The sequence below is a fragment of the Polistes canadensis genome, unplaced genomic scaffold, assembly GCF_001313835.1.
Source record: "Polistes canadensis isolate GaletaPanama2010 unplaced genomic scaffold, ASM131383v1 scaffold_70, whole genome shotgun sequence".
In the NCBI taxonomy this organism is placed as follows: Eukaryota; Metazoa; Arthropoda; class Insecta; order Hymenoptera; family Vespidae; genus Polistes; species Polistes canadensis.
This window is the reverse complement of record NW_014569617.1, coordinates 384407-672764: the sequence shown is the minus strand read 5'-3', so window position 1 is coordinate 672764 and position 288358 is coordinate 384407. Positions and strand designations below refer to the sequence as shown.

Here is a 288358-nt window from a genome sequence, read left to right as displayed (position 1 = left end):
GAGAGACAAACAAAGATAAGAGGAAAACTTTTCACGCGTTTTCTCTAACGCGGAACGCAAACGAGCGAACAAATGTGTATGTGCATAAAATATCTCGTGACTAAATATTAGATAAGAATTTAGCCGATCGACAAATTGTATTCGAAGAAAATAAAATAGATTCAATAAATATGTATAAATAAGTAATTAGTTAAAATAGATTGGACGGATCAATTTTACATATATTTCATTTATTTTTTATCTTTCGAGAATAACTAGATTATTACTCTGATCAATTTCAAAATTATTTGTATATATTTTACAGCTTGTCTATATCAACAAAATTATTCAATTGAAAATAATTTTGATGACAATAATAATATATCGTGCACACGGATATTTGTTTGATAATTATCGGGCGAGTTGTCAAATGGAAAAAATAATTTGAAGGGATTAAGAAATAATATGTGGACGCAACGATGAAAAAAAAATATGGAGATATATATACAATATATTTCTATTATCTTTTTTTCCATTTCTCTCTTTATTTTGATATATTTTATTTTTTTTCCTCTTAATATTACATTATTCTTTATATTCTTCTTCGGTGCCTCGGCATAAAAACATACCCTCGGGGAAATATCCTATCGATGCATCAATGAAGAATCTGCGACGATTGACAAAATCTCTGCATCCTAGCTCGTGTACTCCTCCTCCTCCTCCTCTTCCTCCTTCTCATCGGCTTATCGGCATGTAAATTTCAACTTCCAATAATATTCGAACAGATCGAACGTAATTTAAATTTGCTTCGCTATACGAGCCTCTTTATTTCGACCTTTTCATTTATATTTTTAACATATCTTCTATCTTTATCTTTTTCTTTTTTCCTTATTTCCTCTTTTCAAAAAAGAATGCAAGAAAAATTGATAATAAATGTCTCGAAAAGGATCATGAATATTTCATATAATAAAACGTACACCTTTCTATGACTTGCGAGGAGTGAGAGAGAGAGAGAGAGAGAGAGTTTAGACAAAAAAAAAATCGATAAAAGGGAAATGAAAGGCCCATAAATATGTTGAACGAATTCTCGAGAGAAAAGAAAAGAAAATGTAAAGAAGAAACTATGAAAAGAATAATAATAAAAAAAAAAGAAAATTATTTAAAATGCAAGTCTTGAATTTGTAATAATATAACATTGTATATTAATTACTTAATTCATATCCTAGAAAGCTAAATATTTAACAAACTTCCTTCCACAGAATAATCATTATTTTCCTGAACGAAGTATTTGCCAAAAACGAGAATGGATATTTTGTTAGTGTATACATATATAATCCCTATAGATAAAAATACGTCAATATAAACTTTCCCACGAGATATAATTCGCTCTCTCTCTCTCTCTCTCTCTATGTATCTCTATCTAGCCTATCAGTAAACGAAAGAAACCACGAATCATCGATGATCACGTAACACCTTCCCAAGCGTGCTACCAGTTTTGCACGTGACGGTAAAATATCTTCATATTTTATAGCCGAACGTTCTCCCTGTTGGCATATTTTCATTCATATTTTATCAGCTTCCTTCTCTCTCTCTCTCTCTCTCTCTCTATTTCTATCTCTATCTCTTATACTCTTACTCTCTCTTGAACATCGAGAACACAGTTATTGTTCTCTCTCTTTCGTATCTATATGCAGAGCTTGTTGGATGCATCGACCAACGTCCATACCCGTATGTTTGAAGGTTGAAACTGTACGGGTACCTGTAGCCGGCTTGCACTATCGGAAAACGACTAATCCGTACAAATCGCACCGTCGAATAACTATTCTTCCTTCGAGCTGGTCATCTCTCTTTTTCTCTCTCTCTCTTTCTCTTTCTCTTTCTCTTTCTCGCTTTCACTCACACGCATATACATACACACGTATAATATATAGAGACAATCTTTAGCAGGGTAACCATTCCCAATCGTTCGTTCCAAAATCTCCCACCGTTGCTTTCGAATTCGAGGATTCTCTTTGGCCAGTGATGTAACAATCCTATCATTCTCCCTTTATGCTAAAGATTAAATATATGTCTTTTTTTCTTATTAATTAAAAACAAAAGAAGATTATATTATTTCAGTTGCTTATACAGATTAAATCCCATCAGTCATGGTTTAATATATTCTGAATTCGAACAATGAGTATTCTTCTCATTTGCAATTAGATTTTTTCAATAAAAAAAAAAAAAAGAAATAAAAAGAAAATGAATAAATAGATCAAATATAGATCGGATGTCGGTATCGATCGATAGATTTTATTGGAGGAAGGAAATGCATCAGGGAAAGATATTTCCAAATGTACGTAGGTATGTATGGGCTCTTACGGTCCTGGGTTTTGCCAAAGTCCCTTCGTCTTTCGCCCTCTTTCTCCCACCCATTCTCCACACATCTTCTTGCGGCAATTATCGTAACTCTCTTTATCTACCTTCGAGCACCCTCGTTTCCCTTCCATCTATCTCTCTCTCTTACCCATTCGTTCCTTGCTTTCCACGATCTTTTCTTTATTTATCTATCGTTCTTACCTTCTATTGTTCTCATCCCTTTCCTATTCATCTATCTTTCTCTCTCAGTCTATTTTATTTATTGATCTATATAGTTACTCTTTACTGTCTCATTCCTACATACAATTTTATTTTGTTGAAGATACCGGTGAAAAAATCATAGTATTTATTCTCAAGATACTTTATTTAAAATAATGCAGACGAATATTCATACAGAAGTTAAGATAGAAACCAGTGATAATTTGGATAATATAATCAAATCATTTTCATAGTTGTTTGTGTAGTTTGAATTCTCTCTCTCTAATAAGTATCTTTCTTCTTCTGTTTTTGTAAAAGGAAATGGTTCTAACTATAGGTATAGGAGTATTTGGAAATGTGTAGTCTGAAAACGGGAGGGGGGTAAGTTCTTTGGGAGGGGTAACTTCCAGGAGCAGAACGCAGTGGTCCCTCGAGGGTGACGTTCGCACCGTTTGCACCGTTTGCATCGTTTCCAACTGCCCTCAGGCCGAATCTTTCGGCAAAGCGACGGCTAATGCTGCCTCTAAAAGAGAAGAATCGTTCCCCTTGCTTTTCCAAACTTCTTCTACGACTTTATTTTCATTCCCTCGACCCTTCTCGACTCTTCTTTACTCTCAGATCTCGAGGGTAGTTTTCGGTACTTTTTCAACCGTTCTTTCAACCTTCTTTTGTTTAACCCTTTTGTTTTCCACTCGGTTTAATAAATTAAAATAACCGTTCTTAAGAGAAGAGAAGAGAAGAGATTCTTTTATAAAATCAACTAATTTACATTATTGCTAAGGTTTTTATACAAAATCTTTGATTTGTCTCGATACGTGTTCTCAGAAATATTTTATATTTTATTGTTACGTATTTTAGATATCGATAGGAACTTATTTGATCTAATTAAAAGTAAGAAATTCAACAAACTGATGTTTTACTTTTAAGTTAAAAATTGACGTTATGTCGATATTGTTTTATCTCCAAAGAGGGGGTAAAAAGAAAAACAAAACAAGAACATCAAGATAGATGAAAAGTTTATGCAGATATTGACAATTCGTTGGGAGTTTTCAATTCTCTTGATTATTCTATTGTACGTAAATTTGAAAGGGTTCTCTCTCTCGTTTGTTGACCAAAAGGATTCTCCGCTGTTGATTCCTGTCATCTCGAGACGTAATTAGATTAAGATAAAAGGATTTACCCTTAGCACGATGTTTCCCGCTACTTTCAATATAATTAACTTCCTCAAATAAGACGATCATTACGATTAGTTAGATCGCTGATAATTAGATGTTCATTTATATAAATAATCGTTTGTAGTTCATCCTTCCCTAGAATAAAGTCTTTCATTTGAATATGTATTAGGTTGTCCCATAAGTTCTTTCTGCGCCTTGATATGTTTGTAGAAATGCAGGCTTACCTATTGACATTTTTTCATACAATGTATATTTTACGAATTATTTTGAAACGTCACGTTCCGTGACTCACCCTGTATATATATGCATATACACTTTGTTAAGTATTTGTCGACGTCCTCGAATTCATTTCAAACAATCTAGGTGAAACGAGGCGTGCAAGGAAGCAAGGAAAAAGCTTTTCCGTACGTCTTTTTCTCTTTCATTTGACTTCCTTTTCTTCAATTTCGAATATCGTCGGTCCTCTCGTAGAGTCAGTTCTCTTCGCACCGATCTGATGGCCAATATAAATCGTCGAAAGGGGAGGTCCTGTAATGTGGAGTCCGTTGTTGAGTAAAAAGAACGAATCCTCGCGGTACAAAGTGGTGGTGAATGTTAAACCGAAAGAAGGTACCGTGAAATTGAAAGGTTTCGCCGATAACGTAGAAAATAAGGAGAGACGAGAACATTTGGAGAATTCGAAAAATGAAAAAAACACCTTTTCCGTTTGCTATCGAATTGTTTTAAATTGTCATTTGAATTAAATCGACTGCTTTAACGAACGGGGCTTTCTAAGTTGTCACGTGCGTGTTACCGGTGAAGCTTTTCACGTGGCGGCAAATTCAAATTAATGCAAAGTCACGAGAGAGAAAGAGAGAGAAAGAGAGAGAAAGAGAGAGTCTGGTAAACGTCACGAAAGTTTAATTGTCTCTCGACGAGAGAGTGTGCAAGAGAGAGAGAGAGAGAGAGAGAGAGAGAAGGTAGAAAGGACGATGGGAATTTGTCTCCAAAGTCTCCGAGTTACGAATAGCATCTTTGCAAGCTTCTCCAGTTCTTCTTCTTCTTCGTTTTGTTCCTAGAAAATACTGGAGAACTACGATATATTTACCTAGATAATTTTCCTACGTTCTATACGTTTCCAATATGCATATATGTACAGTTTTACAGTCTTGAATTTTGTGTTAATGGATTTATCCCGTAAAATAAAATATTTACTGACGAGTCATTTACGAAAATAGTTCCAATTGTGGTCCTTATTAAAAAGAAATAGAAAATAGGAATTATCCAGGGGAAAAAGGATAAAAAAAAAGAAAAAAAATTCGTTTGTCGATAGGTCATTCGTCTCTATAGCGAATGATTATACTGGGTTCTTCGATGGGGGCTGGTATGGCAATACTTGGCACTCAACCATGAGCGATTGTAAATTTAATTTGGCGTCGTTCCTGCAGTCATTGCGCCGTTGATCAAACTCGATTGCGTACCTTCGGTCCACGGTGTTTTCTATCTATCTCTCTCTCTCTTCCACATTCACATTCACATCCACACCCACACCCACACCCACACCCATACTCGCACAAATTCTCCCTCAAACCCTCTCTCTCTCTCTCCCGTTCTCATTCACTCTCTCTTTCCGTTCAATTTTCAAACACGTTATTTCAAACGTTCCATCGTATAGCTCTGAAATGGAAGATACTCCAGACATCTTAAGCACCTCTTTCGAATGCCAATTGCATTCTCGAAGATTCGAAAGAGCGTACAGCTGGGAATTCGCCTTCTAAAAATGTCTCGAGTATACCGTGACTACTCATATTTATTCTGATAACCAGTCATGAATGATACTCTTTCGAACATTATCCGAATAAGAGAAATTTTAACATTTCTTTCCTTTTTTCTTATTTTTATTTTTTAATATACTTCAATATTTCTGTCATCTATATTCTTGAAAATTGCGAATTATTAACGAACATTTCATTACACATCGAAATATTATAATTAATCGAATACACTAACTAACTCATTTACTCGTCTATCTAATTAATTGATTAATATCCTAGCACATCCCAGTTGCATTTATTCAGGGATAGCGTTTAATAATTTGTGAATGCAAAACTATTTATTGCTAACTCTCTCGTGAGAATAATTATAAACGTAGGAATAATTATCTAATCGAACAAATATACTGATTAATTCAACGACCTACTTATTTTCGTATGTGATATATATAATTAACAAATTAATAGCATATCGTCGAATTGCTTTTCCAATGATTTTCATTTCAATCGGTAAAAAGGAGGAAAGAAAGAAATAAAGAATAGGCGAAATAGTCGATTGCTAAGTCTGATGAGAGTAATTGGGAGCAAATAAGTCGACCGATCTACTTATGAGGTATTCCTATAAGTTGAACCCGACGAGGTTAATGCGTACATACTCGTACCGAAGTTACGCACCATGTTCGGGAAAAGGAAGATGAAGATGAAGTACTTTCGGTATCGATTCCTTCTCGATGCAGATCCGATTCTCTAACCACGGGAGGTTCCTCAGCTTTTCACGACTCTCTCATCGACCTACTTCTCCTTTCCTTTATGCACATGCATACCTATTTCCTACACCTAACGGATCCAGTTTTATTTTTCTAACCGTACATGCTTCGATTTCGTTTCGAACGGAATTATCGATCACATTGCTATCTTTTAACGAATGAAAAAAGTTGAATAAAAAAAAATGCTTCATTCTATTTTTCTCTCTTTCTGTACCGTGGCCTTCGTAGGTATTTCTATTTTTCGTTTCCTTCCTTCCTTCTTTCTTTCTTTCTTTCTTTTTTTTTTCTTTTTTTTTTTTTCATTTTCCACCGAGCTCCAGGCTAAACGAGAAATGGGATTCGGTAGGTAATGGAAAAATCTGGGCGATATTACGTACTCTTGTCGCTTTTTTACAAGCTGAAGAAACGAGCACGCTGAGAGAGGAGGGACCAAATGGTAAAGAGAGGAAGGAAAGAAAGAAATAGACATAAAGAAAAGATTCTATCTCCATTTCTTTGGTGAAAGTCACAAATTGAAATTCGTCTTTAACGAAGGAATCAACTTTGACGAGTGTGCGATCATTGAAAGGGAACTTTAATTACGGTACCGTTAACTTTTCTTCTATATAAAAAAAAAAGAGTAAACTCGCGGGGGAGGTACGCGTGGTACTTCTGAAAAAGAAAAGAAGAAAAAAAAGATCTTTCGAAAATCTACCTTCTACCTTCGGAGAGGGAAAAAGTAAAACACAGAGGGTGGGGAGGAGCGAGGGAAAGAAAAACCAGGAAGTAAAATTAGAGGGACGTAACTCTGTATAAAAAAAAAAAAAAAAAGAAAAAGAAAAAAAATAACCATGATCGATAGATTCGGCAAAGTAAAAAATTGTTCAAAGCAAGTATCCGAGAATCGATAGTTTAGTAAAAGTTTTCGGTAGTCGTTAAAGTATACCGATAATCGATCACGCGTGCGTTCCATTAAGCGTTAGAAACCGTCCACCATTGAAGTGTTGGTAAAGTGGAAAGGAAAAGAAGGTGCTTTTCGAGTGGAGAGAAAGCCAATCTCTCTCTCTCTCTCTTATTGGATAGATATCTACGGTGGCGGCGAAGGTGGTTATGGTTGTCCTAGGGTCAGTCAATGAGCTTTAGCGATCCATCAAGTGGTGCCAAAGGGATAGAGAGAGATAGAGGATAAACAGGAGGGCACGGTTCGCAAGTTAGTCGGTTATTCCCGTGAGCTTATCGTTAAAGCGTGAACATCGGAGGGAGATTATTGCGAATCGGTTCATTTCCGATGCGAAACGCCAACTTCGAAGACCCAATTAATTCGATTCTCGCCAGTGGAGAGATAGTAGTTTCGAGAACATAATATACTACTACTACTACTACAATCTATGTGCGTATATAGTCGTGGGAAATCGTGACCTCACGTCTATCACCAATTTTATTTTAGATCTTAAGAGAGGACTACTAATTTGATCGCCGAGTAACAGGAAGTCTCCTTTCCGACTTATCGATCTTTGTTGAAAGCACCATTTACACTGTGTTTGACGGGTGCCTGAAAGCGGCTGCTGCTTCTGCTTCTGCTTCTGCTGCTGCTGCTGCTGCCCCAGAGGGTCCTACGCAATTTGAATAAATAGTACCTACCGTCGCGACGAATCCATTAGACGTCGATATTCAAAACAGAGGATCGTTCATGTACAGTCGATCCAAAATTACCAACAAATCACTTTGCAATACGTTTTCCCATCGTTACTTATTACATTCCCGATATCCGAATGATCAATCATGTGATTCTTTCTCGCAAGGAGGTTGATTGTTAAATTACGCTAAATAAAATGAAAGAAATGTGAAAATTATGGAAGAAATAAAATATATATCTAGAGAGAAAGAGAGAGAGAGAGAGAGCGAGATCGCATCAACATAATCAAACGATAAATGGAAAATTTATTTTTTCGACGATGATCGTAAAAAAAAAAAAGAATGTAAATAAGGAATATATGGAAAAGACAATGATATTAGAATAAGATATTTTTGTTCGATTTGATCCCGACTGTATTACTTTAAAGTCACGACTTTTCCAATAGCTCTGCTGTAGTACTACATCAGAGGGTCGGCGAATAATTTGAATAAATTGAATACGGTATCACGGTGGTTCCATTAGGCCGTCGATATGCAAAGTAGCGAATTGAAACAAGCTACGTAAAGCCTCGTATAAAGTACCGATATAACGGCTGGGGAGGGGGCTGGGGGTGGTAAAAGGTATGCGTTCCTTCGAAATACAGTAATCGACTTACGTCAAGCATGAAGTTAATTCTTCTTTATTCCGCAGAGAAGTCTAATCAGATTGAAGAAGAAATGGTAAAAAGTGGTTTGCCTTATTCCAAATATTTTCTTTTCTTGTTACATTGTTCATCTTCTCGTGCAAACGATGTAAGATCTTTCTAATCTAACACAATCGAAATGTTACTTATCTCGATTTATTCTGTTTTTTTCTTTTTTTTTTTTCATTTATTTTTTCCTTCGGAGAAACGAGACGAAAGGAAAGAAGGGATTAGATTGTTGGGACGTGGGTAACGAAGGAAGAAGTTTCGGGAGCCGCAGAAATTGATGTTACACCTTGTGGACTCTAATAGAATTTGGCGGATCCTGAGAGAAATCTCTTCCCTACTTGGAATTCTTTCTGGACCTATGTTACTTTTACTTTGAATCAAACTTAAAGTTTAACGATCGAGAAGGTTCAGGTTGGTCAACCTGTTCGTTCGGTTCCTCGAAGGATATTAAAATATACATGAAATAAATATATGTATATATTGGTAGTATCGTCTTGGTCAAACGGTATCAACAAAAGAAAAAACAATTGTAATTTTGTTGAAAATCAATTACGTTTACGTGAAAAAGAAACAACGATCTCTTCTTTCGATGTTTCGAATGATTAATGTCACTCGAATATCGGTGTGGGAGTGTACTATCCTAGAAAGTATTTATAATGAGGTTAATCGAAGTCAGAAGAAGAAGAAGAAGAAGGTTAGTCGAAGTGGGGAAGAACGTGTGTAGTATGCGAGATCAAAAGTTCCAATCGAAAACTTGCAACTCGTTCCTCTTCTTCTTGGAAAGTACGTGGGACGGACTGCTGCTGCTGCTGCTGCTCGTCTCCTTTCTAATACGAAACCTGGTGCTACGAATACCGAGAGAAAAGGAATGAGAGAAGAGAAATAGATATATATATATAGATGGTAGTAAAAGCTCTCGCACAACATACGATACCCTTAAAGTAGAATCGCGGTAGTTGGTGTTGAGCTTTGATTTCGAGAGAGAGAAATAGAGAAAGATAGACAAATGCGGGCACGTAGCGAATTATAAAGGATAGAAGAAGAAGAAGAAGAAGAAGAAGAACAAGAGAGTAGTAGTCGAAGAGACAGTGGCGTGCGACAGCAAGTGAGACCAAACTGTCAGCAAACTGCATTTACCATTGTTGCTTCCGAGCCTCGCTACATTGTGTTCTCCTCCGAGCTAACTTTCCTAACGATCTCGGGGCCCAGCTCTGTGTTTTCCTTAAATACGGCGAAACTTGGAGATAAGCCGAAACCAGTTTAAGCGTCACGTTTCCTTCCCCCATTGTTACTGCCAGGAATCGTTTAATCCTCCCACAGGAGACGCAGACCAGGAGTTTGCAAAGGAGCAACAAGGATGACGTTGAAAACGAATACAAAGCTTTGACTCTCTTCTTCTTCTCTTTGAAAAATCATCCTCTTAACCGAATGAATGACAACAAACTAACTCGTACGCTTTCAAATGTTACTTTCTATGTACCTATATATATATATCTATGAAATTAATCTATGTCTAGATCTGCTGAGTTTTCAAAGATGTATAAGATTTATCGTTGGTGATGCTTAAACGAAAAGCGATACACTTGGGAATCGATTCTCCAAACTATTCGTTATCTAGGACACCTCGGTTATCTTGCTCTCTCGCGTTGCTCTTTTTCTCTTTATTTCGCGTATATACCATTCCACAAAGGTGACGTTACGCGAAAATAACTAGGTCAAAAATGAATGCTCCCAATTTTATAGCGCGCACGAATATATAATAATATAATACAATATATATATTCGTATGTAAGGGGTTATAAAATTTAATGAGATATTTAAAAGGAAAGTTTAATAAAAGATTTAACGAATCTCGAATAAAATGATATACTTGAAATTATTCTTGAGTTATTCATTTCTTTTTTTCTTTCATTTAAACGATCGCGGATCGTACCTTATCATTAGTTGAAATCGTGCCAGGTCCTTCATCATCGGAGAAGGAATTTTCGATGGCTAACGACATTCGATTAATCGATTGGAACCTCTTCCGGTCGTATATTTCCGTTGACGTTCGTAACTTCCGTGGTGGTCCGTTCGAATGGGGGTATGTCGTTAAACTTGCGTTCGTGCAATTAGAGCTGGCATAATGGTGGGTATTCAATGTAAATCAAGTGTAAGATCTTCCTTCCTACCAACACCATTATCGTTCGACTATGAAAGCTATGAAAGCACACTTGGAGGCTTCCTATTCCTCACTCTGGCAAAGCTCTCATCTAGCACAACCATGGTCCATTCCATCGCATCCGCTTTCATCGATCCGTGTCACCCTCAAAAGGAAAATCGATTCGAAACGCGAAGGAACATTGAGTTATTCCGAACTTCATTTTACATTGCCGTTCTACCATTTCAGTTCTACCATTTCAAATCCCCTATCCCACCTTCCTCCTTTTACTTTGTCCTTCCTATCGCTACTACTGACACTTTCATGTTATTCCAAAGATTTACATTTAAAGAACGGAATCTACTTCCAATTCCATTTTACGTCTTTGAACTTAGACCGATTCCTAAAATAGTAGACAGTTGGTATTTATTTAACGTAGCATGAAAATAAATATCAAATCGTCTCTCTTTCTGTAACGATATTACGATTTTGAACAATTTCTGAACGGTGTACTGATGAAAGCTGCGAGACATCCAAATAGGGTAGCTTTCTTTGCGAAGAAAGGTCTACTTCAGGGACGCGACCCTGCCCACGCGATTCTTTTCTACCTCTAAAAATTGGGAGAAATCAAGTCCTAACCCAAAATCCTGCCCATATACCTTCCTACACCACTTCCTATCCAGAACATTAGAGGAGGGCTATGTTCAGCAGGGTAATGATGATATATACTTAACTGTAAAACTTACTCTTTCACCGAAGAAGCTAATATAATCTCGAATTCAAACGGGACGTGCTTTAGAAAGCTTTTCTATGAGGAGGCAAAAGTACAGTTAACTACTATTACATACGAAAGCATGCTCGTTTTATCGAATATCGGTGAGTTAAGTTTATAATGGTGGAATTAAAGTGTTAGCGCTGTGGCCTATAATATGCACAAACACCTCCGACACTTTTCAACGTCAGTCATGGCAATGGCAGTGGCAATGTTGGTGGTAGTAGTGTTGTTACTGACGTTGCTTGGAACAACTTCGAAGGAAGTGTTAATACGTCAAGCGTTTAGAATTCAGTCCACGGCTGCTGATATTATCTAAAGACAATTAAATTAGCTGCTATTGAAATTGAGTTATTTCGAGCTACAATACAGAAAGCGTGTAAGCTCGGGCAACGCAGTTGCATACAAAGTGTTCCAAAGTTAAGCTTGCTTCCCAAACCCTTCGATTTTAACCCCATCTCGAATCTCCCAAAACCTCCTCCTCTTCCTCTACCCCGAACACTTTACAACGACGTCCATGTTAATTAGATAGTCGACCCATCGGCCAATAATTATGTGACGCCCTCTAATTAAATCCGATTCGTTCGAGCAACCCCTTTGCATTTGGCCTCCACCCCGTGCACCCCCTCCTCAACATTTGCCTTTTCTACGAATCGAGCATTCTATCCGCGTGCGTTGCATTTTATCGTTCAGCACGGATTTTCATAGCACATGGATATACTACCTACATTCGTACAACGCGTTAGGCGAAATGGAATGAGGGGTTGCGTTGCCGTTGCGTGTATTGCGTGCTGTATATAGGGTGGTCAATGTTATTCGCAAAGATAAACGACGATCGATCGTATAGCTTGTGTCGGAGAAATTAAACGCATCCGAGTTTCAAAGTCGTGGCCTCGAGTTGGGGGTGGGCGTGGGATTGGGGGGCTAGATACGTTTGGGTGTTGTGAAAAAAATAGGGAGGGAAAAAAGAGGAGAATTGGTTTTTTTTCCTCTCTATGCCAATCGACCGTTTCGATCGTAAAGGGAGAGAAAGAAAGGGCAGGGGGAGATTTAAATCCGTTTGAGTTGGAAATCGTTTCTGATCTTTCTACTATGTTGAAAAATGTATGTTTTTGCTTTCAACTATTTTTTCTATTTCATATCTTTTTGAGAATTCATGTTATTAATTTATCCGTTATTTGCTATTTGGATTTTTTATCCTACGAGAGAAAACGAAAAATTGTAAAGAATTTAATAAGAATATTCGTAAAAAAGTGCAAGAGCGGACTCGAATGATTAATTACCCGTCTCGTTGACCGTGCAAACTCTTTCATATTTTTTTATTAGCTAAAAGTTAAAAAGGCAAACTCGTTTGGAAGGTATAAATTAGAGAATTTTTTTCATTGAATGAATGTTATTTATCTTGTTTTATAGGAATCCTTGTACCTATCGCGAAACAACGACAGCAACGATAATTATATTTCTCGTAGTTGAGCTTTTGCGTCACGTTAAGATCCCATTAAGCTTCTAACGACGATTTTATCGAGGCACGTAGGCACGCGTGCTGGTTCCAAAGGAAATTTAACGACCAATCTGCGTACACGAATCAACCCTATCTCTACCTTCTCTCTTAAATGCAAATACACTGTTCAGTTGGTGGTGGTGGTGGTGGTGGTGGTGGTGGTGATGCTAGTGCTGCTGCACTGCTGCTGCTTTGCGGTTCGAGAAACTACAAGTAAGTTGGCACATCCTGTTATACGGTAACAAGGAAATTATTCGAGCTTTAAAACGTCGACGTGTAAAATGTGGCGAACCGCAAAGCTTCTCACTTGTTTTGTGTCAACCAATCTTGTCAAGTTGCATACGCATACTCTATTTAACTTCTATTGTCCTGCCGACCACGCGGGTTGTTGGTGATTTTTTTTTTTTCTATACAATATTGATCAATTAATTGGACCGTTTATTTTGAAAGTGGTGAAGTCCATTTTGAAAAAAATGAGATATCACGTAATTCGTGTTTAATTTAATGTACATTTTTTATGTTTTGTACTATTTAAAATTGGTCGGTAAATGAAATTGCATAATCATTGATTATGAAAGTACTTATAGTAAGCAGATTTCTAATGATTTTTATATTAAATTAAAGTACACTCTTTTGTCTACGCGTTTAATACCATATCGAGTTATAAATTTAGCATGCAAACTTCATAAAATGTCAGAGAATGCAATGCTGTAAATTGTGCATCTTTGCAATTTCTTTGAAAAGTTTCGGCAAATATTTTTTATACTAAAAGTGAATAGATTTTAATGAAACTTGTATTAAGACTAGAGTTATTTGGGACACTGTATAATAATTAACGAAAGTCTCCTAATAACGATGTAAAAATGATTGATGGTAGTGTTTTTGTGAGAGGTTTTCTCAAGGATTGACATTTTACTGATCGGATGGATGCTCTTATCGAGATTTCGAAAATGAATCGTAAATCGAAAAGTCAACTTTTTTTTTGGGGAAGGTAGAATCGTTTGGGAACACTTAAGAGATAAAATGGGATGGTCTTTCATCATCGTGTTCGACATGAATGATCCTCGCGCGTCTGATTCAGTTAACGAAATCGAAAGTTTGTGTGTCGGGTATTTTTCTCGTATGAAATCGAGACAGCACTCTCTGTTATGTAAATTTGAGGCTTTTCACGTTGAAAAATCCCTTTGAAATCGAGAGGATTTATGTCCTATCGATATCGAAAAGTACTCTTTCTCCCTATCTCTTTTTCTCTCTTGTTTCTATCATAGAATTCATTGATTTATTACAACGGCGCACGATTAATCTCTAATTCATTTAGCTTTTCATCACGGACGATGGACAAGAACGCGAGGAACATTGAACACATTTTATCCTTTGATAGGACGCATTTGGACTTTTAATTTCATTAGCTTGGTCGTTTCATCATCGGTTACTACTATCCGTCGTTATTACTTTCATTAAAACGGTCCATCGGTTCGTCCCCAATAATAATCGGGATTGATTTGGAAAAGGGAATTTCGGTTGGCCAGAATAATTTAATTTTTCAAGGATCCCCGAGAGTATTATTGGCCGTGTTGGATGTTAAATCGTGATAGATGATTCAACAATTAATATTTCATTCTTTCATTATATATGATTTGAATTGTTTTAATCGATCGTATCATATTATATCGGTGGTATTATGTTTGATCATTGTTCTTTGGTACGCTAATAAAAATAATCCAGCGGAAAATGGAACAGGGGTTGGGATGGATGAACTCGCTCGTTAAGTCGATGTCGAAGCTTTCCACGATAAAGTGACCTGTCCGATCATGGAAAACTTTCATCTCCCTCTCCCTCTCCCTCTCTCTCTATATAGTTCTAGGAAACTTCTAAGCAGTTTACGTCCTGGACGTTCATCCTTTAGTTCCAGCATCGTTTCTGGACCGATTGAAAAGTTTTCCAAAGTCTGCGGTAATCTCGACGCAGCGTTACCCTCGAAAATATGTTGTCCTAAGCTACAAACTCACAAAATACTTATAGACGTCTTCCCACGCTCGTATTTCCTTTCTTTTCTTTCTTCTTCTTTTTTTTTTCTTTCCTTTCCCTTCTTTCGATTCCTTCACTCGACAAACTTTTTGATCGCACGATCGTAAATATATCTATAAGGAAGTTTTTACGAGTGCAAATCGGATTGCACCAGTTCCTGCTTTAACTTACGTAGATTCAAACTTATCAATATATATGGAGAAAGACGATTTATTGATAAGTGATTTTCTTGTACGTTATCTATCCGATTAATTAAAGTTCTATTTTAATTCACCTGCCGTGGTTTAAACTCGAAAATCATCGATACAATCTAAAATTTATATCTATACTATAAATAGTTCGTAAAAGAGAAACGAGAAAGTATTGCAGAGTACTTTATTAGTAGGTTAATATTTTCAGTAAATTCTCGGAACATCCATAGGATGCCTTAAGTGCTTGTGGGACGAACGACAATCACGAGTAACTTTATCGAATAATGAAGTAGTAGTAGTAGTAGTAGTATTAGTTGTAGTAGTACGAGGTGCTAGTCCGTAAAACTCGATAGCTCCTTCATAGTTGACTCCCTTCTCCGATTCTATTCTAGGACTATAGAGATAGAAACTCGCGAAAACGGGGGTTGGGTTTGCTGCTGCTATTCCAGGTTGTTCTAGACTTTAGTCTCTATACTTCCAGTCTTACAGCTCGCATCTACCTCTCTAGATTAATCGTTCCACTCTGCCAGGATATTACCTACGGTCTTTGATCGAAGACGCCATTGTACTCGAGCAATTTGCCAGTCGATAATTCAAAACTCCCGCCAAACCACCACCCACCAACACCACCACCACCACATCACCATCACCATCACCATCAGCATCACCATCGTCCCCGGAAGTTATCTATCGTAACGCTGCTTTCATTCTACAACGTGAATCACTCCGAACGGACTTTAATCGTTTACCTTTAAAGGAATAAGAAGGATCAAAATTACGTTAGAGAGGACTAGAAAACTAATTCTAATCGATTATGATGGATCGTCAGGATTTAAAGGTAAAGAAAATAAAAAAAAAGGGGAAACTTTCTTTTTTAGCTTTTTTAAATAGTGGAAAGTGGAACAAGGTGAGATGACAGTTTTTAATAGAAACTCGTTAATTAATTCTCCCGTGTCTCTACTCGTGATTAATTATTATATTAACCGACCTTATTTTCAATCTAATATGTCTAACAATATCTTGAAGCTTGTTTCTTTTTTCGAAGATACAAAAACCACAAATTATTATCGATCAATTATTCATTTAATTATATAAATCAATTGTTCGTGCTTACCGATTTGTAGAATCCTCGAATCTCGATAATTAAACTAGCTACGGAAAATAAATGAAATATTTAAAGTCGATGTGCGTATTAATGGTGGATTAATCGACGGTGTGCGTAAATGTAACATTTATTCGGCATAAATTATGACATTAGATACATATAGATTAAGTTATAGATACAAAATGAATTGACTGTAGACAGGACTGTAGTGAAAATACATCGATGCTTCCTCGGTTTGAGTATTCAACGCGCTGTTTCGTATTCCTCAGTAAAGTCTTCTCTTCACGCTTTGATATTTTATTTTTTTTTTGAAATACTCGTGCGGCTTGCAGGGTCGTGACAATTGTTTTATTTTTTATTCATATTTTCTTTCCCCTTATATACCTTAATTATTTTTATAATTATTATTATTATAATTAATATTAATATTATAACTATTATTATTAATATTATTATTATTATTATTATTATTATTATTCGTTTTCTGTACACTTACGTAAATATGTATAGTATTTATTTTATATGTATATATGTATATACGATCATCGATCGATCTACGACCCTGCAGCCACGAGAGATTTCTTTTTCAATTCATTTCCTTTCTAATATTTTATATTATTATTATTATTATTATTATTATTATTTTATTATTATTATTAATATTTTATATATACAAGATTACTTTTCTCTTTTCTCGCTTCTTCTCTCATGTTCGAATCGCACAAAGAAGAAGAAGAACGTATATATATGTATATGTAAAAATTCTTATTCATGCGATTGGATTTTTCAGTCGGATTAAAAAATAGAATAAAAATGATTGTACAAATATTGCAAAAAATCGATAAGTAATATTATAATCGATATACACGCAAATATATTTATATATGCGATCATTTCGGAATACACACACACAGTCTTACAATTGGATTAGAAGAATTGAAGGGGAAAATAGGGAAAATAAAAAATTGCGTAATAAAAGTCTACTTTTTACGGCTTTGATTTTTGTCTTCTTTGTCATTTTTATTTTTAAATTTGTTCTATTATCTCTTTTTTGATTTCTTACGACAAATACGAAAACAGCGAGCGATCACTCCGTCAACGCGGATCAATTCTATTTCTAATGAGCTTATACAACGACAAAAAAAAAAACTTTCAGAAATCTTTCAAAGAGACGATAAATAATTAACAAAAATTGCACGATCTATCCCGGCTCTTTCTCTCTCTTTCTCTCTTTCTATCTTGACGTTCACAATACGAGAATTCAATATTATTTTTATGAGAGCGAAACGAGACGGTATATGTAATATATAATAATTATATTTTTTTTTGGTTTTCGGTTTAATTTTTGGCTTTATTACGTTGACTTTCTTTTTCGAACTACGACGAACAAACGAAAAATTGTTGTTATGCAAAACATAATGTGAGATTCTTGGCAAAATATCGTTTTACTCGTAATTTTTTTCTTTTTTGTTTCTTTTTTTGTTATTTTTTTTTTTTTTTGGTTTCTTTTTCTTTCCTTTCTCTTTTTTCTCTCCTCGTAATTTGTCACTAAATATTATCATTTTATGTCGCCATAATATTTTTATACGTATAATATAGATTTATATAATATCGAATATAATATGAACCGTTTTACAATTAATAAGGATCACAGCCATAGCTTTGAATACGAATGTATTTAGCTTCGTATTTTTTAAGACCAGTATAATTATAATTCGATAGCGGCAATCATAAGAATAAGTTTCTCCAGTTCTTTGCTATTACCTAAAACGCTAGATACTAAAAACTAAACATCGATTACATAGAGAAACTTAGATGAGAAGATAGTCGAGCTATAAAATTACTATCTAAACGAGAGAAAACGAACGACTAGAAATTCTTTTTATATATCGTTTACGTCAAATCATTTAATTAACAATTCATTTTAATATCAAATGTGTAAAAAGAACGAACAAAATCTAAAAGATTTTAACTCACGAATAATCTACACAAATCATATATACATGTATATAATAAATATAAAACGTGTAACAGAAATATATATATATTATATATAAAAAATTTTCGATTAAACTCGACTATCGTATCCTAATGATCTAACAAACGTCAACTCGTCGTGTCTCGATTGACGTCAAATTTAAAAAGAAAAAATAGAGAGAGAGAGAGAACGAGATGATAGGTTAAGCCACGAGATTGAAGATCGAGGATCCTTGCTGCCTAGAAAAAATAAAAATTTGACGAACGACGATGTTGGCAGGAGCAAACACTCGATCGACGATCATCAGGACGAGGACAAAAAATTCCTATTTCCTTTTTTTTGTTTTATTCTTTTTTCCTTTTTCCTTTTATTTTTTTAAATTGACGTTCGTTTCGACGAACTCGTCGACGAATTTGTCTTTTATCTCTCTCTCTCTCTCTTTCTCTTTCTTTCTATCTCTTTTCTTTTTACCTTTGGTTCGACGAGACGACGACATCGAATTTCACTACGTCCACTACGCACACGTCTACGTATATCGTGTATGTGTATGTAACTCTTTCTATGTTTGTTGTGCATGCGCATGTGTGCATGTGTATATATGAGAGTATATATAATATGTATATATATATACTTGTGTATATGTATATAGTATATTCATGTATATAACTATATAATATATAATCTCTCTCTACACGTTCGAGGATAGAACTCGTCCCGCTTCCTCTTTTCCCTCGGAAATCGTAGAATTGAATTTTGATCCTCTTAACCTGATTCAAGCGTCGATTCCAAATTAATTCCCGTGATTACAGTGTACGCCGTCGAAGGCGTCCGTTTCGTTTCTCGATTAACGATCGAACGCTTATGATTATATCGAAATATTACTTTCATATACATATAATTATGATTTATATATATGGTGTGTGTGGTATAATATAATAGTACGATAGGAATAGTTGTTTCTTTTAACTTTTGCTTTTCTTTTATTTTATTTTTTTGTGTCTATTATATTTCTTTTTTGATTTTTGTTTACATCTCTGACACCATGGACGGATCTATGTAATAATTTGATTGATCATATATTCGTCAAATATATTTTTTCTTCTTTATTTTATTTGAATAGAATTCCGAGAGACAATTTAGAAGAAGCGGGTCTACGAAAAAACAGACTAGAGACCCGTTTGTGCAGCCGACGAAGATAAGGTGACTTTCTTTATCTTTTTGTTCACTTAGGAAAGCGTGCATCGGTGGGTCTAAACTACGGCTAAGTAGTCAGGAGGGACCGTGATATCGGACGTACGTTCACTTATAAACCACCCTAGGAGGCTAATTACGTTTTTTTTTTTCTTTACTCGAGAAAAGTGAGAACAAGATTTTTCTATCCATTCGAAATAGACAATTGAGAATATAAACGTTGCTTTTCTTACTACTTTTATTACGCGTCCGACTATTTCTAACTAATATAAGAAGAACGATTATTTTTCGTTAGATTTCGACGAAGACTAAACGATTGAAAGAAGAAGAAGAAGAAGAAAACTTCGCGATGAGATATATTACTTTGGAAGAAATCGTTCTTTCGTAGAAATCTTTAAAGATGCCCGACCGTGGTACATAAATTTGTGAAACTTTTTTTCGGCGCGTGATTGAATACTTTGAAGAAAAACAAATACGCTGAAAATTCTCGACGAAATCTATTACCTATAGGTTTTTATCTTTTTCGTTTGTTGTTTGTAAGATCGCTATTTTATATCGCATCCTCGATCATTTTTTTTTTTCAAGTTCCAATCGTATCGATCAAAGATATTTTCATTCGAACGAAATCCACGAAAATTGTCGAATCTACGCGAGTCGGACGGCAAATGCTATAAAATAACAAAAGGAATAGAGAAGTTCGCGTCTAACTAAGCGAACTTTACGCTAAATCTACTAAGGACTAGAATCGGCTAGAGAAAGCATCAAACTTCAATTACGTACCTCTAAATACCTACCTATTTCTAAATTAATTTATACAGACATCGATGAGGTTTCTTAGTAAAAGTATATATATATATATAGATATATATATTTATACACACAGGGTGAATCAAAATTTCTTAGATGATTTTTCAAGTCAATTGAATTTCTAAGAATTGTTGATACACCCTGTATAAATATACATGTACCCGATTTTTCTGTAAAACACGAGACGGACACTATATTTCTCTCTCTTTCTCTCTCGTTTCTTTTCTTTTTTATACATCTATGTATGTGTGTGTTGCGTTGAAAGAGTTTCGTGGTTTAAAAGAGAATCGTGAGATTAGCTATATTGTTGATTTTAACGTACTCGCGAGAGGAATCTTTCTGGCCGTTCTCGAGTTACAAAAAATCCGTTAAACCCTGTAACACGTAACTCCACTCGACTAAATGGCCACACCGAATCCGATTGGATTCGATTACCTTGTCTCCCCTCGAGCCCCCTTATCTACATCCTATCCACCCACTATTCTCTACCGACCCTTCTTCTATCTCCTTCCTTGTTAATCCAACCAGAGGAGAACAGAATCGAACTCTCATTTCTTTTCTATCTATCTTCCTTTCTTCCTTCCTTTCTTTTTCTTTCTTCATTTCTTCTTTTCTCTCTTTTTTTTCTAATGCTAAATACAAAAAAAAATCTAAAAAGATTGCGGCCGAATAAACCGAAATGAGAGAAGAGAAATATATATATACACGTATGTATTGGTGCATGTGTGTACGTATGTATATATATATATATGTATATATATATATAAGCAATGGCAGAGAGATTCGCAAAAATCTACTCTGTTTAATTAGGTACTCTTTTGCGTTTACTCGTTCCGGAACAACTTCAGGAACGTGACCGTCTACGTTGCTAGAAGATTAGAAGACGCGCCCGGACGAAGGAAAATTTTCCAAAGAGACGACGTATATCGTGTGTTATACACTCTTGTCCTCGTTCATTCGATTAATTTTACAATATTAAAATACTGTACATTGTGTGTGTATATATTAATTTCGTTTAATTTACCGTACCACCAAATGGGTACAACGCATCTTAACAAAAATTCAAATTATTTCGAGAGAAAACTAAATAACATTAAGAATATTGAATATATTGCACGTAAATTTGAATAACAATGACCGATCCAAAAATCGAATCAAATGAACCAATATAGCACATATTACGTGATTAATAATACTCAAAACGAGATCAGCTGATTCCTTTTACCAACGCATGATGATATCCGTCCGTAAGGATTCGAAATGATATTAGGGTGAATCAAAAGAGTTCGTAAGTTTATTTTATTATAAACTGCATAATGGATTATTTTTTCTGTAAAATTTACTTTGGATATATCAATTAAAAATAAAACGTACGAATTTTTGATTCATCCTAAAATAAAATGCACCTAATTTCGCGTCTTCCTATATCTTTTTTCTCTAATCGGCATATATATGTTACGTTGTATACGCGCGTGCGTTTAGTTTCTCGATCGAAGCAGACATTTTTTTGTTTGGATCGAGAACGACTGTCGAAGGCGAGTTAAATCGATTCGAACGGGTTCGTTCTGTAACTGCTTATTAGAGTAATAGGATTTCTCGATGCCGCGTTCTGTTCGGATTAGAAATTATTTCTTCTCGTATAACGATTAGGTATATTATCTTTGCCGATCGATTTTTATGCACGAACAAGTAACGCAACGCAACTTTTTTCCTAGTCCTTAGCAAAAATAATTGGTTGTGTAAAAACGTTGCGCAGATTCACCCACGACCCCGAAACGAAGCATCCTCCCCCGCCACCCCATAATAATGAGCGATTGCGGCATCTGCTTTGTGTTCGTCTCGTTCATTTTACTACGCGAAGCATGCTTTATTTTTTCCTTTTTTTCATCTTTTTTTTTTTTATTCTTTTATTGATATATATCTATATATACCTCCTATAGCTCTTGCTACCATTTTTTTCTTTTAATCAACGTTACTTTTTTTCCACCCAAGCTCGGAAAGCTTTAATCATAATATCGTCGTAAGCTTTATTTGTTATTTCGTATTATATTTTTTGAATCTTTTTGGCTCGTTTGCATCGTGACGATGATATCAATGGGGGATACAGTGCCGGCCGGTCTTGTTAGTAATAGTAGTAGTAGTAGTAGCTCGATTCATTGGCACAAATTTTTGGCATAGAAGCCTATTTTATTATATATACTATATATATTTATATATTGCAATTTGTTATTCGTATATATCACTTATTTCCAATCGTAGCAATATTTCGTATTATTCGTTGTTGGATCATCGATCGATCGCAAGAAACGATTTTTCTTTTTTATCGAGCTTGTGACTCGGAACGACTAGCAATGTATCCCGAATTTAAAAATGAGAATTTTTTATTTTTTTTAGGTAACCTTAGATGCGATTATCGGCTCGCAAGATTACAATTCTTACTTGCTAATACTTTGGTATAAGTTTGCTCGATCACTGTCGCTTTGTATACTTCGCTTAGGTATCGTTAGTCGCCGTTAGAAGCTAATTCATTTAATTTACTAAAAATTAAAGACTACCGGTTGGACGTTTGGCTCTCTCTTGCTCCTAGGGTGTCATTGGCTTTGTAATCTTTTTCTGTTTTCTTTAAAGATGAATATCTTAGAGATTGTAGTCAATTCGTACTTTGAAAAGATTACTAAAGAAGAGAAATAATTCGAGTCCGAGAAGGAGAAGTCTAAAATCTTTGGGAAACCTTTTCGATGAAATTTCGAGTATTCGTCGCTTCCTGGACTCTTGTCTCCCAAGGACACCCGATACATATATATATATATATGTATATCTATACACACTTACATATAATAATTATGCAAGCTGAACCATATAACGTTCGAAAAATGAATTCCGTTTGAATAATTAAATACCGTTGATGTAGTAATGGAGTTTTGATTGAAACTCATTTTTATAATAATTAAATGATCATTTATAATTGCATTGAATTGAAAAGCTCGTTCGTTGGAATATTATTATGTTAAACGTTATAGGGTTCATTCTGTAAGCATTAATGATGGTTGATTAGCAACTCCTACGTGTAGTGTTCGCAATCCCCACACTCCGATAGTGTGGGAGTGGACGGACACTAGGTGGGATTTGGATCCTCGTAGGCCTTTTCGTAGTCCCGCCGACGGATCACTGCAAAATGGGTCATCTGGAAGGAGTTGGTCTTCTTGCAGCCCCGTTCCAACGTACCCGTCATGCTGTACCCCATGTTAAAGTCGCTCGATGACACGTTCGACGTCAGGTACAACTGCGAACAGAGATAAATCGTGCTGATGTCAGATTGTAACCTTCCACGGGACAAGCTGAGAAAGATAGTTCTGTCACCTTTGAACGATTCTCCGCTAGATTTATAACCTAAGGGTGTGTTACTCTCGATCATACGAAGATCATGGATCTTGGAAAATAATCGGAGTATAAAAATCAAAAACAATTATCGTTCTTTAAAGATTTTTCTTTCGGAATTTATTAGTTCGATTAAAATGTTGATCGTGTTAACGTTCCACGTTACGTTTCGAGTCGTTGGAAATATAACAAGCATGGAATAAAAAGAAAAAGGAAAGGATAGGAAAAAAATATTGAAGAAGGACAACGTCGCGGGCGATCCATCTTTATAATTATGTTCGTTAAATCTTTCACCCGTGTTCTCGCGTTGACCTCGAATTCGAAAAACTGGGTTAAACACGGCGCGGAAATATTTAATGACCGACACTGGGATGGACTTGCCCCGTGTTTTCTCTCTCTCTCTCTCTCTTTCTCTCTTTGTGGTTTTCACGAAATTTGACCTACTTTGTTATATAACTTTTTCTGCTTTTTCCTTTTCCTGTTTTTTTTTTTTTTTTTAAACAATCGCATCAACGCGAAAGGACGCGTGTTACGTAGCATACGGAAGAAAGCTTTTAATAACGTGCCTTCAAAGTACCTTTGTATATACGTGTATATGCATATATATATAAATTTCTATATAACATAGCACTTTGGTATAATCGTGCTACTTTGGCCTCGGGCCGACCTCTTTCGGCCGAAAACTCCGAACAATGCATAACTGACAAGCTAGAACCACTGTGTACGCGTTTTCTCTTTCTCACGTACTTTATTTCTAGTTTTTTTCCTTCCCTTTTCCTTCCTATTTTTTGTTTTACCTTTCCTCTTCTGTCGAGTTCAAACATAATCCAAAAATTCGGATCCTCGATGAACAACGATAAACTTTCAGGAAACAAACACTTAATTTCTCATTAATTCAATAAAGAAAATGTGATTGTTGATTAAAAATTGATTAAAATCATTTATTTTATTTCTCGATCAGTTTTCCTCCTTTTGAAACTTAATTATATTTGAATCGAATTCCGGACAAAGCAATTTATTAAACATTATCGCTCGTAGGAACGATACAACACAACCTTAACAAGATGAAAGTGCCGTGAAAATTGTCAGCTCGTATAATCGACTTGCTCTCTTGCGAGCCATTAGAGAGGCGCGAACTTCGTTTTCAAACTAGACTACTAACGAGAAGAAACGCGTATGCGTAACATAGTACCTTCTACTACTACTATTACTATTTGTTCGTGAAACTACCACCACTATTATTACTTACTACGACTAGGATGACGACAACGAACCTGAGAAACACTTAGAATTATTCTCTTACTCTCTCTCTCTCTCTCTCTGTAGACCTTCCCACGAGATCACACTTTGCACGTTTGCGAAGATATTAGATGATAAAATAGAATTAGACGTTTCTATTATTGTGTCTAGCGCGTGCGTGAATAGTTTGGCATATCAATCTAAAAGTTTTCAGTAGAAAATCTATCTAATTGATCGAAAGTACACACGTAAATGTAATATTAATATTAAATTAAAGCAATTTGTCTCTCTTTCTTTTTGTTTTAATTGATTGAGTAATTGAGAAATATAACAATTCATGGAAACATAGAATATTCTTCGACTAAAAAGCAAGCTTTATGAAAATATTAATATTTCAAATGATCGATTCTACTATCATTCATTTTCCAATGAAACTTTTTCGAACTATCTATCTCTTTTACTTTTACTTTAGAAACTTGACGCGAAAAACACGGTAATAGACGATATAAGAAGGAAAAATTCAGTGAAGGCATAATAACGAATGTATAAGAAGAACTGCATTCTATCGTTAGAAAGGATGGATAGATAAACGGGAGAAAATTTGACGATACCACAAAACTCGTCTTTTCTAAGATGCAAAGGTTTCTGTAGGAACAGGTACGCGTGAGATCTTCAAATATGTATCCAAATGCTATAGCTGTATAAGAACTATTTCAGGACGAATGCATGTACGTCCTAGGAATGACTAGGGCTTCCGTTGAGGATTCCTCGAGACGAGACTTTTCAATATATGTGTGTGTGTGTGTGTATATCTACATATATTTTTCAAATAACCATGACTTCCTCGTCTATCGATTTTGTTTCCTTTCTTTCTTGGAGAAAAAAAAGAAAAATCTCAAAGAATATCTCGTAGAAATTCACACCTTTATGGGTGGCAACAAAATGAAAGAGTGAGGGAGAGAGAGAGAGAGATAGCGATAAAAGAGGATTTTGTTGGAGAACACAAAAGAGAAGTACTCCTCCATACTACTATGTGCAAACTCTATGTATTTCCTTTTTATTACGTGTAGGAGAGGATACTTTAACCAGGAAATCCTCGATTTAACGCAGCTGCTTTTGCAGGAAGCGTTAGAAACGTTTTCAACGTTGCTTCTACAAGCGCGAACGTGGCTTTGATTACACGAAGTATTAGAATTCGTGCAATTTTACGAAATAACCGTAGCGTGATATTCAAAGTGAATGTTGCAATATATATATACAGAGAGAGAGAGAGAGTAACAGGGATAAATAGAGGCAAATCCGAAGTTTCTAATTTCCCTCCAATGAAATTCCTTTAAGTACTAAAAAGAAACTCCTTTTTGAATGACACGGACCATCTTTCGAGCGTTGATATTTTAATTGCAAATTTGATTTGCTATGTTGATTTGCACTTTAATTTCCTATCGTATAAATGTCGTGCAATTTTATTCATCAAACGTTCGTCTGAAAAATCGCGAATGTTTAGAAATTAATTTTTATTAAATAATAATATAAAGAAGAAACGAGATGAATATATAAAATAAAGATAAAATATACGAGGTCAGATATTTTTCAACGATTGTCATTCTTTGTCAAGGGAAGGAATAGTGTAAGAATAATTCACGTGAAAATATTTCTCATCGGAGATTTTATCGAAACGTTTATGCATTCCATCTCTCTTTCTCTCTCTCTCTCTCTCTCTCTCTGCTTTCGAACGAGCTACAAAGGATCCTTCGGGAAGCTTTTTCACGCGATATTTCACATTTTTCGTTTGCACCGAGTAAAACATTTCTCGTACTATTTGAAACATTTCTTTTGATGTGCCGCCGTGGTGTTATATTAACGACCAACTAAACGAGACTTTCTTACTCTCCAGTCTAATGTACTCTTGCTTTCCTTCCTTTTTATTTTTACGATAATATATGTATTATACGAAGGAAAGGAAATTTCCAATTGATAAAACCGTAAACCGTATTACCACGTAACACCACCTTTCTTCGTTCGATGACTCTTATAAAACAAAGCTGTTCCATTTGCTCGTTGAGTACTTTCATTTCCGTTAACAACACAATTATCGTTTCGCGAAATTATAATTTCATTGGTCGTCATTATTCATGAAACTCGGTTAATCGATTTCCTCTCTTTCTCTCTTTCTTCCTCTCATTGGGGAAAATAGATTAATTGTTGATTCTTTAGAACCAGTTGCTCGAGAGAAACAAATTTCAACGTATTGGAAAGTTCATGGCAACTCGGGAAAATTGAATAGAGTAAAAGACTAAGGACCTAGATAGGAAAAGAGAGAGAGAAAGAGAGAGAGAAAGAGAGAGGGATAATGAATGAGAGAAAAAGGAATGAGGGAGGGAGGGTACTTGGCTAACATTGAAATTTTCACGAACCATCTCCTTTTGTTACGTTCGGGGTAGCTCTCGCGAAAAAATAATTCATGGAACGTTGAATGAGTTATGGGCTCGACAAAGAAATTACGAGAGGACAAAGGTCACTCGACAAATCTGGAGATAATCCAACGAGTCTGTAACGTCCCGATAATGTTCTCAAAATCTTTTTCCTTTCTACCAACTTTTTTAAGCCATCTAGTTTTTTCTTCTTTTTCTTTTCTTTTTTTTTGTTGAAAAAAAAAGAAGAAAAAGTTAGAAAACGAATCCGACAAATTTTCAGGGCATTCTCGCTTACGAATTCAATGAAACATTCATCGTAATAACAGATTCTGTCCCTCGTATTTGGACTATTATTATAAAGCTTATCGTATGGTCATTCAAATTTCAAGTTAATTATAAAATCATTAGTTTGCATTTCAATTGATTTACCTTAAAATCGGGATCCGTCGTCATTCTTTTGAACGAGCCGATGATATAAAGGGTCCCCGTTCCCGTATCCACCATTTTTGCCTGAGTACTATACCTAAAACAAGAGAGAGAGAAAGAGATAGTTATAGAAAGAGAGAAAAAGAGAAAGAGAGAGAGACACACACACACACATACACACAAATAGAAAAGAAGAATAGAGCGTTAACGTTAACCAAAAACTGTTTTTCGATCGGCATCGTTCCATTCGATTTATATCGTACTCGTGATTGAAAATTCGAGTGGTCGCTTTTCGATAGCGAGAAAAAAAGTGTCCTCGTAACGGAGCAGCAACGAGTGCCGAATTCTTTTTTTTTTTTTTTTTATTTCAATTTCAATTTCTTTTCTCTTTTTGCCGGGAGTTTTTATCCTAGTTGACAACAGTAGCATTCACGTCTCGTAAAGGAAAAGATTTATAAAGAGTCCAAAAACTGTTATCAAATATTTTTGTAACATTTGTAACGCGTTTCTGTAAACTTCTCTCCTCTTACGTGTATCAAAATAATAAATGTATATTTAATGTGATAATAATTTGTAAAAAAAAAGCCGTGCGTATGAAATTTATATTCGATTGAGAAAAAGCATGGATACGCGAGGACAAAACTTCGAGGGATTTGTTCGCGAACGTTCCTCTTGCCAGAATATATGTACAAAAGCGTGAGATTTATAGTCTACGTAGAAAGAGTAGGGAAAATATAAAAAGATGCGAAAGAGAGAGAGAGAGAGAGAGAGAGAGAGAGAGAAAGATATAAGCATACAATACGCAGCAGCAACAGCACGTTTTCGTTGAGTAAAATTTTCCAGCTGTCGACGACAGACGACGCTAAAGCTTTTCACGTTTAGAGAGGGATGAAAATACGGGGGCGGGATGAGGATAGTTGGTAATAGTACTTCGACATTTTCCACAAAGAGTTTTACCGCAGCGTAAATCGGCCGTACGATTAGCTCGTGCCACGTGTGCGGTCGGCTAATTGAGATTTGTTTCATAAACGACGCTTTCTCTCTCCTTTCCAGCTGGCACTACATTCATTTCCGTAATTCACCGGACCTAGCTAGCTAGCTAGCTAGCTAGCTTGCCGCTTGGTTCTCTTGTTACAATATTTTATTACGAGTCTAGCTAGATTCTCTACGGACTTTTCCTCCCAACCTACTAAATATATATATATATATATATATATATATATACACATACATGTAGCTACCGTCATTTCGAATGTTGTCTACTAACGAATATACGTGCGTTTTTGGCGACACGTGTGAATTACAATATTAATCATTTACAAAGGGAGAGAGAGAGAGAGATTATATTTTTCTTCGCAAAAAATACAAAAATACGTATTATTATATAATTCTTACAGTTGGATAAAATATTAGAGGTACTCGTTAAACGGAACAAACCGTAAGTTCATCGTTATAAAATGAAGAGTTAGAAGAAATCTTCTTGGAGAAGAAGAAGACTCTTCTTCCTCCTCCTCCTCTTGTTCTTTTTCCTCTTCTTCTTCCCACACGTTGACGCAAGTATTAATTTTACAAGGCGTAACGTAGAGCGGGCAATTCGTTTTGAAATTTTAATGAAAGGAACTCTCGCAAAAGCGTATGCAAGATAATCCCATTACTCTAACCATTCCGTGCTCCGGAGCGCCACTTTAGCTCGCATAAAATTAAGTGCCAAGGAAGAAATGAAAAAAGAGAGAAAAGGGGGGCAGGGGCAGGGGCAGGGGCAGGGGCAGGGGCAGGGGGAGATAGAAAGAGAGAGAAAAGAAAAGCGAATAAACGGCCGGTGTCCTCCCGTGACCGTACGCGAATTACGTGTGAAACACTCTAAAACATAAGCCTCTATCTCTTACACTCTACAAAGAACATTTTATTTAATGATACTATCTCGATGTTAATCAAATCTTTTACGTATACGACTCTTTTCATTTGTTTCACACATAATCGCATCTTCATCGTTATACGTCAAATTGCATGCAATTGTATTTTACAATTTCGGAATATAGGTTGAATATTTCTCGATCCACGAATACGAAAATTCGAAGAAAACTGTGTGACGATTTGCAAAAGAATTTAAAAGAAATTCGACCAACACGTGGTTGTGAATTTAAGGGTTTGAAAAAATAAAGAGACACAACTAAAAAAAGACCTCTAGGATTTTCCTTTGTGGGAACACGATCATACAGACAGAAATAGAAAAAGGAAAGAAAAATAGAGAAGTCAAAGCAGCCGCCGCCATAGTGGATTTTAAAGCGAGTGTCGGATCCGGCGCACTTCAATGGAGAGCGTTTAAACTTTTAATGATCGTCGCCGGTTCAAGCGGCCGCCGGAATAAGCCCCTCGAGTCACCCTTTCCAGGGGCGTATCAAGCACCCCGTCAACCCCCCGTCAACCCCCTACCTTTATCGCCACCGCCACCACCACCACCACCTCCGCCGTTCTTCGAGTTGTAGAAAAGCACCCTCGGTTGGTTTCGGCGCGTCCTCTTAGAATCGCTTCAACGACCTTCCTTCGTTTCTCCCTTTTCCCTTTTCCCTTTTCCTTCTTTTCCATGTTACCCAAGTTCGATGTAACAAGACTACTACCCACGTACTACACGTGTTCGGCAAAGAACGAGACAAATGTCGATACGAGTCGTTGACCCAAAAATCACGTGACTTCTTTCAACCAGACACCCCCTTTTTCACAGTTTTCTTTTCAAATCATACATCTCTTTTTCTTGTCTTCCATCTGGATTTGATGATATATCAATTATATACGAGTACAAAGTTTCCAAATAATTATTTCAACATTATCCATAGAATATTTTCAATACTCAACTTGTTATTTGTCAAATCGCGTGACTTCTTTCACCCCTTTGATAGTTTTCTTTAAATCATAGATTATTTTTCTCTCTTTTCTTCCATCTGGATTTGATGATATTTCAATTATGTACGAATACAAAGTTTGCGAATAATTATTTCAATATTGACCAAAGAATATTTTCAATACTCGGCTTGTCGCTTTGTTTGCAGTTCGAATTTCCTTTTAATCATTGGAATATGATAAAGCAAACACTCTCTGGGAAATAAAAATCTATCAAAGTATGAATAATAATAATCGAATAGAGAAAGATGAGTATTGGTAATTCAAATAACGGGACAAAACTAATGGAATACGGGGATACACGCGTGGGTTTGTTGTATCCCGTAACCGTTGATTGGAAGCATCGATGCGGCGTTATTTAAAATAACCTAATTTAGTGTGTCAGGAATGGGATCTAAAGCCAAGCTATGTGTCAGAATTAATGTTGGGCATCGATAACGGTTTGCAACGCGACAGATCGAAGCCTCTTGATGGATCAATGCGCTTCTATCTTTTTTTTTTCTCTCTCTCTCTCTCACACACTTTGCTGCTAGATAGAAGATAATAGGAGAGGGACGATATCGAAGGTTGCACGAAAAACAAAAAAAACAAAGCGAGAGGTGGTCAATTTTAATCCTGCGTTGAATCAACGACGCGTTACCGTGAACAATTTATCGATAAGCGTCGATTTTATCAGTTCCCCTATTCACCCTTTCCCCCCTTTTCACCTATTTTCACATCCCGGCGTCGCTTCTAATCAGAGAAATCATAAATATAACAACGGGGTTGGGTGGTGGTGGTTGGTAGGGAAGAATAGTGACGGTAGTAATAGCGCGTTCGTTCGCATCGACGCTAATTAAAATTTTATTCGAAATCGCGTTTGTGCTATGCTTTGTCTCTTTGTGTGAACGAGTCTCCTATATGCCATGTGCACAAGAACGATTCTAATTAATGAAATAATGGGAACGTGATAATAATCGAACTCGCTCTGTCTCATTCCCAGTTCCCGTTGTATTGTTAAAGAGAATCTACTATACATTGCATTGGAATACCCAGAGAGATACTCTCCTGTATAATATTATATATATGCAATACGTAGATGCATAAACAAGGGTGTCGGAAAAGTCATCTCTATGTGATAGCCTAGAAATCGGATAACTGTATAGAGAATTGATTTGTTTTCAAATGCCCTCCCATTTCTTCGTATCTTTTTCTTTTGATCCATAAACATCGAAACATCCAGCATTTCTTTATAATGAATGCTCTATTTTTTTCCCGATTCATGCTGTTTTTCTGGAAAATATCATTCGTAGAAGTAAACATTTTCTTTACCCCACGTTAATCACGCATTTCTATGTAGAGTAACATACGCTGCTAGAGAAATCCCAATGTAAGCGGATTTTCCTAACCCGATATGAACGAACGTAGAAAGAGAGAGAAAGGGAGAGAGGGAGAGAGAGAGAAAAAGAGAAATATATAGAGTCTTCAATGGTAGAAGGATATCACCCGATAGCAATACCTTTGATGGTGCATCGTTTTGCAAATAAATCTAAGTTGAAACAGCAAATCTAAATACACATAGAGCATCTTCGTATATTACTCTTCGTGCGTTTTACTAGCTATGATAGATGACGTTAATATATAGATATAATTTAAGAGAGAGATAGGAGATGGAGAAAGAGAAAGAGAAAGAGATGCACATACATATATATAGGAGTAATAAGTTGATTTTCAAGAGAGCAAGGAACGTTTATTTGCTAAGGTCGGTCACTCGTTGAATCATCGTTCGAGATGTGAGTCACGGAACTTCATTTAGGAATAGAGATACATATTAGAAATGTTAGGAGAAGACTCCTACACTCTCGAGCAAACTTCATCTAGTGCTAAGTAAACTCTAAGAAAATATGCACGGAACGAGATCTTACGAGGAAGTATAGATAACCTTTTTAAACACCAAGCAAGTACTCTCTTTCTCTTTCTATTTTTCTTCTATTCCGTACGTGATCGAGCGTATATTTTCATGCGTGCATATACATATTTAAAAGAGAAAAGTAAAAAGAACATTTTCTTTTAGGCACACTCGAAACGTATAGGATACCAGACAAAATAAATTCGTATTCGTTTCAACATATAATTTAAAAAGTATCTCTAAATAAAAATAAATAGGAAAAGAATTTTCATCTCCGACAAAAGTTAACTTTTGCCAATAGAATTTTCAATTAGTCGAAGCATCTTGGTCCGAAGAAAAAAAATGTCCATCAGGAAATGACGTTTCTGGTATGAGATATAAAAGTAGGTCATCGCGAAAGACGTTCCGTTTCGAAGACAGTAGATTTTCTTTCTCCTTTGTTCGTTCGATTTTCTTCAAAGCTTATCCAGTACCAACCACCAGGATGGCGGAAAAGAAGCAATCGAAGGAAAGGAGCAACTAATGCCCCGACTACTTTTGCGGCTCGGATCGAAGGAAGGGATGGATCGCAATAAATCGCGAGCTCCTTATCAATTCGGCTGGCAACCCGAGCTCTTAACGGCTCTGGAAATCTACGCGAGTAGTAGAGGAAACTTAGGCGAGTCCTACTTTCCTAAGGTTATACGTTTTCCCCCTCCAATCACCTTCTCCTAGAACCTAATCTTATTCAACCTATTGAACTATTTTTTTTCCTTCTACGTTATCTCACACGAGAAAAAGAGAGACGTGGGGGGATTATCGAATAAATTAATTATCTTAAAGATATAACATCTGCGCAATTGAATTTATAATTCTTTTTCCTATGGTTTTTTACCTATGACGAGTTTTTAGAAAGAGCCCATTATAATTACTGTAAATTTTTCAACTGCAAACGTTTAACGTAGGTATATTTTAAATATCGATAATTATAACCAAATTAATTATCTCACTTAAGTCTATATGAGATGAAAACGATACATCTTTACTTGAAAATGAGCTTGCTGAATCTTTTATGAAGTTCTAATTAGTTCGAAAAATTAACGTAAAAGATCAAAGAAGAGGACTGAAAGTAAGGAAGGGATGGTCTTTACGGTGTACCTTGCCGATGTTTGATAAACGACTAAGTTGCACTTCATGGTGAATACAAAAATTCAGTAAATATTTTGGTGGGATTGATTAAATTTCATTTTTTCCAATGAATCGAACACATTTGGAATAGAATGACCTGTTATTCGTGAAATTATTAATAAATATGCGAAAGTACAGATCACGAGTGCAAAGAATTAAAATGAGTGTAACATTTTATTCGACCAATCGTGTTACGATATACCGAGACTCGTTTAGTGATTAATGTAACAATAGTTATACACGATAACTAATGCCGGGGGTAATATAAAAGTTTTTTATAGTCTGGAGAAAGAATCTCCTTCAAAGTACCTACCTACTTTGGAATTCTTTAAATATTCAGGACAATGGTAGTTAAAGGGGAAAAATGGCTTCATTCTGAGTCAAGAAAGAATAAAAGGAATAGAATGAACGGATAAAGGTCGAAGGCCATCGAAAATTCAGCTCGTTCTCTCGAGTTCTCTAAGGGTTAATGGGATCGGTAAGGAAGGTACGTTAGTTGAAGAAGAAGAAGATCGGGAAGGTAGATAAAAAAAGAAAAGAACGGGGAATAAAGAAGAAGAAGAAGAAGAAGAAGAAGAAGAAGAAGAAGAAGAAGAAGAAGAAGAAGAAGGAAAAAGGGAACTACTGGCCAGTGGCATCGGAATCGTTTTTTTCTCGTCATTTTCGGTTTAACCTTAACGCACGAAACGGCCTTGATAGATATTCCAACCACGTAAGCTGCACAAGCTCGAATTTCCGCTTGCCAGAGGAATACGATCAGCGTCGAAACATCATAACGGTATACATACGTGTTGTCTATCTCGTTTCATCTCTCTCTCTGTCTCACGTTGTTTCTCGTCTGACCCCATTAACGTTGGTAGTCCGTATTATCGTCGCATTGATATTACGTACGTTTCGAAAAGCATCGAGAATGGAACATTGCCCGAGATCAAAGGCATTATATCCACGAATATTCGCTTCGATTATTCCGACTTTGAACTCCTTGCACTCAGGGTTCCTAACACGAATGATTTTAGGATAGTTTCCGAAATAATAGGGTAGCGGGTAGATTCTTTCTTTGCGAAGAAAGGTCTACTTCAGGGACGCGACCCTGCCCACGCGATTCTCTCCTATCTCCAAAAATTGAGAGGAATCAAGTCCTTATCCGAAATCCTGCCCATAAACCTTCCTACATCACTTCCTATCCAGAACATTACAGAAGGGCTATATCGAAAAGTGGACTACACAAAAAGTGAGGGATGATAATGGTTCCAAAATCATTAAGACTACGCGTAAATGTTGAACTATATATGACTTACCTTCTGGTTCCAGCAACTTCGACGACTTTGCACCGACTTCGACTCCACCAGAACGGTGTCAATGTCCAATAGGAACTGCTCGCACTCCTAGCCCAACCTTCTTCTGGAAATAATAGGACCTGTAACCAAAATTACGATATACCTTATGTAGGAATTGTAATGATTTTTAGGACTCTCTTTTAGGGGTATATTCTTTTATTCCGGCATATATAACACTTTATATTTCGTCAAAAAATTTCTCTCGCCCTCTTTTTCCTTGACTTTTTTTAATTTTTTTTTTGGCTCGACGAGTACTCTTGGTCCTTCTTTTTCAAAATTCTACTATCACGTGCAAAAGAAACAGAGTAGGAGGATGGAAAGAGGGAGAATAACATGCGAGTGGAATATTGAAATACCCTAGGGCCTCTCTTTCTGTCGCTTTCTCTCTCTCTCTATCTCTCTCTCATTCTTTACTCTAGAAACGTAAACGAGCTAGGATAGTAGATGTACTATGTAGGTGCATACGGATTGTCAGAGAGTTACAGCAGCACGTTCCAGGCATCGTGCTTCATGGAATCTGCTTGCACAATGTTCGCTTGCACGGTGCTCGCCTTTTGTACTGCATCGTCCGCCAAGGACGAACGAAAAGAAAGCCTTTTCAATTTCCCCGACGCGTGACTTTTGACTTTCGTGTGATCTTTCGATGAAGGTATCAAGTTATCTTTGCACGTACTCAACAAACGAACAATAGTACTAAACCCAAAAGAAAATAAATTTCTTTCTCTCTACTTTATCATCGAATAGTAAAATCGCTTGATTCAACTATATCGAATTGTTTTAAAATAGTACGTCAAGTTTATTTTTGGATATGGTATAATAATATATTAATAGTTTTTCTTGTGTTAATTGTATAATATTTAGATCGATTGAATCTATAAAGAATATCATCAGCGATGGTTTTCAATTCAATCGATATCGATCTGTCAGTAAAAAGTAGATATTGAACGTTTAAGCACGTTTCATAGTATTTATTAAGACAATCGAATCGTATTTCCGTCAATACGATATTAGTTCCAAGAAAAAGCTTTATACGATCAACGATCACCACCACCAAGTCCGATAACATTATCGTCATAACTAATATTTGAATAATAACATAGTACGTAGATTGAATCGAAGATTTGAATGATTTTCCAATATTCCTCGACGATACGACGTTTCTATAGAATTCCATGAATGAAAATAAAGTAAGATAAATTAGTTGGACTCGTAGAGAAAAAGCTTTGAGCTTTATAGCGAAAGTCGTTTCGCTCGGTTATGCTTTCATAGAAAAGGGAATAAGGAAAATGGGGAAGGAGACTCGCGTTCTGCATCGAATATTTTCTCGCGTCAGTGAGTTTCTTAACGTTTCGACTTTCCGGTAATCTCGAGCCTACTAGGGCGAATACCGGTCGAAGTTATGCCAACTCGAGAATTTTCATCAGCAAGGCAAGATTCAGTTGAGAAAGAGGAGAAAGGATAGAAAAAGAGGGGGAGGGTTGGCAGCTGCTTGATCGAATCCCGAATTACCGCAGGATGTCTCGTTGCCAAAACTTCTTAATTCGTCGTTTTGGAACGACCGAAGGAAGGAACGAACGAAAAGGCTTCGAAGACGATTTACTCTCTGCAGTAGGTGAACGATTGGGTGAAGGAGCTCGAAACACGTACCAATGCGCGTCGCGATTTTATCGACTCCCATGGAATTGCATTCGACCCACGTAAACAGAAATATCGAGATCCTGGCACAAGACCTTTATCCTCTATACCGTTTTCCAACTTCTGCAAGATTTAACAAATTCGTAAGAGACTTTGGGATATTGGGCAAGACGACGAGTTTGTTTCCCCGAACCAAGTAAGTTGGAATTCTCTTTAGGGTGCAGTTTTCAAGTTCATTTGCAAGCCCATTTTGCGAACGATCAAACTCGATCTCGTTAGCGAGTCCTTTTTGTTAATTTATCTTAAATTATTATCAATAGATCTAGGGAGACACTTGTTTTTTTCTTCAAATATTCGAAATAATATTACGAATAGAAATTGTACTTTTGATCGAACTCGCGCAACGAGAGACACTGCCAACGTTTCTAAAATGAAAGAGAGAGAGAGAGAGAGAGAGGACGAGGGAGAAGAAAAATAACAACGTCAACGAATACGGATTACGAACACTATCGAACCTCTTTTCATCCTACAGGCAGATCCCGACGAGACAGACAGCTTTTCTCGGTATTCGACCATTCAAATTCGAAAACGTGAAAGCCGACGCGGTTAGAAATCCAGCGTGTGGCCCCCGGTCACTAAAGTATTCACAGAGCCGGAAACAATCCCAATGAACTAGCTCGTTGCTCTACCTGCCAATTATTTGCTCGCCAACTACCATCCAAATTCGCGTGATTACGACTGTATTTTGTACGTTTCAATCCACCGGCACCATTCGCCATTAGCACTACCACCACCACCACCACCACCACACCACCACCATTACCAACAGCACCATCACCTATCGATTCGATTTCGCACGGACGCCGATGCGGACGCGTCGATTATCCAGCCAGTTTCCCGGAAACGTTTATTTTTTCAAGCCTACACCTAGGAGAGGAACGTAAATGCTCGCGTAAAAATGTAAAAAGTAAAAAAAAAACAGTCTTTCGAATACCAATCGAACGATTTAATCGCATTGAAAAAACATTACTTCCAAGCGCATTTATCCCCTAGTCCGATACATATATACTTAATTGCTAAGTGCGTTATCGCATACGAAGGAATAATTTGCGCGTATGATTGCGCTTGGGAATGCAATTGCACTTAACGAGACTAACGTATATTCAGTTGCATCTTAAACGTGACTACTACGTTCGTTGGTTGCACACGTGTACAACACATTTCAACCGAAGTTAAAATCTTCTTCGAGCAAAGGCTCCTCCTCTCTGATAAACACGCGTAACGGTTGTAGAATTTTATATCGTAAAGAGACTACGTGCATTCTCTTTTTTTTTTTTTTAAATTAAATAATAATTTATTCTTTCCTTCTCTATATTCGTTAAACCGTAATGCCTTATAAAAATCTGTTGGTAGAATTTATGAAAAGAAAGAAAGAAAAAAGAAAGAAAAAAGGACAAGAAAAGAACTCTCTTATTCGTTTAAACGCGAAGGTCTAAACTCTCCTCGTTAATGCGATCGCACATGTGTCTTTCAATGTATTCGCAATACACGCATGTGCATATACATTGAATGACTCGAACGTAGAAAGTTGAGAAAAGACTCCGAAGGTTTTGCACCCTCGTGGTTTGAACAAAGTCTACTACTATACACATCCATGTAACCTCCTCCCTGTTGAGCTCTTTTCAAAACGAGACTCGTATACGTAGTCTAGATGGTATATAAATGTGCGTTTGCGTGCTAACTGAAAATAATTACGAAAATACTACCCTTGGCTTGGATATCTCAAAGGGAAAGAGAAAGAGCCCGCGCAATTACGAATATTGCTGGGTTTGTAAACCGATGCTGGCTTGGTCCATACCACACCGAGTCCGAGCAGCAACAGCAACAGCATCCTTGCTTCGTTTCATCTAATACATTCGTGGCTTGCCTCTGTTCACCCTCCCCCTTTCTCTCCCCCTTTTCCCTCTTGGAATACCCATAACATTTACCTACTCTACTACTATCCCTTCGTTTCAATAAAAAAATATATCAAAGCAGACATAACTCGTCTGCCTCCAATTCGAAACGAGAACAAATAGATCTATTTTCCTTTTTTCTTTTTTTTTTTTCCTATTTCTTTTTCTCATTTCTCATTTCTTATTGCAACATTCAATATAAAACTGCTTGAGGTTTTAGTAAACAAATTTAATATGAAAAAGAACTCAACTTTTTAACTCTTCTTTATTGCGAAAAAAATTAAAAGAAAAGAAATAAAATAAATGTATATAAAAGTGTACTTTTTGAATAATAACGCGACTTTCAATTTCGTAGATTTCTACGACTCTTTTCTTCTTTGGACACAAAGAACTCCTTCTGTAAGTAATTACAAGCGTTTTATTATGACTCCGCTTAAAAAGAATGTAATTTCATTATGAATTAAAGTTCTATCAGTTTTTTCTTTACAATTATATTTGCGCACGCACACACATAATGGATATTTTATATTACTTTCGAATAAAATAGGTGAAACTTTACAAAGAGTAAAGGTCGATAGAGCAACGAAATTCAATCTTATCGAGTCGTTTCATTTTCTCATCGAATAGAAATAAAAAAAAAAAGAAAAATAAAAAATGGAAAGAAGAATAATAAAAATGCGTATATAAAATTCATTAAATTCACTTGGCCGCCGTGTGCGAATACGAATACGAATACGAAACGAAAGGAAAAAAATAAAATAAAATGGGAGGTATTTTTAACAAAATCAGGGCTGCTAAAAGAATGAATTAAATACTGCAGTAAAGAGAGTTCAACGTTTAAAAGAGGGCTTGTACAAAAATTCAAGCCATTTGAATTTTGGTATAGTTAACTTGCCTGCCCTCATCTACCTACGAGAATCTCCTTCTCCCTCTCTCTCTCTCTCTCTCTCTCGCTCTCTTTTGTAATTCTCATAGTTTTGGCAGTATACGCGTAGGAAATAAAAAATGAATAAAAAGAATAAGTATAAACGAACAAAAATAACAAAAAATAAAAACAAAAGGATGTAAAAAAACAAAAAATTGTAGGATACGATTCGAGAAGCGAATACAAACGTGTTGCCTCCTGGCAAACTTGTTTCCCCCTTCTCCTTTTCTTTCTATTTTCGTTTCTCTTTTCACGCGCATCGCAATGCTCTTTCCCTTCGTTCTACCTTCCGTTTTTTCCATATATATATATGCATGCGCATGTCTGCGTATACGTAGGAATCTTTATACAGCGAAAATTATGAGGGTAGGTTTTGAAAGAACGAGACAGGTAGAGTGGTGTAGCTACAGAAAAGAAAAAGATGGAAAAACAAAAGCAAGCTACGTTTTGACACATCAATGATTATATATTCTTAATTAATAAACAAACAAAAAGAACGGGGAGGAAATGTGTTTGAACATTTAGAAATATTCTTTCTCCTATGCGACATGTTCTTCGACAAAACAAAATCAAATAAAACACAGAAATCCGTGTGACGTCGATGCAAATTCGTTGCCATTCATTTATGATGACGAATAAAAAAAAACAAGAAAAAAAAGTACGCGCTTCGGCGAATATATATATATTCTTCGTTAATAAAATAATGTAACCGGGTGAAAAAACACCGAACACGATGAAGACTCGATCAATTTTTTTCCTCGACTTTTCCTCGCTTAATAATGAAAAAAAAAAAATAATAAAACAAAATGAAAAGAATAAAAAAAAAAAAATGAGAACAATTTGAGGGAAAACATTCGATAGAATTTTATCGAATCAACTGGAGTCGCAATTAAACCCCCGTGCTACCTTGATTAAATATATATAGGTATATATATATATATATATTCGTATTTTTTTTTATTATTTCCATCGAGTATTATTTTGTAAAGTGCATTTATAGCGAACACGCGGATGGGTGTGTGTTGACTGCTGATTGGTCGCTGGTTGGAGGAAAATCAAGACTAGACGACGCTTTGCTCTGACGAGTGTGTGTTCGATTATGCGACGACGACGATGACGACGACGACGATGGCGACGACGACGACAACGACTATGACGGGGGTCGCGTTTATATCAAGCTGAATGCCACTGATTGAATAAGTGGATCTCACGCGAGGCCAGCTCGTCATATCTCTCTCGTTGACGATTTTACCTCGTCGTTGGTGCTCCTATTTGGCATCAACGTCGCTACTGTCATTCGCCTACGCTTGCTTCCTCCTCTCCTTCCTTTTCTCGACACCGTCAAATGTCGTTTGCACGACCACCCCCATCTCGTATCATTCTCTACTACACCTACTCTCTCTCTCTGTATCCCATACAAATAATATTCTATTCAAATTCCACGACCAATTCTAAAATAATCTCAATCATATTTAAATAAACTTCTGATTTTATATTTCATATCAAATTTAAAATAGCTAGAAACGTTTTTTGACTTAACGATGGCTCACTTGTGTGTTTTCAAAAAGAAACAAGACGAATGGGTTTGAGAATCTTAAGGAAAATATTGTAAGGGCAGGTGGGAGAAGGTTTAATCTACAATAGTGATGGAAACCATGCTTGATTTTGAAAAGGAGCGTAAAGAGAGAGAATCATCGTACCATCGAAACTAAATAAGCCGAAGATCCGTATCTCGTTAACGTTCTTCGACATCGTTCAGTATACATATACTATTCCCCCATTCGCTTATCCGATCGTACCAAATTTTAGACGAGAGAGAAACTAGACAAACCGAGAGAAATAGAAAGAGAGGGGAACTTGAGGGGGAACCCGAGAGAGACGTGAGAGAGAGAGAGAGAGAATATAGATTTCGATGAATAACCTGATTAAACGATGGTCGCCTCTCGAAAAGTCCATTACGATAATCTTGATCCGATTTTCCATAATACTTGCCAAGGTAGATGAATTCAAGCTATCCGCGCGAACACGTTTATTCTCAACTCCAACCCTCTACCAACCTCCCAACCTTCAACCCTTCCTCCTGCACACTACCTTTCTTCAATCCATTGTTTCACGTGTCTTTGACCTAAAGTGATTATTCTACGTAGAATAAAGACGATTATCCTGAACAATAAAAAGAACATTTCAATGCATAGACGATCCTTCCCCTCCACTTTCAATTATTTCCAAACTAAAATAAACTTGTAATTTTCCGTTGAATTATTTTTTATTTTTTTTATCTCCCTTCCAATCGAAAATTAAAAATATTTCATCGTTGATATGTGTGTGTAAATATATATGCAACAAACAAATTGGATAAAAATCAATCGATAACGCACATATTGAAATTATAAAATAAATGAAAATAATTTGAAATTACTTTTATATATATGTACATCGAGAGAACTGATGTGAAATTCGACGAATCGTATTTGTATTGTATTTAAAACTTTACATTTGAAATCCTACGTGCAATATTTATTGATCGAATATAATTAAATGCGAAATATGAAAATGATTTGTAATAGAAAGTACTGTTAATATTTCGAATATATTATTCTTAAACCAGTATCGAACCAGAGTCATATTTTTCGCAATACAAAAATCGTACTAACGCAAGTCTAAAAAGAAATAAAATTCAAGATTTCGCGTTAGTTCCTTGCAAAGACGTCTGCTGTCCAATCCGGTTTCTGCGTTTACGGTGACTACTGCAGTCTTTTTATGACAACCCCACGCGCGACCAGACGTCAGCACGACATTTATTCTCCTCTTGGCAACACACCTTCTTCTTCATCTTTTTCTCTTTATTTTTCTTTTACTTTTTCCCCTCTCTTACTCGCACCCCATCACGTCATCCTACTCGTTTCCCTGGATTTTTCGTGACATTATTCTTACACGCGATTCTCCCTCTCTCTCTCTCTTTTTACGAGCGAAATTTTTCCGAACGTCGCCCCGACTCGTGCTCGTTTCTTTTACCACCATGAGAATTTCCCTTCGAGTTATCCCATATACTACGTGTACGCGTAAAGGGGGTGCATGATGATGATGATGATGATGATGATGATCTAACTCTGGGCCGTTGCACGTACGAACTATTACTTTTACGGTGAATAATATTTATTCCAAAAATAATATTATATTTTATACAACAACAAAAATAATATATATATATGAGAAGAACAATTTCGAGGAAAAAGTATTATATACGTGAAATGTTACCGCTAGATCGCTTTGTAGAAAAATATGTTATTTTACGAACGATTATTATGAGAACAATTTGTCTATTCGTAATACAAATTGAGTATATATATATAACAGAGAACGAAGGTATTGTTCCATGTTAAAAAGTAACAAACTAAAGGAAAAATACTTGAAAAGTGGGTTTCACTTCTTTGCCTTTGAGAATCATCGAAAACGAATTTGTATTCTATTCTATTCTTACGTCTCGAACTCCCGCTTGTTTTACTTTGCCGACTATACCACTTTTAAAGCAATAAGAAAAAGAAAAAGAAGAGGAGGAGGAGGAGGAGGAGGAGGAGGAGGAGGAGAAGGAGTTTTGTTGGAATAAAACACGAGTTTCGAGTCAGCTTCCAAACGGGAAGCTTTTAAAAACGAGAATAGAAAGTAGTTTTATATATCGATAGGCTATTATCGATAAAAATTCTTATGGAGGGTGGTGGCCGAAAGGATCGTACAAAGTAAGGAGCCCATAACGAAACGGATAGGGCGAATATTTCCTCTATTCTATGTAATATACGTATACGTATACATGTATGCATCTATAGATATTATATGAACGGATATTTTTATCGATACACTGTGTTTTCATCGACTTGTTTGCGCTTCCACTGCATAGCCCGTTATTTCACAGTTATTTGAAGTCGAAAGTAAACTCGTTGCAAAACTCCGATTCGTGATATAATCTCTATCATCTCTCTCTCTCACTCTCTCTCTCTTTCTGTCTCTCTCTTTTATCTATATAAATTTGTCAGGGGAAAAGAATTACAAGATTTTATTTCCATAAGAAGTAAAAAAAAAAAAAGAACTCTTTTAAACGCGATACGATTTATCGAAAAGATATAAAATAAACATCGAAAGTATCTCTTTAAGGGAGAAATAACAAAAAAAAAAAAAAAAGAAAGAAATACACATTGCGTTGGAATAAATCCTATTATTTATATTACGTTTTTGTCTTCCCATTATCGGAAAGAAAAAATCGATAATGAAATGGAAATAAATCTAACGTGACAAATGAACCGTAAGAATGTACTTCGTCGGTTATATTTTCCGAGTCATCGTAAACGTCATTTCCGATTAGAAAAAGAATCGGTGAGAGAGAGAGAGAGGGTGCATACAATCAAGGGAGAAGGACTTCGGGCGTCGTACAATTCCCCGCCTTAATTTCGGAAAATCCTGTTCGGATACACGCGGTGTGTCTGGTGAAGCGTGCGAGTCGACTTTGAAATAGGAGGAAAAGGGGTGAAAGGTGGTGGAAAGGGGGTAGAAAGGGGGTGAAAAGGGGTGAAAGGGGGAAGGTAGAGGATGGTGCAGGAGTGAATGATAGCTCGCGTGCTATTCACGCGACCGGCTTGTCCACGTTGCGCATGGATATGCCGGCTAATCCGATAATCTGCCGGTTCGGTCCATTGGCCCAGCATCCCAGCAGTATCCCAGCATCCCTCTCTCTCCCTCCTACAATGTCTATATCTCTCGTCTTCCTCCATACGTTCGTGTCCCACGCGTCTATATACATTTCGGCAAATTCAGTTGCTCTTATCGTGACAGGACCAAAACGCTTCGCGTTACACGCGGCTTTAAAAGCACCACCAGCAGCAACAGCAGCCCTTCGAATTTCTCTCTCTCTCTCTCTCTCGACCGAACGCCACCGCCTGATCTCGTTACTTCCATTTTAATTTCTTCCCTTTGTTACCCCTTTTTTTCCTTTTTTTATTTTGTTATTTTTAAATCGAATTGACGGAGATAGACTTTCTATTAGAATGTTGTTCGATAAAGCTTTCGTTACGAACGTTGACAGAAAATTCCTATACAATGTCGAAGATAAATGTAATGTTTTACTTCCAAGAGAATATTTAAGGACGAATTGTTTTTCAATTTTTCACAATATAGATTATAACGGATAAAAGAGGGATGCAATATTTCAGGAATCCGATAAAGCATAAGGAAATAGAAGAAGAAGAAGAAGAAGAAGAAATCTCGTAGATTATTACAGAGAGAAAATGGTAAATCTTCCAGTCAAAGGACGTTTCTGTCGTCGAAGCAATCTTCGAATACTACGAGACTACGACTACGTCCTTGGGGGATTGATTTAGAGTTAAGGTACGGATCGTTTGCGGATCGTTTGCGGATAGCTCTCTCTGTCTCTCTCTCTCGATATATATCGAGCAGCTCCGATTCGTAGCATCTGCTTGTCAGCATGAAATATTAGCGAGCTTTCTCTGGGATCGGCAAGCGTAACATGCGAGAACCTACATTTCAAATCGACGTTACGGGATTAGAAGACACAATCGGCATATACAACTTTGAATTCGGTACGGGTAAATTCTCTATGCGCCACAGTTTAATCCTATTATGAATCAAATATGAGCTACGTTTGTCTACCGTTTCTAATCGTTATCGATATCAAATTAATAATATATGTTTAACTATGTTATATAAGCAGAAACCGTTATTAATCTCTGCAAAATGTATATTATATATTGTACAATACACAAATATATAGAAAAAGTGTTTTAATCAAAGAAAAATATAGATGCATTTTCACATTTCGCATCATGGGCCATCAGAGATGCGAAAGATTGATTCTTAAAAATCTCAAATTACGATAGGAAACAAAAGGATAGGTAATAATAATTTGAAAGCTCCGCAATAGGTCCTCGAAGATATACGAGCTTCGTGTAATAACACAAGATCGATCGTTTTGCATGTGAAATTGAATTTACGCTTAATATCCGTTATCCATAAAACGTCGTTTCGCTTGTCAGACAGGAATGAAGGCTATAGAATTCCCGATCAAAAGTGATCAGACGGTTTCAAAAGAAAGTTACAGTAAAAGGAATAATAGTTACGACTATACCGAAGTTCCTTTTTACGATCCCCCTTCCATTCTTTCTCTCCTTTTTTATTATTTTTTTGCTCAAACATAGGAAAAAAAATAACAACCGGTTTGCCGTTTTCAGCTAGGGTTTGCAAAATTTTAAACATTTCTTTTTTTTTTTGGGTGCGGAATGGCGCAATGCCGTTCGCCTATTATTTCGTTTGTTTTCCTTTCTTTTATTTGATTCAACGTGGGCTAGTTTATACCTTTGGTTTCGGTTCTAACTGGAAAATAATATAACTGGAGAACAAACTGTCTGTATATGTATATATATATAAATATGTGCAGAGATGTATACAAGCGTGTTATAGCTATACACGTTGAATGTTCTACTGTATGTACATTGCGGCACGTTAATTAAAAGATCCGACTGTCGCGTTAATGCGGTAATCCTGCTTGCCCGTCATTATCCTCTCTAATCAACGGACGCTTCTACGTCAAATTTGTTCGACCTATTTCTTGTTTTCATCCGTACCAAAGTTCTCCAGTACAAATTCATTATTTTTTTACGGTCAAATAACATTTCCCCACATATTTTTTATGGAATCCTCCTACATCTTTTACAAAATTTTTGTTTTCATATTTATTTTGTATTTTATTCCGCGTTTCGTTCGATCCGCGCGGAATTACGATACGCGGTGTTGCGAAATGGAAAATTAAAAAAAGATAAAAAGGTGTATAATACTATATTTAAAATAATATTACATTATATGTATTATACGTATACCCCGGTAGCGTCGGCAGTCGGAAAAGATACATGTAAAAATTCGCATGACATTTCATATTGGAAATGGTATCAAACGAAAGAATAAGAATTTTTATATAATATTTTCACGCGTATTCGATTTCGTTGCTTATGTGTTGAACGAGAGAAACGTTATGAGGTACAACTTTTTTTCTGTACCCATTTTATTTTTTCGCTTTTATTTTTTTTCAAATAATCCAACAACCAACTTCACATTTTCCCAGGTATACTGCATTTAAACGCGTTTACGAGAATGAACGTGCATTTCGTACGTTTTCATTAATCATTTGCAACGCGATCCTTCGTACATACATTGTCATAAAAAAATATTAAATATCCCATAAAATCAAAACACACATGTAGAGAGTAGGATCGATCCTACTGAATATTCATAAATACGAATACAATGTAATCGAAATATCGCGTGTCGAATAAGTTTCCTCTATATTGAAGCAGATGACCGATCTATTCAAAAGAATATATATTATTTTAATTCAAACTACGATTTTTAGCTTAATGAATGTATTATATACGCACGCGTGATATGTATACATTTATACGAATAATTTCCGCTACTAACCGTAGAATATCGAATAAAGTACTATACATACACGGGAAGAAGCTCAACCTCGAATTAACCAAATGCTGTCATATGAAACCGCGAGATAAAGAGGGATGGAGAGAGAGAGAGAGAGAGAGATGGACGTCTTTCATGTTAAAAGCAGCACATGCAGTTTGAATTGCACTTTGAAATTAGTCGAGGCTGAAACCCTTTAGGTTTCTGGTTGGTCGGACCTGCCCAAGGATATTCGATATCGCACTTACCGTGATTCCTAGTCTCTGGTAATACGAAGCATATAAGGATACCATGAAAACATGAGTTCTAGGCCTTGGAAGTTCTCTCGAAAGTACATGTGAACTTTGAATGGGCAAGAGAGAGAGAGAGAAAGAGTAAAATAGAAGGATATTGTCGACTAGAAAATCGTCCAACATCCATCTCGGTTAGCAGCGATCCGTCGGAAACGATGGCGTCACGTACGAAAGACATCGACTTCGAGCTAGGAAACCAGAGATCCATTTGTCAGAGAGAACGTCTCTCCAGCTTTTGGAGAACGTGATAACGTCGAAAGTACGTATTCCAACTTAAACCTACCTACCTATCCTTTTTTAAGATCACAAAAAAACATCCAGAAGTTGATTAGAACTTTTCGCGAACAAAAATATCATTTTTCTCTCCTTTTTTTCTTTCCCTTTTCTTTTCTATTTCTGTAATGCGCTCGGTTGTAATAATAGATTCGGATTATTTTATACAAATTCAATGAAATGCGAGAACTAACTACGTACAAAAATAAATTTAAAACAAAAAAAGAATGTTTTTATACGTTGGAGAACACAAAGGTAACTAGCCTGTATATATATATATATATATATGTTTTATCTTTTTCTATAGGATTCGTGCAGGAAAAAGTTTGCATTTTTGAATTATTCTATGAATACGACGGAATAACTCGTGGATATATATTATCTAACGAAATATTTTCCAATAATAATTAATTGTCGTCTAAATATCGTCTAGATTATTTTTCAATATTCCATACTTATTTTTGTTTATAAGAAAAATTAATAATCGATTCTCGTAATCATCATCATCGTGAGATATTTCAGTTGAAAAAATATCGCATTGTCGTCATTTAAATGAAGGTTTGTGATCAGAATAGGTCCTTTGATATTCACGAAACTCTCTAATCTCGAACGAACACGTACAGGAGCAGAGATTCTAGCTGGGTTCCTCTCTCTCTCTCTCTCTCTCTCTCTCTTCTGCGCGATTAGACGCGATGCACGTTGTTACCGCAAGTTGTCGTCTGACACGCATAACCGTTATGCACGATCTGACGTAAATGCCAGGCCTCGGCCCTGTCCAAGCTATTGACCGGCGAAACTGCTAATCCTATGGCTGTGCACGTACACCGCGTGTTCCTACGTCAATCTAAATACAAATTACCGATGATCGATCGCTGATACATATAACATCATGTTAAACATTTTACTTTATCTATAAATATCTTTACATAAATATATATTCTTTCATTTCATTCATTTTCTTTAGATATTTGCAATACACGCTAAAATGCATTTCTACACCAAGCTGAATTTTTCTCACACAATAATATGTATTTATAGAAAATTATTAAACTTTTTAGTGTTTATACCATAAATGGTACACGTGGCTTAGAAATGGCATCTCATCGTAAACAGCATGACAGGGAACGTGTTAACGAGATATACACATTGTTTCTTTATAATAGAATAAAAATTATTCATAAAGTTTACCTAATTAAATTTTCTTCTTTTTATCGCGAAGAATATCGATTATTATTCAAAAGCATCTGTTGTTTCTCGACAATTTCGTTATACAAGCGTAGAAAAATTTGCTAAGCCAGATTTTAATAAAACAAATCCTTTCGTATAAACTGTAAAGTTACGAGGTTGAAGATAGGAAACGATTCTAAGTTAGTAACAATGTTGTTTCAATTGTGCATAATGTTTATCCAAGATAAATTTATGCGCATCTGTTATAAGGATGTCGCGTTTAAGCGCCACGGGGCGACGCGTTATCGATCCATGTTTGGACGCAGCCTAGGTATTGTTCAGTAAGTACTTAATTAGCTACTTGTTCTTCGCCAACTTGTTAGCTTATACGAGATGCTGAATCGGAGAGAGAGAGAGAGAGAGAATAATGCGAGTTTCGCTTATATTTCATGTCACTATGGATAAATTTCACGATTAATAGACTACCGTTTCCTCTTCTACGTACGTATATGCATATTGTTCGCTAAAACTACTTCATTAATATACATAGGTATAGGTATAGTAGAGTATTCTATCAATCGTCACGATTGTACGCTACGATTATATCAGCAAGTATTCTAAATACTAAGCTATTAGTTATAAATCGTATTAATTCGCCAGCTGCAATAACGTTATGAAATAAATTATTTCGAGACATTTTCACGTTTAGCAAACGTCAGCCAAAGAAAGCTAACTTGTTTTTCTCGAAGACAAAGGACCAAAAGGTATTTTCCGAGTTAACTGCTTGGGAAAATGTTCGTCCTCGGATAGAAACGTTTAACGATAAATATATATCAAGATTAAATCTGGCTTTCGAGGAAAATCCCAGAAATCGCGTATGGCTCGATCCCAGGGATCGTACGGTCAGCGATACTTTACACCTGCCCTAGCGGAAACCTAATTAGATAGGACGAGATTATCCGACTGGCATAATACCGGCCGTTTCACGAAACACCGAACGAACACCTATCTATCCGATTTAAGCATCGTAATCTTACACCGTGCGTGTTTTTATATCGAAATGAAAAATAAACTTACTTGCGTTCCCCGTCGATACACCTTTACAACCCTCCACCCCCCTGAACTGCCGAGATTACACGAATAATCTCACCTTCTACAACACCACTTTCTCGGGCTTGAAAATATCGATGCCCAGGGTAGGTATATGAAAAATATTGACGCGCATCTCTTTTTCTTTTTTTTTTATTATATATTCTCTCTTCTACGTAAATATCTACTAAATAGTTATTGCAAAATATATCTCGAATCTTGCCTATATGTATATATATAATACCATTATCGAAAGAAATAAAAGTGAAAAAAAACAATTTCTTACAATTTTGTCGATCGCTGTCGAATAAAAAATAATCCCTGTCCACAACATTTTCTCGGAAACTTTTCCAATGATTTATTCTCCCTCTTTTCACGGTACCCTACCATCGATTTAATAAACCTCGAACTATAGAATTGTATGAACTACTTTGACGCGGAAGCAGAAGGAAATGTTCCCCTTTCTAAAGGCAATCATCGGTCTACTTCCTGCCTCGATTTTACGAAGATTCCTTCGCGGCATTGATTTCAATCAATCCCTTTGACGCACTCTACTCCTAGACGCAACCCCTCGACGCAACTCTCGCTCTCTCTCTTTTTCCCCCGCCMCCCCCCCCATCCCGCCATTTCTCATTTACCATCCAAGAAATCGCTGCTCTTCTACAGGAATTCATTTACATTCACTGAATTACCAACTTCCCGTTCTATTACGTTCTCTTTCTCTTGGTCTCTATATCTGTCTTCCTTTTCATCGAGCTTGCATATTCTCAAGTACGATACCACGTTAACGAGATGCCACGTTGAACACCAACCCCTCTTAATAACTTATCTTAGGTACATCGTTCTAGAACGGCAACTTTATTATCTTAATAGAGTGCCACGTCGATTATTCGAAATAAGAGAGATGCTAATTTTTCGAAAGATTAACAAGCTCCGATAATCTCCTCTTTTTTATAATAATTTATGTAGAATCTCTAACACAAACTTTATTCATTTTTTTTTTTGAGATAGACAAAAGAAAAGATATTATCTAATAAATTTGAACGAGTTATCTTAAAAATATTATTTGATCGCATTTGAAACTAGTTTCTTTTTTTTTTTTTTTACTAAATCCGTATTCCAAAAAACATTCACTTTTAACGAATTTGTTAATCGATTATTTACTTAGCTTTATGTTGTAAATCGTTCATAGGATGAACTACTAGTAACACAGTGCGTCCAACGAATATTATATTTTATTATCTCGTAAAGCTGTTAATTGAACCACTCTAACGATACAAATCGCAATCCCAGTTTTCGCAGCAACCACCAACAAGCGATATATCTATATGTATATATATAAATATACATATATTTCTGAGCCGAGAGTTGGAATGGATAAAAGCAGAGAGAAAGAGAGAGAGAGAGTGAGTTGCTTTGCGAGCGAAATGGAAACTATCGTTGGTATGATCAATTTATAATCAATGAAAATAAAATAAAAGAACAAAATAAAGTCGACGAGAACCCTTTTCGGTATTTCGTTCAACCCTTGTTTCGTTCACTTGTGCTTTAAATAAAACAACAAAAATTCCACACGCATTAATAGGAATAAGACAGAACGTTAATAGTCGTGTGGGTGCCCTTGAGAGGTACCGAGTTACCTGGCAATTAAAAAAAAAAAGAAAAAGAAGACGAAGAAAAGGAGAAAGAAAAACGATGAGAAAAGGGAAAAACACAGAGGGTCGTCGTCGTCGTCGTCGTCGTCGTCGCGTGTTTGTCGATGCATCGCAGCGAGTGGCGTCGGCGTTTTTAATCGGCACCACTTGTTTCTAACGACCCTCCTTTGTTTAAACCCCTTCACCGCACTTCAACCCCTCGAGTCACCCCCTGTAGCCAAGCTCACCACCCGACTTACCAACGCCGTCGTAGTACACCCACCCGGAACGAACCTTCTCTCTCTCTCTCTCTTTTTCTCTCATTTTCATTTTCTCTTTCTATCTATCTCTTTCTGTCTCTCCCACGCATACTGAGAAACGTGCACACATTTTTTTACTAACACTGACCTTACTCCTTTTCTTCTTTTTCAACTGAATGGTCCAGACAATTCTCGTTTGTTCTTTTTTCTTTTTCTTTTCTTTTTTTTTTCATAATTTTCTATATAGACTTTTAATTTATGGATGAACCATCGAGCTCGTCCGCGAAACAAAAGCTATTTTTCGGTAGAAACATTATTTTTTGTTCTCCCTCATGAACATACATATACGTGCGACAGAGAGAAAGAGAGAGAAAAGCTAAGGAAGAAAATATTATTTCTCTTCGATGCTTTTTCGGAATGAAAACATCAGGAGGATAGACGATAAAGGAACGCTGTCGGTTCTTAGCATAAGCTTGTAAAGTATTTTACGAGGAGAAGATCCGGTAGGAAAAATTTGAAATATTCACTCGTAGGAATATGCATGAGTACGTTCGATTCCGTTCAGATAAAAAGAGAGAATGAGTGATAGGGAGAGGGAGAGAGAGAGAGAGAGAGAAAAGAAAAATCGAGGTGAATATTCCTCTCTCTCTTCCCGTTTCCAGTTAAATAACATACTACATTTTCTAGAAAATTTATTTCCTACTTTATACCATGCTTCGCTATCGGAAATATTACTATTTTCCGATTTTATTCTCTACAAAAACAATGAGATTTATTTATAGTCTTATGCAAATGCTCTAAACAACCTGTTTTTAAAATTAACTGCGTTGCATTTGTGAAAAGAAAGGAAAAAGAAAAAGAAACAAAAAACAAAAAACAAAAAACAAAAATAATTAAATAATTACATTAATAATTAGGAAAATGTAAACCGTTATCGACATAATTGCAAACTGCTGTTCCACGCGAAATAATTTATAATTGAATAAACTTGTAGTTTTTTGTTGTTGTATATATATATAATCGTTTAATAGCTCGCGAAATAAAATTGTAGGACGAATGTATTTTTGTATCTCACGTAGGAATGATTTTATTCCGTAGACAAAAGGAAAGATAAAAACCAAATGGCAGAGTAATTTCACGTCAGTTTGTAAAACATTAGGTGGGATAGGCAAAGCGAAAAGACAGATAATCGATTTTGTCGGCGGGGGAGGGATCTCCGATTGGAAGAAGGGAAAAGAAGGAAGAATCCTACTACTACCTATGTTGAGTTTGGTCGAAGCGCATCGAGAAGCAAAGCGAGTTCGATCGAATAGCGTTCAAACGATTTCACGATGGACTTTCTATATGCGTTAGAAACGTCCAAAGCCACGAGTCGCTTTGTTTGCGAAATGTCGACAACGATTAATGACTATACCTCGATCGTCCTTGATTCTCTCTCTCTCTCTTTCTCTTATGCAGCTACTACGCGAGCAAACCCATAAACACGCATGCACGCACACACAGAGGCATATAAACGTTTACAGAGCTTTAATAAATCGTTAAACTCTCAATCGAGCGATCACCTAAATTATAAATGTTCGCGTTAACAACGAGTCGTCGTCGTTGTCAAGTTGAAAATCATATCGTTTAAGAATTGAACGAAGAATAAGAAATGTTTTTGTCCCGTATTTAGGTCATGATCGAGAAAAATTTCCTTCAAATCTAATCGATGCGTCCCAATCCGTCTTTTTTGCAAACGTTAAGAAATATCGACGATTGGAATTTAAACCAATTAGCGTGTTTCGAGAATGCTTTTGCAAACCTGATCGCTCGATCGAACTTTTCCTCGTTCTAGAAAAAGCTTAACTCTTTGAAATTTTATTCTGACATATATGTATATGTATACGAATTTTAATAGGAGTATTACTTATAACTCGTTCTCTCGATATTACCCGGGATTGAAGATTTTTCGTTTCGACGATAATCCATGACACAAAAAAATAAAATGACATAGAAAGTTTTTTCAAGGTGGTACAAAAGTAGTAGGAATTTGTAGAAAATATTGGTAGTCGCAAGTTTTTACGCGTATTATGTTCCTAGAACTTCATCTCGTACCCCTTTACAACCCAACCCACCCCTCTCCGTCTCCCCCGTCCACGGTAACGACGTGCAAAAGACTATATAGCACGCGTGTACTAGGTGCTCGTTAACGAAGCGTATGTTATCGAATATCGTCACATAACATCGTCGAACAACCCCGCGATAAACGATTACCCGTGTATATACTTTTATCCTCCCTATCTCTACGATAAGAGCAAATAATAGACTCGGGATAAATAATATCTGTGTGATAATAAATGAAAATAATTTCTATGATCCGATCTACGTATGTACCCATAATTATAAAAGTGGTCTATAAGTCATATATCTCTTGTCTTCAAATATTTAAAGGATTACATTTCAACACCAAATGAATTCTATATAATATTGAAATAACAAACACTATCTATCGGTTCATTTTTGACAATATATCGTGTGAAAATTACATTCAGTTAATTTAGTTTAAAATAATCTAACGTGATATAACTAATAAACTCATTTTTTTGTCCTACTACAGGTAATAACGTAAATCATTATGCTTATTATATAGATCATAAATCAAATTTAATGTAAATAGCGCAATATCTCTTAAATCAAGAATTTGTACGTCCTCATTAACGCAGGATAAATAACACAAATTAGTCAATTATTAACGATTGCAAATTTTCATCGAGAGAAATATTCTTCGAACGCATACAATATATCACGTACGAACGAATCTTCGTGAAATGTAATCAGCGCAAATGCGTTTATATGCACGCAAAGAAAACAAACAAGGAAGCCCAAGGAAATTATAGTTGACAGCTAGACAATACAACTTTGTTGTTGGTAAAACATCTTTGCTTAATGGACGAAGGAAGGAATGCAATATATTCTCTTCGCGAGAATATAATAAAATATCGATAGTTTAAATAACATTAATCTCGTTTAAAGTTTTGAAAATATTTTCTCATGTATCGAGGATAAATATATATAACGTTTATCGCGATATTTTCTAAACTACATAATAAAACTTCGATAAAATACTTTGGGATACGACACGACAGGTTGGGTAAAACAACGTAAAGATAAAAATAAAAGTAAGAAAAGAATGAAGAGGAGGAAGAATATTGGTCAGACTCGTAAAACGTCGTGTTACAACGATAGCTCCTGGCCATTGAGTAAAACCATGCAAACTGTTGTCGTCTCTTTTTCTCTCTTACATTCTCGCACGCATTTTCTTTCTAAAGTCCAGGTTGCACGTCCTGCGACCTACATCAACGAGAGCAAGGATACATTATTACTAGCATCGGAAAGCAAAGCTGCGATGGTAGTACGACGACCGGAGGGTGTTTCAGGGTCGGTTGCCATGGCGATGTGCTGGGACGGTTACGGGGGTGCAGCCTGGAATATCAACCCTCTTGCCTCTTTTCCGTGATTCTTTCTCTCTCTCTCTCTCTTTCGCTAACCGTATTCTCTTCTATTCTCCGTCTCTGTTTCTATCTCCCTTCATCCAGCAAGCCTTTTGTGTCCCCTCTTTCGCTTTCCTTTAACCTGCCTTTTCTCTCTTAAAACCACGTAGTCTAACCATGACTCGGCTTCGTATTTTATTCCATCGTCGATGGATTTAACGAATACGTTCACCGAATAGAATGATTAGTCGATGTACTTGTGTATCCTACCTACGGAGAGAATCACTCTATTGAACGTCTTTTAAAACCGTTCATATTAAACTCTCCGTCAATTGGACTTTATTTTAACGATCTCTTTTCTTTTTTTCTTCTAGCAATCAATTTCATTAGAGTATTCAAAGAACCATTCCGTCATAGGGTCTCATTGTCAACGATTGCGCGCTAGTTTTATAATCTACTAACGTAAACGTGATTTTTTTTGTCTTTTTTCTTTAATGAGAATTCATTATATGGATCGTTTATTTTGAAAGTGATGGTATATATATATATAGGGTGTCCCACATAACTCTAGTCACGATTTTTCAAGTACTTGCGATATAACCTGAACAAAAAAATACTTTAAACAAAAGTTGATCTGTTCTCATTGAAAAAAAAAGTTGGAAAAAAATTTTTTCATACTTATAGCAAGCGGATTTTAATGATTTTTATATTAAATTAAAGTACACTCTTTTGTCTACGCGTAGAATACTATATCGAGTTATAAATTTAGCATGTAAACTTGAAAAAATGTCAGAAATTGCAATGCTGTAAATTGTGCATCTTTGCAATTTCTTTGAAAAGTTTTGGTAAGTACTTGAAAAATTGTGACTAGAGTTATATGGGACACTCTGTATTTTATAACAGAATTAGTTTAGAAAAAAATAAAAAATATATATAAAACGTGAAAATTTGTATCTATCCTGTGGATTATCTCTAAAAATAAGTTTCTAACGATATTCTTGGGCGTCGTAATGGTTTTTTTTTTCGCGCGAAAGATCATCTTCGTGTGGCAGGTTTTTATTATCGTGTCTCGAGCATATTCTATTCCACGCGAATCGTTTTATCGCGTCGTTACGTTGCTCTTTACGATCCCGATCCCGATCCCGATCCGTAAGGATATATTCAAGGATCTATAGGAGGGACACGCCTGGCCCTTATTTCCTTCCTACGTCCTACGGAAGAAGCTCGATTATTGTAATGTTCTATCATTATCGGGAGACGGACCGTTATTACGAACACTCGGCTTTATCGTTCTCGGCAAATCGTTTTATTCCGTTCAATTCGTTCCATTCTGTCATTAATTATACTACTTGTGTTACCCACAATTTGTCCGGTGAATTTATCGATCCCGACTCAAGACCCTATCATCGTCACCATTCTCGAAACAACTCCATTGTTTTCTGCGAGATTATCACAGAGAATGATTATTCTATTATTATTATTATTATTATTATGATTGGAAAAAATTTACAAACGAAATTATTGTGCGAATTATATATATAACACACAAATGATTTATTAAATAATAATAATTAATGTTACGTAATATACTTAATTATTGAATCGTTCGTTGAAACAACAAAGAACGCGTGCGAATCATTCGAAAATTTACTTAATTTCCATTTACTCTCTCGATGCGACCCGTGTTGTTTTCTCGTATATTAAAATACTTGCATTATTATTAAATCATTATTCCATTTAAACGTAGCATTGAAATTCAATATTATTATCGTCCGACGATATAATTACGCTTAAAAATGATTTTCTCTCTAAACGTTATAGCTTTCCGCGCAATTGTATGCCAGAGTTGTTATTTATCGATCCGATGAAATTTCAAACGATAGAACAACAAAAATTTGTGATTGGTTAATAACGTTAGATTTTCTCTCGTAGGAATGATTGGGACTTTTCACTTTTGATTTCTATTTCTCGGTAAAAGTAGTTTCACCGACGTTCATTGAGAAAGAGGTTCGCGTGGCCAGTGCAAATAGGGGTAGCCACCGCTTCCTTCCTTCCTTCCTTCCTTCCTTCCTTCCTTCCTACCCTAGATGAGAGAGAGAGTGAGAGAGAGAGGTCACAAGGGGAAGAGAAGCTTCGAAGGACACTCTAATGAGAGAGCCCAACTTCTCGTGCTAGTTAAAAACTAATTACTTTGGTGTAACGAAACCTGAACACAATTGATGCCTCAACTAAGCAGAAATTTTTCTCGAAAAATTATTTAACGATAATCACCGCATTGATTTCATCGAACTGTTTGTTAGAACTTTCGATTCGTTAATTAGACTTTTCATCATTGAAACATAAAAATCCTATATTCGTATACGTGAATTTAAACATTTTGTGAGAAAAAAATTATCTCAACAAATGCGTTACAGTTTTAGCACTGAAAACACATTTTCCTTTTACATTTTGTTCACACTTTTATTTATACCTAAATGTACAAAGGGTATATACCACACGGTATATATCTATATATCTCTTAAAAGAAAAACTTTTTATGGTAATAACATGAATCTTCTATGTATACTTTGAAAACTCTCATCTCCGGTCACTAATTACTTCTGTTTTGTTAATACATTAAGCTATAATGACGTTCTTTAAATGAGAAACACGCTTTCATAAAAGATCACCCATCTTATCTCAGTCGCTGATTACCGGCCGAAACTTTATGCAATCTCATTGAAAAAAGAAAAAGACAGAAGTGGCAAGAGAAAGATAAAAAAAGAAAAAGAGTCGGTATGTATATATAGACCACGAGGGAAATGTCAAAATGTATGAAACTTTCTCCCAAATTTTCTTTCGCTCCATTTTTTTCCCTTCTTCTCCTTTTTCTACTTAAACTTTTACGTTTGAAGGAAAAAAAAAGGACCGGACACCTGAATTAGTTTGACTCGTAGAATTAGTTGAACCATTGAAAAAAAAACGTTAAACTCGCGAATTTCGAATGAACAAAACGGAGAAAGAAAAAGAAATATAAAGGTCTCTTTATCGAAGAGAACAAATATTTTACGTTTAGCAATCTCGTATCTATTCTCCCAACAATTTGCTCGTAAATGAAGTTTTTTAACAGGATCGTATGGATATCCAAGGAAGTGGCATGAAAAATCGCGTCGCCTCAAAGTAAGTAAGTTACATTCTTCTGTTGAAAAATTTGGAATTACGGACGAAAGGAAAATTTTGGTCGCAAATTGAGTTTTTTAAGAGGATCATATGATGTGCAAAGAGATGAGTGAGGGGAGAGGGGTGGCAGCACGCAGAAATCTGATTTGCAAAAGGGTGAATTTATAGTGCCAAACCAGTATTTCGTGGAAACGAGAAAAACACAGTAAAGACAAGGGAGAAAAGAAAAGATAGTAAACTCGGAGCGTCGTATCCAGGTTGTTGTAAAAATTTATACGAGCAAAAAAAGAGTAAGAAAGAAAGAAAAAAGGAAAGAGAGAGAACGAGCTATGGGTGACCTCCAGCATCGCGTATTTTTTCTTTCCTTTTTTCTTTCTTTTTTTTATGTCTCCCATTCGCGACGCTTGTTTTATTTACAAGCGATCGAGGCAAAAAATCTTTATGTTTCTACGAGATGAGGAAAAAGGAAGAGAGAGAGAGAGAGAGAGAAAGAGAGGGAGAAAATAAAGGAAAGAAGACAACAAGTGCAGCATCTGGTTTTAAACGCATAGGTAATAACGTCGACGCGAATGGATTTTTCGATGCGGGCCAGGCAAACACCTTGGAAAAGAAACGAAAAGATCGGACTCTAGTTTTAACATCGAAACGGCCAAGTTAAACGAGTTTGGAAAACAACAGAGAAAGAGAGAGAGAGAGAGAGAGAGAGAAATGAAAACAGTTCATTTGTGCATTTACGATCAAACTGTAATTTGAATAACATTTACGGAACTCGTAATTACGTGGAAAAATCCAACGAACGTGTTTCGATATTTCTCTAAAAAAAAAGAAAGCGAGAGTAGGAGAAAATGCATCCCCTATGCATTTTGTCTATTCTTCGTATAATTTAAGAACGAAAGAACATAATTTACAAATACATTTTCTATGAAAATTATTATAAATTCAAATGTGGATGTGTGTGTGTGTGTGTGTATAGTAATAAGAAATAAAATCTCACACGTAAAATATATCGTTTCCGGTAGGAATAAAAAACGACAAGATAGAAAAAGAGTAAAAAGGTAAAGTAACAAAATTCCATTGGGAAGCAAAAGAGACCACAACATCGAGCTGCCTTTTGGCCCACACTTCGTGCACACATAGGATAACTTATATGCATAGATGGTGCATACACATGTACGTACATACATTTGCGCATGCCTTTCGCGCTCCGGAAAAATTCCAAGTACCGTAAGAACGTAGAGTAAAACCGAGCGGCATGGAAAATACCACGCGAGTTTTGAAAAAAAAAAAAGAAGAAAAAGAAAAAAAAATAGGGGGAAAAGGAAAAGAAGGAAAAAAAAAGCAAGGGAGTGGGAAAACGCACGGACACCGAAAATGTAAGCTCGAGGGGCAAAACGTTAGGTAGGTTGGTTGGTAGGTAAGTTGGTAGGTAGGTAGGTTGGTAGGTAGGTAGGTTGGTAGGTAGGTAGGTTGGTAGGTAGGTAGGTAGGTATATTCATACATAGTGGAGGTGGGTTTGAAACGCGGCTAACCGCGAAAAGGTGGCTCGTTAATAACCGTTGCAGAGTAAAAGGGAAAGAGAGAAAGAAGAAAAGAGAAAGCGAAGAGAGGATAGGATAGAATAGGTTGAACGTTGGACGCTCGGACGAACGTCAAATTGCAAAGGGAAACGTGTAGCCATGAGGAATTCCGTATCCGGTTCTACAAATGTTGCTGGAATCCTCGGACGTTCGCATTATTCCTCAACGTATATATATGTACAAGTACATTGATCATCCGAGCTATAGGAAAGAACAATTAATCAAGGAAAGATAGGGTATAGGAAGGAATGGGACGACAGAAAAACATCATGGCGTCTATGCCACCATCCTCCTCCTCCTCCTCCTCCTTCTTCTTCTTTTTCTTTCCCTATCTTTCTCTTATACCTACACAGCCTAGGTCTTGACTATCCTAACGAAACATGTGTCACTGCCTTGGAATACAATAAGAAAGAGAGGCTACTGACTGTGCGCACGGCTCGTTAATCACATTCAAAGTGATGGATTAAAAGCAGCCTGCAAATGAGCTGTTTTAATCTTTTCTTTCGCAAAATAAAGGGATCTAAACTTATTACGAATCTAAGAATATCGTCCCATAATTCGTTGGAAATAACAGTCGAGAAAGGAGAACAAATAAAATGAAATGAAATGAAATAAAATAAAATAAAATAAAATAAAATCAAAGTAAGATCGTAAAGCTATGAGAGAAAAAGTAAAAGAAAGATATTTTCTTTCTCGACTTCCTTCTCCAAGCCTCAAGGCACTTTTTCTCTTCTTCTTCTTCTTCTTCTTCTTCTTCTCCTTCTTTTCCGGGTGAGAGATATAGAGGAGATACGGTCTGACTTTGCGAAGAACTACTACGAGAGGGTCGCAAAATCTTTTCAGTCGGATATCTGTAATCGCGGCGACGTAAAAAGAGACTCTTTCTCTCTTTTTCCCCTTCTTATTTCGAAAGCCTGGCTTGCCTCGCTGGCAAGTATTCTTCCTCCTTGTCTTCTTGGAGTAAGTCAGAGAGACGAAAGTAGCGCTTGAAGCATTCAATGAAAGAGACAATACGATCTTCCTTCCTTTATTTTTTTACTTTTACTTAAACAACAAAAAAGTCTCAAAGTATAACGAGAAGAAGACGTTTCCGTTCGACAGTCTACCCAAGACGCATACAACGAAGATCATCCAAATTTCATTTTTTAAGTACTTGCCATATTTGTTCTTATAAATAGCTTAGCTTTTTATTTCTTCTTCTTCTTCATTTGTCATCGAATCTCAACTAATATTAACCCTTTGCATTTCTACATCGAGGGTGTGACTTGACACGCTATATTTTGTAATTCAAGTAAATTTCAAATCAAATAATTTATAAGCTGCCGGTAACAAAATTGAAATGCAATTCGGAATGGAAAAGGGTTAATATTTCTTATATTGCGTTGCGTTTTATTCGAAGAAAAATCCGATAGGTAATACTAATAACGATAAATGGCTAGGAATACAAATAACCGTAGTGGGCATAGAAACCGCAGGACGATCGGCCACAAGGGATAGTCTCCTCTCTCTCCCTTTTGGTTGCGAAGTCGAGGTAAAAGAGAAGCCACTGGTGGCGGTGGGTTTGCCATCGCGCAAACTCAAGAGCTTTCAAAACTCACTGCGGATACTGCGATTCAGCCTGGGAAATCGTACTCATACATATTCAAAGGATTTTCTCCTGCAAGAAGTACCGCCTCCTCCTCCTCCCCCCGGCACCCTGGATTACAGGTTACGGACACGGTTCTCCTTCGTCCTTTCCACGCTTCCCTGCCTGCGTGGATTATCAATCGCCCTTAGAGATCTACAAACCTTCCCTCTCCCTCTTCCCGTTCTTTCGATCAACTAACACCCCATAAAGCGGGCCTTTTTTCCCCTCGCGTCAAAGCTACGAAAAATAAACGGCCAGGCCAAGCTTTCCAGATACGATAATACTATTTCGATTTGAAGCTTTTTCAATCAAATATTTCTAATGTTATTTTTGAGGTATTACACGGATTATAGTACAGGTAACTTTTCTGTAACACGATAGATACGTTTCTAGAATATGCTGTGTTCTGTATTCGATACAAAAGAATAATATATGTTCTATGCATTAGTATTAATGAAAATTGTATTACAAATTTCCAAGAGAAACCGAAAGAGAGAGAGAGAGAGAGGGAGAGAAAGAGCAAGCTAGGAAATATTATTTAAATTTGCTTCGTAAAAAAATATCATACATAATTATTTCGTTGTTTCGTACTTTCGTACTTTCTAAAGTGATCATTTAAAAAGGGTAGTAATTTGCAAAAGATAAATCATGGTATTATGGAAAATGAAGGGTAAAATGATGAGAGAAGAGAGATGGGTAAGTATGCCTAGCTTTAGCTTTTCTACGTCTATATGACAGACTCTTGAAGTATAATCTTGATAAAACAGACACGGTCGTAATACGCAATCAGAATCAGAGGCTGGTTATTTCGAAGATGGAATCGCGAAATCTGCTTTTCCTTTCGCATAGTATTCTAGATTGTTCGAAAGAGCTCTCTTATTCCAGAGCATTAATTCTACGCGCTATCCGTTTCGTTTCGTATAACAGCAACGATAACTTTAGACTTTCGAGATAGATTGGGTACTCCAAGGTTGGAAAGCACCTTAACACTGGCTGCTTAACGATAAGATTAACTTATAAGCAAATATACACACACTCTCTCATTCTCTCTCATTCTCTCTCTCTCTCTCTCTCTCTCTCTGGATCTTCCTATATCACAAACGAGGAAGAAAATATCTTCGCAGTATACTATTTCGTATTTCACTTGTAAGAAAAGAAAATTCTTTTACGTTTCTTTCACAGAAGATTTATATTTCCAGAGATATACTTTCGCAAACTGAAAAATACACTTTTCTTTCTCTCTTGCTATTTTGAAAACTATATTACACGATGTTTCTTTCACGCCGAAAGGAAAACTTTCACAAGTAATTCTTGCCGATAAATATTTAGGTAAGAGATAGAAATAAGTCAAAGAAGAAGAAGAAGAAAAATAAAAATCTACATTTCTATATTCAAATTGGAAAAGAAAAAAAGAAGCGAAACGTGCTTGCAAGCTTTTTCTCGACAACGTAAGCGCATTTTTACGAGGATCATAGCAATATTTTACGGGCGATCGGCGATCGAGGATAACCATCTCTCTCTCTCTCTTTCTAACTCTCTCTCTCATAAAAATTCGTCCCGGATATTCTTTCTCTTTTCTTGCAAATGAAAAGCTTCGTCGCAAGGCTTTGCCAGTAGTTCCCTCTCGCTAAAACGTTTTAGGGCGACCATTTTTGAGAAAGAACAAAAGGAATCCGAGGTTGGTTATAAATGGCTACGATGAATAATAACTCGGTTATTGAAAGAAAATTCCGGATGATATGAAAGAGTTTTGAAACTCAAAGCATTAGCCCAGTTTCACGAGTATCATGGATAAGGTTGAGCCCTTTTTCTTCCACACTTTCCTTCTTCTTTCCGAGATATCAAACACTCTCTCTCTCTCTCTCTCTTTTCTTCTATCAACGTCTCCCCTCCACCCCCCCTCAGTCAACCCTACCTCACCTGGAAGCCACGTCCGCATAATGGCTATTCAGATATCGAATCGATTTATTTCCCTTGGGGCCTTCGGAAACTTGCTACCTTCTTCGCGGTGAACTTGGAATAGCTCTCTTGCTCTTTGCTCTCTCTCTCTCTCTCTACTTCTCTCTCTTTTAGGAAACTCCAATGGAACGTTATCTCGGTTGGGTCATCTTTCTTTGATAGCTCCTTCTTACCGAGGAGGAAAACGTAACGCGTGTTCCTTCATGGATCCTTACTCGCTTTCGTTCTACTTTGATACCTTCTATTACCGAGTTTAGGTTCAAGTATCGTCAGATGTTAGAACTTATATAGCAAATGTACGATATTCGATTTGCGAACGGTTAAAATCAACGATAATAATCTAATGGATATTAAACGAAACATTTTAGATAAAACAAATGCTAATAATATAATATTATTGTATTGTTATTATTATTATTACTATATAAACTTTTGTGCACGGGGTATGTATTTATGTAGATATACGCGGGAATCGTATTAGGTCCAGCGAGAAAAGTTTCTCAGAGAGAGAGAGAGAGAGAGAATATAGTTTAAGTGCTTTCCCAAGCGAAACTCGTCAAGGAGAGAGGAGCTCATCAAATAATTAATTTCATTCTCGGAGTGTTAACGCGCTTTATAAACTCGTCTTGAATTTTCTTGGAGAAATATTCAGCACAGAGAAATATTTCACGTCCACAGTAGTAGACTACGAAAATGAACATTTTCTTAAATAAATCACGAATGAAAAAGATTTGTTGTTATATCAAATGTGTAATAGAAATAAAATAAAAGAGACGCACATAAATATTAAAAATTCTAACCTTATTCGGATAGCCGTTGTATCTGAGAAGTTTCTTACAACACTTGCCGCGATTCTCGTAATAGAACATTTGGACCATTTCTGCTCGGTCCGTCGCGGCGCTGACGGTGAAGGGAGCACCGTCGTTGGTGAATCCTCTCGACGAAGATGATGATGGCGGTTGTTGTTGGGCCGGTGATTCCCGGCGCCCTAACGGCACGCACGGGCACCACCCTGAGACCATCACAACTGATCGGGCACTTTAGCCCGACTCCCGCAAATACACCTACCCCACCTGCCACCTGCCACCTGCCACCTGGATCCACCCACACACACGACTCTCACTTCCTCCTGCAGACTTGCGCGTCCCGCGTCTTCATACTTTGCCAAATTTTCTTCCTTCCTCTACGATCTTTCCTTTTCCCGATTTCTTCCTTTTTCTTTTGCCTTTGCTTTTGCTTTTGCTTTTCTTTTTAATCGAGATCTTTTTTTAATATCTTCTTTTTATCTAAGTTTTTAATATCTTTGTCATTACTGACCGCGTACCGTTACTACCAGGCGGACCTAAAAATAAAGAAAATGCATCAAGTTAGATTTCAATAGGATTGGTATTCTATTTCCTAAGGGGGTAAACAAAATTCAGGAGAGAGGGAACCGATACTTTTCTCGTGCGATAATTAAGATTATCTTTCGAGTAGTTCTTTTTTCTTTTCTTTCATTTCTTTCTTTCTTTCTTTCTTTATCTTGGTAAAGAAAATCCAATCGGCTTTAGCCACGGTCGGGCGTCGGGTTCGGTATTTCTTTCTTTCCACGTGCACCGTTGCGTATCTCTCTCTTTCTCTCTACAAAGAGTTGAATCGAGCAAGAGGGGTGGTTTAATCGTTGAGCGGGTCAATTAAATCTAAATTCCTTCGAGCGCGTTCGTCGGATTCGAGCGGACAAAAGAGCCAAGGCTCGAGAACGAACGAGGCGAAGCTGATTCTCTCACAAAGCCTTTTCGCTGTTCTTTTTACGGGGAGCTAGCACTCTTTTTTTTCTTTATTTTCCTTCTCTCTCTCTCTCTTTCTCTCATCCTCGCGCGACAAGACGTACACACAGCTTTCTGAAGAGTTTTAATTAAAGCCCAGATCGACGCTCTCGCATTCGATTCCTTTTCGAAAGCATGCCCGAGTGTAACGATAAGAAGATAACTCTCCTCCTATTCCTCATCCTCCTCCTCCTCTAGTATCTCCTTTAGAAAAGAAAATCAAGAAGAACTTAAGAAACAAGAATCTAGAGGTCTTTTAATTGAAGATAAAGTTTTACTTACTTTTTTTAAAAAAAAAAAAAAAAAAAAGAAAAAAAAGAAAGAAAGAAAAAATAGAACTGAATTCATTTCCTTTATAAGCTTCAACTCTTTACATTCAAATTTGGCGCCGAGTTCGTTAGAGAGAAAGAAAAATAAAAAGGAAAATGCAGATCTTGGAGAGAAAATCGGTCGATATGTCTTTTTATGCTCGAACTGAAATATGATTTGTGCGGCATGAAGGTCAACGGACAAGAACTTGGAAACGCCTCTTTCTCGTTTTCCGAAAGCAAAGCTGCAAAAGTTTCCAAAGTTCCCTCATACTGTCTTTCTCCTCTCTCTCTCTCTCTCTATCTCGCTCGCTTCGAATTAAATTCTTGTCCGCCCTCGGAACACCATACTTTCCTAACTATTGCCGTAGAAATACGAGAGAAAGAGACAGAGAGAGTTTCGAGTTATTTTCGGAAATGATCCTAGAGAGAGAAGAAATACGCGTGGGGAAAAAATGTTAATCGTCCTATTTGAAATTCGATTTCGGTGTATTTGTATGCCTAACGATGCATATATATAAAATACGCATACGCGTGCACACCTAAAGTTGATCCTTATTTATTTTTTTATAGATTTCTGATGAAAGGATTAACGCGTTTAGAAATAAGTTTGATCTCGGAGTCAAATGTTACTCGGATAAAAGATTTTTCAATATTACAGAAAAATATTATCGATAAACGTTATATCTTCGTTAAGGACTTTCTCATCTCTCATCTTGTTCGTCAGTTTCCTTTCTTCCAACCCCATTCCTCTCTATTTTTCTCTTTTACCTTTTCCGATCTCTCATGCGTCACTGCTTGCATCTTATATTAGCAAATTCTCGTTCCTTTGCATTTTTCATATCGATGCTACTACAGCAGTAGTTTATCAAGTCTTCATCGAAACGATTCTTCTGATATCTCTATTCTATCCTTCATAAACTTTTCAACTCGGTCATTTGCAATGTCAATAAAAGAGAATTGTATTAATGGGAATATGAAAAATTCGAATAAAAATACATAACTATTTTGTATCTTTCGATAAAAAAGAAACATAATCAATTGGTATTTTCAAACGTACGAGAAATAAGTTTGAAAAGTTTTTAGAAACAATTTGTAAGGATATAGAACACGTCGGTTATCTCGTACGAACGAACGAACGAACGAACGAACATTCTGTTCGACACCGAGCTACAACGGATTCTGGTGTCCCAAAACACAGAGAGATGAGAGACACCAATTCGAATGTAGAAACGGAGAAACTAGTTGGAATCCTGCAATTCCGTTTTTAGGACGAGTTCGATCCGAGGACGAATACTCGTATCGACACACTCGAAGCATTGAAATTTCTCTCGTTAAACACACATTTGCCTTTCGCAAATCGCAAAGCTGGCATCATGCAAATAAAACCATTCTTTTTTCTTTCAAAGACGGATATTACACCGTAGAATCTCTCTTCTTCTTAGGTATTCCCTTTCAAACAATTCTCCGATCTCGAAAAGTTCATTTTCCAAAAGTAGAACGTTTACTTAGTTTGATCGAAAACTAATTCGATTGTCCTGATCGAATAAGTTTGAGGACTAGTAGTCCCATAGTCGGCGGCATCGAAATCACGAATTTTCTACGCGGTCCCGCCTAAAGCACCACCCTCCCCTACCCTTCGAATATCTACCCTTCGGAAACTTTCAATTCCACCTTTTCACTCTTTCCAGGTATTCCTGCCTTTCTCGCAGCTTTCCGCACGAACAAACCGACTGTGAGAGCTCGTTTCCCTGGAATTACTTCTCGTACGTAGTCGAGCGGAATCATGAACCGCGACGCATCGATTTTTCGACGCTATCTCGTGTGATGAGAGACCGAAAGAGAGAAAGAGAGAGAAAGACAGTTTAATTAAATTGTAAGACTTATGTCGAAGGAACGTCTCTCTACCTGACGAATACTAAAATCACATAAATTTTTCAATCATCGCGATTACAAATGCACACACAAGATAAAAATCGTTTAATATATTTCTATACGCGCGGTATATATTAACATATTATTAAGAGTATATTATACGATATCGTGATAAAAAGGTTTTTAGTCCCTGAAAACATAACGTTAATACGCTCGCTTAGTATATTTCTCTTTCTTCTTTATCTCGATTATTTTTCTTTTAACAGACAGAAGTACATATATAACATGTGCATAGATACAGAAGAGAACCTGTTTCGTTTTACCACAAAATCGAATAAAAAGCTTCCTAGCTCGTTACGTTTTTACGATGAAATCTGAGAGAAATAGCAGGGACGACGATAGTCGTGTGGAAAGGAATATGAAATACGATATAATAGCGAAAAATTTCCCATAAAGGATTCATTAATATTATTCCCCCGTTAAAATATTACATCTCTTTCGCTACTAGCCAGGCTAACTAAATGAAACAAACTATCGTAAACATTTTCAGAAATGTATACTTCCAGTCTGAGAAAAGGAAAAAAAAAACGGTGAAAGGAGGATGCTTTCTAAGCATAGAATTTACGACTTCGTTAGAAAGTTAATTCGTCGCGTTCCTTTGGACATCTGGAGTCGCGTTTCAAAGTTGCCGGCCGACCGTCACGTCGGATGTGCACTGACGCGACGTTTATTTACGTCAACTTCGTTGCAGGGAGATTTATAAAGTTTCCAAACGAGCTCGTACACGCGTGCCCCATCGACTAAATCGACTAAATCGACTTCACTCTCGCGTACAGTGCTTTTTATAATAACAACAAAAATCAAATACGTTTATTATCCTTATATTATTAACACTAGATTTACGGATGTTTTTTTCAAACTTGCAAACATTGTTTGAATGAACTAGTGGATAGTGGTACTTACATTTTATTAGGGCATTCAAAATCGACATATATATTTAAATTGTATCTATATATATATATATGCAGGAACACAAAAAATTTGAATGTGTCAAATTGGCTTAGTCCGTAAAGTCTAGTGTTCATAATATTTGACAATTCAATTGGAATCAAATATTATTTCTGGATAATAATTAATTCGTCAATTATAATCGTCTTATAATAAAATTCAATGTGTAAAAAAATGATAAAAATATTAAAATAAAGAATAATTTCTACTCGGTTCGACGCGCATTGTTTGAAAGGTCCGTGTTCGCGTTTACCCTATTTTTGTATTTCCCTGTATTTCCCAGTCTTTCTCTCAAACCCATCCAGCCGTAGTCGTAAAATCGTCGGAGCGCCAACACGTACCGCGAAATACAAACGTAGGATAGGCAATACGAGTCGCGAGGTTATTCAGTTTTCTATGTAGAAACGAGAATTGTACGAGAGTGTGATGGTGCAACCTCGTAATTCGGTCCAATGATGTGCGTAAACGTTTGCTATATACGACATTTGTTGAGTGAATATCGTAGCAGGTCAGTTTTTTTTTTGGTAGTTATTTTTTTTCGACCAAAAGAAACGAGCGAGAGAAAATAAACGAAGCTTAACGATAAAAAAAAAAAAAACCATAACAAAAAAGAATTACGAGAAATGATTTTAAAATCTATACTTTTTTTTTTTTTTATAACAAATTAAACTCTTTCTCCTATATATATATTTCACAACAGTTAATTTAAAAGTTGTCAAAATATCGACGAGCTTTCACAATCGATTGACGACGAAGGGGCGGGGAAGAATGGTTGGAAAAAAAATGTTAGGGAGGGGAAGAGAGGGAAACAAACGTATCGTATGCACCTGCATCGTGCGTGCGACAGGTTTGATTTACGTGAGTACATAGTCGTAGTCGTTGTCGTCGTCGTCGTCGTCGTCGTTCGTCTACGACTATGTGTTGTTCAGTTTAAAGAAGGATTTGTCAAGTGACAGAGGTAAGAGAATAGGAAACTAAAGAAAAGTAAAGTAAAGTAAAGAAAAGTAAAGAAAAGAAAAATAAAAGGAAAGGAGGAATATCTCGGTTGTGGTATCGTAATCCCTCTTCGTTCCGTGGAAAAATCTCATTATGAGGAAAACTTTGTATGTGTGTGTGTGGTGTGTGTGTGTGTGTTTGTGCGCGCGCGAGAAAATGGCTCTCCGTTGCGGGAGATCGATCCGCCCACGCAGTGAAGCGTGTCTCGAGTGGAAGGGGTGTTAGAGGGTGGAAAAAATATGAAAGACATTCCAAAAATTTCAATAACGATCAACGGGGATAGGAAGGGGGATAGAGAAGAACCGAGAGAATGTCTCGGGACAGAATGATTTATATTTTTCTTCTCGAAGGGGAAAACAACGGAATAACTTTGCCCTGTTATTCCAATCAAAATATTGTAATTTTCTCTAATGACTAATAACGCGATCCCATTCTTTTTCATTCTTCATTTTTACCTAAATCTTATTATCTTTTTGTTGATTTATTATTTACATATTATACTAGTGACAAATGAAAGGATTAACTGGACGATTAAACTGGTATCGTTTATTTAAGGGCACTTGCATGGTCGTTCGTCTTGCTGTCTGTCTGTCCATCCATCCATCCATCTATCCATCCGTTCGTCTGTCCGTCCGTCAGTCCCTCCGTCTGTTTCTCTTGCAGACAATCCACGAGTGTAACGTTCGTTAACGCTCGTGCTTTGTATTAGCGTGAGACACGATCGGTTGCCATGGAAATTTCTCACTGCGAAGTTCTATCGAAAGCGAGAGCTTGCTGCTATTGCTGTTCTTGCGTACGCGAGACGAAGATAGAGAAAATTATAAACGTAGACGGAATATAGAGGAAAGAGAGAGAAAGAGAGAGATGAAAAGACAGAGAGGTATCAATCTCCGCCAATTAAATCCCCTACCGTAGAACATCTGCTTCGAGTGTGATTAAACTCAGGAATAAAAAGAAAAAGAAAAAAAAAAGTGAAGAAAACGCGCGTACGGCTATTTAAAAATTCAATTCCTTTCTCGAAGCAAGAAACGACTAGAGAGAAACATAATAAAAACATAGACAAAACGAACCTTTGGTCCAAAAGACGAGCTATGCGCCTCGAACGAAAAAAGCAGAGACGAAGGTTCCACAGTTGACGTTCTTGTCCACGAGGTTTTATCTCTTCTTCACGATTGTCAAACACACACGATAGGAAAAAATCCCGACGGTCATTCTCGCGTATTATGCACCAGAAAGAAGAAGAAGAACGAAAAAACGAAGAGAGAAATAAAGAGGGAAGACAAAAAAGAAAAAAGAATATATTTTACAGGGTTTGAATTGGGGAGGAAAAAAAAAAGAATTGAATTGGAAAGGTGAAGAAAATTGTCTCGAAATTCTCTCCCTCTGTCCTCCTCGTGTATATGCGTGTACGTGCGCTGGATCAAAATTTCTGTTTGTATACGTGTATTATATGAGATGGAAAAACGGATAGCAAGAGAAAGAGAAAGATAGAGAGTATGGGGCGAAATACCGTAGTTGGCACCGTAGTAGTTGGCACCGTAGTTGGCACCGTAGTTGGCACCGTCTTTGGCACCGTACGAACGCAAACTAAAAGGCCGCACACACTCGTCGTCGCTCGACGTCGCGGCGACGGCGGCGAGCGGCGCTTCCTTCGTTTTCGACGGCGCAACCCTGACTGACGACTACGACCACGACGACCATGGTGCTTCCAACAACCCGTCCCCTAGCTACCCCCGCCACCACCAACCACCCATGCGCGCCACCCACCCACGCGCAAATATTACACGCAAAATGCGATTCTTCTTTAGATAATGTATTTCACGTTCGAATCTACTTTGATCGATGGCCAATTAAAATCCGTCATACTAAATTGACACGAGCCCAAAATTCGCACGTTCTTTAAATTAATATTTCCAAAGTAAATTTTACGCAAAAAAAACAATCCATTGTGCAGTTTATAACATAATAAATGCACGAACTTTTGCCAAAAATAAAAAAGAAACATTTTCAATCTCAATCGAATTTTATTTCTTCGTTTACCCTCTTGTACTACTTGTCAACAATAAATTGAATCGAAATACTATGCTCTGTAATATCTACGCAACTTTCGATAGTTAATAATCCGAGGTTTTAATCGTGACAGTCGATGAAACTCTCGGCAATCTTGCCACGATCGAACTGCAAGGAATTTCGTGCTGACGGAAGCGATAACGATCTTTAATTACACTCGAGTTCTAACTATAGACGACGTGGACGATTAATTTAAACGCGCCCAAGATTTATTTCAACGCGTCACCGAGTGAATTATGGTCTAATCTTTTTTCTTCTTTAGCTTGTTATCACCGAGAATCTTCGAGATACAAAAATAATCAATCTTTCTCTATCCCTCTCTTTCCCTTATTTCTCTTTATAATTTTTCTAATCATTATCCGGAAATATTTGTAAAATTGAAAATAACACTTTTGTCTTTCGATATACTCGTAGTTGTTTTACGATCAGAAAGGTTTACTTTGATTTTGAAAATTATTCAAGTAGTCTTGACACTCATTTTCTATGCATTGTAGATATTAGTATATAACACAATATAATATATCTTGTTTCCGTGAACTGCTTGTATCAAGGATTGTCAGACAAGGTACTATACAGATCTGTCCTTTATTTCATTGGCTTATCCCGTTGCCTCGAGCTCTCCTTCGTCAGAGGATGCACGATTGTTCCCTGCACCGAGAATGGTTACTGTACTCGACTGATATGCACCAAAGCTACAACGACTATTCTAATCAGATTCAAGATCAAAAGCATCAGCCTCTTAAGGATAATGCAAAAGCTACTCTAATTAGATCATAGTCTACAAACACTCCACACACACACACACACACTTCCATCCCCCCATTCAATCCTATTACCATTTTTTATTTATCCTATACGGCACTCGCGTTTCCGCACATATTATTTAGGATTCTTGAAAGAACAAAAGAAAATATAGAAAAATAACCGATTCCGCTTCTCATCCGTTGGTCTCTCTCTATCTTACCGTTTTTGATAATATTCGGTAATCTCTTTGAAGAAAAAGGAAAAAAGTGGAGGACGTTAAAGAGGAAAATTCGTTTTTACTCGGTCTCCTCCCTGAAAAGCCTCGGTCTATCGCAAAAACGCGTTGCACGTATTATCCGAAAACTTTTCATCGTGGCTGAACGCTACTACCGGTCTGTGAATCTTATAAAAGTGCAGGAGGAAGCATCCGCTTCGCTTTTCCTTTCTTTTCTTCTTCGTTTAACGCACAAATACGTATCCCCCTTTGTTCTGCGATTATATCGTTTTATTATACTTCGGTGAAAATCGCGCTTAGATGTGTGTGTGAATGTGTATATGTATCTGACCGCGCGCGTTGAATCTTTTAATATTTTATATTAAATAAAAAAATCGTTATCCGGCGAAAAGAAATATATATCTAAAGAGGTAAATAATTTTCTAAATTACTTATATCATTCTTTTTCTCTCCCTTCTCTCTCTTCATCTCTCTCTCTCTTTCTCTCTCTTTACGCATATAAGTTACAAGCATCACAAAAATAGATATTGTCGCTACGGATACACGAGTGCCACTGACCCCAACAACTCCTCCGATTTTCATAGCTAAGAAATGAGGCGATTTTTACTTGTCATCGAAACGTTTACGTTACATATATTTAATCTGTTATATAAATTATTCGAGCATATAATATTAGTTAGAAATAAAAGTATCGTAATTTAGTTAAAAATAGAGATATGCGAAAAATAATATATAAAAATCTCCAATGTGAAATATTGAAATAAAATATCCAGAAAGAGAGAGAGAGTCCGACAGTAAAGGATTAAAAATATACGACCGACTAATCTGAAAGTTTATAGGATTATATAAAAAACAAAATCCCGGTAAATATTTGACAATTGAAATGAAGAAATTGAAATGATTGTTTCTTTCCCTCCGAAGCAAATATATTTCTATCGACTTTCGATCTCTTTCAATCTTCAAACCTATCCCCTTAAATACCTTTAAACAGGTCCCTACTTGATCTCATATTTTATAAACTCGCATCCCCGATTTTATCGACGTGCCCAACCAATTCACCCTTACGAAAGCTGCTAATGCTTTATTAGGGAGGTCGGATAGGAAGCAAAATTCTTTGATAACTCTGTTCGTTCGATGGAAAGGTTCACGTTATATACCATTATCGATTTTTCCCGACAAGTTTCTAGCGTTTTATCCCTTTGGAAAAAAAGAAAAAAATAAAAGAAAAAAAACACACACAGAAGATAAAAAGAAGAGGAAAGAAAAAACAAAAGAGAGAAGAAAATAAAAAGAAAAAAAAAAAGAACGTAGAAATTCTCACGTTAGATGTGCGATAAACACGGAAGGTCTAACTCGTATTCTTTTTTCGTTCTAACGAAAAAATGAATATTTCAAAGTAAGAGTGTAGTAGCGTGGCGGAAAAACGAAGTAGTATCTCGTATCTTTTCTTTCTTTTTTTTTTTTTTTTTTCCACAAAAACCATCCCTGATGGTCGAAAGGAAAAAGGTCGAGGAAATATCGAAGAGAAAGAAAAAGAGTGGAAAGGACCGCCGAAGAGGGGAAGAAATAACGGGGTTGCGAAGGAAGGAAAGGAACGATCGAACTATTTGTTTTAAGAATTTATGTCATCTCGAGACGATCGACGTATCTACTCCTCCAACCTCCCACCCCACCCCACCGCCCTCCCGAACTCTGTTTTTCTTCGAGAGAGATATTTTTTCAAAGGGAACATATATTTTTTATTGCTCTCGTCATTGTCGACGACGACGACGACGACGACGACGACGACGACGACGACGACGACGACGACAACGAGAAGGAAAATGGAAGGTAACGCGGGAAATACCAACTACGAACGGCAACAAAAATGAAAGGGGAAATAGAAACTAACAATAAAAGAAAAATGAAAGAAGATGCGCGTGCATCGAAAGTCGATACTCGATATCGTTCCGCCATCCTCTCGTTCTCTTTTTTCCAACGAAGAGATTGCGAGTTAAAAGGATGCACATGTGATTTTGGCACGTGTCTCTCCTTGTTGCAGGACCACGCGTATAGAAAAAAGACCTGACGAGAAAAAAATAGCGAATTTCAATAGATTTAGGAAACGCGAAAAAGTATTTTAAAATCGTCCTAATCAAGAGGAGGATGATATCTGACACAGTATTTGCAAAATTTTTACAGGTTTTATCAATTGTCCAGATATCTGGTCAAATATTGTTTCAATTTTTCTATAAATATCTTTATTATTTTTCTTTTTTACCTGATCTCTTTTGTAGACTTTCTGTATTAATTGGTTTGTCCTGTAAAGAAAATAAATAAAATAAATGACCATTTTTACGTAGTGTCATAAACTATTCCTTTCAATTATTATCGAATTAAAAATAGTTTTTTGACGTAAAGATTTTAGTTAGTTGGTTCAGTTTCTTAACTCTTCTTTTAGCAACTCTCAGTTACTTGCCGGGCAATAATAAACGAGTGTTTCATTCGACGTCGTGCCTCTCCTCTCTTCTATCTTTAGATCCGTGTCGGTGACATCGTGCTCGTATTTAGGTGGCACATGTTTAGCACGATCCCTTTTCTCCGATTCCGTGAAGGTGAACGAACTCTTCTCTTTCTTTGCAAACTGCAATCTAATTATATTCTTAATGTCAATGCGACATCTATTTATGTTACGATGAAAAATTCGTATCTTCGACCTAGATTATTATCTAGGAATCTAATGAAAATTCGTTAATGGATCCAATAATCGTTGCGGATACCTATTTTTTCCTTGGACAAAAGTAAAAAAAGTAAAAAAAAGGAATAGTTGAAGAGAGGGAAGCAGCAAGCAAAAGGTTCTCTCGAAGCTCTCGAAGACGAGCTCGCATAGGAATGACGGCATTTCCAGGCTCGTTCGCGACTCCCGACAACTGCTTTTATCTCCTCTAGAGGAAAGTTGCTCGAGGCTCATGGTCCTCGAAAGCAAACTGCATCTCCTCCTCGTTCGTTTCCTACCACTTTTTACGAACTATCCTACGGGACTTTAAAGCCAGTCAAAAAGAGCCAAACTTCCATTTTTTCAGATAAAGGTAGAAATTTTTGATATAATGGTAATTCGACGACGCTGAACCGAATGGTGCTAATTTTTTTTGCAATCAGATCCCAAGGTTTTGAGAAAAAGGGTAAAAAATAGTTGCAGTTGCAGTTGCATGTGCAGTTGCAGTTGCAGTTGCATGTGCAGTTGCAGTTAAAAAAATATCAATTTTTACGAGACAACAACAATTTTCTAATTCATTCAGCGTCGTCGAATTACCATTATATAAAAAATTCACACCTTTATCTGAAAAAATGGAAATTTGCCTCTTTTTGAGTGGTCTATTTGTTCTAACTCCACGAGGATGAAAGTGAGAGAGAAAGAGAGAGTGAGAGAGAATTAGACGAATCGTATAAATACCAACGAGAGTTTCTACTTCCATTTCACAAAATTATTCTTCGAGGTGTCTTTTGAATAAAGAATCTCTTTTATTAATAGGTAAAAATAAAAATTTAGGCTTGAAATTTTGGAAAGGAAAAAAGACGTGCCTAATTGACGAAGCAAACACTCGAATCACGCACGCGGGAAACGAGAGTCTTTGACACTCGCGAGCCGGAAGGTCTCGTTTAAAGGGGCACGTTAAGTAACACGTTCCACACTCCGGATGCAACACGGCGTGTTACACCGCGTATATAATGCACCACTTGTATCACGAGTAGGCATACAAAGTACTCGTGCGGTCTTTTCTTTCCCGTACATCCGCATTTTTTCGTCTTTTTTTATGCCAACGATTTAAGAAGAAAAAGAACAACAGCAACAACAACAACAAAATAGCAGCTGGATAAAAAGAGCATACAAATTTGTGACAATTTTGTTTTTAATTATTTTATTCGTTATATCGAATCGGATACGTTCTGCGATATTTTCATTTTAATTCTCGTCTACTAGATTTTAGTCGTGGATTAAAAACCGATATATATATACAATCTATTTGAGAACGATTATTTAATAGAATTAGATTTATCGATGGGAGTAGTATGGGACGATTTGATAACGGTTTTACGATACATTCAATTCTATATACGTCTGTTCCCTCGGTAATGCACGGAACTTCGATCGCGAATGGAATTTATACTCGAATGAGATTCGAATCCGAGTTAGAGTTTCGGTCCCCATGTCAGGATGTTCGCTCTCGGGTATCCGATATTTGAGAAGACGTTGCTTACACGGCTGCACGGACACGGAAAGAACCTTTTCTCTCTCTCTCTCTCTCTGCTATCCGGTTGAAACCACCAGCATATGCGACCTGTAATTGTCCCAGAGACTCTTTGTAAACTCCTACCACTGAAAGAGAGCGAGAGAGAGAGAGAGATACCAGATATGTTCGTTATTAATATCCAATATCTACCTATATTAATCCACGAGTTTTATTCGAGAAAGCAATCAATCGAACAAATATAACAAAACAAAAAATAGAAACAAAATTCTTCTTTTTTCTTCTCCAGGGAAAGTAGAATTCAGTCGGTACTGATTACGATCGACAAGAATTCTTCCCACAAAACTAGCATTGCTTCCGGGCAATCTTTATCAGAAATATCCCCCTCCTTGTTAACGATGCCATATCTGTACCATTTCATCGAAAAATTCGACAAAAGAAAGAAAGGTAGAGGGAAAGAAAGGAAAAACATAAAATAGAACTTCTCTCTTAAAGATTCAATGGAAGATTTCCTTTTTGAAGAAATTTAAAGAAGCAAGCATTGAAACTCGACGATGCTTGACAGATTAATCAGCTTAATTAGTCTCTCGAATTAGAGAGGCTAGCTTATTGATCATTGAGCAATCACCGATGTCGTCTTAACGACTTCCCACTCGAACTCAAACGATTCTCACTCGTTGTCCCCCCCCCCCCCCCGAGAAAGTTCTTTCTCTTCTTCGTTGGATCGATCGAAATTCGATTCCCCTTGTTTTCCTCCCCGTGTGCACACCCAACGTGAACACCGAACTCTTCTCCTTTTTCTTCGTATTTTCTTCTTCTTCTTTTTCTTCTTCTACCCTTCCTTCTCGATATTCGAAGCATTTTAAAGTTAGGGTACAAACGACTTCAGCAAGTACATACGAAACTCGAACGGTCTTGCTGCTACAGCTACAGGCGTCTTTAAGAAGAACTTTGTCGAGAAACGTTCGATATAAAAAGTACATATCACAGAGAACGTAGAAGGCGGCGACCCCTTCCTGGTGGCACCCTTTTGTTCGTAAGACTTCTTCGAAGGACAATACCGTTTCGCGTCTTTTCAAGAGATCGCGCGAGTTTCGAATTGTTCTTAGGAAAGAAACTTTATTTTTATGCGAAAAGAATGAGATCGCTTTCCAACAGGGAGGGAAGACTTTAAATATCTTCAAAGATAATCAAATCTAAATTATCTTTAAGTTAAGAATTTACGTTAACACTAAATTTAAGGACTTTAACCAAATTGACTGATTTCAAATTTTGTTGCTACATATTTATATAAAACCTTAAATATTATTTTTCTAAAATATATGTTTGTAATTTTTTTTAAAATATTGAACAAAATATCCGTTCAAAGTAAGATAAATTGAGATCTCGTTAAGAGAATATAATAATCTGTTAAATAGGTATATTCGATCGAACGGGAAAGTTCACAGTGCGTGCCAAAGTACCAAACGAAACTTGTTCGTTTGTGCGACGCGTTTTAGGACGACAACGACAACGACGATGACGATGACGACGAGGACGAGGACGAGGACGAGAACGAGAACGAGGACGAAGACGAGGACGAAGCAATTGTCCTACCCAAGTACCGTTGGAAGTTAGACAAAGCCCAAGGCTCGCACAATGCGTGACAATGCGACGACGAACTTGCCCTGGGATTGGCCCTGGGCCTTGGGTGACCGAGGGTGGCTCAGCTCAGGATCGAGGGTGTGCAAGGATACCGCTAAGACTTTAATAGACGGAGACAAATACAACGAGAGAGAGAGAGAAATATATATATACATATATATATATAGAAGCAGACTGAAAGAGAAGAGGTGGTTTAGGTTGAATTAACTAAGCGGTAAGCTGTCTCTTGCTTCGCATACGATCGTTTCTGTCCGTCTGCAGTTTCCTCTATAACTCTGTCCGTCCCTCTCTCTCTCTCTTTCTCTTTGGAGAAAGACAGACAAAGAGAGAGAAAGCGAGTTCTGTTAGTACATATCCACAGACGTACGTACACTGTGGTGGCGTACAGTATTCAACATTTACGGTCAGAGCAATCTCTTAACCCTAAATTGTCGAGATGAAACTTAACTGGTATTATGTAAGGATAACATTTACTCTAATCCTATAATATATATATATATATATTTTATACATTCTTGTATTTTATTCATATTTTTTATTTCCCACGATCAAAATATCTCTGCCGAGAAATGAAGCAACAATCTGTTGTTTTTCTCTTAAATAAGATCTATTTTGTCTTACAATCCCCGTTGTGTGGCAAACTGGATGGATGTATAAAAGAAAAAAAGAAGTAAATTACAAAAGAAAATGCAATCAATCTTAACTATTTCCCGAAAATAACTCACGATTTACACTCGACAAGTAGTATTCGTCTAGAAATCCAAGAAAACGTAACAAGATAAAGCCACTTACCGAGCACGATTTTCTTCTATGTTGGTGCAAAGAAATTTATGATCGTCCATGGAAGAAATTGTACGCGATTCTCTCTTTATCTCTCTCTCTAGGAGAAGATCCTACAAGCACGTACGATGAAATAGACACGGGCTCGCGTCAGCAAGCTCTCTTCCGTAAGTCCTCCAACCGATTCAGGGTTCTCGTTCAGGAAAGAGGAGTGCAAATTGCTATCATCTCGATCGTCGTCCGGCCGTGTTGCCACAGGAAGGAGGGTGTCAGGGATATATACCCTTCTTCATTATTTCAAACACTCTTGCGTCAATAGAGAATATATGAAACGCACACGTATACGAGAAATAAATTTGATACTTTTCTAATATTGTTTTTACATTATTTTCGGCGTTCAAAGTATGAAAATAGCTATACAATATACTGAACGGAAATCGAGCCACCTTTACAATGGATACGAGAGAAATTCTTAATAGAATTAATAATATATTTATTTCAATAATTAAATCGCGTGTCAAATGTACTTCGTTTTACTATACAGATATCATGTTACTTTTGTAAAATGTAAAATTCTTTTTAAACTTTGTTAAAATAAGTTGGAAATATTTTTGCAACCGACTGTATACACAGATAACTCGTTCTCTCTTTCTCTTTCTCTATCTCTCTCTCTGTACGGTAGCACGATGTCCGACCGTTTAGTTTCGCCTCATAATGGAACGATCTACTCGCGAAGACAAATAGCTTGATTGTTGTATGGCTAAATTAGTAATGGAACGTTACAGTTCCGATGCAGTGTTTACATTTAATTTCGATGGAATAATTAGCAGAGACCGCAGTGGTTGCATCCGAGATAACGAAACTTTTACTTTGCAAACAATTATTTCCCTAAAGTTCCTCTACGTACCTCCTATCCATCCATCTCGATTTGTTTCTCTTAGAAATGTTTCTTTTTTAATGTACTTGTTCCGATTTAAATTATGTTTTTTCTTTTTTTTTCTACACTAACTCGTATAATAATCAGTCACGCGGATAAATTTAGAAAAGGAAACGATAGACAAAGTTTAAATGGAAAATAGTCTGGCTATTCGATAATGAATTTGATTAACTAATCGCGATTTGTGTATCGACGTAAAGTTACATTAAGAGAGATAGAGAAAATTCAACTAAACTCAATGATTCGATCCCAGTTCGATCGTAAAACGTAAATCTAGTCACATGGTAGGATGATTTTCCAGATTCGTAACGTTCGTTCCATGTTCTGGTTTTACGAGCATTGAACGCTCTGTAATTCTTAATGTGTTTTCCTCCCTCCCCTGCCCAGTTTGTACGCTACACGTTGAAATAATCGTAACCATTTTCACGACTAATTTCCTACCTATCTCGAAAAGAAAATGAGCTGTGGGATGTAGAGATAAAAGTGCTTTAGAAAAGTGTATAATTATTAGCAAGAAAGAAATGATTTCGGCTATGAAAGAAGGAAAAAAAAGCAACGAAAAGGAACAAATAAAGGAAAAAGAAAAAAAAAACAAAAAATCTACTCGGAGTAATATTAATAAGAATAAAGTTAAGAGGAGTCTTCCTATCGTTAAAAATTATACGATGGAATTAATTAAGTCTCTCTGTTAATGGTGAAAACCATAAACCACCTCTTAATGTACCACTACTTGGTTCTTATACAAGACATTTATTCGCGTTAAGCTCTTCTATAATTTTTTTCACGAAAATAATCACACTCTTCCAAGATCTTATCTTTCTCTAATAATTATTCAATTATATTAAGTAAAAAAAGAAAAGAAGAGAAAAGAAAGGAAGAAATGGAAGGAGAGAAAAGAGATATAATCTTTGTATCCGTAATTGTGTGTAAAATTTTATTATTAATCAAAAATGAAAGATTTTTGTCGTGAAATATTCGATCTCGTAGGAAAATAGGATTATATCTATTAATAATGGAATTCTACTCGTACTAACGAGATAAATCGATCCTAACGAGCATTTAATAAGACAATTTGGAATTAAACCGAAAACTTATCCGAAGGGGGGTTTAGCCCTATCTGGCTGAACTTGACAGTCCTTCGAAACGGTTAGAAACTCGGCGAGAATTAATTTTCTTCGTCTCACCTGAAAGTATTATAATAGTAGTCGGTATCTCGAAAAGGGCTCGGAGTATTGTTTCCTCAGAATCCCTGTAGACGGGGTTAAGGGTCGCGCGTCCTTAGAGGAACTCCTCTTACGTTCTACCAAGCGCTCAAAAACGAACTCCTAACGAACCTATTTGCATTCAATAATGAAACGAGAGAGTGTAGACGAGCCTTTAACGCGTATCCTCCTCCGCGTACGACCCTAACTGGAAAGTTTTCCCTCTCTCTTTTACCCTCACCTTGATTAATAATCAACCTTGACAAAAAAAAAAGAAGAACAAGAAAGAGAGGGAGAAAAAAAACTTATACAGCCTGTTATTGTCTTATAGCGCTTTTAACGGGGGATCGAGGCGTCCATGGAACGATGATTCATGACCCTTCCTCCTTCTCCCTCCTCCACCTCTTGTCGAGAGAACGAAATACGAGCTGCATTGTCCTTCGACCCTCCCTCGGTTGCATCGACGAATTCAAACATCGAGAGAATCTGTAATATCCTGTATAACATACTCCCACGTGTACATACAATAAGCGACATTCGTTAGGTTCAATTCTTTCTAAATAACAAAAAAAGGACACTTCCAATTATTGATATCAATTACGCGTATTATGCGATAGATATTTTTTTATATCCTCCCTCGCGTCGCTTTGTAAATTCGAAAATGAGTGGTTTTTTAAATCGCGTTTCAATGCTCCCCTACCTATTTTTTCTATCTTACATTTTTCAACAAAAATTCAATACAATATCCGCGAACAGAGAAATTGAATTTGCTGAAAAGTTTCGTTAGTCTGGCGCGTAATGCAAAATAAAGAGAGAGAGAGAGAGAGAGAGATGGACGTTGGTATACGGGCCTTACTCTTAAACCGGATATCCTATCCAGAAAATTACGCTTTAGAGATAATTGAATTTAACCAGCTTTATACGCCGACCGAGAGAGCGTTTTCACGGTACGAAAGAGCGTTGAAAATCGCCACGCCTTCGATACGAACGCGTTCATCCCTTGTAATTGATCGGTCTCGACATGCTCGTCCTAGCGAATAAAAAAAAAAAAAAGGAAAAACAGGGGGAAAAATAAAAAAAACAAAATATCTATATATACATATAACTATACGCGGTAAAGGTATAAAAGAGATAGAGAGAGAGAAAGAGGGAGGATGAGAATTCGAACGATCGGTGCACGACAATCAAATAAATTACAGAACTCGTTAGCGACTATTTTTAATAAATGTTTTTTTTGTTTTCCCCGCTTTCCGTGGGAGGGGAGGGACGGAGGAATGATCGTACTTTGGTGGAAAATTGTTCGAAATGCTCGTTAACGTTCAACGAAATAATTCGACACGAGTGGGTCCCGCGTGTAATCTGAAAGTGACAACGCGCGCGTGCGAGAAAAGAGGAAAACGAAAATGTGTTTCGTTGATTTTACGAGTACCTACTATCTGAAAACACACTTGCGAAAAACAACGCCGCTCTCTTTCTCTTTTTCAAACCTCGTCGTCGAGTTTCTCGCGAGCGTACGCGAATTTATGGAAGGCTCCGAATGAAAGAAAAAAGGAACGCGAATATGTACCAGAACAACACGCGAAAAAGTGTGTCTAGTGTGTGCCCACTGGCTGGGATCCAGATTTTCCCAAAATCCCCTAGTGAGGAACAATTTGCTACAATTACGACGGAATGCGCGATCGATACTCAATTTTGTCGAGAATATAATCGGATCTATCCATCTCTCTCTCTCTCTCTCTCTCTCTCTCTCTCTCTCTCTTTCATTCATTCATTTTCTCTCTTCCACCAATATTTATTTTTATTTTTATTTTTATTTTTATTTTTATTTTTATCTTTATTTTTGTTTCCCTCAAAACACCTATGCAATTCACCGTGATGCGTTAATAGTTAAAAGAATATCGCGTAGTAATACTCTCTATTTCGAGCATTGTTTCAATATGCTTTCATAATACGATTGTCTCGAAAACCTCATTCTTTTTTTATGTACCAAACCGTTTTTAGTACTTTTTGGTCAATGACTTTAAAGTCTTCACTTTTTTGTTCGTAATAAGGAAATATATTAAATCCGTGTATATTTAAAGCTGCGCTAAACGTTTGTTAAATTTTCTAATGGCCAGATATTAAGGTACTTGCGTAAACATATCGACCCTATCAGGCAATAAATTAATGAAAAGAGATCTTATAAAATAACATAGCTTTGCAAGTTGAAAGGTGTCACACAGTCAGCAGGTATTAATAATGATCCTTGGCCATTCCCTTGACGAAGGTAGACCCCTAAAAGGAGAAGAACAAGCTGTTGAATTCGAGAGCGAGGATGGGTGGTGGGATCGTTCTTGTCTACTCAATTTGCATGGGAAATGGGAAGGATCCTGCGTATCCTCTGACCCAATAATACGCAACTGGACGACCGAACGACCGGAATTCAATTACGCGAATGTAGCCGAACGCGACCGTGAATTCGCATCCGAGGACAAGCGAAACCTAATAAGCAAACAATGGGCTTTCCTATCCTTTAGGAGGATCCTTCTAAGGTTTCGATCGATCACAAGATCACCCTCGAGTTTCCCCTTCGAACGTCACCCATCGACGTTAACGTCTAGAACTCTGATTTCTACCTCTCGATGACAACCTTGTACGACGATCGAACTTAACTATTAATAAAACGTATAAATAAAACGAAGCTTCTGCACGTTGTCCGTGCAAAAGTACTAAAAATAATGACCTCATTCTTTTATCCTTTTCTCGTTCACTTGACTTTATATAGAAAAATTATATATAAATGTTTATCGAAGAACGAACAGTTATCATAAGTACGACGTGTATTAACTTGGCGTCGAGCTTGCAAAATTATTCAACAGTTACTCTTGAAATGCGCAATTAATTTAGCATCAAGATATGATATAAGAGAAAAAATGAAAAAGGTAGAGAACTTTGACTTGGTATTTCTAGGCTAAAGAGAGAGAGAGAAGGAAACTGACACGAGCAACACTTTTTCCAAGATCCTTCGAGTCGAGAGGCTTTGAAGAAGCACGGATGCTCGTCAAAACTTACAACGAACGAGAACTCGAGGTCGACTAACGGTTCTGATGAGCACGAGAGAGAGAGCGAGAGAGAGAACAAGGACCTTCCATCTCGCAAGCTTTGCTACTCTTAGCAGTACCACCAACTAGAAGAGAAAGATAGAAGGAGAGAGAAATGGGTCGGTCGGTCTTCCTCGTCCAGCTTGGCCGGATATTCGTTTGACGAGTTACGTTTAACGAAGCGACCCGGCTGTTGACTGCAAAAGCAAATGCTAGTAATAATGCGAGCAGCGGTGCTTTCTAACGAAAACTTTCTCGAATCTACTTAGAAGTAGTAAAAGGGGAAAATACAGCTTGGTCCTACAATTATTTCCGGTCTTCCTTTCCTTCCTTCTGATAGTTACGAGTACACTTTTGAATCTTCTTCCTACGCGTTGAATTTCGCGTTTAGTAAAGATCCTCGAGGGGTAGTTGCGGATACATATTCTCGGCTCATTAAGCCACCTTCATTGCAAAGATACCCCCACTCCTACGTCTTGGAATCCAACCTTCCAACCCCGAAAACCTTTGGGATTATGGTTAATTGGTTTTTAAGCTTTGCTAAGTGCCCGCGAGATCTTGCAAACCGATTTTTCAGACGACCGAACTTATGCGAGATAACTGGATGCACGGAAAGCTTATATTTTTACAACGTCCTTCTCGGGGAAATCGATTAAACGCAAGCAAGGTACTCGAGTATCTCAAGATACAGACCGGTAGAGAACATTTAGAAACGCCGTTTAAATATAAACTCGCATATATTTTGTTCGAACGTCGGACGTCGGATTGATGATTTAGTCGGAAACTCTGTCTGCTAAACTCCATCTCATTTCCCTATCTAGATAGAAATTAACAGGGATTCGGGGAAGGGAGAGGGATTGCCTAATGAAAAGAAACTTTTAATGATAATTACCAGCACACAAAGTACAATTCTCATTCGCTAAAGACATTCAACATAGTCAAGCAAAATCGTTAGAAATAAGCATCCAGCTGTAAGTAGTTAACAAGAAGGATTATTCGAGTATTTCGAAGGAACCAATTGATGAACTTACATTTGTCTTATCCCTTCCTGTTTACTTCGTTGTTTCGTAATACCCCGAATTTAATCAGTTCGATAATTCGTTCGTAGAAAAGGATTAACCCCCTTAGGCATTGGACGATCAGATTCTGCGATCGAATCTGCGATCGAATCTGCGTATTCAAAAGCTCGGAAACTGAGAGTAGTATCGACGATCGGTGAAGACAAAGTCCCGTTGGCCTGGCTTGACTTTATCCCAAAATTCCCATCGAAGCCACTGGCACTCTCCCTCTGCCATCCCAATTCCTCCAACGTAAGCTCCCTTTATTCGCTACTCCGCATCTCCAGCGAACCGTTCCATTCCATTCCACGCGCGATTTATTGATCCACGCACAATTCCGCCACGGCAGCTAACTCAAACCCACTATGGGCCAGTGATGCTCACTAAACTCTATGGGATCGAATCCTTTATATTTTGTCTATTAAATCGAGGAGCAAAACATCTCTATATGCAGCAGTTATCTTTGTCAACAACTGCATCCACCACGTGTCACGTTCGATGTTATTTACAATAGCAACGTCGATTAAATATATTATAGTTTCCCATACTTTGCCAAAGTAGTTTCCCAATTCGTTCGATACCGTCCTTTTTCATCTAGTTACACTTTTCTTACTCATTTATGAAAATTTTCGGTAAGTAAAATTAGAATTATTAACGATATACATAATGAAGTTTACTTTAAATTGTAAAACTTACTTTGGCAAATTGGTTTTATGGTAAATGTTCGTCTTTAACGATGACGCAAAGAAAAAAACAAAATAAGGATTTTAAAATTGTCCAATCAGGGTAGCGTACATCGACGAAGAAACATCTGTGGTGAACGCTGGCAACTCGTGGGACCAAATAAGTGGCAACGAGTTTTTTCCATTTTATATTTTTTTCACCGTCTCATAAAGCTTCGCAATATCCAGAGAGTGAGAGAGGAAACTTGGACCAGGCGAAAGAAGCTTATAAAAATTCGTCGAGCTTAATGAAGCCATAACTTACAATTTATTCAAATCTATGCTAACCAACATTATGGGGCATTCTCCATTCAAATTGCCCGTAAATCATATCAGCGACAATTTACATGAAAGAATCCTTAATTCGTCGTCTTTATTATCAAGCCTAAAAAGTACCTTTTCTAACAACTACTCTTTTTCCCAAAATTTTAAAATAGAAAAAAGTCCATAATCTTAAACCATCAAACGACTTTGTAATAAGCAAATACGTATAAGTATTAATTACGAAAGCTGTCGAGGCAACATATTTTTTGTTTCCAAGTAATCAAGCTCTCTCGATAATTAGAAAAACGCGAGGCAAAATAAATGATTAATTAAATTTTTCCTCTTGTTATTTACTTTTTCTTTTCTTTTTTTACATTCAGTCCATTCTCATAATAACCAGAACGAACAAAGTACTATCTCTCGAATCTTGGGGGGAAAAAACAAAAGAATACACCTTCCACAAACCTTCATTCTTGCCATCGAAACCGACCATTTCCATTTGCGTATTTAAATATTGATTTTCGCCGACGGTCATATACCGTTAATGGAATCTCAAAAGGCTGTGTGATGGAGAGAGAGAGAGAGAGAGAGAGAGAGGAAGTAGGTTATGGAATATGAGTTGAATCTCTTTATACTGACCCAGGTTTCGAAGCTGCGGTGAACATAGCAAGCCATTTGGAATCGCACATCAAAGTTCTCTCTCGGTTTAACTAACAGTAAGTTAAGTCACGACCTATACCGTTTAATCCGTTCCATGTGGGCCAAGGAGTGCCACCCTAAACTAACAAACTATATTGGCCTACAGTAGTTCTTGTAAACGCATCGGAATAGGAACACTATCGCTTCGTGCTAATTTGTTTCGCGACAGAATTATAACTAATGATAATAAAAGATCCCTTAGAAATTATGAAAAAAAAAAAAACAATAAATCAGATTGTAGTTCTATATAACTACGCGAAAGAAAATATAAATAAAAGAATGTGCTATCCGGTGGTAATAAATATCTTCCTTTGGAATTTTCATTCCACGGTAGCGAGATATTCGCGTAAACCTATTTACGAGCTACCATAAGACGCCTTAACCGTGTTCACATCCGACAAAAATATTTCTCATAGCTTTAACGGCGGTAGCACGCTCGACACGATCGTAAAAGTTGCTCCGTGGACACCGGCAATATTTTCTTCGAAAGACGTTCGTTCGCTAAAGATCTTCATTGACTTTTCGGAATTCGATGAACTCGAACAGCACGAAAATCGTATAATCGAGAGTCTGGGGAGTTTCGATGAAATACTCAAGAGTAGTGAACAGGGGTGGAAAGGATTGGCAAGGGGCGGTAGAGCTGTCTCTACGTGACGAAACGTATTTCGTCATATTTCGAGAAGGTACTCAAGGGCTGCTCTCTCGTCAGTTGTTATTGATATCTAATATACTACTTGACGGAGAAAGAGAGAGAGAGAGAGAGAGAGAAAGAGCGAAAAACAAAGACTTATGTTGACGTATTCCATCAGTCAGCTGTCATCGGCATCGCCATAGATCTGCCTGGAGCGTTAACATTCACCCTTTTGATAGGCCCTGCAGCCGTTATCCTATAAACCTCACACAGATACAAAGTAAACATCTTGCAAGTTTCAGTTTCGTGTTATTAAAGACATCGCGATGACTTTAAAAGCATGTCGTACGAAACTTAAAGTCTAACCAGAGGATGGTCAGATAAGCCCACCTCCGATTATTTAAAATTTTGCACACTTGAAATAGTCCATTAAATTATTCATGGCACCTTTAAACATAACATATATATTTAACCGTTTGCGAAAAAACGCGGAAAGAAGGGTGCAATTTCACAAATATTTAGAGCTATATTTGTTGTAAAATTTCAAATAACAATGTATATGTCATATATAGATTTTATGTGCGCCTTCAGAAATGATTTATACATATATATTTTAAAAAATAGAAGAAACTCAAAACGAGTAGATGATAAATCCAACGATGATCACCTGTAACAAAAAGAAAAATATATTAATCATACAATCAAGTGATAAAATAGCCTGACATATAAATCGTCCAATTGGCAGATGCACTTTTCAATTGATATCTTTATTTATTTTTATCAAGTCTCTACTTTCCGTTAAAATAAAATTAAATATAAACGCGTGATTTTACATTTACATAAAATATATATATATATAGCATAGTTTTCTAGTTTTTTATTATTATTTTCGATGGATGTTTCGATATCCTAAAAAATTATTTGTCAGTTAGAAATAATTTTTTTAACCTGAAAACGCTAAGACCACGATATTAATGTTAAGAATATGAAGAATTTACGCTTATACAAACACACCGTTGAAATCAGGAAATCCTCGAACGGAAGCATGTTCACGCACTTCTTTTCCTTCATCCTATGTATACATATATATATTCTATATACCAGAATACACAGATACAATAAAAAAAAAAGGCTACGAACACTGACATACCATTTATTTCTAGCCAGATCGGATCACGTATCCGCATCAATATTTACTCACGTCCTCAACGAATGACTAGGAACGTGGATCCATCGGCACCTCCTCTCTTCCAATCCCATCGTTTTATCTATATACACCCCCCCGTACCACCACCTCTACGGTTTTACTACCGTACCGTCTTCCACCCTCGATGTCATCGAGTACGTGATGACAATTTTTCTCGATACACCGAGATCGAGGAAAGAAGAATAAAACAGACAGCTAGGACAAGAACTATCAATGATATAAAAGCCGAAATGGTGGCGATACGAAAAATAACCCAGCTGGAAAATACGTGATCAAAGTTTATGTTATTTATTATATAGATACTTTCTTTCCTAATAGGTATATATATATATATAAATTTCTATAAATATATATCTTGTTTCTTTTAAGATAGCTCAAAAGATACGTAAAGAATGAAAAAATAAGACACAACTAACCTGGAGCTTAATAAAACAAAGTTGTTAATCGTAGACGAGATATACCTTGCGTGGAAATTTGAAAGAATAAATATATAAAAAGAGAGGGATAGAGAGGATGTACGCGATGAGATTAAAATTAGTCGAGCTTGCGAAAACAAGGAAAGGGCAGCACGCTGGAGTTACTTTAAGTCACATCGGCCGTTTCCAGATAGCCAGTAGATAATCCTTTCCTAGTTTCGTAATCTCCTAAAGCTTCGAATATCTCAAGAGAGAGAGAAAGAAAAAAGGAGAGGAGAGAGAAAGAAAGAGGGGTGAAGGGGAGAGAGGAAATCCCAAAGGATCATCGAAGGTATGGCGTTGACACTCCTTGTATATTTCACAGGATCGAAAAGTTCTTGTCAAGCAAACTTTGCAAGCTGGATGTTCGTGCTTTCGATGAGTTTGACGACTAGAGACTAAATCCTTAGGATCTGATAGAAATAGTCTACTAACTCTCATAATCGATCGGCAAACTTTTCTTATTTCGACATCGAAAAGGAATTAGAAAAGAAAATTCTAATAGTTATCGCGAAGGGTGGACTCGATTTCTTGTTTTTTTTTTTTTCTATTTTTTTTTTCGTCTAACGTGTCACACGCGAATCTATTTTAATTTGTCATAGAAGGAATAGAAAATTATTTTCTCCATCTCATGATGCACGGTATGGAGAAAAGAAGAAATCGTTTATCATTTCGATTGGATCAATCTTTGAATTTACGTCATCCAGCTAAACATCGGATATTTTTTTTTCCAGCAAGATATTATACATTCCAATATTTTTTAAACAGTCCGCCCGTATAACAAAACTACAAAAAAAAGAAAATCGTATCTCCCTTGATCCTCGGACTCTTTTTCATACATAAATTTCTCATGCACATCGGATAAAGCAAGGGGAAAGAGATGAACGAGCTTCGGCTGACGCATTTCTTTCTCCTGCTTTTCATAGTCAGAAAACAAGTATATCTCTCTCTTTTTCTCTCTCTCTCTCTCTCCTTCCTAAATACATATGCGTATACATATGTATACATATAAGCAAGCTAAAAATACAGAATAGTAAATGCGTGTACAATCTGTCGTGTAGAATCGTTGCATATTTTTCGACTCTTCTACCAAGTTTCTATTTCTTTGCTTCCTTTATAAGATAATTTCGAATAAACAGAAGTTTTGTTTCCGTTGAAATTTTTCCTTTCGTCAATATTCCTATATAACCCGTATTATTATAGGAGTCTAACACAAAAGAGCAATAATCGTAGACTCGAAAAATAACTGGCGGAAGTTCGGTGGTAAAGTCGGAGAGAAAAAAGGCGAGTTGAAGCGTCCTCGTCATCGAGTACTACGGTGCTTTACATAGTAAACAGACATTTCCATTTCGTCTGCATCCGCTGCCGGTAGCAGAGGAACGCATTCGCCAACCGACATCGAAAAAATTGCAACTTCGCATAGAGTAGATTGAATCACAATGCTTCCTCCTCTCGCTGTCTCTTTCTCTTTTTCTTGGGCTAGAAATAGTCGACGAATTCTTCGAGGGAAAAAAAAGAAATAAAGGGAGATAAAGTACTGCCCTACCCTTGCCCTTCATCGTTCTTTTCTTTTCTTCTTTACCAATCGAACTAGTAGATACTTCTTTTTAACATTTACATATGTCTCCCTACGTAAATGTCTGTACACGACTAACGTTCCCCGTTCCCCGTTCCCCGAATTCTCTTCCTTAAATATATTGAATAGAAAAGATAGGGAGAATAAAGGAGAAAGAAAAAGGGGATCGTTTAGATATTCGTAATTTTCTGAGTAGTTTGCCAATCTCATAGAATACCGCGTAAATTTGTGTGCATATATTTCAAAGTTTGAGTTTGCATGGTTTTACGCTGATTCGTTTTCCTTTGAAACGATAACAAACGAACTGTTACATATCCTATACTATCTATCAATGTATTAAATAAATTGAAAATCATGATTTTGGAAAAGATTATTAAAATGATTATCTTCGACGATGCAACCAGAAATTTGACACGTTTAAGAATAATGTCGAATTGAAATCTACAAATCGAAAGATCGTAGCTGGGAGGCATCGTAAGAACGCGTTTTACCCTCTCTCTAAATTGAACATTTTGCCACAGAAAGAGTGGCACTTCGGCTAAGGTTTTTACACGCGTGTCGTTGACACTCAACTTATCGTTCCGAAAATCGCATCCCGAAGTGGAAAAAGTCAGCTTGGTAGATCGAATCACAATACTCGTTCCGCGAACGACGCAACAACCCTACAGATAGCATCCACTTTTCTCTCCCTTTTCCCATTTCGTTCAACCCTCATCCCTCCCGTTTTCACCGTTTGGATTCTCTCCTCGCACGCACAGCACCTTTACGTTACTATGTGCGTAGATGGTTTACGTTACATCCAAGTTCTGTAACTTATCGTGTCAGCAACGTCAGCGGAATGAGATTGGCTGACAGTCGTAGACGAACAAGATTGTCGTATCTAGTTTCTGTTATTTGCAAACGTGATACATCTTATTCTCGAATAGATATGGGATATATTTCGAAACAATAAATCTACCAATATTACTGTTATAACGAAATTCTTACCAATTTTTTTTTTTCGAAGTATTATCAACGATCATATCTTTGATAAGAGATTTCTCTCTCTCTCTCTCCCTCTCTCTGGTCGGATGGCAAATAAATATATAAGAAAGTTTGAGAAATATATTTCATAACGCGGCTCAATAATACTGTGTTCCACTTTTTCCTACTAATAAATCGATCGGCTTAGTTGTTCGTAGTAGTCAATTTACGAATTGAAGTCAAGCGTTGTGGTGGGTGGTATTGGGCTATAACGAAACGATACAGATGAAGGAAGTTGGTAAATATGGCGAGGATAGATAGGGAGAAAGGGCTCCGATCATTTTTATTAGGGGAAATTTTCGTAGAGGGATTAACTGGTTACGTTATCTCGTGAAAAGGGGTCTACAAAAAATCAGTGGTTACAACGTTTTCTCGCACAACCGTGCAAAATTGCGAATTTGTTCTTACACAACCGTGCAGAATTGCAAATTTTTTTGTGTTTTTTTTTTTGTTTACTATTATTATATAAAAATTGACGAAAACGTTCCAAAGATATGACAGCTATGTGTGAAAGATTTGCACTTTTCAGCATTGCATACTATGTGATTTTAGGAATTTAAACGCGAGACTTTTAGCTGAAAAAAGTATTCTACGTGTAGGGCAAATATAATTATGCGAGAGAAGAGGGGAAAAAAAAAAGAAACAGAATGATAACGTGAGAACATAGAAGAAAAAAGATATAAAATAAAAATGAATGAAAAGCGTAAAAATGCAGAAAATCATAGGCAGTTTGGCGAATTGCCTAAATCCGAATACGAACATCCCGAGAAAATCCATAGTGTCGCTCTTTTCTTTCAATGTATCGGTTCTTGCATATGTATACGTACATATCTACGTGTGCTTGAAATTTGTACGGTCGTGAAAGCGAGAAGAAAATTTAGCTGGGCGTTTCGTATCTACGTTCTCGCCGGCATTATTGCTCACATCCGTTACCATTCCGCAACGTAACGGACCGCAAGATTACCGATTTGTCAATTAGCACCGCTAATTTATTTATTGCCATCGGCCCGAACTCTCTCCCTTTCTCTCTCTCTCTCTCTCTCTCTCTCTCTCTCTCTCTCTCTCTCTCTTTCTGCGTTTTATCAAGCCACAATTCTTTCCCGTGCTTGTGGTTTCCTTTTCTCTCCTTTTTTTTCCACCGCCCTCGCCAAGTCGACGATAGATATATAGATATATATACCTACACATATAAATCTATTTCTTTTTTACTAGCTGCTGTAATTCGAACTTGGAACCGATGTAATAAAAGCTCTAGGATTTTCTTCCTATTCTCGCACGATGAATAATCGAGAGATTCGGCTTACTTTCTTTCTCTCTCTCTCTTCTTTTTTTTTTTTTTTGATCGAAGCGACCAAAATGAATCTTGCTAATCGATATTTTACATCAGTGCATTTTAAAATTCCTATCAAGAAGAGCTTTACTCGAGGATAAACAAGGTATAAAACTTTATATGTACGTTGTCGTTGTTCAAATTTTCGAGAGAGAGAAAGAATGAGAGAAAAAAATTGTCTCGAGGAAAATGACAGATGAGGATGAATAATCCGAGCTCGTAGAAAACGTTAATACGACTAATTAGATTTCCACGATATTATTAATTTACGAGCATAGGATAGGATTTCTGATTGTAATAATTACGAATATAACAAAGTTTCTGTAGTTTTAGGGACGACCGGACTAAAACGTTTTCACTTGAATGTGAAAATCAGAACCGCGAGTTTCCTAGTCGAACGAACCCACATAACATCCACCACACTAGTTGTAGAGATAATCTGTGCGCGCGTGTGTAATACCTGTGTGGTGCGTCTATCTTTCTCTCTCTTGTCATACTAGCGGTAAAGTTTCGGGGTAGGATATTTATGCTAAAATGGCGAAGGCATTAGTACGATAGAAAGCAATTTTCTCTGAACACGGGTTGACACTCAGTGGGCACTTCCACGGATTTCCAGAGACTATCCATCGCGGCAGCTTGGAATAATGTATCTGCACGCACTTTGGTTCGCACGATTAGTAAATACGGACGGTCCATTTAATATGAAGTCGCAGAAACCATTTGGAACAGCCGGGGACAACAGAAAACTAGATGCTTTCGGCAAAAACAATCATTCATTTATTCAAATAAATGAGAGAGGGAGGAAGAAAAGCGATCGATAAAGAAACTAAACAAAGATAGAACTAAAAAATACAAGGAGGTTGCAAGGAAAGAAAGTAGTTTCCTCGATAGATAGAGGAACGTATCGACCAGAGTTACTCATTGCTTTTTTTTTCTTTCTTTCTTTCTTTTTCTTTTCTTTTCTTTTCTTTTTTTGTTGCCGAAAGCTTCCACTTGCCTACTCTCGAAAGCTCGTTCACTATTTTTCTTATTTCGCTCACAAACATTCCCCGTTCTCTCTCGCGGCCGCAGGGGAATTCGTTCATCAAACGAAGGCAACGAAGCGGCAAATATTTTCCGCGAAAAGGCGAACGAAGGGAGAGAGAGTGAGGAGGAGGAGGAGGTGGAGGTGCACACGAGTAGTCTGATTTTTCAAAGGACCGGCCAAAAGAATCCTCCTTTTTTTACTTCCCTACTCTCCCTTTCACTCGACCCTTTCCATTTCTTCTTTTCTTTCTTGCTCTCGCTTAAAGTCCTCTTTTATTTTATTCTTAACTGTTGTCTCCTCTACCATCTCTCGTTCAAGAGAAAGAAAGAAAGAAAATCATGCGAAAAGACAGCCCTCTTTTAAACGAATCCTACTTTTCCCACTTCAAGTGGCACGTAATCGATCACGTAGAAGAAACGACAACTTCGAGTATTCCATTTTACTATTATTCTTTCTACCTATACCAAGTCTGACTGTTATCTAATTGTCTGTATAATACATAGATTTATTTCTATGAATATCAAATTTTGTCGTCCGCGAATATTTAACGTTTACCTATTGCATGTTTCATTAAAAGCAAGAACCAATTAACAATATTTCATTACATTCATTTTCAAATTTGGAATTTATCTATTACGATTTGTTAATCTACAAATCTGCTTTCCCAATGTTCCATAAAATAACTTCGCAACGATCTCAATATTAAAGAAAAATTAAAGACGAAATAACGTTACTGAGGCGAAGAAGTAAAACGAAAGGACGAGAAAAGAAATAAAGGGAAAAAAAGAGTTAGTTCTCCATCTAGATTCCTCATTAGCATCCCTCCGTGTAACCACGAGGGATAGAGAAGAGAAAATACGAAACTTTTGAACTTTTCCATAGCGAGGGGTTGTTCCTCATCGTTTATCCAGAGTCTATTATGTCTCTAGCAATGCCTGTCACGGTCGAACGAGCGCGTCTTGGTCCGATATTGAAAAGTCTCGATCGTTTTCTTCCTCTTTTTTCTTTTCTTTTCTTTTTTTTTTTTTCTTGTTTTGTTTTAGCTTCCCTCCACGATCCACCCTTCGAATTTCTTTCTTTTCCCCTTTTCAGGCTCTTTAAAATAGGAGGAAAAGCTCGTCGATATTTCATAAAACGCGAATCGCATCCACGGTCACCACCCCCAACCCTCCTCTCACCCTTTCACCCCCTTGTCATCATTTCGCTTCCACTTTCGTCGCGAAATTTGATACCCCCTCTATTCCATGTCTTCTTCCCGTTCGCTCTTTATCTATCTTGATTTTTTTTTGTCCTCTTGTTCGCGGGAAGAGGGAAAACGAACGGGTTGTTTCGTCACCCCCGCGGCGAGCAGACAGATGGAATAGATTATTCGAGGGGACATAAAGGATTACGGGGTGGAGTTAGTACATGCGTGCTTCCAGCCCAACGAGGCAATTTCGGCGTTCGTACTCGATCGGAGTTGAAACGATCGACGACGTGTGGTCACTCCATTCCATATGAGAATAAAGATCAGAATTTCTCTATTGGTCTACACCCTAGAATATAAGGGTTCTATATATCTTTCAGAGGGGAAAACATATACAGGATGTTTCACTCGATATAAACCCCATTTACGATATATTCGATAGAAAAAGTATTCTTGATCTAAATATTACGATTAACTCGGAACTTCCATTTGCTTAATTTCATTCGTACGAGCGATATCAAAAAATAACGAACGTGATCCTTGAAATAATCTTTAAACGTTTCGAACGAATTCATGGAAAAAGATCTAAAAAAAAAAGAAAAAAATCGTATTCGCGAATTTATCGCGTACGTGAATGGAATTAAACGAGCTCGTATCGTGTGAGAAAATTACGTGAAAATTGCACGAGTAATTGCTTCCTTAACATTCGTTCTAGACCAAAAATAATAGTATGCTGTGCACGTAGAAGTGTACGCGATTCCAAAGGTCGTTATCAAAATTATATCCTATAAATTGTATAGCGATATTCTTTTGTTCCTTTATATATTACATATATATATATTTTTTTGTTCTTTTTCCTTTACTTTTATCTTTTTCAACCTATTTTATTTTCCGAATAAATTTTCTACAATTATCTTCCTCTCTCTCTCTCTCTCTCTCACTCTTTCACTCGCTATAGGTTTACGTCACGATTAGCCGAGATAATCGAGCTTCGAGAAGATCGCCTTAAGTCGACTTAAACCATTCCACCAGGAACGGCCTCGATTAGTTTCTCACCGTTGCTCGTGAGAATCTCAACGACAAGGGGATATCAACAACAGAGAGAGAGAGAGAGAGAGAGAGAGAAAACAAAAAAGAAATAAAAAGAAAGAAGAAAACGAAAGGAAAACATCGACAATAAAAAATGATGGAAAGAAAGAAAGGACAGGGAGAAAGGAAGAACTCATCGAAGTTTATAGTTGGACGTATTTCTTCGTGGCAGCTTAACGAGATCGTTTCTTTATCGTTTTTCCGAGGTCTCTACTAAGAAGGAGAGGGAACGAAAGATATTCCGCTTCGTATAATAACCTAATTGGATAATTCATAGCTGTTAAGCTCTCGTAGTTGCGCCTATAGAAACGCTCCATTATCACGGTCGAGCGGCTTTGTAATGCAAAACCAATTCCCTTTTAAAGAGGTATACACCACCACCACCACCCTCCAACCTTCTTCTTCTTCCTCTTGTCCTTCTTTTCTTCTTTGCACCAAAGGTCCTAAGGATACAATTATTTTTTAATTTTTTTCTTCCCTCTCCACGTGAAAAATCGTAGAACGGTTTAAAAAACAAAAAAAAGAAAGAAAGAAAATCTAAAAGAGAAAATTTTCTTGCGTCAGAGAATGTAGACCGATTCGTAAAAATCCGAGTAGTTGACCAACGGGACCGATTCCAATCTTCTAATAAAATTGCACGAAGCTGCGACTAACCAAATTGGGTCAGTAAAAAGTTGCCTCGGGCACGATCGAAAGAGACTTCGATAAACTTCCTTTGCATTTCCTCTCTTTTTCTCGCTTTTCTTTTCTTTTACTTTTTTTTTTTTTCTTTTTACCCTCGGCGACTGAAAATTCGTTAGATCGTTTGGAACGATGACGTTCGCTCGTGACGAGGAACGAAGAGTCGTCTCAGAAACTATGGAATGGAAATCACCCTATCATCGTTTTTTTTCTTTTTTTTTTTTCTTTCCCACACTTCGTCGATTTGTTTCGCGACAAATTCCAACTTTCTTCTTTATCTTTTATCAATACACACTTTCTTCCTTTACTTTTCTTTCCTTTCCTCCGGCAAACTCGAATGTCTTAACCTTGAACGAAATTCAATTTATCCGTTTATATAATAATCGTTCACTTTTTACAATGTAATTTAAAGTTTTGTAGCGCAGTCGGTAGAATAGTTCGTGTTCATTTTCTCGAGTCAGAAATAGAAACTTTCTTTTTTCTTTTCTCTCTTTTTTTATATTTTAATTAATTTATTTATTTATATTATCTTTATCTTTCAATAACATACTTTTAATATTAAACAGTTTTGATGAAATATTTTTTTACATGAAAATTTTATAAAATTATATTTTTTTTTAGCGTCTCGTGTTCTTCCAGTGTTTTTTTTTTTTTTTCGACGTAAACTCATACGGCAAAAGTTGAAATGACGTCGTTAAATGTAAAAGCAGGAGTAAAAACACGCATTTTCTTTTCTCCAAAATACTCGTAGGAAAGTCGTAGGAGTCTGTTAAACGTGTAGGACAGGTAGGAATGTTACAGCAAGATCCAAGAGTTGTTTTAGGCACTATTTTCCTAACGTTTTCAACGAGCCGCCAACCCACGTTGTACTTTTCTCTTCTCGAAAAAGCGAAGCAACGTGAAAGCGCGTAAATACATAGACAAATACATAGAGTAGTACTTTACGTATGTTACAGGTTGTACGTGGACGCGCGAGTATTACACTTAATTTATTATCTCATTTTACATTGGTGAAATAAACGTAAAAGGGTAATTGGAAACATTACGTTTCCTCCTATATTCTGTTTCATCATATAGTTTTGGTTTAGTTGTTTGTTTAAACAAAAACGTAAGATGTACAAACAGAAGAGCAAACGAAAGCAATATCGGAAAAAGTGTAGGGTTTCGAGCAAAAGAGCACAAAGGGACCGATTCGAAAGGTCTCGTAGTCACATATCTCCTCGAAAATGTCTTGCGGCTTTCCTTCCTTCAGAGAGAAAGAGAGAAAAGCTGGCAGAGTTCGTACAATTTGTCTTACGGGTTGCCCACCTCCGAGAGCAGATAAAGCAGGAGAGAAAGGGAAAGAAGAGACTATATACCCAAAGGACGAGCCGTGATGAACGATCCGACAGTGGTGCTTACTATCGCCGTTGCTAAATTAACCCAAAGACCATTGGCACTTTCGCGAAAATCCTATTTCCGCACAAAAATCATCCTTTCTTCCGGGATCTTTCGAGAACATCGAAGGGAGAGTCGAGTATAGGGTATCTTCTTCATTTTCTATCGATCCTATGTTCAATAAAAGATCCTATCACCAGTTACGTTTCTCTTTACGCGATTGTTTTTTTAAATAATATATTTCAAGACAGAAAAAGCAGCACAGACGATACAAGTCGGTGAAATCTAAAGATAACTCTCTATTCTTCTTAATATCTGTACACGTAAAATTCATAACTTCGTGCAGCTAGTACGTAGAGAAGAAAGTATGTATTTTATTAACGAGAAAGCTCTTTCCAACGATCGAATATATCTTCCTACAGATTGTAGCACGCGTGTGTGAAACCTCTTTGCTCGGAGATAATATAATATCCTAAAATCATAACAGAGCTTGAGATCAGCTCGTATCGTAAATATAATATAATGAAGAGTATGTAAGATAAACGGTTTTTACCAAAGAAATTAAATGAAAAAGTTACGCTACCGAAAGTTATAACCGCGAAAAAAAAAAAAAAAAGAAAAAAGGAAAGTTATAGCCCGAGGACTGAAAATCTATCTAAAAAAAAGTAACCATCAAGAGTTTTTATTCTTTCAGACCTATTAAGAAAGAAATTAGTCAAGCCCAAGAGCGCTTAAGTAAACGCCCAAACATTTACTAAAAATCTTCTTCCTGAAAGGTAATGCAATAAAACGATTTCGTTCGGTAGGAGAAAAGGTGTTGGGAAAGAAGTATTTCACGAGTGATAAGGTCGAAAATAGCCGTTCTACTTGGATCCGAGCTACGAAATAGCGCCGAAAACGGAAGATGGACTCTTTCGAAGGTTATACCCTGGCGTTCGCCAAGGCGTTAAAGTACCGAATATATCCGGTACGTAACGTCTCTTCGAAAAAGACCTCTCTCTCTCTCTCTTTCTCGTGGATTCTAAGACGCGATCAGGATATAAACTCAACGACGGTGAACGATAAAGGCGAGCGCCGGACGGATGAAGGTTCATTGTGTCGATCCACTTCGATAAACGTTTCGATGGAGTGCCGACGATGAAAGATTCTCTCTTGCTTCGCATCGTAAAGTACTATATCTATATAGCGCTATATTTCTTCGTGAAACTCTTTTCACGAAACGCAATCGATGAAACATTTTCTAGATGCACTAGTTTTGAAAAATCTTCGATAATTAGTTTCGATATGGGTCAGGATTGTGATCTACTAGGATCGAGAACATCCCTAGTAGGTATACGATAATATCTGTCAGACCTAAGCAGAAAAAAACTAACTAAGATGGTAGATCGTGGAGAGTAGAAGCATTGAATTCCCCTAAGGTAAGCCGTACGAGATAGGAAGCGTTTACGAGGCGACATAGAACTGATGCCGAATTAACGAGAACGAAGAGGAGAAACGCGAAGATACGTAAGCCGAGAACCGTGTTGTCGTCGGTTGGAATGCTAGCTAAAATTGGACGTTCCAAATGTCGTCGTCGTCGTCGTCGTCGTGGCGTTGTCAACGTTATCGTCCTCGTTCTCTCCCGTACCTTACTAATAAAGTTCTCAGCACTTATGCGATGAGTTTATTGAGAAGGTCAAGAGACGTGGGTTGACGTTGTCGAGTCGAGTATAGAGCATAGTTTGAAATAGGGGATCCTTGGGATTCCATGGTAACCATACCTGACACCAGATGCGCTATGACGTGCCTACTCAGCGTATTGTCTCTTAGCACCTTCAAACGTAGAATCGTTAAGTTTTAGAACTATGGGTCATCGTTAGGATACATTCGTTCTCTCGCTCGATCTCTCGCTCGCTTGTGCAGGGAATAGGTTTACATAAATTTGGAGAAAGGCACTCTCGGGGAGCAATAAACGAGGTAGCGGTGTCTCTCTGTCGTTGGGACGCGAGGAGAGGGCCGTCGGATGCGTCCTACCGCTTATCGTAACGATGCATCGCGAGGCTGCAATTCATTTCAAATGATTGCGGTAGACGGTCGTACAGGGAATTTCCATTCCAATAAAGTTGTAATAAAATTCCAATCCGACACGCGGGCAAATCCCTGCAACGCTCCAACCCCCTTCTAAATATTCGGCGAACCCTTCGCACTCGATGATATCGAGTATCGACCTCCGCGCATAATTTTCTCCCAGGTGAATGTATTTTCGCTGAAAATCCTATGCCTGACCGTTAACCCCTACATTTCCTTTTAATAAAATCGACTTTATTGTCCTCTGCAAAGCCCCTCGTCATTTCGATCCTTCAATTTTGACGCTATTTTCAACGTTGTACTTTTATTCCAAGCGAGTGTGTCGCGTCGCGCGAGTTCGTCACCAATAATTTAGATAATAAATATCATTTTCCGTGAAAGAGCAAATCTGTAATCTAAGGAAATAGAATTAGAATAGATGGAAACGCATCTATCGGAAAATCTGACCGTTCTCGAACGCACGCTCGTTCGGTACCCGTTAAACTTCTAAGAGGGTCGAGAGGTTTTATTTCCTTCTGAGAACATCTCCCCGGGGGGAGACTGTATTTTTATTCAAATTTCACTCGATCCGTCCTCGAACTTTCGCGGCCCACTCGAAGCAAGCTCGTATTATGCGTTTCCTTGAGTAAAGTCGGCCCACTCCGTCCGGGACGCGCGCGAGGGTTCCCTAAATTCTATTTGCTTCGAAACCCACCTCTGAATCTTCTTCTTCTTCTTCTCCTATACATTCTCAATTTCTTTTCTATATTGCCTACCAATGAATAACGTAGACAGTGGATGGAACCTACGTGTTCTTTGTTTCTCTCTCAAAAGAAAATTACATTCGTTCTATTTTATATTATTGGACTGATATATTATTACGTAACGGTACGATTAAATTTTTAATCTAATACCTACATTCAACAATTTTTTGTTTTCTTTTTATCGCGTTATTCATTTTATTCTTTCATTCTTTTTTCGAAAAAAAAAATTCCATCTACCGGTAGAACATTACGAATAAACCGGATATAAAATTTATATGACCGTTGTAAACCAGACCGACGCGTTTGTATTTTATAAATGAATGAAGAACATTCTCTGTTCGAGTTTGTAGTGAATTTTTTCTTTTTCTTTTTTTTTCATTTTTATTACGGATACGTTTATGATTATCAGTCATTGTACGCTTCTTTTTATATTCGTTTTGGGTTGAAAAACCATCTGGAATATTTTTCCAAAGTATTTTGAAATACCGTTAAACTCGTCGAACTTCTATTAGCAACTTTCGAACGAGAACTACCTCGACGGTAGCTGCTTCTACAACTTCTCGCAACTCGTTTTCTCGTGCATCACACCGGCGTTACTTCACGAATTTCCTGTCAGAAGAATGTGAACTGAACAAGAGAGAGTAAGAGAGAGAAATACGTTCCTAACTTTGTGTTTACACCTCAAAAGTATCGCGATTAGGATTTAACATAAAAATTTGCCGAACATTTCTCGGAGATATAAAAGTCTCGAAAGTTAAAACTCATTTTATTCTTATTTTTTCGCGTGAAAGAATAACACGCCTCGAATAAAGGATAAAAGGCTGTACATCATTGAGATTGACAATGGAAACTACCTAAGGCGTAGCATAATAGAAATGATAAAAAATCCAGGTGTCAATACCAATATCGGTATTGAATAATCCCCTTCTTCTAGCTTTCTCTATAAAATCGAGGAGTAAGAGGTGCTTTCAACCCAAAGTTATTCGACAAAATGTGAAAGTACAGACCTACAGCTGATAGGAAGAGAGCGAGGAGAAAGATGAGGAGTATCTACAAAAAAGGTAAAAGCAAAGAGAGAGAGAGAGAGAGTAAGTAATTTTATCCTCGACGAAGAAGAGAAGCAGCACACAATGCGTCGAGCTGAAACTCGGAAAGCTTTCGAACTTGGCCAAGACGATCGAAGAAGCTGATCCAGAAGGCATTGTGGCTACGTCCGATGCAGCTCGTTTTCTCAGATAAGACTTTGAGACTTTCCCATACCTAAAATCGGTCGTTTCTTCGTTGACCTTCGCCATTGTACCCAACCTACTACTCCCACACTACGGAAAAAGAACATTTTATCCTTCAAAGCTAAGGTCACTGGCTGCTTTTTCACCATCGCACTATGTTTAACGAAAGATGAAAAAAGCGAAGAAGGAAGAAAAGAAGAAAAATCAATAGCAGGATCGAACATTGTTGCGCAGAAGAACAAAATATAAAAGATTCTTATTGATTATTTCTATGAAACAATAAAATTGAGTCTTTAGAGAGTTATTTAAACTACGTATGCGTAAATGACCTCGTAAAAATCGCAAGTATTCGTGCATGTAAGCTACGTACGTTCGTGTGCGTATGCATACGTAATGTCAACCGAAGAGAAAGAGTAAAAGGCAAACACCATGGTGTCGTAGGAGAGCCAGCTTATGCCAGGGTATTATTTGGGCCGTGTCTCGCGTGCCCCGGGCAATAAGCTCCACAAGCTCTCTTGGTATTACGTGACACGGAAGCACATAACTTGCGCCCCTAACCCTCATCCCTTTCCCTCTCTCTCTATTTCTCTTGCACGTCCTTCTCGAAGATGCAGCTGCAGTCCTTTCAACGAACAGGATGGTTGGTAGAACGTATAGAACGTAAAACAGCTAGTAGCATGCATCATCCCACCTCTCTTCCTTTATTCCTGACTCGCAATTAGGAACGACATACGTCATGTTCGAAGTTAATGTTGGGGAACCTCGTCTAAGTAATATCGCTATCGTGGAATGTTGCAGGTACTCTGTATCAGAATGGTTCAAACGAATGGAGAAAGAGAAAGATATAGTCAAACGCAAAGTCAGAGTTTCCTGTGCTTTACGATCTTCCTAAAATTCATGCTTCGATCGTTTCAACGAATACGAGTATTAAGTAAATAGACCGCAGACATTTAATTTGTATGGAAAAAATTTCTCGAGAAAAATTTATACTCTAAACGAAAATAATATTGGAATATGAAAAGTTGACGATAATAATTAACTCTCGGTGAAATTGCGTCAGAGTTGGTAAAGGGGTTCACGTAAAGCACGGTAAATGAATGATTTTCACGGTGCTATCTCTTCATGAACAAAAAACGTCAGAATAAAAAAGTGCATAGAATCGTTGCGTCACCTGGTACATTCGGCAGATCTAAATTCTAGCTACGTTTAACATTTATTTATGAAGTGTCGGAATTCTTGACACAAATTCAGCTCAGATCGCAAAAAGTTTGGAGAACTCGGCGAGTCTCGAAGCCGTTCTTATCAAAAAGTTTTCCCTCTATTTCAGTCTGGTGTACTCTGAACGACTCAGTACGTTTTGTAACGTCACCGGACCTTTCTCTTTCTCGTGTATCTCTCTAGTGCATCTTTCTCGTGCCAGTTGGTAAATACGTGTACATGTACATGTTCGAGAACACAATATGCGAGTAATACAGAAAGGAGAAGAGTATTCTTGCGAGTACATCTTCGGAAGTTTGTGGAAATAAACCGACTGGCGTGAGCTTTCCATTACGTTGAGAACACACGCGTACGCTCAAACACGTATATACGTATATGCACACAACAAAGTATTGCTTCGTGGAGAGTCGAGTTTGAAACAGGAAGTTCTTTCTTTCCTGTTTTGTGGATATTCTAAGATTACTTGCACGTCGACGTGTACCATCGTTTCGGTTTTATGAAGTTTCCTTCTTGAGAAATGTAAACGAGGACAAAAGCAAATGATGCCGAGTTAATTATTTATTGTCGAAAAAGAAAACTATATACGCTAAATAACATTAAATAATATTAACAATTTTCTAAGAGAGAAATAGCTTCGAATGAGTAACGCCTTTAACCGCAGAATTCTTTTTAAAAAGTCCATTCTCGTCCAACAATGATGAAGTTATTAGCACCCAAACAGGTTCTCATAAAAATGCAAAGGAACGATCTGCAGCATGGCACTCCGAAAACGTAGAACATTAGACACCTTTCCAGGTGGTGCGTCAAAGACTGTAAAGACCATGGGTAGGAAGGTACATATGTACGTGAAGAGAGAAGAAAGTGGGCAGCGAATCTCGCGTTGAAGACTGCCGGACTGCTGGCTGCAGTCGCAGCTGCACTTGAAGAAGAGTTGCTAATGATTCGCTAACGAGGTACGTGCTTGTCCTTCTTCCTACCGAAAGGAAAGAAGAACGAGGAGCTGGTTGCCTTTGGAATAGGAGACGAGATCTCTCCCTCTTGAGACTGCCCTGCCTCTTCCCTTTTCTTTTTTACGTATTTTTCGTTCTCTTGCTACTACTACTAAAACTACTACTAAAACTACTACTATTACCAGCAACTATTACTATCGAGGAAACTTTAGTACTACTCGATGACCTCAAGCTCTGCTCCTTCCCCAAGCCTGTAGAACAAATTCCACCTCTCCCCATTCCTCTCCCCATCGTGGCGTCTTAAATATTCCACTCTGTTTTCACGTTGCAAATCTTCACCGTAGACCGTGTTCAACAACGGACGAAAGAGCAAAGGTTAAAGAAGGATAGAAGTGGAAAAAAAAAGAATATCAGGAAAGGAGTTCTTTGGCAGGGCTCTTACCAACTTTAAAGATTTTCAACTTTTTATCTTAGTGTAATCCTTCAAAGAATACGGGATGCTCGATAAATATTAACTTCTTCTTAAGCGGAACTCGTGAATCAAAAAGAGAAAGAGAAAGTGGAGGAAACAAAAAGAAAATGGAGGAGAAAAAGAGGACTCGATCGGTCTGCGAAAATAACGCGTGCGCTTCTTCTTAACCAAACTTTACAAAAACTGCCAATTTTTGTTCACCCTTCTTCTTTTATTCTCTCTCTTTCTCCCCTTGGTTATTTTATCTTAATTTTTTTTTATTTTTTTTTTCTATGTAGCACTATTACTTTCACAAAAAGTGCATAATTAAAACGCGTTAAAGTCACGTTCTGAAATATGCTCGAAAAGAAATGTCTTCGAACGTAAGCACGTGAAACGTGTCTCTCTATTATTATTATTACCTCATTTTCCTTACGTTTTTAAACGAGTCTCTCGAAGAAAGAAGAACATTTTTATAAAGTGTAAAAGGTGCATCGTTGGGACAGCGGGGGTGTAACCGTTTGAATTAGCACCGCGAGTTCTCTCGTACCGGTAGTCCATTACGCAGTCGTAAACTACAGAAACTATTGAAACTTCGTAGAAACGATACGAACGCGTGCTCCACATTTACCGTGCGCTAATTAATTGCACTTTGAAGCTCATCTAGAATTTATTACTCGCTTGAGATACTCCTTCATGAGTAACATTCTTTGCAAAAGTAATTTTCTTTTTTCTAATAAAACGAATAGGAATGATACGTATACGGTAAAATTGGCGCATTAACGGCTTTCAAATTATTCACCATCGAGGTTAATCCGGATGAAATTAGTTAACGAATGGGCAGGATGCGCCACTTAATTGGGCAACACGCTTATCGTTGCCCTTCCCTCTCGAGAAAGAGACTTTGCTGATTCTCTTACAACGTCGTCTGCCGCTTCTATCGCTTGGAACTACCCTTATTCGCATTATCATCAAAGTTTCTCCGCAGAGAGAATCCCTGGCTCCGATCCCACGAACGACTACGCGCGTCCTCCTCGTCCTCGTCCTCGTCCTCGTCGATTTCACTCGAGTTTTCGACGTCTTATCGTTACACCGAATCCTAACGAGTGCGCACGTTACATGTAGCTACATATAATGTCAAAGAGAAACAAATTTTCAACGACCTGAAAGAAACAATAATTGAAGTGCTTGTTATTTTCGACAGAGAATACGAATATTATTCTTTTATTAGAGAATAAAGGGAGATTCAATTCGATATTAGATATTGAGGAAATATGGTAAAAAAAAAAAAAAGAAAAGGGGAAAAAAGATAAAAAGATCGATATATATATATGAAACAAAGTTCTATTTTGATAAAATATAGATTTAACAAGCTTTCGAAATAAGCTCTTCAATTCTCGTTCGATCAATTTCAATTTGAAGAAAAGCAAGGCGACCGAACGTGTTTTTTGTGAAAATGCACGTCGCGAGCAAGATACATCGTTTTTTAAAGCATATCGTCCCCTTGTCTACCTTCCCTGGTCGCTCTTCAAACACGTATCGGACATCGACGAGGCCAGAGCCATCGATAAAAAGTAGTACGAGTCGACGTGCTGCCCGACGAGCAGCCCGACGACCAGGCCAAAGAGGACACCCACTTCGAAGTCATCTATGTTGACAATATATTCGTCGTCCTTTTTTTTTTTTCATTATTTTTATCTAGCATTCTCGTTTCCGATGTACCGACGCTCGAAGACACTTTTATTCGACAGGGTTATTTCTTTCCCTTTCCTTTCTGTTCTGCGTGTTCCAGGAAGTGCGTTCTCGTGTCCCAAGACTCGGAGAGACACCCCCGTGTCATTCTTTTCAAATAAAGGCCGCCGACTACCAGCGGAAGAGCGACTCTTGAAAACTTACCCCTTGGAAGCAGCACCTCCGAAAAATTCACCCTCCTCCGTTCCATCTCTCCTATGAGGAGGATCTCCATTAAAACGCTACCAAGCGAGAAACTTTGCGAATTTATCGGGCCGATCTCTCCTAGGAATATTTATGACCAGCTCCCTTAGCGGCCAGCACGGAAGTTCATTTTACTTTAAACAACCCCCTATATACAGAGCATCACCCCTGTGCCAGAGGGATACAAAGCTTATACGAAAAGCTGTGACTCGAATGAGAGACAACACAGTTGACCGTAATCGTTTTTCTCGCTTATAATTTCTTTCCTCTATAACGAGTTACTAATAGTAATAAACAAGAACAATCGCGAGTAATGAAGCTACCTTTTCTTTCTTTTTTTGTTTTGTTTTTACGTTTATACGATTTCACGTTTGGCGGAAAGAAAATAAAATAAAAAATAAGGAGCACGCGGGGCGAGATAAACGATTCTTTTCGAAAAAATACGCTACAATGAATTCGAGTCTTGTTTTAAAACGAGATTTAACAGAGCGCTATTTTTCCTTTGGCAGCTCTCGAAAATCTGCTTTTCCAGCTTCCTACCCAATACCGATACTCTCTGTGTGTTCCGAAATCGCGCGGGAAATTCAATAGCGCGTGAAATTGTGAGCTACACCGGCCGACCGAAGATTCACCGACGATCGACGGAACGTAAATCCCTTTCGTGGATCGTAACCCTTCTCTTCGACTAAAAAAAGAAACGGGAAAAGGAAAAAAAAAGAAGACGAAAGAGAAACGGAGAAACATAGAAAAAGATACGAACCACGTTTCGCGAGAGTGATCAACGCGACTGACAATCAGATAAATTCGCCGATTACGGAAGAAGAACTAAGAAATGAACGTTGCCGTGAAAAGAAAACCAGAGAGAGAGAGAGAGAGAGAGAGAGAAAAGGAAATATCTAATTGGAAAAATCTTACGAGGCAAATAAGGGTGTCAAAACGTTCAAAACTCAACGAGATCGATTCATTTCTCCGATTCCGTCGAACGATTTTAATTTCGTTGTTCGTCACACGAGCACCTCCTACTGTCACAATGACCGATAGATAGCCATTAATAGTTTCGGCATTGACAGCTCGCGGATAGCTACGATTCGTATTCATCTGTCACCCAGAACGTACAAGGGGAGACTCGGGGTTGAAAGGGGTAAAAGAGAATCCCTGTCGTTGATATATTCGAAGCCACCACCAATGTGGAATATAAACCACGCGCCACTCTCTAACAACGATAAGGCCTTTTAGATACAAACAGAGAGAGAGAGAGAGAAACTTATGCGATCATCGTCACGTCGTTCTACTAAAATATTCAATAAGGTTAAACTTTGCTAATCGAAAATCTAAATGTTTAAATCTTCACTACGTTACTATCAAATAAATTTGGTAATATTTTGAAATTTATCTACCCGCTTAACACGACGATTAATGATACTTCGATATTATATTTTATTTTCCATGCAATCTAAATGCCCATAACAAATCGTTGCAACATGTTCGTTCATTTAATTAAAATCCACACAGAAATTAAATTTACTGGTAATCGAGAGGAACAAGATTTTTGTAAGCCTTGATTGAAACCTAACAAGCAATGATAAATGCGCGTCTCGATGATATGTATTCTACGCATGGGAGAGAAAGAAAAAAAGTTACCTACGGTTTCAACTCGAAGGCACTTAATCTTTCTCCGTGTGTATTAAGGGTAGGGGATGATAAAAAACATGTGTCGAAATGAACGAACGTCCCCGCACGATTTAATCTGCTGTGAGAAATATGAGAACTCGATAGGATAGACGACCGATATAGACGATCGATATAAACGATAGATATAGACGACGACACATCAATTATTGCTTACTCTTCCACGGTTTATGACCTTTCTTTGTTAGCCTTTCAAGTTACCTAAAGCGTAAGTATGTGCATTATTAAAAAATCAATACATAAGTGCATCAAATGTAATGAACTACTTTCTTATTTCTTCTCTCTCTCTTTCTTCGTGAAGTTAAGTAAACAAGACTAAAGAAAGAAGTTCTCAATACAAAGTTGAAGAATGCGAGGTCTTGAAGTCTTTTGCTCTTCTCTCGCCACCTCGTCTGTATAACTACTCCCTATAAAGCTCTTCCTCTGTAAAATATGGTATAAGTTTTAAGCCACCACCGACCGCTAGTTATATCTACCCTTTCTTTTCTACTCTTCTACCACCCATACAATCCTCCACCTCTGACCTTTACTTTTCGAGTAGAAAAACATTCCTACGAAAGAGCTTAAAACCTAGGAGTACTCGTTTCTAGTGCGTCGCATGGATTAGTCTGTCGGATAATGCAGAAAGCAGCAGTTGACTCGAAAATGTAAGATTTCGAGACAAAGGGATTCCCTCCTGGATTAACAAGAATACTTGACGAAGGACGTGTATCACGGAAATGTTTCTGAGTGGGTAGGAAATGGTGAACAGCAGAATTCTCCTAATGGCGTAAGAAGAAAGAGATTTGGTGAACTGGAAATTGTATAACAGGACTCTAACAATTCTATCATTTAATCGCAAACAGGTGTTAAATATTATTTGCATAATTTCTTTGTTCGATCATTACTACTAATAATTGTTATCGATCGTATCCTTTTCTTTTAATCTAATTGTAAAAATCCAATTTAAACATATGCACACACCGGTAGAACAAATTTGATCTCGCTCATTTCTGCATAAAAATGCACAATCAGTAAATACGAAAAGCATAACGATGGCGAATGGAATTTTTGTAAAATTCACGCTAAGCTAACTCGTTGGAATAGCAAATGTAGCTATTTCCGTATCCTGCAAATGGATCCTTTAATCAACAGGAACGAGCCAAGTTCGTTGAATTTCATGAAAAATCTGATTGGTAGCGGTGCGATTGTTTGTGAGAGTTCAAGTTAGCTGTGTTAGTGCAGATATAAAAAATCCAATCGCTGCTTGGAAGCGCCAGGTGTTTGCCTAATGAAAAGCATTGCGCAAAAAAAAACACGACACAAAAGTAAGAATGTAATTGCCGAAGGTTTCCGTCAAATAAAAGAAAAAGAAAAAGAAAAAGAAATGAAAATGACAAACTTCGTTTAGAGAAGATAGAAGCTCGCATTTAATTAAAGGCAAAGCATCAACATTATGATATACTAATGTAAACTTATGGAAAGAGGAGGATTAATCGAGAAACCCTAAACTATCATAGGTTATTTCTGTTCGGCGTTGTAGCTTCATCGAGAGACGTTTCTGCAACGGTCAGTAGACGAATTTTGGAAAATTCACACGGCCGATTCCCTGAGGGAATTGTAAATTCCCGGACAGCTACTTCGGTTCCGTTACGAGTGGGCGTTGCTCGACGTTCATCTCTCTTCTCATTCTCATTTCCTCATCCTCCCTCTTTCCCTCTCCCCGTCTGGCGTACACGCTAGCTTGCATTAGTTCACGCGCAAACGTTCACGCAAACGTTCACGCAGTCGCGAACGTCCGTGCGTTATGCGAACGTGCAAAGAACCAAAGTGGTGGTGGTCGGCTGGGGGTGGTTAGAGATAGAGAGAGGGTGCTTCAACACTGTGGTTTTCCATGGTGGCTATTCTATGAAATATTCAACACGGCCGCGGGCTACGTCGTCATAGCTTTTGTAGGAACGGAAAGCCAACGACGGCGACGAGGCTTCGTTCCCAACCAGACGGATGCATTATTTTTCTTCCTTTCTCGCCCCTCCTACGGTCAACATCCCCCTGACGCGCTAGCCCTAACGCGCTAACCCTAACGCACTAGCCCGATATATTGAAAAACGATGTCCCTTCCTAACTTCCGCGATAGCAAATCTTTTTTTCCTCCTTTATCTTTATTTCTTTTTTCTTTCCAGATAGAAAGAAAGAGATAAAGACAAAATGAAACAAGTGGGGAAAAATTTATCGTTGTAAATTGCTTGCTTGCACGAAGTATATTATTAAAACCGATTGCTATTGAACGTCGTCCAATTTGTCTAATAAAAGTTCGAAGAAAAGCGATTGGAAATTATTGATGCTCGAATATTGGGAGGCTTGTATCTTGTAGATACTTCAAGGAGAGAAAGAAGCTACGTAAAGACCTTTTTCAACCTGAAATCATTTTAATGAGATAGTCCTTTGGAGTAGAAGTCGTCAGGAGGAGGAAGGAGGAAAGTCGGAAGAAGAAAGGAACGTTGGGGTAAGGGAAATAGAAAGCATTATGCAGCAAGCAGACAAGCTCGGGCCTCCAGCCAAATAAGTAAAAGACTAATGACAAAAAGTCGAATTAAAATAAGAATCGCGTCGAGTGGCAAGGACACCTCAAGGATTTTCGAGGACCAACGACCGGAGCCAAGTACTCCCAATAAATTAAACCCCTTCCTTCTCTCGCGTGCAAAACGTTCTATCGATCTTCTTCTTCCCCGACGTAATGTCTTCGAATTTTCCTCTTGTTGTCTTTACTTTTAAGTATCTTCCAATCGTAAATTCGTATCATTGACTTCGTTTTCTCAAAGATAATTGAAATTCTTATACGTAAAATAATAAGTGGACTTATCCGTGGCAATACGCGTCGCAACATTTAACAGATTCTCCATTTCGAAATAATGCAAATTCATATACGACCACGTGCGTCATTCGATCTAAATCCAAATTGTTCTCTGATACCCACATTATACGGAAAATCGTGCATGATATTCCAATCATTTTCATTCTTACAAAGTCCCGATTGATATCAGATTTAATTAAACGTGATAATAATAGTAAGCTTGCTCGAAATAATTCGTTTTTTTGCAAACAACAAAATCCGCGTAATAAGCCGTATTTGATTTTCGGACGATTTTACGATTTCGACTTTTACTTTTTTCCCCGAGTCAACAAGAAAGGATCTCCGATAACAGCTTTGACAAAGGAGATCTTTTCTATATAGGTACTCTCGAAGGTCGGAAAAGGGAGAAGAAGGGTAGGTACCCTTTGCATCGTTAGACCAGGATCGTATAACTCATTTAACGTTAAAGGTGCGGCGGTTGGTCCATCGATAAAATCGTTTTAAATCGACTCGTCGGACACCGACGTCTCGACGAGTTATCTTTTATCTCACGACAGTTGCCCTTCAGATCCATTTGGCATAGAGCCACGTTTCTTCCTGCCCTTTCCGAAGGGTCGCTGCTTACTTTTGTCCGATACTGGGTGGCCAAGAACGAGTAATTATCTTCATCAAGGCTACCCACATCTACAATGCGATATCTCTTCGCATTTGATATGTTCTCATTAATATCAGAGTACGTACATTTGATCGATATAATGTTAAAATATAATATTACTTTAAAATTGTGTATATACTATTTTTCGAAAAAGAAACTAAACACGGGAGAAGAATAAAAGTTAGATTTAATCGATCGTCTCCTGGATCGAAACTTAGGAATGGCACGTGGACGATAACGTAATTATTCGGACACCCTGTATAGACGAAAGAGAGTCTCCTGTTATCGGAATTATTGGATTCTGGGCATCCTTTGGAAGCTTGTCTGAAAATGCTGGATGGGATAAATGCGGCGGCGGAGGCTGTCAGAAAAGTAGGAATTCCCTCGAGGTAATGTTGCTGCCGAAGGGATGAGAAAATGGCAGAGGGGTGGAGAGAAGAGCGGATGTGTTGAGGAACGAATGGACGAGAGGAAGCAGAGAGGATAGATCGCTGGTGCCAGCCTTGAGAGCGCCTCCATAGATCATAGGAAGTCGTTTTGAATAATTTATCGATCATGCCAACGTACCTGTCTTTTCACAGTCGAAACCACCATGATCTCAATCAATGAACATCAACTATATACACACATATTTCGATAAAATTCGACTTGACCTTGATTTTGCAACCACGGCTAACAAATTGAGCCTTTGAATTCTTAGTTATTTCATCTTCAACTAAAAAGAAGACAAATATTATAAATTGCTATTATTTTTAACGATTTACGAGAGATAACATTGTTTCTTTTTCTTTGTCGAGACGTTTGATGAAAGCTAATGCGGCAAAGCTAAGACAAGACAGATAAGACACAATTACATTTTCGTCTAGCCTTGTAAGGAGACATCCTTTGGGACCAGTCACGATTCACTGCCGCCGGTAATAACGTCGTGCCTTTTGTCCTCTCTTATTACCACCTCACTTCCGTTCTCCAAATCTCTCGTGATGATTATTAAGGTAACACGAACTCTTCGTTTTCAGACACGTTCCCGCGATTCTCCCTCGTCTCTCTTATCTTAATTCAGAAAGTTTCCCTTTGCCGAATATATTCCCGTTTCCAAAGCAGTCCCTTCAACCAGAAAATCAAGAATAATCTATCTTATTCCCATTTGATATTTCATCGTTACTCGTTACTCGTGCACAATCTCCTCTTGTCGATGATTTCGATAATATTGTTTATGGGCCTTATTTCTTACACCTATTACTCTATACAAATATACATGATTTTTCATTCCTATTATATTATAAAGTACACGGTTAATATTGTTGAAAGCTTTCGTATAATGTTACAGAAATATAAATACATAGATTGCTTTTTAAAAAATGCACAGAAATGTGGATATTTATATTGTTAATTATTTAACATGGGACCACGATGTTGCAAGGTCCGCTCCTGAACGCTTGTACTCGCCACTACGAGACACAGTAAAAGCTAAGGTGGGGAGTTTATAGTCATCGCCGTTTCTCACACTAACCAACGCCCTATGAATGACGTCAGGTACATATAGTGTGCATACGATCGTCGTAGCGTGTATACCGCGTCCTTTGAGGAAATCGACAAGTCCTCGTTCGTGACGCGTTAAAATGTCGATCGATAAAAAAATCGTAAGCTTAATTTGTACAGTGTTACTATTCGCGACGATAGGTAAGAATAAAGTCGTCGCAAATGTCTAATATTGTGAGTGAATCGTGATGCTATTCACGAATAATGGCCGTTCGTGAATGTCGAGCCATCTCCATGTTGGAAAACAACAGCGCCCCGTTGTTTTTCTTTACAATTTTTTCATTTACAAAAAATATACTTTCATCATTTTTTTCATTATCAAATTAATTATTTAATTAATGTATAAACATTTCAAACAAACTCATATATATATACACGCATTCTAATTTTTCTACTTAATAATTCATTAACTAATTAAGATTCTTTATACAATTGGAAAAAATATATATATCTGAAGTACTTGCACTTTAAACGTTTTGACCTGTTGAATCGTAAAATCTCTTAATGAAATAAAAATAATGGGAGTGTTCTACCAGTATTGAAAAATATTTTTTGCGATTAGGATGCGAAGCTATTCGGTGTTACCAATGCAGCAGTGATACTGATCCGGAAGGCGAAGATCTTTGTGGGGCTTATGGAAAATTTGATAAAGAGAGGAACATTCCTGTAGAATGCAGTACCGACGAATCTCACACGATTGGTACATTTTGCGTCAAGTTGACGCAGCAAAGTCCTCGTGGCTTCATATGTGAGTATTAATATTTCATTGATATTCCTTGAAATTGTTTGAAATCACAGTTATCGAAGCGTATCACAATTTGCCCTTAAAATATATAAAAAATTGATATTAAACACGCTTTATTTGACTTTTTAATCAAATAAATTTACGTTCGAGGAAATTAAATTAACATACCAAATTCACATTTGAATTTTTGCTGCACTATTTTCACTGGTTCACGACGTTTTACACCTGTGTTTACCTATTTATCATTCTTAAAGGGAACGGTAGATGGCGGCAAGTGATACGAAGGTGTGCATCTGTTTCCAGTACCGGAGTTACAGGTGTCTGTAATTGGGGGGTCTACGAGAATGGAGTCTATTGGCAAGAATGTTCTTGCTCCGAAGATTCTTGTAACGGGGCATCTTCAATTTCTTCGCTTTCTACGATAATCTTTGTTACCTTAAGCGTTCTTCTTTCGATCCTATTTACAAGATAAATTAGAGCACCACGCGTCTACTGAAAGATAAATATTTAATCTCGTTAGCAACGAAAATCCGTCCACAATTGTAATACTATTTACAAAGTATTGAAATATTTTAGATTGATAAGGTTACTCGTTAGAGAATTTTAGTCCTGAACGAGGCAAATTTGTTAAAACGAAAACTCATTGATATATACATACATATATTATTTTTATATATATATATCTTTCATTTTTATATTTTTATATAAAGAATTTAGAAAAAAAAGGAAGAAGATGGAAATAAAATAGATTTGAAATCTACGTCTTCTTCGTTAGTTTGTACATAAGATTAAATTTCGTTAATGACAATTTCGTAGAGATATATATATATATATATATAAAGCGTTTCGCAATTAATTTTTCTTAAAATAAATTCTTTCGTGTCCTTATATTAATGTCATTTAAGTTTAATAATACTAATAATAGACAATCGAAGATCATATTCTATTTAGGGAATTGATTCAATCGACAAACGATCCAGCTAGATGATTGTCCTTGATAATTAGTATCAAGAGACAAAAGCACGTAATTAGTACAAAACGGATTAGTAGCTACGATCGGCCTAAGATCGATGGACGAAAATTCGATTCGCTGATCGCGCTAGTAAACACGTAGTTACGCCAAAATATCAACAATATTTATGTCATCCGTGGCAGCTGTTGCAATTAATTTTCCGTAAAAAGTAGCAATCGAGAGAAATAAATATTAGTCAATATCTCTCGAAAGACTTGTCTCGTGCCTGTACATACAATATACTGCCTGCATACAATATGCGTTTACGCATACATAAATAAATATACGTATATCATAAAAATGATCTTTGTTCATAGAGTAAATTTATGTCAGATATTAAATCGTCATTTTGTTGGAACTAATAAATAAAAAATATTTATACCATTTACCGCATGTTTCGTATTTTCGTATCTTTTGTAAAACGTTCACGTGTAGTCCATAAGGTTTAAGTCTTCCATGGTTATATCGTTAGGATCAACTTGGATAACATCGATCAGTATTTCGAGCGACAGGTGGCCGTACGAATCCTACTTGATTCATAATCGCTAGAGGAATTTTCGATTTTCTGAAACAAAACAACAAAGTTAGATAAAGGGGGGTTTAGAGAGAAAGAGAAAGATAGAATACACACCCTCTTTGCCACAGTATACATCACGTTATAACGCCGGAAATTCGGTGGTCGCGAGTTAATTACGTCACGTGAGACTATTAATGCCTTGGCAGATCCAACACCGCGGTACATACAATGGCACGGCTGTGTTTAGGTTCTCTTACCCATATATTAACGTCGCGACCCATGCCAACCCTCGTTACTTGAGACGTTATAATTAAGACCGTCCGCTTCGACCATCTCGGACGTAGCGATTTGCAACTTTGGTATTTGACTTTGTTCCTACAAGCGCTCCTATCTGTCCATTAGAAATTACCGAGAACGAGACGTCATTTTGCGAATGAAACGATTAATTAAAATGACTAGGACGAACATTCCTTATAATCCTTTCATTTGAAAGATCAAATACTTACAATAATCGTCTGAAGTCATTAGCAAAGTTCCAAGCGAAGAAAGACGAAGGGGTAAAGGATAGTCCATCGGTGATTTTCATTGGGTCGACCTTAGTGCACTTAATTTTCGGAATAAGAGTCTCTCCATCTCTCTGCATTTAGGTCGTTATTACATCAAGGCGCGCTTAATTAGCTCTCGCAAGGGGGAAAGTGTTGCGCGCTTGGGCGTCTGCTCGCAACTCCGTAATAATATAACCTCGTATCTTCATAATGCGGAAAACACTTTTCAACGTGGCTGCCGCACAAGTGAACACCTATATACGAAAAGGGGGAATCTTTCGTCGTTTAAATACCACACCGGGTGTGTTCCTCTTAAATCATTTCTTTAAGAACCTCCTTTAATCTGCGAAAAGAGTAGAACGTTACTAATAACAATCGCAGTGCTTATCAGTGGATACAATGTTAAGGAAAATTAAAATTACTTTTCCTGTTTGTAGACTTATTATAAATTTCATAGATTCATCAAAAGATTACATCAGATTTTGTGGTGAATCATCATTAAGCTAAAAATTCAAACGAACAAGTTCGAATAATTGAAAATCATTTTCCATGGATCTAATGGAAAAATCTGTAGAATTTTAATGCTTCGATTTTACCTGTAATCGTTTTCTCCAACAATTATATTCAAAAAAAGAGGAAAATGGGAAAAGAGTAAAATTGATTCCAGCATTTCGTATAAATAAATTTGTAATATTTAACGATCATCACTCTTATAAACTTTCCAAAATAAAAATATTATTAAATAAAAGAAGAATATAATTATTGTTTTCTATTCATCACCTGGGATATTATTTAAACAAATGAACCAATAGAATTCGTTTTATTATTTTTGCATTAAATTGGCAAGTTTGGGCGCCGTATTAAAATTCTTTGAAGTTTAATACACATTAGAGCGTTTGAATGGCGCACAATTTACCGCGTAATTCTCGTTCCTCCCGTTCCTCTCGTTCATCCATTTTCCTTCCTTCTCTTACTTGCTCCTTCTCTCTCTTCCTCATTACTTCATATTCCGTCCGTTCCTTCCATTTGACCTAGTCGAAAAGTACTAAAAAAATTCTGTTTTCACGAATAATCGTAGAGGTTAGGATTCATGCACGCGGTTAAATGTGTTTCGTATTGCTTTTAAGAATTGTAAAGTGAATTCTTTTGATATTAAAGCGTGAGGAAAATGAATGTAGCAGATGGACCCGGATTTTCTCGTTATGAGATTTTGTTGTTAGCCGCAAGACTTTCCTTCGTAACTGCGGTGGGGTTTTTCACAATGAAATGGTTCGTCCATCAACTTGATCCTACGAATGCAGCTAAGAAAAGAGCTAAAAAAAAGGTGAGTCCTTCTTTTTCCATACACTTACTCGATAAAAGTATTTCCTATCTTATTATTGTCAGTTTTCTGTACTGTTAGATAAATCTAACCTATATCGTCTAAGATACAGATATATAATAAAAAATATGATTGCTTTCGTTTATTACTCAGACTCGAGAACAATTGCGTAAGCTTGCAAAGTCAGATGGTGTTATATTATCCGTTGATATGGATCAATTATCAGATTATGAAATCATAATTGCTAGTCATTTAGTCGATCCTCAAGACATCAAAGTATCATGGGAGAATATAGCTGGATTGGAGCATGTTATTCAAGAACTTAAAGAGACGGTTATACTCCCTATACAGAAGAAAGAGCTCTTTTTAGATTCTCAATTGACACAAGCTCCAAAGGTTTGTAAAAGTAATGCATCATCTTAGCGATATTAACAACGCATCATGTCTGATAAATGTCTCTTTCATTCAGGGTGTCTTGCTACATGGGCCACCAGGTTGTGGCAAAACTATGATCGCAAAAGCTACTGCCAAAGAAACTAGAACTCGTTTCATTAATTTGGACGTTAGCATTCTTACCGATAAATGGTATGGAGAGAGCCAAAAATTGACTTCTGCTGTATTTTCTTTAGCTGTAAAACTTCAACCATGCATCATCTTTATCGACGAAATAGGTTAATTGAATAAACATTAGAATTTTGTGTGATTACACAATGATATCTTACTCTGATGTATTATGTATGTCTCGTTATCTTCGACTTCATCAGATTCCTTTTTGAGAGCACGCAATTCGCAAGATCACGAAGCTACAGCTATGATGAAAGCGCAGTTTATGTCAATGTGGGATGGTCTAATAACAGATCCATCTTGTACCGTCATTATAATGGGAGCAACAAATAGACCTCAAGATTTAGATCGAGCTATTCTTAGGCGTATGCCTGCCACATTTTATATAGGATTACCTGTAATACATGAATTGTATATTATTATTTTTTGATATGTTTATTTGATACTAACATCAATATGTTTCATTGCTATAGAACGAAGAACAGAGAGTAGAAGTGCTAAAGTTAATTTTACAGCATGAACCGATTGCAGAAAACGTAGATATTAAAAAGATAGCTAAAATGTCGGAAGGTTTTTCTGGCTCGGATTTGCAAGAACTATGTAGAAATGCATCTATATATCGTGTCAGAGATTATCTACGAACACATACGTTGTAAGTATTGGCTCGTGTAATAGCTTAAAAAAAATATCTTTTTTGAAGAACTTGGAAATATTTCAATCTTTTCATATTGTAGTGATCTAAACGAAACATGTAATAATGGTAGCACAGATGAAGAAGAATTCCATGATACCGTACGTCCTATAATGATGGAAGATCTTCTCGCGTCCCAGAAAAAATTAAAGGCATCTAAGATGCATACAGGAACCTTAAATCCTGTTAAGTTAGATTTAGATTAAATACAAGAGGATCGAGATTGTTGGCACGTATAACATTAACTAATTTTTATTTAATAAGTCAAATTATGTTTAATCAAACAAAGATCTTGTTTGAACACTTTTATAATTGCGCTCTATCTTTTCACGGTTAATTAAATACCTGCAAATTTTATGATATACAATTAACATCAAATTGCAATTGTTGAGATATGTGGAACCTTATGAGAATTTGTTTCTTTTTTTTTTTTCTTTTTTTTATGAAAGCACAGAAAGAATCATTAAACTTTCTCGAAAAATTGAGTGTGTTCAAAATACTAAATCATCTTCCATATCTATATTTAAATTACCAAATTGCATTTACATGGCATCTTCCAACTATCCTATTATTGTTTTCAGAGTTTACGTAATAGGGATGAAAAAAAATATTCACATATGGAAATTTGATCATTAGAAGTATAAAAATATTTATTGGTCGTTGAGAGAGAGGAAGGTGTACTTTTCGTGAATTTTGAATTATATAATTCATAAAATCAGACATCTTGTATTATAAATGGCAACATAAAACTGTTCTGAGTCCTATTAATATATAACTAAATATGTAACTAAAGAAAAAAAAGAAAAAACATGTATGTATCCATTGTATAGAATCAATTGTGTTTTTAAGACAGTAATATATTATCTATTATTATAATCACACTAAGAATACATAAATTAAACTTAAGATAACTACTTTTCCTTTTAATTTAAATGTTGTTGCATCTTGGACAAATGCAGATTCAAGTTTTTTTCTTTTCTATAATCTATTATTTTTCAGATTACAATATCGTTATATTTAAAATAAAAATGACATTTAGGTAAAATAAAATCATAGTACAATGTAAAATATTGGAATTCTATTTTACGCAAAGTTCATGCTTACGTAGTTAAAAAGGAAAAGATTTTATCTACGATATTCTATTTGAGATTGATCGATCGTATATTAATATATATCTTAATAGAATATATACGTCATCTAAGAAAAAGTTTTTGCTCAATTTAGGTACATTAATCGTTAAGTTTCATTATCTAATACGTCAGTGAAAAGGTTTACCTATTTAAATCTAAAGATATCTTAAGAAAAAGAAGTTTCAAATATGGCACAAATTCCAGTGTTCTCGTGTCGAAACATAATGCGAAACAAATTAATATTATCTTTAATATAACTATAATATAATAGACAGGGCTTTGTTTTCGAATCACTGCGAAAATTAAATGTACGTAAATAAAAAAGAAGAAAGTTTTTTACATTCCGGTGTTCAATTATAAATCCATAATTGTAAAAAAATGTTAGCTCCTAAAACAATTATAAATTATAAGTGGAAAATTTGTGCGAATAATCAAATGCGCAATAGTATTCGAATTTGAAATTGGCGGCTTGATGTTTATTGGTCAGTGCAACGCATATCGATTATAACCGGCCAATGATCGAAAGAGAAAGGATTGGGTTGCGAGCGTATGAAGATTCGCGAATGATATCAAAAAGAGTTGGGCTGATTGGCCAGCGAGTAGAAAATGAAACGCATGCGCGCAAAGTGAGACGGTCGAGCGCCCTATCATCGTTCGGTGAGAATTTCCAGGAACGAAACTCGCCGAGAAAGAAAGATAGAGAGAGAGAAAGCAAGCCAGGACAAAGCCTCTACCCTCCCTTGTAATGCCGCGGTGTAAGCGGTCTATCGACATCATTCATTCTCCTCCGTACGAGAAACGACTGTGGTGCATGCACACGACATGGACGCGTCATCGTGAATGGCGCCGGTGGTGAAAAGTTTCGCTGTGCGAGTTTTATCAATCGTAATTACGTTTAACAGTCGCCTATGGAAGAAGCAGTATTTGAGATGGACGCTTACGAGGAGTAACACCACTTCCGTTCGCTAATTAACTCTGCCTTTTCGCTCCCTTTTTTCTTTTTCCCCGTTCTTTTTTTATTTCTTTTTTTTCTCTTTTGGTTCTCTTTCTTTTGGTTTTTCCGTTTCCTCCCCTCTCTTCTCCTTAGTTAGCGGTTACTACACATACGAAGCATCTCGATACTACATATACATATTTCACGCTCGTGATTAGGAGTGCACGATCGAGAGGCTAAAGGAACGCGGAGGGAAGCAAAAGAAGAAACAGAGGAAGAGAGAGAAAGAGGGAAAGAAAAAAGAAAAGAAAAAAGAAAAGAAAAGAAAAGAAAAGAAAAGAAAAGAAAAGAAAAGAAAAGAAAAAGAAATGCGCTCCGAAGTAGAGAGATGAACGTGGAGAACGGCTAAGATTCCAGTATGAGTGTCCATAAAAGCGGACGACGAATATCGACGAGACTCGCTCAGTTATAAAGTGGACAGAGACAGCCGTGCGCTGCAACACACCTGCACGGTGTGCACGCTCCGATGCGTTGTTGGTGAGTGTGTGCGTCTACTGTCTTTCTCTTTCTCTTATTCTATCTATATCTTTATCTATCTATCTATCTATCTACCTATCTATCTACTATATACCATCTATCTGTCTGTCTCCCTTCCACGGCAGGCGCGTGTGTGCGCGGTTGGCTGCTGCGTACGCGTGCGTGTCCCCTCTCATCGCAAATCCCGCTATATTCGGTGTGTATAGGTGCACGCGTGAGGAGAGCTCACGTACGTTGACATGAGTACATTGGTGTCAGCATCTTCGTAACATAGCGAAGCGAACAAACGTGTTTATATATTGTTGTTGCATCCTCTACGAGAGATAAACGTATGTATACGTGTGTCACTCACAGTAGTAACCACCACCATCACTGTGATCCTACTGTGTATGTAGTGTGCGCAACCGCTGCGCGCGACCAACACGCATGCACGCGCGCGAGTGCCAATAAGTATAGTTACATATGTATATGTGAAATGAATATGTGTGCCTTGGACGCGAGTAAGCGTCCTGTATCGTACGTGCAGTACGGTGAGCAAGTGTTCCGATTCTGACACGATGACATGATCGTGCTGAGAAAACGTGGGACGATAGTGAATACGTGCGCCCTCCGCGAGTGCTTACACAGAGAGACACGCTCTATCCTAAGATTCTCTTATCTTCTTCTATACTTTACCGTTCTTTCTCCTTCTACGATCTAAAGGGCCAACTCTTATCCGTAACACACGGATTTCGAATTAAAAGTCTGTTGCGTTTCCTCCTTGCAAGACACGCCGTGATCTCTCGTGTTGGAGAATGAATCAAGAGAGATAGAGAGAGAGAGAAATAAAGAAAGAAAGAAAGAAAGAGAGAAAGAGATAGAGCGCGCGTGTGTGCGTGCGAGAGAAAAAGAAAAAGAAAGAGTGAGAGAGTTGAAAAAGAGAGGGAGAGAAAGAAAGAGTAAGTGAGAGATTGATAGCATGCGAGAAAGAGAGAGAGAGAAGTGGATATCGATGAACATGGTTCGAACGTTTCTGGCCGGTTTTTCAACGAGCACGAAAGATCGCGGATCTTTCGATACGAGAGTCGTGTCTCTTTCGTGTAAAGTTCGTTAAATTTGATGAGAGGAATATGTGATAAAAGATCCCTTCGTCTAAGAGACGAGAAAGCTCGAATGATGTGCCAGTGAAACTGGCGTTTAAAAACGTATCGTCCGTCGAAGAGGCTCTCCGGCATTGCAAATGGTGCTTAACCTAACCTATCGTTCGTTCTCCGCTCGTCGTCATAGTTTTTCTCAGTTCGGAACGTATTCTTTTGAGATCATCCTTCAGGAACTTGAAATTGGAAAGAGAATCTGCTAGACCGAAATCGGACTTCTGTTTTGCATTCTTTATTGTACGGTAATTTTTCTTATTTATCGAAGAACATCGATTTTTTGTCAGCTCCTCGATATATAAAGTCGATCGTGCGATTACGATTCTAGTTTCCTTTTTTTTGGTTTCCTCTCTTACTCCATAATTTTGTCTTCATAGTTATTAAACTTTCTATCGTGAAAAAGATAGAATTTTTATCTCCAATTGTTTGTTGACGATCTCACATCTATACAGATAAAAGCTGTCTTTAATTTGGAGCAGCATGTGCATTGATATTTAAATTAAAAACTGATTTTCGGTATATGATAAACTTTCAAGAGAAAAAGATTTGCATCTGTGTCATAGCAACATAATGTTTCTTTTTTATCTACTCAATTGATCATTCTAAAAGAAAGTTATTGTATCATTGTGTTTGTCCTTTGACAGTATTTGTAGTAGTCATTTGTATCAGTGTTTGGTGAAAGCTCTAAATGGGAATATAAGGGAGAGATTTGGAACGCTAGGTTTTTGTCATTATAAAATCTTTGATTTTGGAGTAAAAATGATTTTGGAGTAGAACGGGTAGTGTATCTTCATGGTTTGTGCTGTGCAACATCGTTCCGTTAAACAAAGCTCTAATTTTTGTGTAAGCTGATCTTTCGATACTTGTGTCGAACTGTTGATGGTGGTGGTGGTCATATAGTGATGTTACAAAGCAAATTGTGATAGAGTTACCGAATGTTATGGAAGAAAGATAGACAGTCTCCATCAAATGATTAATAAAAGGGACACATGCTCTGAGAATTGATGGGTTTATGCTTTTCCTGCAGGAGACCTACTAGTAGCAGGTTGAACAGTAAGATCTCTGAGCACATTTCGGCTTCTGTAACTCCGCTCCATGTTTGTCTGGAGGAACAAAGAGGACCAGAACTGGGCTTATGTGACGCCTCAGCTCACAAGCCACAGGTACATTTTTTATACTTGATATATATTACATTTTGAAGTTATAGTATTCATTATCAATGATTTTTATTAGATTTATTGTGCTTTAAACAGGTCAAAAAGGTTTCTGAAAATTACAAAGCACAAGAAGAGGCTGCAGAGGAAAAATTGGAGATTGGACTAGTTGTAATTGATATCGAGGAGGTGGAGCTAAACCCACCTAGCATGGCCAATACTATTAGTAATATGAAAATGACTAACCCCATAAAGGGGCTTGTCAGCAAACGTCGTAAACGTTTCAAAGAAGATGGCTTTGATCTTGATCTCACATGTAACCTTTTCAATATATCATTTAAACGATTTATTGATAAATATTCATTGTATATAGGTATGAAATGCATTATTATATTTCCTTAACATTATTGTAAACGAATAGATATACGAGATAATTTAATAGCTATGGGGTTTCCTGCTGAAAAGTTGGAAGGAGTATACAGAAATCATATTGATGACGTCGTCAAACTGCTGGAATCTAAACATAAAGATCATTATAAAATTTATAACTTGTAAGCATTATATTTTCATTTGATTTCATTCTCTTGTATTTATTAAAACATAAGAATTGTTTTCAATTCTAGATGTTCCGAGAGGTCCTATGATTTTAACAAGTTTAAGCAAAGAGTTGCTACATACGCTTTCGAGGATCACAATCCACCAAGGTTGGAACAAATCAAGCCATTTTGCGAAGACGTACACAAGTGGCTTTCTTTGCATAAAGAAAATGTAGCAGTAGTACACTGTAAAGCAGGTAAAGGACGAACTGGCGTTATGGTATGCTGCTACCTTCTTCACAGCAAACAGTTTTCCACTGCCACGGATGCTCTTAACTATTATGGTACCAAAAGAACACACGATAGGTAGGGTTCTTGATCTACCGTTTCACTCTGCGCTGATGATATTATTATTCTTTAATAATGGTGATACATAATATCAAATTTTGTAATTAGGAAAGGAGTAACAATACCTTCTCAAAGGAGGTACGTGAGTTATTATGCTACTCTCGTTCAAGAGGGTCTAAATTACCAGCCAATTACATTAATTCTACGGAAAATTCAATTGGATCCAGTTCCCATTTTTAACGGGGGCCAAGGCTGTAAGAATAGTAATCATTCATATTATTCGTTTTAACTTGAAAATAAAATAATATATCCTAATCTATAATTTTTCAAAAAAATAAAATCTATATTTTCATAGATCTGCATTTTGTAATATCAGAATCAAATAAGAAGGTATTTAGTTCAGAAGTTCATGAGGTACGAAAAGGAATGCATTCTATTTGTATTCCATTACAACATAATGTGCCTCTAACAGGTGATATTCGAGTGGACTTCTATAATAGGCCAAAAATGAAGAGAAAGGTATATAGCTATAATGTCATCTAACAAATATTCCTTTCACGAGTGTTAATCAAATTGAAAATGATTTGATTTGTTCTTAGGAAAAGCTGTTTCACTTTTGGTTTAATACATTTTTCGTACGCGAACACGTGTCATCCGAATACGATAACGGCGAATTACCGGTTGAACGATCTACGAGGGCATTGAGCTGCGACGGTACAGCCATGGAATTACCGATGGTCATGTCACACGTTAAGCCTCGAACAGGATCTCTAGCTAGCCTTGGACCCATGCCACCTACTCTTGTTTTGAACATAGACAAGTGGGGCTTAGACGACGCACATAAAGACAAACATGACAAAATCTACAGTGCAGATTTTAAAGTAAGTTAATCGTTGATCGCGAAACAATATACTTTTTCAATGAATACCTTGTAATACTATTCAATTATCTCAGGTTAGTTTATTTATGCACCGAGTTGGTGGAAGTAATTCGCCGGCTGTGCCAGCGACAACGAATAGATTGGGAGAGGGTGTACAAATAGGAATGGGTGGTCAAGAAACGCCCAGTGAATCCAGTGAAGCAGATAGCAGTGAGTGCGATACAACGGGAGACGAAGATGGTTGGGAATCTGGTGAGTCTTCTGCATCTCTGGTGGTGAATCACCACAATCTTACACACAGCAGTAGCCATACACATGTTAATACCCACCAAAGAATTAGTCTCAGAGAAACAGCTAAAGGTCTACTCTCGCGTGGAGATAAAAGTAGGGGTAGTCCTAGGCAAAGCACTGCTAGTGTAAAACGTTCTTCAACGTTTGTACGTTCATCCACGTTAGATACATAGTCGATTCGCTGCTTTTGGTACTTAAAAACTGAGTTCTTTCAACTGGCATTAAACTTTGCAGATTTATATAATTCCAGTTTTTGGGATTTTCGAAAGGTTTTGTAGTGTATATATATATGTATATATATATATATTTATATATACACGCAATTGCTCGATAAAAGAGTACAATCTAAAGACATTTATTATTTGACTTTTCCGCACTATTTTCAGCATGAAATGTGGTTAAGCATCTATTCAAAATGTATTATGATTCTTTTTTATTTTGATCATGGTTGGAAATTCTTGCAATCCCGTTTTTTATGACACACGCTTTTTATCGATCTTTCATTGAATGATTAGTTTTATTAATTTCTTTTTTTTTTCTATTAATTTTGTAAATAATAATGAGAAATTTCTTGGATAGTTGTAATTAAAAATAAGAGAACGGAAACGATGAATTTGTGCTGATACATATTTTTGTAGGAAAGTTAAAACGACAAAGGCAATATATCCATCTCGTCTTTGAATTAATTTAATCTATCCTTTCGTGCAAAGCAAAAAATATGATGGTACGATATTTAAAAATATACAAATCTTACCAGAGCACAAAGTTAAAAGTTTTTATTGCACTATTATATTATTTGCATGTCTTACAGTAACTCCTTGCCTTCTTTTTGGGTATTGGATTATTAACAACTATTGATAAGTAATTAAGAATCTATTTTTAATTGATTGTCTCATTGACTATTCTATCTGTTTCTACAGTATTAAGTGTTTAATCCAACTTGTTTTGAAAAATTTTATTAAACTGCTTCTGAAATTATGAAATAGGGTTATTGTGAATAGTCAATCTTCGATGTGGTAGTTCTTGCCCATCAGCAAGTTTGTAATTTCCATGTGACATATTAATATATGATATAGTACATTTCAATTATATGAAATACGATGTTTGTTGAATTTCTTGCTATACGCGCATATAGTGAAATTACAAACATTATCGATTTTATTAGTTTATAATACAAGATGTCTATATCTATTCAGGCATAGAAATACTTGTCAAATTTAGGTTTCTATTTCTATTAAAAATAGAGAGTTGATAATATATTTAAAAGAAAAATTATATTATAGGGATGATCGTACTTTGGATATACCAAAGTCTATTTGTGTATATAGACTGTTACAAATAATTGAATAATAATAAGAGTTTGTATAAAATAACATTGACAATGATATATATATCAAAAGATTTCTACTTGTTTTTTTTTTTTTTCTATTTTTTATCTTTTAAACAAAATTTGTCGAAACCATCAGGCTGTGCAATGTTTCAACTTTTATTCCTTAATATCTTCTACAGAACCAAACATTACTTTACTATGAAAACACGTTTTATTTAAATAAAAGAAATCCTGTATTTCGTATACACTACACATCTTGATAATTGAGTCGAAGGGAGCACTATAAAGTGTTATATTTGGAAATATCTAAGAGATACCTGATAACAAATATGCTAATATAAAAATAATAAGTATCTTCATTGCACATTTCATTATTAAGTTATATAGAGAGATATAATTGGTGTTATCAAAAGATAATCTCTGGTTACAAATATTGAACAGCGCGTATAATTCTAAAATACGTGAGTATTTATATAAATACTATAAAATATACAATTTTAAAAAGCGGTCTTAAAATTGATATTTTATACATGTTCAAATTTGTGATCATTTAATATTAGAACTCTATGCCTGTCTGCAAAGTGAGAACAGGATACAAATTTAATTCTTATTTTGAATTGTATAAATTTAAATTATATTATATTATATTGAATATTAATAATTTTCGGTTAGGCTGGTGCTTACTTATTTTAAGCAAAAAGTTGAAAAATCAGTTTATAAGGGACCTACAGAACTCAGACTTAACAAAAAAACAATTAGAATTTAGTTTATCTACGAGAAATACTAAAAATATATGAATTAATTAAAGTCGTCTTTCGTAATGTCTCTATTATATATATATATATAAATATATATTTCTCTTTTTAATATATACAAAGATCACACACAAACACAATTTTAGCTTAGTTTATTGTTAAAAAGCGAATAATGATGTTTAAGTACTACAGATTGATAATAAATCAAATACAGTCTGGCTTTAGGGTCTTTATTGGTTGGAAATAATTGGAATTTCATTCAGGAGCATGTTTCTAAAATGTTGTATGCATGAATTTATTGTAATGTTGATTTTTCGATTTGGATAAAAGTATAGTTATTCTTTGAAATTTATATTTATTTTTATTTTATTTTTGTTTTTTTTATAAACGTCCTATTTAAAATATTTTTTTGCAGAAAATTAATTTTTCTTATGAACTTATTTATATTACGTATAATTTATAAAAAAGAAAAAACACAAGACATATTATGTTTCTATATGTCATACAATATGTATGTACAATATATACATATACATATATTTCATATTTTTAAAGTTATATTACATAAAAAAAATTTTGTATTTATATGAGATATATATCGAAATGAATCAAACTTTTGTATAAATCAAACGGATAAAGTACAAAGGTGTATTACATTAATACGTTTTTATTGTTAAAGAAAAAAAAAAAGAAAAATGAAAAATATGACACGCAACATATTTCAATATAGCGTAAGAGCATATACAAAAAATAAGTGTAATTTTTAAAAGGGTATCCCTGAAGCCAGCATTGTTAGGTTTTTGTTTACCTAATCACAACAATCTTGTAAATATATATTGTTAATTACTATGAATGTATATTATTAGTAACAATTGATTTTTGATAATAATACATTCACAATTGTCAAGATATGGGGCTTAGATTTTCACATACATTTATATATTTGTTTTCTATTTTTTTTTAAATACTATTTCTTATTAATATTAGTAATTAGTTCTTTAAACTTAACTTTGCTTTTTACATTGTACAAATGTACAGTCAAAGGTATAATTTTGATATATTTCAAAGTAAACTGCACGATTATATATTCTATTGTTCTTATTATGTCAATACACATAAAAAAATCTCTATTTTTCCTTAATGCTTTTTAGGAAAAGTTTTAAAATATGCCTGTTATGTTGAAATATCAGAGCCCTATAAAATTTATCTTTTTTTTTTTTTTTCTAATTATTGTATTATATATATATTGCATGTTGGTAATTTATAATAAAAATTCAGAAGTTTAAAGAGATTGTTGTATAATTGTATAATGTCAAACATAAGATCTGTGAGACACATTTATTAACAATTATGTAATAATTATTTTTGTGATACTATATATATGTATGATTATTATTATTATTATAGTTATTATTATAATTATTATTATATAATTATTATTATTATCTCTATACCGTTGTTATATTATAATTATTATTATGTCCACCATTCTTATTACAAATGCTACTGCTGTTACTACAATACTATTATTCTCGATATCACCATCAGAGACATACATACCTGCTATTATTATCACAATTAAACTGTTAATGGTTTTTAAATACAATGTTGTGTTACAAGCGTACTTTTGTATTTCATATTTTACAAATAAGAACTTGCACGCACATACATATATACATGAGAATGTGTCTACAATGTATTCATGTCTCCTACTTTTTTACAGAATGTATAATACATTATTATTATCTCGTCGATCCCCCCCAGTGATTTGAGTATCAATGATTAGTTATAATAACGTATAAATATTCAATTTCTATTTTTTAGCCATCTACGCTATTACAATATTTTTTACTATTATAATTCCAGTATTTATATCTACTATTATATAATAATATTTGAAATATTTTCCCGTTTGTGACTGCTTTTCCGAAGGTACAAAAAATGAAAATTCTATATATTATTTCTTTATTTCTTTAATATTATAACTTTTAGCGTATGTGCGGTGTAATGGATATGCATTCGAAGAGTAGCGGTAAAGTTTCATATATGTAATATTGTATTGCCATGATTAGAAAAGTCATTGTACGAGACACGAGTGTGTATGTATTATGATAAATGTCTTTTCATTATTTGTCAACTGCTTTTATTTTCACCGAAATTTTGATAATACGTAGCGAAATATTTTCTCAGATCGATGCATCAGCTTTCCTTGCACTCTATTCCTTGCATGCTGCGTGTAAGTACATTATTGCAAGTTATATCATCCTTTCCTTGTAACATTTGTATTTATATATATGTATGTGTCATATGTTTATGTAAATGCAGTATTACGTGGTAAGGGTAGGAGTGACAAATGCGAGTGATCATAGTTATCTATTTTTTCCTTTTATACAAACAAATCCTTTCGTATTCTTTACTGCATGTTCATCATTGTGAATGTACAAATGAAAAGATGCCACATATTTCTTTAACTCGAGATCATATAAAATAATTCAATCGTTCACCCCCGAAATCAAATTGAATATGAAATTCTTTGACATTATTAACAAATTTCATTTCATGTTCCAAGTTGATGCTTCATTATTATATTGAGTTAAAGAGATATTTGCAACTAAAGAGAAAATAGCATTATGTTCTCTCTTCATCGTTAACATTAATACCACTTAATAATAATAGTGATAATAATAATAGTAATAGTAATAATAATAATATAAGTAATAATAATAATAATAATACGATGTCAGAATAACCGTAAATAGTGACTGACTGATTGTATCTATATGTCTGTTCGCCCATAGTGGACATGGATCAACGCGTTGGCCGGTATCGTCTACTGTCTGATGGAGGGATGATAGATCTTTTGTGAGCACATCGTTCATCACCCTTATTCATCTTTCAACTACCGTGTCATTGTTTATCTTTAGTTATCAGACAAAACATCATCAAATGTACAAAGTAAATGAACTGATAGGTCTCTGCCATATTTGTTTTTTACGTTTAAGGTTTTAACAATGCGAAACTTGTTCAGAAAATATTTCTTCTTTTTTATTTTTTTTTTATTTTAATTATTTATTTTATCACGAATTATTATTTTGTAGCAACAAGAGAAATTAGATTATTTGATTTTATATTATTATAATAATAATAATAATAATAATAATAATAGGAATTAATTTTCTCGAAAAGTTTCGAATTTATTTTTAAGCAAACACCGCGAGTGTTGTGTCAATCGACGCAGGAGGTAACCCAGAGAACGTTTTAAAGTTGTTAGTTATAAATGAAAATTCATTAATATATTTTTACGTACAAAGCCCCAAACTACGTTGCGTTAGTTTAGAAAGAAAAAAAAAAAGAACAAGAAAGAATAGCAAAGCAAGGAGAACATTCTCATTTATGGACATCCGTTGTTAATAATCTGCCCGTTCAAAATAATATTAGTAAAGAGACAAATGAAGTATTAACGAGATATATATTATAATATATATATTGCGTAGACGGAAACTGAGAGTTAACAAATAAATTTATTTATTTACATTTCTTTTATTCTATTTTTTTTTTTTTTTTTATTAGGCAGAGCAGTCTCTATTAGAATTGTGTTGTAATATTTTTGAAAACTAATCGTGGATCAAATTGTGCGTAAATTTGAATTCTATTTATTTGTCGCATATCAATATTATATAAATCGACAATTTTTCAAATGATGTCAGCGTGTTAGAAAACCGTTCTTGTAAGATTTGTCAATGGCAAGATAGAGAGAGACATCGATCGCTAATTGCTGAAGAAGAACGAACAAAAAAAAAAGAGAGAGAGAAAGAAAGAAAGAAAAATAATACGTGGGTCTGCTGCACCGTCGTAATGAGAAAAAAGAAAAAACACGTATCATGGTGTAAACTAAATGGACTGATTACGAGAAGAAAATAATGTTGTATAGATCAAGACTATTTTCTTAAATAAGGGATAAATATCGTAAGTCAATAATGCGCGTCGAAAGAAAAAAAAATGAATGGGATGTACCGATAAAATATTTCGACTTTCAAACAATTTTTACACGTGATCCTTTTGATCTCTACCACCCCCATACATACCTACCATCCCTCCATACCCTGTTTTCGTCAAATTTTCATCATTCTACCTCCGCCCCCCCCCACCCCTTACTTTGATATAAGATTTATTTCTTTCGTTAACGAGATATAGATTTTTCTTCTTCTTCTTTTTGTTCTTTTCTTTTTTCTTTTTCTTTTTCTTTATCAATCGCATACATTCAATTTTAACGATCGGCTAAAATATACGTATATTTTTGTACAAAGTCACAAATATCCAAGAGCCGATGGCGATTTAAAACTTGTCGTAAAATATTTCGTAACGCGTATTTACGTTTTGTCGGATTTACAAAAAAGAAACCAGAAAGAAAAAAAATCATTTTGTATAATATATTTTACATATTTTCTCTTTCATCGAAGAAATTGATCTACGATCGAACACTTTGATGAAGATTTAATTGCTTAATATATTTAATGATATTTCGGCATGCAGAGAGTGTATGAAGGATATGCATGAAAGAAAGAAAGAAAGAAGAAAAAAAAAATATTAACAAAATAGGAAAACACACGTAGGATCTTCGTTTTCGACAAAAAATTTATGAAGATTCTAACACAGCTTGTTAGAGTGTAAATAATATATAGAAAATAAATTATATATAGAGCTTATATATATATACATTTATCCTCGATATTCGTGAATTTCTTTTTCATTCGCACTATTGTTGCATCGTTATTTCGTTATGCATTTAGGATTAATAATCTGTTTCTTTTTTTTTTTTTTTTTTTTTTTTTTTTTTTTCGATATCACGATCTCTTAACATTTTTCATTTCATTTTCTTTTATTTTCTTTCTTCTTCTTCTTCTTCTTCTTCTTCCATTTCTTTTTTTTTCATTTATTATCTCGTAAAAAAGAAATCTTCCTTTTCGTCTTCGACGAAGTCGAATATTCATTGCACTGTGAGCCTTTTAATACGACAACATATTAACATTGTAAGGTATTTACATCGTGCCTCATTTAAATCTATCTAGTTTATATACATACATATATACATACATACATATATATATGTATATATAGTATATATGTAAGAAATAAAAGAGAGAGAGAGAGAGAGAAAGAGGAGGAATGTTGTAAGAAACGATCTTCAATGCAATTGTACTGTTCGCAGGCGAACACGTTCGATGAGGTACATAGTTGTTGATTTTTCGATTAATAAAACGTACAAATGAAAAATAAAAATAATACAGAAAGAAAGAGAAAGGGAGTGAGAGAGAGAGAGAGAGAGAGAGAACGAGAAAATGAGAAGATGAAAGAAGAAGAAGAAGAAGAAGAAAATGGAATATAATTTTCATCCTCGTGGAAAGAGAATCTTGAAAAGAGCGAAACGTACTGTATAATTGCGATGTTATAGTATTTGGTTGTTAATTCGCGAACTATATTAACGTGAGAATGAGAGAGAGAGAGAGAGAAAGAAAGAGAGCGAGAAAAAAATAATAATTTATTAAATGTGCAGAACACAAGAGTCTCGACGCCGTCCTACGTGATTCACGGACACACGTATAACACGAACACACACATAAAATACATATACCTATACTAATATAATTTATTGGTTTACACTTTTCAACATGTAATCCAATCGAAAAACTACGAGATATTTATTCTTGCCTTCCACAAGTTTTTCTTTTTAATGTTTTTCACTCATTTTCTTTCCCACATTCGATAAAATGCAGAATTTCTCTAAACACTTGTACTGTCATTTCGGTTCGCGAGAAATAGCAAAAAATATCGTCTGATGTTCCTAGTCGTCGTACCCCGCGACAGTGAGTGAATAATTAGTCTCTAGAGAAGAACACACACACATGCATACGGAAGAAGAAGACAACAACAAAATGTAGCAATTATCTAAATTTCATTGTATCGCGTGTACAGTCGCCGTTCATATTATTAGTCGTGTAATAATAATGTTAAATAAAATCTATAATAGAAATAATAACAAATCGAATGGAAAGAAGAAAGAAAAAACACCACTGAACAAAAAGATATCTGCTAGGAATCATTTACGATGATGATTCGTTTTAAAAAAAAAAAAAAAAAAACAAAGAAAAGAAAAAAGAGGGCCACAATGTATTGTTTATTAATCGAAAAACGACACGGACTGATAAAAAATAAAGATGCTTCTTCATTGTTTCATAATGATACAAATAGATAACAAATGGGACACTTTGTTTATGCCATAATAGAAAGAGAGAGAAAGAGGCAAAGGAAAAAATGATGGGGTGCAAGAAAAAGAGAGAGAGAGAGAGAGTGAATGAGTGAGCGAAGGAGAGAAAGAAACGATTGTGTAAAACGGACACTTTATCATTTTTGCTTAGCAATGCTTACATAATTAATGATTACCGTTGTGATATATCTGATTAGATAAATTTCATTGCCCAGGATGTTAATGGAAATATTTTATACCTTCCTTTATATAATAATAGGGATAACAATAGATAACAGTAAGTTCGACTAAGAACGAGTAGTACAAAGTGCTTATTTTTGGTAGTCAAAGGAATATTGAGAGAAAGAAAGAAAGAGTGAAAGAGAAATGATATAGAGAATGAGAAAAATAACAAAAAATACTGTTCAATCACATGCCAACGACGTGTTTTAATTATTCTTGACAAAGAGAAAAATAAAGAGAGAAAAGATAAGATTGTGTACGAATTCGATGTCAAATTGATCAATCGATCGTTATCTTCTGCGCATAATTCTTTGGTTTAACAAATGATTTTTATTCGAATAATGAACGATCTTATTAATAAAAAATGTGCTGGGGAGATATCGATCTCATCGAAATCGACTGGAATAAAATTGTTTTGCATGTACGGTGCGTCCCACGAACGATGTACAAGTCGCCACAAAATGTTCTCTTCTTCTTTTCATATATTTTATTTTTTTTATTATAAATACGTCACACACACACACATATACTTGTCAAAAATATATAAGCAGCTTGTACTTTCGTGGATAACACCTAAATGACATTTGTATTAAAAACTGCAGAGCAACATATTTTTTATTAATTCAAACACGAACGTCAAGATGGTGCATAAAAACGATTTATGCATACAAATCGAAAAGAACAAAAAAGAAAAAAGGGAAAATTGCGTGCCGCGTGCGAGAGAATGAGAGAGAGAGAGAGAATTTCATTTTCTTTTTGCATTAAATAATAATAATAATAATAATAATAAAATGAACAAAATAAAAGGAAAAAAAAGATTAAGTACCTCAGTGTTGATATAGATTAAAATAAAAATTCTCGCGAAAAAAACACGACGTACGTTTCGATCAACGCTAAAAAAAGAATTCAATGTTACCTATGAAATTTGTGTAAGGAATGTATGCTGCTGTTTTATGGAATACAAAAAAAACAAATAGAGTGCAAGATAGAGGGAGAAAAAGAAAAAGATGGTACTTTCCCTACATTCTGTATAAAGTGTGAAAAATGAAAAAAAAATAGCGAGAGAGAGAGAGAGTGCGTGTGTGTGTGTGTGTTGTGCGCAAATTACTTATTGTTAGAGACAAAAAGAGGGAGACAGGGAGAGAGAAATGAAGTGTCAAAAAATGAGGTATGACAAGGATGAACGATGCCATGTGTTGTCATAAGTCGATCTCTCTTGTACATACACGCGTATCGCGTATTGTTTATTATTAAGTCGTCTCATATCGTTCGTTGACGGGAAATAGAATGCAAGTGGAATGATCGTTTAATCACTTTGGTCCTGATTTTCGAGTCGTCCGTTTCTCAAGGAAAAATAATGCTGAATTGTCACTCTTTGCGATACCTCGTTTTATATCGTCGTCTGTCCTACGATCAGTTTCGAAAAGGGTGATGAGAAGAGATCACAAACTTATGAGGGAAATTATTCGAAACGGGAGAAGAGAAGAATATAAATATGTAAAAAGAAGGGAAAGAAAACAGAAAGATAAAGGGGTTATTCCCACGAGATAGAAAAAGAAAAACGAAATGAAAATGCAAATGCAAATGCAAACGCAAACAAAAAAAGAAAAACAGAGAGACGAAGAGAAACAAAAATAGAAGGAAAAAATTACGAATGAAATATTGCTCTTTGTATAACTTGTATACATATATACATTCATGAAACAAAAAAAAAAAAAGAAACATTTTTTCCTTCGCTATATAGAGATCATATAAGTACCGTTTTATAAGTTACGTTCTTTACGACGGCCCACTTTTATATAATTCATGCAAAATCTGTTTTAAAATATAAACGAGAAACACGTAATAATTTTTTCTTCCATTTCTAATCGATAACATTCTCTTTACATACGACTATCGACTACTGCAACTACCACTACCACTACCACTATCTGTACTACACTACTACTACTACTACTACTATTCTCCTGTACATCTGAAAAACAAACAAAAAAAGATAAACTTCTATCAAGAGGTATGACGACTACTTTTCAAGATACTTGGATTAACACCTTTGCACGTTTCACATATACAAACTACTTCATTCATCTAATTTTCTTCCTCGTAATACATATCTTTTGAAAATAGATTTCATTACGTGTACATACACACTACATGTGTATATATATGTATAATGTAATATTAACATTAATTAAATAATTTATATTTTATTTTTTTTCAGACAGAGTAATAATCCTTTACACGACATGTGTAAATCCGTACCATGTAAATAACATTTCGATGCATTCGCAATGCTAATTCTTTTGTATAGTAACATATAACTATTTTTTGAATCGTCGATCAAAATGTAAAAAAAAAAATAAGTCGCCATTTGTTCAAAGTTTCTTTTACTTGCCAAACATATTTATTTTCTAATCTTTTTTATCGCTACATCACACGATTATAATTCATTCACATATACACACAACACACAGGAATTTTCGAATGCGGTCTTATCCTAAAACGAATTAAAACCTCACCGCCATTGTACTCGTTTTTAAAGCAAGACGACAAATAATAATATTAGTAATAGTAAAAATAGTAACGAGGGGGTAATAATAGTAATAGAAATAATAATAATAATAATAATAATAATAATAATAATAAAAATAATAATTTTGTTGTTTGCTCGCGACTGACGCTTGATCTGCTTACAGGGGAGTCGACGTATGTGTGAAAATTATGCGACTTGACTGATGGCGGGCCATTCAGAGCTAAACTTCTTCTCAGACGATCATCCTCTGACTGCCAACGCATCGCTTGATTATGAATTCGATCGATAGATCTCGATCGATCGACCATCGTATCCTGCCTGCCATCCGCTACGCATGCATACCCGCATCCCCTGTAATTGTTGGTACAAGCTCAAGCTTTATCAAGTTTTTTTTTCTCTTTGTCGTTTTATTCTTTTTTTATTTTTTTTTTTTTTTTTTTTTTTTTCTATTTTTTTCTTCCTTTCTTTTTAATTAACTTCTTAGGTAATAAATATTTAATTTACATTAATTAGACTCAATGATATTTCGTCGGTTTTTTTGATTAACGTTCAGGTATACAGTGTCGTGTATAACTGATAAAAATATATATTTGAAAAAGAGAGAGGGAGAGAGAGAGAGTAGTAATAATAATAATAATATTAATAGTAATATTAATAATAATAACAATAATAATAATATTATTAAAATAATAATAATAGTAACATTAATATAATATTAATAATAATATTATTGATAGCGAGTACGCGCGATGAAAAATCAGTGGTAAGTCGAAACGTATCGTTTAGAAGACTCCTTCAATTGATTTACAATGGAATTAATATATTTAATTAAATAGAAAAACAACAAATTTATATTTTTCGTGAAACATTTTATTATTAAATCAATAATATAATAATATATATGTCGTGTGTGTGTCGCATTTTCGATTAGACTATGCTCGGCTTTTCTTTTTATTCGATTTTAGGAAAAGATTATTGAATTTTTCAAAGTATTATATTTAACTCATATTTAGTTTTTTTTTTTTTTTTTTTTTGAATCTTCTTAGGGAAAGTAAAAAAAATGATGGAACATTTTTTAGTCAATTTTTTAAATACATGATATGTATTATATATTATAGTACATGAAAATGAGAGAATAGTTGCCAAATATCAATATTTTAACTTGTTGAACATCTAATCTAATGTTATGTCCTTTTCTTTCGTATGAATCATTTTTCGACGCCGCCTTTGCTTCTTGTTTCTTGTTCGTTTAGGTCTTTTGCTTTTTTTGTTTTTCTTTTTATTTGTTTTCGGCGTAAACATTTTTCTAGCATCTTTTTGCAGGTACAAAAATAAATAATAAAAAAATAATAAAAAAGAAATACAAATTCTCTCTTGCCATAGTGAGTTAGAACGGGCAAAGTTATATAACCGCGCGAGGATCGGTATTTTCATGAACGCATATTAGTTGTTTTATGCAATTGCGAGACTTATTCTTTATTTAATATATAATTTTTGGCAATTTAAATTATTTATACATATATAAATTATTATTAGAAAAAAAAAAAATAGAAAGAAAAGGGAAAGAGAGTAAAATCCGTTCCAAGTATTTTATCGTATATCGACTTACATCTTAGCTCGATAGAAATTTGTGCCTCTAAATTGTTAAACAAATATTTGCGGTCATAGTTGTGTGGTATATCGAGTACTAAGATACATCGTTATTTGTAATAAATACAAACATATAGGTATATTTAAATGAAAATAATAATAATAATATAATGATAATTGACGACTTTAGCAATTATTTAAAATTGTTTTTTTTTTTGAAGGGGGGGGGGCGAATAAAAAAAAGATTATTTCGATGAAAATTTATGCATTATAAAATAATATCAATATTTAACGTGGAAGAAAATAAGAAATACGCTTTCTCGTATTGCATATTTAGAATTATTTCTTCATAGAAATTTAAAATGGTAAACACGTCCAGCAACATCATAAAGCGTTACAAGCGTAATGTTACATCGAAAATTAATCTCCCCGATGTTTAATACTCGATAGATATTTTTTCTTGTTATAATACGTCACTACTTATGTGGAATCTTAATGACATTATTGTTATATAGACATCAACATGCGTTGTGTACGTTTTAGAATTGTTATAATTATTAAAGAAAAGAGTATCGCGAAAAGGAATACACACAAGCGAGCACGCACGTTTATCCTTTTACCGTACAAACTTTAAGAAGCTTTTTTTAACACGATCACAATCGTTAATAAATTAATTGATTTTTATTCTAATATACTGTACAATAAATGATTATTTTAATTTATTCTGCACAATCTCGACGATAATGACGGTGATGATATTTTTTTTTCTCGCATTTAACTCCGCAATTTAATTTTGTCAAAAAATGAAACATTTTCATTGTTGCCTGTATAGGATTAAGTCTATGAACGATTTGTCTAATGAAATCTGTGTCGTTAACATTTGCAAACAGATAATATAAGCTTAGGACAACACCGAAGCCATAATTAAAATGCGTTTATTTGCTTTTTTATTATTTTTTGTTTTTTTTTCTATTTTTTTTTTGTATCTTTCAATTACAATTTTCGTTACCCGAAGCTTTACTGGGACCAATACGATTACGTATAAGCCTGCATACTTTAAAAAACGAAACTACTTTAAGAAATAATATTTATATAACATTGATCTTATGTTCTACTTAGCCTACAGAGTACAAATTAGATGACTTGATCTCAAACATGTGTGAGAATGATTAATTAACAAATTGTTTTAGAGTACGTATATATACCTTAGCTATATCTTATGCATGCGTGGAGATACGACCCTTCTCGTTAATATACAAGGATTCTTTGTAAAAAAAAATAATGGGGAATTTTTAAATAATTAGATTACTAATATCTCGTATATATATATCCATATATCTTTTATTTCATCAAAATTATATTATCGTTACATTGGCTTCGATTCAACTAATTAATTAAGCCTAATTTCATTATTTTTATTATCAATAATACGAGACAACACGATCGTAAATCATTTATTTTTCTCTTCTTTATGATGTAAGCAATTTCTTCGATTACTTACAACACACTGCGTCCACATAAACATACTTGTAAGATTATGTTTCTTTTCTTTTCTTCCCTAATTATTATTTTTTCTTCTTTTTGGTTTTCCTTGAATATTCTCAAATACATACGAATTATATATATTTATATTAAATTTATACTAACGTATCGTCAAACGATTGAAATTTAAAGATAAGTCCTGACATTTATTTTTCAGCAGTATAGAAATGTTAATAAGATGATTTTCAGTATTTAAATATAACTTTTAATGAGGTTTAAATATATTTTAATGAATTATATATATGTATAAAGGAATATTGCGATTTTTCTATAATTCTTGTGATTATTAATTACGATGTTACTAGCGTTTCATCGATGTACGTACCAACAATGAATTATTATCTGTGCAAGAAAGGAAGCAATAATACTTCACAAGACGATCCTTTATTTTTTATAACATAAAGATTTATCTTTGAAATTTTATTATTGTGAGATTCATTTTATTTATATCTTTAAAAAACCTTACTGTTTAGAACGAATCTATATGTTATTTATTATGTTCGTTAATATATTATATCATACAGTACAAAAAATCACACTTCTACTATTGCGTAAAAATTACGTTTATATAAAAAAGAGAAGTCTCATATATTTTTTTTCTGCTTGAATAATCAGACTTCACAGTGGAATGATCCCAGATTAAATATATATCTTCGTGTAAAGATTTTATTCATGATCATTAAATAAATTCATCATCAAATTGAAATAGAATATTATATCGTCATTTTTATACGATTACGTTACTATTACTATTATTTATAAAATAATATTTTCATTCGTTATCAATACGTAAAACATGCCATCTAAATATATTGTAACAACGAGAGTTTGTAATATTGAAACATGATCTTTCTAGTTTTCTTAAATATAATGTTAATTAAATTTATAAGATGATTCAGAAGAAGATTATTTTTCTTCTTTTTTTTTAGCTTATCGATTGTATAATTAAAAAAAATGGAAAAAGGATATTTTATAAGTTAGTCTTGTCAAAATTAGTTTACGACAAGAGGTACGATCATTAATAAGATAATATTAGTTTAAAATGCACGTACAAGTATTATAATCGAGTAGTTCATATACAATTGATGAATCACATGCAACTCATAGGTACAATTCTCTTATATAAGAAACTACAAATTGAATTATTGTAGTTGGTTAAAAAATATTTACACATTCATTCATCTACCCCTTCCTCTACCGCGATTAAAACCACCTCTACCTCTACCGGAAACCTTGCCTTTAGGTGGCGGAGATTTTGGTCTAAGTGCTTCTATTCGTTCTGTGCATCCTGTGGTTATTTGGCCGGTGGAAAAATAACCGGTATAGAGATCGGCATTAAAATTAGTATTTGTTAATTCTGGACCAACGGTTAGCCAACCTGGTCTAATCGTACTGTCGCGTCCAAATAAATGTAATCTAAAAACCATATGTAAAATAGAATATTGCTAATATCAGGATGATCGATATATTAAAACTATACCTTCGTCTACCAAGGCAAAAATGTTCGATTATATGAAATATTTCGACAGGCTTTTCAATGGATCCATATTCAGGCTCTTCCGATATAATCAAGTCAATATCAACGTTTGCATGAATGAAATCTCCGTCCGTAGATCTTCTCACAGTTCCCTTAATACCCATCAAACAATGCTCTTTAGTTCGTTGAAGCACAGCCTTACTATCTAAGTTCTTACTGTGTCCAGGATTATTAATATTTGTACGAATCCAACATATGTCTTCGCAACGTCTGAAACCCCATTTTCGGAGGCAGAAACGTCCCATATCCAGACCATCGCTACTTCCACACCATAAAAATACAAAACTTCGATTAGCAGCTACTTCGCCAATATCTAATTCCATTATCTGTGAGAGAAAACATATAATTAATTGAATAGAGATCGAGATTAACTTGTACAATTGATTTACAATAGAATAGAATTCGTATTAACTTGATCCCAGTTCCACAACTGAACGTTCGTTGCACCGCACGTTCTTTGATACTCTTCTAACGGCGGTTCTATAAGAATTACATCAAATTTACAATTGAGTTCTTTTAAATTGTAACTAAGGAGATCAGTTTTGAGATACATCGGAGGAGTAGCAGTGTCTGCTATTAAATCGTCCTTCAATTTAATTAGTTCTCTGAGTTTAGGATATTCTTCGAACCTATCGGCTAATCCTACGTCTCTTATAAAATTTTGCGGTCTTTGACCAGTATCGATAAAATGTTGACAATAATCATTATGTGGATTGGAAGATTGTGTACCCTGAAATATTAAAAAACCATTTCTATAAAAGTAGTCAAATGTAAAAAACACATGGAATTAATTGAAGAACTTACTTTTAGAAAAGTAGATGAATCCTTGTACACGATTTCATCCGTGGGTACTGCATCATCTTTTGCATCTTTTACAGTACTTTCAGATTTATCCGACAATAGTTTTATCTTTTTTTTCTGAACGTTATCGATGTCAGTACCCAAAATCTGTCTCAATTCATCTACACTGGAAACTCCAAGCTAAAAAAAGAAAAAGTAGACATTTAAAAAAATCTAAAATTTAAGGAAGGATTTAAAAAATAATCGAACAATTTCATAACTTACCGTTTGTGCAAGAAGTTTTTTCCTTTTTTGAGAACGTTCCCTTAGTGTTTGCAACATTTTTCATTGTTTATATTTAGTTTTAGGTTATATATTTACAAAAAAGGGATATTATAATAAATTTCATTTACACTTAATAAAGAAGAACAAACTATTGATATCACAGATTAGTTGGATCACCGTTTGTATTCTTGATTATTTAATTAAAATAAAAACATAGTATATAATATTAAAATAGAAGTTTTGTGGAGCAAACTGTTGTTACAAATAAGAAGACCACATCATTGCAGCAGGATGTCGAGTCGATAATATGTGCGTATGTATATGCATATCAAACGTGTTATTAAATTATCCTAACGTTTCAAATAATTGCGTGTATATATGATTAGAAGAAATTAGGATAATTATTCTAATCGTAAAAATTAAATATCCATATTTAAATACAATAGAAATACGGTGCCACTCGAGTTTACATTTGATACGTTACTGAAAAAATTTCGATCGAGGCGCCATCTAATAAAAAAATATAGACACCCTTACGGAACCCTTCATAATTACGATCCTGGAAGCGCCAAAACGATCGACGCGCCATCTACTCTTTAACGCGCCGATGTAGTGATCTAATTACATTTTTTTATTTGCAATAATTAACATTTAAACGAAGTGATTATATCACAAATGTTACATAATCTGTTCCTAAAGATAATTTCATCGATGATGATAATTAAACGGTATGTCAGATTATGTAGTATGATTACACAGAAGTGATTTCATAATGCGTTAGTGTACAAGACTAATGGAGGCAAAGTTATTGAACGGGATTTCAAATCGAGTATTTTATATTTTGTCAAAAGGTAAAGAAAGTCAATTAAAACGACGCGTATAATAAAGAAAATGTGTTTTTACAGAAAAGGAAATATCGTTTCTTCAGAAACTACAATAAAATAAAGATAGAAGTCGAAATTTTTGGAAGTAAGATCAAACGGCGTTTACATGAATAAATGAACAGTCGATTAAATTATTACAGAACTAAGCAAAAAAGTGAATTTGATGCAATAAGAAAATGAAATCAACAGGAGTTAACCTTCGAACGTTTTGCTTGTTCTTAATATACATAACGTGTTATGACAATGTGTAATTGGCCACACGTGAACGTTGACAATGAGTTAGAAATTGCACTTTAATTACGTCGAGGTCCGTCCATAAACCTTAACGAACTATGACTAAGGCTAATGTCAGGTAATCCGATCGTTGGTCGTCATTCCCGTCGTTTACTTTGCTATCGTATTTCTTATTTTTTCTTTTTTCTTTCCTAGCGCAACGTTTCTCTACGATGACTCTTATGCACGGTTGATAAGAATAAACATTAATTATCTTATTGTTAGTTTATCGGAAGTGTACGAAAGGGTATTATGCAACTCGAAATTTCGAACAAAACATTCGTAAATCCAGTGTTAAGATTAATGCGCGAGTAATAAGCCCCGATAAATGACTTCACTTCTCGTTTTGTTCCGTAAAACAAGTTTTAAGAAAAAGTGAGCATTTGTAATTGCCTACTTTCCATTTTATTGGATCCGACATCGATTGAAAGGCGAACGTCGCGATTCATGAAAATGGCAACTTACATTAGTTTTGGAAGTAACGTAATGAAGAAAATGTGATAAGGCTAGCAGCGTCCACTAGGAGCGGGGGCAGGGTCTGTGGCGGGGGCGGTGGCGGGAACGGGGGCAAAAGCGGTGGTGGCAGCGGTCCAATCGGAACGGCGATCGTGAATCCTCGTGGAGTGCCGGTTCCGGTCGACATCAGTCGGTTTTCAAAAGGACGCGGGGTCGGACGCTCGCGTCTTTCGCCGCGAAATTGTACGCGCGAACAATCGATCTATGTGCGATGTCCAGCTGACGTTTGCATAATCGACGCCCTCGAACCACGAGGAAGCCTTCCTCTTCTTCTTCTTCTTCTTATTACACTTTTCTCTTCTATTTCTTCATCAAAAAGTAAGATATTTATTTTAATTTTCCTCTAATTCTTTAGAAATGAATCATTGTCGGGGTCCCATTAGTCTCAATTGCCCTTTACAAATATTTTCAAACGGCTTTCTCTCCCTGTCCATTTAAAGGAAATACATGTCTTGTAAATAAATGATTAGTCTTTAAATTGATGGAAAAATCTTATCGACTTATGTACCGTTTAAATACCTAATACTCGATAGCTTAGAATCATTGAAAATACTTCTTCGGAAAGGAGGTGCTTTTACATCGTGTTACCTTGTACATGTAGATCGTTCTTGCAACTCGGTATAAAACTCGTTTGCAAAAAAATCTAACCGGTCGTTTGGATATTCAAGATCGATCGTTGAATAATTTAAGAATCAATTTCATCTCGTTCATCTCTATCGCATTTGCTCGGGCATATTTTTATACGACGATTCGTAGGAGACATACAAATCATTTGGATAAGATAAGGGATGATGTATTAAAATAAATAATAAATCAAATGGGAGACTTGTCGAATATATTTCAATGTTTAAAAGGCAAAGATTAAAGGGCAAAGTAAATAGAAGAAAATTGAGTAGAGAGATCGATGGGACGCGTAACCTTCTTGATTGGCTTTACCCGCCGATAGGGTAATCGGGATCTATCGGTAAGAATCGGAAAAGATCGAGAGAAGGAAGGAAGGCAGGCAGGCAGGCAGGTAGGCAGGCGTATAGGCAGGCGTGTAAGCGTATGTATAGGTGAGGTTGCGAACGCGCGCGAGCGCGCGCGCACTTGCTCTTTCATCAGGAAAGAAAGACGGAGAACACACTCCTCTTGAGCAGTCTCTCGCGACGGTGTCAAGGTAACAGCCGGCGGAAACAGGTGGTGAGCTATAAGCCGGTCTCGCGTCGCTTCCTCGTCGTTCACCTCGTCGTTATCGTCGCGATATCGGGCTCCGAAAGGGTTTCTTCCTCCAGCAGGAGGACGCTCGCAAGGTCGCTCTAATCGATCGATCGATCCTTCGTTCCTTCGAAGGTTCATTTGACCGACCGTTTATCGAGGTTCGTATCGTTCCTCCTCTAATATTTCCCAATTTTATCTTATTATTTTCTCTTACAATTATAATCGAACGTTAACTTAATCTTCCACGCACAAATCTATGTTTAATTAATAGGTATGTACAATGTTTTCTTCTACTTTGGTATACGATTAGAGGTAATATTGTTGTAAAATAAAATTTCCAAAAATAAGGGAGTCGTTATTTTGTCATTTGAAATGTTCTCTCTCTCTCTCTCTCTCTCTCTGTTATCATCGAAGAAACGATAGGAATCGAACGGAGAATTGGTTTGATTCGACGGTAAATAATCACGAGCAAAGAGTTCGAAATAAGTAGAATAAGTAGAATCGCGACGTCGCGACCTTCTCTTCTCTTTCTCCTCCTTTCTTATTTCTTTTTGAGAGCAATTAGAAGAGTATTAGTCACTGTAGGTGGTAGAAGTGGAAGGCACTGCATTGTTTCTTTCCGCGGGGAGGAAAACAAAAGGAGAGAAGCAGAGAAAGTAAATAAGTAAGTAAATAAATGAGAGAGAGAAAGCGTGTACGTTCGAGCGTGATGGATCGCGAAAACAATTTTTTGTTCATGTCAGAGACTGACAAAGGTCTTTGGATATGACATAGGAATAGGAAAAGAGAAGGAGGATGAACGCGCGTTTGCTCGAACGAGTGCGAGAGAGACGAACGAACTTAGAGATTGAATAGGCGTCTCGCAAACGGGAAAAGATCGTTTGTGATTGGTCAAACTAATCGAGTCTTACCACGAAAATTCCTTCGAATTCCGAGAAACGGTTGGCACCGATAGCAACGTCACCCTTTTCCTCTCCGGCTTGCAAGCAGCTAGGATCATCCTCGTTTAAACTATAAACAATATTGAGACGTCGAGAAAGAAACAAAGAAAGAAACCGATACAGAGAAAAAGAATCAGAGAGATACATAGAAAGAGAGAGAGAGAGAGAGAAGGAGAGAGAAAGGGAAATAGAAAGAGAGAGAGAGAGAGAGAGAGAGAGAGAGAGAGAGAGAGTAAGGGAGAGTAAAGAGAGAAAGAAAGAAAAAGAAAAAGAATTCAAGGAAACGTGAGAGATTCTTACACCTACGTATAGGGTGAGTCACCTAACCGCGATCTACCTTTCCTTACCCCCGTATCTATCACAACCATTTGAAAACAAGTGTATAATATCATCTAAATGCCCATTTCCTTATGCTCCTCGATCGGATTTTTCAAAATATAAAATAAAATCACGCGACAAATAATTTTCCGATTGTTGTTCAGTCTTCCTCTCGTATTTTAAAATTAAAAATCAACGTACGAGTCCACCCTGGAACACTTAATACATCATTATCGTTCAATTTTGTCGATTAGATTAATAAGTATACATAGAATTATTAATCGCATTTCTAACTATCCTAAATAAGATAGTTAACCGATCTTTTGCGATAAGAGTATTGATATACGTCTCTTGTCCTTTGACAATGTCCTCGACTTTATTTTCACGAGGAACTTCAAACAACGACGACGACATCTACTATATTTCGATATCCACATTTCACCTTTACTTTTATGTACGTGCCTTTCCAATGTACACATCTTCCTCCTACAGTTATATACAAATATAATCCATATAAGCGTATCAGAGTAATAGATATTTTTTTGTCTATATTTGAAATATATATAAATGTATATACATATATTAATTTCTTTTTTTGGGGGGGGGGTTTGTTCTTGTAGAAATATACGGCGAACTCGCCGTAGGAGCAATCGAACGAGATGAGACCCGACGAGGTGATACAGACAGAGCGAAGGGCGGCAGAGACTATGTCGGAAACGTCGGAAGGTACACCCACGAGTAGCATTTCCGGCAAGTCCGGTTTCGAGAGTCGCGAAGAAATTCGAGATCTCGCGGCCGTCTTGGGAATTTCTAATCCAGAGGATCTACATCAGGATCGTTTCCGCGTTGATAGACGAAAATTAGAGCAAATGTTGCAGGGTCAGTATCATTTCACTATTTTTTTTCATTTTTATTATTTTTTCTTTTTTTAAACATATCATCACATGATTTTCAATTAGTTCTTCATAAAAAGGAAGGTACTTTCAAACCTTTGACCTTATCTTCGTCCAGTCATTTATTTACGTAATTTCCCGTTCTATTCTTTTTTTATTTCCTTTTCTTTTGCTGCACATAAATTCTTCAATTTAACATTCGCTTTCGCGTGGTTTATACGATAGATCGTTAATTAAAAGATCGAACTGGTAGTGTAGTAGTATTACTTTAAATATTTTATTTTGCATCGGCAAGCAGATCTTTTTTTTTTATTGTTTTCGAAATTAATTTTTTGCGATGTTATAATGTAAAAAGTGATTATGCTAGAACGATTTAAAAGAAAAAAAGAAAAAGCTAAGCAAATTTGATGAAGTCGAACGTACGTTCGTTCGTTCGTTCTTAATATAACGAATTAAACTTTATGATCATATTGAAAATTATTTACTCGTGCGGAAAATCGATGCAGAAAGAAAGAAAGGAAGGAAGGAAGGAAAAAAGAGAGACGTGATATAAATTTCAATTAACATTAATCTCTCGCGTAATGATAGATTTTTGATGAGCAAGGAGAACAAGGAAACGTTTACGTTTCTACGTAAATATGATAAATAAGTAGATACGTGCAACAATCACATGAACGGACGTTACATGTCGAAAGTTTTGTCATCGTAACGAGCAATTAGAAGGTTCTAAGTCGATCCTGCGTGAAACGGTACGTGACCGTTGCCTCGTTTGCCTCGTTTCGCCTCGATTATCGAGGACTCCTTCATCTTCATCTTCATCTTCTTCTTCTTCTTCTACGTATTTGCATTTTGCGAATAGATACATATGATGGATACAGAGAGATACCCAGAGAAAGAAAGATAGAAAGAGTGTGTGTATTAGAACTTTGTATATCCGGCAATCGAGATTTAAATAGACACATATTATGTTTATAAACCGGATTAGAGGAACCGTCAAAGCCTACAATTATTGTTTTCCTACTTTGCTTTTCCCAAACTTGTGACAGCAATAAATAGACATTGATATTCAACTTGACAATTAAATACACACGAACAATAATTTATACATATAACTCGTATTCGATGAAATTGTCGCGTTTATTCTTTTCATTTCTATCATTTACGCCAAACATTTATTTTGCCTTTCTTTTCTTTTTGTTCTCTTTCCTTTCTTTCTTCTTTTTCTTGTTCTTTTTTAATTACATTTTCTCGATATCTCTCCGCAGCAGGGACATACACGTTACCTCGTTGTTGTAAATATTTAAATGCGTATCTGACGACGTACTTTTTATTTTTACAGGTGACAACGAGATGCCGAAAGCAGCGGATACCTTTTTTCATAGCGTAAGTAAAAATATATTTCTTTTTCTTCTTTACTCGCGAAATATATTATTTTCTACTCGTGATATAATCGGCAAAGATCGATGGATAATCTTAAAGAATAATCAACGGTTATAACGAGAGTTAATAAATTGTTCCAATTACGCATTTGAAATTGTAATTATAAATTGTATAATGTAAATCGATCGATCGATCTTTTTATTCGAAAGAAAAACAAAATATTCACCTCCAAAGTATATACTATAATCGAGAACTCATTTATGCGAGTTACGTTCGAGTTCATCGCGAACGACATTGATTAATCTTTCATGCTTCGACGTGTTGTAAAATGTGTTAATTAAGGTCTCTTTTGAGAGAACGTTAAAAAGATCAATCGAAAGTAGATTTTCACGCTTATAGTATTTTAATTGAAATACAAGTAGCATTTGAAATGCGATTGATGGGCTTAAAATTGTGTGTTCGGTTAGGTAGATTCGATTCCGATCTCGTCTAAGGTTTATATCCGTGTAAAAGATCGTTTTACCTATCGATCGGAAACTTTTGATCTATCGATCTTTCACGATCGATAGATCAAGAACTTTAGATGACGAATAGAGATAGCACGTTCTGTTGACGTAACGCCTTTCTCTTTCTCCGGCTCAAAGTTAGAAACATAAACGCACCACGCGGCTCGTGTCTTTTCCCCATTCATTTCCTTTCTTTTCGTAGGTATATAACATAAAATTACTGTACAATTTTTGTTGCCAATTAATTTATTGCTAAATACGTAATCAGATCTCGAGTGATATATTTTTGTCGTTGCATAATATTGAATTACGCGATAAACAACGTAGATCTCATTTAATGATTAACGAATAATGAAAATAAATGTGAATTTGATTTGAATTAGTTCGTTTGAAAATGAAAAAATTCTAGGTATGATTTTCATCGATCCTTTTTACGATCCGTAACGAAATCGTTCTTCTTTGTTTTACTCGTACAACGGAATAAATAAATCCCGGGAAGCAATAGAAACGCACGTGCAGATGCGATTACTAAAGAGATCGTGAACCCCCTTCGCGCGTCTCTTCAAACTATCTCTGATTCGATCGGATTGTTGCAGTTTGGTGTCGACATAGTTTAACGGTATAGTCACCTCCTCAACAATCCCATGAATAAATAAGAGATCTACGGAATAGATAATTTATATTTAAATATGATTTTTTTTCTATTGTCTTTATAATATATGTATGAGTTAATCGAATCAAATCTTACACAATTAAATGAAAATTCGTAGTTGTGGAAAGATATGCGATTATTATAGTTCTTAAAAGTCGAAAGAGCGTAACGCGTTCTCGCATACACGCAGCCACATACAAACACGCAGCAAACATATAGGCTGTCTTCTTTGCTGACCTTGCGATTATGCGAGAACTAAGAAGGCTATTTTTGTATATTTGTTCTCCCGACTACGAAGAGAGACCGATAATAATTCTCAAACTCGGCTTTCTCGTGTCGATAAAAGCCAGCACTCGATCGTTTACACGCTTACGGAGTCACGTGTTATACATATAAGTCGAATAGACGATTCGAAAAAGATGTGTTAGAGGAATTCAATTCTATGAAAATGATCATTTCGCCAAACTTTTCTATCCATTTTCTTTCCATTCCCCTCCGCGAATTTATTTCTGTTTTTCACTTTCTTATCTAACGTTATATATTATTTTATTATTAGCTTCCTATGCTCACATTTCATTTCATTTCATTTATTTACTTTAGATATAAGAATGTGTTTATCCGTTTCTCTTATCATCCTCTAACGTTTCTAACTCATCAGATTATCTCGATACATTAAATCATCTTCTCTTTCTCTCTCTCTCTCTCTCTCTCTCTCTCTCTCTTCGTATTTCCATCATTTCAATCGTTCAAACGTTTCTTTACTTTGTTTTAAATATACCGCAAAATGTTTTTAACGTTAAAACTTGGACGAGGAACGTATCACCGGGAACGTCTCATAAATATTCCTTCCCACCCTCCTCGCGGCGTACATCGTACAAAAATATTTTCTCGGCATTATAGGCTGCGTTCTCTTCTTCGTTTCGACAAAATATTTATCCATTATCTTTCTGACTCTTCTTACAACGGATCTAGCAAAAGGAATTTAATCGGTAGATATTACGTAAGGAGAGAATATTTTTTATCTTTCGTTAAATATAAATATATTAGAAATGTATATATCTCAAACACGATTCGAAACGCGAATTGGATGACTATTAATTGAAAAATCGGTTCTTCGGTTTTATGGAAAAATAATGTTGCTTGGCATTTTACCTTCAATGAATTTTCTAACACGCGGAATCTAATAAAACATAGCAAATGCATCGTTATCCGTTGTTCGACAAGTTCGAAGGCAATGTTCGCGCTTATCCTTATCGTTGGTGCGTTGCGCAAAAGGGGCCCTGGAAATACACTGCTCGATTATTTATAGAGCGGCTTTACCCGATTCCATTGCAACATACATATGCAACGGTTTCACTTGCACGCTTTTAAACTAACTTTTACCGACTCTACTCCCCCCAATCATCTTAACTCGTATCAAATGACTCTGTAGTAGTAGTAGTACTAAATAGGTAAGGTTTCTAGAGTGAAAATCACTAACATTAAAGTCGCGTGGGTGAACTGAAAGATCCTTTGCCAACTTGATGACACTTCCATAAAAACAACTTGTGTGTTTCCCCCGACCCCCTCCTCTCTTTTCTTTCTATCTAAGAGAGCGTGTCCGTTCGTTCCATCCTATAAATTTCAGTACTGGTCAAAATTTATGACATTCTCCAAATGTAGGCAGAATCACGTTCTTTTGGAAGAGAGAGAGAGAGAGAGAGAGAGAGAAAGTGGTAGGACGTAAATATCTGACGAATCATAAATCATAATATTTGATTTGTTGTTGCTCTTTCTCTTCTCTTACGAGAAATTATTTATTTTTTATTCGACATCGCCCTAAATATCGTGTTACGATATATGGTACAATTTAATAGACGCACAAATATATACACGACACAACAAAATTAGAATTATTCTTCCGCAAATGATTTATTTCCTCAGTCTCCATCATTTTATTTCAATAAATATAAATAATTGACGATAGAGAGAAAAGATATATTAATCTTATCTTCGATAGCTTGTATTTTTGAAAGATAAAAGTGTGAGTTCATTTTAAATGACGATGTATAAACTTTCTGATAGGTATAATAATTATCTATACGATTATCTGAACAAATTAACAAAACTACTTGAAATTTCTCTCTCTTAATGCCAAAATTAAAGACTTTGTTCCGTAAGCTCTTATTATCTTCGTTTGATTTCGTTTTTAATTTCAAACTTATTTCCATTATGTAATCATTCGGTATTACACGGCAATACCGATAAGAAGATACATTGATATAGCTGACGCATTCAAATAATATATATGTAAATACATATATATATTTTATCGAACGACAGGATCTCTAACTTTCACCAATTTCTCGTTTGCTAGCAATATCGTTGATTACTTTTTTGTATATATCAGCGAATAAAAAACATACGTGTTTATAAAGATATTGACACGCAAACACACGTGTCTTTGCGTTGAAATAATTTACATGTACCTCTCAAGGCTACTCAACCACGGTTTGTGTCATCTTGATATGTTTTTTGCAGTATTTTTCCACTGCATAACTCGACTCTGGCACATGGCCAGGACGATATCGAAAAAGACCTGGAGAGATTCGGACCCCCTTGTCGAAATGGTATTCATTTGAATCCGTTTAAAGAGAGAGAGAGAGAGAGAGAGAAAGGGTTCTAAAATCTAAATATATATATTTTATATTTTTTTAATGTAATAATAAGCAAATAGGTCAATGTCATTTTTAATATATCTATGACATCGAGCATATAACTTCTAAATTAATAAATATGCGCTAAGAACAATCATATACACATGTATATATTGTAATATGTATGTTGCAAGATAGGAACGATTACTTTTAGATCTTATTTTCAAAACTAATTACTGATACCCACAGTTATAATCGTGCACGAGGCACTTGTGCACGTAGTTTCTCTCTAATCTTTATACATAAGTATTATCTTTTTATAATATTTTCAAAAGATGAAACTTCCCTTTTTATCTCGTTCTTGTAATCGCGTTTAAATTCATCATTATCTCATAGAACTTTATCGAAAGAAAGATCACAATTGTATTTCATTACACATTTCGAAAGTTTGTCGATTATTTGATAATACTTTTCTTCTTTTTTTTTCTTTTTTTGTTTAAATTGAAATTAGAATATTATTGCGACGAGTGAAAATAATCTGATTTCCTTGGTAATTCGCGTATTCGATGGATACTTCCTCTCGTAGTATCTAATTGTAAGATGTAAATACTAAGTAAGTTTTGTAGGTAGTTTTCCAAGACGAAAATGAAGTTACGCGAAAGGAAGAAAACTCGGTGCTAGGTACGCGTTTAACGAAGGAAACGAAGTGTAAGTTCAAAAGCGTACCGCTTTAAACGAGCTAATGTGATTTCCATTGGAGAGGAAGATGTGTCAGACAGGCGCCTACTTTCGACGGCCAAAAAGTCTAAACGCTCTAGATCTAACGTCAATATTATTCTATTTTGTTTAACGAACCGGATGGCTAAAAAAAAGCTTTCGCGAAGTTATGCATTTTTATGTCGACGATAGAAAAAGTTTTATATTAAAAAACAAAAAGGAGGGGTAAGAATTGAAATATCGAACGGCGTCGCGGGTAACATCGAACTTTGAATTATTCAAATTTTTCTAATGAATAAAGAAACTAAATAAATTCATATTTCAAGGTAGACACACGGACGACCCTAATCGAAATATTAACCCTTTGCAACTGTAGGAGGTTACTCTCGGTCACCGCTTGGCATGATTTCATGCGGCAACTCAAAATAATGGGTTCAAACTTTGCCGCTTGAAACGCGTTCAAATGATATCAGAAAATAATACTTGGAAATATTAATATATATGATAAATACAAAATGTGTGCCTTTTAATTCGATAGTTCGATCACATATATCAACGATAATTTATTCTAGCTAATATAGATTAAAACGAAATGCAATGTTATGGAGTTGCGAAAGAAATGTAGCATTGAAAGAATGTCTCGAGTGATTTAGTAAAAGGGAATCTTCAAAAGACGTTCTTCGACGATCGTATCGATCGTAACTTCTTCGTCGAATACAAAGGTTAGATCTCGACTGCTTAACATAATCCAATATTAATTAGGTATGCTCGCTTTCAGTCTAGACGGCAAAAGCAACGACAGAGATGTATGCGCTGATACAAAGTATAAAAGTCATGATCGTATGTATCAATTCTCAGTAGAAAATATTCGCATGCATCGATTCGCGAATATACTTACATACGTGTCACGTGCGATTACTCGAAAATACTGATGTAATCGTAAATTTATTTATCACATGATAGATATTATTTTCTTTTTTTTTTTTTTCCTTTTTTTACTGATACTTCCAAAGAGTTGATAGAATGCTACTTTTATATTTAGGCATATATTCTTATACATTCGTATCAGTCGACGATTATGAAAATGGTTTAATCTTAAGTCATATTTTTTTTCCTTTTGAGATATTTTGACATTTGGATTTAAATTATTCCAAAAATTTCAAGTATGCTAATAAATACGTCTTTTAATATCTCTAATGACTTACATTTGTAAATTATTTTTATGATTATTAACTTACACATGTATTCTGATAAATACATTGATTGTCAAATCGATAATAGTAATAAGTATATATATATTTTATTCCTTATCGAGGATAAAACTCGTCGAAAAATGTTATTTTCGCTTTTCTTATTCGATCGTATTATATTTTCATTTTTCCTTTCTTAAGGATTTTCTTTTCGAAACGTATTTGACAAGCAAGTAGAAGTTTGACGATACATTTTAAATTGCACAACACCGTCGATATCTTCTTGTCGAGTTTATCAAGAGTCTAACTCCTCTCTCTCTCTCTCTCTCTCTCTCTCTTCCTCCCTTCTTCCCTTCCTCCTCCCTCCTTCGTTCGTCGTTCTCGCAAAAGCATATAACGACTTCGTTTGTCCATTCCGTCACCGAATTTATCGCGCGATAAATTACGAGAGAATTCAAGTGCGACTTGACGTGAGTTTACAAAAAGAAAGAAAGAAAGAAAGAAGAAAAAATAATAATAATGATATAAAGAAAGAAAAAGGAATAAAAAAAAAGAAGTTATATCGATACGATTAGCTTGTTCCATTGACGTAACGTTCCATCGTTCGATTTTCTGTATATTTCCAACAAAAATTTCCGCGCTACGAAACCGGTAAGGAAACGTCATCTAACAAAACAATTTTGCTTATTTTCTCATGCACGTATTAAATTTATGTAGAAAAATGTCTATCGAGAATAAGTTATCAAATATAAATCAGTCGAGTCGTTTTCATTTGCACATGGCTCGTTTTGTTGAAAAACATATACAGTGATTCACAAAAGTATTTGAATACTTATCATGAAATATTTTATTAATTATAATAAGTATGTTATGCAACACTTATCGAGACATATTATGAACATTGAATGGAGGATTATAAGAACATTGGACTCTTCAAGAAGAAGAAGAAGAAGAAGAAAAAGGATAAAATGACATAATTTGTGTTACCAAGATATTATTTTATCGAGACAACATCGATAACACGTTCTCTCTTTGATCAACAATTTTGTTTGGCTTCACCAAAAGACAAATTTGCCGAGCTTCTAAGACTTTAAACTCGACGATGTTATTTCACCGAAATACCAACTGCTTGTCCTAGTACAACTATTGTAATTTTAGCTTAAGAGAAACGTTGGTCTTTAAGCTTTATTTGAGCTTTGCTTGTTTCGTCTACCTCGACGTGGCATTTTCATTTTCGGACTGTAAATAGCTGGACAAAGAAAAAAGGGAAAAAGAAAAAGAGAAATTAGTTATAGCAATGGACAGAATTGGAAGGAAAATAATACAAAAGAACAATCTTTTATAACGTTTGAAAAAAGGAGGGGGAAGAAGGGTAGAAAAATAAAAGATTCGAAAGTAATTTGAACTATAAGTGTCTCCTGTTCTTTCTATCTCTCTCTCTCTCTCTCTCTCTCTGTTTTCTTGGTTGTAACAATCTCCTTCCTTCCTGGCTACGAATAACGTTTCAATAAACTTTCACGTTTGTTCTTGAAAAACGGGATTTGCGATAGTACGGCAATGCTGGTTAAAACGAGGTTAGTGGAGGTAATAAGCGAGAAATGGAGAAAAGCAAACGAAGAGAAAGAAAGAGAGTAAAATTTACTTCCGTGGTCAGAACTCTGAAAAGAAAGGGGAATAAAAAGGAAAACAGAAAATGTGTGTTCGGGAAAGTAATTAAAACGAACTAAATAAAAGCTGTCTAACGAGTTTAACTATAGAAATAAGAAATTATAGGAACACGAAGTTAGGATATTGGAAAAGGATTAGTGTTATGTAAAAATTGAAAAAATAAGAAGAGATAATTACATGATCCGAAATCGTTATGAAATTATTCGTATTCGAGATGAATGCGTGAAAATAGAACGCATGAAATAAATTGATGTTAGTTGTTTTTTCGCCGTTTGTTTTTCGAACCTCGAGATTGGATAAAACCGAGCCATGGTGGAAGTTATTTTGGTGAAGTAGGGTAAAGTGGATCACACCGTTGAGCATCGAAGTATTATTGGACGGTCCCCTTTCTCATGGACGTTTCACAAGGTGCGTTCTTCGAACTTTTCCTTTGCGTGCGCGCAGGCTTCCTTCGTGCTATGATTCTAGACTGATTGCCTCGGCTCGTGGACAAATTTGAGAAATATCTCCGAAATTATATAACTTATGTGAAATTACGTAAGCTTTCGGGACACGTCGCCGCGCTTTGTGCACGGAGGGTGGGAGAAACTTTGACGTTTCGTAACGTCGCAGGATTGTTAGTGCATTCTTCCCGAAAAATATTTTTCTTCTTAGATGCATTAGAAATTTAGATAATTACTTGGAAATGAAAAAAGAATAAGAAAAAAAGAGGTCAATATTATTCCAGTCGTAGTTTATCGGAACAATAACGAGCGAACAATCGTTTTTATAGTTAGTAAAATTGTCTCGGTCGTAAAGTTTGATTTGAGAATTCCGGGATATCTGAGAATTACTAAATCAAAGTTAGATTTTCTAAAGAGTCGTAACTCGGTTGGACTTCTGGAAATCCAAGAACTCCCTTAAATTGTTGGTGTGCATCGGGTCGACAACCCGATTGCTTGATACACGCGGAAGTCGACGTTAATAACCTTGATGTAATCGTATCCGCGAGTACTTTCCTCGCGGTGAAAACACACGGCCTGATACATTTTATTCCTTTCGTCCTTTTGATTACGCCTTTCGCGTTTTAACCGTCGCCATCAACCGGTGCAGTTTCTAACGCTCTGGACAAATAAGAAGGCGGTTTTGCTCGACTATCGGAAGATAAATAATTACAAACAACCAACGAGAGTTACCTTTTGTCAAATTATAAGCTTGCCTTTGCTCGCGGGATCATCGAGATGACAGGAGATCACATTTTTTTTATTTTTTTCTTCTTCTTCTAATCGCGTTCGGTGAGTGGTTTCTATTGTTTATGAAAGTTTCCAATTTATCGAATGAATTTCTTTTTCGGAAACCTCTCTCCGTCGAGAGAGAGAGAGAGAATCTCATTATAAACCACATGCGAAAAGAATAATAATAAATATCCATTCGATTATTCTCTCACATCGAATTTTGCAAAATTAATCAACGTTGAGTGAAGAATATAACAAGATCTTAATCCGTCGCAACACCTTCGAGATAGTCTAATTAGCATAAAGTATTAAACGATTAAGAAAATACTCGGAGATATAATATACTTTCATTTGAAATTTTCTTTACAGTTTCTTCGAATTTTTATAATACATTCTGAAATTCAAATTTACGATGGACTTATATTTCATAGTTGATGGGTAAAAAGAAAAAAGAAAAAAGAACGTGTACGAATACTTTCTTTATTCATTATTTATCTACTTAAACAAAAAGGTGGAACCTTTTTGCCTATGGAAATTCAATGTTTAAGATTATAGAAAGAAATATTGTCTGGCCATCCTTTTGAAAAAAATTCTTCTACAAAGTTTCTACTACATATAAGATAGAATAGCTGAAGTTTTCTTGGGATTTGGGATCTATAGACAAAGATTTTTTATAGAATAGTCTGCATTTCTACTATGTCAACGTTAAGTTTCTATTCATAATAGAAAATTTGATGACTAACAATAAGGTAAGGTAAGTTCTTAAAAAAGGAACATTCCATTCCATTGATCGTTGAAAGAAAATTTCTACACAATGCCGAAGAAAAGCTAAACTTTTCATTGTTCGTGTTCTCGAAGATCGTTTGAAAGAGGTTCGTATTGGATGCTTCGATGAAGTAGATGTGTGTGTGTAAAAGAGAGAGAGGGATAGGAAAGGTAGAGTAGGGGTTTGAATCGGTCGAGTGGGAGACGGTGAGTTTGCCAAGCTGTTATGTTGTCCTGTGTTAGTCAGTCAGTCGTGCCAGCGAGCCGGTCGCGTTAAAGTGGTATCCAAGAAATTATCGTGCAACATTGTGCAAGGCAGAATTAAGTATTGTAAGACTAATCAAATTATCATCAGCTGATTCTCCTTTTTTATTCATATTTCAAATATATTTTCCAAGTTATATCTAACCGAGTGAACGTTCGTCCATCGAAACCGAAGAAAGTGGAATATATATATAATGTAGTGTATTAGTTGTTTTAAACTTGTAAGGATTGGAAGATAAAAAATAAGAACAAACTCGTATAATTAAGTCAAGCAAGATTGATTTGTATGTATTTAGTGATATAATTCGTTCGTCCAAGATCCAACGAACCTAACGGTGCTCGAAAGATTCGAGTTTTTCGAGTCGTCAAGGCACGTTTTTAAGTTGGCGATGTCCTGCGGGGATCCGCTGCGGTGAAAGTAAAAGCCGCCGGCGCGTTGCTCTCTGCGGTGTTGTTCGTTTTAGTCTTAGTTAAAGCCAGCCCTGCTCTTTGCCGAGAGGTGTCTCGTTATCGTTATCGTGAAAGTTGCGACGAGGTTGCAACGTGTCGTTCTACTACCTCTCTTCCCCCTCTACTTTGCCAAGACTACTATCACCAAAGCGACAGGACGAGAAAGGATCTTATTAGTCTTCGAGGATAAGCCATTTTGTTGCTTTCCTTTCCTTCCAATATCTTTTTCTTTTTTTCTTTTTTCTTTTTTTCCCATTTTTTTTTCTTCTTCTTCTTCTTCTTTCTCCTTCTTACTCATTCGAGTGCACGTTTCTTTCCTTTCTTTTCTTCACCCACGTTTTCCTGAATTTTCAACACGCCGGCAAGATCGGAGGACACCAAGGCCGTATATTCCAAAAATGACTGTGGTAATTCTTGGTATATATCATATTGCATCATCATGATCGCAAACTTCGATCGATATAACACGTTTCATATACTCATCGTATCATTATCTCTTTCGCGATTAAGAACAATTCTACGTTTAACGGGATACCTATTTTTCTTCTTACTCGTCGTATCATCGTACATTTATGTTTTTTCTTTTTTTCCAATTAATCGCGCGTATCGCAATTTCGATCTCGTAGATTCGATTCATTCATCGATTATTTCTTTCTGTTTCAGGTTATGGAGGAAACGAATACCTTCGTGATGTGGCCTTCGCGTTTGAAAATCGGTGCAAAATCGAAAAAAGGTAACATTTTTTCTTTTCTCCTTCCTTCCTTCCTTCCTTCCTTCCTTCCTTCCTTCCTTCCTCGTCGACCTAGTAACCGTTTCTTTTACACTAATATATTGTACAAGCCTTAAGAGATATTCCGATCACTACCGCAAAGTAGAAAATAAAAACTGTATATAGAATAATTCGTTGAAAAATTCGTACGACCGTTAAGAGAAACGGAGGTGATTTTGATCGCCACCTTATGCTTCAGTTCTCTCTACTAACTTTACGTAATCAAACCGGAAGGAAGTTGGTCAAATTATGCTCGAGCAGCGTGAATATGCAAGTGTCGTATCAAATGGATTTGTATTGTGCTCGATCAATGTGTAAATTTTAGCGAATTCAATTACGTTAACTTAACTATATTTATTAACTACTCTTTCGACAGATTTTTTATAAATATTTATTATTTCTTTTTTCGTATACGCGCGTATGCACCGCGCACGTGTTTCCTATCACAAATATACGAAAAAATATTATTTTTCCTTTTTATCTTTTTATTTTAATTACACTATATAGAATAATGTTTCGTTTATTTCATAGAAATACAATTAAAAAAAGAATAAAAGTATAGTTTTATGGCTGTTTGTTCTCGCACATAAATCGAAGAAAGCAATTTTTAATATTCCATGAAAGTTGTTTATCGTTTATCGACCGCACATACGGTAGTGAATGTACACCTACAAACAGCATAGATATTTCCCTATATATATATATATATACACACAGGCATACACACACACACACACACATATCGCATGCGATTACGTCAAGAGAGTTGCTTGCTCGTCAGCTGATATATCCACACGCGTATTTTCTTACGATGTATCTATTTAAAGTACCGCCGTTTACGGTATCCTACAAGCACGATGATGATTCGTCTACCTATCGCCTAGACCAAAGGAAGATAAGCACGATATCATTCATTCAATTAGTTACTTCCTTACGTGTAGAATCGATCTTTATAGAACGAATTTTATATAATTTCATTGTATTGGAGTTAATCCTCTCTTTCTCTCTCTCTCTCTCTCTCTCTTCTATGATAACGTTACTCTATCGTCATATGAAGAGAGATAAGAAACTATAAAAAGAGAGAGAGAGAGAGAGAAACGGAATTGAAATAGATTATTTTTCATCCTAGGATTTCATCACGCGACTTCCATATATTGGATTAATTGTTAAAAATAGACTATGATTGACGCTAACGGGATTTAAGAATTTAATCGAGTGTTTGCGCCAATTATTTTCATTGTTATCGAAATAGTTACACATATATTGTTTGCTTACTGTTATTTTTTTGTTTTTTTTTTCTTCTTTTTCGTTATCGACGTCACGACGAGTTGCACGAATTTCGTGAAAAAAAATAAAAATAAAACAGAAACGTATACACGTAAATTAATATATATTATACATATGTGGTGATGATGCGCGGATGAAATAAACATTTGATAAACAGATAAAAAGAATCGTCTCATCGAAACGAAACGAAACGAAATTTCTCTTTACGCACGTAATATGTGCGCATGAACGTGATCGATCGTACGGAACGGGCAAAACTGTCGAATACATTTTTTTTATTTTCTTCTTCCGCATACATACATATATGCATATATATATACATATGCGCATACATAGATAGGTACGTAATAATACATAGCACGTACACGAATGTATGCATGCATGCATGCATGCTCATAAGTACAGTCTGTTTGAACGCGCGGCGTTTGTAACCGCACGTTCTCGAAGACCAGGGATTAATTAGAGCGCACCTATTAATCGAAAGTGATTACGAAACGAGTCGTTCGTGCAACGGCGCGTGTCAGCCATGCCGAGGCGAGATTTTAAAGGCATCGTAGCGAAAATTCAAGCAGTCCAAATATACTCTCTCGTCTGATTTCCGAGTACGCAATTATTCCTTTCAGTGGTTCGTTCTACACTTGTTTATCACTTAGAAATCAATTAGGAAGAGTGTTTAGATGAAACATAATTCACTTTTCTATTTTTTTTTTCTCTCTCTTTTTCATATTTCTTATCATCCATTTTATCTCGTTTATTTTGCTCTTATTTTTCCTATTCCTATATTAAATTGTTCAAAGAAGATTCGCTATAATTATATTTTGTTAATTTAGAATGTTTTTCTTGTTATATGCTCGTTTACTCGGGTAACATACTAGCTGTCTTCTTCTTCTTCTTCCTTTCCATGGAGATAAATCTTTTACGTTTGCTTATCTTCTTCTTGCTCGAACGTTCAATAAAAGTATATGGTAGCTTACCTCTTTTTCTCTCCTACACACACATATATATATATATATATATATATATATATATATATATATATATATATATATATATTTCTTTGTCCTTCCGTTTCTTCCTCGGCAATGGGAGAGGGGGTACAAAACGTACGGTGTTCATCGCACTCTACTCTGGTGGAAACTTTTCGGTGAATCATCCCTTCTTCCTCGTGACCTAAACAGCTGTTGCATCTTTCCTCTCTCTCTCTCTCTCTCTCTTTCCTTCTTCTCGTTTCTCATCCTTTCTCTCTTTCTCCCTTACGTATACTCGATTATACATAGACACGCATACACTTAGGTAGGAGTGGGCTCTCTCTAGCGTAGCCGACCTCCACTGGCAATGAGACACCACGAGCCACCGCGAAGTACCGAAATATCATCATCTTCTCTTTCTATAATCTTTAATAGCTCACCGTTGAAATATTTAAACAAATTTAATTTCTTAATAAACGAGACACGCGATAAAGTGTTTTTCTTTTTTCGAAATCGGTAAATAAATCATATTGCTAAACGTTAAACATAGATTATCTCCACGTGTGCGTGCACGCACGTATGCATCGAATCCCATAACGTTGGATATCATAATATGAAATGACGCGAGGTATGAAACACGAGAGAGTTCGCGTAATCGGTGTCAAGATGATGATGATGAACACGACAAACGGAGGAGATTTATCTCGTAATGTTTCGTTTTTCAATCCTCTGTGACAAAACCATATTGAAATAATAATCAAAGTTCACATTCATGATAGGAATTATTATTTTCCCTCTTTTTTGTTGTTGTTTTCCTTTCTCGAATCTTTATCTAATCATGCATAGATAGATGATGGACAGATAGAAAGAGAAGAAGAAGAAGATTCGTCAGAAGCGTATTTGGTAAAGTGGGACACGAGCGGGGCCTGGGTTGTTCGAGTTAGTGTTGACGTAGCAATAATTGTGACGATTAAATTACGACGTTAATTAGTAAATAGTGCCTTGTAAAATTCCGTTCGCGATCTCTTCTAAAGTACGCTTCTTTTACTCTCCGGGTCACGTAAGCCGAGCGAGCTGATTTCAAGTCGTAAAATAGAACGACTGTTCGCGTTCCTTTTGTGTGTATCTTGTAGTAACCGTTAGTCTCACACCATTTTATACGTCTCTGCACTAGTGCATCTCTATCATCTCCATATCTTTATTTCTTTTTCTTTTTCTTTTTAAATATTCTCATTCCAATTGCCCAATTTATGTATAATTAAACCGTTATGAAATTTCTGCAAGGATAAGAAACACAAATGGGATATCTGATTAGGTTATTTTGTTTGATCGTTCCAATATCAGACAATAATTATTTCCTTTTATCTAATAATTAAAAAAGAAGAGAATTTTTTCTTTTTTTTTTTTTTTTTTTTTAATTAAAAAGATAAGAATTTCCAAATCAATTTTTTTTTTTTTTTTTTTTTTTTTTTTTTAATTAAAAAGATAAGAAGAAAGTTTCGAGGAAGATCGATAAAATAAATTGAAATCGGAAACGTACGATACTCGATACCAGGACGGAAATAAATAAATTATACTTTACAATTATCTTCGAGATCATTCTAGATTTCTTTCTTTTTTTTTTTCTTATCTTCTTATATTTTTTCTTTCCGTTATATATATAAAAAAAAAAGAAATGCAAATGTATAATAATACGTACGTGCGTTTCTCGTGATAATTTAGCTGTAATTATCTCGTTGTATATCGTACGGCATTAATTATGAAACGAGGTATAGTTCGATCGAAGTTTTTTTTTCCTTGAAACTTGTGTGTACATAAGTTTTACACATATTAATCGATTCGTTTACCATACCTGTCGAATTTTTGAGACATTACAAAAAATTACATTCTATTTTTCTTCTTTCTCTATTCGTTCGTATTTTCTTTTTCTTTTGCAGTTTTGTTCTTAATTAGGCTCGCGCATAATTATTTTTTTCCTTTTCTTCTTAACATACAACGAATGCGTGTTACGAAAGATAGATAAGTCATACGAAAAATGAACAGGCTCCTCGTTTGAAAATGTCATGGGGTTCGGCTTATCTCGTTCGTTCGATGAAATGGCATCAATAATACATTCGATAATTCGGTGTATGTATGTATTTATATTCAAGTAGCCGATTCTTCGTTTTCTCCTTTCCAGGGGGAATAAAACTAATCGTTAAGTTTCCAGATCGATAATCTCGATAGGGCACGTCGAATCGATTAAAATCTGGTCTTATCTGATTCTCGAAAGTTCCAATGGAGAAAGGAGAAAGGAGTGGGATATGACGATTAGAACTTAATTAGAACTTTGTTTAATTAGCGGATAAGTTCATTCGCTCGGTTCAGGGATCTACAGGAAACGGCGATGCGATTAGAAAATCTTTGTTTGTTTTCTGCGTAACTCTTTGAAATATTTTATTTTATTTTTTTTTTTTTTCAAAGATAGACAAAATTCATACATTAACGAGAGCAGCATCACGTTGACACCGTATCACACTTTTCGTGCCAAAGATATACAATCGGATCGACGCGTGTGTTGCTATGCTTTTGCAACGACTTGTACGTAAAGGATTAAAAAAGAAAAAAACATGCAAGATAAAAAGAAACAGTCTTTCCGATAATACTCGACAAAAAAATATCGCGTTAATTATCAAAAATAAAACGTGGTCAATCTCTTATCGATCTTTTATATGGTTTTATATATATATTTTTTTTTCTTTTTGCATCAACGCGAAATAATAAATCGAATAAATATAAATAAAATCGAAGTTAAAAGGGCTTTGACCTTTGACCGTATTCATATAATCGAGAATCGAATCAAGTGTGTTACAATTCGTTTAGTATTTTTGGTGTCATTGCTGAGAGAAATGTGATCCAGCGGGGAGATCAAGATCGTTTTATAGTGTGATCACGATAACCGAAGGTCGTTTGCATATTCGGTCAGAAGTTATTTTTAGGTCAACGTTTCAACGTAGCAGACTTTCCTTGCTCTTAGCAACGTTTCTCTCTCTCTCTGTCTCTTTCTCGTTTCTATCTTTCTTGCGGTGTGTCAGTGTATACACCCAACTATTCTTAGAGAGGATCGCGAGGCACCGACCTTCTCGAAAAATTCCGTTTACCATGCTCTCGACGTTCGCGAAATAGTACACCGTAGCTAGACAGACACCGGTTTATACATCATGCTTGTGCGCGTGTATATTTTTTTTTTTTCCATCAATTCCCTTACGAGAATATTCAAATCGTTTATTCTTACAATTATTGTCTCCAAGTTAAATTTCTTTTCTTGCGTTTTTTTAATGTCATCATTTTTGTTCCGATGATTCATCATTTTTCATCATTATTATTATTATCATTTCATTTTTATGATAATGTCTAATCGGAGAGATATCAACAAGGTGTTACGTATAAAGAGAAACTCGGCCGACAGAATGAAAAGGACATTAAGCCAAGTGGGTATCATAATCGATGCATAAGCATCGTACGAACGAACACAACTTTGCATTTTATTGTCTCCGCGGGCGGTCGTCGATCGTAAATCGATACGATCTTTATTTTTTTGTAATAAGAATCTTTCTAGTTGGAATTGGTGGATCGGTTCGTTTAGATTAATCGTCAGGAGGTTTCTCTCTCGTTTGCTAATTATAATCTACGATTACAACATTTTATTTCATTTGATAATATTATCATGCAATACGATAATATTATTGTACTTTTAAGGTACATGTTATTTGCCAATATATTTTGATTATCATTTCTAGTTAAATTTTCAATCTTATTATTAGTACTGCTCTATCGTGTTTTAAATTACAGAATATATTTAAATGATAAATTAATCAAATTATTCTATTGAATGCAATGACTATTTCCTTCCTCGATAAAAAAACAAAAAAAAGATTCTATCTCACGTGTCTCGAATAAAAATAAGTTTTCCAAATAAAGAACCGAAGGATTCGTAGGTGTTCTACTGATAATATTTTCAAAGAAGGATCACGGAAGATAAGTTTGTGCTATTGGATGTCTCCCGAATATCAATGAATATGTATGTATATTTTACGATGAAATCAGTGATGGTAAGCGAGTCGCAGTCATTGTGCTTCTCCAATGACACGTCAGCATGTTTTAGAACGCGTTTCGCGATCGAACGCCCATATAAAGTGCCGAGAAGGGAATACTAATGCCAAAGTAGCAGCTTCCTTCTCCATTTTATCTTCTTTTCTTTTTTTTTCTTTTCTTCGATCCGAACATCCGCATTATTTCCAAACTGTTTTACCTTGATTTTTATATCTTTAAATGCCACGCGATTCATCAATCTTTCTTATTTTCTTTATTGTTATTGTTAATATATCTATTATCGAGCAATATTTTGGATAAATCAGATATTACCAAAATATTTGCTCAAATCGTTTTATGTAACCTATCTCTCATTCTCGAATGTATATTTTTTTTGTCTCGCAGATCCGCACATAAAGGTCGCAGGTCGTGCAGATGACGTACGAACAGCTAAGGAAAAGATAATGGAGATTCTAGACACGAGGGTGAGTGTAATTTACTTTCAAACTTTTAGACAAATAAGAAAAAAGGAAAATTAAAATGTATAATAACAATGGAAAAGTTTTTTAATGCTTTATCTAAAGAAAGATCGAACACGTGGAAGATTAGGAAGATCGATCGATCAATCGATCAATTTCAAATGACTCTCGAGCTTTGACTTTTCTTTGAATAATATTGAAAAAGTATATATGTACAACGATCATCAACTCATTGAGCTTAGGTTTCCTTCGATCGATCAAAGTTTTATACAAATTCTTCTTATCTTTTTATAAGAATACGATCAATTATCTTTCATTTTTATTATCGTTCTCGTTAAGTATACCTTTTGCAAGCGTTCGAGCGCGCACACACGTACGTTTTTTCTTTCATTTGTTTTTTTCATTCTAAATTATTCGTAATTAATTGAACCCCCTAAGCTCAATTCGATGCACCCAATTAGTTTCATTCGAATTAACAAAAGTTCCCTGCCACATTTTTTCGTTTAGTTGGCGCATATTATCAATAGGTACTCGTTAAAAACACCTCGTTCTAATTGATATTATACGGACACTTAATGAGCATTTAAATACGCTTTATTGCTACTTAACGTTTTCCTTAATGTGTTGTTAATTCGAAGAAAGAAAGATAACTGGCCAAGTCAAATAAATTGTTTTTCGTCTTCGAATTTTTACAAGATCGCACTCGTTTTCTATCACGCTTCCATGGTTAGATTTAATTTTTTAATTACTATCAAGTTCATGAATAATTCGATGAAAGGATGAGAAGAGAATTGCATTTCAACGGAAGGAAGGAACAAGAAGAAGAAGAAGAAGACACATTCTGTTATATGTATTTTTATGCACAAACTGAGATAAAAGTTGCTGAGTATATGCGAGAGCCGATGTTGCAATTTCTACAATGCAATTCTTTCAATCCAGAAAGCGTATCGTCATCTTACAATTAGCGATTTGACCAAAAGATGAAAATTTACTTTTACATTAACATCGTTCCGTTACACACGTATACACATGTATGTCTACACCAGTAAGAATATTAACGCAAAACGTTTTCATGCATTAAACTTATTGGATATAGCGATAGATTATATAAAAGCTAGTCATTTCTTCTAATTATATTTTCTTATCGTTGAAAATTATTGCCAGTAAGAAGAACGTGTTGTTCTCGCGTATTTTCTTGAAAAAAAAAGAAAAAAAAAAGAATAAATAAATATGTATAATCGATTAATATTAATCGATTAAAAAAAAATCATTTAGAGTTACGTGTACTTGATAACTCCTTAATATTGGATATTCGTTGACACAGTTATTTCATCGAAAGGAGTATCGATCATTATATTCCGTTATACGTATAATAAAGGCCGATTCAGGAGGTATATAATAATGATCATGATTTCGCATACGCATATCTTTGAAGCTGTGATTCATGTGAAATACTTTTTCATTGACACGTTAATGCTATAAATAACAATGTTCCGTCAATTTCTTTTTATCAACAAACACACAAACAAACGAGTAAAGAATGCTTATGCGAATTTAATCGCGATTTACGTATTTTCAATCATTCTCTTACTATTCTTTTTCTCTCATTCTTTCCTTCTTTCTTTTTCTTAATCAATTAATTAATATGATCAGTTAGGAAAAACAGAAAGATAATTCAAGTTCAAATGCAATTACTGACAGGATCCTCGCGTGATCGCGTGACTCGATGATCTACGACGATCTACGACGATCTACGATCATCTACGACGTTAAAGTCGTTAAGCTCGCTTTCCTTTATTTTGAAATGTCTCTGTGTACATACACGTGACATATACGTTTACGTATGCGTGAGTCTTAGTGCATAAAAGTCAATGTGCCGTATAGAGAGGTGTACCATTTCCTAGTTACTCGTTTCTTCAAAAGAGCATAACGTACGTCTATTTTTCTATCTTTGAGGAATCAGCGTACATATTTTTTCCATTATTCTTTTAACGCGTGTGATATCGACTTTTACTTTTTCACTTTCTTCTTTCATTCTCCTCCCTTACCTTTTTCTGCCACGCCTTTATTTCTTTCTTTCTTTCGAAGAAAAAGAGATGTAGAATGAAGTCAAATGAACGAGAAGAAAATGTGTTTTATTTCCAGCAAAACAATATAGTGACCATGAAAATGGATGTCAGTTATACCGACCATTCACACATTATCGGAAAGGGTGGACTGACGATTAAACGAGTGATGGAGGAAACTGGGTGCCACATTCATTTCCCAGATAGTAACCGCAGTAATCATCAGGAGAAGAGCAATCAAGTTTCTATTGCTGGAGAAATCGATGGCATTGAACGAGCCCGTGCACGAGTTAGGGTAAGCCTGAGTTTTAATATTTTACACCTAAATTAAAACAAACTATCCAAGTGTATTTCGTAAGGACAATTTTTCTTTTTCGCTTGAGAACAAAATTGCAGAGAGTAAAAGATAAAATCGTAAAAAGAAAAAACTCCTTTCGTTTTTGAACTCGGTGTATTTCGTAAAGACGAGTTCTTGTTTTATCTTTTTTTCTTTTTTTTTTACAACAAGATTCCAGTAACTTGTAATCGCGAAAAGAGTAAGAAGATAATAGTAATTTGATGGTTAAAAGAACCTTGAGACTTAAATTGGACAAATGGTTGTTGTCACATAGTTGTGTTCGTGATTGCAGAATCTTACGCCGTTGATATTTTCCTTCGAATTGCCAATAATGGGATCATCTCAGCGTACACCGGATGCCACGTCGCCTTACGTAGTCAAGATTCAAGAGAAATATAACGTTCAGGTGATGCTACGTACCAGACCGAAATTGCACGCCACGTTGGTTCTCGTCAAGGGTTGCGAGTGGGAAGTTACGCAAGTAAAGGAGGCGACCGTACTCCTGATTCACTATATGTGCGAAAACTTAGCTGTGAGTAATTTTTATTTCCACATTATTTTATTTCCACATCGATCGTTATCCCTATCCATTTCATTTTCGTCTTTATTCTAATCGTTTGTTATTTTAATCGTAATTATTCAGAGTCAAATTCAAGTACAAATGTCAATGGAGATATCGCCACATCACCATAGCATTGTTCTTGGAAAATCAAGTAACAATCTTAAAATGATAATGCATCGTACGTCGACGCAAATTATGTTTCCCGATGCTAGCGACCCGAATATTCCTAGTTTGAAAAAGAGCAACGTTACGATCATCGGTGGTATTCACAACGTTTATTTAGCCAGACAACAATTAGTCGTAAGTTGGATTCGATTTGTTACATGACACGTTAGTTTTATAAATCAGAGTTTCGACAAATATCATCGTCCAATTGCGTATTCTTTTCAGGGATCTCTTCCGTTAGTTCTAATGTTCGACGTCCCGAAGGATTATATGTCTTCAATCGATACAGAGACTATTTCGCAATTGATGCAATCCCTCGACGTGTTCATAAACGTGAGGCACAAGCCAAAGCAAAGTACATTTTCCGTGATTATCAAGGGAATCGAAAGAAATGCCAGCAACATTTACGAAGCCAGAAAGCAGCTACTTGGGTTGGAGGAGCCAAGAGTAAACGCTGAAATACCGACCACTTATCACATTCCAAATGCTGCCAATATTTTTCAAGGAAACGCCACGAATGGTAACGGTAAGCGTAATTGCAACATTGTTCAAAACATGTTTTGCAATAGTGAAGTAATAATATTTTTACAGATGTATGCATCGACAAACATTAGTTTTTTTTTGTTATTGTAATTATTTGTAATTAACAGGTACAAATACCATTACTTGTGGTATACCGGAGAGTCTGTCAAGCATGTTGACCGTAAACACACAAAATTTACCATGCTGCGTGTCTTCGATGTCACATTCGCCGAATCCAATGGGTCTTTCGTCACATTGGAATTTACCACCGATTCCGTCCATGTTTTCGTCGTTACCAATTCATCATCCATATTCTTATGGACATTTAAATCATCTGCTAACGACGCAACACATGATGCACAGCAACCTGATGGCTCATACTCATGGACTGTCGAATCATATCTTGAACGACATAGGACAAATTCATCCTACTTTGTCGACAGGCTTGCACACCGGTGGTATTCATGGAATGACCAACAGCCTTTCGGATAGCAAGGAAGGCAGTGGTTGGTTCAATTTTTATCCTTTCCTTATTTTTTGTTGCTGCATTCGTTCATAAACGAAACGATTGATCGTATAATTATTTGTCATTTGCAGCTTATTCCTCGTTAAGCAGCGTTTCAAGTTCTTTGTCTAGTCCAGCTATCAGCCCTCGAAACTTATCACCGGTGAACCCAACAGGAACTAATCCTAATTTAGACTTGTCGAGTGTGCTATCGGATCTTTCGGTGACCGATCGGCGAGCACCAGGTTGCGAGAAGAAATCCTTGGAAATGGCTGCCCAACAAAATTTTATACCCGCCGATTACGAACAGAAAAAAATCATGGCCGTCTTAGCCGTACAAAATAAATCTAACACCTCTTCGGAATATCGTGTACCAACGTCGACTTGGTCGGGTTATGGCCTTAGTCAAAGTATTTCTTCGAGTGATTTGAATAAGGTAATTTATTTCGACAAATTACTATCTAGGATATTGTTTATTTCTTCTATGATGTCATTTATTTGAAATTCCATTTGAAATCAGGATTTGTCTTCGTCCGATCCATTCTACTTATGGGAAGAACCGATGACACCTGTGCTAAACACAGGAATGGACTTTGGTATTTGCTCGAGTAGTAAAGATACGATTGGTCCAATCGGTTCGTCTTCGAATTACATGGAACACACGCCATCGTCCCATTTGAAAAATATCACATCTCAAAGATTTACCGATATTGCTAGTATGTTAACCAGCGTTGGCCTTGAAAAATATAATCGTAAGTACTTATTTTTATTATTGTGGCTTTAAATTGCTTGTTATACATAACGGAATGCAAACGCACGCTCTTCGGTCGCGCGCATGCCTCGCATCATCTAATAGCTAAAAATAAATCATGTATGCTTTTGGGCTTGATGAACGATCTTGCAACGATTTTATTTTTCGATTAGGCCTGTTCACGTCGCACGAAGTGGACATGGCTACGTTCTCATCGTTGACTGAGAAGGATCTCAACGAGATCGGAATAACTGCTTGGGGTGCGAGACGTAAAATAATGCTATTGATTTCTGGTACGTAAGCATCATCAGCGCAACACATGGTACCACAATTCATTCATTTCTATCAAGTTTATATTTCGAACGAAACGTTTAACCCCACTGTAAACGCTTTATTATATTTTTCATATTTACGAGAAACAATAATATTGTATCATAAATTATATTGCAAGTAAGACAAATTTGTGTCGATAAATTGAAATCTGATTGCATTGTGGTCGCGTGGCTTTATGGAAGGTTAACCACAATGAAGAAATATTCGTAAGATATAAAATATCAATTCTCTTTTCAGAAATGAAAAAACGAAGTAATCCGTTTAATGGTAGCGCGGCACCAGGCGCGGAACGAAAGGTAACCGCATCGACAACGGCATCCACGTCGCTCGATACCAAATGGTAGATGGAAACAAAAATAATACAAGAGAAGTATACTAAAGAAATAACAAGTAACGCGGACGTCATACGTAAATGTTAATATCGTATGCGTCGAGAAAACGACCCGGAACTATGAGACAGGGTATTAAGAAACATATGAAAAATTTCAAATTGCTCATAAAAAGCGAGAAGTAAGATGAATTGAAATTATTTCGATGCGGACATGATTCGCCATTATTCGAAATACGACGATGAGGATCTAATCGACCGGAGATCTTCCTCGTTCGTATAAAGTGATATACAATTTCAAGGACGAATCTATCCGACTCGGTGGAGAAATGCTCTGACCGAAAGAAAGTTAGAAAAGAACAGGAAAATGAATGGGAGTTGAAAATTAAAACGAAATGAAAAGTAAAAAAACAAACAAAAAAAATAATAATAATAATATCGTCAATCGACTCAACGAACTTGACAACGAGATATGAAAAGAAAAAAAAAAAATTCAAATCATTTTGCATGTTAATTGTTATATCGTATTTCGTCTAAAGGTACCGGGAGAATAGGCTGATGATTTATTATTTTTGTTGCGTGCCCGAGAAAAATATTTTGGCCTAAACGAATCCCTCAAAAAAAATACCCCGCACCCTTCTCCCAACTATTGTCCCTTACCTTTATTTTTTTTCTTCTTTTTTTTTTCTTTTCTCGCCATTTTCTCGGATGCACGCGCCTCGACGGTGCCTCTTTAATTGTAAGATTAGGTAGATGAGATAGTTCGTTATATAATATTTCTTTTGTTTCATATATACTATATTTCTTTTTTTTTTTGTTATTATAATAATTAATAAGCGGTCTACTTCGAATCGAACGATACTCCACGATCGAGAATCGTTCGATTTGAATACATGTGTCGTGTGATCGAGAATAGAATGCGTGTGAATGTTTTTATGTGTGTACGTATGTATGATAGATAATGTGTGCATGTGTAGAGTCATGCGTATGATATAATATAAGGTGGAAGGTATTTTCGTAACGGTGAACGGATTATAATATCATGATAAATTAGATAGGAAGGAAAGAAGGAACGAAGGATAAAAAGTAGTATCGAGAAAACACAAATTTAAATTATATTATATTATAGTATATATGTGTACATGTGTATATGTACACGTTTAATAGGAGGATAAAATAATTATTGAAGTTCCCGAAACGTCAACGACAATGACGATCAATTAGGTCAATCTAACAATAAGAAAAAATTGCGAGGCTTCGAAAACTATTTTCTTCTTGGTTTGCGCATGATGTGGGCGGGAGACATATTAGATTATATATTTCTTTTTATATATATATATATATATAATTTTGTTTTTTTTTCTCTCTCTACGTATAGATATTTTTTCTACTTGTCGCGTCCAGCGGCCTTTCGTCCAAGCAAAGATTAAAAAAAAAAGAAAAAAAGAAAAAAAAAAGATATTTAATTCAGACTAAGCTCGAAACAAATGCGAAAGCCGCACTCCTTCCCGACGATCATCGATATTTGGGTTAATTCATTATCTTTATCTTACATTAAATTCTTTCTCTCTTTTCCTCCTTTCTTTTTCTCGACCAAATAATAATGCCACCCACACATTAGCGCGATCGAACGAGTATTATGTTTAATGTTTTTTTTTCTCTTTTATTTTTTTTTTTTTTTTTTTTTTTTTTTTTCTTTTCTTTTCTTTTCTTTTATCAAACGACGCGATTTGCTAATATAGAAATGCGAAAAAAGAAACGAAAAAAATGTTTATCGCGATCGTCGAGACGGAGCGCGACAAACGCTCTTTCGAGTTTTACAACGTAACAAAGTATTTATTANTTTTCCTCCTTTCTTTTTCTCGACCAAATAATAATGCCACCCACACATTAGCGCGATCGAACGAGTATTATGTTTAATGTTTTTTTTTCTCTTTTTTTTTTTTTTTTTTTTTTTTTTTATTTTCTCTCTCGATCGTCAGAAGAACGTTAATAAAAAGAAACGAAAAAAGAAACGAAAAAAATGTTTATCGCGATCGTCGAGACGGAGCGCGACAAACGCTCTTTCGAGTTTTACAACGTAACAAAGTATTTATTATTCGCTCGCGAAAGACACGCTGGATTGATTGCAGTTCGAGCAGAGATCTTACGATGATCTTCCTTCTCTATTCTTTTGTTATTTATTTTCTTTCACGTCGATCTCTATCGTAAAATATCGGGAGAGATTTTCGATCGTTTTTGGCTGAAAAAGATCGTTCGCAATTATCTTCATTTTTGCAAGCCTTCTTATATATCAGAGTTCCTTACTTTCATTATATTTATTCTATTATTTTGTTTCTCTCTCTTTCAGCTAAAATTCGATCGATTTATTCTTTTATCTCTCTTTTTTATCTTAGAAAAAGAACGATTGGATTAGATCGATATTTACATGATCGATTGATTGTCGTAATTTTAAAGAAGAATTGAAAAACAAAATCAATATAATTTGAAATAATTAGCTATGTTAGTTGAAAACGTGAAAATCTCGAAAGAGAACTCGACGAGGCATCGTTTTTCCCTTTCGTGATCGTGCATGCACCTGGCGAAACTTTTTGACTTATCTCCTTTTGTGAAGTTCTTTTAAGCGTAAATTATTCTTGTCCTTGCATGCCGTGATCGCATGTGCTCGTGGATATGATCGATAGATGATTAATATACAATAAAGAAAAATATGAGAATGAAGAAGCGCAGGAGTGGGAAAGATATTGAAAATGATTTAAAAAATGAAATCGTCGATTAGAGTTAGACTAGAATAAAAATAACAAACGATCGGTTAATCAATTAAAAAAGAAGACAAAAAATTAAACATAGTATCCCGATTATAGTTTAGGATGTATGTATATATGCATGTATATATGCATCCATATAATTATTATCTTTGTTATAAGAAATATATGTTATACATTATGTGTTCCCACGTGTGATATGTATATATATATATATACACAAAAAATAGGACAGTACATTCGTGTCTGTTCCTTCGTGTGTTTGTTATTGCAATGAAATGCGCACTTCCTAAGTTTATTCTTTCGTCGATAACGAAAATGCAATTGATTAACGAATTATATTGACCCGAAGTGTAGTTGTTAACATATTGCATATGGATTACGAGAATTTTTGTACATAGTAAAATGAGCGTTGAGACTGGATTACGAGATACCTCGTTTTGTTGTTTTTTTATACGTGCGTATCAACGACTCGACGAGTTAAAAATAATTTCATTAAATTCTATTCAATTTGGATAAAAAAATCAATGAATATACATAGTCTCATATTTAGGAATTTATAAATGCGAATTAAAAAAGTGCTTTTGTATATTGTAATAAGCTTCTCGGCGCGCGCGCTTAAAAATTTACAGATTTCAAACAGAACGCCGTACACAATGTGATAAGTTGTTCTCACGTATAAGACCGGATTTTTTTACATACGAACTTCCCGTGTTCAAAAGCGTAATTTTAATGTCTCGAAATTGAACAATCACCTATTCACGCATATAACACATACACACATGTGTATATATATATATATATATATATATGTATACACACATACACATACACATGCACATGTACACATACTTACATACGTACACACATATTCGTTGTTCTTACGTAATAATAATTTAATGGAAAAACTTGAAGTCGAAATATGTTCGAGCGACGATTTTTTGAAAAAATGTCGAATCGAAGTTTTCAATCGGAGTGCCGGGAAGTTTCGAATGGTTATGAACTATTCAAATGAACAACTTTGCGATGCTTCGGGGGTGCATTCGCGCGTAGTACATACATACCTACATATTTACATACGTATTTGTTCGTGATCACGATCGACGCTTTTCTCGTTGCGAAAAATACGTAACGATGTTTATTTGTATTATATAATGCACATTCCAACTTGACAACAGCTTCGATCGATCGATTCGTTGATATCTCTATATATATATATAAATACATAAATACCATAATTATGAAAAGGCGAAAGAAAACAAATTTCAGCTTAAAAATAGTACTTTTCTTGGAATATTATTCTCCTTCTTGATAAAATATTCTTTTCGAAAGAATAACGTATCCGCCCATCCGATCAAGGCCCAACTAATTGAGCGAATTCATTCAATCGATATAATGTTGTGTAATAATAACAAGAAGAAGAATAGTAATTATAATTATAATAAAAATGATGATGATGATGATGATGATGATAATAATGATGATGATGATGATGATGAAGATGATGATGATGATGATGATGATGATGATGATGATGATGATAATAATGATAATAATAATTAATAATGCGTACGAAGAAGAGGAAAGCGTTTTATAATAGTGCAGCATGATATTTTTATATGATAATCTAATATTTTGATAAGCAACGAGTATATCATATTGATCTATTATTATTATTGTTTGTTTCGGACGAAAACGCTAATCGATACTCGAAGTCGAAATGTTGTATTGAAAATAAAATAAAAGAAGATTTTGTATTGCTATTTTTTAATAAAAAAAAATATATACATAGATATGCATCGTAAACCTTTTTGTAACAGTATTTATACCATGAAAAAATATACAAAGATTATCTCCATAATAAAATGAAATTAACACTAACTTTTGAAAGAATCACAATAAATTATTATCCTCGATTGTAGCGGTAGGGCCGAGCAACATAATTTTTCATATCACAGTCGTGTAATTCGGTATTGCACTCTGGACAAAGTAACATCTTCATTGCAGTAAAATTTGCTTGCAAACAATAATAACAGAAAATGTGTTCGCAACCAGCATGGGTTGGTAAAATAGGTTTCTCCATACAGTAAGCGCAGACAGTAGACTCATTCATAATTGGAAATGATCTTTTAATTTTGTCTTGCTTTCTATAATTCCAAAGCAGTTTTATCTTTTGTTTTAAATAATGATAGTTTATCATAGGAATTCCTAATGTAAATAATTCTATTAAACCGTGCCAAAGAAGTTCTCTAGTCATATAAGAATAACCAATGCTCCTTGGTTTATGCGGATTGGTAGAAATACTGGAAATATTTAATAATCTTTCTATCAACAGAGGTTGCGTTCCACGATGTAAAAAATTGACCAAATTTATAAATTCTAACAAGCGTATAAGGGTTGTTATCCATTTTAAATAAACTTTAAGCTTGCTCATTTTTTTGTGACTCGATATTATACTGTTGTCTATTACTCTACCTATAATATACTCCGGCAGGAGATTTAAAATTAGGAATAATATAGATTTTTTTCTATTCAAGTTGTCGTAATGAAGATCAAGCATTTGTTGTCCAAACGTAGAGCTCTTGGATCTCAAGGAAAAACTCCAAATGAGAATTTTAAGAAGAGCTTTAATCTCTGGTTGCCATTTGTCGACTTTACCAGGTGGACAAAATTTAAAGACTTCTTTTACCTGATTCTGAAAAACTTTATCAATCTCGTTATCCAGGAGAGTGGCATCCAGCTGATTTATTCTGGGTACATGAGAAATGGATGACATCTTGTTTTATTTCTTGAAAGCTACAAAATAATAAACATCTTACAACTGTATTCTTTAATATTGTATGCAAAATTAAGAATAGTACTTTCCTCTTTTTCATACATTTAATGCGCATAACTTATCGCATAATGTCCATAACAGAAAAAAAAGGTAATTCAATGATAACAAACAATACAATTAACACAGTCAAAGTTATTAACATTTGGAATTATATTAGCAGCATAAGAAAAAAGAAAGTATATACAAACAAAATAATAGATTCAAAGCGATGCACTTTAGAGGTTATAGTAGTAGGAAAAAAACAAAAATGGGAACAATACGTTAAATGCAGGTAATATTTTCCCATAACAATTGTAATAATTGTTTCGTATTGTTAATTTAATAATCACGTAAAAAACCAAGAACAAATAATAAAACCTGTTTAGTTTTGATCGATGTTTCTTGACACGACGAGCTCGTTTTCTTGTTCCCTTTTTCGTGACGATTAATCGAAAAAATGAAATTTACAATATAGAATTATTTGTAGTATCTTACATTTATAAAGAACTTATATAAATTGCATAATAACTAAGCATTATTAATCACTTTTAACATTGGTTTCGGAAAGTATAGGAAAACCGAAAGGAGTAGTGGGAGAAAGATAGAGGGAGGGAGGGAGGAAGGAAGCGCGGGAGGGAGTGCGGAGGGGAGAAAGGTGGCCGCGCCGTCGCGGGGCCGCCATCTTGGGCCGCTAGATATGACGTCATCGAGTCTCGGTGGCAAAGAAGAGAGCGGTGGTGGTCTCTTATCCTCTCTCTCACCCGTCCCTTCCATCGTGCTCGGTTGAGAGATACCATGTTTTCGTGATAAAGTTTGACGTTTTAACGGTGCGGCAGAACGTTAGGAACGTTCGGAGGTGGGCCCGTCGTCGTCCAAGTGAAAAGGACGAAGACACCGCCATCATCGCCGTCGGCGAAGCCTCCGAAGCTTTAGCCGTCAACGTAGACGTAGTCGTCGCAGCCAAATCCAGAATACACGGAGTAGAAGGAGAAGAACAGGAGGAGGAGGAGGAGGAGGTGGTGGAGAGGAGGCGGCGGCGGCGGAGGTGGTGCTGGAGTAGGAGGAGGAAGAGGAGAAGGTGAGTGTAGCGTGTATGACGATGATGGAAATTACGTAATCTCAAAGCGTCAGAGTTAGAGACTGAAAGAGTGAGCGAGACTGTCATGTGTATACGGGAGTGTGTGTGTGCGTGAGAGAGTGTGTGTGTGCGTCAGAGAGAAAAGAGAGAGAGAGAGAGAGAGAGAGATAATTTTCCACGAAGTCAGTCTCCACGCGTGGAAACGTTCTCCTCGTAACACGCGTAACATTGATCTACCACGACTCGTGCGAATAATCCTCCTACGTTTATCTTCTCTCCTTTGACAGCTTAACCTCAAATCTCGAGCACACGCGGCGCTAGCACACGCCTCCAAAACACCTGCGAACGCGTCAACACCCTTTTTCCCCTCTTCTACTTTCCTATATTTTCTTTTTATTCTCTTTTTCTCGCTCTTTTTCTAATTGTTTGTTGGTGCAATATTTATACAGTAATCAGTTTTATCACGAGATTTCGGACATTTTCAACTCCTTACTTTCGATAAATCGATCTCTCCCTCTTTCTTTCTCTCTCTCTCTATCTCTTTCTCTCTCGTTCGTTCGAGAGGACACGTGACTTTCCTGAAGAAGTTCACGACGGTTAGGACAAGGTATAAAGTGGTTTATAAATATATTTGCGTAATTTCGAGAAAAAGAACACATGTTGGATTCGTAGTCCTTGCATTCCATTGGGGCTTACATATTTTTTGTTTTTTTATCCTGAGCAGTGTAGATCGTTGTCGTGGATAACGTCAAGGTGTCCTCGATCAGCACGTGCCTGTTATCTGTCTTTTTTATTTTTCGAATTCGAAGAAAATACGCGGCTTTATATAAAGAAAATCGATAACGCGATATGCACTGTCTCGATCGTGTTTTGTTCGACCTAAGAATCGATATTTCGTGTTACTTTTCTTTATCACTTTGTAAATTTTACTTGAAAAATTACTTCCTTTTTTTCTTCCTTATAATTACATATGCTTAATAAGATATGACATCATAGCACCGATAAATTTAGAATAATTTGTCTGCATGTCGATAAAGAAAAATACACGTTTAGAACAAAATGTGCATTATAAACGTTCGGGTAAAAGTTTTCGCAAGTGTGTCAAAGTTATTATATACACCGATTGTTTGTTTCTTTTAAGGTTAGGTGATAGCAATCACATCGCCCTGAAGTTGTTGTTTATACACCAACGTGTGTGTGGTCTCGTCAGTACGTGTGCGAATTTCGTCGGGGACGTGCACGATTACGCGTACGATTATTTTTTCTTTATCATTAAACGATTTAATTAAATCGCAAATTCAAGATCAGTGTCGTTAAAGTTTCGTTAGTTTTGCAAAGTTAATCTTGAATTATGTGGATCCTTCGAAAAAATTCGAAAAAGTGTCAATATGTTTTGAAATTTTGTTGCGAAATATTTTGAGGTTAGTTTACACATGTTTCTTTACATACGTGGGTGGGTTGAAAAATTTTGAGCCTTAACAATAACAAAAACCTTTATGTTTCTTAAAAAAGAAAGTTAGTTTGATTAAAAAACAATTGTTTTTACGTAAGGCTCAACATTTTTCAATCCACCTACTTAGATATATTTTTCAGTCATTTATTTAATTAACATAATGTCTAGGTCAGATTTGTGCAAAGTGGGATATTAAAAGTAGAAAGAAAAATAAGGAAAATAGGAAAATGTAAAAGTGTGATAAAATCGATATTTTATCGGACGTAGTATCGAATTCGGTAGAATATCGATACATGGTATGCGGATCATTAAGATCGATCTAAACGAAAAGGGTGCGTTACGTATTCCGCGCGCGTTTCATCACCGATCCATACGCGTCCCACGTGCATCCACGTGCAACCCCATACATCTCCCCACGTTTCGATTTATATGGCGAAATGGTGAATGCCACCGGCCGAACGACATTCCTTTTCATTTGCATCACTTTGATTCGGCCGACAAAGCTATAGTAATCGTCATCGTTATTGCTCTTTCTATTATTGAAGATCACCCTCTCTCATGAAACTCGTTCGAAATATTAATGAGAATTATTCTAGAATTATTACTTACACATATACTTATAAAATATTCTTTCGATAGATTATATCTACAACTATTTTTTGAAGATCCATTTCGGTCGAAAATATAAAAATTGTATTTATAAAATAATTAATGATAGTTCGCGAGAAACGAGTTAATATTTATTAAGTTTAATTATTTATCGCGTATGATATAAAAGAAGTTTGTAGATTTGACTTGGACTCGTTTGGATTGGTAAAAAAGATATTTTTTCTTTCTTATGTGACCTTAATTTACGAGAGAGTTCTCACTTTAACGCTTGTCACCTAGCATCGTTATTTATCGACGTCCCCTAAATCCGTTCGCGACCGTACGTTTATGCGATTTCGTTCGTTATTTTCCGTACGATATTATTACACCATTCTTCAATTCACCGTTTCGATAAATCACTCGAAGAGTTAGTTATTCCTACCTTCCAACGACGAACGTCAAACGCGTGAACCAAGAATAAAAATAAAATTCAAATATATACTTTTTCAGTAGATTTTTATTTTACTTTTAAACACAATATTATAATTACATTCGCGCGATATTTCATCGACGTAAGGTACTTAATAATTAGTAAAATACTTGAGCACCTGCTTGCAAATGCAGCCCAAGTCAAATTAATTAATATTTTCTTCTTTCTTTCTTCTCATTTCTTTCGCAATCGAGAATCAATATTGATCCGTCATTTATTTTAATTAAGTAGTTTGCAAAAAATAAAACTCGGTGTATAAAGGAAATAGGGCGGGAAAGAATAAAGAAGAAATTTACAAAAAATAAAGAAAAGGAAAGAGAAAATGCAATAATCATCGAATTCTTCAAGTTCGTTTGAATCGGTTTATTCGACAAATATGAAATACTACTTCGGTTTGATATCAAATTCTATAGCGACCTTTTTCGAGAATCAATAATAATTTTGATATTAATTGTTGAGTATAATGTTTAACAAATATTTCGTAGAGAGCTTTGCAGTGCTTTCGTCGGAGTACATTATTCGTATATGTAGTTCTAGCTAGTTGTTTCGAAGATGTTTTGATGTAAATTTAACTAGTATAACTTTGTTCGAAGAAAGGAAGTGGAGAGAGGAGGAAGAAGTGGTCGGAGTCAAGGGTAGTCGGGATACGACTTCTGAGGAGTAAAGACACATTAGCGAAATATAATATATTTTTCTTTATTTTTAACATTCTCGACAAAGAAACGAACGTACAAAGGAACGAACGAACGAACATAATTAATAATCTCGATTTAGGTATATATTATACGTGAATTAGTGATTAATTAAATATCAAAGTGATAGTGTGTGTCAGCATGGCGATGACGTGACGATGATGACAATGATGTTGCTGATGGATAACCGAAGATATTTTCATTCACCGACTGATTTTTATTATACTTGGACAGAAAAATGAGTGAGTAATCATAAATCATGCAAGACAATTATCATTTCAATATGATCGTTATTGATGTATATATATATTTTGGGTAATATCTTTTTATTATTATTGCAGCATAATAGGTATTGTAGTCATTATTTTAGAGTTGTTCGATTATCTAATTGTAGGTGCTTCAAAAGATCTAATGGATAACATAGTACATAGTTTAACGTATCCATTTATTCCTCTTTCTCTCTCTCTCTCTCTCTCTCGCGCTTGGTAATGATTTTATCCTAGAACATTCAGTCTATATTGTAGGTATTAATATCCATTTGACTGGCATCGCTTTGAAATGCTTACGTAATTGTGTTATCATCGATATCGTAGGATGCAGCACATTTTCACGAGGTAAACGTCGAGCCAGCCAGCCAGCCGTCCTGGTTCGCCGACCGAACAGAGCAGACGGTTTAACCTGTGTTAACGCTACCATAACGCGTGTTTACAGGGGGGGAGGCCACGCATGCTCCTCGATCGATTCGCATTGTCATTCGTTGCTCGTTATTATCATTAGCGGCACGCTTCATACCTCATTTATCCATCTTTGTATCAACGACGACCCTTCTCTTTAACTTGATGCACCGAGCACGTGGAAACTGCGCCAGACAATAGAGTGTGTTGGTAGACGCCGACAACAAAATATATACAATTTTATTTCCTTCTACAAAATAAACTACACATTTATTTTCTCTCTCTCTCTTTTTATTTTTATTCTTGAAAGAATAATTAATAATTAAACGAATTTCTTTTTGTTCTACGTAATACTAACATAAATCAGATTATTATTAGTATTTTTCTTTTTTATTGAAACGTTTTGTATTCAGTTGAAAAAACACGAGGACTTCTAGCGATTAGACTCGAGGAAAAGCTTCTTTCGAAAAAAGGAGAACTTTCGTACTGGTGCAGTACAATACACGTACTACTATCTTTCGTCTTCCGTGTTTGTGCAGTCGTGACCTGATTCGTGTTTCGTCGTAAAAGTAATGAGAACGAATATGGATCATTAATCTATGTACAAAAACATCTCAAGTAATTACCAAAATATTCGTTCGTTCGTTCTTTCTCAACGCGAATAATTCATTAAAAATCCATTAGAGTTATCCCAACCCTTAATAAATAAAGTCCAGATCAATGTGGTAAAAAAAAATTGTATTCGATTTATATTAGTTGTAGATTATTTCAACGATCCGATCGATCGCGATGTTCACTTTGAAAAAGAAAAAAAAGAAAAGAAGATAAGGGAAAGAAAAAGAATAAGAATCGAAAGGATCGGGGAAAGTAAAGTTTCGCTCTCCGCAAGATACGAGCGTAGAACGCGAGGCGTGGCGATGTATTGATCGTCGTTGCGATTTCCCTTCCCTGTCCACCCCCAACCAACGTCATCCACCGTTTCAATCCCTCGTCCCTGTCGCCTGCCCATACTAACCCCTCTACTCTTACATTTACCCCTCTCGTTCGAGCTTCTCTCTTAACTCTTCCCACTGTGGACTCTGCCACCAGCACCACCACCAGCACCAGCACCATCACCACCAAACCAACGCCAACACCAACACTGGTACCATCGTCATTGACCACAAGAATCCTCTTCTCTTCTTCATCTTCTTCTTCTTCCTTTCTAGCTTCGAAATCGCCAGCGGCATTCATCGTCGAAACTGCAGACACGACGTTTCTCGTTCGGTGGCGCCACGCTGTGATCCTAATCTTTTGACATCAGTAGGACACTATATATATATATATATATGTAAATGTATTTTTGTATTCATGCAGTAACTTCCTCTTGAATCAGTAATAAGATTATTATATACTACTTCGTTTATAACGATTACAATAGGATCGTAGATATATGCAGATATATGCTAATGCGTTATCGTATTATCTCATTTTGCATTTTTATCTTTTGCATCTTCTTTACCGATGCGAGCTAGTTTTGTTTAGTTACCCTTAACAGTGCCATCTGTGAGAGGGTAGTTGAAACGTTTAGATCTCTTAAGGGTTTCCAAGTTTAAGCTTTCTTTGGGTACCCTTGACTAGATAATCTCGGGTAAGAGTAGGCATTTCTTACGTGTTTTTTTCCTCTCTCTCTCTTTCCTTCTTTTATTCGATGAAATATTTATAAGAGAGATGATTCGAAGGGAAATAAATGAACCAACAAATATTTCTTTTAGGATACGTGGGGCTATTCGCATGACTATTATCTGATAAACAAACTTATTTTCGTTGTTAAAATAGCGTCTGCTTAAGATTAGCTTGATGCCGGAAGCTAGGTGGCCCCCGGAGCTGCCTAATTAGAATTATGGTGCTGTTTAATGGCTATGTAATGGTGTACCATTAAACAACCGCGCTTATCTTAATGTCTTGAAATTCGTCTCTAACGCGTATCGATACTCAACCACGATAAGAGTCATATTTGCGTTAATTAGTCGAGTCGTTGGGACCTTAACTTTTCTTTTCTCTTCTCTTCTTCTTTTTCTTCTTCTTCTTGTTTCTTCTTCTTCTACTTTCTCCTCCTTTTCTTCGTGCCGGAAATTAAATACTTCCAGACGTAACCGAGCTGAGAAATCTTGTCTGAAAATATATGAACGTTTCTTTTTAATGTATATACATTTATATTTGAGTATAATCTACGTCAACGTTGTTATAAAGAAATACATAGATCGTTTATTTTTTTTTTATTATTTTTGATAATTTAACACCTACTTTTTTAAGATCAAATTATATTTATCTTTAGTCTTATAATTATGTATACTTTTTTTTCCTGATACTTGTATACATCGGAGACAGTTACAGCTCGACCGTCTTACTGTCAACACGTCGTACTTTTAACTCGTGCCTAGTAAGAATATATTATTCGTTTTAATATTTCTTAACGATTTTAGATTAATTATTAATTATTGTCGTTTGTTCATTTTCTTTTACCGTTTCCTATTAATTTGTCATCAAATCAAAAGTGGATTTTTTATAAACAGCCGAAATTTCTTGTTCATAAAAAGAAAAAAGAAGGAAGAAAGAAAAGGAGGAAAGGGAGAGTTTGTTTTTTTCATGTGTTCATCTAGTCGAGTAGTAGACTTTTATACGAGGAGGCAGCGAGAACGCATACATAGAACCGCATTAAGTAATCCGATGACGCCACTGTCTGGGGATCTCAGAAGCTCCTTTTACAGGCTTCCTCTTCTCTAATCGCTCATATTCTCTCTTAATCGTAGCATACCATCCACTCCCACTTCTCTTCTATCTTTCCATCTCTCTGTTTCTTTCTTTTTAAGGTTGATGCTATGGAATTTATGGTTTACACGCATTTGACTCGGCCAAACTTGTTTTGCACGTTTCTCGAATAATCTATCGTGGCCGGTGCCTTCTAATCAATTTATTACATTATTTTATTTTCTAAATTGTTCGCCTAGATTATGGTAATTATCGATTCTATATCTCGTTTTTGCGTGCTTGTATTGAAGACAAATTTGTCTTTTTATATGAAGCCCGTCCTCATTCGATCGAACCAGTCGCAGAGTTTATGAAATTATACGCTATTCGGCTACTCACACGCGAATACCTTAGTAAATAATATTCTCTCTCTTTCACGCTCACATATGGATATATATGTGTAAGAGTAGATATGTAGGTTACCCAGTATTGGAGACTCCTCGCATCGCTATTTAACGAACTATCGATGCGCATAGACTCGCTTTGGGAATTTCCCTTCTATTGTGTAGCTCGCGATAAGGGATGGAGAACGATCACGAGATAATAATAATAATAATAATAAACGTATTTTTATAATAAACACATTACTTTTTATATTAAACAAAGAGCGAGCTAGTCAAGTTGTTATTTTTATTAATAAAACGAGTTCTAACAATTATTTCGTTTCGCGTTCTTCCAGTTTCCCTTTGTTTTCTTTACTCTGAATTACATTTGTTCTTCTTCTTTTCTTTTCTTTGCTAATTGTAAGTAGAGGTAACACAGACGAAATTAAACAATGTCTCTAATTAGACGAGAAAATGGAAGAACGCAGGGTAAGATTTGGAAGTACTAATTGCCAAGGCTGAATTCAAAATGTCGCTCATTTTTCATTCGGGTTTTCCTACTTTTTGATTATTTCATATTTGCTAAAATATATGTTTTCTTTTTTTCTTGCAGGAATAAGACCGAGTAACTGCGTCGTAGTTGCTTTGTTGCATTCGCATAATGTACAAGATTAAAGATAGAAGCATATTTAATTAAATTCTTCATTCGTTGTGTTTCCAGAATGAAAAAACAATTCAGCGTGTCAAGGAGTTCTCGCGGAGGCTCCAGAAAGTGTGGACAATTTTGATCTTTCTCTCAATTTTTTTATTTTCTAATTTTATTGTGTAACGACAAGAAAATATCGTGCTTGTTTTTTCAACAGCAACCACACGACAGGGATAGAAATAATAGACAATTTATATTTAGTTAGAAATATCGCAATCATTTGAAATACTCAACTTAGTTAGTTGGACTATTATTTTGTAATCTATTTTTCCTCTTATTTTTTTTTTCTTTATCCAGAGGAACGTATAATTCCGAAAATGGTCGGTCGAATCGGTCTATTAAATCGCCAATATATTCAACGGTCCCAACCGAACTCGTAACTTGTAATAGTAGTAGTAGTAGTAGGAGTAGGAGTAGTTGTTTGGAATGTGGTTTGCGAATTTCAACCGCGTGAAGATTAAAATTCTTCCTTTCTATTCGTTCTTTTTTTTCCTCTCGTTTTACGCTGTCTACCACGAGCATTAATTACTTATATCCCGTTTCGTTAGAAAATAAATGATTCTTTTTTTTTTGGCATCAAAGAAAAAAGACTGAATTACAAATAATATTAATTATTTCAGAAAATGTGATCTCAGACCATTTGCAACAATTTATAGACAAGTTATAAAATCAAACATATTTCTTATAGAGTCTTGTTTTGTATAAAATTTAAATACATTCGTTCGAACGATACAATTTTTATCGAAGTTTTGTAATAAATAAAATTGTACGTAGTAGAAAAAAATGTAATAAAATGTAAAACATTGTGCAGTATATTTTATGAAGTAAGTGCATTTGAGTGACATAATTAATTGAATTTTATATAGCAGGTACGCGTTACACAAAATTGCATGTAGTACAATGCAATAAAATGTAACATACACATTATATAGTGTATTTAAAAAACGAAATGCATATACTTAAATGATAATGTTAATTAAATTCTTTTCACATTAATTACGTATGATAGAAATAAATTTATCAAGTTTAAACATCGTTTACGATTATAATGAATTTTATCATATTCGAATGAGCGCATATAACTCTTTGAGAATAATTATTTTTAGTTCACGCAAACGCGAGCTCGGCTTTCGTGTTCTCATTTTTTTTGTTAATTTAAAAAATTATTTTTTATATAACAGCTTTCTTCTCGTTAGATAAAGAAGGATGAAAGATGCGGAAAAAAGACCTTTTGGATTTCGTCGAGTACGTGGCAGTCGTTTGCTTGACATTTTCAGCAGGGAGAGAAAAAAGCCAAGGTAGATTCAGAAAAAAAGAGGAGAGAGTGGCAAAAGAAGGGAGGTAGAGAAAGGGGGAGAAAAAAGAAAAACAAGGTGACTCTTTCTTTCGCTACTTTTCTCTCTCGCGTGCCTATTTCTCTTTTAAACGGACTCGAGATTCCTCAGGATTTAGCACGAATTTATCAAACAGAGTTTATGCGGAGACTGACGCGCTTAGAAAAATCTGGACCACGTGAATTAGTGCAGTGATTTGCTAAGATTTGCCGAGTTTAGTCGGCTTATGCATCGACTTAGACTACTTACCGTCTTACCATTTGTTACTCCGTTAATTGGAGTATAATCCAAGAGAAATTTGTGTTTCTCTTTTTCTTTCTCTATCTTGTCTATCAATTTTACATCATTCAATAGTTAAATGTTTAATGCATTTGTATATTAAAGTTGAAAATTCGAATTAATATTATTACTTAAGAAAATGGTTTCAATGATTTAACTATATTAAAACTTGTATTCCAATTAAAATGATAAATTAATGAAAAAAGAGAAGGAGGATTAATATTGAAGGATAAGTAGTCTAGGAAAAATCGTTTGTAGTCCGTATCTTTGAGATCCTCGTAGGGGAAATAGTACGTGTTTTGATATATCTGCTTACTCGGACAAAGTGCACACACAGACAGACACGTGCTCGTGCACATATATATCCGGACAGCACATAAAACATACTTTTATGAGAGAGAAGGAAAGAAAGAGAGAGCTTTAGTTGAGAAAGACGACCCTTTTCATAGAACGCGCCATCGCTCACTCCTTCTGAAGAAGATAACAATAGCCCTTCGTCCGTTTCGCCGATGCATCTTTAGTTGCATTCTATTCTCCTGAACTTGCGTGCACGCTTCACTGAAAATCTATACCTTAGTTCGTTTAATGACGCACGTGAAAAGTGACTTTAGACGAATGAAATACAGCCTTGTAAACGGACAAATAGGATTTCCCTCGTTTCTATATATTTGCAGCAATGGGGAGAGGTATACGCGTCTATCTAATAAGAGATTCTCAATTTAATCAGCTCGATCGATTATGCACTACGATAGATACCAAATAAATACGTCTTTATCAGTCATAATATCATCATTCTAATATATATTATATTTTATTAAAAAAAAGGATGAAACATTTATATAATTATTTTGTATACATTTCATTTATATTATAAATTTTGTCATGCATACGTTGCATCGTTGCATGATACTTTCTCTATATGTAACAATTGAACCCTTTTAATCATAATACTTACATATCTTTCATAGTATGCATCATTTCAGCGATAAGGTGTCACGTTGGAAAAAATGTTGGTCGAATGAAAGATTTTGTAGAGAATCTCGGTCATCTCGTATGTTAGCTATCCGTATGCACCCACACACGCAAGAGTATAACCGAGAAAAGGATGAAAAGTCAAATACACGGTTTTACCTTTCAGCTTGGGTGTCTATATTTCTCCTTCCACCCGCCGCGACGCTTTCCCTACATTCTGGGAATAATATATCGTTTCTCTTGGTACTCCTATACGCTCGAGTTATTCCCAGAGACGTCGGTATATTACGTTCCTTGAGTCATGTGGCCTTGCCTTCTTGCGATTTTACCTTTATTATCTTGCTACTCTTGATTTACCACCGAATCTAGGGAAAAAGGAATCCTCCATTCAAATTATCTGAAACTTATTGACTAGCAAATTTGTTCATTTACGATTTCAATCATTTTTAGATTGCATTTTCCAATTTGTATGATATCGCATTAGAATAATTGTAAGATTGTAATATTGGAAGGAAGGAAGGAAGTTGGTGTAAGAAGAATGAATTGTGGGAACAATAACAATAGGAATCGTAAATGGAATAATCGAAATATCTACTTACTCGAAACTCAGTTAGCCGAGTTCAGTAAATGGGATTCGGATGGTTACGCGTTAGTACGAACTGATAGTAGAGGTTCGGCGTAGGGTCGTGTTTTACCCCATAAAGATATTTGGTGTTACGCAGGAGAATGGGTTGGAACTTGGTTGGTTCTCTCTTAGCACGGTATTCGTCTATCGTCGTTGAGAAACGGGAACTCGGCCGTTTGTCAAATTAATTTGCGAACTTTGTCGAGACGATGTAACCGCGCCAGATGGCGAACGTACTAACCAGCGAGACGTTTCGTTTACCTTTAGTCCTCTTATTCCTAATCTTATTTCTAACTTTCTATGTTCTAAAATATATTCGCTCAACTTATTTCCGTTTTCAAACTTTATTTTACAATTTTTTTTCTCTCCTTTTTTCTCTTTCCAACTCCAATTCAGAATTCACTTGGTATTCAAGGATCATTAAGGGATATTTCTATATATTTATATTCTGTAAGAAAATAATTTGAATATATTTCTATTTGATTTTTTTAACATGTCGCAAATGCTTCTTTTGGCTATCCATATTGAACGGGGTAGAAAAAGATTTGAAAAGAGGTTGTGTCACCAACAACCGTCCCATAAGTTCCTTCCTTTTTTTGATTCATCCTGTACTACACCCCTACTTCTCAAAATGAACGTTTTCATAGAAAATTTCTTTCGTAAATACTTACAATATAAAAACGTGAACGTGATCACTTTGATCACGGTTCAAAGACATCTCTTTCGTTATTATTATTCATACGACAAAGTTATTCAGCAAAATTCGCCGGTTTACGACACGATGTTCGCGTTGCACTCGCGCCACGTTTGTGATCGGAATGGCTAATACAAAATCTCTCCTATCATTCGAAATTCCTCTCGTGTTTCGACTTCATTGGGGAAAGCATGTCTTCTCCGACATCGTGTTCCTCCACGTTTTCTGTTTTCCTTTTTTTCCTCTTCTTAGGAAACAAGGAGAGAAAGGAACGAGGAACAGTTGTTTTTTTGTTTTTCAAACACCTTTTCGAAGGAATTCGATTTCTACCGGAGTGTTGTTTAGATCTCGAATCAAAAAAGAGATCGAGTTGAATTTTAAAAATATAAAAAAACAGACAATTTAATTCACAACAAATTGTATCATCTCTTTCCCCAAATGAATGAATTAAATCTCTTTTTTTATTTCTAATTTAATCAAGGAGATTGAAATTCTAGACTTTCCTTATTTTAACAAGCTTCATAGCAGAGGAAGACTTTGCGGATCGAAATATGAAGGAAATCAAGTCTGTATGGGTCGTATCTCAGCCCTTTCCTTCTGCCCCTCCCACCCTTTTCTTCATCACATTTCATCGTTTCTAGCACACACACGATGGCGTTCACACACAGAGTGGTCTGCCTACTCTCTTACTCGACTCTTAGACAGGAAATTAACTGAAGCTCCTTCCGTTCTTCCGTCACCTTTCCGTCGCCTTTCCGTCGACATTTCTGTGTTTTAGGATTTATCAATTTGATTTAATCGGTTTTATTCTTTATGAGGAATACTTGTCGTTTATAAATGACGTCAAATTATTCTAATATTTTCTTCTGTCTCCAGGCATTTCATTCATTTTCATTATAAGATTCGATTTGTTTTCGAGACATGGATAAAATAAATTGAGTATTTAAAATGCTACAGTAAGTAGGATTAAAATGTTTCATTCGTTATCTCTAATTGATCAGTTTAGATTCTTAAGAATAGCTGACGAGTAGTCTCATTTTGTAGCGAAGCCATAGGGAAGAGAAACCAGCTAAGCATTTACGAGAGTGCAACGAAGGTTGATCGTTTTTTTTCGATAAAACGACCATGTAGGCTATTTGACTTCTTCATTTTTCATCCTTTCTAGTAGGCCGAACGCTAAAGCGAACAGGTGTTAACGCCGACATCACTTTTTTATATCTCCATCTCGTATTTCTCGTTGAAATAATATTTATTATTCGTAATGTTTAAAGCAAGGCAAGGCAAGACAAGGCAAGGCAAGGTAAAATTAGAATTCAGGTTTGTCGTGTCGAATTAGTTTCTCTATTTTTAAATCGTAAACAACGAAGAATGTTTTCAACTACTCTATATCAGAATTTGTATTACGTAAAAGAGAGAGAGAGATTTGTATATTGTATCATCTTCGCATTTCTTCTCGCGCACTTAGCGTTCTTTGCGTAATTCCAGGGAGTTAGTAGGGAATAAATATTCAATGAGTTTCGACGAGATACTTCGTTACAAAACCACTCACTCTCTCGTCGCGTTTCGCACTATACGAAAATATCTCGTAAATCGACTTTAGTTCTTCTATTATTTCTTTATAATATTCTGCTAAAAGAAATATATTATGTATTGCAAAAAAAAAATGAGAATTACAATTAATATCTCTTGTAATGAAATATTCGTCGAAGAAAACTAAAGCGAAGGATAAATTTGTTTAACGAAAGTATTAGGAACGAACGCGATTATAAAAGTCCCAGCAGTAGTTTCATTTAAATCTAAGGAACAGCACGCTTATGTCGGCTTTCCTAAGGTTTAAACTAACCCCGTTCGTTCATCGAGAAAGTTTATTGCATCGTTGTTAATTAGAGTTAGGATGCTTCGCATGATATTTGAGACGCTAGGAAAGCCTTAGTTCGACGTATAAAAGCGGATTATTATCGGTATTAAAACGGCGCTCTGCTTCGCGAATTCCATCATTTTATGTATACGATTTATCGTCCTGCGTGTATACACGATTGGACGAGTTTTAACAATGAAAATGTTTATCGATTCATCCTCCTTTCTATATGTTGAAATTTTTTAACATAAGAAAAGATTTGTTCGTAAATAGATTGCACAGCGGTTAAAGGAATTTACAGATGAATACATTCGAACAAATTGTAGCAGTACAATTTGGCGAACTTTTTTAATATACATTTTGTATGCTGTTTGACAAAAAAATTGAATACCGAAAGAAACTGGGAGGAAAAAAGCGGTTTACAATTTTATTAAAATTCTCGTCGGTGGTTGGTCTCGTCGTAGTAGTAGATCATCTCTCAAATCACATAACAATTGTGAGAAAAAACGAGGTGAGAGTGAGAGGGAGAGAGAGGAAAGGGTAGAATCGCGAAGAACGCGAGTCGGTTTAATCAACGGATGCGGAAAATGAAAAAGTACCGGAACCGGGCGGAAGAAGCAACGCACTCGTAATAATAATCTTTCGAGAGGTTCCATCTGCTGAATGATCAGGGCCGGACACGTGACGAACGTTACGTTTTATAAATGAAAAAAAAAAAAGAATGTAAAAGAGGAAGAGGAGGAAGAAGAAGAAGAAGAAGATAAAAGGAACAAAAAATCAAAAGAAGAGATTTCCTTTTGTCGCTTCAACGAGTCGACGAGTTTCATTTACGTCAAGATGGAAGTGCTTCCTGTTCCCCTTTTGACCTATCTGACCTTTTTTCAACATGAATTTTTTATGCATCTGACAAAGCTTTTTACATAGCCTGTAAGATCTTTTACTTTGATAAGTGAGTGTGTTAAAAGATGAAATATTTGATAGAAGAAACACTTTTCATCGAATGAATTGTACGTTAGCATTAATAATTTATTAGATCGTTTTTTAAGGGTCAAGTATTTGATCTCTTTCGATAGATAGGTAATATATATATAAATCAAGCAATAAAAGTCAAATTTACGCTTGCCAAAGAATTATGTATTTCCGGGCAAGCTCGGTAACGTCAACAACTTCCGAATATATTCGCACGTTTTCTAAAAAGGGAGGAGGAGATAACGGCAGATGTCGTTGCCGGGACCTAACTTTCACGGTTACCCAGTCTATTTGTGGGTTGCGTCCCTGTTGAGAAAGGGTTGTGCCTTCCTCTGGTTGCTTATCCATATTTAAATATCTGCCACCCTTTCGCTTACGTTATCGTTGAGCTTTTCTAACGTGAAATATCGTCAAGCTTGGTTTTTTCAAATTGACGTTATCTCGTTATTTTGTAAAACAAGAAAGGAAATGATTTTTATCGTATCACATGAAAGATATCGTATAAATTCTTATTCTTCCGTTTCTTTTTGGAATCTGGATGACGTTTGAAGTGTCGTACAAGTACAAGTTCGAATATGGCGAAACGGAAATTACATCCGCAGGCAGGCAGGCAGGCAGGCAAGCATGTAGGATCCAGCAACCCTTCAAACCCTGCATCGTCTGCGAACGCATCGAGCCATCCAATCGCGGTACGATCTGTTTGTCATCGTTATACCGAGACTGCAATTTATTCCAGCACCATTCGTCAAGTTTCTACTCGCTCTGTTGTTCCTACGTCTATCCGTCTGGTGCGTTACTACAGAGGAGGAGGAAAGCGAGAGGGTGTAAAAAGGGACTCCTTTCGTTCATCCATATTTAAATACCGAAGCTGAAATTTCCTCTCGCTTCTTTCCCCACCTTTTTCGGAGATATCGAATTAACGAGAAAGGATGCTCTTTGAAAATCTGCTGCATTTGTTTGTTCGTCTTCTTCCTATTCTTTCTCTCTCTCTCTCTCTCTCTCTCTCTCTCTCTCTCTCTCTCTCTCTGTCTCTAACACAATCCTTGCGGCTAGGGCAAACCGGATTAGGAATTACTTTTATTTGTAATTCAGGAAATCCTATTTCTCGGACTATCGTAAAACCGATTCTTCTCGGCGTTGATTCAGCGCGAGGATCGATTGGATTAATTGAGAAAAGGGGTTGCAACGAATGAGTATTCATCTTTACGTTTAATTTATTCTACAGCTTTAGCAGGGAGAATCAGAGTCTACTAGAAATAATATATTACCTGGTTCTTGATGAGCACAGCTTGCGAGATTTTAGCCAAAATCAAGTCCACGTTTCTCTTCCTCTTCCTAACAAACACGGATTTAGTAGGTGCATTGAAATAATTTATATTCGGGAAGGACGTTCATCCTGTATCCGAAATTCAAGCTATTGTCGAGCTTGAACTATCGGCCGACCCCTTGTCAATTCTATTTAAACTTCAATTATTTATGAGTTAGAGTTCGACAATCTCCAAACTTCACTACGCCCTTTCGCAATATTCAATTTCGATAATTTACTTAGAAACAACGTTTCGACAAACACTTTCGCAAACGAATATTTCTCATAAATTTATTATCAAATCGCACCGAGAAAGAGAGAGATGTTCGCGTTTACAAAATTATATTTAACAGATTAAATTATCTCGCGTTACTATGGCTTGATTCTCTTTTTTTTCCGTATCGCAAAGAACCCTGACGAAGAATTGCATTATCGAATGATTCTCCTATGTTTCCTATGTAAATCAGGCTAATTCAATCATTACATATAGCTTTTTTCGCAGTCCACTACTACGTCAGATAAGAATAAAACCAAAAGGGCAGGGGACAAAAAGTAAAAAATTGAAAGAAAATGATGGAATAAGAGAGAAAAGGAGTGCAAGTCCTCCAGTGAGTTTCTTCTTGCGTATTGATCGATTCTCGAGGCTCGTTACGTAGACATTGGAGATGTAGAGGGAGTAGAATAGCCTCGTATTCCTATTTCGAGTCACCCACCCCCTTTTGCCACCCTCCCGCGAAGGTATTTTTACGGATCGGACGTGCAAGCACACACATACATATCCATATCCGTACTATTGAACCCTAACGTTCAAGGGAGAGAAAAGCGAGTTCGAGGAACGGGGGAAAAGGGTAACAAGAGAGCACTTCACACGTGCCAATCTAAATAATTGCTGTGATGTGGGTAGCCATGTAGTACGTTGCTTGCTATGGGGGTTGCGTTGGTCTTCTTTGGATCTTCCTTTCACCCTCCCAATTCTCTATCTGTATATATATATCTATCTCACTCTCTTAGCTAAATTGAACAATAGCTTTTGGATTGGTGTTTTGTCGCGTGCAACGAGACCAACAGATTGTGCCAATTGACTGAACAGATACATCTACTCGCATAATTACTTGCATGGAAACTGTTGCAAGATCAAATACGAAGTTACACGGTCCCCGTGTGTGCGTGCACACACACACGTACAACACGCGAGTATCGTATCTACCTTAATCGAGTTAATTGTTAAATCAATGCGCCTCGAATGAATTGATAAAACAATGAAAATTCTATTGAACGTTTTGTTGGTTCCTACGTATTAATTTGATCCTAATAGAATATATAAATTGTCCTTTAAATACACAAAATTGAATAAGAATAGAAAGTATTTTTAATTAGCCAGGAGCAAAAGCTGGCTGGGGTCCGAGTTCATTAGCCGAATCAATAGACCATCCAGGAGATATGGCATGCGCTACCTGGCTAATTACTCCGGAGAGCAAATCGGAGTCGCTATCGCTTAATTACCAGAACGTCATCTTATCGGAACTATCCGTCGTCATTTGCGCGGTTAATCATTGTCTAATCGATGTAGCCTTAAGGCCAATATTCAACCCTAATTGCTATACGAACATACGATATTTATGTCGATCGTAAAGCGTGGAATCAATTAAAATTGATTGTTCGTTGAAAAAAATCCAAAAAGGATTTACGATCCATCCAAAGGATCGTTGAGATCGTTTTCGTTTGCCTTGATTTTGATCGTGTAGTGGGAATTTTAGCGAATCGGTATCATTATTTCCGGTTAGATAGGACGAGTTGAGTAACAAACTCCGATTCGCAAGGGAATAGTCGGCACTTTCGGTATTCGTTGATTTCTCCCTCTCTCTCTCCGTCTCTCTCTCCGTCTCTCTCTCCGTCTCTCTCTCCGTCTCTCTCTCCGTCTCTCTTTCTGCGACAGCCCTTCTGTGTCCCTATCGGCACAATGCATCAACGGGGACGTCGCTTTCAATTAGACGATGCAACATGACTACTACTCGCAGACATCGATATTCGTTGAGTCAAAAGTCACCTTAATGGTCGTTCGAATAAACTAGATGCTATCTCGCTTACTATTCTAAGCTATTATTGAAAGCTTCCAAGTATTCGAGGATCAATTAACAGATCTATCTATCTACTATTTGTTGCTACAGTGTTAGTACTTATTCGGTATTAATATCGGTCTCCACAATCGTTTGATAAATCAAACAGCGTATCTGTAGATTGACACGTTGATTGACTGATATTTGTATTACGAACACGAGATAATTCATTTCTACGTAGAGATTGGATCAATCATTTTCTATTATAATATTGAATAAATCTATAACAAATTTTATCAATATATTAAATATAATATTTGTGGAACATATCCCAAAATAAATTCGTATCACGACGAAGTCATTAATTTTATTTAGAGAGTAGACGCACACGTCAATCACTTTTTATTCAAATTAAGAGCGCATCATTTTTATTTTCACACAGAGTAGTTTGTAAATCATCATTATTCGTATATTTATTCTCGATGTCATTATCCATTGCCGAGTTCAGTCGATTACTCGAAAGGGAGAGAGTAGGAAAGGGTAGTTGGAAGGGTAGTTGGAAGGGGTAGTGTTAGGTTCCCGACGGGGATGCAACGAGCAAGAGTGACGTCGCTTTCAATTAGACGATGCACCGCGTTGGTATTGGTCGCGGATAAGTATCGATGCTTCTTGCGTACGTGGAAAGGGTCCTTTTCCTTCTTTCTCTCTTTTCTTTCCAAGTACTAGTCTCCCTTGGGAATCCCTCGGGACTCCCTCAAGTTCGACTTCGACCGAGCTGGAGGAAAACCGCACTCGCGAAAACAACCCTCGTCTCCTCTCGCGGATTATACGAAAAGGGAGGGAACGAAGAAAGAGAGAGACAAATATATATATATATATATATGTGTGTGTGGCCTTTATCCCTTGCTTGATTTTATGTGTTTGACAGGGAAGGGCGAAACTGACGTTGCTGGATCGACAAATTTTATCCGAGCTGCGAAACATTTCTTATGATTGATATTTTGTGGTTTTGACTCGTATAAATTGTTGTAAAAATGTTTCCACCTCGACAATTGCAAGATTTGTGTTGCATTGATAAATTTTATTACACGTATAATATATTTTTTATTACTAGAATATTATAAGAAATCTATAACGGAGAAAACACAAAGGATTATAATTGTTCAACGATAGAATATAAAAATTAAGAGAGGATAATTGTATTTATAATACGCGGATATTTGGTCATTAAATTTTCCGAGGTAAATGAAGTTCGTTGAAATGAAATGTAATTTAGTCGGTTGGTAAAAGTCGAAGGGTACGGTCGCGTTTATTCTTCTTTACTTACCACACGAGAGAAGACCCTTTAGCTTTATTATTGCATTTCCTCTACCATACTTATTTGATGCCATCGCTTGTCGTCTCGAGTGCCTTGTTAATTATATCGTTTCGTTTTGTAATCTCCTTTTATTTCTTCTTATTTTTTTACTTACTTTCTTGTTTCAGGGATCAACGTCGAACAGGAACAACAACAACAACAGCAGCAGCAGCATCATGGGTGGTTTCCTCGTGTCCTCCTGAGTTGGTGAGTGCTTTGAATTTGGATATAAATTCAATGCTTCTCTTTTTTTTTTTACGCTCCAGGATGTTTCTTCTTTACAGGCACCAAGTGGAAATAAAAATTTGCTAATTTGCTTATAAGATAATTAGAACAATAATTGATTTCATTTATCTGATAATTGATGAAGATAATTAATTAATCCAATGATCATCGTAAAACAATCATAGATTCCTCGATTATTGTAGGCGAGAGAATTCAAGTGTATAACTCGCAATGTTATGCACATTACTATTGTTATTATTCGAAAATAATTAATTGTCGATCTGCCTGAGATTATAACGGAGTTGTTGATAACACTGACAGTTCGAATACGTCCTGCTACTCATTCGAATGCTCATCATTGTAATTGCACGTTAAATCTATCGATAATGAACTGTAGCGAATCTCTGGATTGATTATCGTCGTCGCATTAACATCATTATGCAATTCGATATTCGTTCACTTTTGATATCTCAATGAAGATTCCTTGGCAATAAAAAAATTATAAATTACATTTTTTTTTCGTCCTTTTTATTTATTCAAAGTGAAGGAAAAGAAGAAGAAAAAGTAGAAACAGTTTCTATGTTACAGAACGAGTTGAATATTATCGAATGAATGAATGAATGAATTAATTAATGAAGGACATCTTCGAAAATCGAGCTAATTAATAAAGATAATCCGACTTCTTGATTTAGTAAAACATCAAATTCCGTCTCTCCAAGTTAATTGGATTATATTTTTCTTTCGTCTGATCTCTCATCCACTTAGTTGTTCTTGTTTCTTTTGTTCTTCATATTCGTAGTGTCATGGAGATAACGTTCCTAATTAATTAGTTTTTTCATATCCGTGACGGTGATATTATCGGTCAAGTCCAGGAAAAATCAGAACTTCATTTTATTCTATTATCGCGGATATTCGAGAATTTCGAAATCGCTGATTCGATGAAACGAGGATATTAGATAAATGTTTGTTTAAGAAGAATTCTTTCTAGATTTGGTTTGCTTTAGGAGATGGAAAAATGTATTGAAAATATATTTGAAAATATATTTGAAAATCGGTCGATAAGTAATTGTCGAAAAATGTATTGTAACGAGGACGGGCCATTAGCCGTCGTTTCTTTGGTAAAGAGCCTTGGGTCGCGCAAGCGCAACTTCGCGAAACGTAACGGGGGTGGGAGGGTGGTTATGGATTTTCGGGCTCTGCGACCTTCGCGTGACGTCCCACGCTTTTCACGTTCTACACGATCCTACTACTGTTGTTCCGAATAAGCGACTGGACGTGTCCTTAGGATTGCTAGGATCCGCAGGATACATCAGATGTTTCTTACCATAGAATATGGCTGCTGTTGTGCGTTCATCTCTCTTCGATCACTTCACTTCTTTCCTCTCTCTCTCTCGTTGAAACCAAAATAATTTTCCACGTAAACCTTACTCGATTTTATAAATTTCGTTTGTGAATAGATTAAATCAGTTTTATAGATTACGATAATGATTTCGTTGAATTGGTCGTTCGATTTAGGATAACAACGTGTACACGAAAGTTTTATATTATCGGTCTTACTCGAAAGATTTATCTTTCGTTAATGTATGAATTACGTTAACAAATCGATGATAGGAAAGTTTCAGTAGGGGAAGTTGACACGACCCAGATTCGGGTACTGTCGGTTATTATCTACAAAGTGTATTTATCAGAGCGTTAGCGTACCGTACAAAATACCTTTGGTAACATTTGAGATCCCGTCTTTCGGATGTCGCCGTGCAGGAAATCGAAATGCTTGCGGCCATTTCTCACGATGCGAACGGTCAGAGATAGCGAGAGAGAAAAAGAGAGAAAGAGAGATTCAATTTCCTTTGTGGCCTTTTTCTCTTAAGGATGCGGGTAAGTCGTGATCAAGGACCAGAAGAAAATTCTTAGATATTCCTTTCGAGATCTAATTAAAAATCCCCCTTTGACGAAAAATTACCCCATCTAGATTTATTTGATTTATTCAATTATTCGGCCAATCTATTTGTCCAAAAGTGAATTGAAATTATCCAGTTGAATTTACTGTTAACCAAATCGATCGTTTACGGCAACGGGGTAGCAAATAGAAGAGTAGTAGGCTATATCGAATATCGTGAAAGAGGTCGTAACAAGCAGGTCGGTGCTATCACTGATAGCAGCGAGCAAAGTGCATTGTACGGAAGTAGAAAGAAAGTTCGGCTTTAATACCCATTTTCCATTGCGTGACTAGCAACCTTCATGACACGCGATGCTGCGGCTGTTTGTCGCGGGAAGCTGTTGACTTTTGAGCTTTACCTCGACCACGTGCTCCTTTAACGTATATTACCATCGATTCATTTATTCTTTCTTTTTTTCTGCCTCTTTAAAAAAAAAAAACATGGAACGTCCGAGTATAAATTCCATCGTGTCGCGAGAAAAAAATAAAGGTAGTAGTAGAAGGATGAGAAAATAAATGAGAGGAACTGATAGAAAAAACGTGATCGCATGATCCCGAACCGATCGAAAGACTAGCTCTTTCTCAGATATCTTCCACTCGAAATCGTGCTTGGACACGTTTGCCTTTTTCTCGCAACATGATACGAGACACGACTTCGGAAGCTGTTCTTCGAGTTATCTCGCGTAAACGGTCTCTTGGGTCGGCTTTCTCGGCATCACGACGGCCGTCTTTCTCCTTGAGTGTTAAACAGCGCGCGACACGAGACGACACTCTACTTTCCTCTTTTTCTTTTTTTTTTCTTCTTCTTTTCTTTTTTATCCCTGTATCCCTTCGATTTCTTATCATCTTAAAATATTTGTAAATCCTCTTTCAAAACGAAATGTTCATTTCGCATAAATCATAAAGTATTACCTTGCGTAAAATAAATTGACAAAGTTTGATAGACGTGCAGTCGTATTATTGCATTTGACGGTAACGACGAATCGATAGAATGTCCTTGACAGCAGTCGTCGCATCTACCTACGACGAAGGGTAGAAAAGACACGAAGGGAGGGAGGGAAAGTGCCAGTGAATACGGATGAACAAAGAGGTAGTTGAGCCGTCGTAGGGGAGGTTGCTTCCAAGCTTACTTCGGACCAAGGGACAGGATTGGTGTATAGTGAAGGAGAAATGTGTCCAGCAAACACGACCTAACGGAGGAAGATGGGGAGAGAGAGAGAGGACAAAGTCGTACGAAGTAGGATTACACCCACGTTCTCTGATCTCTTCGTAAACAACTGCCTTGTATCTCTGTACAAACTACTACCGACTGCTACGTTTCCTTCAGAAATATATTTTATAAAAAAAAAAAGAAAAGTAGAAGCTTTCGTGTCGGTATATTTTCTGCTATCTATACTTTTTTGAAGAATATTGAAATTGATTTCAAAGAAAATCTTGTTCATCGATTTGTATTCGAATGATTTCTGATATCCCCAAGTCGTACAGCATCGAAACCTTTCCAATAAAGCTCCTCTGGTTCGGGTTACAATATTAAACTCGAAAGAGATAAAATGTTATTGGTGAAAAAAAGTGTAGCGAAATGCTGAGCAAGAAAGTTCCCATATGACAGTTTTGTATGTGGAATCTATCGTAGAGGTAGAAGAGAGAGGAGAAAGCTCTTAACTCTATAGTAGTTTCTTACGTCAGTGTGTAATAGCACTCGTTCTTTTCATAGGAAGAAGGAGAAGTACGTTACTTACGTTGCACGTCATCTACTACGCGTGATATAAAGGCGTTACACATCGGGCGCGGATGGAACTCGAGGAGATGAGAGTGGCTTACAACGTCGGGAATTTTCCTCACGAGCGAGAAACAAGTCGAGCATGCGGATCGAACACAACCACCCACTAGGAGGAACTAGCTAGCAAGCTTGCTGGTTCTCTCTCTAGCTCTCGCTCTCTCTTTCTCTTTCTCTTTCTCTTTCTCTCTGTCTTTCCTTTCTTCGAGAAGAGGATTGGATGCTGTGTGTTGGAACGAAAAGAGTAACGTGATATCGAAAGAAGACGAGGAGTTGTTGGGACTTCAGGATGGGAAGGTGGAATTATCTTTCCCGCTTACGACGCGCGTCGGCTTCTTCAGATCGAATAGAAAGAAAGAAAGAAAGAAAGAAAGACTGAAAGAAAGGTAAAAACAGAGAGGAGCTGAAGTCGCATTTCGTGAAAATTTTCTAGCAAGGAAACATCCGAAGTATTGCTCCACCTTCCCAAGACCAGCCTCCCCCAACGCGCAATAGAATTCTCATTTTTATTTTTCATTCGATTTCTTCTCCAAATGGACCTTCTCTTTTTCTTTCTTCCTTTGAAATTCTCTTTCTCATCATCTCGTAACCCAACCAGTCAGAAAATATTGACTTTAATCGGAATAAAGCTCTTAGTGCTTTCTTTTTCTCCTTTCTACGAAAAATATAACTCTTATTATTTATTTTCTTTATCTCGAAATCGATCATTTTCGAATCATTGATGTATTTAAAAAATATCGGTAGGATCGCAAATGGTTCGGTTAATTCAGAGTCTGGCAGGAGTCGACCGGCTGACCACAGACGGGTTTCTATCACTGCCTTGGTATATCAACCAGTGGCGTAAGACTATCGTACGATCCGGCCACGTGGATGCATCGTCAAGATTAAGAAGATCGAGAAGAGAAATAGTCTTAGGAGTTTTTATATCGACGATTTATTATCGCCGCGACTTTGTTTTATTTGACGATAGCGAAAGGAATAAAGGGTATGAAAGATGGATAGAAAGTGTGTGTAAGGGTTCGAGAGAGTGAGAGAGATAACAACTGATGCGAGAGGGTAAAGCTCACCATCGTGATTACGACAATGCGGCCGACATATATCTGTAACCGTGCTATGGGTAGGTCGAGCAGCCGAGGATAATCTCGTGGTAGCTTGGCTGCGGTACTCTGCGGCACTGTGAACCGCCATCTTGGTTTATCGATTTCATCCCCTACCTCTCTTTTTCCACCCTCTCACTCTCTCTCTCTCTCTCTCTCTCTCTTTTAAACACGTTTACGTAGCTCTTCTTGTCTCTTACCCTCCCTCTATTGGTTTATTTTTTATATTCATAAAGTTCATACATATTTGAAGATATGGTTGCTTTGCGGGTAGTCAAATAATTATTGAAATTTCATTAATTCAATCGAGTAATTTGAATGAAACATTGCAATTTTCATTTTTTTACCCCATATTTCGAGATGTTATTAATAATAATAGACTTTGAGAATCGGTGCGTTCGAATTAATTTTTTCCATCGCTATCCCGTGTGGGAGCAGCTTTGGTGGTGGTGGTATTCGAAAATGTTTCATGTTTATTTGTTGTTTAGATTTAATTGAAATACCTTAAATAAAGGAACTTTTATTTGAGCGTGAAATGAAATTCATGAATAGAGAGACTGTGGGATGCGCCTCGTTCGATGCTTCTAATGAATAGTGGAGAGGAAGTCAGTGGGTGGGGTTAGTAAACAACATGACATGTTACGTCAAAGATAAATGTAATTGCGCTTAACGTCAATGAGGAATTAACACGGCCACTGACCATACCTTTTTAACGAAGATTCATTGAAAAAGCTTATTTATAAATTGATATTTCAGTATTCATCTACTATTCAAACGAATCAACGATCAGTTAAAATGATGATACATCGATTTTTCGATATAAGTGCCTAATCAAAATTCAAAGTGAAAATAATCAAAATTCTGTTTTATTATTTACAGGGATCTCGACACAGGTGTGCGATTCGGGTAGTAGAACTCGTAAAAATGTCTTTTCGCGAAACATATCTCATAGATTTTACGAGAGAGATCGTTCGCGAGTAACTTAACTTCTGCTTTTCGCGATTGAATTTATTTTTAATATATTTGCATAGTATTTTAATGCAGAACTATTTCAACCGGTCATCGTTTCAATGATTTTTGTCTTAACTTTTATTATTACGAATGATTCGTATGCGGAATCGAGCATAAAACAGTATCACGTTGCCGTTGCCGTTGTTGCGTTGTGAGACTCTAACTCAAAAGAGCCTTTGCGAGAGAGCATAAGGGCATGCCATGTTATCCAGGGTGTGTTTATTAATTAATAAAGCACGCGATGTGCATGACTTGAATCGTAAATAACGTTGGAGTAGATCCCTTCAGTAGCAAGGCTGCTTACGGACTCCTACCTTGTTACACGTTCCCGGACAAGTAGAACAGAGTTTCAAGAAGATTAGACTGTCGAAATAAAAAAAACCTTTCTCCTTTTTTTTCTCTTGTTTTTTTTTTTTGCGAGAGGAGTATACTTACTTTATTTCTATTTGATAACTCAGGGAGACAAGGTTTTTCAACGAGAAAAAATAATAGTCTTATTGAGAGAGAGAGAGAGAGAGAGAGAGAGCTTTTAAAAGTCAAGGATAGATCGTTGAACTTTGAGGGAGTATTTTAAGGAGTGCCTTTTGACGTATGAAATGGGAAACGAAAGGAAATGGAAAGAAAAGTAATAGCCGAAGAGTGAGACTGCTGATTTTACCCTGAGCTACGAGGTATCGAAGAACATCGATCACAACTGCGTTAACTTGCAACGAACCCATTTTTTTTTTACTTTGCTCTATAAAATCTTTCTCGTGTCGGGGTAGTCGTTGTTCTTACTTTCTCTTTGCTGTTGCTTTTGTTTCTTTTTTTTTTTTTTTTAAATATATTTTATATATCTATAAATCACAGGGAGATCCTAACGATAATTATGAAAGTACAATTTTGAAACTCGATAAACTCGAGGAATTTATCTCTTGGCAATCAATGGCGGTTAAATTGATCCTCGACCTTAAAGTTTTCTTCTATGTTCTCCGCTTGGACGTTTAACCAACCGCAAACTCTTGCCAAAGTTTTACCGTGAAACCGCCTGTTATGCAAATTTCAATGTCACTCGAGTTTCTCCGGCAGGACAATTTTATTCCTTTGCCTAGAATTTTCCTTACCTAATTATTCAACGGGCTAATAATAAGATTTCTTTTTCTCCCCTTTAACTTTAACCTAATCCTTTTTGTCCTATTGTCAGAAATAGCTGCGTTTCTAAACAGGTGTCTGTTATCGATTGGCTAAATTAATCCTAGACTATAATGAAAGGATCCTTGATAGGAACTTGAACTAATCGATGTGTTCTATACAGGCATTGATATCTCCTTCACGAATTTCGTGATATTCCAAGAACAGTAGAATGAAATTCACATTTTTAATATAATTTCATTTGAATTTCATTTGACAAGTTCAGCTGTTAAAGAAGAAAATTTGCTATCGATATTAGAGGAAAGAATGCATTTCTTAAAGGATAACAAAAATCTATTCGAATTGGTTTGATTTCGTTCGTTATTATCAATAATATTAAGGTCAATTTCTTTTTCGAATTCCCAAGGTTCCATGAATTTTCCTTTATCCGTGAAGATAATGCAAGCACACCAGCAGATCAGACTCGGAACTCGATTTCGAGCTATCGAGAGGAAAATGTGTTTGGTAGGTACGTGACGATAACGATAGCAGGATCTCGTTCCTGCTCGTCTGATTGTGTGTGTGTGTGTGTGTGTAGAAAAGAGAGGAAGAAAATTGAGAAAATCTTTCTGTAGTTTTCTCGTAATCATGAAAAATAACGTGAAGCAATTTTCTTTGTACGGGGACACGATGAGAGGCACGATATTGCGAGATAGTAATTGACGATAAACATATGACCTGCGGGTAGAAGTCTTTGAGAGACAGAAACTAGATTTTATCTCTCTTTTTTTCCTTTTTTTTATATATATATATATATTCTCTTTTCACATCTACATTTTTATTTTAAGAATTCATATCACTGGGACATTTGCACCTACCTCATTTAAACAAATTATTTGTTATCATAAAAAGATTTTTAAAGATTAATCCAATTTCGTAATAAGTTCCTTTTACTTGAAGTTTTTAGCCGACACACATGGGTAAATGGGTAGTCGTTGGCAAAAAGGAAGAAGTTAGAAGGAGATAGATGGTCGTAGAAGTAGAGAAAGAAGAAAAATAAAAATAAAAATAAGAAGAAGAAGAAGAGGAAGAAAACAAGGCTCATTCCGTTTCGCCAAGTTTCTTCTCGTCCACGTAAAATCGTCTTCTTACGATGGCTTCTTACGATCAGGATAGAAGTTTCCTTGGGTTGTATCGTAAGGTTGTATCGTACCAAATACGAGAAGGAACTCTGGATAGTAGGAAAAAAAAATATAGAGAGAGAGAAAGAAGGAAGTACTTGTACGTACCATCGAACGTACCTTTGCAATCTCTTCGGATGTCTTCGAAGGACGGTTCCCTCCATTTTCTTTCGCTTTTAGGGGATCCACTTCTCCACGTTTTACAACGCCACGAATGCCAAGGTAATTTTCGAGGAGTTTTTAAATCTTTATCCTATCAGAAAAAGAAGAAGAAAGTAAACGCGCGTTGTCGGAAGATACACAAGTTCGTGCATTATAAAAGGATCGTAAAGGATTACTCAAGCAGACGTCTTGTGTCCTTTGAGAGATCGACGAACAGTGAAAGGAAATTTCATTCGAGATTCTACCTATCTCCAAAGTTTAGTAGAAAGAAAGAGAGTGCTTTCTACATAAATAGATTAAAAATCTACGCACTTTTGCCGAATCATCTTGTTATTTACGATCTATACAAAAATATCTTGCTGCGTTATATGAAATCAAAATAAGAAAAAGCAAAATTAAATCGAAAGAAAAAGGAAGATGACGAGATGGGTTGTAGTCATTTTATTCTAAGATCTATCTTAAGATCGATCGGTATTTCAATAATATATAAAAGATGATCCACACACAGAGGAAGTTACAAATTATTTATATTTTAATTTTTTTTTTCTAGATTTTAAGCATGGACGATTTTAATGACGCGTTAGGCAACGGTGTCTTATTAAAATTCACGAGGATACCCGTGAAAGAAAAAGGAAGAGAAAGAGAGAGAGAGAGGGAGAGAGAATATCCTTTGGAAAGTTATAACTACTTATAAATATATTTATATAAGATGTATGTGGCTTCGTTCACGTTAGGTATATCCATTATTTATGGCATATCGATCGACATCGCTAGCCAGCAACCGTGTATGACATTAGTCTGTACAAACGAACGTTGGAAGATTGCAAATTATTCAACAAATTTATTTTTATCAGATTATTCATTTCCTTATGTTCCTAATGTAATTCGCAAACAATGGGAATTTATTTCCGACATAAAAAAGAAAGATACAGCTTTCGTATTCGCTTTAACTCAAAATATTTCCCCATATGATTTTCGTTCCTCTCTCTCTCTCTCTCTCTCCAGTCGTTAATTCATATCACATTTTTTTTCTCTTTTCTTTTTTTCTTTTTTTTTTTTTATAGGTATCTTTTCTTCGTTGGCTCGCATGAAAATTTACGGCACGCATTTACCCTATTTCTTATCCTTTCCCATCCCCTATCGTATGGAAACACCCTCGTAGATTTTGTTCTCCTGATGTCGAGGAAGTTCCAAATATCGTCCAGTATCTCGAATATTTTTCCCCGTTTTTTAAAAGCACCAAATGCTTCTTTTTCTTCATAACTTTGATATTCCACGCTGCTATGGGATAAATCGAATAAAACGCGTCTACCATGGTGTAAATAAAGAAAAAAAGAAAGCAATAATAATAATAATAATAATAATAATAATAATAAGAAGAAGAAGAAGAAGAAGAAGAAAAAGAAGTGCGTGGACTCGTTAACTCGTTCGAGCTCTGCTTCGTTTCTGGATTGTACAAATTGGAATAGGGAGAAGTTAGAGTTTGAGTAAAAGAAAGAAATAGACTAGAGACAGACACACATAGGGTGGTACGTAAGGAGGAATGCCACGGCATCCGCCACATCTGACGAAGTAACGCACGTCGGCGTTAGGGATCGTTAGCTACGGTATGCCAGGACGATAATAAACAGCGGGCCATGCCGAATAACCGCTTCGAAATATCGCCTTCCAACTATACGCGAATTCGAACAAGCAAGCGCGCATAATAACAGCAGGTGGCTGCCATAAATGATGGTAGGCAGTCAGCTAAGACGTCGGCATTCCTAATGAAAGCACCTACAAATTGAAAATCACCGGAGACTACGCATTTTTTCTATTTTTCTTCTTTTTTTTTTTTTAGTTTTTTTCTACAATCGAACCTTTCCTATTACGATCGAACCCCTTAATTTCGAATTCCCACCCATACGCGAATTTCTTCCCTTTCCAAAGGTTTGCAATTTTTTCCCATATTACATCAAGTTATTTTTTAAACGGAATTTACTGGAAAATAATTCGACACCGGTTATATATTCCGACATCTGTTCTAATCGAGCGTACGTGGCATAATTGAATTATTTTTCGACGTCTCAACGTCCTTCTATCCCTCTCTCTCTCTCTTACTGTTTCTCTTATTAGTCGTGCGTTATTTCTCTTATTTTTCCTCCTCTTCCTCCTTCTTGCCGTCCACGAACGACGTCGTCGGAGATTCCTGTCGTTATTTCCAGATATCCCGTCTGTACGAGCGGAGACGCGCAATTAAGAGCAAAGTGAGATAGAACGAGAGAAAGAGAGAAAAAGCAAGATTCCTTCCTTGTTCCAATTTGTGAAATCGTTTCTTTTCGACTTTAACGAAATTTTAACAATTACGTCATGCCACGAAACACAAGTCGAGAAACTATCCTTAAAGTTGTACCAATTATTTTTTAAATTCATGCGATAATAATCGAATGACGGCATACTTAGTTATTCCTAGTCGATCGAACGGTGAATAAATATTTCATCGATGGCTGCTGCGAAGCTGGAAAGGTGACTGGCCCGGAATTCCTCTCTCTCTCTCTCTGTCATAACTGTCGAGATTAATTTCCAGTTTGACGCGGGTTTAGCTAGGATAATTTGACGCGTGAGTGAGCATTGCCAGGCAAAGATGTCCGAATTCAACGTAAAAAGCTTCCCTGTGACACGCGTTTTATTATTATTTTCTTCCTTTGCCAAGATGGGATTTTAATCCTTTGCGTTCTTGAACATATGTTCAATCCTTCTCTTCTAACACTTTTTTCTTTATTTTATTTTATCTTTTATTTTTATACTTTCAATATTCTTCAAATAAATGATTGATTCTCATTAAGAAACTTTAATAAATCGTGACATACTTCTTATAGGTCAATGAGAAGGAACAAATAATCTCGTAACTAATTTTTTTCGTTAATCACGATCCCTCGGATTCTCCAATCAACACCAAACATTCCTCCACTCCTTTAATTAATCCTTCGACTCGTCATCTATTTTCGTTCAGCAAGGAACACCATTAGCATTCCACAAAATCTCTCATCTTTGTTCGCATCTCTCGTATTTCTTTAGGCGTAATTCTTTGAGGGTCCGATGACAAGGGAAAAGAAGGAAGAAAAAAATCCTTCGTACGATTTTATCGATTCGCCATCGTTAGAATCCGATAAAGCGTCCCTTCTTCCTTTGTCCTCCGGCTACCACCTTCTCACGCTTTTCTCTTCAACTTCACAAGGAAATGGCTTACGCGAAGCCTCTTCGAAATCACTGCCGGTAGAATCAATAACGGAATGCGTTTGCCACCCACATCCCACCTCCTCCGATTCTCTCATTCCCCATTTCTCCCTGTCTACTTCATCGAGACTCCTCTCGTACGTGCTTCGAAAGTGGCGTGAAGATAAAAATAAAGGAGAGGAAGAAAGAGATTCACCTGCATCGTTCCGTGTATATCTCTCTTTCTCTTGTTCACTCATTCCCCTTTTGTTCATCGATGCGTTTGGAATGGTCGGCCGTCGTTGTTGCTGCTCGTTGAAAACGTATCGGGGCTCCTAGCGGTAGCTTAGCGAATTCTCTCTCTCTCTCTTCCCATTGTTTCGTTAATCTCGACTCGAGCCACTTCTCTTTCGTCGACTCGCGTTACTTCTCATCATCGAGAGTTCTTTGCCAATCGTATTTCCTTCCGAATGAACGATCAAGAAAAATAGAATCTTTTATTCGAAGATAAGAAACGGTAAGTATCATCAGCACCTGCATCAGCATCGTCATCACCATCGTCATCTGTGATCAAACCTTCTTGTAAGATTCCTTTTGCATTGTACGGTTCCATCGATGCCTTATTGTCTATGGGTTAAGATTGAAAAGGAAGGAAACTTGTGTAACGTCCCCAGTTAAAGTCCCTTCATTCTATCTTATCTTATCCGTGAACGATCGATATTAATCTTACGTGATACGTGCTACGGCATAAAACACCTAACTGCTTCCTAGTAGCATTATAGTCTGCTGAGATTATCCTCCTGTCAATCACGGTTATCTCATGGTAGGTCACGATCGACGACTGCGCTTACGTGAGTTGGAATATCAAGCATACATTGTGAATTATAATTGAATAAGAAAATATTGAAATGATGCATGAAGGTTTAACGCAATATCTACAAAATTCATCATACACACATTTACGATATTTCATTTATTCATTAATTTTATTAACATTTATTTAATTATTCATTTGAATGTTTAATACTCGGGTATATATATATATTTTCATCCCTTATCTTTGCGTCGTCGATTTTCAGTGGAAAAGCTGACACCAAAAGATCGATCGGAGAACTCTTATCACCTGTAGCACTTTGCAACGCGAACCATTGGCCTATGTGGCCAAGGAAATTCATAATGTCTAACCTAATTATAAGCAATAAGGACTAGCTTCTAGGTTACACTTTTATTACAGGAAGGGATAGCAACGGGAATTAAAACGACGACTGTAATTACTCGTGTTCCATTACAAATGAGTTATTTTAGGAATATCTAACTACCTTTATCCATTCTGCCTTAATCCATTCTCTTTGGCTGACCCTTATATATTTTCTCCTTTAAAGTTTTTTCCAATTTTTTCGCTCATTCAATTTGTCGCGAAGTTATCTGTTTGGTAGATCATAAAATATTCATTGATCTTCAAGATTTCGTAAGAATTCTCATTGACCTATTTCCATAAGACGATTCGATACAGATAGCAATAACTGTTCTCGCATCGCGTAGATTCATCGTCGTAATGCCATAAACGAGCTATCGTAAAATCGTCGTTGACTATAGTCAACGACGATGCAAACAGGTCGATAGATTCTCCAAGCGAGGTGTGTTTTCTGCTACCCTCCATCGATCTTTTCAAATCGTCAACTTCTATCCTTTCGGTGCTATCAAATTTTTATCCCATTTGTTGCTTTCCTTCTGCCAAGTTTTTTTTCTCTTTTAGATTCGATAGATATGTCAAATATATAATGTTCGACGAGATAAGAACTTCATTTGTTTTACATTTCGAAGTAATGAAACTATTTTCTCTCGTTAGAATATATTTGTTACTTTCTCTTTTCCTTTGCTCGATCTTTAGAAGTAAATAACCAAAGAGAGAAATAAAATGTATCACGCGTCGGAAAAACCCGTTCAAAGGTGCCGACAATTGCTTTAGAAAGTAAAACGAAACCTACGCACGGTGTCACGTATCTAATCAACGTTAATTAATCCACCACTCTTGTACACGGATTTTTTCCTTACTCGGAAATTCAAAGAATAATAAGATTTATTTTTTCTCAAACTTGGGAGTACTGTCTCCCTCTCTCTGTCTTTCTCTCGTTAGTTTTACTTCCCAATTTGAACGTTATTTTAATTAATGGACTAATACCTAATTATAATTACGTAAGGAGATATATAATTATTGGAAATCGATGAAAATATTCTTATTAATTTGATTAAATATAGTCATTCGAATAAATTTGATTCGACATAATATTGACTTTTACGTCGCAACCATATTCGAAAAGAAGACTTCCGTTATATACGATAGTACTTTTCTACTCATCGATAGTTCAAAGATTCTTTCAATCGTATCTTCTAAGTTTTTGTATTCTCTATGCATAGGATGATAACCAAAGAAGAAAAAGGAGAGAACGGTATTCAAATATACATTCTTATTCTACTAGAATTGGAAAAGAAAGAGAGAGGGAGAGATCGAGAGAGCGAGTTGGTGTATCGGAGAACTGAATGTTTCTTTGAATATTTTTTGAATCATACTTGTGGTCTACAATATACGTACACGTATTTGTGTCTTTGTAAAACCATAAAACTTATTTCCAAAAGTATTACCTCGAGGACGCGATTTCTTATTATTTTCTCTATATTTTTTTAATTGACCATATAATAAAAAATATAAAAAATAAATAATTTTATAGCGTATAAAGCGAACTGTTCGTATTCTGCAAATATCTTGACGATCGTCATATCAGGCTATCACTGCATACCACCACGCTGTCTTTTTGATATTTTTATCAATGTCTAATTCAAGAGGAATGCGGGCTTTGAATCGTATCGCTCATCCATAGGTGCGATAACAGAGAAAAAGAGAGAGAAAGGCTAGTTTATTTTTAGATTAATGACGTACACGTTCTTGTTCGTTGAAGGTATTCGTTCGACGATACCTTCCTTGTCATTTTCACTATCGTTAGATGCGATTTTTCCCGAGTATCGTACGTTTCATCGAATAAATGATTCCGTTGGGATCAACGAAAGATATTTGCTTTCATACTTTATCGTAATCATCGTTGCCTTCCTTATCTCTTTCCTAGATTTATACCAGGTGTTAAATGTTTTTCTACGCAAACGTTGCGAGCGTATTTTACGTTAGAAAAAAAATGTTACATAAACATAGATCATTTAAAGAATTCTCATCTCGAAGGATAAAGATAAAAAATGTAAAAAGGTTACTCTTTCCACGGTAAAAACGTTCGGGGTAAGATCTAAAACACGTTCGAGAGAAATGAGATCGACTATGTGCGATATATCAATGGACTATACGAGACAAACGTTTCATATTTTAATGGCTGACCCGTGTAGAATTTTCGTATCGATGATTTCAACGCTTCGATAATTAAAAAAATGATAGATAAAATATAGACGCCAAATGAATTCGATTTAGATTTAAAAATGAAAATAATGAAATGAAAGAAACACACGTGTTTATATTAAACCGTTGTAATTAGAAAAAGGAAAGGTAAAAAAACGGAAAAATAGGAAAACAATAGTTTTTGCAATGAGTATATCGAAAGGGTGCTTGGCCGGATACCCCCACTACTCTCTTTCACTATTTTCCCCTACCACGTTGCGTTATAGTATCGGCGGCTCGACGAGAGTTCGAGTGTACGCGCAAGCGCTAGCCCCGAACTTCCCCGAGTCTGGTTAGTCGTGCGTGGCCCTTAGCGCGCGTCGCATCTTTATTGTTCTGACATATTCGGGGTGCGTTTACAATTCGTACCGCCGTTCGTTTCTCCCCTTCCATCTTTCTATCTTTCGCACATATTTATTACTCATTTTTTATTGAATCATTATTTCTTTTCCCCCTCCCCCTTCCCTTCCCCTCTCGTATCAACTAGTGTTAAAGAAATATTTTAATTCTACGTTACACGCAGGTGGTATGTAATCATCATTGCCGAAAGAGAAGAAGAAGAAGAAGAAGAAAAAAAAGAAGAAAGGAGGAAGCAAGTGTTATCAAGAGGAAGTGCATGATTAACGAATCAATTATACTAACGTACGATTATTTGTTTTCCTATTAAAATAAAACATTATGCGCGCGAATATTATTGATAAGAAGAGAAATTAAGAGAGGAACTTGAAGCAAGAAATAAACGTGTGTGCTTCCAACGTTATATATATACGTATTTGCCGACTAGATAATCGATGTGTTTATTTTGATTTTATCCTTACATTAGAAAAGAAGAATAAGCAGACGAAGAAGAAGAAGAGGAAAAGAATAAGATCATCATTCGATTTTAACTGTGATATTTTTCCTTGGTGATTTTTCGAAGAACTTATAAAGAAACCGGTTAGAAAGATTATTCCGAGCACGTGTGTTGTTGTCGTTGTCGTCGTAGTGAAAATGAACGAATAATACTATCAATTGAAAAGTGACAAGTTACAGTTATGCCGTCCTCATGTTTCTAACAATGTCCATTTGTTAATTCAAAGGCTATCGTCCAATTGTATATTCTCTATTAATCTATTCTCCTTCTCTGTCTATATCTATTTGTGTCCGAAGAAGTTTGACCAATGCAAGACTCGTACTACTGCCTTCTCTTGGTCAACTACTACCTTACGTATTTCCTTCATTTCATCTAATATCGTCGTCCTCGTTCTCGTCGTCGTCGTCGTCGTCGTCGTCGTCGTCGTCGTCGTCGTCGTCGTTTGTATTCTACAGCAACGTCATCCACGCTCTTCTTCGAGGGAAGAAAGGATCGATATTTACGAGGTAGGCCGATCCGTCGCTTCCCAGATTATATTCTCATCCAAAAATGATTTTATTCACTCAATTACGATATCGACTTTAATTGAAATAATTTTAAGTCAACAATCTTTTTGCTGTATTTGTCATAATTAATTTTTTCAGGTATCAATTATGTTATTATTTAAATTTAATTATTGACACTTCGTTCGTAATATTTGCATGAGAAATATTTCCAGTACAAACATTTATTCGAATTTGATAAGAGAGAGAAAAAGAGATTACATTGATAGATTAGTTGAAAGTTTCTATCTTTCGTTCGAAAGCAGTCATCGATTTAACAGCAGCACAGTTCGTAAAAAACATTGACGGTATTTGTTTGGTTGTACACTTATCTGTTTCGTTTGTGTCGGCGTATACACGTACGTACACGTGGCTGTTCGCTTTATTTGCTATTTGCAGTAGGACGAGATTATCTCTTTTCTCCTTCTCTTTTTCTCTCTCCCTCTCTCTTTTCACCAAGTACAAACATCAACCACGAGCGAGAGATAAAAGTGTAGCTTACAAAGCGTATACCGTACACCTGTTTTTTGTTATCTCTCTCTCTTTCTCTAGCTATAGTTTAAAACGATTTAATTATGCAATGCAATAACATTTGCGTTAATTTTTTAATGAATTCATTTTTTATATAGTTCACATTTATTAAATCGTTCAATATTTTACGCAAAGTATTGTCAAAATTAAATACAAAATCATATTTATATTTTTGTTCTTTTTTAAATCACACAGAATATCGATTAATTTACATTATATTGATACTTTGTTTGATTTTGCAGGAAGTATTGGGATATTTTCGTTATTTGCTGTACATGTACAAATTATATATACTATCGAGAGTTTACTACAATATTCTATGTAAATGTTATCGTTTCGTACATTCTATTAAAGCCGTAAAAAATAATATTGATTTTAAACGTTGCCGTGCATAGTTTTTGAATCGATCGGATACAAACGTGTATATCCATAGACATATGTGTCTGCCTTAGGTGAATCTTTTGTTGATAACATTATGTTCGCATTCCTCTCGTAGTTAACACGAAAAGAAAAAATAAACGTCTTGGTTGTCGAAGGTTAAGCGTACGCATGAAGTCATCGTTGAAATCTCTTCTTCTTTACAAACATCTTTCATTTTTACGAAATAAACACACACATACTATACAGAGAAAATTAGTTTACCTCATATTTTACAATTATCAAAGGTTTACATTAAATAATCGCTCGCATTTTGTTAAATAAGCATTGCAACATTATTGCAAGTGTTCCAAAGATTAGACACGCGCGCATACATAAACACACATATACAAATATACACGCGCATTTATCTAATTCTTCTTAGATGTTAGAAAATCTTTTGGCCAGCTATTTCGCTTAATTAATAATTTAAAAAGAATTCACCTATAAGCGTTCTTGCGTTACAAAGGAATGAAAATAAATGAGAATATGTAAACGAAAAAGTTTCTTGTATTATCGGTAATGTTGTTAGTTAATTAATTGGTTAGTTAGTTAGTCCCAAACGTTTTTCCTTTAGGCAAAAGTAGTTTGGTAAAAAGGAATCGTGCCGTATAAACATCTCGTGGAATTTGCAAGAAAACCGAATAAGCCCCTCGTCTTCTTTTAACGACACGCTTTACCAACACACTTTTGGCAAGCATCGAAAACGCTTGTCTGTGTATACTTTGTGTCGTAAAGAGACGCATAAACAGTTCTGGAATCTGACCAGAAATCAACGAACGAAACTACGAGCGTAGGTGTTTCCGTCGATAGAGAGAAAATATTTATCAGTCTAATTAATTGAAATCTTTCATTTCTCGTTCTGTTTTTCTAGGTATATTTGCTCTCGCTTTAATTATCGTGTCGGTTTCATTAACTTAATAACACCTCTTGCAACTTTTAATATTAATGTAAATAAATTACACGTTCATATATTTAATTTCATGTTTAAGGAATAATATGTGCTCTAGGTGTATACATTTTATTTTATTTTATAAATGTAATTGGCTTGGCTCTATTAGTATTTTTTCTTTGATGACGCGAAACGTCAAAGGATTATCATTTGAAAGATCAACGAGGTAATCAGATATTAATTTAATGCATTTCTATGCATTTGCTTTTGAAGCTTCCGAATTACGTTGCTTTTCAGAGCGAATTTAAGCCGACTGAGATTCATCGATGCTATCGCTCAAGTTACATAATCCGAGCGTGTAAACACGACCGATCGAATTACGTCGTCAACGATCTAAATCCACGACAGTCCAGGGGTCCGATCGTTTGTTAAGGCGAACCGTCCCCCTTTATCGTCGTTTACGATTATCTATCTCTCTCTTTCTTTAGTAGACCCGTTTAACAGGACTTTAACTCAAGTCGACGTGCCGATTTATCGTGTCGCGCGACTTTACGTCTCTCTCACGAGTATATACTTTTATTTGAATTCGTCCTAGAGGAATCTTTGAAAATTTTCATCGCATTTCTACCGATCAACCGGGAATTAAATTAATAGAAATCGTTCGTAACATCTATTATAGTAATCATTCCTTTGAAATTGCATTCGCGCGTATTGCAAATTGGGACATTACGAGCTCTACTCGTATACGTTTTTCTTTTTTTCCCCTAGATAAATTTCTGTTTCCGCTGTCTAAGAAACGAGAAGATCCATTAGTTAGCTTTTTTATGAGAGTTCTCAGTCGCTCGTTTACAACATCTCTCGTACGTACGTTGATGTCGTCGGCGGAGAGGGTTCTTTCGTTGAACGATAAGGTTTTGCGACGCTTATTATTCCTTCTAACGATATCTCCCAAGACTTTCAAGTAACTCCTTCAATCCGCATAGAAATAGAATTCGAAGAAAAGAAAAGCCGTCTACTACGACCAGCACACACACACACACACACAGAAATCCTTTTCTTAACATTTTTCACCATTTCAAGATACAGAAAAATCGTAGGAAATATTTGAGCCCTTTTGGTTCGAGCCAATGGTGCTGGTAAATGCGAAAAATGTCTTGTCAATCGAAATGTCAGCAAATGTCGTTCTTTTCGCATTAGAAAAAGGGTCATTACTTTTTCCAAATTTTTGTAGGGGAGATCATTTTTAATAAAAAATTCGTTGAATAATTTCCGGCTTACACTGATCGAAATAAAGTAATCGTAAATGAAATATCAGGATTATAATATTAATATTGTAAGATTGTCACCATTGGTGTCACCTGAGTATCGAAGAAACGCTTGGCCCTGTGTACTCGTGCGGAATACCCCTCTTTTAGTGGTTCGCTTCGACATGCAAGCTTCGACGAGGAAGAGGGTGGCCTGTGGAAAAAGTAAGAGAGAAAAGTGAGAGAGAAAGAGAGAGAGAGAGAGAGAAAGAACATGTATACCGTGAAATAATACTAACACACATAGCTAACTATTGATTTTTCCAGCGACTAGTCTCTCGTAAAAGCAAGCAGGCAGGCAAGCAAGCAAGCAAGCAAGCAAGACCACTCCTGTCGTCGTTCTACGACCTCCTTCTCCAATCTTCCTCGAATTTACCTACCCTTGCTTCCTCCTTTCGTTCAAAGTCTTTCAAATTCTAACGACTCTAACCAAATCACGATTCTACTTCTAAAAATATATTCTTATGCAAATATCTTTTCTAGCAATTAAAAATGTAGTACGCTCTCTCTCTCTCTCTCTCTCTCTCTATCTTGATAAATTTATTTTTAGGAAGTAGAAAAAAAAAGAAGGAAGAAATAGGAGGGGCGAGGTGATTGGGGAGGGGGAGTTAGGAGAGATCGATTTGAAGGGGTATCTTAAATTCGGTATAACTTCCAGGAAGTGAAACGTCGTCGGTGAGGATGATTTAAGTAGGTTTTGAAGCGCACGCATATGTCAGACGACAGCCGTTTCTGTTTCATCCAGTAAGAAAATAGAGAAAAACGTAGAGGTTTCGTTCAGCACCCGCATATACGTGTGTATATATAACACATAAATACCATGTGCGTATGTTCGCGAAGGTTCCTCATCGAATAATTTCGCAGACGGGTTGCATCGAGGATCCCGTAAGTCGCATATTCCAGTTTCTGTCTCTTTCCACCGGTCGGTCGGTCGGTCGGTCGGTCGGTCGCCAGTTAGATCTGTCCGCAGTTAATAATGGCTTGACCGTTTGATTTAACGACGTCATTACGAAAGATAGAGTGAGAGAGAGAAAGATACAAATACGCGCACGTACGCACGTGTGTGTGTGTGTGTGGTCACCACGCCCTTTCACCACTAACGCACTTCCATTACATTCACCACTATTAAAGCTCGCATACTAGACACACACGACTTCGAGTAATTGGTCATATTAAATTTAATAATCTTAGCTTTCTTGTCTCTTTTACATCGTCTTTATATAGATTAAACCGGACGTCTTGATATTTTCTAGGATTTCTTACTCCGCTTTTCATCGTACTCGATTCTTTGATTTTTCTTTTTTTGTGTTTTTTTTTTTAATTTAATTGATAGAACCTTTTTTAACACTATTTATTTAATTCATTAATTACTTCATAATTCCTTCACAAACGTATACAGACCAAAAATTAATGTTGAAATTTATTCGACGAAATTAACCCCTTAACTCGCCCACTCGAATTAAATCGAGGGGACGATAACGACAGAAATATGAATACTCCAGTTAACTCTTGAGCACCGTACAATTTTATGTTTCCTTAACGTATGCAAAATAATCTCAAGAAAGTTATAACATAAAACAAAAAAAGAAAAGAAATATGTTCGAGCATGATTGTTACGGGTAAGAAAAGTTTGATCTTTTTGTCTTTATTAAATGCTCGCGTTATAGAAGTGTAGCATAACTTTTAATTACGGCGTTAAATAATAATTCGGAATAGATTTTTAAAAGTAAATGACTTTTTTCACAATGACGAATGTTAACGAGGTAATTTAATGGGCAGTTAAGGTTAGATATAAAGTAGTAAGACGGCTTATTTTTTCGTATTTTTCTTTATCTATCTCTATCTCAATCTCCATCGTTCTTTATCTTTCTCTTTTTCTTTGGTTGGATCTCGTGCAACAGGGGCATAAACCTGCTGCACGGTTCGACCCCCGTGCACTCCTCTTTTTCTACACTGCAAATAGTTAGATCGGTATTAAAGATATCTCATATTTTGTTCCATGTATTAAACGTTATGGTATACACGTGTACTACGCATTCACCTCTCCCTTTTTCTCTTTCTAACTACGTCATGTAGTCGTTTGATATATCTTACCTACAATCATCGGATGAGTGTTTTCTCTTATATTAAACGTTCCATAGACAATCCCATTCGTGACTGACTTTCCAACAATTCGTGCGATTGTTCTAGGACATGAATATTACTATTCGATGATAAATTAATAAAGTATCACAGTGGACTAAGAGTCAACAAATTGAATAATAAATGAATTATCGTAATTGAAATGAATTGGTCATTCAATTCAAATGTTCTACGTATTGAGTAAAATAATAATACTAGAAAATAATATTAAAATATTTGACTGGTTTCGCAATCCTACTCTAATGAAACTAGATATTAAAACTTGGAGAATGTATAAGAAAAAGAAAAGAAAGAGAAAAGAAAGAGAAAAGAAAGATATAAACTAGGAAATGTTGTTTTCTCCATCCGAGTCCCTAATTCTCTTTCTTTCCCTTTTCCTATAGCAGCCGATTCATTACAGGCAAGTTGATTTCTCGTGCACAGGGGCGTATAACGAGCACTTTAATTGACTCCGGTTATGTCGTGGCAGAGGGAGAAAACGCGATATTCGTGGAATTCGGGCAATGCCTGGGCCAGTCGCCTTTATCGATCCACTTCCAGGAACGTAGCGTGTCCATTTTTGTACCGCGTGTACACTTCTCGAGAGAAAAACTAAGAAAAGGAAAAACAGGACTCTCTTTTTGTTAAAAGGATCTTAGGAAAATATTAAAAAGAAAATAAAAGAAAGATCGAAAAGGGATTTTTGTTGTCTGACTCTCTGTTTGTCCGTCCGTGTGTCTCTTTCTTCCTCCCACCGAAATTGAAGAGGGTCGTTTGATTTATGAGAAAAAGCAACGGTACATCAGAGCCCTTCTTCCTATAGTCTTCGTCTATTTCCTTTCCTCCTCCGCTTGAATTTCGCGAATCTCCGTTCCCTATCTCCGTTCCTTCGTCCTTCTCACCCTCTCTTTCTCTAGTCGCGACTCGATGTGAGAAATTGCGGGAGGGCTCGCATTCTGACACGTGCCTACTGAATTCACCTTCGACGGTGCCCTTCGAATCCGAGATATTTCAGCTCTTTTGCCGTACCTCCTATTCTTTATTTCTAACCTTTTTCCTACGTCTTCTTTCTATTTATTTCTTATCTATACAATGTAATATCATTTAAATAATGATTCCAAATTTTCCAACCCTTTTATTAATATTTTCATATCTTTTTTGTTTCAGGTACGTATCAATTGACTGTGAGGAAACAATCAGGGTAGGAGAGGATGCATAGAAAATTGTACATTTGCTTTTTTCTTTTCTCGAACGGTCAGTGCATCTTGAACAATTTTTAGAATATTTCTGTACAGCAAGAAGTTGAGGGAGTTATCAAGAAGGAAGCATATTTCATTATCTTCCGGGGAAAGAAGAGGAATACTACAAAATTCAAAGACTTTACGTTTTTTATATCCAAAAAGACATAGATTAGAAGGAGTGACCCTACTTGAACTTATTTACGATATCGACGGTAATATCGGATGCGTGGACCGGACAAGACGAACGTAAGAAGAGAAAACCGATCACCGTGAATTCCTTTCTACCCTATTTTATACGTTCGCAGGATATCCTTAGGGTCGAATCGTCCTTTCCTTTTTTTCCCTTTCATTTTACATCCTTCTTCTTTTCATGGACCTTCCCGTTCTCAACATCTTCTATTTATCAACGTCTTCCTATCTCCAGAATAAATAATATATTATTAATATAAATTAAACAAATATAGAAACTTTTTAACGTAAGATTATTTTTGATTAAAGGATAGAGAAGTTAATTAGATCAAAGTAGGTTTAACAACACTGAATTTCGAGCTTAATAATTTACTCCATTTCGCATGAGAAAAACAATACTGTTCGTTTTCTATTTTGATTCCTCTTTCGACAATTATACAGGACTATTAAATCCGTATAAAACATTTAATGCTCGGTATACGATTGTTGATCCTTTCATAAAAGATAATTCTTGGTATACGATAAAGTGTTCGTTTTAACATTCATGGTAACACGTAATGTACGCTTTAATTAGAGGAGAACTAACGTAACTACTGTAAAATACAATAATAGTATCATCCGTTTGCATAAAGTTTAAGGGTGTTTAATGTTTTTTCGAATCGTCGCTTTCCATTTCTCGTTTGTTCTCGAATGTTTACGAGCATCGCAAAGAAGATTGCAAGGGTTCTTCTCTATCAAGAAGCAAACGTGTTTCCGTGAAATTTAGTGACCGTTAAAAGGTGTGGAAAAAGTGTTGAGCGTGTGTCAAGGGTAGTATGTATCGTGGAACTCTTTCAGAAAAAGCTTTTTTCTTTTTCTTTTTCATTTTCTTTTTTTTTTTTTTTTAAACCGTAGGTTAAGTGGCACTTCTTTGTAAGAAGTAAGATCCACTTGGACCACTGTCCCACTTTGCGATACTCTCCGTGTATCTTTAAAAGCGGGTCACGTTTGCTTTTTTTTTTATTTTCTTGTATTTTTTTGTAATAGTAAATATACCATTTCAAACGATAGGTGTGTCGCGTCATGAAAGTTCTCTAATTTTGTTCATATAAATTCGCGCGTTAGTTACGCCCAACAATTTTCCTATTTTGACTTTCAAATCGAGTTAAAAAACAGAAAAAGTTTCGCTCGTGTATAATCTTTCATGGATATATTAAGTTAAAAATTGTTGTATTTTTGGGATCATTCGCATCTTCTTAATCGTCCCCATTGAACATTCCCTTTCCTTCATCTTTTTGCATAAAGTCTCAGGTAGTCTCTTTTAGGCGGTCTAGTTTGCTCGGCATCATCCAGGTTTAATAAATTCGTGCTTTTTCCTAGCGAGGGAAAACAGGAAACTCGTGTGAAATAATATTTCACACGGACAACCTTGTTGTGTTTTTCCTTCTTCCCGCCACGGATTTGAACGGATCAGGTGCGTTTTCTCTCTCTCATCCCTCTCTTCACCCTTCTCGACTCTTCTGCTATAAACTCGCTAACACGACCGCCAAACTTTTCGCATTAGCATTTAGATAACGTATTGGTATAAGAGAATAAACTTTATCCCGGTCGTTCGTCGTTGTTTCAGTTTTTTCTTTCACAGAAAGAAAAAAAAAATAGGATAAAAAAAATACGAGAAGGCAAATAAATAACTTCTGTTTCAACGAAGCAAATATTTTAATAAAGTTCTATTTATTTTATATATTTTTCTCCAATCGAATTATTCCCATATCGCGTAAATATTAATATTGTTTTCTATAGAAAAAGTAATATAAATGCTTGGGCCGCTGAGAACTTTAATAGTCCGGCCTGTTTTTTTTCTTTAGGATGTTTAGAACAATTTTTAGAGATAATTAATAACTCGCTATTATTATTTATTTTATTTATGCATACCGTATATATAATATAGAATATTGTACAAATTCGGATACGCGAAGGGAATAAAATCGATCGTTTAGAATATCATTGAAGAAATATTATTTCGTATAATATAGTACAGTAGCATAGAAAATTCAGGTAAAGAAAGTTGATAAAAGTTTGAAAGAACGCGTCTTCTCGAGTTACTACTTCTTCGTGCAAACGCTTTGCAAAGAGATCGTGTGCGTTACAGTGTGTATGTTTGTGCGTGTGTCCACGTGTTGAGAGAAAATGCGAGAGGGTGTGCTAACTTTTGCGGTGACTTCACGGAGAAGAGCTTTATTAGCACGAGGCGAGAATATTGCGTTTAAACTTTGCACTTATGCGCCGAGTCGTCTCGTTCTGTTTCCTTCGAAGCTCCAAACTAAACTATCCGAGGCTATTAATAACTAATGTAAGACAATTCGTTTCTACAAAAGTCTTTCTTACATATTTATCGACTAACTTTGATAACTAAATTATCCGATTAGTAGTTTTATTTTACGTCATTTTTCTAATCAAACAATTTTATTCAATTTAGATTTCATTAAATTTAGAAAAAGATCGAATGAAAGGATGAATTCGAAGAAACATCTAGCAATGGGCGTATACGTGATGCATTACGTTAATTCGTTGAAGTCTCGTTAACAAATTTCATTTCTACGTTAAAATCACATTTTTCTTCGAGGAAAGAGAAAGAAAAAGTAAGGAGAAAAATTATTCGTTCTCTCTGCTGCACGTCCAATGCACATTTACAATTTGGTCATTAATCCTAACGAAAGTGGTACGGTCTGCTATTGTACACCAGGTAATACAAATCATGGTTGGCTAGTTTGGTAATTAATCGTCACCCGGTATAGGATAATAGCGAAATCGTGCTAAATATCCTCGAAAGGAGGAGTAGCACACGGAGAATGGAATAGTTGGAATTGTACGTAAGTATAGAGAAAGGGTTTAATTAACGTTAAAGAGGGGATGTAAAAGGTGAGCTACGGTTTATCTCCAACGAAGTAAATTTCCTTTCTACCAACTTTCGAGAGGGTTAAACCTTTTTCTACCCTAGGGAATCCGAAAACCAACGACACGTCCACGAGTTCCAGAAAAAAAATCTGCGACTTTGTTTCCTTTCATTTCATTTTTTTCGTTCGTTCGTTCGTTCGTTCGTTTGTTTGCCTCTTCTTGCTTTATTTTTATTTTTATTTGACAAATTGCAACACGTATAATTTACATTGTAAAACGATTGCATTGTTCTAAGACCACTCGTTTCTCCTCTCGTATTTTAATTAAGAGAGAAGATTCTTTCAACTAGTCTTTTGTCAGATCTAGCCGTGTTATTTGCAAATACAAACTTTCCTAATATGAATTGCTAATTAATTTTACGGAAAGTGTATTTTTTTGATTATTCTTCCGAAGTACAACGCGAATCTCATGAATACCGGGGTATCGTTGGAAAAATAAACGAATAATAAATTCATTTTAATAATAACCATCTCTCCGTAAAGGAAAATGAGCTTTATACATTTTATTCTATATGCGAAAAGCTTACGAATGAAATTATTATTATTAAATGTTCGTTTCTCCAATTATATTCCAATGGTTCTAATCAATTTGTGTAATATACGAACAAACAGAGAAAGAAAATGGACGTTTCGATTCGACTAGCCTTTTACGAATTTTCGTAGGATTTTCACATCGATGTTAACTAATAGACGCACAGTTGTCGGTGGAAATGTTGCACGTTTATTTTCTGGAAAATTAATTCGGAAAATGACCGTACGGGAGGGCGTGCCAAATTGCCTTGGTGAATACCACGCTGGGAAAATACCCAGTGCAAAATTTCCTCTACCACCATGTCCTCGGTGGTCCTCCTCGTCTCGCCCCTTCTTCCCCATATCCATCGAGCTCGTACTATCGCATTCATGCGCGTGCATTGTGCATTTGCAACGCACGCGTTTTATTTTACGCGAAGCTTTTGGCGTAGATCTGGCAACTGCATTGCTGGGAGGTTTCATTCTGCTAGCCTTTTTTGGCTACCAACCGGTGGCTGCTGTATCCAATCATAAAGTCACGAAATATTAATCAAACATTACCGAGTTTATATATATATATATATATAAAAACACACAATTGCAATGTATATGCAAGATTTTGCAAATTTTTTAATATAAATAAATTCCGTGTATTTATGTTTTTCAGAGTAAGCAAACTTTCCAATTGAATTATTTTCATTAGATTTATATATGCACATGCTGAGTATGCGTTAGAAAGATAAAAAGATGAAATATTTGATCTTATCGGATACGATATAGATTAAAATACAAATCCGTTATATAATATATCTAAAATATTTAGGGGAACGTTATTAAAATATCATCAAGAGTAAAGTTATTCGAATTTAATTACATCGATATTTTAAAAGTATGTAATTTCGTGTCGGTAAATTCGAGATAGTCAGTCTACGTGCGTCTGGCAAACACCTCAAATGAGTTTCTTCGCCGTCCGTGAAACGAGTGGGAAACGACTGGGAAACGGTTTATCGCGAAGCTATAAATCTTTCCTTCTCTCTCTCTCTCTCTCTTTCTCTCTCTTTTCGCGTGGAAACTTTTTTAAGAGCACTCACCCTACGGTATCGCAGGGTATCTTCTTCTTCGCGAAAGTTTTCTCGTATCTCTCAATTTCGATATGTTACTCGTTGAAAAGCTACGAAATACCTAGAGAAGAAGAGGGGCAGGGGAAGGAACGTGGGCAAACGTTATAGGAGAGAGATTGGCTCGTTGGAGGCGAGCGTGTTTGCCTTGTATGCAAATGCAGCTAATTAACTCTATTGTCGGAGCACAACCAGGGCCACAGGACTCTATATCTATGTGATTGGTGAATGTATTCGCGCGAGTCACAACTGTCGGCATCTTGATTAAAGGAAGCAGTCTTCCGTAATGCGCTTGTCCGAAGTGTCTAACTACGAAAATCCAAGTTCGAGTAAATCACCATAGTATATCCATAGTATATACATAGTATTTATGTTGTATGCATTTCCTGGACAAAACTTAACGTAACAAATCACACGTTCCAGATATGTGTCCACGGTATATAAATGCAAAAGCAGCAACGCTCGATTAATATTTACTCAGACGGTTTATTAATAATCCGTATGTGTTCAATAAATCGGTACAACAATTATATTCGGTCATTCGATGATAGTCATTATCGTTGGATAAGTTGGAAAGTCCTTGTATTATTTAAATCCAATTTAAACTTCGCATTATATAGTGAATTCATTTGAAACGAAATCCCGGTGGAATAAGAGGAAGAATTGAAGATCAGGAGCGCGATTTCGGAAGGATTTAGAAACAAACGTTAGATGGTACTAAACTAATCCATTAACTTGATCCCTATACGAAGAAGATCCTTCCTAATTAATGCATCAACAGTAGTAGCCAGTTAGTATAAAGTCTTTTAGTTTAGGAGGACTATCTTCTAAGGTATGCAAGAGTATTTCTTGGTATTGGTTTGTCAACCCATAGATAAAGGGATAGAACGAGAGAGAGGGAGAGAGAAAAGCTTTACTTAAACTATAGGGGTGGGTATCGCGTGTGCCCACGGGTAAATTGCATTATCCGCGGATAGGAAACTCGGTGGATGGTTAAATCTGTAAACTAGCGAGTCTGGTAATCCATTAGAGGGTTCTCGAGGACGAGGAGGAGGCCTAGTCGCCAAACGCTTTTCCGGGAGAACGCGTTTCAATTAATGTACCAGCACGCACGGCCAAGCAAGCCTACGAATATACGGACCTACGCGTATTTCTCTTTACAAGCACATTTACCTTGAATAATATGTATCTTTGTATTGTTCCTCGGTGAAACGAGGGTAGTTGCGTTGCTTTAAAATACCATGAACGAATGAAATTATATACCGTTTTCGAAAGAAAATATTTTTCAAACGTAACTAAAGTTGTTTTGATTTATTAATAATTCTTATAGATATTTCTCGTATATCGTTATGCGAGATTTTCATATAGGCGAAGCCAGATAGAATATTCCATTTTGTTTGCGCCATTTTAGCATTGGATTTGTTCGCAATACGTACGACACAACGTAGGAACATTCGTCTGGATATGCATAATGGGTATATATATCTTTCGTTCGAAATGCATCGATACTACTCCAATCCAATGGCTTCGATTTTATGTCACTACGTGTCAGAGATACTTTTCTCCGGGAATAAACAAGAAATATAAACAAGGTAGACATCGTTTAAATTCATCCCAAGAGGTAAAAAAGAGAGACAAAGAGAAAACGTTATTTATCTTATTGTTTTACTTTTTTCTTTCTTTTTTTTCTTTCTTTTTTTTCTCTCTCTCTCTTCGCGAAGAAATATTTTATTCTCTTTTTTCTATTCGATTTATTTTAGAAAACCTTTTGATTCCCTGCCAAAGTAAAATCGCGAAAGAAGGGCGTGAAAGAAAGCGGCTATTTTTTATGGATGGCTCCTCCTCTTTCTTTTTCTTTCTCTCGAGAGACCAGATTGAAATGGATCGACGACGTGAAAAATCGCGTCTCTTCCTTTATTTCTTCACGGAGTTTAGAATCTTGTTATGGCGAAATCTATTCCCTTCTAGTTTCTTTTTTTTTTCATTTATTATCTGTGTCGTATTCGACGATTTACGCAAAACATTTATTATTCCATTTTGTTCGTGAAAGCAAACGTTAGATCGGCATAATAATTTTTCAATATTTTTCGATTATATTTATGTCGATATGTTGTTCGTGTAACATGTTCATTCGCTTTAAAAAAAGAAAAATAAAAAGTAATGCACGCGTTCGCATATGTTTACGTAATCAGCCAGTCAAAATTGATATGTTTACCATATCTGTTATCGTTCTTTATAACGTTCGATGGCATCATCAATCATCTACACCGAACTCGATATAAAACCACTACCAACGCATTATCCCATCTGGATCAACTATTCATTATTTTCCTCGTTTTGTCGACGAAATCGATTAATCTTCCTCGATATAATCCAAAGAATTTCCTAGAGAATAAAAGAGAGGAGGATGGATGGCGTTAGAAAAGAATTTTTACGTTAGAGACCGAACGATTCCGGTCACGTTTTGTATTTGTTGCACCGGGGTGACTCCGGAGCTAATTACTTTTTCGATTAAAACACTTAATCCAACATTTTTCTTGAATCGTTCCTACGGAAAAGGAAGAATTTAGAAATTCTTCGAAAACTTTATTAACACCATTCACGCATACACGTATATACTACTCGCGTGCGTGTTTGTTTTGATAAGATCGTCGAAGTTTAGTCGATACTTTATTATACAGCTCGTATATTTTTAGCATAACATCCGAACAGCTGCTTGTTATCTCATACGTTCACGGAGAACGATCACGAGCTTTCCTTCGAGTGTAATATACTCAGCCAGTGGTACGCGTTAAGCTTCCTTCTCTCATCTTACGTTAGTCTAATCAATGAATATTCAACGACCATTCGAGTATATATCTTTATGTATGTACCTAGATACCACATTCTGCATATGACCTAAAATAAGTACATACCAAAGCGTGTTCGAGTACTCCCATGAAAGCGATTGCGTTAATGTCGGAATTATTCACTGCTCATTAACATTTAATTGTATCAAATCGTGTCAAAGCTATAATAACATCAATTTCTTTTTATTATTGCAAGAATTTGTAAAAACAAGGAAAGAAGTAACCTAATTTCTCTTACATTAGTTTTTCAATTTATTACAAAATATCGGTAAAAAAAAACTGAGGGAAATATATATTTCACTGGATGTATGGTGAAAAATCCGTGTATTAATTCGCATTGCAACGTATTATTTAATTGCGCATGGGAATACGAGAAGAGAATAAGGTTTTATTGAAACGTCAGACTCGTGGATTTTCATTCTTTCGTAGGTTCCGTTCCGTTGCGTTCTGTTCTGTTCTGTTCGCGGAACTTTTTCAAGCTTTCAAGCTCTTTCGGTTTGATATTTGAAGCACGTAGCGGCGGTGCACGGTAGTAGAACGATAATTGGCCTCGCTCGAAAATTTGTAAAAGCATGGGAGAAAAGTTGCTTTCCTTTTTTTCTTTTTCTTTTTTTTTTCTTTTTTTTCTCGTTGAATTTTTAACCAAAAAATTTGTATCCACCTCTTTGTTCTATCTATGGAAGATGATTCTCCGCAAGCATGCGTGTCTAATGAAATACCGGCGCGCAACGTTATATATTTCATTGCTTTTTTATTTAACCATTCATGGCATGCCTAAACGAAAAGAGCTCTTCCGATTAACGTGGAAAACATGATCACAAAAAGGACGATTAACAATTTTTTTCGAATAGAAAAAGAAAGAGAAGATGTTGAATCATTTGCTTTTTCTTTCCCCATCTACGTAGAGGGTAATAAACTCTTGGAGAGAAAAAAAATAAAATATAAGAAAGAAATATGGTTGGGTTACTCTACGTGCACCGCAAAACATATTTTTTTGTCAAGAAAGATCCTCTCGACAGTTTTACCTTTCTTTCTTTCTTTCCTTTTCTCGAGGGTGGTAACGTTGAGTAAAAATCGTCACAATTATCGACACGTACATCCCTTCGAGCGTACGACTGCAAAAGGGAGAGAACTAAAAACCGCTGCTACGTGAGAAGAATAAAATAACGAGCAAAGAAATCTGACTTTTCTTCAACGTCTTTCTCGTGATTGACGTCACGTTTCACGATATTACACGTTCTTAAATACACCTTCGTTCTTTCCTATATCTTTTTTTTATATATTATTTTTAATAAAAAAATGTTCTTATAAAAAAAAAATCCAACGAGTGTATCGTAGGAGAGCAATACAAAAAAAATGTCATTCGATTTAAATGACGATGAAAGAAGTAATAACGAAAGTTTAACAAGTGACACTTGCTTAAGATTACTCTTAATGTCAAATACGTTTCAAAAAGAGAGAGGAAAGTTGAAATTGGTGTCGATATTTTGCGAGGAAATTGAACTGTCACCGTTGCGATCGAATAGACCTCGCAAAGCCACACCAGTTTATGACACGAGGGTTGGAGATACTATCGTGCATCCATGGGAACATTCGCCCCCTCGTCGAAATATGTCGATCCCCCTCCCGATGGGAAGGAGTGCCGTGGGAAACGTTCGAGTTTACGTAGGTAAAATTTATGGATTAATTGTAACACCTTTTCGACGTCGGATCATTCGATGTCATTTTATTCAACTTATTTCTTATGCTAAATTGCGATCAAATTAGTTATCTTTTTTCTTTTTTTCTATTAAATCTGATGCATATTAAAATAGGAAAAGAACGGATTGTACTAACAATAAATATAAATACGAGAGAAAGGATAATATTAGCTCGTGTTAATCGTGATTTTATACGGAAGAAAATATTAAGATAGAAGATGGAAGATGGATAAACGTGTGTATGCGTTTGTTAGAATAGATGCCGACAATACTTTCGACATACGTTCCGGCTCATGTATTCGCGCGACGCATCCAGGTAGCTCGGCCGAGTATAATCGTTTATGAGCAGACCGACTGTTCTTGCAACTCGAAGCGTGAAATAGTTATAGTTTGGTAACGGCTACGAAAATACGAGCAATGCGAGCTCGTTCCCGGAGATAATAACGGCGCTATGTTTTCCTATATGTTGTTTTATCCCGTTAACGCCATTGTCATTCTTGGCTCTTCGTTAAAACGTTTATTGTCGTCGAGCGTGTATTATCTTGCTGTATTTATCACTTCCACCTCTTTATCCTGCTCATCGTCTAATTAAATTTTTCAAATCTCTCTCTCTCTCTCTCTCTCTCTCTCTCTCTCTCTCTCTGATTTCTAATCAAACGTTTTATCGTTGTTTATTCGAACGTTTTCTCTCACCGGGATCAATTTAATCTTGATCGAGTTTATTTTTAGCCTAATCTATTGATCATCCTTTAGCAGATACGACGGACGTTGAATTTTCATTATCAATTGATTATTTTCGTAAGGAATAATTCAATAATATCCAGATTATTCGAACAATCCTCGAATCCTCTAGTACACACCCTTGATCGTTAGTATGATGCACGTTACGTCGAAATAAAGAAAGGAAAGAGAAAAAGGGAATGCAAAAATCACGAGGAATACAAGCAAGCTATGACTTATGCATACCCCCGTGGTTTTCCCATTAGCCATACCAACGAGCATAGAATCAGCAGGGCACGATCGAACTATGTTTCTCTTTGACGTATGTGAGGTGTCGTTGTTAGTATGCCACCTGTGTCGCGAGCCTTCCAAGCTTTTTTTTACTCCCCCTATCACCCCTTTTTATTTTCATTTCCCTCTCGCACAGACGCATTGTATATAAATTGATAATAATTTTGGTATCGATAGAAAAACCAAAAAAAAAAAACCAAAAAAAAAATGAAGGATAACTATTGTTTGCGATTACTCGTCACTCTCAGATGTAGTTTAAAAGCAGCAGCTATTAAAACCGGCAGTTGGCAAACACGATACTCTAAACGCGTTTGGGACTCTTATTTGTATGCACGACTCGTTTCGGTTCGGTAACCGCAAGCGTTTGCGGCTTCAAATCCTAAGATTACGCGCGCACATTCGGTAAGCGTCGTTCGTTCCTACCTTCGCCCGTTTTACCTCATCGATTGTCTGCGGTTTAGCTTCTCCGTCTTCGAAAATAAACCTAACTACGAAAACTTGTGCTTTGCGACAATCAATAAATATATATTCAACAAGAAAAACGTTTCTTTACCACAAATCACCAACTTTATTTTATTTCATAGAAAGTTTTTCATACGAATTTCAGATATATTTCATTTGAGCAGAAATATTTGAATGCACACGTCGATGAAAGTAATTATTTCTTTCTTTTATTTATTTATTTTATTTTTTTTTTTTTTTTTTCATTTCTTTTGTGTAAACTAATATCGACATGTTATATAATTAAAATTCGACGTTGGATGTTTCGTAACGCAGTTTAATTACCATGTGGGACATTCAACGGGAGCAATTAAAAGTTTTACCACACTCGGTCTGTTTCGAATCGCTGTGCTTATTACCCTTATTTCCGAACGTAACTTACACTTCTCTATATATTGCTTGTACATTTTTATTTTTTATTTTATTATTCTCCAATATTTTTCTCGTTCTCTCTTTCTCTCCTTTCTATTTTCTTTTTTTTTTTTTTTTATCCACTTCTTTTTTTTATCCGGATCGAAGCAACTTTCGATATAAAACATTCCGTCCAAGTCGTCGTTTATACACTGGGTTATAAAAAAATATTGGCACGCGGTTCTCCCTTGTGTTTTACACGCTCACGTAGGAATTTATTTTTACGAATAAATAGAAAAAAATACACGAACCAAAGGAGAAAAGAGAAAGAATATAAAGTTAGGGAAAATCGATGGTTGCACATATCTCGCATGTATGTATGATATTATAAATATAATACATATTTTTTGTTCACAAGATTTTTAACTGTTATCTTGAAAATAGATACCCTCCTTTCTTTCTTTGTTAACGAAACATGCCGACGTTGGAGAAATAGTTTCGATTTATTCCGAAGAAAAGAAATTCCTTTCCAACCGAAGAAAGAGAGAAACTTGGAATGCAATTTTTCTTCGAACTTTCCGATAACCAGAATTCACTTTTCGATCGATCGATCGATCGAAATTTTTCATTTTAATGGAATTTACGTGTACCCCTTTCGTTGGTTTTATTTCCGAGAATAGTTCGAATTTTGTTTGCACGTTTCTTTTCAGTAATTATCTTATTATTATTATTATTATCTAAAGAAATAAAGAGAAACATTATTTATATGCACATATCATATATAATATTTATTATTAATTACATTGGTTACATTTATAAGTTTCTTTTTTAAAAGACGGTTATATCTTGACAATAACATTTAAAGTTAAAATCGACAGAGCCTAATTTAAAAAAAAAGCAACGAAAAGAGGATATTACTAGCGTGTCGTCAAAAAAAAAAAAAAGAACAGAACAAATATCTCTACCTATGATTACCTCTATGATTATTTCCACGCTGTATTATCCTCTATTCGGCTAGAAAATCCGGAAAAAGAAGAAAAGAAAAAAAACAAAAGCATACAAACAAAAGAGATATCAAGAGAGAGCTTACAGGAAAGTTCTCTTGCATCGTGCGTACGAGTCCGACCTGTTTTTTCTTCTTCTTTTTTTACAATTTTCGTTAGAATAAATTCCTTTTGACATGGCGAATGCACGAATACTTAGTTCGCTTGCTTGCTTGCTTGGTGGGTGAGAAAAGAAAGTAGAAGAGGAAAAGAGAAGAAAAAAAAACCTTTAAAAGTAGGAAAAACGTTGATGTTGGCGTCAGGTAAAAGCTCGTAGGTCGTCGTCATTATCTAGGCCACGATGTAGGGTGCGCTGTAACCAGCCGCATAATAGGGGTAGCTCGAATATGCAGCTGTGTATGCGTAGGGGTAGGCGTACGCTGCTGAGGTATAAGCAACCGGAGCGGTGTATGCAATCGGTGCAGTGTATGCAGCACCGACTAATAATCCTCGTTTGTTTCTAGCCGCTTCTGCTTCTAATGGGTTCGCATTAGAAGGCTCGATCGACTCTGCTTCGGCCGGTTTCGTATCGGCGAAGGCAATTGCGATCATAGCGAAAAGGGCGATAGCCTAAAGAATAATAATAATAATAATAATCACATATGTGTTTTCATATGAAATTTTTTAACGTTTCGTATATAAATATGAAGATGACGATATTGGTTCGTTAGAAAATTGTACTCACGACGAAGCACTTCATGTTGATTATCGGTTGGCGGAGTAGTTCTCGTTGAAACTCGAAAGCTCGTAGTTGAAGATCGATTGATGGTTCGAGTCGAGTTCCAGTCCGTTTTATAGCTCGATCGATCGAGTCAAATGCAAGGGAAAAGAAGAAGAAGTCTTACTTATCGTACGCGCGTTGACTAACTAATCGTTATTTAGCGTCGCGTAATCGCGCATAATCGTGATCCTCGTCATTGTCACGTAATCTTTGGTGCTGAATAAATTGTCTCGGTTAGTTAATACCTTTATGAAAGCTTATGGGTTAGGTGGATTGGGAAAGAAGGAACGTGTCGTAAAAACGAAGAATAACTCGATCGTTGGCTACTGTCGAAGTTAAGCAAGCAAACTGTCCTTGGCCAATGGCCAAAGACCAGGGGCACGCAACATTCTTTCGGCCATCGATCGAGCACACGTTCAATCGTTTTGCGACCTTGTCGAGGTCGATCTCGACATTTTTTTATTGCGTCCGTTCGCACGTGCCCTCCATTTTTTTTATCTCATAACTATCTCCTATTGTCGATCCTTAATAATTAACAGATCGAGAATATAAATCATTGCATTTTCGATTACCATGAAAGAGAATAAATTAGTATTTGGTTTCACTTAAAAAGTCCTTTGTCGAATGAACGATTGGTATTCCAAACAGTAGTCTCTCGTTCTAAGTGTCAAAAACGTTTCTCATCAAGGTCGATAGACGAGCAGCTGATTCTCCCTTTGGAAGGAAGGAAGGACGCGGTTGCTAGATTATGCCCTTCTATTCTCTCGAGGAGAGAGGTAACCCATTGAAATTCTACAAGGTAGCAGGACGCGCGCTTTAGCCTACGCTATTTGCGATCATTTTCAACGCGTCAATTTAGCTATTCTAAGCTTATACACGGTTCTAACGCGTTTTCGGTTAAACCAGAGCAAGAGAGACAGAATCATGCGTGCGGTTAAATTATCCTTTTCTACAAACGTTCATTGCGTACCATTCAGGAACGTAGAGCGTCATATTATTTAATGGCCTTTGAAAATTGATGTCTCTTGCACCGACAATTAGAAAATCCAATTTGAAAGGGGTGACACTTATTTAACGCGTCCTTTTAATTTAAGACATTCTGTTTTTTTTTCATTTCAATTTTATCCTACACTTTTTCACTCTCTTCCTTCGAGTTAATTCTTTTCTTTCTCTTCCTGTGTCAGACCGTACTAAATACTAACTAAATTTAGATCGAATTTTCAAAGTAGAACGAGACTCGTCTGGATTTCAAAAGCACTTCGAAGTCAATTTCCGAGTTGTATCGAATTGTGTTTCTAGAGACACAGGAGCAGAGGGTGACGAACGAACTAAAATCAATATTTTTTTTCTATTTTATGTTAAATATCCTGGAATATATTACATAATATATTTTAATCGCGTCTCCTTTCATCTCATTTCGGTCGGTTGGGCAATAAAAAACAACGTTGGTGTTTCTATTTATTTTTTTTTTTTCCTTTTTTATTATCATTATCCATTTTGACACAAATAGAAGGAAAAAGAAAAGCAACGACGCGCGGAGAAAACTTTTAGAATAAAGTAAGCTAAAGACTCATCGTGCTTTTCGTTCGATAAAATGTACGTCTAACGATAGTTTCATATTACATTAACCCCATAATGCGGCTGATGGCACCTTCCAAAGAATCTATATTCTTTCTTCCCTCCTACCTTCCTTTATTCTTCCTCTTCTAACGCGAGTTATAAATTATGCAGAAAAAAGGAATATTCTTGTAGAAGGTAGAAGTTCGATCGTTTGGAGCTTTGGTAAGAATATTTTGGTCACTTTCAAATGAAATAGGACAACGTTAATATTCGCATTGGGAGAATGTCAGCAGCGAGGAAGGAAGCAAACGCAGAAGCAAGAAGGCAGGAAAATATCTTTCAAATGAAAACGTTGATTACCCTCTCGTTATCATTAGGGTGCGCTTTTCCAAGGAGACGCCCTAATGAGGGCGCTTGAAATTACCAGAGGATATTATAGCGTGGGTACATGATCTTCAAAAGCCACGGAAATCCAGCATTTACAACCAATTCTAACGAGTGCTTCCACCTTCTCAAGGACCAACCAGCACTTTTTCTTGAAACTTGGAAAAAAGAGGGAGAGAGAGGGCGAAAAATAATACATACAAAATAAAGACATTTTCGTATGCAAACGAATGCAACTACCCCTAGTAGCGTGTTACACATATTTAATCATATAATATAAATGTATAATTTATTTTGTATACATTTTTCAAAGCACGGATCATCTTTTTATTCGCGTATAGTAGTAGTACTCGTTAAATAATCATCGAAATAGTGTTAATATGTAATCAGAGAGACAGGGAAATGTTACGTAGATGAAAGAAAGAGAGAGAAGAGAGACTTCATGAAAAATGAATCGTCTCTGAAATTTTCTATATTAGAAGGCAAAAAATCACGTAAGAAATTCCTCCATCTCTATTTCTTTTTCTCTCTCTCTTCCGACCTTTTAAAGCGTTGAAAACACCCCTTGGTTGTTCATTCAAAATGAAGGTAAAAAGACGGTGGAACAGAAACCTTCTTTTTCTCTCTCTCACTTTTTCGAGTCAAGAGTAAGACACTTGAGAAATATTCGCGACGCCGAGAGACGCAAAGTCCATGCTATTTATCAGAGAAAGCTCCGTTTTCTCTCCCCCTTCCAAGCCCTTCTCCCTACTTTCTTCCAACTTAGCCACCATCGTCAGAATAGCCCGGTGTTTTTCATATAAACGCTGATTGAGCCGCATTTTTATCCCCGTCACTCCGTATTCCATCGTTTCTTCTCCCCTCGTACCCCTTGCTACACCGCCACTTACGTTTTTTCTTCACCCTCGAGCAATCGTCGTCGTTTATAGTCGCTTATAGTTGGGATAAAACGAGCTTGCCGCCAAATTTCGTTCACCTTTTCCTGCCCCCCCCACCCCCACCCCTTTCTATTTCTCTTTTGTATTCTCGAAGAAAGTTACGCCTCCTAAAATATTTCGGAATCATTTTCGAAAAAAGGTATCACGATAATATGAGGGTGTATCTTAAGCATTTTTTTTCTTTCGTACGATAACACTTAGGCTATTTTGAATAAATTATAGAGATACTTATTTTTATTTTGCAATTTCATATTTTTCTTCAGATTGAAATTTTGTATTTCTCGAATGTATGCATCGAGTATTTTTATTCGATCGTTCCCTTTGGAATTCGAAGAACGTTTAGAAAACTCGCGCTTTCTACGTAGTCATTCTTTGACGTTGTGTTGTTTAGGAGAATGAGGCCGACGCGTGTGCATCCTTGACGCGTTTAACTACGTGCATGTTTAGATGTGGAAAAAAGTTTGATCAGCTGCGAGAGGTATATACGATAATATATATATATACACTCGGTGAAAAGATGCAACGTCGTTAGTATAAATTTAAGCTTCGTTGGATAAACATATATATATATATATATATATATCGTTCTTCTTTCATCTTACAAATTATCAAAAGCAACATTTTTCTGTGTTCTCCTATTTAAAATGAAAGTTTTAAGTCTTTCTTTTTATAGGAAGTTGATATCAAATTTTTCTTTTTGTTTTTTGTGTTTTTTTTTTGTGAAAAATGTACTTAAAATTTTCTACCCTTTTTCTCGTGGTAGGTGTTCTTTCATCGTAGAAAATGATCAAGAGCACTTTGCGATATTGCGCTTCATTCGTCACCCCTTTCCTTCCTTTTGTTCGCAACCGTAGTACTCTTTCTCTCGGTTATTGTTTCCCTTTCGATGACTTCACCATAGTGTACAGTGCATAGCATTCCTCTCATTCTCTTTTTATTTTCTCCCTCTTTCACGCTCGATTTTTTTTTTCAAAGTCACTTTTTTCTTTTGACTTTTCCCCATAATCTCTCGAAAAAGTTGAAGAACTCGACAAACGAGGAACATCATCCGTTTCGAGTATCATGCCCGTTGTTAACGATAAATCGTGACACTGGTAATTAATATCACGGCTTTCGACTGTACCGCCTCAGCCATGATTATAAATAGCGAGATGAACCAAAAAGAGAGTGTGTGTGTGAGAGAGAGAAAGAGAGAGAGAGAGGAAACGAAAGACGAACGGACGAAATTTATTATCTCCTTAACAGCGTTGAATAAAATCGAATAACTTTACTCTATGTTGCATAAAATATCAATAGTGTTTGAATCATTTTCAAACTTATACTTTTGTTCGAGCGTTATGACAGCTAGTTATTTATTTATTCCACGTATATAACACGTACGATATTATTATTATTATTATTATTATTATATTTAAACGGAGCGTTGAATTTTTCCAAGCGTGAAATAGATTTGCGGAAAAAAGTTGGCGAAGCGAGGTTGGGATCATCGACGAGGATGAAGTTTTTTAAACGACTAGGATCGACTTATGGCGCCGATAGCAACCAGATATTTGATTTCCCTCGTATTTGCTATCATCTGGCGATCGGCTCGAAATATGGCCAGAATATTCCCAGATATTCCCTTTTCTATCATCTCAAATCCCCTTTTAAACGAGATTTTTATGTCCACCACTTTCGCGAAGTTTCTACTTTCCATTTACCGTTATAAAAAGATTGACAAAATCTAATCAATCGTTCGATTAGAATAAAAAAATCATTTTTAACAACAATTGTCGTAGATATTTTATTATTACTTTGACGATGTTGGATACTAGAGAGAAGAAGTACGGTAGACCGTAAGTAAAGATTCATAATAACGAAGGCTTAACGTCCCACCCTTTGGAGTTCCCTCCCTCGGAGGAGGAGGAGGAGGAGGAGGAGGAGGAGGAGGAGGAGGAGGAGAAGAGGGAACAAGGGCTCCTAAAACAGAAAATCGATATGTAGCGAGGCGAGGAACGTGAGCCACCTCCGTACTCAAACTATTTTTATCGAAACTTTATTATACCTCAAATGAACTATTACTTTTCTTTAGATTGAATTCTAAAAGGAGATTGATTTTTTTCTTCCCTACGAGTATAACCACAAAACATTTAATGTATATTAAAACTATTATTCAATTATTTTGCTATTTTGTTGTTAAAAAAAAGGTGAGAGATTTTGTTGAATTGTAAAAACAATTTACTGAGATAGGCATAATGTATCATTGAAGATGCATAGAAAAGAAGAAGATAAGATAGAATAAAATGTAGGGGAAAGGGATGGGAGGGATGGAGATAAATGGAAACGTATTTTCAGTTGTAAAACATTTCTCTTTTGACTAGCATCGCATCGAGAAAGCTTCTTTGAAATCGTAGAGAAGGAAGAAAAGCTCCCGAAGGATAATTCCGCTTCTTTTTTCTCGATCCTCGGCTAGCTTTTCCTATCGAAAATTAAGGTCACCAGCTTCTCTCGACCTTACTTTCAAATTCGTTCTACTCTTCGACTTCTTCTTCTTCTTCTCTTTCTTTCTTCCGTTTTTCCTCGACTATATACTGCATCCTCGAATTTGCCCTTTTCAACTAACAATAGATCCGATCTTTTTCCTATTTCAACTAAATGAAAAATCGACGAATAATTCAAAAACGTGTGATACGCTCCAGGGAAATTCGTTCGTTCGAACTTCGATGAAAATATGAGAACTGTTTTAGTTGGTAATAATATTCTTTACAAATTTCCATATAAAATATAATAATTCAAGTATAATAATATCCATTTAAAATATTTAAATTAAATAGAGTTTTGTTCTTCGCGTATAAAAGAGAGTCATAATTTTATAATAATAATAATAATAAACGTCGCGTTAAATCGATTAAAAAAAACAAACGTATTAAAATGAAATAAAAATTGTTATAAGCGCGTTTTCGTAATATTAATTCTTTTAAAGCAGATAGTTCGAAGCATTGTCATATCCTTTCGTTTATTCCATTCATTAAAGCGGAACTATCGTAAGGATTTTCTTCGTTTTCTTGTACTTTTTTTTTTTATTATTATGATACACTTCTTTTAGTAACGCTGAACGTTTCCAGGTATAAATGTAGGTGAGCGTATCACCATATAGGGCTCGCTCCTTATATGGCAAGCCTGGTGTCGTCGAACCGAGTCACTTCTTTTTCTTTTTTTTTGTTTTATATTTACCTCGAGCGCTCGAGTCATTTCCAAGAAATTATATAGGTCAGTGTGCCGACAAATTTCTCGCAAATTTTTGTTTTTTTTTTGTTTCTCTTCGCCATTTAACTCTTCGAGTGCCGAAATATTTTTAACTGAAGTGTTTTGTAGGAACGGAATAGTTTAATATTAATGCAACTGTTGTATTTATATTTGTCTATTATTAAAAATGTTGAACAACGATAAAAAAAAAGAATAGTTGTTTTTATCGATATGATCGATAGCGATAATTTCCAGCAGATTGCTCGAGACAGGGAATACCGAGTCCAGGATGTTGCCGTAGACGAAAGATAATTCCATTTGTTGAACGCATGAATTTTTCTATGTAAAAACCTACGCTCGCGTTTTCGAAGCGGAAAATGTCCAGAATTTATGAGGCGTACCTAACGTGGCTGGAAGAAGGGAGAAATACGGGAAAAAAGGGAACGTTTTCGAGTTTAAACTTTGTTCAAACGTACTTTTAATAATTTATGACAAATTTCTCGCTAAATTGCGAAATAATACGAGCTAGATCTCTAATATAAAAAATAAGTAAACGAGATATTTTTGAAAGAAACTATCGGGAAGAGGTGGGGCGTAATTTTATAAAAGTTCATTAACCCCTGTATTATGTTAATAAATAGTTCGTCCGATAGTAGTGATAGAAGGAACGGTTAAAGGTAGCTCGATCAAGTACGTACACACACGAGGGAAGCTGTCTAAATGCTAAGAAAAGCTCGTCTTTCATAAGCTTCTACCCGACGATCTATAGACAAAGGTTTCATAAAGCGTCGATAAACTTTTGAAGCTTCCACTTGTATTACCTTCCACGTTATGGTCAAACTTTTCTTACAGATTACTCTACCCAGGAATTCAATCGTCTTCCTCGAAATAAACTCGTCTTGGGAGGGGAAAAAAAACTTCTTTTTCTGTCCATTTCTTTTTTTTTTTTTTTTTTTTTTTACAAACAATTCGTAATTTTGATTTAAAATAAAATTCGACGTTACTTTGGTACGAAGGTAATCTTCTGGATTTCTTAAGATACATCAGCCCACTCGAGTGGTACTTAAAAAGATAAAATAACGGAAGTCGTGCGTGGTCGAAGTCACGCTTGCCGAAAGCAAAGGCTTTCGCTTAGTCGGCAGTTTCAATTAAGCACTTTTGCCAACGAAGCACGCAATCTCGTTTCAGAGTCGCCATCTTTCCCTCGTTAGCCCTTAACGACGCAGCATTTACCCTTAAGAAGACGGAAAATGGGTATCCTCTCCGGCCTTGAATCGTGCTTTCCCCTAAATTTATTATCGCGTTTTGTCTTACGAATATTTGCCACCATTATTACAGGGGAAAGAAAAAGGAGAGAGAGAGAACAATCAAAGAATTATTATTTGTAAGAGAGTATATGAATATATATGTTATACCGGGAAAGTTTGAATTCCGACATTTTATCGAATTTCTCGATAGAATTGGAATATAAAGAAGAAGCCATTGGTCAAACGAAAGGAAAGACATTGATCGAGCAAGTTTGGGGATTCGTTCTCCGGATATATCTCAGTCAGTCTCATTCTCTTTCTCACTTTCTTCGGAGTGACGGCACGAGAGAGATTTTCATTGAGCGTCGCCGTTCTCGTCTTAGTGGCCGTCAAAGGTCGCCAAAGGTATAAATATCCTTGGCGCCGTTCTTGGCTCTCATTCTCGTTTCTCTCTCTCTAGAAGAACCCGAGTTTCTTCTATTCTCATCTCTTTTACATTTCCTTTAACCTCTTCTTTTTATTCTTCTACTTTATTTTTCTTTGCGTTACACAAAAATCTGAATGAGACGACGAAACGTTTGAATGCATTTCTCGAAAAATATATATATATATATATTTACATGTAGAAAAATGTGCTATTCGCTGTTATTTGCTGCAACATTGCGCGAATATTAAAATTTAATATAACCCCGAGGAAAGGGAGAGAAAGCACTTTTCCCAAAGGTACCTTCTTCGCGTTTCTATTTTTCTTTTGGAAACAAAATTTCTTTCGAAGAAAAATTATATTTTACAAATATATATGATCAAAAAATAAAGTTGTTAAAGTTGTTTGTCGATGTAAATCGTACAAATAGATTTTGCAAGATCGTTAAATACATTTTCTTCGAACAATCCGTAAACGATTCCTCGAAGACGATTACGTTTGAACATGCATAGACGTTCAAAGAAGGCAAAAGAAAAAAAGAGTGTATGTGTGTGTGTTTATGTGCATGCGCGCGAAGGTAAGTTTAAACGCGATCATAGAACGATCGGTTTAACTGCTCGCCTAAAATCTCGTTGGCCTGGATTCAAGGCTCGTAAAAAGACAATTTTGGGTAGCACTTCGTGTGCTTTCTTTCTTTTTCTCACTCTTAAAAGTCCTTAAAGATCACGAACTCGTGTCTTTTACGAGATTCTTACCATTCCATTCAATTTTGTCACGTTATTCGATAATCAGACACTCTCCCATATATTTTCCATGTTTCTTTCGAATTAGAAATTGTTTTTCTCTATCATTGAATTCTAAGAAATATTATTCGAATCACAAAATTGTATATACATTCATAAGTTATTTTATTAATTTATTTCAAACGAATTCATACAGTTTTCTAATTAACAGCGAAAGAAAATGATGATAAAACTCAATCAAACGAAAAAGTTTCGCGTATTTCATTGAAAACTTTCGAGGGAATCGGTAAAAGTCTCGATGGCCACTTGAAACTTTTTGTCTCCTTCTCTCTCTCTCTCTCTCTCTCTCTCTCTCTCTCTCTCTCTCTCTTTCATTTTTCTTCGTCTTCTAGACTTCTAGACGGAAGATATTTCAACGTAAAAGTGAAAAAAGAAAGAAGCAAGTCGCGTTGCGCCAAGTTTGAATATAATACTCACGAGTCTCGAACTCCCTAAAAGAAAAATCAGCAAAAACTCGTTTGAACGTTTTTATTTATTTAAACGTTTTATATTTGTTATTCCTGACATTTTGGTAATTGTATTTTTCGTAGGAAGTTTTAAAGGCCACCCCGTTTCAGATCGATTTCGTTCGTTTGAATTCGTTCGATTTTCGTAATATTTGTAAAAGAATAAACTACGTTTTCTCTTCCGTAAATTGTAAGACGTAGAGAAAAGAAAGAGAACATTTTGATAGTTCGATCACGATCACTAGTAGAGGATGGTTCATTAAGCTCTTTGACCTTAGTGGGTTTATCAGTACTTCGGATCTTCTTTTTGAGAGAATTCTTTCGATCTCATGGAAAATTTTATGAGCCGCGTTAATCTCGTTACCATTTCTTTCCTTATTCGATTATTTGTTGTAAAATATCGCCGTTCTTTTTGTTTTTTCTTCTTTTTATTTCAACCGAATTACCACCACCGTGAAATTTGTAATACGCTGAACGAACAATTAAATTAAGTACACGATAATTAAGAAAGAAATATTTATATTGCAATTAAAATTAATAATTTGAAGAAATAAAAAACGCCGAAGGATTTGAAAAGACTTTTCATGCTCGTACATAAATTTCCCAGACTACACGTGGATAAATTTGAATGTGGCAGATATTTCATAGTTGGCATTATCCTTCGTAAATGCCAAGCTGCTCCTGAAACTTGCTGTCCAAAAAGAGAAAGGTAGAAAGAGGAAAGTTTACTTGGGATAATGCCTTTCGACGAGGTAACATAATCGTAAGCCATAACACTGCAGAGGAGGTCCATTTTATTTTACACTCTTCCGTGTCTTTCTCTCTCTCCTCGTATAGATACTATTACCGGTTTCGTTCTTGTGAACGTAAACACGCATAAACGTCGAATCTTTTAAACCGTTGTCCTGAGAACAAAAAATCAACTAGATTATATATGCTGGCTTACCGAGTTATTTTCGAACCATGCAAACATACTTTTTCATTTTGTATCAACATTTTTATATGACAGTTTGTGCGTCGTGTAAAATAATATTGATTTCTATTTGTATTTTTGGTTTGTTTTCATGAAAAATGTATAAATGTAAAACATATGTCTCTCTCTCATTTTCTATCGTTCGTCACTCGTTCGTCTCTCGTTCGTCTCTCGTTCGTCTCTCGTTAATTTGTTCCCGTCTCTCAGGTTTTTTCGAGTCGCGACATTTCCATCTGGTTGCGAGCTCGATTACGAATCGCCGAGGCAGATGCGTCCTCTTGCACAGATCCAGGAGAGAAGTAAAAAAGATGTCGCCTTTTTTAGAGCGAGAAACTCCTCGGACTAGTAGTAGTCGTCGTAGTATTTCTCGCGTTATATTCGAATCACGTAGGCGCCGAGGCGACCGCCTTTTTTACGTCGGACCCTTCTCTTAATTTCCTTGCGTAATAGTACGCGAGAGGTAAGTGCTATACGCTTTTTCTTTTTCTTTTCCTTTTTTTTTCTTTTCTTCAGAGAAAATACGAAGGGAGATAACAAAACGAGAGAGAGAGACGACGCAAGATCTCTACGATTATTTTTACACGAACAAAATTCAATTCGGATCTATTCATAGTACATCCAACGTATTATTTTGTATAATTCATTGTAATCCCAATTTATGAATCCTGTTATACCGAAACCGTGTTGTAGGAAGGTTACCTGTATTCTTATTTAAAATGAAAATAACGAATCAAATTCCCTCTTTGGTCTAAAAGACCAAACGTATCTTAGGGGCACTCGTTAATATTTTTATTATTTACTCGTTAATGGTTTGTGCACCATATAGGACGTGCCTTCCCTTCCCTTCCACAAAGGAAGATAAGAGTTTAGGTAAGATGGTGGTCCATTCGTGCAAACGATCGCGATGAATTTCAGCGTCTCGTCGTCAAACTCAGTCGTAAAGAGTGCCAGAAAGCTTCTATATAGGAACAAGAAAAAAGAAAGAAAGTGATAGAGCAAATGGTGAAGAGAACACAGGAGAAGGGACGGGGGAAAAAAGGAAAACGTAGGATAGCAGGTATCTATGGAGTCCTTCCTACCGCCATAACACTCGCTTTCGATGGATAGCCATAAATCGCTGACCCTTTCTACCAAAATCGTTTTTCTCCTTCACTATACGTTTATCGGGACGATTTTTCCGAGAAATTTCCGTGCTTTAAATTCACTCTTCTTTTTCTTCTTCTTCTTCTTCCTTCACCCAAACTCTTATACCATCGAATATTATTATACAATATGTACGATTCGCGTATGTATATGTATAGAAGAGGAAGAGCCCTTCGATGTTCGAGATGCGGCTACTTTATCGATTATCGACAAACTTTGTTAAATTTAGAATGCTTACTTTATGATTATAATAGCCATCCTGACCACGATACAATGTCAATGCCTGATTTATCGTAATTCATCGAACTTTCAATTGATTCTTTTTTAATATGAAGAATATGGAAATAGGTTTTAGTAATTCGTTCAATGTCTCATGAAATTTGCGGGTCTCTCACCATCAATTAATTCCAGATAGATCTGACGTAATTATTTAACTCCATTTTTAACACCATCAATAATGTAAAACGATATAGGATTTTTAATGCAATTTTACAGCGACTCGAGCTCTATCAATCTCGTTTCGTCTATTTTATTTCTTTCCCTTATGTTCTTTTTAGAAAGCAACAAATCGATATTCAGCCATTCGAATTTCTACACCTTCGTTTCTGTTTCCAAGAGAGAACGCGCTTGACAGGATCGTGGTTCGACAAATCATACAATTCAGAATAGGTTTTGTTCTTAGAAGCTTTCCTTCGCAGATACATTTTCTTGAATTTATGAGTCTTGCATGCATCGAAGGGCTAGCTATTCTAAAGGATAGCAACATTATTCGTCCTATAAATTGGATCCTTTTCTTATCTTCAACTTTTCCGATATTTATCCGTTTTTAAATATTATTGATTTTCTTTTTTTTTTTATATTAATATGAACGAAGAAATATCTTCTCATTCATATTCCGCAACATTTGTTCGCGTCAAGTGTCAAGATGTTTAGTATTCGTGAATAATCGAGATCGAAAGTCGCGTTAGTTGCGGTAGTCCTTATCTGCTTCTCATTACTCGTACCGCTTCTGCATACCACCAAAGGCGTGTCCTAAAAAAATAGGCCGAGAGAGAGAGAGAGAGAGAAAATACCTCGTTCCTTTGTCAGGGAAAATTTACGACGGGTTGGTTCTCTTATCGCTCCGAGTTATTTACCCCTAGCAAGAAATCTTCTTGTCGAACCGAGAGATGCCACCGACCGTTCAGAAAACCTCTCCACGCAAATCTCAATTTATACTTTCTCTCTTTAATAATATTTTTGGGGGACTTTATGTAGTTTCTCTTCGAACAAAGGGCGATACTATCGGCCCCTTTAACAAAACGAACGATCGAGATTTATTCGTGAAATATCTTATCTTTTATCGATAATAATTTGAACGAACGCGTAAAACTTCAAATAACTTCGAAGATATGCATATGCGAGAGTTTAATGATTTAACCTAACGTGTAATATAATTCAATGAAAAAACAATAATTTATTTGAAAATATCATTTAAGGGTGAAGTTCAGTCGGTAAAACAGAACTTCCTACCCCTCCAGCCAAGCGTTTTACCCTACACGGAAGTGGAATACGTCTAATTCGAGATTCCCCGAACGATCTTCCAGGATGTATCCCAGAAAGATATTCCACCCTCTTCCACGAGGGAAAAAAGTACCAAGATAATTTCCGAGGGATCGCACGCACGGCCATTCACTCCTTTTTTTTTTTTTTTTTTCTTTTATCGAGTTTATGTCGCTACCATTTCCCTTTCTTCTCTTACAGAAAAAAAACTTCCGCGATGTTCTTTTCCTTTTTCCTTTTTCTTCCTTTTTTATCCTGACGTGACTACCAAGAACTACAGGGATGCAATGAATATGAACTTCCGCGAAGAAGATTCTCTAACTTTTATTCGAGCTAATATTCATAGAGTATTTGTTTAAAATTATTCTTCTGAATTTTATTCTCATAAAGTTTTATATTTTATATTTTTAACACGAGAAATATAACTTTGAGATATAACTTTACGCGCGTATCCGTTAAGGAGTCTCATCTCGCGTGATATCCCATATCATTTCTTTTCGTATTCGCGATTAATTTTAATGAATATTTGTAGAATGCGTTGAAAGAGAAGATAAATGTTTGTCAATCGATTAACACAATGGTCTCTTTGGAAGCATCGTTGAACTAATTTTCTGATTGGAATTGATTGAATGAAGTATTTGTTCGCTTCATCATGAGAACTCGAGGAGTCTTATGTTCAGGAATATACTTTCTCCTATTTAATCCGCTTTTACGTCCACCGTAAAGATGCATAAGTCGGCTTTACGATCGGTCCAATTCACTGAGGTATATATATGTTACCGTCAAAGCCGGAAATCAGTCATTGCTAGTAATTCCTCGGCATTACTATGAATGCAAAGAACCTTCAGACGAAGTCGGAAATTGAAAAATTCTTCCACTTTTTCCTAGGCATCGAACATAATACTTTGATGACGTTCCTCGCATGATCGATAACTCACGATTGTCGATATTATAGACTAAAGTATATTCTTAATGACTTAGAGTTTGAACATGATAAATAGGAAAAGAGAGAAAGGATCGTTGGTAACTTCTTAAAAGTAGAAAAGAGAAGAAGAAGGAGAAGAAGAAGAAAGAGAAAAAAGAGAGTTACTACTAATTTGCATTCTCATTACTATGCCTGTTCAGAGAATTTGATGAGATGCTATGATTTATGAAAAGTTAGGAGTCAGGTAGAAAGTAATAACTTTTTAATGGATGCCTACCGTGCTGACTGACATTATTAGTCGGCAAACTATGCAACGCAGATTATATTATCTTCCTCTTTTGATTTTTTTTTCTTTAACACACTCGTGAACGTACGTCATGTTTTAGAAGATGGTATAGTCTTACAAGGTAAATGGATTTATATTACGAAAATTTATATTCCCGAGGTCTCGTGTTAATCCGAAAAAAAAGTATATATATTATAAATCTATTTAATTTATAAATTATCTGTTGTCCGTTATTGCAACGTTATCGTCTCGATTATCTTGCATACACAATAGTTTGCTCGAAGAAAGAGAAATCTGGTTAGACTCGGAGGGAAGAGAGGGAGGAAAAAAAACAACGTGCGCGAGTTTTTATGGCACAGTCCAAATCTCGTACGACGAGAAGCAAAAACATTAGAGTCCTTCTGTTACATGCGAAACACGTGTTTCCTTCGCGAACGGTTTTTGCCATAGGTTTGGTGGTGGTGGTACGTGTAGGACGCGATCTCGGTTCTATATCAGAGACCCACATCAGATCTTGATCTCTTACAGGGAAACATACAACGACTAGTCAAATGAATTATTATACTTTATCGAATTTTCCAACGTTTTTCTTCGCGATGAAGAAAAGATAAGTAAATAAAAGAAGAGAAGGTATTGGCCTACTTGCCAACACGAGGTATCGTTCTACCCTTTCACCCTCTCACCTCGGTAGGTTAATACAGTGGGGTGAACTGGTCGCACCCTCCTTCATGGTATAGCAATCGAAGGGTGGAACCCACGCACGCGTTGCCACTGTTCTCGTTAAGAGCATGCGCGTAGTATTATCCCCACGATGCTCGTACACGTAAACGCGTTGAAACGACGACAAAGACGACCATGCTACGCGTTACACGCATGTCCTGTGTTATATGGGTATATATATTTAAATTGCACGCGTGTAATCACCAACATGAACGTAGACATCTCGCGTATCAGCACGTTAATACAACCACAAAATTGATGTACCTTTGGTCGAACAGTTCTACCCAATATCATCGAGCCTCTCCTTCATTCTTCGATATATGTGTTGCATTGTCCCTATATAGATTATGCTGGAAATTCAATAGGATTAAATCGCTAAATAAATGAACACACATTTCATGATATTTCTATATATTATAAATGTTGATATATATTATTATCTACAATGAATTTATTATTAACGAATCAATCGAATACAATGAAATATATAGGAGTACGTCGGATATTTAACAAAATGAGTCAAAAATATTGTGCATTGATTTATTTGTGAGATTATATAAGAAAGTATAACTAAAATAAAAGAAACCCAGCAGTGTATTCCGGTCTTGCGCAATATCGGTTTCGAGGAAAAAGTGATTATCGTTTTGGGGTTTGAATGTCGTTGTTAGAGGAACAGTCGTGGGGAATATTCGAGGTCGATTCATACTTCAAGTTTATTACCATCCGAACGACGTGGCGAGCGTGTTAAGCATCGGTTCTCTGAAAATAATTTAATTCAAGCGTGGCTTATAGAGCTAAAGCCCTCCTCCGCATCGTATCGTGCGTGTGCATTTATTTGCACTCGTAAAACGTCGTATTCGACTGGCAGCAGGACGATGAAGTGCACGCGCGCGCGCGCGCGCGTGCACACGCCATGTTTTGGCGACGTATAACTTCGTCGTCGTGCTAGAAAGAAACAAGACGACGAAGGTCGAGACAAGCAATTTAATTTACGTTCTAACGCCTATGCACTCGCATACAAGTGTCGTCTAGTATTTCCTTTTCGCCTAAATTTCATTCATCTATTTACGTGGTTCGTTTTCTTCGGGAAAGGTGCAAAATAATATTTTTTCTCAATCAATTATAAGCATAATTTTCAAATTCGAGAAACGATAATTGTCCGAACGAGTATAAAATATTAGGGTGAACCAAAAGGGTTCGTGGGTTTGTTGAATTAATATTTCCCTTGCATGTAAAGTAAATTTTATCGACTCCAAAAAATGACACTACCTGAAACAATACAATAATAGCACGAACTTTTGATTGAACCTAATATAATAATACATTTTCGCGACTTTTTCTGCTTAAACGAACGGATCCTCCATTAATAGCCGTTCGCAATAGAAATTCACGAAACTTCCTGCGTACGAGCCGCTTATCTCGAGATAAACATTCACGACGCAGCACTTTTTAATGCTCGTTATTCCTCGGAAAGTCTATCTCTTTCTTTCTTTCTTTCTTTCTCTCTTGCTCGGTCGATGCACCGAGAAAAAGACGCGCAGCTGAATCCGCAAAAAAAGATGTGTCGTCGGCGCGACGAAGGTTACTAATCTGTAAACAATGCGATCTTTTGTCGGAAGAACAATCGTGGCCTGGCAATGATCACAAGGAAAAAAGGAAAGAGGTCAAAGTGTAAATCGCGTACAAGTATCTTTATAAATATACACCGACAATAAAGATGACATTTCTTGCATTTAACGTGACCGAATTTTTTCTACCGTCGGTCAGATATTCTTTATTTATTATTTTTACAAGAAAATCTTACGAATAAATGAATATACAAATGGTTGAATGGTAAACTTGGTATATACATTTGAATATAATTGCTTATTCTTTGAGAAAGAATTAATGAATCGCGTGTTCTATTATCTAATATCAATGCGGTCGTATCGTAAAATTGAGGATATCGTCGATATCGTTTAACGAACTCCGACATCGGAGTTAACAAGAGACTCGAGGAGAAATTAGCGGTTGTTGGCTAACAAGAAAGATCGATACAATGGCCAATGGAAGAGCGCAGACATTCTACTCGGAACTATGTACATACGTATTCTATCTATATATATATATTTATATATACGTATTTGTCATGCTAGACAATGGTAAAATCGATAAAGCTACATATCGATAAAGTTTAGAAAAAGTGAATTACATTTCGTCGTTATCGTAACTTCGAAGAGAAGCGGGGATCAACGAACAATTAACAATTTTAACATTTTTATTCTCGAATAATCTCATCAATTCTTGGCTACGTAATTTCAAAAACTAAACTGACGATGAATTATTTTCTTGAAAAAATTCAACAGTTTAGACGATGAATAATGCAAAATTAATTTTTATCTTGGAAGGAAGATTACTTTGAATAGGAAAATAGTATTTAATTTTGTTTTGTTCTTTTTTTTCCTCGGAGATGCTCGCAACGACCGCTATCAACCCTTAAAACGTGGGTTAGAAGATACTTCTTGGTGCGGTTGGGTGTAATAATTTACGTAAGCAGGAAGAGCATCGACGCGAGTAACTTAGACGACGCTTTTCTCCCCCGAGAATGGACGTCGTCCTCTTCGTCCTCTTCGTCCTGGTCGTCATTGTCGTCGTAGAACCACCCTTCATCGCCACCCAACCCCCCAACGCCCTGTTCAACTTGGCTGCGCTTCGTCGGCTGGAAAATTTGAGATTCGTATTCTGCTTTGCCGGATCGTCGACGAGTAAAACTACTTTGTTATCTTGTTCATTAAACTCTCTCTCTCTCTCTCTCTCTCTCTCTCTCTCTCTCTCTCTCTCTCTCTCTCTCTCTCTCTCTTCCTTACTCTTATTTTATTTTGTTATCAGTTTTAAACTCGTCTCGTTCTTAACAATTGGCGATACTAAAAATAGAATACACTTGGTATAGAAACGTTTTCTAAACGTCATCTTTTATAGTTCACCCTGTTTATTTAATGAATAATAAACTGAGAGAGAAAGAGAGATCAATCGAAAGATAAAAATGTAAAAGGGAAAAGTTAATTAAACGTTACGCAAATATATAACATAGGTCGTAAATATACTAATTTAAAAATGAAACACTTCGTCACGCATGTAGAATGAACTTTTAATAGAAATTAACTTTCTAATAGAATTAGCGATGCAAATAAGTGTTATATTGGTATTCTTCGAAGGTGAGCATAGGGTACTTTCAAATACTCAAAGGTATTGAACGCACTATTGGTAAGGGGTTGGTTGGGGGAGGTATATTTCTTCTTGTATACGACTGTCATATCCTCCCTCGAGAACGAACGAAGTGTTTTGACGTGTCGTTGTCAAAAAGGGGCTGCGAGGGACGAGAAACTAAGGTAGAGGTTAGGCTCTGCGGCTAAAGCTATGCGTTACGTTCTCTTCACGCAGATTAGTCGACACAAATCTCGAGCACCCAGGGGAAATGCCGTGCTTAAAGTACGTTTCTCCGCTGCTCACCTTACAGGGGTTCTCATACCTTTTCGTCACCTTCCCTCTCTAACCTTTATCGATCCAACTAAATTCTATTTGTAATCATCTTACCTTTCGGTGTTGCAATTTAAATTTGTTGAATTTTTCTTTGTTACAGGTGTCACGGGCACGATTAGAAGAACGGACAGCAACAATCGTTTCGGTCAGTAAGCAAAAAAGAATTTCAATAAAAAAAAAGCTTATGCCGTAGTCTAAATTCTTTTCCAGAAAATATTAGTTGCTTACGTCCAACGTTTAAAATATATCACATTATCGATATGTGTTTGCTGGAAAGCTTTCGAGACGACATTGTTTTCTTATCGTCTGTGTTTTTATGTGTGTATCGGAGTAACAAAGAAACGAGGGGGACAAAAATGTGGAGATAGAAAGAAAGAAGAAAAAGGCGTCGAGTAGACGGCTCTCGACGTATTTTTCTCGAGCAAACACACATCTTCGCCTTAAGCTCGCGCATAAAAAAAGAATGAAAGACAAGGAGGAGGAAGAGGCGTGGGAAGGATGAAAGGCAAAGAGCGTATAATCGATTTATGATAGTCGAGCCTTCGTGAATCGAGACGCGACATCGAGCTTGCACTTTTCTTTTAAGCCAAAGTCTAAACTCGAGAGGCCCGTCCCCATCCTTATCTCTCAGCGGACAACGCTCCGGATTTCTCGATCGTGCCGATAAATCTTTCCACCCGAGTCTTTGTCTTCGTCTTTCTCCTTTGTCTTTTACCTTCCACGTGATTTTCACCTGACTATCAGCGCATCCATCTTTCTCTCCCTTTTTTCTTTCTTTTTTCCTTTGACATCAAAATTTATCACTTTCAAGCAAATACTTTCTTTCTTTTTTTTTTCTCTCTCTGATAAAAATTTCATCTACAAATAATAATACGAGTCATTAGAAAATCATTCGTTTAGTAGTTAAGTAGTAATTGGCAATAGTGGTCAGACGTGTCTATAAATAAGATACGATTAATTTACGATACATTATACGTAACCAAAGACTAAAACTAGGATCCACCATCCTAATTATAACTACTCCGTTTAGCATGACATTTCGATAGGAAAAGCCTATCTTCTCTCTCTCTCTCTTTAGCCTAGGTCCTCGTAATTTCGTCTCGAGTTTTCATCAACCGGGTCTCTCACAAATTAGGAACCGGATCCCTACTAAAGACACTTTTTGCTTGAAAAGCTAGAACGTGCCGATGAGACTTGAGGTCGGAAGAGACACGCCGAGTGAGAAAGTACCTTTATTTCAATCCTTCTGTCTCTTTCTCTCTCTCTCACGCGCGCGCACATTCAAGAGAGTCGTTGTCAAGCGATTTCTTTGACCGCGATCTTACTCGCAGAAATCTTAATGACTAGCAACCAGAAAGGTCCCTTGCTCTGAGCGAGAAAGAGAGAAAAGCTGGACACGATATCTCGTATATCGTCGGGAAACACATTATCCACGCGCGCTACGTTACGTTAATACCTCGATAATTCATTCTAAATCCAGCAGATGAAGTGGCCGGTCTTCTTACGCCTGCCCGTAAAGCATTCTGAGAAACGACCAGCCGATGCGATGCCGGCACGGTCACTTTGATGCGACTGCATCGTTGCACTTCTCTTCGCAAGGAAGTGCATTCTTTTTACTATTTATCCGTCTTTCTCTATCTTTAATATTTCATTCATCAATTATTTTCAAATATTGTCATTCCATTTCTTCCTTTCTTTCCTTCTTTCTTTCCTCATCTCGCATTCTCTTCGATATATTATTTTCGTAATTCGTATGATTTATCTCTATCTCTCTCTTTCCTCTCATTCCGAAATAAAATTAAACATTCCATCCTATTTTATCGCTTCCTTTTCTATTATATTTCATTGTTTAATAAACTCGAGAATATACTATTCATCATTTATTTCTATCTCTCTCTCTCTCTCTGGTATTTAAATTATTTTGGTTTGTTTCGAAATGTTGCAATTGGGAGATAATTGCAATTAGTCCGATACTCGTCTCTCATTCATCTTCTTTCCCAAGACGCGCGATGTCTCTTGGTGCTTTTGTTGATCCCTTTTTCTATCGCACTATTTAGTTTGTTACTCGACTGCACGCTCGAGAGAAGAAACGTCTCTCTCTCTCTCTCTCTCTCTCTCTCTCTCTCTCTCATGACGAAACAGAGAGACACGCGAACGAACGCACACGACGCGTGGCACGCGTCGTTGCTTTCCTTCCTCGTTTCTTCCTCTCGGTAACTACTTACCTTCTTGTTTGTTTTCACGTTGCTTTATTTCCTTCCAAATTACACCCACGCGTTTCTCTCTCCTGGAGATACACACACGCATAACAAAGAACTCATTCAAGTACTCTGAGTAGTCTCTATGCTTTTCCTACGACCGATGATTTCAAAAGGAACTTATTTCTATTTCTTTTTTTCCCCGCAATTTTTTAATTCCTAAATGAGAACGAATTCTACCACCGAATCGAGGAAAATTCATTTCGTTAATCCCGAAACGTATAATTTCCTTTTTTATTCAAACGCCAATCGAATTAATACCCCAGAGTTTTCGAGAAATGAAAATCCCGATGAAATTGCTAGCGAAATGAATAATCAACTTTGGTAGTATCGTTCGCGTAATTACAATTCTATCAAGTATTGCGTGAAATAAATTTCATCGCATCTATTGGGTTGGCAACTAAGCAAGTGCGGATTTTTAGAAGAATTATTTCTTGAATTAGTACGAACTCGCTAATATTTTATCGTTAAACTTAAGATATAATTTGCATAAGAGAACGAGAAGGGAAGGATTTTTCTCTAGACAGCTTTGACTACGGCACATGTTAGATTTATGTAGCGAAACGGATCGTACAACACGCTTAAACACGATGTACTCTGTGTATCCTGTTCTCTACTAAAGTTTAAACTCCAAGAACGAAATTAGCTCTTTCTCTTACTTTCTTTTTTCTTTTTTTAACAATTTTTGGAACAATCTTTTTCTTTCTCTCTTCGTCGACTGTTACGGATCTTTATTCTCTCGCGACGACAACAAGCTACTCTATTTTCTAAAACAAGTGGACATCGTTAAAGTCCGTTAAATAGACGACGAAGAAGCGGAAGCAGAAGTCACCCACCTTCTCTGATTACGCTTTCGTCCATGATAGAATATTCAAAAAGACGTTCTAAGAAATTATTCATTTATTATGTTACGCTAAGAGAGAGAATATTATAGTCCCTTTTCTTAAAGAAATAAGATAATATTTAACAATTTACGTGAAATTCCTCTCTAGGAGAATTCGATGAAAATACTTAGAAAATATTTTTCCTAGAAACATACTTCGTGTCACGTTTAACGCTAAATGTTTGATATGTTGGAAAGGCAACGACGTGTATCGTTTCTAAACATACGATATTTATCTAACCATAAGTCTTCACAAATTCGTGACAAACTAATCGTAATTTTGCTCAGGAATGCGAATACTAATCTCGAATAACTAAACTCTCGCGAATTTTTCGTAATGTGCCAAAATTCGTAGACCAAAAAAGAAGAGGAAAGAAGTAAAAATAAAAAAAAGAAACAGAGTATCATCGCAATATTATAAATTCATTTGCACGGTATCGTCGATGTCAAAAAGATGAACGCGCGAATTGTCGAGACGAGATCGTGCAAATGAATCACGTTTATGCGATAATTAGAAGAAAATAATATATTATTCTATGGAAATATTTGTCTATATGGAATTGAACGTACGTGTTTAGTTCGACAAACATATCGGACAAATGACCCGATTATATACTTCCGAGTATTTTTGGCCGCGGTTCACAGAAATCGCGAGAATCGTTTGCTACGATCGCGCCTAAATCCGTTCTATCCGTTGAAAATCGTTTTGGAAGTAGGTCAGTAGCTAGAACTCGATCGCAAACCCACAGGATGTGCAGTTGTAGAGAAGAAAATTCTACCTTTCAACGAACCGATAAACTACCTTCGGAGCTTTCCTTACTTTTTTTCCACTCAACTCGGAGTATATTATTTTTCCTTCCGACTTTATCGAAGAAGTAAGAGAAGTATAAAATAAATAAATCAATCTTACAAATAAAATCTAGAAAAATATGTAATAAATAAGGAGTTTGAAGAGATATTAGAAACGTAATAAGAAACATTTGAAAGGTCTTTCGTAAAAGATGAATTATATATGACGAAGTTTAAATAGATCTAACCAAAGGGGCATCGCAAAGCAACGTGTGGGGTGGTCCTGTTTAAAAGGCTCAACTCAAAGGAGTTCTCTTTGCCGATTTCTGGCGTGCGTGTGTGCTCGTATAACACGCAAAGCTCGTCTTCTCGATTTTTCTAGTCGACTTCCGAGTTTCTCTAGAAGCTCATCGTTATCGTTATTCTAACAACACTCGACGACATCGTGAAAGGGAATGAAGATCGACGAGCCAACGTCGTGCTTTGACGTTCCCCGCTATGCCAATTACCGACGTCTCGGATTTCTACATTTTCTTCTTTCAAAGACAATGATCTGTTATTTTGAAAAGAATCCTTCACGATTTTCGAATATTCGCTAAATTATGCAACATGTAAATATCGCAATTGTGCAAACTATCGCGTGCACGCATACACAAACGCAAATTGGAGATAGAAGAAGAGTACGAAGACTCCCATCATCTGGCAACGACTCCCTTGAGAGCAATTCTACGACAGAATGTCCTTCCCATATCGTAGTCCTGTGCGTGCACTGATACATTGAATCGCAGTGGTTCTCATAACGATTTTTACGAAGAAAATAGTTTCTTTCCCGATAAATAGTCCACCACAACCGTTTATCCGAGGATTTTGATTTTAATCGTCGCAGCTCATCATTTTCTAACTTCATAGCTTCTATCCATCGATAGTAGTAGTAGTAATAGTGGTTCACTCAACTCGTTATTAGTTTACACCTGCGACAGAAGTTTAGCCTAGTTAGGAAATGAAATTAAAAGCGATAAACCGATATTGACGAGCTTCCGATACCTTGCTAAGAGAAAACTTTACCTTCCCTGGCTTAATACGCGACATACTATTTACCTATCGTCATAATTGCGCTTGAGATACTTTAAATTCTTAATCGTGTTTATTCGAGTCTTTTGCAATGACTTCATTTATTATAGTCAAAATAAATGCACAATTTATAACGTTAATATTGGAGACCAAAATTTAGAGTTAAGGGGAAAACAAAAATGCAACATATTGGGAAAAAGGAGACGAAGGAGGAGGAAAATAGGAAGCTCTCGGTTCTCTTTTCGAGTAGTTGCCAAACGGTATGCGAATTCCGCATTCGTCGCAGTGTCGGCAGCTGCAGTTGGAACGACCGATCGGTTAGGCCAGCCGTATCCGGGTCGTAATGCAACTACTACATTTCCATTTCTTTCGTTTACCATTTCACTCGATTATTTGTTTTACACGATCGTCGTCTAATAAATCTTTTACCTTCTTTTACCGAACGATCAACTTACGATTTGCATTGTTTAGAAAATTAATTAAACGTTGGAAGGATCTGAAAAAATGATACGATTATACGAAATAACTGGTATGATTATTTGAAAATTTTCTAATGCAAAGGTGTATCGAATCTAATACGTTTCTAATTCTTCACGTTCGAATGCGTAGAAATAAGAAAAGTGCCAATTCGACTTGGCACAGGCTCGTACCGAAAGATTATCTTTAACCATCCGGCAGTTTACTTATTACACCCGAAATTCTAACGAAATCGCGAATTAATCGCAAAAGATGAACGTACAAGATACCGACATATAGTAAATACATTTCTAAATATAACGAATCTGGCTCGAAAGGAAAACGAATTGAAATCTCGTGGAAATTCTCCAAGCTAGAGACTATCGATAAAAACAAACAAAAATAATCAAATGTTTCCTTTTTCCATGGTCCCCGGAGAAATAAATCGGCTGAATTATATGATTTTCGTTGAGGGGAAGACAAAGTTTCTTTTGGAAATAGCATTGAAATGAATCTTCTCGGCTTACAGGAACTTTTCTCCGTTTACGTTTTCAACGTAATCGCTTGGATTTGTCGCCAAAGCGATATGCAAATCGATCGATCGAATGTGTGTGTACGATAAGAAGAACAGATCCTTTATTTCTTTTTTTTTTTTTTTATTCACGCGCGTAGTAATATTTCTTTATCCGCTCTTATAACAAACATATCTGTATACATATATCAGACTTTCTTTTCTCATTTTAGATTGGAAATGAAATGGGATAAATATAAAATTGTGTCGGTTCTTAAAAAAATGATTTCTCTGTAGGAACAACATTACTGTCTTCATCTCTTTCCTTCGGAAAGTATCGAATTTCGATATTCGGTGACGTCGGTTCTTTAGTTGGTTTTGCAGATGCATTAAAAGCGAGCAGGTGGTTTTAACAACGTCAGTCTGCAACCCTCTCTACCACTACATTCTCATTCTCCCCTTGTACTCTTTGGAAGCAGCACCCTCTTTTACATCCTGACTAACTCACCAGCAAAACTAGCCTGACCTCTCGAGACTTAACGTACTTTCTACGAATATCGCCTACGCGTAACAACACTCTGGAAGAACTTGCCGAGTATCGGCTTTCGATTACAAACCGACCAGAAGGAGAAGGAAGGAAAGTAGGAAGGGCTTATGCCGCTGAGTGTTGCTACTGCTCGTTACGTTAACCCAATGTTGTTACAATCTACGAAAGACTAAGAGAGAAAGAAAAAGATGAGGCTAAAATACAAGGGATGAACGAGAACAACCTCTTTTCAAACACGCGGACTACACTAGCCTTTTATTTTTTTTACCTACCTTTCTTTTCAACCCCTCGGCGTGCTTATCAATAAAATTTGCATTTAAAATGATATAGAAGTAAGCGCGAGCGTGCGTATTCTAGGAAAGTTCAACGATACCCAACATTATCATTTCATTTTGACGATAAGAATAAATTACCCAAATTTTCGATATATGCAACTTTTGAACAAGTTATTTCTATGAAAAACTAATCGCATTTAGGTGATATTCTGGATATTATTTATTATCGGTTTTATCCTCCTACCTGACTGCACGTCAAAGTGTGTGCTAAAAATAACGCTTCAACGTATTCTCGATATTATCAGATTTGCGATGAAAGAAAGCCGGAAATAAATTCTACCAGTAAAAATTCGGATTTTACATTCATACTTTCGTGCCGGATGATATCGAACGTACAAAATATTGACTTTTATAAATCTCGGATTACTTTTATCTCGCTCTCTCTCTCTCTCTCTCTTCCTATACTCAGTTCATCCTTAAGGTTATCTCGGGCGTTAGCCAAGCACAATTTATGCTACTCTTTCCGATAATCTTACGAAATATTTCCGCATTCTTCTTCGAGTATCCTTACGTTGGAGAATCGTTAAACGAATCTCCTAACGAGATTTGTGCATTCTCCTCCTCTAAATCATCTGCCATTTCCATAATCTCGAGCTCGAAACAAATTTCCATTCGTTGATTTACGGTCGTTGAAATTATTTTCCATTGATTTTTATGATATTCAATAACACGATGTACGAAATATTTGATAGATCGTAAAAGAAGAGACGGATGCAATTTAATTCAACTTATCGATAGAAAAATATTCATAATAAATAAATCGAACTGAATATACAACAGTGTCTATACGCATATTACAAAATTAATCGGATTATGATAGAAAAAGCAATACTAATTGAAATATACGATCTGGATCTGTTTCATTGTGATGCATTGAATAAATTAAAAAATCCATACAATCGAAATGCATCTCTCTCTCTCTCTCTCTCTCTCTCTCAGCGAGCAAACACGAAAATACGTGAAAAAGTGGAAAAAATGGAAAGGAAAAGAGAGAAAAGGAAATGGAGGACGAGTTGAATGGAAATCGAGTGCATTATTTATTCAAACCAAACGTGGGACTGGTTCGTTCCCATCACGACGCTTTTACTTAATTAACCGGCACCAGGTGTTGGTAACAATCGCTACCTCTACTTTGCAATTTTCTCTCTCTCTCTCTTTTACCTATCCTTCTTTATTTCTTTTCTCTTCGCGTTTTTCCATTTCGCTGTATCACACAGAAGACCACCACCCGAGTTCTCGTTCATTTTTTGCTTCCTAGCGTGGAACTAGTACCACCAACTACTATGGTCTATGCATTTTCGTTCTTATAGATGGTAACAAGTAAGCTAGTGTGCCTATGAATGAAACTCGCGAGTAGTTACGCTTTCGGTCCTCCTCCTCCTCCTCCTCCACTCTCTCTCCCCGCTTCTCTTCTCTATGTCTCGGAGTCATTCTAAATGAGAGCAAACGCAAGAGCATACACGTATGAACCGCGAAAAGGAGGCAAACACGAACTGCTGGGATGGTTTCTTCTTCGCGTGAAAAGAACACGGTTGGTTGGCTTGGATGACTCCTACGTGTGTGTTCATCTTACACATATTTTATGTGTGTTTGTAGACATATGTGGGGGATAGAAAAAGGTGCTTTGAAGCATGCAAAGCTAAAGATGGGGTATAGGAAGATAGAGATAAACGTAGCCATCTCTCGTGCTAATCGAAAATTCAATCCGTCTTTCCTTGCTCCAGGCAAGGAACTTCCAATCTCTTTTTCTTTTTCAACCAAGAGACCAAATTTAGATTTACATGTGAAACTCCATTCTCTTTCAAAATGTTATTTTCACTTTGATAGGATACGTCTGTGTGTCTTTGCGTGGTCGAAAAATTCTATACTTTTTTTCCAATTCCAATATATTTTCATCGTTATAGAAAACTTGGATATATTGTTGTATTGTTGTTTTTAAGTTTGATCAACATAAAATTTCTATAGGGGGTCATTCGGAAGAAACTTTGCAAGTGTATAATAAAAAATTGGAATAGTTATCGCGATACATTTATCTGTTCGATTTGATCGATTTTACGATAGCGTGAATATAAAATTCTTCTCGCAAGAAGGAACGTTTGTTTTTAAATATCGCCATTAAATTTCTACACGCGGTAATATCGAATAAATTTCCTATCAGCAATTTCATTTCTTTTGAGAAATAAATTTCGAGATCGATACGTATTGAGAGTGAGAGAAAGAGAGAGAGAGAGAGAGAGAAAGAGAAAGAAAAATAAAAGAAAGAAGAAAAGAAAGGGTCTTTGTAAAGGATCGTTTGAATAGGCTGGACATTGTAAGGACATCTTAAGGTACGTTTCGCTGATAAAAGAAATTAGCATTTTAATAGTCCCATTGGTTGGGAGGGTGTCGAGTATTATTATCGAAGCCACTTAATAAACACAATCTGTAAAAAGTCTGCCTGCACTCGCATTATTTTTCTCTTTTATTTTTCGCAGGTTAGTTCGATATTATTCCGGTGCTAACGAGTTCCCCATAAAAATTCATATCTTCGTTCGTCGTTAAGTTCCACTGCGCGCGAAGAACGTATTAAACGTTTTGCGCACGATTTTACGATTCTCATAATCCCTTTCAAATTGGGTCTACGGATTTTCTATTGGCTTTTTCTTTTTCTACTTTTCACGATCTAATAAAAGAAAAGTTCTGACGCGAGCACATGAGCGCGCGTATAAAACAAAAATTATGTTCCATGGAACAATAAAATGTCTACACAAAAGAGAGCATTGTTCGTTGTTGAAAAATGTGATTTATTATGTCGAGGATGGGAGATTGTAAGTTCGTAATCATTAAATTTCTGCAGTAATACCTTTGACGCATGCGGGTACTTGAGCGGGTGCAAGAGACATGCGCATTACCAACCTTCCACTTTGGCAAATAAAAAATTCCGCGGATGAACGGCTTACGAATGTAGGTCAATGGGTTGGTCAACAATCCTGAGGCAACAAAGTGTCTTTGCACTGCTAACATCGCATCAACTTTTGACGATCTCAAAATTTCATATCTCTCGATGGCAAGTTTATATCTTTTATCGACTTTCTAACTAATTCACACAAGTATCATATAGAAATTTATATTTTTTACGTCAATCTCCCAAGCAATCAAATTTATTTACGTAAAATATTCGACTAATTTTTTCTTTTCTCTTTTTTTTTTTTTCCAACTTTAAACTTTTCATTCGGACAGGTCAGAAAACATTATTGAGAATGATCGATATTATTGAACGACGAAAATCATTTCCACGAAATTAAGCGAATACGCAGAGCCAAATGCGTGTACATGTTCATATATATATATATATATATGTTTATTGATGAGTCCACTTGGTATCTTCGACAGGTGACAGACAGCAAGGAACGACAAACTGTGTGCAACGAGCATAAACGTTACGACTCGTATCGCGAATCCATTGAACGTATTTGCGTTATGTTTGTGCATGTGTGTGTGTACTATGCATCAAGCTGCAAGCTGTGAAACGTTGCATAAATATCGGGCTGTTCGACTACGACGTGTTTCCGCCTCTTCCTGCGAGAGATTTAGAACCCTAATGCAAAATCCACCTACGACGTATTTCCCAGTCTGTGTTTCCCCTGTATTTATAAATGAAAAAGGAAAAAACGTTTGAAGTAACGAGAAGAAGAACAAACAAATCTAGATTTTATTGTAATATTTTCTGGTTATGAAAAATAAAATAAAAACGGTGCAAAAAGAACTAGAGATAGATAGAATAATAGTTATATAAATTGTCCGATGGATAGGTTGAAAAAAATATTCTTTCGGTTTGTTTCAAGAATAAAATGACGACTCAAGGACGATTAAAGCTGCGTACCATCGTTACTTGCTACCGTCGATTAAGTTTAATGGCCTGAGCAGTGTACCGTATCGAGAGAGAGAGAACATTCAATATATCAGAAAGCCAGAGGATTTCCAGACGAATTCGCATTGGCTACGGATAAATATCTTCAACGATTCCCCTTATTCTTCTTGTTCTATCCTTGATTTTAACGATCTAACATTCATTGTCTCCGCTGTGTCTACTGGAATTCATTTTAAACGCTAGAGAAAATCGTAGATGAAGATAATCGCGGAACAACAAATGTTGCTTAAAAATGATTCGAACGTTTGTAGAATAAACTCTCGAGGTGAACGAACTTGATATTGATTTTTGAGCGAGAACTAAAGAACTGATTTTCATGCTGCTGAGAAAAATAGTAAAGAAAAAATGGTTTTTTAGCCTTGGGCGGGAGAAGAAGGGGAGAGAGTCGACGACAGTAGTCTGCTTGGTTCGTTTCTTTTTGTTTTGGAACAATTACAAGCGCGTAAACGCGTCCACCTCCTCTTCCTCCTGCTCCTCTTCATTCTCCTCCTTTTGCTCGTCGTCGTCATTGAGTAAAAAAAAAAAAAAAAAAAGAAAAGAGGACGAAAAAAAGGTTGGAAGCCCTGAAGGCTTGTCGCCCATCGTGCCGTTCTTAAAATATTCATTTTTACGTCCCACCTCGTGAAAACCCAAGTCTTTCTTGGTTGATGGAAGGAAGTGGATTTCTCGAGGGTCGTCAAACCAGTAGCGGTTTCCTTCTTATCGAACCTACAATCCATGAGAAGAGAGATTCTTCTTGTTGTTGTGTCCTGGCTGCATAAAAAGGACCAAAATATAGTCTAAGAAGAACGAGTACCACTTGGGCTTGATTTTATCCGATATAAGGATTGTTAAATCAATGATTACCTATTGAAACGCGTTATTGGTATATGAAACACACACCCATGGACGACGATCAAAATATAATCAAATAATTTGAGCACCACTGAAAAAGGTGACGCACCTGCGTGCATCCAAAAGTCTAACCGTACCCTTATTTTTGGACGTTAAAAGAGAGCGTAGGGAAACATAGGGTACAGGGTGGTCACGTTCCTGGTTCACCAATAGCGAACAAATAAGCAAGGAAAGTTCGAAAGGGACCTCCTGTCGAAAAGATATCGGGAGGGATATCGAGTCTTTGTTCGACATCACAAACAACCCACCCTTCCTATTTCCTATCACCTTAGGCTATCACTTAGGGCGTATGCTTCTATCCACGTTATTTACACAGTAGGATCAGCTGCATCTATCTATTACTCTTTCTTTCTTTCCTTTTTCTTTTTCTTTTTTTTTTAAATCCAATTTGCGTTCCTCCATTGTCATGTCCAACAGCAAATATTTAAACGCATCTGCCTCGAGACGATCTCTCAATCGATTTCTAATTCGATTTCGATTCGAATTTCTTTCATTAAATCGTACGCATATATACTTTGGATTTATCGCATCAAAAAAAATGATTGACCAATGACGTAAGTAATTAGAGAACACTGAGTTAAAAATAATCGATCGGAGCACGTCTCGCAATGTTCTTCCATCCCACCTCCCCCCATAAAACTAAATTTATATTTCTCGTAAAAACGCAGTGGTAATAAAATAAAAAAGATAAAACCCCCGTAGATTGTTGCATGCGAAGGAAATCGGTGATGTGCAACGAGAAGAAAAAGTGTACACGAATTCTTCGCAACCCTGACACGAGAAAAACAAAGAGAGAGAGAGAGAGAGAGAGAGAGAAGAGGGTGACAAAGGTGCGAACTGAGGTAGATAAATCTAAGAATAAATCAGGCTCCGAGGGTATACCTCCCCCTCCCCGTTTCCCTCGCTTTTTCCCTCACTTTTTCTCATTCTCTGCTACAATGCGATCACCGTCGCCATTCTTCACCAAACAAATGGTCACTTGCCGTTTCCTGTACGAGCCTTCGATTTGTCCATTTTATTTTTGTCTACTTCTTCTTTTCATCGTCTTTCTACATTTTTTTTCTGTTTTTTTTTTCATACGATTAATATCGCGCAGTACAATTTGTAATTTATTTAATATACGATAGTCAATATTTTGCGACGTGTACAAATTTAGAAAATATTTGTAAGCATCTTAACTGTTCGTTAAAAAAGTTGTATACGGTAAAAATTGCATCAGCAAACGTTTTAGTTTAAATCGTTAGAAGTAAAAGTGGTGCTTGTCGCCCACAATCTTCTCGAAACTTTCCAAAAGGAAATGAATCTATTAAAGTCCGCGCGTTGTAACTATCGAGAATTGAAAAGACTCGAAACTAAAACGTAAATCGAAACTCGTTTAATTGCACCATTCTTCTCCCTTTCTCTCTGTCTCTTTGACTACTCTATAAATCAGTCTAGAATGAATTCGAACAAAAACAATTGAACACCCTTTGACAATTACGAATCCATTGTTTTTCCATTTTATTAACTTGTATTTTGACAACAATAGTTTGTTTTATGTTCGCGTTAGTTTATCTCGGGAAAAAATAGTCGGTCTCGAAAAATATCTGACAGGAAACAACCCCTCGGTCTCGAAAAAATTTATCGAAGCTTCGTTGTTATCGTATCGGTAGCTGACGATAACCACCACTACTGCTACTACTACTACTACTACTACACAACCGATTTATCCTTACGTATTGCTACGTGCATAGATTGATAGCAAATGCGCTTCTCTTTCTGTCTGTCTCTTGGTTGGAAGCGTTATCTCGAATAGCAGTGCAGCATTCGTAATTACGACGCGAGCCATAAATATCATCGTCGCTTAAATTTTCCTCAGTGCTATCCGCAAATTGGATTCCCCTATCTTTATATTTTATGGCGGAAAAGGAAGATGAGATTCTCTCTCTCTCTGCAATGGCATACACGATTTCCGAGACTTTATAAATAGATCCAGAATAGTAAGTATTGAATTGATCAATTAGCAAACCATCGAAGATATTTTTCTTGTAGGAAAATATTGAAAATTATAGATACCCGTTCGTTATTCTTCTAAAAATGTTCTTCTCACGTTGTTCCATAGGTTTCGATTATTTTCTCGAGCAACCAACATCTCGGTGCATAATTTTCTTAACATGTCTTTTTTTTACTCAACCATACGTCTGTAATATTCGTAGTTCATTTCTCTCTTTCTCTTTCCGTAGTCTACTTGAAGAGGAATATCGTTAACATCCCTTTTCTTCATTTCCCTGAGACTTTATCATGCAACAAACATATCTGTATTTCCCCTCTTTGTAAAAGTTCGTTAACGAGGTACGCGATCATCATCACGAAGCATTGTTTCCTACTACGAGTCTCGAGATTAGCCAATGAAAAGCCTTCCACTCGAGTATCACTTCCCATTCGACAAGCCTGCTGCATATTCCTTCGAGAGAAACGCACTTGACACACGACTGAAGAAGACAAACAAAAATACCTCATATATATTTTCCTTTTTTTCTTTTTTTTTTTTTTTATTATTTACCTATTTTCTTCTTCCGCTGCTCTTTAAGGTTTCCTACGAAAAAAATAATTGCACGATAATGCAGTTTATAAACGCATTCTATTAAACATTCGATCAATTTGAAATTTGTATTCGATCATCGAGATGAATAAGATCAACGTTGAAAGACATTAAAATTTAATTAGTTTTCCTTGTCAAAGAGAAGTGTGTGCGTGTATACGCATATATACACGTACACATACTTGAGACAACCTTTCAACGTCTTTTACTTCGACGCATTCACCCAACGAACATAAGTCTCCCTCGTTAATTTCCACTTCGTCCTTCTAAGCCTGACGTTGAATCGTAATTATAGTAATTTATGTACGAAATTGCTATCTTCTCAGAGAATCTTCTATGAGATGGAATGAAGTAGAAAGAGAGAGGGGAAAGAGAAACAGACAGAGCACAATGAATATCAATCAGAGCATGAATTACGAGCCAGTAGTAGTAGCTAGTTGCTGAAATATTCTACAAAGGAACGTTCGCGATCTCGAGAACGATTAAATGCTTATAACGAGGGCGTTAAGTCGCCTAACTCGATCGTTATTCGATTAATTACTGAACATAACTACTACTTGTGATCTTAATTCGCTATAAAACCTTCTCTTTCCAGTTCCAGTCGATATTTGAAAAATATCAACATTGCGATAATAAATTACACGATATATTACACGATAATTGAATATAATTTATTGTTTATTATACTAGATCGTGTATTAAATTCTATAAAATTCTTCATTAAACCTCTGAACTGGCGATTAATCAAAGTCGATCATCGTATTAATTCGGTTTAATTAAAATTGATAGACGACTTGTACGATAAAAAAAAGTTTGAAGAAATTTCGAAGAATGTTGGAGGATTGAAAAAAGTAAACTAAGCTGAAGAAAAGGGGGAGAGGAAAAAAATAAAACAGGGGGATGGGGTAAAGTTCGAAGACAGAAACGTTCATCCAAATTGACAGCAGGCGCCGCCCTCCTACGATTCGTTAAATTCCCTTGAGAATTTTCTAACTGAATCCTACGTGACCGCTGGTCCCTACGTCTGTCTTTTCACGTGTCTACTTTTCCTTTTTATTTTCTTTTTTTATTTTTTTCTATTTTATTCCGAAAAATCGAAGGTGATCGAAACAGAAGAAGAAGAAGAAGACATAGGACAAGGAAACGAAATAATCGTTCCCTTCTGACTATCCTTTTTCCTATCTTCTCGTAGAATAGAAAACGAAAAGGTAAAAAAGAAAAAGAAAATCGTGATCGTAAAGTTAAAAGTCCCTTGAGCACTTTTACTTCCCTATTTTTACTTGTTCTCTCTTTGTTTTTCTGTCTCCTTCTGTCTCATTCACTTCCGTATCTGTCTTAAAAACAGACTCGTTTTCGAAACAATTCCATTGAACGTTCCAAGTTTATCCAGTTAAAGTTCTTTTTTACGGAAAGAAGAAGAAGGACTAAAAATAAATAGAACAATTGTGTGGGTTCGTAAATTGGACAAAAAATTTGGTTAAAAATTAAAAAACAAAGGGAAGGGGAACGTTGTTGTTGGAGAATAAAATGAATTTGAAGCGTTTAAGATGCGAGAAAGAGACAGAGGAAGAGAGAGAAATAGTCTTCGACGCGAGCATTTATTTTCGGCCAATTAGCGGCATTCCTCGACGCAAATATCTTCCTTGGGACTTGTTCGCGAGTTGCATAACATGGCGGGGAATGAGAAAAGAGAAAAAAAAATAAGAACAAGACGAGGGAAGGTGGAGACGTACAGGCACGCGACACCCTAAGCACACAAAGCGTACCGATCTTTTCCAATCGGATCTCTATTGCATTCTTTATTCTTCCTTCCAATTGCAATTTCCATTGGAAAGATTTTTTGTCTACACTAGCGATACACGCATACCAATTTCTCCCCTTACGTAGGATTATCGTTATAATTATTATTATCATCCGGCAAGTCTAAGAGTCGTTTCGAAGATGTTTAGAAACGTGGAAAAGAAATCTTTTTACCAGCCTCCCTCCCTCTTGTCATCAATCCCACTCTCCTATCTCTTTCAAGTTGTATCGTCTCAGCGCCGATTTCGTCGCTTATATTTAGCCGCGAGACACCGTCTGTCGGTGACATTGGCGACATTTTTGAAATTCACCGCATACTTTCACGTCTGGCGTGTTTGTGCTAATCTCCCTTTAGAGAGGAGGGAAAAAGAGGGCTACAACGAGGGTGGAAGGGGTAGGGGGCAAGAAGAATATTTGAACTTTCTTTTTAATAGACTTTTCTTACGCGAATTTCGTTGGAATTATATTTGCTACACGATTTTCGCGTGTACCTCTGGGTGTTCAAGAAAATATCAAATAAAAGAAAAATGCCTGTGTAGAAAAGCAGAGGAGTGCAACGTACCAATTATCATCAGGATTTATTCGATCCATCCATCCACCCACCAGCACACGATCGTCGTTTACAGTCCATTTCGGTCGACCACGAGACTATTATTCGCGTTTTGCGGTTAGCCTCTATCTCTACTCTGAAAATTCGGTCAATGAACTCTCTTCTCTCTCTCTCTTTCTCTCTCCCTTTTGGTAGAGAGACACGGAATATCTCCCGTCTCTGCCAAGCTAATTACAAGCACCGTCGAAGAAAAGGAGCCATGGCATACTGATTGGGAGTAATTACTGTGACACGAGTCTAGACAAACTTAACATTCAATAACGAAGCATTCGTGCGAGACACCCTTCCCTCTCTCTCTTTTGAGAAACACATCAACCTCGTTTTACTATTCCACCACACCTGTAAACACCTTCGGAGAACATTTAGACTATTAATTATTATATTGTTTCGAACGTGAGAAATATATTGATTAATATAACGTACACAATCCTAATTGAAGGAATTATTTTGTAATCCTAAAAGAGGATTATCCAACGCATCACGCGTTGTGGAGAGGAAGTCGTATTCCAATTTGGAATCGAGGAAAACTCGCGAGAGAACTGAGAAAATAAGAGCAAAAGCACACTCGACCCGTTCAAATCTCTACCGAGGACAGATTAATTATTAAGGAAGTGCGAGATGCGAGAGGGTTTTCCCTCCTACCACCATATTCCCCTTTCGTTTAAAGAATCTTTTTGTTTGCAAATAGAAAATATGTGATGTTGATCTGTTTGGTTTAATTGTTAAGCGGGTGAGGGGTTGGAATAAATCCTTTTGTCGAATTTATTTGTAAGATATCGCAACCGAAGGTGGGTAATATCATCTCGTTAGGGCCGTTAGCCCGTCTCTTGGCGCCAAAACAGTGGTTTCGAATTACCCGTACTCTCTGCCAAGAAGCGATCCGTTAAATCACCGGCTGACTTTTCTCACCGCGCTTACGGCCCCGTCGAGCTCATTAGACGTCGTCGATTAACTTTCCCGTGGCTCTTCTCTTCCATTCCGCTCCGAGTGATTTCACGCCTACGAGAAAGTACGCATGGCGTAAAGTTACGATAGCAATATATAGTTGTGTGCACTTAACAACTTGGTAAGGACACCGGTATATAAGGCTAAAAAGTCATTGACGAAATTCAACGTAGACAAAACATCTAATATTTCTACGTCGAGAGTAGGCTAAGCCATTGACTACGTTTAAGCCCGAAATAAATTGCTCGATGATCTTTCAACGATGTTTATCCAAGGAGAAATTTGTAAATGTCATTTCGCGTTCAACGTCAACTGTTATTCCATGTCAAATTATGACCATTTTTTTTTTCCTTTGAAAACGTAATTAACGCGAAAGGGTTTAAATGATATTGCAATTCTTTTAGGTAGAACCAATGGCCCCGACAGATCTTCCTTCCCGTTGGAAAGTTTAGCGATGTCAAATAAGATCCGACAGCTTAACGCTCATTTAACTCGGTTACATCCGACCAACTTCTTTCGAAACTTCTCTTTCTCTCTCTTTCCCCGTGTATCTTCTCTACCTCCTATTATTTGAAATGGTTTTACGTGCGTTCACATTTTACGGGCTAACGAATTTTCAGAATGGAATAGATAAGAATAGGATTTCCCGTGGCGAAGTTCGAAGAAAATCGAAAGATGTGAAAAAGTGGTGCAATGCTATGATGATGATGATGATGATGATGATGTTACGGGGAAAGAGAAACTAAGAGTTTTAAATTTATCGTCTGGAACTTTTTATTCGAGTGATTCCGTAGGGAGGACCCTATCAAGAGAGGAGACATGCCCTCTCTTCTTCGATTACCGAAAACACAGCCGGTCACCGCACCAAATTATCCAACTTTTTACCTCGTTCAATGCCTAATGACTTTCTCCCTTTTTTTCTTTTAAATTAAACTCGATTCTTCTTCTTCTTATTCTTCTTCTTTTATCCCCCCTTTTTTTCTATCTCTCTCTATTGGCTATGAAATCTATTATTTCCAAATTAACAGAATTGATAGGTTCCTGTAAAAAACTTTATTCGATTTTTAAATCGAATTTTTGTAAAATAAAGTTATGACAAATAAAAAGGGAACAAAAGATTGTGCATATAGGAAGTAAGTAAAAGGGGTGCAGTACTTTGGTCATATAACCCCTCTAGAATTCGAAGGAGGGTAGTTTGCTCCATAAGCTGGACGAACGAACGCTTTGAAGTCTTGCACGAAGGCCGAGCGTAGAAAGCGGACGAAGTAAATTTGATTTCGTAGAAATTCCAAAGTGCAAAGCAGTCTCGAGTGTACGAGAGAACGAGAGAGAGAGAGAGAGAGAGAGAAGGACGGAGGATGATGATAAAAGAAAAAGAAGAACTTACGGGAAAAGGGTAGAATTACTTGCATGACCGACTACAAATGCAAGAACGCATCCTCGTTGAAACTTCGTTAACGAGAACGTTACTCGATCCTCTTGAATTTAATGAATATTTCAAATGCATTGGACAACACAATGGCAAATCTTTTAACTTTTCTCTGACTTTTTTCCTTTTTTTCCTCTCGTCCAATTTACTATCTGCGAAATCATTTTTAGCTACTCTTTTTCAAATTATAAAATCGATTACAATAATTATCAAGTAAAAGGGAAAGCATATAAAATGAAACAAACGAATAGGAGTTCCAAAGAATAAATTTCGTTTCTTCATCTCTCAAATTAACTTTATTTACCCGTGGAGAAAACGGCAAAACCGAAGAACCAAGCTTTCGGGATTAAACTACTATTAGGGACACTTTAATTTGATTTTCTTGATTGCGGTAGCCCAATCATATTTCGTTTAACAAATTTTGCACTATTGTGTTGCTAAAAGTTCCTATTTACTTTTAACTCCTTTCTCTATCTAAAAAGGAAAAAAAAAAAGAAATAAGAGAAACAACGATAAGAATTTTTCGCAAGAAAATGAAAAAAATTCTTTCGCCCGAACAAGATTTCGCCGGGGTTTAAAAGTTCGGCTTTATCGTTGATAATAAAACATCGTTCTTCTTTCCTGAGACTTTTCCAATTCTCTCGTGGCCAGAAGAAGATTAAAATTGATCGAAACTACTTGCCAAAGTTCTTTCGCCTTTTAAGATAACTCGGTTCATTCCAATTCTTTTCTTTTCGACGGAACGTTTGTAAAAGCTCCTGTTAAATCACTGAACAATTCCACCGAGAGTCTCTTCGATTTTTCGACAAGAAACCATTAAAAAAAGAAAAAGAAACAAAAATTGTCGGGAGTAATTCAACCCTGTATTTTTGGATTATGAATTTTTCAACGAGAAAATCAAATAGAAAGAAGGTAAACGAAATGTTTGATAAAGGAAGAATCACTTGAAACATCAAATAAAAAAGAAAAATAGCAGAGGGAGAAAGAAAGAGAAAGATAAATAAAAAGATAAAAAGACAAAGAGGATTTATTTTTCAGTTTGTGGGAAATATCCGCGTACCTTTGGGACGAAGGGTTATATTAGTGGGTGTATATATATATTACTGCAGCAATTCTACACACTAGGAGAAACAACCATCGTTCTCTCGTTTCTCTCTTTGTCTTTTTCTTTTTTTTTTTTATCCCCCTAGCCGCAGTTCCTCTCTTGCAGCAAAGTTAATTGCCAGATCAAAGACCTACGAGTTTCCGAACTCTCCACGCGACTTTAACTCGCAACCCTAACGTGCGAGCTTTGTGGCTCTTAAAGCTTACTACCCTGGAACCCCTTCGACGTTTCCTTTTTTCTTTTCGATCATTCTACCACGATTTACCGTGAACGCTCCACGTTAACGTTCCTTGTTTCTATCCTATATTTTTTGTATTTTCCAATTTATTCTCGTTCACATATATTGTCGACTTAGAAAATAAGGTGCTACCGAAGAAGAAAAAAAAGTAGTAAGAGGGTAAAAGAATCGACTTATGCTCTCGTTGAAAAAGTAGACGCTTGTTTTCGACGACTAATAGCAAGACAAGAGGAGAACGTCTTGCCAGGATCATATTTCACGGCACTTTCACAGAGGGTAAACGTGAAAGAAAGAAGAAGCAAGGCACGAAGCACTATCCGTGCCGAATTTTTCCCTACTCGTCGTCGTTGAAGGCTGGAAGGAAAACCCAAAGACGTTCCCCTCCTCTCTATTGTAACTCGTCAGAAAAGGAATGAGAGAGACAACGAAGCTAAGATTACCACGAGAGATGCCTTTTTCAAACGACATCACAGTCATTATCCTCAAATTTCTTTTATACAATCCAAATAAAATGGTCAAATTAATTCCACCAGTTCTCATATTCCAAATCCGATCCAACTGATCATTGCAAATGAATAAAAACGAGCTAATAAATTTGATATTTAATCAATTCGATATTTAATTATTGATCCTGAATTTTAGCAAAGTATAAAATAGTCATAAATTCAAAACCATTGGTATTCTGTTGAGAATTGTTAACTCTTTGGGGTACGGTGGAATTAAAAGTATCCTACCTTTAATAATTGAAGATCGATCATCCTGCAGGAAGGAAATTGACATGGGGGCCAAGAGACGGAGCACTTAATGTTCTCCTTTTGCGCGTGCGATGTTCCCTCTCACGTTCCTTCCCTTGCAAGACTTTGCGATCCTTCGTTTGTAAACACATTTAAAAGGACGAGACTGTGGTATTCGAGGAGCTTTGCTCGAGTTCTCTTGCCATTCGGACCATTCTGAGTTTGTGGCGTTGCTGGCAACTTGTCTCAATTTACGGGAACGATGCTTGCATTCCGTGGACAGCAGACTCCCAAGCCTCCACACCACCAGGCTAATTTATATTAATTTTAGACGCGTATATATTCGAATTAACACGCTACTATCCCGCGAGAAATCACGAGGAAACGTCTCCCGATGCTTTTCGAGCATTCCACCTTTGAATTCGTTGGTAGAAGAAGGGAGAGAGAGAGAGAGAGAGAGAGAGAGAGAGAGAAAGAGGTATGCTTCGTCTATGTGTTCTCTCTATCTGTGGGAGAAACAAAAACAAACAGATGAACAGAGAGAAAGAATAAAAAGAAAAAGAACAAGAAAAAGAAAAAGAAGAAGAAGAAGAAGGTACGAGAATAAATCAAAGCGACGGCACGCGCTTCCTTCCTTCTCTTTTCGAAAAACCAACGAGCTGCTTCATTAATCTCAATCGGGGATGCGTTTCCGTGCTTTTCATTTTCCTTTTAATCTCCATTCATACCCGCTCGATTTTCCTTGATCCGTTCTTTCATCCAGCCTAAATCAACATTCCAGTAGTCCACTCTACAAATTGCTGAATTAATTATCCGTATTAACGGATGTAACTATTACACCAACTTTCAAACGATTTTCTCGATCTATCTTTTTTTCTTATCTCAACGTTTCTAGAATGTTGTTAAAGTCTCGTTCATTTGTTTTATCCTATCTGTTTTTAGATATCATACATTCTGGATCCGAGAACTCGTCTACTTGCATAATGGTCGCCTGTTGTTTATGGTATATATTAATTCTTTTCTTACAATATATTTATTAACGAAACATCTCTAAATTAAATATATATGAACATTCCTAAGAACTGGATGACGTTCATTCATAGAATAGAAAATGATTGGAGGCTTCTTGCATCTTCTCTTGATTGAAGAATGATCGATCCCATAACTCTAAAGGAAAATCAAGAGGAGAAAGCAGAGAGTTCAGATGTCGTAATTAATTTTCGGAAGTCGTTAACCGTCGCTTCCTTATCCAGTTATCCAACACCTAAATCAGTCCTGAGCGAAGCGACAAGCAGCTACGTGCTTCCGCCTGTAGTCTCTTAAATCCTTCTTATCCCTTGAATTATATGCATCCGTAGATGCAACGCATAGATGAAGAAAGAGAAGGAGGGAGGGAAATAGAGAGTGAAATTTTATTTGAATTTGTACGCGTCTCTAGCAAGTTTCTTAGCTTCTTCGTAAAGATTGGAAATGGTCCAATGTTGTGTAGCAGACAGGAATGCAGACCCTCCTCTATCCTCCCTTCTTCCCCCTTCCTTTCTTTCTTATTATGCTTTTTTCTTCAAATCTCTAGAATCTCTAGTTCTATGCGCACATGTATATGTCTATGGATAAACGGTGGGAGGTGTTAAATCACCGAGAACGGACGTCGTCGTCGTCGTCGTCGTCGTTCTGTCACAACGTCAAGTCGTGCCTTTGAATTATTCGAAATTTAATCTGCTTTTAATTCGCAATCAGATATAAACCTTTTAAACAGACGAATGGCGCTACATTACCAACGATTAACGCGTTCATTAGTTAGACTTTTTATTTTGAATATTTGTACATTTTTTGATGGCACTGGAATTTGGGAGAAAAAAGAAAACAGTTTGTTTTCTCTCTTCCTAAAAATATTATATCATCGTCGTCATCATCATCAAAGATGCAACTCAGAAGGGAGCCAAAAATCAAAGATCGATTCGCGATTCGGTTGACGCTTACACGTAGTAGACAGATAAATGTATTGGTGGGAGGCGCCTCTAACGATTGCCAAGGAGTCCTAGACTCGTGATCGCATTGTTAGACTTGAAGACAAAGTGCTTTGTACCCGAGTTCTATTACACTTACACATTTGCTTTACCTTCGTTCGTTCGTTCAAATGACTATCCGCTTCTATTCCTTACGTCCCGACACACTAATTTCATGTCTCTAGGTTGAGAATACGTGTTACTTGACCTAGCTAAAATATTTCAACAATTTTCTTTCTTCTTTCCTTTTTTCGTTCTCCTTGAGATCCTGATGCCAAATAACTTTTTTTTGAGTTACTCATAAGGAATACTAATTATCTTTAAACTCCACGAGCGTATTGCAACGTTGGCACGAAACGTCAGTCAGTATCCATCTGTTTAAACTAAATTCAAGCGCAAATTATTCTCACACCAAGTCCGGATTCGCGACCTACTTTATTCGGTATAAATGATGAAAAAGGTTGTGATCATTTCTCGAGAGTCCTTCGTTTAGGAACGTTAGCATTATTTGAAATAAAACAGAGGTCCGAGATGTGAAATTGAATATCCGCGGGTACTCGAAGAAGGAATATTTTTTCTTTTCGATTAGTTGGAATTTAGGATTGAAAGTTTTGTCTTTTTGGCTCAACTCTCGTGCGTCCATCCGCGGTGTTACGTAATTGGTAGCAGGTGGCGAACGACGGAAGGTGGTTGGCCCACGCAGACCCGACTAACTGTGAAACTAACGAGGAAAAAGAGTAAGAGGAAGAACGACGAAGAAGACGACGAGGGAAAGGCGTCTGCGACGTTGGCTATAAATAATAGAGGGAATCCCAAGGTGCTAGAAGAACTTACTCGCATATATACTTCACGAGAAAATATACACTCGCTCATGCCAGTTGCACTCTGATCGCGATCGACACTTTCGAATTCTTGCTTATTTCCATTTAGGATTCGTCAATAATTCCAACTTCAAATTGCATTCTTCTGTTCCTCCTTTTTCTTATCCTTTTCTTTTCTTTTTGTTTTTAAATGTAAATAGAAAAATTCAGCCCAGAGACGTACGTTCACACGTTCACCTCTCATCGATCCAGCAGAATATTTCAACGATAACCAAACTCTGCAAACGAATAGTAGGTCGGAAAACAAAAGGGCATGGAAAAGTAAAAAAGAAACAAAAAGAAGGGAGTCAGCAGGAATAATAGGAAACTGCTTTGAATGTCGTCGTTTCTTTCCTATGCTTTTCGTATTCCTCCTTGTTGACGACACGAGCATGCAATGACCCAGATTGGTAAAGCGAACTGCCCAAGACTGAACCATCCCTTTTTCCCGGCGCTTATTTTGAACGATTTGCAGTCGTTCTTACTACTTCCTTCCAGTCTTACGATTTTCCTTGCTGTGGGCGTAAGAGTAGATGTCTAAGGGATTCCCATTTTTCATTTTTCGTGTTCATTCAACTCGTGACATTTAACGGAGCTCCTTCATTATGGGAAACTTCTTCTTTTTCTCTTCCTATTCCAATGAGGTCTTGAAAAATTCATTAAACCAAACGATTACTCAAAGGAAACTTTTCTTCCCTAGAGAAAATTCTTGAAAACACCAATAATGAAAGAGAAGGATAAAATGTCAAAAAAGAAAAATGGAAAGAGGAAGAGAAGAAGAAGAACAAAGTAACCGCTAGTAACGTAGATCTATGTAGCTCTGTCTTGCACTCGGTTAGGAATTTCGCTGATGAATTATGAAAGAGCGGAGTCTGCGAAACATCGAAAGGTCGTTGGTGATAATGTCTGTATCGCATTCACCGGAATGCAAGAGAGTGCAGCAAGGCAACTCGACGATGCCTCTAATCGACAAATTCCACTTGATAATTGCAATAACCGTCGAGCATCCACTTGTGCACTCTTTCAACGCTACTGGCAAATACGATATGGGAGTAGTAGTTCATTTCAGATCGGTTTGTTTATCAAGATACATACTTCATCCTTTTTCTTTTTTTCTTTTTTATATTGTTGTAACCAAGATCAACCTAAATAAGGACGACTTTTTAATTAAAAATTTACTCGACGTTTGAGATTAATGAAGTCTCAAATGAAATTTACCAAAGAAACCACGTCTTCGAACGCAAAAATGATGATTCCTGTCATTTAAACGAACAAAGATAATCCTCCGTAAGATTTATGTTCGCGAATATCACGGAACATGTTTAATAAAGCTCAGAATGAAAGATATTGCAAAGCTTTATTCTAAAGATATCCGCATTACCATCAGCAATATAAACTCTATTCTATCTACTCCTTCCAAGTTTTGTTGCTACGAGCTAGAAAGACATTATCGTTTATCGTAAACGATGGATCCCTAGGGTAGTTTCCAAGACAACCGAGGGTTAAATTCGCATCTCTTGATTTTCCTCCTACATTTCGTTCATATCCCGTGAGACAAGAAAAAAAAAATGTACTTAAAAGAAGAACGAAAAATAAACAGAATTGCTCGATTTGTCATTTAAATCCTGAGAAGACGCAAATAAAAACGATATATAATATAATACAAAAATAGGAAGAAATCGGTAAAATTTTGGTTTGTTTTCCAGACAAATCTGGCGTTGGTTTTAAGTTTGGAAGAAGTGTCCGGATTCGCGGACGAGGTTGTCCTGGTGTTTAGCGGCGGTGGGGGCGGAGAAGGCGGGAGGAGGGAGAGCCAAGGAAAGAGGACCGAGGTGAAAAAAGTTCGATATTATCCGCTGAAATTCGAGAAATCTCTTGTCCAAAGTGGCTAAGAGCGTAAGTCCCCGTCGAGTGCACCAAGAGTGCTCCGGGGTGGAGGCGCAGGTGCAGGTGCAGCAAGAGAGGCGAGCACCGAGGCGCATGCCTCACCTGGGGCCTGACATGACAACCCGGCTGTCCGCCATGTTTTACACGGTCGAGGTCGGGGACACCAAGTTCACCATTCTCAAGCGATACCAAAATCTCAAACCAATTGGTTCCGGTGCTCAGGGAATCGTCTGGTGAGTCGAATTTCTTTTTTATTCGATTCATCCTCATTTCAATCATTTCTCATTTATTTCGATACGAGTGTTTCATTGTCCTTAGAAACGTGCACGTTTTATTTTATAATTGGATCAACAAATCTCGCTAATAATCAATTGATCAAAATCTTCAAGAAAAATTCATCAGCAAACTGTTATTCTTTTCCCTTCTACTTTGTTAATCTCTGAATGAATTGAATTGAAGTAAACTAGAAGGCTGCTTTGTCGTAAAGGCGATTGTTTGTTGATCCAAAATCCAAACGTAATGCGTTTAACTGTGCTTTATTGTTAGTGTTTCTCTTTCTCTCTTGTCGAAATCGATTAAAGATGAAGTAGGTAAGTTGTGTTTAGTGTCTTCTTTTGTTACTTATTTCTTCTTTCTCTTTCTGGCACTGATCTTTCTTTCTCTTAGCACTCTGAATTATTCTCTAGACAAGGAGAGATGTATTTGGTAAGTCCTGGAGTATACGGATATTGGTTTTCGATGAAATTCAAGTACTAGTCTCGGCTAACAAAAAGGTAAGTTTTAGGATGCAATAAGATCGATAGCACATTCAATGGAAAAAGCTTCGGGAAAATTGCCGATCGAGTCATCTTTTACGGCTATGCCTTTTCCTTTAACTTAGACCATAAGATATAACCTATACAATGTGGAGGATTTTCGATTCATCGATCGGCTTGATAAAAAGGGGAAGAGACTTCTACTTCTTCTTCTTCTTCTTCTTCTTCTTCTTCTTCTTCTACTCTATTATCCGATGCAATTTATTTCTTTTTTTGTTTTTTTTTTACTTCTTGCGATTGTTTTCGGTACATTTCCTTCTTTCTGTTTTCTTAAATTATCAAAACATAATTTAAAAGAGGGAAATGTCGTAAAACGAGAACCATCCATACTTACGATCCTATTTAATTATTTAACGTATGCTCCTGAATCTCTATGCACGTTTCTTTTAACATAATAATTCATTTCAAGAGTCGTGTAACAAAGATCAGTGTCTTCTATGTCTACTAACGCCAATCATATAACACCTCATTATTTTCATTTATATTACTTTTAAGTTTATCTTATTTATGATTATTTTGTATGATTTGATTATCCTTTTGCATGGTTTTTGGACCCATCCGAACGATACAACATCCTCTTTAGCAAACTTTCTTTGATATTTCAAGAAACTTCGGACAGATTTGCAATAGAAAATGTGGTGAAAAAAAAAGAAGAAAAAAAATGTATGGATGGTTCCGACAATCAGGCAGGATCTGTCCATCGACAAAGAGAATTTGCAGTAGAATTATTTTTCAATCCAATGAAAAAAAAGAACAAAATGAAAGACACGCAGGAAATATAATATTATTAAATTCTTTTTGTCAAAATAAGGCAAACACGACACGTTGTTTTCTTCTTTCCCTTTGTATCTTGTTGTGCTTGTCGTTGGTTTGGTAGCTAGAGCTGCGCGTATACGGTAGTTAACGTAGGAGCCAAGTTCGAGCGAAACGGGAGAGGGAAGAAAGAAAGAAGGGAGGAATATTAGGCAGTTAAGGTATGGCTAACGCAGTACCCGCAAGCGCAATGGAACCTGCCAACGTTAGAAGTGGTTATCGCCGTCATGTTTTCGGTGATACCGAACTTTGCATACCTGAGAGATACATTGACGTCGAGCCACGTGGCGTTGGCGCACAGGGTGTCGTTTGGTGAGTCGTTTTTATCATTCCTTTTTTTAGCCTCGAACCTACCCAATGGATATTCATTAGATATTTAATATTATTTATCATACAAATTCTACCTGTTCAAAATGATCCATCAATCTTTTATGCCTTTTTTCCCTGATGTTTCTGTTACAGTGCTGCATACGACACAGTCACGGCGCAAAATGTGGCGATTAAGAAGTTGTCGAGACCTTTTCAAAACGTGACACACGCTAAAAGAGCCTACAGAGAGTTCAAACTCATGAAATTGGTCAATCACAAAAATGTAAGTTATCAGATTAGAATCCTTTCGTTATTAGCATCCCTCCCCTTATTTTTATGGGTCAGTCTTGTTAATATCTTCCAAGTATATACACATGAGATCATTATAAATGTTTCCTGGAAATATTATCGCCCAAATCTTTATATATAGTTACACTTGGATGATTTATCTTACAGATAATCGGTCTTTTAAACGCGTTTACGCCGCAACGGTCGTTGGACGAGTTTCAAGATGTGTATTTGGTGATGGAGCTTATGGACGCGAATCTGTGTCAGGTGATCCAGATGGATCTGGATCACGAACGTATGTCTTATCTGCTTTACCAAATGTTATGTGGTATCAAGCACTTGCACTCTGCTGGTATCATTCATAGGGTAAATATATTTCATTTTGACAAGCATTTTCAACGCTTAATAAATCATTGATTTCGTTCAAACGAGAAGATTCATTCTGTTATCAAATAACAGGATCTAAAACCAAGCAATATCGTTGTCAAGTCAGACTGCACGTTAAAAATTCTCGACTTTGGTCTGGCGAGAACTGCCGGAACAACGTTTATGATGACACCATACGTAGTTACGCGGTATTATCGAGCGCCAGAGGTAAATCAAATAATTGATTAAATAAAATTGTAAGATATTTTCAAACTAGAAACTTGGATCGTGGTCTCGTTTGATTATTGACGAATGACTATAATATTGTTATTTTTATAGGTGATATTAGGTATGGGCTATAAAGAGAACGTGGACATATGGTCGGTAGGATGTATCATGGGTGAAATGATCAGAGGCGGCGTACTTTTTCCCGGTACGGATCACATCGATCAATGGAATAAAATAATTGGTGAGTTTGAATAGAAATCGTTAACGCCTATCCTAAATTATGTGCTATCATTTATTTATTTATTTTGTTTGTTTTTTCTATATAATCGTAGAGCAACTGGGAACTCCGGCGCAGGAATTCATGCAACGGTTGCAACCAACGGTGAGGAATTACGTGGAGAACAGACCGCGATATCCTGGATATCCGTTCGACAGGCTATTTCCGGATGTTCTGTTTCCCTCCGACTCGTCGGAGCATAATAGATTAAAGGGTGAGTAGGTCAGCGAGTCGTCGGCCCTTATTCCTAGTTAATCGATCGGCGTTTTTACACGACGACGGAGAAAAGCCTTCCTCCTCCTCCTCCTCCTCCTTATCAGAGAAGATCCCATCCTATTTCTAGATTATTTTTACTTACGATACAACGCGACAAAACAAAAAACAACTCTGTCTATGTGGTAGTAATATTATTTTCTTTCTCTTTCTTCCTTTTTTTTTTTTTTGTTTCACTTATATATTGCAGCGAGCCAGGCTAGGGACCTATTGTCGCGCATGCTCGTCATCGACCCAGAACGACGCATATCCGTCGACGACGCGTTGCTTCACAATTACATAAACGTCTGGTACGACGAGGGTGAAGTCAATGCTGTAAGTATCGATCGATTGTAATCGATCACTCATCAAACGTGATCACACACTCTTTTTTCTTTTTTTTTTTAATAAAGACGAATAACACACGAGTGATCTTTTTCTTCTGTTTTTTTTCTCTTTTCTTTTTGTTTTTGTATATTTTGTTATTTAGCCCGCACCTGGCCCATACGATCACAGCGTGGACGAGAGGGACCACGGTGTCGATCAATGGAAAGAACTGATCTATCAAGAGGTCATGGAATACGAGACAAGCCATAATTCGGCAGCGGTTGCTCAGCCCTCGGAAAGTGCAGGCTCCCGGTAGATACAGCGAAACTTCTTCTCCTCGCAGCTTTTCTTCTACACTTAGAGAAGAGAGAGAATTGTTCAAAAAGAAAAAAAAACAAGAGGAGGAGTGTCTTGTCGTATAAGATAGAGAAAGAAATAAATATTAGTAGGCTGCTACTGGAACTCTCTCTCTCTCTTTCTCTCTCTTTCTCTCGCTCTCTTTTTCTCTCCTCCCTCTGTTTCTCTTTCTACCGATCCTCGAGCCATCGTTCTCAAAATGTTTGATAAATCAGACTAGCGACAAGTCTCTAAAAAAAATAGAGAAATTCCTCCTTCTTAATAAAGGAACAAGATGCAATTTAAAAATAAGCTACGAATAAACTTGGAATAATCTGGACGAAGAGGAGGAAGACGTGGAGAGAGCAAGCAAACTGTCCATTTTCTACTTTTTTTTTTTGTTCTCGTTGCTTTTTTCATTCTAGGAAAACGAGCAACGTCAAAGAACATTCGGCCACGTTATTTATTACCTAACACATCTATCTATCAATACGAATATATATATATATATATATCTCTGTTAATTTTCGTTGTTCACTTGTAGAAGATAAGCTTTAGGATCTTTTAGATCGAGAGAGAGCGAATAGAATATTATCGCGGTTTCCTTCTTACTCACGATCGAAACATTAGTAATCTTTCCCGTTTTTAAGAACTAGTTCGATTCATTTTTTCTCAAAGCTCTCTCTTTCTCTCTCTCTCCCTCTCCTACACACACACACAAACATATATACACATTCTCTTTCTCTCTCTATCTCTTACTCTATCTTCTGAAAAGTAAACTTTCATCGTAAGATGGAGAAAATACCAAAATAATAATAACAGCAGTGAAAAGAATATAAGAAGAAGGAAGAAGAAAAAGACGAGATAAAAAAATTGTAATTCTGTAATAGTCAAAATAAACCGTAGTCTTAAACGTGCTTTCCAGAGAGAAGAAAAAGAAAAAAAAAAATAATAAAATAAAATAAAATAAAAATGCGGATCGCGCGAGGGGAACGACGAAGACGATCGATCGATCGATCGTCCATGATTAATTTAAAAGAAAAAAAAGGAGAGAAAAAGAAAAAATAATAATAATAATATAAAAGCATTGTTTTCGTTCTGTTCCGTCGTCGTGGACCTTGTGTGTGTGTACATAAAAAGATAAAATGGCCGAGGGTGGGCCGTCCGAGAGCATGTACGAAGCCTAATTATTTCTTTTCTGTTTTTTTATTTCTTTCCGTTCGTATTGTTCGAATTTTGAAAATGACGAAATATAAAATGCCGCTCTCTCTTTCTCTCTCTCTCTTTCTTCTTGTCTATTTCTATTTCTATTTCTATATCAATTTCTCTCTCTCTCTCTCTCTCTCTCTTAGTCGCGACTCCTTCGATTTGTACGATTCGTTTCGAATGAATTAAGAAACAACAAGCCCCTGACTACCACCCGCCGCCATATGGCTCACGTAATAAACCGTCGATAACATTGTATATTTTTTATTAAGCCCATTTTTTATCGCGTGAAAACAAAAAAAGATATTAAAGAAAAAATAGAAAATGAAAAAGAAGAAATCGTAATAATATCGGCGTTAAAAGGGCGCGAGTGAATATAATGTGAATTATGTTTTAAATTGTTTTCTTTTTTAAGGAAATGATATTAATATTATTGTTATTATTATTATTAATTATTATTATTATTATTATACGAAACAGTGCAATGAAAATTGTTCGAGCGTGTGCTGTGCCACGATGTTTTGCGATCATACTTATCGTTAGTGAATTAGTTGATAAGAAATGTATTATATACGGTTTATATGTAAATTTATAAATATATATATACATATATATATATATATGAGTAAATTTATGTATACACGTATATATTTCCACGTGCAATCACATTCGACGCAACGTTTTAGAGCGAGATTTTCCACCCCCACCCTCCCCAATCCCCAATCCCCTATTCGAGAAAAAAAAATGCGAATGAAATGTTCGCACGCGTGTCCCTCGGGTAATTATTATTATTATTATTAATTGTGTCGTACGTAGAAGAGAAGATTTAAGGGAAATAAAATAAAATAAAAATATTTAAAAATAAACAAAAAAAAAACATTAAGTAAAGTAAAAATAAAGTAAAATAAATTAAAGTAAAGTAAAGTAATCTTAAACGTTATATAGAAGGAAAGAGAAATAATAATAATTAAAATAATAATAATAATAATAATAATAATAATAATAATAATAATAATAACAATAATAATATTATAATTAATAATAATAATAATAATAAATAAATAAATAAATAAATAAAACGTGGCAATAATCGGCGTATCCAAAATTGTTTTTTGTCGACAACGATCGTCTAGATTGTGCTATAAGTGACTAATACGATCGAATATCATCGAGAAGAACAATAAAACAATTACAACAAACTAATAAACGCGATGATGGGGTTTTAATGCATATTAATATGTGTATGTAATATGTATGTATGTGTTTGTATGGATATATTATATACACGCATACAGACACACGCGTATATTATTATTCATTACTATTACTATTACTTTTTGTAGTATCTTTTTTTCTTTTTCTTTCTTTTACAAGCCGAATTATAATTCAAGTAAAAACGATCGATCGATCGTTGAGTTTTTACAATTAGGCTCTTCCTAATTTCGATATACTCTTATTTAGCTGATCGCTAGGCGATTTTGAAAATGATAAGAAAACATTGATATTGTTAATCATTGAGAATGAAATAAAGAAAAAAAATAAAATAAAATAAAAAGACATTTGTGATCGGATGACGAGGGTGATGGGGGTAGGAACGACGCTGATTATGCGACGACCGTTTCTGAACGATAAATTCAATCATATTGATATTGATATCGATAGTGATGATAATGATGATGATGATGATGATGATGATGATGATGATGATGATGATGATGATGATGATAATGATGATGATGATGATGATGATGATGATGATGATGATGATGATGATGATGATGATGATGATGATGATGATGATGATGATGATGATGATGATAACGACGACGATTACGATGATCATTATTATACGAATAATTGTATTTATTACGTAACGGATGGTTGAGATTAGCAAGATAAATCTAAGTAAGATGTACATATACATATACACATACATATATATGTACACGTAATATGTATGTATATGTATATAGTATATTAATCGGTTTCGATGATGACGATATGAATGATTGTAATGTAAACGTTGAATTTTTATTTTCCATGATGATGATAGTTATGTGAATATACCGCTACAGTCCGATCCAAATAATCAAGCTTTTGTAACACTAATTATTAAAATAAAAGGTAATGATGATATTGCTAATCACGTAATTGTATCGCATACGGTAATTAAAAAGTTAAGGATTAAAATAAAGAAATTAATTAAATAATTAATTAACGGAGAATACGAATAGTGAGATTGAGAGGTGAATACTCTTATTATAATAATAATAACAATAATGATAATAATAGCACGATAATGATGATAATAATAATAATAATGACGATGATGATGATTATGATAATGATAATGGTGATGATAATAATAATAAATGAGAAGGATTAAATAAATGAATAAATAAATAAATAAATAAATAAAAATTAAGAAGCGAAGAACGATTGTGAGACGATGCACCAAAAATCTTTACAAATTCAGCGAGGTAAGTCGCTGTTGTGTGCTTTGATTCGAAAGAAAAATCGCGCCAATTTTTCTCTCCACTCTGCTATACATGTAATATCATATTCATTTATGCGCCTTGTCGTATATTACCTACACGAGGATCACACGTACTTATTAAACTAACCAACACGTACACATACAAAAAATCGAGTACAGAAAACGAGCTTTGCGAACACACACTCATTTTTACGAAAGTAAGGGAACGCGAATTATTACTTGTAAACTCAATTATAAATATACAAATTTACGCCTTGCGCCTTTTTTGCAAATTTCCTCGAACGCGAAAAATATTTGCTCGCATTTTCCTATTTTTATTACATAATAAAGAAAAAGAAGAAGAAGAGCAAACAAAAATGATGCACAAATAATAAAACGAATCTAACGAACAAAACGAGCAAGAAGAAGAAAAAAAGAAACAGAGAAATGTTTAAACAAAACGACGAGATAAAAGTCGTTCTCCCGTTTTAATAAACTCGACGTCAATTAAAACAAGCTGACCGACGAATGCTAATTAGCAAACAAGAAGGAAACAAGAAAAAGAAAAAGAGATAAAATATTATTTAACTCTCTCTCTCTCTCTCTCTCTCTTTTCGTACGACATGTGCATTTCCACAGGGTACTTTGAGACCATATTCGCCTATTTTTCGCCATACTACCTCACACACATTACACGCGCTACACACCCATTAAATCATATTACAAGACGTGCTCATACACAGGGTGTCCAACTGCGAAGAAAAGAGATAAAATTAATTAATAAATTAATTAAATAATAAATAAAAATACACACGAAGAAAAGAGGAACTGAACAAAAAAAAAATAAGAAAACAAATATTATAACGAAGAAGAAATTTTGTGCGAAAAGATTTTAAGGATAAAAAAAAGAAAAGATTTTTTTAAAAAGATAAAATACAAAAAAAAAAGAGAGAAATAAATTAATAACAACAAATGCTATTTTTCCACGCGAATGGTATAAACGACGAACAGAGGCAAACGAACAAACACACATATACACACGCGCGCGCTTCTCTTTCTTCGCATTTTTGAAGGACTCGGAGAACCGTGATTCCTTGAAATTCGTCCAGCTCCCTTGAGCCAGCACAATCTCTTCATTATTAAAATATGAATGATTAAGAGAAATGATTAATAAAAAAGAGAGCCAGTCCTTTTTCGCAGGAACGAACGAACGTTGAGATTTAATGCTTGCGGTCTTTCTTTCCTCTCTCTCTCTCTCTCTCTCTCTCTCTCTCTTTCTTTCTTTCTCCCACTCTCTCTTTCTCCCTATTTATTGTATTGTAAAGAAGAAGAACAACAAGAAAAAAAAGAAAAAAAGGAATGAAAGAAGGAAAGAGAAAATTGAAATAAGAAAATTGTTGAGGCTTTTTTTCTCTATGAGCTAGCTGCGAATCCATTCATGGATTCCTACTACTAATATTACTACTACTACTATTACTATTATTAATATTATTAATACTATACACTATTACTATACTACTATTACTAGTACTATTAACTAATACTCTCTAATACTATTATTAAAAATATTATTATTAAAACAACTAATACTAAAAAAACATAATAATTAACGCTATTATTACTTACTATCATTAATAATTATTATATGAAACCTAATTACTGTGAAGAATTTCTAAAGATTTTTGGGTATACGCTTAGTAAAGAGGTTCAGTGCGTGCGAGGAAATGGAATTACCAGGTTTCGGAATGGCTAAAGTTTGTGGTGACAAAGAAAACATTTGGTAGAAGATGATGAATGAATTATGCGAGGAAATAAATCACTCTCCCTGTCTCTGTCTATCTATCTATCTATCTATATATCAATCTCTGCTATTATTTATCAAAGGAGAAATTAAAAAAAAAAAAGAAGATCGTGCTGACACAGGCAGAGATATGAAATAGTCCAATTTCTGTTTGTTAAACAAACAAGCGAAATAAAAAAAATTATAAAGAAAAGCACAAAAAGAAAAGAAATAGCAAGTATAATAGTAAGTTGGTAATAATTAATTATAATAAACCATAATTAGAAAA

General features: G+C 36.0%; 9 protein-coding genes and 1 long non-coding RNA gene across 27 annotated transcripts; 5 read left to right on the top strand and 5 right to left on the bottom strand.

Moving 5' to 3' along the window:
* Positions 1 to 22177: 22177 nt before the first annotated feature.
* Positions 22178 to 79389, bottom strand: LOC106786271. 3 transcript variants are annotated; one of them, XM_014747468.1, is made up of 5 exons: positions 79200 to 79389; positions 64294 to 64835; positions 34956 to 35074; positions 27708 to 27801; positions 22178 to 23530 (listed from the first exon to the last, which is right to left on the bottom strand). In XM_014747468.1, the coding sequence occupies exons 2-5, from the start codon at positions 64513 to 64515 to the stop codon at positions 23363 to 23365; spliced, it is 603 nt and encodes a 200-aa protein (XP_014602954.1). In that variant the 5' UTR covers positions 64516 to 64835; positions 79200 to 79389; the 3' UTR covers positions 22178 to 23362. The 3 variants fall into 3 exon arrangements, with proteins under 3 accessions (XP_014602954.1, XP_014602953.1, XP_014602955.1); XM_014747467.1 differs by lacking the exon at positions 79200 to 79389 and adding an exon at positions 70556 to 71179; XM_014747469.1 differs by lacking the exon at positions 79200 to 79389 and adding an exon at positions 70996 to 71179.
* Positions 79390 to 113866: 34477 nt separating this feature from the next.
* Positions 113867 to 116181, top strand: LOC106786273. Its single transcript, XM_014747471.1, has 3 exons — positions 113867 to 114181; positions 114603 to 114788; positions 115040 to 116181. Exons 1-3 carry the CDS (start codon positions 114121 to 114123, stop codon positions 115255 to 115257), a joined length of 465 nt encoding a protein of 154 aa, XP_014602957.1. The 5' UTR covers positions 113867 to 114120; the 3' UTR covers positions 115258 to 116181.
* Positions 115196 to 117605, bottom strand: LOC106786274. 2 transcript variants are annotated; one of them, XR_001381638.1, is made up of 3 exons: positions 116429 to 117605; positions 116187 to 116362; positions 115196 to 115277 (listed from the first exon to the last, which is right to left on the bottom strand). It is a non-coding gene; the product is annotated as an uncharacterized LOC106786274 (long non-coding RNA). The 2 variants fall into 2 exon arrangements; XR_001381639.1 differs by having other exon boundaries at positions 115197 to 115277; positions 116180 to 116362.
* Positions 117606 to 117878: 273 nt separating this feature from the next.
* Positions 117879 to 120222, top strand: LOC106786272 (ATPase family AAA domain-containing protein 1-B-like). The gene is made up of 7 exons (XM_014747470.1): positions 117879 to 118183; positions 118334 to 118576; positions 118650 to 118851; positions 118945 to 119141; positions 119218 to 119396; positions 119479 to 119664; positions 120017 to 120222. Exons 1-6 carry the CDS (start codon positions 118028 to 118030, stop codon positions 119639 to 119641), a joined length of 1140 nt encoding a protein of 379 aa, XP_014602956.1. The 5' UTR covers positions 117879 to 118027; the 3' UTR covers positions 119642 to 119664; positions 120017 to 120222.
* An 859-nt stretch (positions 120223 to 121081) lies between these two features.
* LOC106786252 (phosphatidylinositol 3,4,5-trisphosphate 3-phosphatase and dual-specificity protein phosphatase PTEN) lies at positions 121082 to 137904 on the top strand. Of its 6 annotated transcripts, XM_014747426.1 has the most exons (11): positions 121157 to 122036; positions 124197 to 124332; positions 124423 to 124639; positions 124745 to 124874; positions 124947 to 125225; positions 125316 to 125470; positions 125563 to 125726; positions 125807 to 126088; positions 126162 to 126339; positions 136947 to 136964; positions 137647 to 137904. In XM_014747426.1, the coding sequence occupies exons 1-11, from the start codon at positions 122026 to 122028 to the stop codon at positions 137664 to 137666; spliced, it is 1590 nt and encodes a 529-aa protein (XP_014602912.1). In that variant the 5' UTR covers positions 121157 to 122025; the 3' UTR covers positions 137667 to 137904. The 6 variants fall into 6 exon arrangements, with proteins under 6 accessions (XP_014602910.1, XP_014602909.1, XP_014602912.1 ...); XM_014747424.1 differs by lacking the exon at positions 137647 to 137904 and having other exon boundaries at positions 121082 to 122036; positions 136947 to 137086; XM_014747423.1 differs by lacking the exons at positions 136947 to 136964; positions 137647 to 137904 and having other exon boundaries at positions 121083 to 121511; positions 121718 to 122036; positions 126162 to 127722.
* Positions 137905 to 141645: 3741 nt separating this feature from the next.
* LOC106786253 (methyltransferase-like protein 14 homolog) lies at positions 141646 to 143697 on the bottom strand. The gene is made up of 5 exons (XM_014747429.1): positions 143218 to 143697; positions 142957 to 143133; positions 142565 to 142882; positions 142096 to 142478; positions 141646 to 142031 (listed from the first exon to the last, which is right to left on the bottom strand). The coding sequence occupies exons 1-5, from the start codon at positions 143272 to 143274 to the stop codon at positions 141794 to 141796; spliced, it is 1173 nt and encodes a 390-aa protein (XP_014602915.1). The 5' UTR covers positions 143275 to 143697; the 3' UTR covers positions 141646 to 141793.
* Positions 143698 to 145022: 1325 nt separating this feature from the next.
* LOC106786250 (protein bicaudal C) lies at positions 145023 to 173300 on the top strand. Of its 4 annotated transcripts, XM_014747418.1 has the most exons (14): positions 145023 to 145208; positions 147970 to 148228; positions 149582 to 149625; positions 160348 to 160417; positions 167185 to 167264; positions 169404 to 169619; positions 169954 to 170193; positions 170305 to 170523; positions 170614 to 170914; positions 171039 to 171416; positions 171508 to 171851; positions 171936 to 172167; positions 172340 to 172459; positions 172737 to 173300. In XM_014747418.1, exons 2-14 carry the CDS (start codon positions 148009 to 148011, stop codon positions 172841 to 172843), a joined length of 2571 nt encoding a protein of 856 aa, XP_014602904.1. In that variant the 5' UTR covers positions 145023 to 145208; positions 147970 to 148008; the 3' UTR covers positions 172844 to 173300. The 4 variants fall into 4 exon arrangements, with proteins under 4 accessions (XP_014602904.1, XP_014602905.1, XP_014602906.1 ...); XM_014747419.1 differs by lacking the exons at positions 145023 to 145208; positions 147970 to 148228; positions 149582 to 149625 and adding an exon at positions 158991 to 160091; XM_014747420.1 differs by lacking the exons at positions 145023 to 145208; positions 147970 to 148228; positions 149582 to 149625 and adding an exon at positions 158991 to 160101.
* Positions 173301 to 177341: 4041 nt separating this feature from the next.
* Positions 177342 to 179430, bottom strand: LOC106786248 (peroxisome biogenesis factor 2). Its single transcript, XM_014747416.1, has 2 exons — positions 178786 to 179430; positions 177342 to 178388 (listed from the first exon to the last, which is right to left on the bottom strand). The coding sequence occupies exon 2, from the start codon at positions 178366 to 178368 to the stop codon at positions 177499 to 177501; it is 870 nt and encodes a 289-aa protein (XP_014602902.1). The 5' UTR covers positions 178369 to 178388; positions 178786 to 179430; the 3' UTR covers positions 177342 to 177498.
* A 2-nt stretch (positions 179431 to 179432) lies between these two features.
* LOC106786247 (stress-activated protein kinase JNK) lies at positions 179433 to 283056 on the top strand. Of its 7 annotated transcripts, none has more exons than XM_014747411.1 (14): positions 179510 to 180092; positions 180627 to 180906; positions 182614 to 182950; positions 198781 to 198859; positions 252848 to 252892; positions 274786 to 274846; positions 278416 to 278829; positions 280687 to 280816; positions 280990 to 281187; positions 281281 to 281415; positions 281527 to 281656; positions 281748 to 281906; positions 282156 to 282280; positions 282435 to 283056. In XM_014747411.1, the coding sequence occupies exons 7-14, from the start codon at positions 278690 to 278692 to the stop codon at positions 282585 to 282587; spliced, it is 1170 nt and encodes a 389-aa protein (XP_014602897.1). In that variant the 5' UTR covers positions 179510 to 180092; positions 180627 to 180906; positions 182614 to 182950; positions 198781 to 198859; positions 252848 to 252892; positions 274786 to 274846; positions 278416 to 278689; the 3' UTR covers positions 282588 to 283056. The 7 variants fall into 7 exon arrangements, with proteins under 7 accessions (XP_014602901.1, XP_014602897.1, XP_014602896.1 ...); XM_014747410.1 differs by having other exon boundaries at positions 182610 to 182950; XM_014747413.1 differs by lacking the exon at positions 274786 to 274846 and having other exon boundaries at positions 182610 to 182950.
* Positions 232779 to 235264, bottom strand: LOC106786249. Its single transcript, XM_014747417.1, has 2 exons — positions 234577 to 235264; positions 232779 to 234461 (listed from the first exon to the last, which is right to left on the bottom strand). The coding sequence occupies exons 1-2, from the start codon at positions 234589 to 234591 to the stop codon at positions 234183 to 234185; spliced, it is 294 nt and encodes a 97-aa protein (XP_014602903.1). The 5' UTR covers positions 234592 to 235264; the 3' UTR covers positions 232779 to 234182.
* Positions 283057 to 288358: the final 5302 nt, after the last annotated feature.

Excerpts from the sequence above, each read along its gene's own strand:
- LOC106786271 (XM_014747468.1), bottom strand. The coding sequence starts at position 64,515 with ATGGTCTCAGGGTGGTGCCCGTGCGTGCCGTTAGGGCGCCGGGAATCA. Across the intron at positions 27,802-34,955 it reads GAAGTTGCTGGAACCAGAAG|GTATAGTACTCAGGCAAAAA; the intron begins GTAAGTCATATA and ends CTCTTGTTTTAG. Across the intron at positions 23,531-27,707 it reads CGACGGATCCCGATTTTAAG|TTGTACCTGACGTCGAACGT; the intron begins GTAAATCAATTG and ends CTCTGTTCGCAG.
- LOC106786273 (XM_014747471.1), top strand. The coding sequence starts at position 114,121 with ATGTCGATCGATAAAAAAATCGTAAGCTTAATTTGTACAGTGTTACTA. Across the intron at positions 114,182-114,602 it reads GTTACTATTCGCGACGATAG|GATGCGAAGCTATTCGGTGT; the intron begins GTAAGAATAAAG and ends TTTTGCGATTAG. Across the intron at positions 114,789-115,039 it reads AAGTCCTCGTGGCTTCATAT|GGAACGGTAGATGGCGGCAA; the intron begins GTGAGTATTAAT and ends TCATTCTTAAAG.
- LOC106786272 (XM_014747470.1), top strand. The coding sequence starts at position 118,028 with ATGAATGTAGCAGATGGACCCGGATTTTCTCGTTATGAGATTTTGTTG. Across the intron at positions 118,577-118,649 it reads AATTGACACAAGCTCCAAAG|GGTGTCTTGCTACATGGGCC; the intron begins GTTTGTAAAAGT and ends TCTTTCATTCAG. Across the intron at positions 119,397-119,478 it reads TATCTACGAACACATACGTT|TGATCTAAACGAAACATGTA; the intron begins GTAAGTATTGGC and ends TTCATATTGTAG.
- LOC106786252 (XM_014747422.1), top strand. The coding sequence starts at position 124,174 with ATGGGTTTATGCTTTTCCTGCAGGAGACCTACTAGTAGCAGGTTGAAC. Across the intron at positions 125,462-125,562 it reads TTTTAACGGGGGCCAAGGCT|ATCTGCATTTTGTAATATCA; the intron begins GTAAGAATAGTA and ends ATATTTTCATAG. Across the intron at positions 126,089-126,161 it reads TCTACAGTGCAGATTTTAAA|GTTAGTTTATTTATGCACCG; the intron begins GTAAGTTAATCG and ends CAATTATCTCAG.
- LOC106786253 (XM_014747429.1), bottom strand. The coding sequence starts at position 143,274 with ATGTTGCAAACACTAAGGGAACGTTCTCAAAAAAGGAAAAAACTTCTT. Across the intron at positions 143,134-143,217 it reads AAAAACTTCTTGCACAAACG|CTTGGAGTTTCCAGTGTAGA; the intron begins GTAAGTTATGAA and ends TTCTTTTTTTAG. Across the intron at positions 142,479-142,564 it reads AGTTGTGGAACTGGGATCAA|ATAATGGAATTAGATATTGG; the intron begins GTTAATACGAAT and ends TTTCTCTCACAG.
- LOC106786250 (XM_014747418.1), top strand. The coding sequence starts at position 148,009 with ATGAGACCCGACGAGGTGATACAGACAGAGCGAAGGGCGGCAGAGACT. Across the intron at positions 172,168-172,339 it reads TGGCCTTGAAAAATATAATC|GCCTGTTCACGTCGCACGAA; the intron begins GTAAGTACTTAT and ends TTTTTCGATTAG. Across the intron at positions 172,460-172,736 it reads AATAATGCTATTGATTTCTG|AAATGAAAAAACGAAGTAAT; the intron begins GTACGTAAGCAT and ends TTCTCTTTTCAG.
- LOC106786248 (XM_014747416.1), bottom strand. The coding sequence starts at position 178,368 with ATGTCATCCATTTCTCATGTACCCAGAATAAATCAGCTGGATGCCACT.
- LOC106786247 (XM_014747409.1), top strand. The coding sequence starts at position 280,388 with ATGGCTAACGCAGTACCCGCAAGCGCAATGGAACCTGCCAACGTTAGA. Across the intron at positions 281,188-281,280 it reads CTGCTGGTATCATTCATAGG|GATCTAAAACCAAGCAATAT; the intron begins GTAAATATATTT and ends ATCAAATAACAG. Across the intron at positions 282,281-282,434 it reads ACGAGGGTGAAGTCAATGCT|CCCGCACCTGGCCCATACGA; the intron begins GTAAGTATCGAT and ends TTTGTTATTTAG.